Source organism: Rhinopithecus roxellana, chromosome 20 (assembly GCF_007565055.1).
Source record: "Rhinopithecus roxellana isolate Shanxi Qingling chromosome 20, ASM756505v1, whole genome shotgun sequence".
NCBI lineage: Eukaryota > Metazoa > Chordata > Mammalia > Primates > Cercopithecidae > Rhinopithecus > Rhinopithecus roxellana.
The window spans coordinates 69,092,610-69,380,967 of NC_044568.1; the positions used below are offsets into that span (position 1 = coordinate 69,092,610).

Below are 288,358 nucleotides of genomic sequence, written 5' to 3' on the forward strand. Positions count from 1 at the left end.
ATTTTTGGAAGACAGTTTGCAAACTATTAGTAGAGAATACTAAGAAGAAGCTTTTTGGGGTGGATTTGTTTAAACAGGCCCCTAACTGATGGGAGAATGGCTGTTTTCATGTTCCTTGAGAACCGTTGTCTTTTAATAGAGACAGCATCGATTCTGGAGTCAGAAGACTAGATTGGGTCTCAACTCTGACACCAGGTTTGTGGCTTTGGACAAGTTATTTTATCTCTACGCCTCAGTTCTAATTCTGAGAAGTGAGATAAGTATCATATTAAAATCTACTTCCTGGTGTCAGGAAGAGTAGATGAATTAATGCACATTTATGTACTTGGCGTTCTTCTTTGCGCTTAAGCATTCAGTAAATACTCTTACAAAAATGATGACACCTGTTTGATATTAGTGAAGGGTTAATGAGAAAAGATCAAATTGTGCTTGAGTGTTAATTTTTTAAAGGATATTCTGTGAATAATATTTCCTTAAAAAGCATTTTGCTAATGTTGTCTATGTTTAGCTGTTTAATAAAAAGTTATATTTTTATTTTTAAAAGGAAAAAAAGTGAATGTTTTGTGTGTCGTAAGAAAGACACCCCTGGCCTTGCCTTTGATATGGGTACTGAGATTTATGTTTGATTTTATTTTATTTTTGAAACAGAGTTTTGCTCGTTGCCCAGGCTGGAGTGCAGCAGTACAATCTCGGCTGCTGCAACCTCGCCTCCCAGGCTCAGGCAATTCTCCTGGTTCAGCTCTGAGTAGCTGGGATTACAGGCATGAACCACCATGCCCAGCTAATTTTGTATTTTTAGTAGAGACGGGGTTTTGCCATATTGGCCAGGCTGATCTTGATCTCCTGACCTTGTGATCCACCCACCTCAGCCTCCCAAAGTGCTGGACTTGCAGGTGTGAGCCACCACACCCAGCCGAGGTAGTAAGCTTTATGTCATGTGTATTTTATTATAATTTAAAACAAAAAAAATTGACTGGGTGTGGTGGCTCACACCTGTAATCTCAACACTTTGGGAGGCTAAAGCGAGTGGATCACCTGAGGTCAGGAGTTTGAGACCAGCCTGGCCAATATGGCAAAACCCCGTCTCTACTAAAAATACAAAATTAGCGGGGCATGGTGGTTCATGCCTGTAATCCCAGCTACTCAGGAGGCTGAAGCAGGAGAATTGCCTGAGCCTGGGAGGCAGAGGTTGCAGGCAGCCGAGATTGTACTGCTGCACTCCAGCCTGGGCAACAGAGCAAAACTCTGTTTCAAAAATAAAATAAAATCAAACAATAAATCTCATGACCCATATCAAAAGGCATAGGCCAGGGGTGCCTTTCTTACGACACACAATACACTCACTTTTTTTCCTTTTAAAAATAAAAATATAACTTTTTATTGAACAGCTAAACATAGACAACATTAGCAAAATGCTTTTTAAAGAAATATTATTCACAGAATATGCTTTAAAAAATTAACACTCAAGCACAATTTGATCTTTTCTCATTAACCCTTCACTAATATCAAACAGGTGTCATCATTTTTGTAAGAGTATTTACTGAATGCTTAAGCGCAAAGAAGAACGCCAAGTACATAAAGTGCATTAATTCATCTACTCTTCCTGAACACAGGAAGTAGATTTAATATGATACTTATCTACTTCTCCGAATTAGAACTGAGGCGTAGAGATAAAATAACTTGTCCAAAGCCACAAACCTGGTGTCAGAGTTGAGACCCAATCTAGTCTTCTGACTCCAGAATCGATGCTGTCTCTATTAAAAGACAACGGTTCTCAAGGAACATGAAAACAGCCATTCTCCCATCAGTTAGGGGCCTGTTTAAACAAATCCACCCCAAAAAGCTTTTCTTAGTATTCTCTACTAATAGTTTGCAAACTGTCTTCCAAAAATAATTTTTAAGTCTGCATCCTTTACAACAACAACAAAAAAACCTTCAAACAATTCAGTGTGAGTACCTTTTTTTTAGTAGAATGTGGTTTTAGAGCAGAGCGAGATGATGAATTCTTGGCATGTCTCACATCTTTCAAGTTTCTTCTGTAAAACTGGACAACTCAGAAGTGGTAAGGACCAGAAACACGGCAGGTCCATGTTTTTTATACATGGCCCTTCCAGACATAGATCCCGCCTCCGCCACCATCTCTGCAGAGTCCTCTAGTTCCTTCTGAAATAGAAAGGTCATCCCAACAGCAATGATTCTGGTTTAGCAGGGGGGATATTTGAAGCAGGTGCCTTTGGAGGAAGTGGACCCCTCCTACAGGCCAGGCTGGGAGGCGGAGGTTGCAGTGAGCCGAGATTGTGCCACTGCACTGCACTCCAGCCTGGGTGACAGAGTAAGACTGTCTCACAAAAACAAAAAACAAAAACCAAAAAAACAAAAAAATTTACTACCTCAAGCATTTTAAAGTGTATAGCTAAATGGTAGTAACAACATTCACATTGTTGTGTAACCATCACCAATCTATCTCCAGAACTCTTTTCATCTTGCAAAACTGAAACTCTCTACCCATTAAACCATAACTCAGCCAGGTGCTACACACCTGGGAGGTTGAGGCAGGAGGGTCCCTTGAGCTCAGGAGTTCAGGATCAGCCTGGGTAACATAGTGAGACCTCATCTCTACAAAAAAGTCTAAAAGGCCGGGCGCGGTGGCTCAAGCCTGTAATCCCAGCACTTTGGGAGGCGAGAGGGCGGATCACGAGGTCAGGAGATCGAGAGACCATCCTGGCTAACATGGTGAAACCCGTCTCTACTAAAAATACAAAAAACTAGCCAGGCGAGGTGGCGGGCGCCTGTACTCCCGATACTCCGGAGGCTGAGGCAGGAGAATGGCGTAAACCCGAGGCGGAGCTTGCAGTGAGCTGAGATCTAGCCACTGCACTCCAGCTGGGCGACAGAGCAAGACTCCGTCTCAAAAAAAAAAAAAAAAAAAGTCTAAATAGCCAGGTGTGGTGGCACATGCCTATAATCTCAGCTACTTGGAGGCTGAGGTGGGGAGGATCGTTGGACCCAGGAGGTTGAGGCGCTGCATGAGCTGTGATTGTACCACTGCACTCCAGCCTGGGTGATAAAGTGAGACCCTGCCTCAAAAATAAAATAAAATAAACAGTAACTCCCCATCCTTCTCTTTGTCAATCACCATCCTACTTTCGGTCTCTAGGAATTTGACTCTTCTAGGTAACTCATATAAGTGGACTCATACAGCATTTGTCTTCATTTAAGATAATGTCCTTAAGGTTCATGCACATTGTAGCATGTGTTGTGTTGCCTAGGCTAGTCTTGAACTCCTGGCTTAAGCTATTCTCTACCCAGCCTTCCAGTAGCTGGGACTACAGGTGTGCACCACCATACCAGCTAGAATTTCCCTGCTTTTTTTGTTTGTTTGAGATGGAGTTTTGCTCTTATTGTTCCAGGCTGGAGTGCAATGGTGCAATCTCGGCTCACTGCCAACCTCTGCCTACTGGTGTTCAGCGATTTCTCCTGCCTCAGCCTCCCAAATATGCTCCTTTTCACTTCTTCTTCTTCTTCTTCTTCTTCTTCTTCTTCTTCTTCTTCTTCTTCTTCTTCTTCTTCTTCTTCTTCTTCTTTTCTTCTTTCTTCTTTCTTCTTCTTCTTCTTCTTCTTCTTCTTCTGGTTTTTTGAGATGCTGTCTCACTCTGTTGCCCAGGCTGGAGTGCAGTGGTGCTATCTCCGCCTCCCGGGTTCAAGCGATTTTCCTGCCTCAGCCTCCCGAGTAGATGGGACTACAGACGTGTGCCACTACACCTGGCTAATTTTTGTATTTTTAGTAGAGATGGGGTTTAACCACCTTGGCCAGGCTGGTCTTGAACTCCAGACCTCAAGTGATCCACCCACCTTGGCTTCCCAAAGTGCTGCGATTACAGATGTGAGCCACTGCGCCTGGCCCGAACCCACCATCTTTTCCTCTCCTTTCCTTCTTGCTGCTTCCTTCCTTCCTTCCTTCCTTCCTTCCTTCCTTCCTTCCTTCCTTCCTTCCTTCCTTTTGTTCTTCTTCTTTCTTCTCCTTCTCCTTCTTCTTTTTTTGAGACAGGGTATTGTTCTGTCACCCAGGCTGGAGTGCAGTGGTGCAGTCATAGCTCACCACAACATTAACCTCCTGGGCTCAAGCAATCCTCCAACCTCAGCCTCCTGAGTAGCTGGGACTACAGGTGTACACTATGACGCCCAACTAATGTTTTGTTTATTATCGTGGAGATGGGGTCTCACTATGTTGCCCAGGCTGGCATCTTCTTTTCGTTTTTGAGACGGAGTCTGGCTCTGTCGCCCAGGCTGGAGTGCAGTGGCCGGATCTCAGCTCACTGTAAGCTCCGCCTCCCGGGTTCACGCCATTCTCCTGCCTCAGCCTTCCGGGTAGCTGGGACTACAGGCGCCCGCCGCCACGCCCGGCTAGTTTTTTGTATTTTTTAGTAGAGACGGGGTTTCCCCATGTTAGCCAGGATGGTCTCGATTTCCTGACCTCATGATCCGCCCATCTCGGCCTCCCAAAGTGCTGGGATTACAGGCTTGAGCCACCGCGCCCGGCGTTCTTCTTTTCATCTCCAGATTTTCTCACCCTTGTGAGCAAGCATCATCCAGTTACTATCCATGGGTAACGCTGTCTCAAAGATGTGGCTATTTTCCACATGCAGCTGTGATCATACAGTTGGCTTGTTCATTTCATTTGGAATACAAACCATCTGGCAATGTCTCAGACCAGAAACCAGCTGGAGAAGTTAAGGTGTTCAGGCAGAAATCTCTTTCTCTTTATTTTACTCATGAAGGTGGAAATGAAAGGGTTTTGTTGCCTCTTGGCGCAGGGTGTGACGGGAGCAATGCACACGGAGGTGTCCCTGGTAGTGGCACTGGCATTCAAAGGGAGAGAAATTCCAGGTAAGGTGTCACCCAGGAAAAACAGGGGCAGAGGTGCTCAGCCCAGTGTTTTTCGTTTTTGTTTTTTCACCTGGAGCTCCTCTTTATGACGATGAACACAGATTCAGGATATGTAGGAAGGGTGTCCCCAGAGCCTTCCCTGTCTTTGCTATGAATCTTCCTGCATTGGCCCCTGTATTTGCCTTTTTTTTTTTTTTTTTTTTTTTTTTGAGATGAAGTCTCACTCTGTCACCCAGGTTGGAGTGCAGTGGTGCGATCTAGGCTCACTGCAGTCTCCACCTCCTGGGTTCAAGCGATTCTCCTGCCTCAGGGTCCTGAGTAGCTGGGATTACAGGCACGTGCTACCATGCCCAACTAGTTTTTGTATTTTTAGTAGAGATGGGAGTTTCACCATGTTGGCCAGGCTGGTCTCGAACTCCTGACCTCAGGTGATCTGCGCACCTCGGCCTCCCAAAGTGCTGGGATGACAGGCATGAGCCACTGTGCCTGGGCTGGCCTATTTATTTGACTAAGAAAGGGTCTAAGAAGCAGCTATGCAGCAATTGTCTCCACTTTGTAATCAGGAACCACCTATCCCAGCCTCGGACCTCTGTTCCGGTCACACCCAATTAGTCCGTAGTTCCCCATATCTCCTCTAGCCTCCATTTGGTAAACATGGTTCCAAGGTCCAAGACCTTGTCTCTACAAAAAACTAAAAATAAAAAAAAATTATCCAGGCACATGTGCCTGTAGTCCTAGCTACTCGGGAGACTGAGGTGGGAGGATTGCTTGAGCCCAGAAGCTCAAGGTTGCTGTGAGCTGTGATCATTGCACTGCACTCCAGCCTGGGCGACAAGAGTGAGACTGTCTCAAAAAAAGAAAAAAAATATGGTTCCATCTGATTGGATTCCCTTTGCTCTCTCAGCTCTTTGCCCAGCTGAGTAAGACCTGTTGTACTGCAACACTGTGTCATCTGGGAAGCTGGATTTGTTGGCTCTCTTTTGTGCTGCATTTTCCTCTGCCTACCTTCTTCAAAGCTTTTATCTCTTAGCTGGGTTTGGTAGCGTGCATCTATAGTCCCAGATACTCAGGAGGCTGAGACAGGAGAATTGCTTGAACTTGGGAGGTGGAGGTTGCAGTGAGCTGAGATCGCACCACTGCACTCCAGCCTTGGTGACAGAGCGAGACTCTGTCTCAAAAAAAAAAAAAAAAAAAGCCTTTAAAAAGTTTATTATACTTTAAGTTCTGGGATACATGTGCAGAATGTGCAGGTTTGTTGCACAGGTATACACATGCCATAGTGGTTTGCTGTACCCATCAACCTGTCATCTACATTAGGTATTTCTCCTAATGCTATCCCTCCCCTAGCCCCTCACCCCCCGACAGACTGTGGTATGTCATGTTCCCCTCACTGTGTCCATGTGTTCTCATTGTTCAACTCCCACTTATGAGTGAGAACATGCGGTGTTCAGTTTTCTGTTCCTGTGTTAGTTTGCTGAGAATGATGGTTTCCAGCTTCATCCATGTCCCTGCAAAGGACATGAACTCATCCTTTTTTATGGCTGCATAGTATTCCATGGTGTATATGTGCCACATTTTCTTTATCCAGTCTGTCATTGATGGGCATTTGGGTTGGTTCCAAGTCTTTGCTATTGTGAACAGTGCTGCAATATACATACGTGTGCATGTGTCTTTTTTTTTTTTTTTTTTTTGAGACGGAGTCTTGCTCTGTCACCCAGGCTGGAGTGCAGTGGCTCAATCTCGGCTCACTGCAAGCTCCGCCTCCCGGGTTTACGCCATTCTCCTGCCTCAGTCTCCCAAGTAGCTGGGACTACAGGCACCCGCCACCTCGCCCGGCTAGTTTTTTTGGTATTTTTAGTAGAGACGGGGTTTCACCGTGTTAGCCAGGATGGTCTCGATCTCCTGACCTCATGATCCGCCCGTCTCAGCCTCCCAAAGTGCTGGGATTACAGGCGTGAGCCACCGCGCCTGGCCACATGTGTCTTTATAGTAGAATGATTTATGATCCTTTGGGTGTATACCCAGTAATGGGATTGCTGGGTCAAATGGTATTTCTGATTCTGGATCCTTGAGGATTCGCCACACTGTCTTCCACAATGTTTGAACTAATTTACACTCCCACCAACAATGTAAAAGCATTCCTATTTCTCCACATCCTCTCCAACATCTGTTGTTTCCTGACTTTTTAATGATCACCATTCTAACTGGCATGAGATGGTATCTCATTGTGGTTTCAATTTGCATTTCTCTAATGACCAGTGATGATGATCTTAAAAAAAAAAAAGCTTTTATCTCCTTGTGTTGCAACTACCTGTTGACAAGTCTGTGTCCCCCACTAGATTCTGGGCTCTCTGATGGCAGGGGTGTTGATATGAATCATGGTCTTCACTCCATTCTTGTCATTTGCTGGGTGAATGAATGAATGGAATGGCAAATGCACCCATGTTTGCCAAACATGCATGTGCATTCCAGCTCTTTCTGATCGAATGAAATCTCCAGAGGGAAATGTATGTACTTGAGGTGTTGAGAAGGGGACTGTGTAGGGCAGATGTGTGAATTGAATTTCCACTGATTCTGTGGGGTGCTAGTTTCCCACTGCCACTGTAACAAGTTACACAAATGGAATGGCTCAAAACAAAACATGAGGCTGGGCATGGTGGCGCACGCCTGTAATTCCAGCACTTTGGCAGGCCCAGGCAGGTAGATTACCTCAGGTCAGAAGTTCCAGACCAGGCTGGCTAACATGGTAAAACCCCATCTCTACTAAAAATACAAACATTTGCTGGGCGTACTGGAGGGTGCCTGTAATCCCAGCTACTTGGGAGGCTGAGGCAGATGAATCACTTGAACCTGGGAGGCAGAGGTTGAAGTGAACTGAGATCACGCCACTGCACTCCAGCCTGGGCAATAGAGTGAGACTCCATCTCAAACAACAACAACAACAACAACAACAAAAACCCACACACTCGTTTGTTGTTCTGCAGTTCTGAAGCTCAGAAGTCTGAAGTGAGTCTTAAAAAATGGAGCTAGGCCGGGCGTGGTGGCTGAAGCCTGTAATCCCAGCACTTTGGGAGGCTGAGACGGGCGGATCATGAGGTCAGGAGATTGAGACCATCCTGGCAAACACAGTGAAACCCCGTCTCTACTAAAAAAATACAAAAAAACTAGCCGGGCGAGGTGGCGGGCGCCTGTAGTCCCAGCTACTTGGGAGGCTGAGGCAGGAGAATGGCGTAAACCCGGGAGGTGGAGCTTGCAGTGAGCTGAGATCCGGCCACTGCACTCCAGCCTGGGCGACAGAGCCAGACTCCGTCTCAAAAAAAAAAAAAAAAAAAAAAAAAAAAGAGCTAAAATCAAGGTGTCTGCAGGTCTGTTCTCTTTCTGGAGGCTTCAGAGAGAATCAGTCTCCTTGCCTTTGCAGCTTCTAGAGTCTGCCTGCATTTCTTGGTTCATGGCCCCTTCCTCACATGACTCCAGTCTCTTGCTGGTACTCACTCTGCTCTCCTGCCTCCCACTTATAAGGGCCCTTGTGATTAAATTGAGCCCAGTTGAATAACTTAGCAGGCTGATCTCTCAAGATCCTTAACTTGATCTCACATCTGCAAAGTCCCTTTGACCATATAAGGTGACATCTTCACAGGTTTTGGGGATTGGAAGTTGGACATCTCTGAGGAGGAAGTTGTCCAGTTTACCACATTCAGAAAGCTCCTGACATGGCTTCCTATTTTATTTTATTTTATTTTTTTAGACAGAGTCTCTCTCTGTCACCCAGGCTGGAGTGCAGTGGCGTGCTCACTGCAACCTCCACTTCCTGGGTTCAATTGACTCTCCTGCCTCAGCCTCCTGAGTAGCTGGGATTACAGGTGCCCACCACCACACCCAGCTAATATTTTGTTTTTATATTTATTTTTATTTTTTGAGATGGAGTCTCGTTCTATCGCCTGGCTATCGCCCAGGCTGGAGTACAGTGGCGCGATCTTGGCTCACTCTGCAAGCTCCGCCTCCTGGGTTCACGCCATTCTCCTGCCTCAGCCTCCAGAGTAGCCGGGACTACAGGCACCCGCCACCATGCCCCGCTAATTTTTTGCATTTTTAGTAGAAACAGGGTTTCACTGTGTTAGCCAGGATGGTATCAATCTCCTGACGTCATGATCCGCCCGCCTCGGCCTCCCAAAGTTCTGGGATTACAGGCGTGAGCCACCATGCCCTGCCTGATCAGTTTTTGTTTTCGGCATGTGCTCTGCTGCCCTGCCCCACCCTCACGAACAACAGGACTGAGGTCTCCAGTGCTGTACACAGCGGTTTGCAACCACTAGATGTCTACTAGGTCGAGCTGCATGAAAATGCCATGATTTGGCTGTTTTTTGGTTTTTTTTCCAAGACGGAGTCTTGCCCTGCCACCTAGGCTGGAGTACAGTGGCGCGATCTCGGCCCACTGCAACCTCCATCTCCCAGGTTCAAGTGATTCTCCTGCCTCAGCCTCCTGAGTAGCTGGGACTATAGACACATGCCACCATGTCTGGCTAATTTTTGTATTTTCAGTAGAGACGGGCTTTTGCTATGTTGGCCAGGCTGGTCTTGAACTCCTGACTTGAGGTGATCCACCTGCCTTGGCCTCCCAAAGTGCTGGGATTACAGGCTTGGGCCACCACAGCCATCCTCTTTTTTTTTTTTTGGAGACGGAGTCTAGCTCTGTTGCCCAGGCTGGAGTGCAATGGCATGATCTCGGCTCACTGCAACTTCCGGGTTTAAGCGATTCTCCTGCCTCAGCCTCCCAAGTAGCTGGGATTACAGGTGTGCACCACCACGCCCTGCTAATTTTTGTATTTTTGGTAGAGACCGGGTTTCACCATGTTGGCCAGGCTGGTCTCGATCTCCTGACTTTGTGATCTGCCCGCCTCGGCCTCCCAAAGTGCTGGGATTACTGGCATGAGCCACTGCACCTGGCCGATTTGGCTGTTTTTAACCTACGTAATGCTACGTATCTTTGGACAAGGAGACATAGTATTCATTGCTGAGATGTCCTGACCTGGGGCCTTGGCCTGAGGCCTCCTTCCCGGTGCTGGAGTCCCTGTGCGCTACCGCACTTCACATCCCATCCCTCACCGCTCCTGGACACTGCCTGCATTCTGGCTGAAAACAAACTGTTTTTGAAATGTGAAATCAGATGTCAATGTACTGATTCACAATGAGAAATAGAACCGCCAGACTAACCAGATATCATCTCTCTCGGAGCAGGAAAATCTACCCTGGAGGTCAATTTGCCATGACGAAGTTGCTCTGTAAGAAACTCCCAGGACGCATGCTCAGACTCAGGGGCCTGCGCAGGGCTGGGCCAGCCTGAAGCAGACGGGCTGCAGCCCCGCAGGGTCCCTTCTTCAGCAAGGAGGACAGGGTGACAGCTAGGTCGTCTTCGCAGGACCGAATGTGCCCTGTTGCAGATCATGAGAACTGATTGGTGAGCATACCAGATAATCTCAGGGTTGTGGGGTGATCCTGGGCACAGCTTGGTCCCTATGGAGAGCAGTTTGCAGCCTACTGGGGATACCTGTGGTGTTTGACTACGTGATTTTTCACCCCTGAAATAACTCATGCTGGCCCTCCTTCCCTCCCTGTCTCCCTGCCCTTCTTCCTGTGTTCTGTCTTTATTCCTTTCCTTTGGGGGCTGTTTTTTTTTTTTTTTTTTTTTTTTCTAATTGTAATTTACTCACAATAAAATGGATATTATATATTTTTAATTTTTATTTGTTTTTGTTATTTTATTTTATTTTTGAGACAGAGTCTCACTCTGTAGCCCAGGCTGGAGTGCAGTGGCGCAATCTCGGCTCACTGAAACTTCTGCCTCCCGGGTTCAAGCGATTCTCCTGCCTCAGCCTCCCGAGTAGCTGGGATTACAGGCACCCACCACCACGCCTGGCTAATTTTTGTATTTTTAGTAGAGACAGAGTTTCACCATGTTGGCCAGGCTGGCCTCGATCTCCTGACCTCAGGTGATCTGCCCGCCTCGGCCTCCCAAAGTGCTGGGATCACAGCTGTGAGCCACTATGGCCGGACTTATTTTATTTTATTTTATTTTATTTTATTTATTTATTTATTTATTTTTTTTTGAGACGGATTCTCGCTCTGTCACCCAGGCTGGAGTGCAGTGGCCAGATCTCAGCTCACTGCAAGTTCCGCCTCCCGGGTTCACGCCATTCTCCTGCCTCAGCCTCCCGAGTAGCTGGGACTACAGGCGCCTGCCACCTCGCCCGGCTAGTATTTTGTATTTTTTTTTTCAGTAGAGATGGGGTTTCACCATGTTAGCCAGGATGGTCTCGATCTCCTGACCTCGTGATCCGCCCGTCTGGGTCTCCCAAAGTGCTGGGATTACAGGCTTGAGCCACTGCGCCCGGCCTATTTTATTTTTTGACATGTCGTCTCACTTTGTCGCCCAGGCTGGAGTGCAGTGGCGTGATCTCAGCCCACTGCAACTTCTGCCTCCCAGATTCAAGTGATTCTCCTGCCTCAGCCTCCCAAGTAGCTAGGATTACAGGTGTGTGCTACCATCCATGGCTAATTTTTGTATTTTTAATAAGATGGGGTTTCATCATATTGCCCAGGCTGGTCTCAAACTCGTGGCCTCAAGTGATCCACCTGCCTTGGCCTCTCAAAGTGCTGGGATTACAGGTGTGAGCAACCATGCCTGGGCTATATATCATATTTTAGGGATAGGGTCTTGCTATGTTGCCCAGGCTGAAGTACGGTGGCTACTCACAGGCGTGATCACAGCTCACTACAGTCTCTAACTCCTAGACTCAAGCGATCCTTGATTTCTAGGCTAAAATGCACATATTTAAAAGGTACAGCTCAAAACGTTTTAACAAGTATGTACACGCGTGTAACTCCCATGTCAATCAAGATGTAAAATATCTCCATCACTCCAGAAGGTTCCCTTGTACCTTTTCCAGTCAAGCCCCTTCCCAGATGTCCACCTACTGAAATGATAAATGAATAAATGAGCATAACACGGTCTATCAATACAACAGAATATGACTGAGATGTAAACAGAAGGATGTCATGACACATGCTACAGCATGGAGGAACCTTGAAAACATGATGCTGAGTGAAAGAAGCCAGTCACAAAGGGTCACATGTTGTATGACTTTTTTTTTTTTTTTTTTTTTTTTGGAGGTGGAGTCTCACTCTGTTGCCAGGCTGGAGTGCAGGGGTTGCGATCTTGGCCCGCTGCAACCTCTGTCTCCCGGGTTCAAGTCATCCTCCTGCCTCAGCTTCCCGAGTAGCTGGGATTACAGGCATGCACCACCACACTTAGCTAATTTTTATATTTTTAGTAGAGACGGGGTTTCACCATGTTGGCCAGGCTGGTCTCAAACTCCTGACCTCAGGTTATCAGTCTGTCTCGGCCTCCCAAAGTGCTGGGATTATAGGTGTGAGCTATCACGCCCTGCTTTTTTTTTTTTTTTTTTTTTTTTTTAAGACAGGGTCTTGCTTTATCGCCCAGGCTGGAATGCAGTGACATGATCATAGCTCACTGCAACCTTGACCTCCTGGGCTCAAGCAATCCTCCTGGCTCAGCCTCTCAAGTAGCTGGGACTACAGGCGCACACCACCATGCCTGGCTAAGTTTTTTTGTATTTGTTGTAGAGTTTTCTTTCTTTTTTTTTTTTTAGTCAGAGTCTTGCTCTGTCACCCAGGCTAGAGCACAACGGCACGATCTCGGCTCACTGTAGCATGTGCCTCCCAGGTTCAAGCAATTCTCCTGCCTCAGCCTCCTGAGTAGCTGGGATTACAGGTGTGTGCCACCATGCCATGCTTATTTTTGTATTTTTAGTAGACAAAGGGTTTCTCCACGTTGGCCAGGGTGGTCTCAAACATCTGACTTCAGGTGATCCACCTGCCTTGGCCTCCCACAATGTTGGGATTACAAGTGTGAGCCACCTCGCCCAGCCGAGATTTGTATTTTTGTAGAGACATGGGGTTTCGCCATTTTGCCCAAGCTGGTCTTAAACTCCTAGGCTTAAGTGATCCACCTGCCTTGGCCTCCTAAAGTGCTGAGATTATAGGCATGAGCCATTGCACCTGGCCTAAAAGGGTGAATTTTATGGTATGTGAAATGTATCTTAAGAAAGCTGTTATTTTCTTTTATTATGTATTTATTTAAAGAGATGGGGGTCTCACTATGTTGGCCAGGTTAGTCTTAAATTCTTGGCCTCAGGCCGGGCGCGGTGGCTGAAGCCTGTAATCCCAGCACTTTGGGAGGCCGAGACGGGCGGATCACGAGGTCAGGAGATCGAGACCATCCTGGCTAACACGGTGAAACCCCCGTCTCTACTAAAAAAAAATACAAAAAACTAGCCGGGCGAGGTGGCGGGTGCCTGTAGTCCCAGCTACTCAGAGGCTGAGGCAGGAGAATGACATAAACCTGGGAGGCGGAGCTTGCAGTGAGCTGAGAACCGGCCACTGCACTCCAGCCCGGGCGACAGAGCGAGACTCTGTCTCAAAAAATAAAAAATAAAATAAAATAAATTCTTGGCCTCAAGCAGTCCTTCTGCCTCAGCCTCTGAAAGTGCTAGGATTATAGGCATGAGCCACCGTGCCTGGCCAAAGCTGTTATTTTTTAAGAAAATATTGAAAATCGTCATCATTCCTGAAAATGCCTTCACAGTGTGTCCCAGTCAGTCCCCATGTGCCAGAGCCTGCCACTGTTCTCTTTTTTTTCTTTTCCCCGTTGATTCATGGTGCTTGTTCCCAAACTCCAGCCTCATGAGTAGCTGGGACTACAGGCATGTGTCACCATGCCCAGCTAATTTTGTATTTTTTAGTAGAGACGAGGTTTCACCATGTTGGCCAGGCTGGTCTCAAACTCCTGACCTTAGGTAATCTGCCCGTCTTGGCCTCCCAAAGTACTGGGATTACAGGTGTGAGCCACCGTGCCCTGCCTAGTGTTATGTCTTTGAGATTTGTCTGTGTCATTGTGATAGTACCTTTTGCCTTTCCCACCACCCAAATATGTGACTTTACCACAGTTTATCCATTTTCTTTTTTTTTTTTTTTTTTTTTTTTGAGATGGAGTCTTGCTCTGCCACCCAGGCTGGAGTGCAGTGGCCGGATCTCAGCTCACTGCAAGCTCCGCCTCCCGGGTTTACGCCATTCTCCTGCCTCAGCCTCCCGAGTAGCTGGGACTGCAGGCGCCCACCTCGTCGCCCGGCTAGTTTTTTGTATTTTTAAGTAGAGACAGGGTTTCACCGTATTAGCCAGGATGGTCTCGATCTCCTGACCTCGTGATCCGCCCGTCTCGGCCTCCCAAAGTGCTGGGATTACAGGCTTGAGCCACCGCGCCCAGCCAGTTTATCCATTTTCTTATAAACAGACACTAGGGGCCACTTCTGTTTTTTGACAATTACAAATAATTTTGCACGAGGCTTTTCATGGACATTTGAAATGGAGTTGCTGAAAAAACGAAATTGCTGGGTCGTAAGATTGTATTTTTTAGTTTAATAAAGAAACCAGGTTGGGCACAGTGGTTCACCTGCCTCTTTGGGAGGTTGAGGCAGGAGGATTGCTTGAGCCCGAGAATTCAAGGCCAGCCTGGGCAACATCGTGGGATGCCATCTCTACAAAACACAAAAAGAAAGGCAGGGTGCGGTGGCTCACGCCTGTAATCCCAACACTTTGGGAGGCCGAGACAGACTGATCACCTGAGGTCAGGAGTTCGAGACCAGCCTGGCCAACATGGTGAAACCCCATCTCTACTAAAAATACAAAAATTAGCTGAGTGTGGTGATGCACGCCTGTACTTCCAGCTACCTGGGAGGCTGAGGCAGGAGAATAGCCTGAACCCAGGAGGTGGAGGTCGCAGTGATCTGAGATCATGCTACTGCACCCCAGCCTGTGCAACAGAGTGAGACTCCATCTCAAAAAAAAGAAAAAAAGAAAAGAGAAAGAAGAATTTAGTTGGGCCTGGTGTCACGTGCCTATAGTCCCAGCTACTTGGGAAGCTTAGACAGGAGGATGGCTTGAGGCCAGGAGGTTGAGGCTGCAGTGAGCAGTGATTGCACCATCACACTCCAGCCTGGGCAACAGAAAGAGACCCTGTCTCAAAAAAAAAAAAAAGAGAGAAACTGATAGACAGTTTTCCAAAGCAGTTTTTGTTTTGTTTTGTTTTTGAGACGGAGTCTCTCTCTGTCGCCAGGCTGGAGTGCAGTGGCACGATCTTGGCTCACTGCAGTCTCCGCCTCCCGAGTTCAAGCAATTCTCCTTCCTCAGCCTCCAGAGTAGCTGGGACTACAGGCGCCTGCCACCACGCCCGGCTAATTTTTTTTTGTGTTTTTAGTAGAGACGGGGTTTCACCATGTTTGCCAGGATGGTCTTATCTCCTGACCTCGCGATCCACCCACCTCGGCCTCCCAAAGTGCTGGGATTACAGGCGTGAGCCATCCCACCCAGCCCAAAGCGGTTTTATTATTTTACACTCCCATCAACAACATGCGACGGTTCTAGTTACTCCATATTTTTGCCAACATTTGATGGTGTCAGTCTGCTTAATTGTAGCCATTCTGGTGACTGTATTCAAAATTTAAAATTTTGATGAATTTGTTTATTCTTTTTTTTTTTTTTTTTTTGAGATGGAGTCTCGCTCTATCGCCCAGGCTGGAGTGCAGTGGCCGGATCTCAGCTCACTGCAAGCTCCGCCTCCCGGGTTCACGCCATTCTCCTGCCTCAGCCTCCCGAGTAGCTGGGACTACAGGCGCCCGCCACTTCGCCCAGCTAGTTTTTTGTATTTTTTAGTAGAGACGGGGTTTCACGGTGTTAGCCAGGATGGTCTCGATCTCCTGACCTCGTGATCCACCCGTCTCAGCCTCCCAAAGTGCTGGGATTACAGGCTTGAGCCACCGCGCCCGGCCTGTTTATTCATTTTTTATGGAATGCTTTTTGTGTTTTACCTTAGAAATATTTGCCCGTCTCAAAGTCGTGAAGATACTTTCCTATGTTTTCTTTTAGATGCTTTATGAATTTAAATTTTTATTTGGGTCTTGGATCCATTTCAATTTAAGTTTTTAGTGTGACGTAAGGAGTTGAGATTCATTTGTTTTCCTTACAAATAGACAATTTGTTTTTCCTTACAAATAGACAATTATTCTAGCCCATTTGTTGAAAGGGTTTTCTTTCTCCATTGAATTACCTTGGTACATTTGTTGAGAATCAGTTGGCCATATTTATGTAGGTCTATTTTTGGACTCTGTTTTCTGCTCCATTGATTCTATTTTGTGTATCCTAATGCCACTACCAACTGGTCTTAGCTACTGCTATTTATAGTAGGCCTTCAAATCAGCCAGTGTAAGTCCTCTGAATTTTTTCCTCATTGGGATTATTTTGGCTCTTCTAGATCCTTTTCATTTCCACTTACAGTTTAGAATCTGCTTGCCAATTTCTAAAAAAAGCTTTTTTTTTTTTTTTTTTTTTTTATGAGAGAGGGTCTTTTTCTGTCACCCAGGCTGGAGTGCAGTGGCATGATCATAGTCACTGCAGCCTCAACCTCCTGGGCTCAAGCAATCCTCCCACCTCAGTCTCCTGAGTAGCTGGGACTATAGGCATATTCCACCATGACTGGTTAATACTTCTATTTTTTTGTAGAGATGAGGTGTTGTCATGTTGCCTAGGCTGGTCTCAAACTCCTGAGCTCAAGTGATCCTTCTGCTTTGGCCATGCCGGGCTGCCTTCTGGAATTTTACTTGGGATTACATTGAGTCTATAGATCAATTTGAGACAATTGACCCTCACAGTATTGAATCTTCCAGTCCATGAACATGGTACATTTCTTCATTTATTTAGATTTTCTTTAATTTCTTTCAACAATGTGTTACAGCTTTCAGTGGAGAAGATTTGCATATCTTTTATTAAATTTATTCCCAAATAGCATTTTTTTATTTTAATGAAGGAAACTGGAAGCCCCAGAGAGGTGAAGGTAAAATGGTAGATGGACAATTATGGGGCTGATATTTGGGGTTGGAGCTCGATGCAGCACCCAAAATGATCACCGTCAGGAAGCAGCTGGTCATGTGGGGTGATTCTCACTTTGTCCTCTCTGTGTGGATGTCACAATCAAGCCAATTTGCTGTCTGGGGGACATGACAGCTAGGAAGGCTGTGTTCCATTGCAGTAAACACCTTCTTGGTCCTCTCTTCTCGACCCTGGGTGTCCCACACAGGTCAGCCACAGGCTGGCTGTGCTTACAGTCCCCTCCTGAGAGAAGCTTCAGTGTCTCCAGCTTCTGATGCACATTGTCAGGCTTTCCCCTGAGCAACAGTGGCCAGTGGCCTCAGTGAGACCCAGGCTTGGACAGCCCTGCCCTAGGGGACTAGAAAATGTAATAACAACCACGGACTTGGTAGGAGAGGAGAAGCCAAGAAATAGATAAGAAGAGGCAGAGCATGAGAGGGGAGCCTGAGTGCTTTAATGGCAGAGCACTGGGGAGGGGGCCCATGAATGGCAGCTGCCTGAGGGTCTACTAGACAGGCTGCTCTCCGAACAGCCTTGGGCTTCCATTGGACTTCTGGTTCTGGTGCCTGGTGGGGGGCCTCGCTTTCCTGGGACTCTTGCTTTCCCCAGAAGTCTTAGGTGTTTTGACTTTCCCAAGGCTCCTTTGAGGGCGGGCGCCGTGGCTAAGCTTCCTGTCTTCCTTATTCCACAAGCATCCCCACCGTGCTGCCCACCCACTGTGAGAACTGACTCGGAATCGCTGCCGCTGGTATCCAGGAGTGCCACACTCACACAACTGTGACTGCTCTCGGGGCTCTTGTGTTCCCTCAGTTGGAAGCCTTTTGTTTTCTCTAGGTTACTAGGCTATGCCAATGTGCGGGTGCATACACAAAAGTAATTGGGACAACACATTTTGTCTTTACAGTTTTGTCACGCACAGGCAGAGGTCTTACTGATAATTTGGAGTGGGCCAATCAGAGGCATCCTGGATAGCGGGGAGTCTGAAAGGCAGGCCAGGCCAGGCAAGGCAGCTCACACCCGTCATCCCAGCACTTCAGGAGGCTGAGGTGGGAGGATCTTTTGAGCCCAGGAGTTTGAGACCAGCCTGGGCAACAAAGGGAGACCCCATTTCTATAAAAATTTGCTGGGGCTGGGTGTGGTGGCTCACGCCTGTAATCCCAGCTGAGGGACTTTGGGAGCTAAGGCAAATGGATTGTCTGAGCTCAGGAGTTCGAGACCAGGCTGGCCAACAAAGTGAAACCCCGTCTCTACTAAAAATACAAAGATGAGCTGGGTGTGGTGGCGCATGCCTGTAACCCCAGCTACTCGGGAGGCTGAGGCAGGAGAATCACTTGAACCCAGGAGGCGAAGGTAGCAGCGAGCCAAATTGCACCACTGTACTCCAGCCTGGGTGACAAGAGCGAGACTCCACCCCCACCCCACCAAAAAAAAAAATTAACTGGACGTGATGGTGCATACCTGTGGTCCCAGCTACTTAGGAGGTTGAGGCAGGCGAATCTCTCCTTGCCCAGTAGGTTGAGACTGCAATGAGCCACGTTCATGCTACTGCACTCCAGCCTGGGTGACAGAGTGAGACCCTGATTAAAAAAAAAAAAAAAAAAAAAGGCTGCAAGGAAGGCCTGGGAAAGCTGGGGTTCGCAGGACAGATGCTTGGTGAGCTTGCGAGACTTCCTTGAAGTAGGAGAACATTTGCTCCCAATGCCATATGGGGAGGAGAGGAGCTTTCTAGGAGCTGTACAGTCATGGGACAGGCTTCCTGGCACTCTGATTTCTGTATCCCTGGAATAAACAAGCAGATGCCGACAGAGACGCCTGCATTGGGCAGGGTCATGAACTCTTCAAGATCCATTTGACACTGTTTCTAACACTTTACCATGAGTCAATTCATGAGCTCTCAAGAAAAGCTCTTCAGGGGAGGAGCCCTCCAGAATTAATTTTTTGTTTTTGGAGGCAGAGTCTCCCTCTGTCACCCAGGTGGAAGTGAATGCAGTGGTGGGGTCATGGTTCACTGCAGCCTTTACCCCCTAGGCTCAAGAGATCCTCCTTCTTCAGCCTCCCTGAGTAGCTGGGACTGAAGGCCTGTGGTCTGGTTAATTATTATTTATTTACTTTTGAGACAGAGTCTCTCTGTTCCCCAGGCTGGAGTGCAGTGGCTAGATCTCGGCTAACTGCAGCCTCTGCCTCCTGGGTTCAAGCAACTCTCCTGCCTCAGCCTCCCAAGTAGCTGGGATTATAAGTGCCTGCCACCATGCCTGACTAATTTTTGTGTTTTTAGTAGAGACAGGGTTTCACCATGTTGGCCAGGTTGGTCTCAAACTCTTGAGCCCAAGTGATTCTCCCATCTCAGCCTCCCAAAGTGTTGGGATTACAGGTGTGAGTCACCATGCCTGGTCTGGTTAAGTTTTTAAAAAATTGTATAGAGACAAGAGTCTTGCTATATTGCCCAGGCTGATGTTGAACTCCTGGCCTCAAGTGATTCTCATACTTTGACTTGCCAAAGTTCTGGGATTCTAGGTGTCAGCCACCGTGCCCCAGAAAACATTTTGTTTGTTTGTTTTTTTGAGACGGAGTCTCATTCTGTCACACAGGCTGGAGTGCAGTGGCGTGATCTCGGCTCACTGTAACCTCTGCCACCCAGGTTCAAGAGATTCTTCTTTCTCAGTCTCCTGAGCAACTGGGGCCACAGGCACATGTCACCACGCCTGGCTAATTTTTTTTTTTTTTTTTTTTGAGATGGAGTCTCGCTCAGACTGGAGTGCAGTGGCGCGATTTCGGCTCACTGCAAGCTCCGCCTCCCAGGTTCACACCATTCTCCTGCCTCAGCCTCCCGAGTAGCTGGGACTACAGGCGTCCGCCACCACACCTGGCTAGTTTTTTGTATTTTTAGCAGAGATGGGGTTTCACCGTGTTAGCCAGGATGGTCTCCATCTCCTGACCTCAGGTGATCCACCTGCTTTGGCCTCCCAAAGTGCTGGGATTATAGGCATGAGCCACTGAGCCCAGCCCATGCCTGGTTAATTTGTGTGTGTGTGTGTGTGTGTGTGTGTGTGTGTGTGTGTGTATTTAGAGATGGGTTCTCACTGTGTTGCCCAGACTGGTCTTGAACTCCTGGGTTCAAGTAGTTCTCCTGCCTTGGCCTCCTAAAGCACTGAGATGACAGGTGTGAGCCGCTGCACCCGGCCAATTTCACTTTAAGGGGTCCCATGCTGCTATATGAGAGGCAGCCAACATACCTGACCTACCTGGCCTTCCTCTTCACCTTTGAAAATGACTTTCCACACTAGCCTGTAGACTACAGACGATTTCTCCAGGTGAACCTATTAATTGCAGAAGAGATTCCAGAAATCTCAAAAAAAAAAAAAAAAAAAAAAAGAATTAAAAGTGAAATTGGTTGGCTGACACCTTGGAGCAGAGACTCTTGTCATTTACCTCTTTTTAGTTGGACTGGAAAGTACAGGCCCTGCCCACAGCAGAAGCTCATCAATATTTTTTGATGATCCAGTGAGTATCTTTTACAAATTACAGGATTCCTGAGACAGGCTATAAGATGAATGAACCTTGAGGACACTGTGGTAAGTGAAATAAGCCAGATACAAAAGGACAATATTGTGTAATTTCAGTTACAGGAAGGACCTAGAATAATTAAACTCATGGAGACAGAAAATGGAATGATGTTTGTCAGGGAATGGGGAAGAGGGGTGAGGAGTTAGTGTTTAATGGGGACAAAGGTTCAGTTTGAGATGATGAAAAAATCTGAAGATAGATGGTGGTAATAGTTGCACAACAATGTGAATATACTTTTTCTTTTCTTTTTTTTTTCGAGATGGAGTCACTCTCTGTTGCCCAGGCTGAAATACAGTGGCGTGATCTCGGCTCACTGCAACTTCTGCCTCCCGGGTTCAAGTGATTCTCCTGCCTCAGTCTCCTGAGTAGCTGGGATTACAGGCGCCCGCCACCACGCCCGGCTAATTTTTGTATTTTAGTACAGATGGGGTTTTTCCATGTTGGCCAGGCTGGTCTCTAACTCATGGCCTCAAGAGATCCACCAGCCTTGGCCTACCAAAGTGCTGGATTACAGGTGTGAGCCACCGCGCCCTGCCAACAATGTGAATATACTTAATGTCACTGAATTGCATATTTTAAAAATGGTTACAGTGGTAAATTTTAGGTTACATATATTTTACCACAATCAAGATTATGTGTTTGTAATCTAATCGGCGACCTAATTTTTGCAATTATTATACAATCAATGATTTCTCAAAGGTGATACAGTCCACCAATATTCGTGAGGTGTAAAAACATTGCTGGGTTTGTTCATTTATTCAGTCAACATGCCTTGGCTGCCTGCTCTGTCGGATCTCCTGAGCTAAGCTTGAGGATATAAAGTCAATCATCTCACCACTTTGGGAGGCCATGGAGGAACAGTTGAGGTCAGGAGTTTGAGACCAGCCTGGGCAACACAGCAAGACCCCCTCTGTAAAAAAAAAAAAAAAAAAAAAAAAAAAATGGAATCACTCAGATGCCTACTGTTTCCGAACTAGGTTCTGAGGGTGAGGATCAAGAGCCAGCCCATGAACCCCTGATTTGGTGCATGAAGCTTGTACTCTGGCAGAACATCTGGCCTGGCATCTGAGGCAGCACTTATCTGGAGCCTCTTGTATGAGGAGGATCTCAAAAGAACCAGGGGGGAGCCCTGGGAGAGGAACCTGGGGCCAGCCCTGGACACAGACATGGATTCGTGACGGTGTCGGGCCAGCCTGAGAAATAGCAGGAAACCTGGCATGGCGTAGGGTGGGGCTCTAGGTGCCTGATGCAAGTGAGATGGAGGGAGTGCATCGTGGTGACTGCAGAGTCCTCAAAGCCACTGTTACCCTCACCTCCACCTCCTGTCAGCTTGTGACCTTGGTAAGGTTGAAAAATCTCTTGGGGCTGAACATGGTGGCTCATGCCTGTAATCCCAATGCTTTGGGAGGACGAGGCAGGTGGATTGCTTGAGGCCAGGAGTTTGAGTCCAGCCTAGGCAACATAGCAAGACCCCATCTCTACAAATAATAATAATAATAATAAAAAGCCAGGCATGGTGGCATATGCCTATGGTCCCAGGTACTTGGGAAGCTGAGACAGGAGGATCTCTTGAGCCCAGTAGTTTGAGGCTGCGGTGAGCCGTGATTACACCACTGCACACCAGCCTGGGCAACAGAGCAAGACACTGTCCACCCACCAAAAAAATGAACAAACGAAACTCTGTAAATCTGTTTTTCTCATCAATAAAACAGATAATACTTCTCACACTGATAGGATTAAATCAGAAAATCTGTGTAAAGTGTTTAGCTGAGATATATCTTTTTTTTTTTTCCGAGACGGAGTCTCACTCTGTTGCCCAGGCTGGAGTGCAGTGGTGCAATCTTGGCTCACTGTAACCTACACTTCCTGGGTTCAAGTGATTGTCATCCCTCAGCCCCCCAAGTAATAGCTGAGATATATCTATATTTACATCTCTACCTACAGATGATACCATCTTGTCTATATCTGTATGTACACACACACACAAGACAGGGCAGGGTGCGAGAACTCTGAAGGTTTGGAAACAAGCCTTGATTATTTATAGGTTTCGCTTCTCTGTTTTGCAGCCAGGGCATCTGGCTCTGGGAAGTGGTGAGAACATCCTGGGTGTGTCTGGCGCCCTAGGTGTCTCCAGCCCAGCATCTTTGTCAGAGTGTAGCTGGGTGTGTGGAACCAAGGACAGAGGGGATGGGTGGGGCCTGGGAGTGGCAGCAAGCATGGGTGTTGAGGCCAGGGAAGCCTAAGACTGGTTCTTTCATGGGTTACCATATTGGGGCCCAGGTGAGAAGTCTAATCCTTTGTGTGGCCCAATTTGACTTGCCGCCACAGAAACCTCACCATCTCAGCACGATCCATTCACCTGCTTCCTGGAAAAGCAGTTTGGGAAGCAATTGGATCATTTTATTATTATTTCTTTTTAAAAAACAGAGATAGGGTTTTGCCAGGTTGTGCAGGCTGGTCTCGAACTCCTGGGCTCAGGCAATCTGCCTGCCTTGGCCTCCCAAGGTGCTGGGATTATAGGCGTGAGCCACCACGCCCAGACAATTGGATCATTTTCATCAATGAAAGATGGTGCATTCTCATACCTGCATGGGTGTCACGTGTGAATGAAGTAAATGTGATAGAGCCCAAAGAAACGATTTGCTCAGGAACAGACCGTTGAGGGAGGAAAATGGAGTCAACTCACGAACCTCTATTAGCCATTTTTGGATGGAAAAAAATTGCATCTTCATTTTTATGAATTCCAAATAAGGACATTTTTATGTCCTTCCATTATGAGTATGGCAACAGACCACAGTATTATTTACGGGGCCGTAGCTTCATTGAAGTGGATAGCACAGATACTTAATCAAAGAAGACTGACGTGGACAATCAGTGAAAAGATCTAGGCTATCTTCTCTACTTTGGCTTCTGCGAGGTGTGGGGACACAAATGGCATTTGTTCCATTGCCTTATGAGCCATGTCTACTTAACTGTTAAGGGAAGATGCCTGGTGTGCTGCCCACGAGGCATCAGGAGCAAACACTTCAGGTTATCATTGGTGGAAATTTCCACAGATGCATCTTCAGGCTGAGAGGTCAATTTATTGGGTTCATGTGGAAGGCTGGAAAGGCTTGATTAACTAGTCAGTCTCATTCACTTTTTTTTTTTTTTTTTTTTTTTTTTTTTCCTGAGATGCAGTCTCACTCTGTCACCCAGGCTGGAGTACAGTGGCGAGATCTCAACTCACTGCGACCTCCACCTCCTGGATTCAAGCGATTCTCCCACCTTAGCCTCCTAAGTAGCTGGGACTACAGGTGCACGCCACCATACCTGGCTAATTTTTGTATTTTTTAGTAGAGATGAGGTTTTGCCATGTTGGCCAGGCTGGTCTCCAACCCCTAACCTCAGGTGATCCACCCACCTCGGTCTCCCAAAGTGCTGGGATTACAGGTGTGAGCCACTGCACTTGGCCTGTTATATTCATTTACTTTAAAGGAAAGTATTTGCCAAAGGACCTTTTCTCATGAGGAACGTTTTGACTAATCACCTTCTTTGTGTTAATGTTAATATTGTCATTTTCCTTACCTGTGAGATGTCTGAGTATTCTCAAATTACTCAGCCTTCACGTGATTTTAACATCTTTCATCCAGTCTTCAAATTTTACTTTCACTTCCACAATCTTGTCCAGCTCAGTAGGTAAAAGTGGCATGCCTAGGCATGTTCCCTAGCTGTGCTCTCAGCATAAATTAGATACTGTATCAATTTGGAGTGCATACGGAGGCAAGTAACAGAAAGCCCTGTTTTAGAGGCTGATGACAATAAAGAAGTCCTTTTTCCTGGGTAGGAAAAAGTTCACGGTAGGCACTTTGGGGCTGGTATCTGTATTGGTTAATTCTCACATTGCTATAAAGAAATGCCTGAGGCTGGGTAATTTATAAAGAAAAGAGATTGAATTTGTTCACAGTTCCATAGGCTGTACAGGAAGCACAGTGCTGGCATCTGCTCAGCTTCCAAGGAGGCCTTAGGAAACCTACAATGATGGTGGAAGGTGAAGGGGAAGCAGGCTTGTCCTACGTGGTTGGAGCAGGAGCAAGAGAAAGAGAGAGGGGAGGTGTTTTCTGTCTCGTTCCTGCTCCATCCATCGCTGTCACTATCGTAACAACAGCACCAAAGGGGGATGGTGTTAAACTGTGAGAAACTCCCGATGATCCAATCACCTCCCACCAGGCCCCACTTCCAGCACTGGGCAGCAAGGAGAGACATGCTGGCGGTTTGCTAAGACCTGAGTGAAGTGTCCTGGGTTACTTTAGAAACCCGATTCTAGGCTTCAGAATGTGGGCTGATAACCCCTTGCCTGGGGGATTGTATACTTTGAAATCATACCTTTCTGTCCATGCCCAGGTCTCTGGTGAGAAGCTGGTTGATCAGGGCTAGGACCAGCATTCAGGTACAGCCTGGGGATTACATTTCAGCGTGAGATTTGGGTGGGGACACAGATTCAAACCGTATCAGTATTAATGACCATTGATGCCTTCAAGAACCCAGGCTTCCCATTTTTCTGTTCCTCTGTCCTTAGCATAGACTGCATTCTCAAGCCTCTTGTCTCATGATTGCAAGACGGCTGCTGCACCTGCACACCTCACATTGATGTTCTAGGCAGAAAGAAGAGGAAGGGCGAAGTGATGAAAGGCTTTCCCTTAGCAAGTCCTTACCTTCTTATTCAGGAGGGGGAAATCCTCCCCAGAGCTTGGATGAGCCCATCAACAGTGTCTGTTTTATATTAACTATCTCATTTAATCCCTATTTTAACCCTTGAGGTAGGGAATTTCTTTTTTTTCTTGAGTGGGTGTCTCACTCTGTCGCCCAGGCTGGAGTGCAGTGGCGCGATCTTGGCTCACTGTAACCACCACCTCTTGAGGGTTCAAGCAATTCTCCTGCCTCACCCTCCTGAGTAGCTGGAATTACAGGCGCCTGCTACTGTGCCCAGCTAATTTTTTGTATTTTTAGTAGAGACAGGGTTTCGCCATGCTGGCCAGGGTGTTAATGGAACTCCGCCCACCTCAGCCTCCCAAAGTGCTGGGATTACAGATTATTTTAGGTAAAAGATTACCTAAAACGGCACCAGGTTTTAAGTAATCTTTTCTTAGGCTGGGCGTGGTGGCTCATTCCTGTAATCCCAGCACTTTGGGAGGCCGAGGTGGGTGGGTCTCCTGAGGTTAGGAGTTAGAGACCAGCCTGGCTGGCATGGCGAAACCCTGTCTCTACTAAAAATACAAAAAATTAGCCGGGTGTGGTGGCGGGCGCCTGTAGTCCCAGCTACTCAGGAGACTGAGGCAGGATCACTTGAACCCGGGAGGTGGAGGTTGCGGTGAGCCAAGATCGCGCCACTGCGCTCCAGCCTGGGCGATAAGAGTGAAACTCTGTCTCAAAAAATAAAGTAAATAAATATTTTCTCTGCCTTACAGATGAAGAAACTTAGACTCAGAGTACTTGTGGAATGTGCCCAAGGTCACACCATAAGTGGCAGACCTAAGACTAATGAGAACAGACGATGTTTCTTTTTAGCCTGTGTTTCCTCTTTATACACAAAGCACCTGCTCATTCATGTTTTCTTTTGGGTCTCCCAGAACTCTTTGAGATGGGCAAGGCAGGTATTAGAATATCCTCATTTTCCAGAAGAGGAACTGCAGACCCAAAGAGGTAAACCAGGCCTTGCCTGAGGTACCCAGGTGGCAACTTTCAGAGCTGGGATTCAATCTCAGGTCCAGTGTCCTGTCTTCTGGACCCCACTGGCTGGGTGTGATCAACCGGCAATCAACTCACTGAGAGATACAGACACACAGAAGCAAAAGGGACAGATGGACTTCACGTGCTTCAGTTTTGCACGAGCCTACTTTTTTTTTTTTTTTTTTTGAGACAGGGTCTCACTCTGTTGCTCAGGCTGTAGTGCAGTGGTACGATCATGGCTCACTGCAGCCTCTAACTCCCCAGGCTCTGGTGATCCTCTCACCTCGGCCTCCCTAGCAGCTGGGACTACAGGCACACGCCACCATGCTCAGCTAATTTTTGTATTTTTTGTAGAGTTGGGGTTTCATCATGTTTCCCAGGCTGGTCTTGAACTCCTGGCCTCAAGCGATCCACCTCCCTCAGCCTCCCAAAGTGCTGGGATTACAGGCGTGAGCCAACGCTCCTGGCCTGGCACAGCTTTTTGTGGTGTTTTTGTCATTTCTGTGGCGGGGATGACAGGTGTATCTGGGACCACAGGGTGATGAGCCAACACTTGGTCTTGGACTCAGCCTTGCACACAGACGTGGTCTGCATTACCTTTTTCTACCAACTGATCTTAACGCCTTTTGTGTGGGCGTTTTCCAGCCTTGCTTCCACACTAGTATTTGGTGCCAGAAAGGGAATTTTCTAGATCGAAGAGTCAGACTTTATCCCAATTGTTATCTTCCTCTCCTTGAACACAGGTAGCACAGAGAAATGGATGTTTCTTGACAACCCAGTCGTCATATGGCAAAATAAATGAAAAAACAGAACCCATGTCCAAGTAAGTTTTCTGCTTGTCTTGATAGAATTAATTATGGTTGGAAGCCAGGCATGGTGGTGCACGCCTGTAGGCCTGGGCAAGATGGCAAGACCCCATCTCTACAAAAATAAAGAATAAAAAACATGCCGGGCGCGGTGGCTCAAGCCTGTAATCCCAGCACTTTGGGAGGCCGAGACGGGCGGATCACGAGGTCAGGAGATCGAGACCATCCTGGCTAACATGGTGAAACCCCGTCTCTACTAAAAAAATACAAAAAAACTAGCCAGGTGAGGTGGCGGGTGCCTGTAGTCCCAGCTACTTGGGAGGCTGAGGCAGGAGAATGGCGTAAACCCGGGAGGCGGAGCTTGCAGTGAGCTGAAATCGCGCCACTGTATTCCAGCCTGGGCGACAGAGCGAGACTCCGTCTCAAAAAAAAAAAAAAAAAAAAGAATAAAAAACATTAGCTGGGTGCAGCAGTGCATATCTGTGGTCCCTGCTACTGGGGAGACTGAGGTGGGAGGATCTGTTGAGTCTAGGAGCTTGAGGCAGCAGTAAGCCACAGTGATTGCACCACTGCATTCCAGCCTGGGGGACAAAGCTGGAACCTATCTCTTATTATTATTTTTTTTCTTGCAGTTCTGGAGGCTAGGAAGTCCATGATTAAATTCTGGCAGATTCAGTGTCTGGTGAGGGCTGCTTCCTGGTTCATAGACATGCCTTCTTGCTGAGATCTCAGATGGTGGGCGGGGCTTGGCAGCTCTGGAGCCTCTTATAAGGGCACTAATCCCATTCATAAAGGCATCATCCTCATGACCTGATCACCTCTCAAAAATCCCACCTCCTAACACTATCACCTCTGAGGTTATGGATTTTGTTGGAGACAGAAACATTCAGACCATAGTGGTACTCAATAAAATGTTTATTAACATGTATTAATTCTGGGAGTCAAGCAAACCTAATGAATTGATCACTGGGATTTTGACACCACAATCAGATAAACAATTTAAAAATATGTTGCATATTCTGCGGTTATTCCATGACTCAAAGGTATGTATTAAAATAAACCACTGTCAACTTTAGGAGGCTGAGGCGGGTGGATCACCTGAGGTCAGGAGTTCGAGACCAGCCTGGCCAACATGGTGAAACCCCATCTCTACTAAAAATACAAAATTAGCCGGGCATGGTGGCACACACCTGTAATTGCAGCTACTTGGGAGGCCAAGGCAGGAGAATCACTTGAGACCGGGAGACGGAGTTTCCAGTGAGCTGAGATTGTGCCATTGCATTCCAGCCTGGGCAACAAGAGTGAAACTCCGTCTCAAAAAAATAAATAAATAAAATGGAATAAATAAAATAAACCACTGTCAAAGTAGTGTTGAAAATCAGGGGATGAAGGCTGAATTTAAATCTGCTTTCATCAAGGAAACTTCATATAGTAATCATTTCTTTTCCACTTTCACTAGTGGTCTGAAATGTGGACAGCATTTGGTGCTGACAGAAGCAAGCCGGCTGCCTGCTGGGTGCCCATCAGCTTTTGATTGACACAAAGGAGGGGGCTGCTTGTGGGAGAAATGACATAAATGAATGATGTGGTGTGGCAGGCAGGGCACTACTGGATGTGACTTGGGAGGAGGGCGTTTAGGCGGTCACAACCACTTGCTGTCCAGTGTACAGTGGAAGCAACTGGGGAAGAATCCCCTTTCTGTTTGTCAACCAAGAAAGAGAGTCCGTGTATTTTGCAAACTCCATGTGTTGTCAAACTAGGTGCTGTTTAATAATGAGCTGCATAATCTGTTTGTATTTTGTTCCAACCTGCATCATCTTGAAGTGCCTTTTTTCTTTCTTTCTCTTTCTTTTCTTTTCTTTTCTCTTTCTTTTCTTTTCTTTCTTTCTCTCTTTCCTTTCTTTTTCCTTCCTTCTTTCCTTTCTCTTTCTTTCTCTCTCTCCTTCCTTCCTTTCTTTCCTTTCTTTCTTTGTTTCTTTTTCTTTCTTTCTTTCTCTTTTCTTTCTGTTTCTCTCCTCCCCTTCCTTCCTTCCTCTTCTTTCTTTCTCTTTCTTTCCTTTCTTTTCCTTTCTTTCTTTTTCTTTCTTTCTTTCTTTCTTTCTTTCTTTCTTTCTTTCTTTCTTTCTTTCTTCTTCTCTCTCTCTCTCTCTCTCTCTCTCTTTCTTTCTTTCTTTCTTCTCTCTCTCTTCCTTCCTTCTTTCTTTCTCTTTTTCTTTTACTTTCTTCTCTCTCTCTCTCTCTGATGAGGTCTTTTTGTGTTACCCAGGCTGATCTCAAACTCCTAGGTTCAAGTGATCCTTCCACCTCAGCCTACCAAAGTGCTGGGATTATAGGCGTGAGCCACCTCACCAAGCCAAAAAAGAGCAGAGACTTAAAACAGATATCTATACGTGCATGTTCATAGCAGTAATATTTACAGTAGCCAAAAGGTGAAACAAACCAAATTTCCATCAGCAAATGAGTGAATAAACAAAATGTGCCCTATCCGTGCAGTGGAATATTATGTAGTCATCAATAGGAATGATATGATTGCACCAGCCATTAGAAAGGGCAGGCAGAACTCCTGCTCCCTGCACAAAGCCTGTTAATAAGGAAGAAAGAAGCCCCTAGAGCTGAATGACTCCAGGCCAGGCACAGTGGCTCAAGCCTGTAATCTCAGCCCTTTGGGAGGCTGAGGTGGGCAGATCACCTGAGGTCGGAGTTCAAGACCAGCCCGGACAACATGGTGAAACCCCATCTCTACTGAAAATACAAAAATTAGGCCAGGCATGGTGGCTCATGCCTGTAGTCACAGCACTTTAGGAGGCTAAGGCGGGCAGATCACGAGGTCAGGAGTTTGAGACCAGCCTGGCCAACATGGTGAAACCCCATCTCTACCAAAAATACAAATATTAGCCGGGTGTGGTGGCGGGTGCCTATAATCCCAGCTACTCAGGAAGCTGAGGCAATATAATCGCTTGAACCCGGGAGGCAGAGGTTACAGTGAGCTGAGATTACACCATTGCACTCCAGTCTGGGCGGCAAGAGTGAAACTCCGTCTCTAGCAATAACAGCAAAAGAACTGAATGACTCCGCCTTGTCTCCAGGAACAAGGCGCTGGCCATTTGCCCATGTGACCTGGCAAGTGATGCCATTTAGCTGCCGTGTTTGAGCCAGGCTCACTAACCAAGGGCAGCTCCTAGAACTTCCGGGGGGGATAATATCCATTGAGCACCAGGCTGTGAACAGGTCTCGTGGATGAAGCCGGCTTGCACTGCCTACCTTCCAGAACCTTTTGTCAGCAGGGTGCTGCTCTCTCACGACAGCCATGACTTCGGTATCACCTGAGCCTCAAAAATGCACCAGGAATTCACTTTGCAGCACGGCACATTCCAGATCCCCACGTAGGGCGGCCACACCCAGATTCCAAAGGAGAACCTGGGCAGACTCGGCTCCTCCTTCAGGCCTTCCCCCCTTCTCAGGTGTTTCTGCCTTGTGACTTTGAGCAGTGGTGTGGCAGGAATGTGGTCTGCTTCTGCACTTGTGCGTGACATCATTTGTCCCTGTCGAGGGACAGGTTTCTTCATTTGAAGCAAATTTCTACAGCCGTCCTGGTTTCGCTTTGGCAGCAGATACAGCTGGGGAGTGTGCATGGCTGGCTTTGTGCATGCCTCTTCCTCAAGGACAGCCCTAAGCTCACTCTCTGCCTCTCCATCTTCCAAAGGCTTCCAGCTGGGTGCTGAGCTGCCTTGCACCATGACTGCAACCTGCAGTTCTGCTTCATCTCCTGATGTCTTCTCTTGCGCCTTGTGCCAGGTGGCTTCACTGGTCTGCTTGATCCTCCATAGCACAGCCCACGCTCTTGGGCTTTGCCTGAGACATTTGTCCTTGTGTCTTCTGGCCACTAATCTGACTATATTAGAGTTCTGTGGAGAAACAGAGCTGATAGGATATGTGGACAGATAGATGGATAGCTAGCTAGATCTATATGTGTCTATCCATCCACCCACCTATCCATCCATCCACCCACTCACCCATCCAACCAACCGTCCATCCATCCAGCCAGCCAGCCAGCCAGCCATCCACCCACCCACCCATCCATCCATCCATCCATCCATCCATCCATCCATCCATCCACCCACCCACCAATCCAACCAACCAACCATCCACCCAACCACCAATCCAACCAACCATCCATCCATCCATCTATCCATTCATCCATCCATCCATCCATTCATCCATCCATCCCTATCCTCTACCTACCTACCTACAGGAATTGTCAGTTGGGTGCAGTGGCTTATGCCTATAATCCCAGCAATTTGGGATGCTGAGATGGGAGAATCTCTTGAACCCAGAAGTTTGAGACCAGCCTGTACAACATAATGGGACCCCATCTCTACAAAAAATTTTGAAATTATTTGAGTATGGTGGCATGCACCTGTAGTCCCAACTACTCTGCAGGCTGAGGCAGGAGGATTGCTTGAGCCTGGGAGGTCAAGGCTGCAATGAGCTATGATCATACTGCTGCAGTCTGGCCTAGGTGACAGAGTGAGACCCTGTCTCTAAATAAATAAATAGTTTCGTGGGATTGGGGGGCCGGCAAGTGTGAAATCTGTAGAGCAGCTCAGCAGGCTGGAGACTGAGGGAAGAGCTGATGCTGCAGTCTTGGTTTTTTGTTTTTTTTTTTGAGACAGAGTCTCACTCTGTCACTCAGGCTGGAGTCCAGTGGCGTGATCTCGGCTCACTGCAACCTTTGTTTCCCACGTTCAAGCAATTCTTCTGCCTCAGCCTCCTGAGTAGCTGGGACTACAGGAGTGTGCCACCATACCCGGCTAATTTTTCTATTTTTTGTAGAGATGGGGTTTCAGCATGTTGACTAGGCTGGTCTTGAACTTCTGACCTCAGGTGATCTGCCCACCTCAGCCTCCCAAAGTGCTGGGATTACAGGCATGAGCCACTGCACCCAGCCAATGCTGCAGCCTTGAGCCTGGAGACAGAATCTCTTTGTCTGGGAACCTCAGTCTTTTCTCTTAAGGCCTTCAACTGATTGGATAAAGCCCACCCACAAGGTGAAGGGTGATTTCCTTTACTCAGAGTCTACTAATTTATTTATTTATTTATTTATTTATTTTGAGACGGAGTCTCGCTCTGTCTCCCAGGCTGGAGTGCAGTGGCTGGATCTCAGCTCACTGCAAGCTCCGCTTCCCGGGTTCACGCCATTCTCCTGCCTCAGGCTGCCGAGTAGCTGGGACTACAGGCGCCCGCCACCTCGCCCAGCTAGTTTTTTTTGTATTTTTTAGTAGAGACGGGGTTTCACCGTCTTCGCCAGGATGGTCTCGATCTCCTGACCTTGTGATCCACCTGTCTCGGCCTCCCAAAGTGCTGGGATTACAGGCTTGAGCCACTGCGCCCGGCCCAGAGTCTACCAATTTAAATATTAATTAATCACACCTAAAACAATACCTTCGCAGCAGCATCTGGACTGGCGTTTGACCAAACAGCCAAATACCATAGCCTGGTCAAACTGACACATAAAACCACACCCTCCTTCAAGGCTTCCCTCCAGTGTGGCTGGTTGATAATAAGCCGGTGTTAGTTGAGTATTTACGATATACCAGGAATTGTGTGAAGTGCTTTTTTTGGCTTGTTTGATGTAATCCTCATAATAGCCCTATGATGTAGGTTCTATTTTGGTCTTCGGTTGACAGGGAAGAGACTTGAGGTTGAGAGAGGTTGAGTAACTATCCCAAGGTTGCACAGCAAGCTGAAGAGCCAAGGTGTGAAGCCAGGCAGTCCCACTGCAGAGCCCGCTGCTTTAGCTGCACATAGTCCTCTTCCAGAACCCGCAGGGACTCCTTCCACTTATCTAATCCCTGGCTCCCAGCTGTCTTCTAACTTGCAGGTTTTGGAGGCACTTTCTCTTCGTCTATCTATAAGATGCCTACATCTTATCCTCCTTCCCTATTTGCTGGGAGCAGATAATGGGTTTGTTGCATTTAAATGAAGCCCAGAATTGCCTGTAGCCAGGCACCTCTGACCTCTATCACTCTGGAAGCCTGGGCACTCCTGAATGGCCACTGTCCCTGGCTGGGTACTGCTGAGGTCATACCTCTTGCAAAAGGCATTGTGAACCCCCGGCCCTTATAGCTCCAGCGGATACCAAACCAGGAGCAAGCCCAGCTCTGGTCTGAGGGGGTCACACAAGATTAGCCCCCAGCAGGGCACCGTGGCCTGGCCTCGGCAGAGGCGATCAATGCAATTTCCACGATTTCCACCTTCTCAGGAGACTTAAGGAGCCCAGGAATGTGATGTTAGCACTGTCCTGGCAGTGCTGCCCTAGCTCTCTGGGCTTTGCTTGCTTTTCTCGACCTCCCTGAGCCTCACGAACCACTGATTTCTGCCCTGCCTGGCCCTGCGTTCTGCCTACTTGCTGCCCAGGGAATCAGCATGCTGGCCCTGTTCTCTGATTCTTGGATGGACGGGTTGCCCAGACCCGCCCAGGGCTGATTCTGCTTCCCACTGCCTGCCTGCCTGCCCCAGGCCTGACCCTTCCTAGGGTTGTGGCAGGGGCAGCTACCCCTGAGGACTGGGGATGCTGTAGGCCCGAATCTGTTTCGTCCCTGAATCAGGTTGGACAGTATTCCCCCAAAAAGACATGTGCAATTCCTAAACCTGGTCCCTGTGAATATGACATTATTTGGAAATGAGGTCTTTGTGGATATCATTAACCTAAGGATCTCGAGATGTGATTACCTGGGTGGGTCCTAAATCCAATGACAGGTGTCCTTTTAAGAGTGGCCAATATGGCAAAACTCTGTCTCTACCAAAAATACAAAAAATTAGCCAGACGTGGTGGTGTGCACCTGTGGTCCCAGCTACTTGGAAGGCTGAGGTGGGAGGATTGCTTGAGCCTGGGAGGCAGAGGTTACAGTGAGCCAAGATCGTGCCACTGCACTCCAGCCTAGGTGACAGAGTGAGACTCTGTCTCAAAAAAAAAGAGAGAAGTAATTAATGCAGCTGATTAGAAGGCGGCCTTCAAGGACACACCTGAGTTCAATGCTTCCTCTAGTATTTGTTGGCTAAATTTGATTTCCTCATTGGGTGGTTGTGGATCGAAGGAAATAATAAGTGGAAAATGACTGTCACAGAGTAAGTGACCATAAATGGTGGTTATTATTCTAAGGGTCAAGCAGAGAGGAACACTGGGATAGAAACCTGGGGTTCGAGCCCCAGATTCCTCCTCTATCATGGGACGGCTGTGACTTTCCGGGAGGCATTTACACTGGCTCTGAGTCTCGGAGCCTGCATCTGTCTGTCCGAAGGGGCTGGTTTGTCCTGTCCTCTTACTTGCAGGACTGCTGTGAGACTCGCAGGACTTTGGGTGCAACCCTCTTTTTTCTTTTGAGACAGAGTCTTGCTTTGTCGCCCAGGCTGGAGTGCAATGACGTAATCTCAGTTCACTGCAACCTCTGCCTCCTGAGTTCAAGCAATTCTCCTGCCTCAGCCTCCCAACTAGCTGGGATTACAGGCACCTGCTAATTTTTTGTATTTTCAGCTTGTTTTTTGTATTACATGCTCAGCTAATTTTGTGTATTTTCAGTAGAGAAGGGGTTTTGCCATGTTGGCCAGGCTGGTTTTGAACTCCTGACCTCAGGTGATCCACCCACCTTAGCCTCTCAAAGTGCTGGGATTATAGGCATGAGCCACCACGCCTGGGCTCTTTTTTTTTTTTTTTTTTTTTTTTTTTTTTTGAGACCAAGTATCACTCTGTTGCCCAGGCTGGAGCGCAGTGGCGCGATCTCAGCTCACTGCAACCTCCGCCTCCCAGGTTCAAGCGATTCTCCTGCCTCAGCCTCCCAAGCAGCTGGGATTACACATACCTGCCACCATGCACAGCTAATTTTTGTATTTTTAGTAGAAACGGAGTTTCACCGTGTTGGCCAGGCTGGTCTTGAACTCCTGATGTCAAGTGAACTCCTCACCTCAGCCTCCCAAAGTGCTAGGATTACAGGCGTGAGCCACTGTGCCTGGCCCAAGAGTTTGGGTGCAACCCTCTTGCAAGCCATTTTTCAAAAGCCCAGGGTGTTTGTATGATGATTTCGCATAATACAATGTCCCAGCGTGTTGCACCCTGGTATCTGTGAATGCGCCTTTGTGCAACTCAAAAGGTGGGAAAAGGTGGTTTCAGGCTTTGGATGTTACCAGGATTTGACTTGTGCTTTACAAGAGGTGGGAAAAGGTGGCTTCCAGGCTTTGGATTTTACCAGGATTTGAACTGTGTTTACTAAAGAAAGTTGGCTCTCAACCAGGGAGAACGAAACTGCAAACAAGCATTCCCTTTTCAGCATTGCATGATTTTGCAGCTGCTTCTTGCTTCGTGTGGCTTTCCCTCTCTCCAACTGTAGTCACCGATGGGCTTCTGGTAGCAGGTATGATGAGGGACACTGAAGTGCAGACAGTCTGCACTGAAGCCCCAGAGCCCAGGAGCCAGGCTGCCCCATTGCCGGCCCTTCCTGCACCCCGTGTGGGACGAGCCTGAACCTCTGAGCCCTGTTGGGACTACTTACCCAGGATTATTCCCTCAGGTGGCATCAATGTGCCACCTGAGGGAATCACTGCCTTCCAGCTGTTAGAGCCTCAGGTGACACGTACCTAATTTTAAATTGCATGGTGGTAAATAACAGACACAGGTCCAAACCGAGAGGGGAACACAGGCGAGAGATGAGCTTTTTCATCTTGGGGAAGTGAATGAAAGCCTCACCTGGCAGCTTTCCTTGGAGTTATTCCCATGATGAATCCCGTCCCAAGAACCTCATATTCTCATCCCTGAAGATTCATGACGAGAGAGGTACATGCAAGACGGGTAATTGTGCAGGGTGAGGGGTGTGGTTGGGAGACCCAGAAAAATGACTGTGCAGTGGAAGTAGAAAAAAAATTAAATTTAAAGTAACAAATACATTTTATTTTTATTTTTGAGATGGAGTCCCGCTGTGTCACCCAGGCTGGAATGCAGTGGTGCAATCTCGGCTCACTACAACCTCTGCCTCCCAGGTTCAAGCGATTCTCCTGCCTCAGCCTCCCTAGTAGCTGGGATTACAGGCGCCCACCACCCTACCCGGCTAATTTTTGTATTTTCAGTAGAGACGAGGTTCACCATGTTGACCAGGCTGGTCTCAAACTCCTGACCTTGGGTGATCCACCTGCCTTAGCCTCCCAAAGTGCTGGGATAACAGGCGTGAGCCACTGCAGTTGGCCACAAATACACTTTTAATTGATCTCAGATAAAAACTACTCAGGGAAGGTCAGTAATCGTTTAAGCCCGTAATCTGTTAGAACTTTATCCTGAGTAGCCTTGAGGTTGGGTTAGCTGATTCTTTCCCCTTGTTCCCACCATCCACTGTGTTAGAAAAAAACAAGGGATTGTCTCAGTTTAGGACAAAGGCATGGCTGGCAACCAATTCCAGTCTCTCGTATTCTGAATTTTTTCTTTAACTCTTCTACTTTGTTGACGTAAGCTTTAGCTTTCGTGGGATCTTCCTCGGCAGCTGCTTTCAGTGCATTCCAGGGATCTCACTTGGCCTTGCCCTTGAAGTCCAGCATCCTGGGCCGCTGTGTATTGATGTTGCCCGTAGTCACTGGTGTGTAGCGTCCATAGAGGACAGCATCTCATCATACGCCGGCTTCGTCTTGAAGTGCTTAATATCTTGCACAGCTTTTTCTTTTTATTTTTTGGAGACAGGGTCTCACTCTGTCGCCCAGGCTGGAGTGCAGTGGCGCCATCTCAGCTCACTGCAACCTCCTCCTTCCGGGCTCAGGTGATTCTCCTGCCTCAGCCTCCCAAGTAGCTTTGATTATAGGTGCATGCCAGCCATGCCCCGCTAATTTTTGTATTTTTAGTAGAGACGGGTTTCACCATGTTGGACAGGCTGGTCTGGAACTCCTGACCTCAGGTAATCCGCCTGCCTTGGCCTCCCAAAATGCTGGGATTACAGGTGTGAGCCACCACACCCGTCCCTCCACGAGTTTCTGAAACTCAGCCTGAGACTGACTTGCAAGGACTCCAGGGAGCCGGAGGAGGAGATAAGGAGCAGGACGCGATTGCTAGGACTGCACTGGCAAGCGCCTTTAGGGGAGGGGCAGCCCCATGCTCTCCAACCCTGCTCGGGAAGTAGAAATTTAAAAATAGTGTTTCTCAGGCCAGGTGCAGTGGCTGATGCTTGTAATCCCAGCACTTTGGGTGGCCGAGGTGGGAGGACCACCTGGGCAACATAGTGAGACCATGCCTCTTCAAAAAAAAAAAAAAAATGCTGGGCATGGTGTGTGCAGCTGCAGTCTCAGCTACTCAGGAAGCTAAAGTGGGAGGATTGCTTGAGCCTGGGAAAGGTGAGGTTGCAGTGAGCCGTGATCGTGCCACTGTACTCAGCCTGGGCTACAGAGTGAGATTCTGTCTCAAAAAAAGTAAAAAAATAAAATACTAATAAAATAAAAATAAATAAAAAGCTTTCCTTGCATGATGGGGCAGAATGTGGAATGACTTTCATCCTGACCTTTCAGCCTGGCCCTACCCACCGAACCCTTGGCCTGCTTATCTAGTCCTGCATTTCCTGGCTTGTCCACTTATCTGCCCAGGCCACACCACGTGCTGTTTCTCACAATGCACCCTGCTCCCTGGCCCTCAGTGCCTTTCTTTCTGGAACTCTTCCCTCTTAGCGCCATGGCTGCCTGGCAGGGTCCTACCACCTCTTTCAAGACACCGTTCTCACCCTTCCTGTACCAAAGATGCTTTTCCAAATCTGCTCTGTCCACATGAACCTCCTGTCTTTCTGTGCCCCCCCCTGCCCCGGTCCCTTTCTAATGACACTCACGATAGCCTGCTCTGTTCTGAGCTGTGGGAAGTCTGTGCACTCTAGGAAGGCAGGTATTGGTTGTTTTCCACTTGCATGTTCTTAGGCCTGTGATTTTTTTTCATTATTATTATTTAGAGACAGAGTCTTGCTCTGTTGCCCAGGCTGGAGGGCAGGGGTGCAATCATAGCTCACAGCAGCCTTCAATTCCTGGGTTTAAGTGATCCTCCTGCCTCAGCCTCCTGAGTAGGTGGGACTACAGACAGAAACCACCATACCTACCTGTTTTTTATTTTTTAAAATGTTTTAGTCCAGGTGCAGTGCCTCATGCCTGTAATCCCAGCACTTTGAGAGGCTGAGGTGGGCGGACCACTTGAGGTCAGGAGCTTGAGACCAGCCTGGCCAACACGGTGAAACTCCATCTCTACTAAAAATGCAAAAAAATTAGCCAGGCATGGTAGCACACGCCTGTAATGCTAGCTGCTTGGGAGGCTGAGGTTGTGAGGATGGCTTGAACCCAGGAGGCTGAGGTTGCAGTGAGCAGATATTGTGCCACTGTGCTCCAGCGTGGGTGACAGACTGAGACTCTATCTCAAAAAAAAAAAAAAAAAAAAAAATTTAGCTGGGCGTGGTGGCACACACCTGTAATCTCAGCTACTCGGGAGGCAGAGGTTGCAGTGAGCCGAGATGGTGCCACTGCACTCCAGCCTGGTAGACAGAGAGAGACCTTGTCTCAAAAAGAAAAAAATAATTTTTTTTGTAGAGATGGAATCTTGTGTCATTGCCCAGGCTGGTCTTCAACTGGCCTCAAGCAATCCTCCTGCCTTATGTCCCAAAGCACTGGGATTATAGGCACAGGCGACCATGCCCAGCCTATTATTACTATTATTAATTGTGGTAAGATACACATACCAGAAGGTTTACCACCGGATTAGTTTGTTAGGGCTGCCGTATCTAAGTATTGCTGATGAGGTGGCTTAAACAACAGAAATGTACGTTCTCACAGTTCTGGGGCCTAGAAGGCTGACAGCATGGTGTGGATGGGGTTGGTTTCTTCTGAGGCCTCTCTCCTCTGCTCGTAGATGGCTGTCTTTTCCCTGTGTCTCCTCATCATCTTCCTTCTGTGCCTGTGTATGTCCTAATTTCCTCCTCTTTTTTTTTTTTTTTTCCTTGAGACAGAGCCTTGCTCTGTTGCCAGGCTGGAGGGCAGTGGCTTGATCTCGGCTCACTGCAACCTCCATCTCCCGGGTGCAAGTGATTTTCTTGCCTCGGCCTCCCCAGTAGCTGGGACCACAGGTAGTGGCATTCGCCACTATGCCTGGCTAATTTTTATATTTTTAGTAGAGACGGGGTTTCACTATGTTGGCCAGGCTGGTCTCAAACTCCTGACCTTGTGATCTGCCCGCCTCTGCCTCCCAAAGTGCTGGGATTACAGGCTAGAGCCGCTGTGCCTGGTCCATAATTTCCTCCTCTTATAAGAATACCAGTCATATGGGTGGATCATGAGGTCAGGAGTTCAAGGCCAGCCTGGCCAAGATGCTGAAACCCCATCTCTACTAAAAACACAAAAATTAGCCAGGTTTGGTGTCACGTGCCTGTAATCCCAGCTACTTGGGAGGCTGAGGCAGGAGAATTGCGTGAATCTGGGCGGCAGAGGTTGCAGTGAGCTGAGATCATGCCACTGCACTTCAGTCTGGGTGACAGAGGAAGACTTCGTCTCAAAAAAAAAAGGATACCAGTCATAGGCTGGGCACAGCACTTTGGGAGGCTGAGTTGGGTGGATCACCTGAGGTCAGGAGTTGGAGACCAGCCTGACCAACATGGCAAAACCCTGTTTCTATGAAAAATACAAAATTAGCCAGGCGTGGTGGTGCATGCCTGTAGTCCCAGCTACTTGGGAGGCTGAGGCAGGACACTCGCTTGAACCCGGGAGGCAGAGGTTGCAGTGAGCTGAGATTGTGCCACGGCACTCCAGCCTGGGTGGCAGAGCGAGACTCCGTCACAAAAAAAAAAAAAAGAGAATACCAGTCACAGGCCAGGCGCAGTAATCATGCCTGTAATCCCAGCACTTTGGGAGGCTGAGGCAGGTGGACCAACTGAGGTCAGGGGTTCGAGAGCAGCCTGGCCAACATGGTGAAGCCCCATCTCTACTAAAAACACAAAAATTAGCCGGGCGTGGTGGGATGAGCCTGTAATCCCAGCTACTCGGGAGGCTGAGGCAGGAGAATCACCTGAACCTGAGAGATGGAGGCTGGGCAACAGAGTGAGACTCCATCTGAAAAAAAAAGAATACCAGTCATAATGAATGAGGGTCCATCCTAATGATCTCATTTTAACTTAATCACCTCTTCAAAGACCTTATCTCCAAATGTGGTCACATTCTCAGGTACCCGGGTTGGGGACTTTGTCATCTGGAATTTGGAAGGATACAATTCTGCCCTTAACATCACCATAACCATTAAAACATTTTTTCTGAGACAGGGTCTCACTCTGTCGCCCAACTTGGGATGCAGAGGTGTGATGACGGCTCACTGCAGCCTCAAACTCCCAGGTTCAAGTGATCCTCCTGCCTTAGCCTCCTGAGGTGCCAGGACCACAGGTGCATGCCACTACACCCGGTTAATTTTTTAAAAAACTTTTTAGCCAGGCGTGGTGGCTCATACCTGTAATCCTAGCACTTTGGGAGGCCGAGGCAGGCAGATCACTTGAGGTCAAGAGTTCAAGACCAACCTGGCCAACATGGCGAAACCCCGTCTCTACTAAAAACACAAAAATTAGCCAGAAATTGTTTGAACCCAGCAGGTGGAGGTTGCACTGAGCCGAGATTGTGCCACTGCAATCCAGCCTGGGCAACAGAGTGAGACTCCGTCTCAAAAAAAAAGATTTTTTTTTTTTTGTAGAGATGGGGTCTCATCACCATGTTGCCCAGGCTGGTCTTGAACTCCTGGCCTCAAGTGATACCCGCCACCACCCCCCACCAGCCCTGCTTTGGCTTCCCAAAGTATTGAGATTACAAGCGTGAGCCACTGCACCTTTTCTTTTCTTTTCTTTTCTTTTTTTTTTTTTTTTTTTTTTGAGACAGAGTCTGGCTCTGCCAGGCTGGAGTGTAGTGTCGTGATCTTGGCTCACTGCAAGTTCCGCCTCCCGGGTTCATGCCATTCTCCTACCTCACCCTTCTGAGTTGCTGGGATTATAGGCGCCCACCACCACGCCTGGCTAATTTTTTCTATTTTTAGTGGAGACAGGGTTTCACCGTGTTAGCCAGGATGGTCTCGATCTCCTGACCTCGTGATCTGCCTGCCTTGGCCTCCCAAAGGGCTGGGATTACAGGCGTGAGCCACCGCGCCCGGCCGGGTCTATAACCATTTTTAAGTGTACAGTTCAGTGGCATTAAGTATATTCATGTTGTTGTGCAGTGATTACCACCATCTGTCTCCAGAACTGTTTTCATGTTACAAACCTGAAACTCTTTATTGGTTAAATAACTCCCCATTACCCCCTCCCTGGTCCCTGGCAACCAGCAGTTTCTTTCCTGTCTCTGTGAATTTGACTACTTTAAGTGCCTCATATAAGAGAAATCGTATAGTATCTGTCTTTTTGTGTCTGGCATGTTTCACTCAGCATAATGTCCTCCAGGTTCATCCATGTTATAGCATGTCAGAATTCCATTCCTTTTTAAGGCTAAACAATATTATACATAGGAAAGCAAGTTAGTTTTACATTTATCTGTAGTATTCAGTGATTTACCACATTGCTTTGTCACCCACATTGCAGTGAGCCGACATACAATCAGGATTTGTTTCATTAAATTTGTTTCACTAAATTTCACTCAGCATAATGTCCTCCAGGTTCATCCATGTTATAGCATGTCAGAATTCCATTCCTTTTTAAGGCTAAACAATATTATACATAGGAAAGCAAGTTAGTTTTACATTTATCTGTAGTATTCAGTGATTTACCACATTGCTTTGTCACCCACATTGCAGTGAGCCGACATACAATCAGGATTTGTTTCATTAAATTGGGTTAATCTACCTGAAGGGCTGGGGTGGAGAATGGGGTCTAGGAAGAACTCTGTGGTACTCAGCTGTCATTCCTAGAACTCAGACTTTCTTTTTTCAATATCAATACAAAGCTATTTTGAGAGTCCCTAAAGTATTTTAGACATAGCCTAAAAGTAGCATTCCAGTTTTTATCAGGGAATTAAGGCCCAAAAAGTATTAGGTTGGCCAGGCATGGTGGCTCATGCCTGTAATCCCAGCACTCTGGGAGGCCGAGGCGGGCAGATCACTTGAGGTCAGGAGTTCGAGACCAGCCTGGGCAACATGGTGAAACCCCATCTCTACTAAAAACACAAAAATTAGCCGGGCGTGGTGGCACACGCCTGTAATCCCATCTACTCGGGAGGCTGAGGTAGGAGAATGGCGTGAACCTGGGAGGCAGCGGTTGCAGTGAGCCGAGATCATGCCACTGCACTCCAGCCTGGATAACAGAGCAGGATTCTGTCTCAAAAAAAAAAAAAAAAAAAAAGCATTAGACTGACTAGAAAAAACTTATAGACCTTGCAAGCCCTAGTCAACTCTTTTTGGTCTGAATAGCTCTTTGGAGTAAGAAGAGATTGTGTCAACACAGTGGGAACCCAGAGTCCCATACCTCTCCTTCCACGGCTCCCATGGACTGAGCCAGAGCGAGCGACAGTGAAGCGTTCAGCGCCTGGGCATGGTGGTGTGAGGCAGGGGTTTGATTTTTCCCGTCAAGGCCCCAAATCCCCTAGGCCTTTGGAGATGTAGAACGAGGCTTGGACTTGAGGCTACTTTGAGATACTCTCGGTTTCATTTCCAGCCGTGATGGCCTTAAGGTTCCCTCCAAATGGGATGATGCGTGCCCTAGGTTACGAAGGGCAGAGGGGTCAAATGGGGCCCTTGCAGAAAGTTGGTAGTAAGTCCCATCTGCCTTACGGATTCATTCCTGTAATTACGTTTGAGCATGGATGTGTCAGATATTCTGGGAAAGCACTGCAAATGCGATAGTGAAGCCACACGAATGAAGACCTGGCCCTGAAGAAGCTGGGAAGCCATCCAGCTTCCACCTTCTGCTCCTGCTCACCTCCTCCCTGGAACCCGCTACATGCTGGGAAGGGAGAATGCTTCTCTCAGACTGACTCAGAGTGTTGAAGTAAGGTCCGTGAACCACACACTCCTCGGGGCTGAATTCACAGCGTAGACGCCCAGTGATGTATTCCAGCATCGTGTGTGTCTCTCAGCAACACTACCAATTGCCAAAGCAGACCCCTGCCTAAACACCCCAAGATGGGGAGGGACCAGAGAGAATATAATGCGGACCCACTGTCCCCTCCTCCTGGACAGCTGCTCATGGCTGCGTCTGAGAGCATGTGGGTGCTGTTCCAAATGAAAACATGATACCTAGAAAACCGTAAGCTTATGGCTACCAAGAGCAATAAGACTTTTATTATTTATTGATTTTATTTGTATTCTTTGAAACAAGGTCTCACTCTGTCACCCAGCCTGGAGTGCAGCGATGCAATCACAGCTCACTGTAGCCTCTACCTCCTGGACTCAAGCTATCCTCGCACCTCAGCCTCCTGAGCAGCTGAGACTGCAGGCATGTGCCACCATGACCGGGTGATTTTTGAAGTTTTTGTAGAGACAGGATCTCATCATGTTGCCCAGGCTGGTCTGGAATTTCTGGGATCAAGAGATCCTCCTGCCTCGGCCTCCCAAAGTGTCGGGATTACAGGCGTGAGCCACCGTGCCTGGCTTCTCCTGGAGTTTTTATGTTTGAAAAAAAATCTGTTGGCATTGCGATCATATCTGTCTGGCTCACAAACTTATTTTATGTTTTTTTGAGATGGGGTCTCCCTTTGTCACCCAGGCTGGAGTGCAGAGTCATGATCTCGGCTCACTGCTGCCTTCGCCTCCTGGGTTCAAGTAATTCTCCTGCCTCAGCCTCCTAAGTAGCTGGGATTATAGGTGTGTGCCACCATGCCCAGCTAACTTTTGCATTTTTAGTTATTTTTAGGAGAGATGGGGTTTCATCATGTTGGCCAGGCTGGTCTTGAACTCCTGACCTCAGGCGATCTGCCCTCCTCAGCCTCCCAGAGTACTGGGATTACAGTCATGAGCCACTGCACACAACCAGTAAACTTATTTTTGAGTAATGTTAACGATATTTTGGTACTACCCTGTGGCTAAAATAAACACACATCTTCCTAACAAGCCTGCAAGTTTCTCCCATGCTGGCTACAGAGGAGTGCTTCCAAGGAAGTTCAGGTTCATCATGGTAGATCCAGCCCCGTCTGCAAGTGACGGCCACAGAACTTCAGGGCAAAGGTTGGCAGCACACCAATAGGATTGAAGCTATCCCTAATGATGGTTTGCTAAGCGAAGGTTTTCATACTGAAGGCTGAGACTTCCAGCCTCCTGCCCCTCTCCGCTGAGTGGCAGCAGGCGGGAAGGGTCTTCTCTGGAAAATCTGACTAATTAATCCAAAGAAAAATACCAGCAGATGGTGACACAGGGGTGGGATCCCATACAAAATGACCTGGCCTGGTTATTCTGAAGAACACGTGATTATGAGAATCACCCTGGCAGATTTACATGTCTGCGCCCCTTCCCCATCCCCACATGGTTGCATCCAGGTGTCATGCTCATTCTCCACCCTCTGTTTGAAACCTGCTTTTTCTCTCCGGAACTTCTCCCTGTAGCTCTCTGTAGTTCTGAAGTTGCGCCGCGCTGTGTCTTGGTGTGGGTCTATTTCCAGTCATTGTGTTGGCCACTTGCTGGTCCTTTTCGATCACATCCTTCATTTAGGAAAACATTTCTTGAATGGCTCCTCAGTAGTTTCTCCCTTCTGTGTTCCCTCTTCTTTCTGAAACTATTATTTGGATGCTGGGTTTCTTGGGCTGTTCTTCTCATTTTCTTGTAGAGACGAGAAAATTCCATTACTCTTTTTTTTTTTTGAGCCGGAGTCTTGCTCTGTTGCCCAGGTTGGAGCACAGTAGTACAATCTCAGTTCACTGCAATCTCTGCCTCCCGGGCTCAAGTGATTCTTCTGCCTCAGCCTCCCGAGTAGCTGAGATTATAGGTGCCCACCACCACTCCTGGCTAATTTTTGTATTTTTAGTAGAGATGGGGTTTCTCCATGTTGGCCAGGCTGGTCTCAGACTCTTGACTTCAGGTGATCCACCCGCCTTGGCTTCCCAAAGTGCTGGGATTACACGTGTGAGCCACTGTGCCTGGCCCCATCTCTCTTATTTCTCTCTCTCACAGTTCTAGAGGCCAGAAGTGTGAAATCAAAGTGTCCGCAGAGCCACGTTTCTTCTGAAAGTTCTAGGGCAGGATCCCGCCTTGTCTCTTTCGGCCTCTGGAGGCTTCCAGGACCGCTTGGGGTTCCTTGGCTGGTGGCTGCATCACTCTTATCTCTGCCTCTGTCTTTATATGTCTTCTGTCTTATCTGTCTTCTTCCCTGCATGTCTTGTGTCTCTGTGTCTTCTCCTCTTCTTTTTTTTTTTTATCTTTAATTTTTTTTTTTGAGACTCTGTCTCGCTCTGTTGCCCAGGCTGGAGTGCAGTGGCCGGATCTCAGCTCACTGCAAGCTCCGCCTCCCGGGTTCACACCATTCTCTTGCCTCAGCCTCCCGAGTAGCTGGGACTACAGGCACCCGCCACCTCGCCCGGCTAATTTTTTTGTATTTTTAGTAGAGACAGGGTTTCACCATGTTAGCCAGGATGGTCTCGATCTCCTGACCTCGTGATCCACCTGCCTCAGCCTCCCAAAGTGCTGGGACTACAGGCATGAGCCACCGCGCCGGCTTTCAGTTTAATTTTTTATTTTGAGACAGGGCGCCCAGGCTGGAATACAGTGGCATAATCACAACTCACTGCACCCTTGAACTCCTGGGTTAAGTGATCTTCCCACCTGAACCTTCTGAGTAGCTGGGACCACAGGTGCGTGCCATCACACCCAGCTAATTTAAAAAAAAACATTTTTGGGCTGGGTGCGGTGGCTCATACCTGTAATTCCAGCACTCTGGGAGGCCAAGGCAGGTGGATCGCTTTAGTCCAGGAGTTTGAAACCAGCCTAGGTGACATGGCAAAATGCCGTCTCTCTAAAAATACAAAAATTAGCCAGCCACGGTGGTGCATGCCTGTGGTCCCAGCTGCTCGGGAGGCTGAGGTGGAGGGATCACTTGAGCCTGGGAGGAGGACGTTGCATGAACCAAGATCATGCCACTGCACTCCAGCCTGGGCAACAGAGCAAGGCCCCATCAAACAAAACAAAACAAAACAAAACCGTGCAGGGCTCACTCTGTTGTCTGTGTTGGTCTCAAACTCTTGGGCTCAAGTGATCCTCCTGCCTTGGCCTCCCAAAGCCTTAAGGATAGGCATGAGCCACAGTGCCTGGTTCCTCTTCTTAAAATGATGCCAGCCATCGGATTTAGGACCATGTAGTCCGGTACAATGGTATCTTAACTAATTATGTGTGCAAAAACCCATTTCCAAATAAGGTCACATTCTGAGGATCCTGGTGGACATGAATTTTGAGGGGACATTGTTCAACACACTTCACAGCTCTGGCATAGTTTTTCCTACACCCAATCCTGGTCTCCTCACCATTATTCCACACAGGATGGGACAGAAGCTCCAGCAGGACCTGCGCCGGGTGACAAAGCTGAGTGACAGACACCATGCTTTACTTCGAATCTTCCCATCTGCTCTTTCAAGTAAGCTCATCTGGTTGGGGCCACCAATCGGCTCCTCCTTACCTTAAAATGTGATTGCCGGCTGGGCGCGGTGGCTCACGCCTGTAATCCCAGCACTTTGGGAGGTGGAAGCAGGTGGATCACTTGAAGTCAGGAGTTTGAGACCAGCCTGGCCAACACGGCGAAACCCTGTCTCTACTAAAAATACAAAAATTAGCTGGGTGTGGTGGCGCATGCCTATATTCCCAGCTACTCGGAGGATAAGATGGAGAATTGCTTGAACCCATTTAAAACAAAATAAAAATATATTAATATAACTCCCATATGCAGTCATTCAATGAATATGTATTGGCCTCTGAACTGGGCACAGCTGGATTTAGAATCTATGACGGTGGCTAGACGGAATACACCTGGTTATGGAGGCACCTGCGAGGTATTTTGGTGATCTTCTCCAAAAGATCTTTTGCTTTGCTGAGACGCCTGATCCTCTTGTCAATATGAAGGCAGCTGCTGGAGACTTGTGAACAGCCACCAGGATCAAGGAAGTCAATGGTAGGGAAAAAATGTGGGTACAGGCTAAGCACGTGGCTCACGCCTGTAATCCCAGCACTTTGGGAGGCCGAGGCAGGAGGATCATTTGAGGTCAGGAGTTCAAGACTAGCCTGGCCAACATGGTGAAACCCCTCCTCTACTAAAAATACAAAAATTAGCTGTGTGTGGTGGCATATGCTCATAGTCTCAGCTACTTTGGAGGCTGAGGCAGGACAATTGCTTGAACCTGGGAAATGCAGGTTGCAGTGAGCTGAGATCATGCTACTACACTCTAGCCTGGGCGACAGAGTGAGACTCCATCTCGGAAAAAAAAAAAAAAAAAAAAAAAAAAGTGGGTATATTCCTACAAACTCACCCTCATCAGTTGAAAGAGAAAAAGACTCAAAGCTTATAACTGCAGCTTTGGATGCATGATCAGGCAATAGCAGGGAATCCCATCTTCTAGCAGATGGTGCTCCAAGATTGTTGTCTACCTGACAAATGAAAATCACGTAGGCACTGCCAAATCCTCAGGGGCCGGTGTGATGAGAATGGCTACAGCTCAGTCATTAGGCAACTTATCTCAAAGCCTGTCATGGTTGCCACCCAGTCTGACCTCTGATATCCTGGAGCCAAGGTCCTCACCCATCATGTGAATTTGCATGTGAGGGAGGGTGAGGAGGAGACACTGAGGCTGGCAAGGCGTTCTGCAAGCTTTTGCAGAGTTTGCATGGACACATTCTGATTCCCGCTGTGTCCAGGTGGGAGTTCTGTACACATCACAGATGGAAAAAAGAAAATCTCTGTGGATTTGGCAGCACCCTGGATTGGATGTTTGAAGAAAGCTGTTGCATCTGCCCCATGTCTTCTGTGGATCAGGTACCTTTATGCTTCTGGGAGGTCAAGGAGAGAACCCAGAACCCTCCGGTGACTTCCCTTTGGATCCTGGCACCATGAGAAGATGGTTAACCTCCTTTATAGAACTCTGCTTCACATCCAGTCCTTCAGACGGCCTAACTGATCCCATCTTCTTAACCCAACCCCTCCCCGGACATCGTTCCCAAGCCCCTTAAAGATATGGGTGACAGCCGGGCACGGTGGCTCACACCTGTAATCCCAGCACTTTGGGAGGCAGAGGCGCGCGAATCATGAGGTCAGAAGTTCGAGACCAGCCTGATCAATATGGTGAAACCCTATCTCTACTAAAAATACAAAAATTAGCCAGGCATGGTGGCGGGTGCCTGTAGTCCCAGCTACACTGGAGGCTGAGGCAGGATAATTGCTTGAACCCGGGAGGCAAAGGTTGCAGTGAGCCAAGATTGCACCATTGCACTCTAGCCTGGGTGACAAAGCGAGACTCCATCTCAAAAAAGAAAAAAAAAAAAAACAGAAAAGAAAAAAGAAAGAAAACAAAGATAAGGATGGCATATCCTTATACCTCCAGGGCCTGACACACAGTGCCAGGCGCCACATCCCCAGTCCCCCGAGGCTGACGGCATGATACACACTCTGACCTGGAGACTGTAGAGGCTTTGCCAGCTTATAGGTTTCAACAGCAGTTTCAATAGCAGGGAAAGTGGCCGAATTGCTTCCAGAGAAGTAGGGAGGTGAGTATGATCATGACTTGTGTTTAAAAATCCAACATGACCAATTTACAAACACACAAGTCACCACAAATGATTTGGGGAGGAGAAGAAAAGTGCAGACAGGCGACCTTTCAGATGGTTTCAGCAAAGCAGGAAGCGGGGAGCACATCATTGCAGCCAGCGAGGGGAGATGGAAGCTGTGAGCCCTGGCTCTGAGGGACTCCCATCCAGCTGGGCTGATGGAGGAGACGGGTACAGTCTGTGCTGGGCCATCATGAAGCTTGCAGAGGGTAGTGCCAGGGTCACGTAGGGCATCATGGCCTCAGAAGTCTGAGATCTGGTTTTCAATCTGAACTCATCACCCTTAGTGGGAAACCTAGGATCCGTTTCTCTTCAATCCTGGGTTTCATTTCACATCTTTAAACAAGGGACAATAGCATCTACCTCAGAGGGTTGCGGCAATGACCAAATGTGTCACAGGTGAAAATGTCCAGTGGTTTCTGGCATTTATGACATGTTCTGTCAATGATAGTTCACTATTATTATCCCATTTGCTAAGCAAATGCCTGTGAAGCACCATGCATTTCTGAACCTCATATGTGAGAGTGCCTGGCATAGAGTTGATGTTCATTAAAGGTTTATTTTTTAAATTTTTAGATAAACTTCTTTTGAAATAGTTTTAGACTTGAAGAGTTGCAAAAATACTAGCGAGTTTCCCTATATCCTACATCCAGCTTCACTTAATGTTTTTTTTTCCCCCGAGATGGGGTCTTGCTCTGTCGCCCAGACTAGAGTATAGTGCCACTATCTCGGCTCACTGCAACCTCCATCTCCTGGATTCAAGTGATTCTCGTGCGTCAGCCTCCCGAGTAACTGGGATTACGGGCGCATGCCACCAAGCTCAACTAATTTCTGTATTTTTAAACGGGGTTTCACCATGCTGGCCAGGCTGGTCTTGAACTCCTAACCTCAGGTGGTCTGCCTGCCTCAGCTTCCCAAAGTGCTGGGATTACGGGTGTGAGCCACTGCACCGGGCTCAGCTTCCCCTTATATTAACGTCTTACCTAACTATAGTAAGAGGATCAGAACCAGGAAATTAACAATGGCACAATGCTTTTAACTAAATTGCAGATCTCACGTGAATTTCGCCCGCTCTCCTGCCACTGTCCTTTCCTGTTGCATGTTCCCAACCAGGATCCCATGTTCCATTTGGTTGTTGTATCTATCCCCTTAGTGACGATTCCTAGTTTGTGACAGTTTCTCAGTCTTTGTCTTTCATGACCCGTAAGTGTCCAAAGACACTTTTGATGGGTACTGGTTGATCACTTTGTAGAACAGGTCTCAATCAGGGTTTGGTGTTTTCTTGTGATTCGATTGAGATTACACACTTCTGCAGGAATACCACAGCAATATGTTACTTTTAGTTTTTTCCTCCTTTGTTGTAGTAAAATACACTCAACATAACATTTACCATTTAAACCACTTTATTTTATTTCTTTATTTTTTTGAGACAGAGTTTCACTCTTGTTGCCCAGGCTGGAGTGCAATGGTGCGATCTTGGCTCACCACAACCTCCGCCTCCTGGGTTCAAGCAATTCTCCTGCCTCAGGCTCTCGAATAGCTGGGATTACAGGCACATGCCACCACGTCCAGGTAATTTTTGTATTTTTAGTAGAGACGGGGTTTCTCCGTATTGGTCAGGCTGGTCTCGAACTCCCGACCTCAGATGATCCACCCACCTCGGCCTTCCAAAGTGCTGGGATTACAGGCGTGAGCCACCGCGCCCGGCTTAAACCCACTTTAAAGTGTGATTCAAGGACACTATGTAGATTCATCCTGTTGGATCATTTCTAAACTTTTTCATCATCCTAAAAGGAAACCCCAAGCTCCTTATCTTCCTCCCCTAGCATCCAGCAACCACCAATCTGTATTGCCTCTACGGATTTGCCAATTCGAGACATTTCATCTGGATAGAATCATACGATATGTGACCTTTTGTGTTTGACTTCTTTTACTAGCATAATGTTTCCCGGGTTCCTCCACACTGCAGTACGCATCGGTGCTCCATTCCTTTTTGTAGCTGAATAATTTTCCATTGCATGGGCAGACCACATTTTACTTTTATTTTCTAATTCAACAGTGAGACCTGGTGTGGGCCCTGGCGCTGGGCCTGGGAGGCGACGGAGGGGATGGAAGAGAGCCCCGTGACTGGCAGGAGGCACTGTGGAGTGTGGGGAGAAGGGGTCGGGGTCTGCATGCTAGGGAGAATAGAATTCTATTTACACGTGGCAATGTTTATGGAGGCCAATGCAGAACTGCCGTTATGGGACATGGACTCCTTTGAAAGTCTCATTTGCGTAAAAGGAAAAGCAGTATTCATGAGGAGGGGGAGAAGGGCTTAAGGACAGCAAGGGAAACTCCCCCTGGGGAGGGGGAACGTGGTCGTCGGTGGGCCCAGCTATGGAGGGTTGGCCCGCGAAGGTCGCCCCGTGAGCAGGTCCAGGGCAGGCCGAGTGCCCCCGGGGCCCGCATTCACTGCTTTCAGAGCAAAGGGAGCCTCCCGGGAGGGAAATCCAACGGTTGGAAACTTCGATTTATCCCAAAGGTGTGCCGAGTGGGAAGGCAACATTTTGATTTCCCAAACGTTGCGCCCAGCGGCTCCCTTCCACGGCACGCGCCTTCAGGTCTCTCCGCAGCGCCGGGACCCCGTGCAGCGAGCGGCCTCTGGGGCGCCCAGAGAGGGCCGGCCCGCAGCACCCTGAGCGCCCGCAGAGTACGCAGCGCGCGGCCGAGGAGCGGCACCGCCCGGGGCGGAGGGCGGAGCCGAGTGCGCGCCCCGCCCCGCCCCGCCCCGCAGCCCTGAACCCAGCGCGCGCACCAAGGCGGGGCGGCGCGCGGCCCGTGCGCGTGTCCGGGGCCAGGAGGCGGCGGCGGCGTGCGCGGGCCGCGCGTGCGCGCTGCGGCGGGGCGAGGGGCGGCGCGGGCGCGCGTCTGTCAGTGACAGCGGGCGGGGCAGGGGCCGGAGGTGGTGGCGGCGGCGGCTCTTCCGACATGAGGCAGCGGCCGCGGGGGACACGGCGGCGGGCGCGGCGGCGGCCGCATCTCTAGCTCTGGGAGGCTGCCCCCGGCGTGGGCGCGGGCGGGCGGGCGTCCCGGCTGGCGTCGCGGGAGCCCGGCTCTGCGGCAGTGTCTGCACCGCCGCCCGGCGAGGGGCCCGCGTCCGTGGTTCCACGCGCTCGGTCCCGGGACAGCGGCGGTCCCGGCGGGGGCGGCGGCGCGCTCGAGGGGAAGCAGGCCCCGCTAGACGGGCCGCGCCGACGGGCTCCGCGCACTCGCAGCCCGGGGCGCCCCCACCCCCGGCGCCCGCCGCCGCGGGCAGGGCCGGCCCGGAGTGCGGGAGGCGGCCGGGGAGCGCGGGCCGGGGGCGCCCGCCGAAGCTCGCGGCTCCGGGTTGGGGCCGGGGCCGGCCGCGCGCCGCCTTTGACGCATCGGAGCGCGGCTCCTGCAGGATGGAGGGCTCCGCGCCGCCGGCGGAGTTGTTTGTGCGCAGGCGGCTCGCGGGGCTGGGAGCGCTCAAGGTCTGAACTTCCCTCCGGAGCCGCAGCTGGAGGAGACGAGCGCGCAAGGAGGAGAAGCCGCGCGGCGCGGAGGCCACCCTCGGGGCGAGCGGCGCGGAAAGCGAGCGAGCACAGCGGTCCTGGACCCACGGCGGCCACGCGGCGGGGACCCCCGGGCGCTCTAGGTCCGTCCCGAGCGGTTCTTGTCCGCCTCGAAGGTGGGGGCGGTGGGGGTACTGCTGAGCCGGGATCCACAGTTTCGGGGAGCAGATGGTGCCTGTCCAAGTCGCGTGCTGGAGCCGCCACCTAGGACGGGAGCAGGTTCCCGGCCTCCAGATGTGCATGCCTAGGTGGGAGCACAGCTAACTCTCCCCGTTTTGCTGGCAGGTACTGGTGACCCCGGCCCGGGCAGGCCCCGGGACTCGACAACATGGCTTCCCCGCCCCACCAGCAGCTGCTGCATCACCACAGCACCGAGGTGAGTTGCGACTCCAGCGGGGACAGCAACAGCGTGCGCGTCAAGATCAACCCCAAGCAGCTGTCCTCCAACAGCCACCCCAAGCACTGCAAATACAGCATCTCCTCCAGCTGCAGCAGCTCCGGGGATTCCGGGGGCGTCCCCCGGCGAGTGGGCGGCGGAGGCCGGCTGCGCAGGCAGAAGAAGCTGCCCCAGCTGTTCGAGAGGGCCTCCAGCCGCTGGTGGGACCCCAAGTTCGACTCGGTGAACCTGGAGGAGGCCTGCCTGGAGCGCTGCTTCCCGCAGACCCAGCGCCGGTTCCGGTATGCGCTCTTCTACATCGGCTTCGCCTGCCTTCTGTGGAGCATCTATTTTGCGGTCCACATGAGATCCAGACTGATCGTGATGGTCGCCCCCGCGCTGTGCTTCCTCGTGGTGTGTGTGGGCTTCTTTCTGTTTACTTTCACCAAGCTGTACGCCCGGCATTACGCGTGGACCTCGCTGGCTCTCACCCTGCTAGTGTTCGCCCTGACCCTGGCTGCGCAGTTCCAGGTCTTGACGCCTGTCTCAGGACGCGGCGACAGCTCCAACCTTACAGCCACAGCCCAGCCCACAGATACTTGCTTATCTCAAGTGGGGAGCTTCTCCATGTGCATCGAAGTGCTCTTTTTGCTTTATACCGTCATGCACTTACCTTTGTACCTGAGCTTGTGTCTGGGGGTGGCCTACTCTGTCCTTTTCGAGACCTTTGGCTACCATTTCCGGGATGAAGCCTGCTTCCCCTCGCCCGGAGCCGGGGCCCTGCCCTGGGAGCTGCTGAGCAGGGCGCTGCTCCACGGCTGCATCCACGCCATCGGGGTCCACCTGTTCGTCATGTCCCAGGTGAGGTCCAGGAGCACCTTCCTCAAGGTGGGGCAATCCATTATGCACGGGAAGGACCTGGAAGTGGAAAAAGCCCTCAAAGAGAGGATGATTCATTCCGTGATGCCAAGAATCATAGCCGATGACTTAATGAAGCAGGGGGATGAGGAGAGTGAGAATTCTGTCAAGAGGCATGCCACCTCGAGCCCCAAGAACAGGAAGAAAAAGTCTTCCATCCAAAAAGCGCCTATAGCCTTCCGCCCTTTCAAGATGCAGCAGATCGAAGAAGTCAGTATTTTGTTTGCAGATATCGTGGGCTTCACCAAGATGAGTGCCAACAAGTCCGCCCACGCCCTGGTGGGTCTCCTGAACGATCTGTTCGGTCGCTTTGACCGCCTGTGTGAGGAAACCAAGTGTGAGAAAATCAGCACTCTGGGAGACTGTTACTATTGCGTGGCGGGCTGTCCCGAGCCCCGGGCCGACCATGCCTACTGCTGCATCGAGATGGGCCTGGGCATGATCAAGGCCATCGAGCAGTTCTGCCAGGAGAAGAAGGAGATGGTGAACATGCGAGTCGGGGTGCACACGGGTACCGTCCTGTGCGGCATCCTGGGCATGAGGAGGTTTAAATTTGATGTGTGGTCCAACGATGTGAACCTGGCCAATCTCATGGAGCAGCTGGGAGTGGCCGGCAAAGTTCACATTTCTGAGGCCACTGCAAAATACTTAGATGACCGGTACGAAATGGAAGACGGGAAAGTTATCGAACGGCTGGGCCACAGCGTGGTTGCTGACCAGTTGAAAGGTATGTGCACTTCTTTACCTCGGTATCCCCTCTCCCTGATCCTGGTTGTATTAAAACACACACACACACACACACACACACACACACAAACTTTCAACCTCAGTGTGTAGAGGCAGCTCAGGTATCTCAGAATGCCTTCCCATGGGGGGATCTCGGGGTCAGTGTGACTTTTCCTCCAGCGGGTCAGATATCACAGATCTCTTCGCACTGCAGAAAGGGACGCTGTGCAGACATGACCTAGATGCGACCTGTAGAAGGAAGGAGAACTTTGAACGTGCATAACCACTGGTTGGCTGAAATACGGGGGGTACATCCGGTGAACGTAAGGGTATGGAGCCATTCAGCATTCAGCACTTTTTAGCACGTAAGGAAATTGCCTTTGCATTTCATTTGGTCACCCCAAAGTCCCATCCAAATGTTTCTCTGTGCCCTTTTTGTGAAAACGTGGAGAATAAAACCTTTCTCCTCTCTGGGCCTCACTTTGCTTGTCCTCAAAATAGGGATAGGAAGTCGGCGCAGTCCTGCAGGACTCTGGAGAACTGGACGGAGTTACTTACCTCTGAGTGCACACTGCCTTTTATCTAGGTCTTTTTAAAAAAGTTTGCATTTTCAGCTTTCAGCCGTCATTTGTTTAAGGATATTTTATTATCACAGTATTTGCCTTAAGTGAACAACCAGGCATTTTAGAATATTGAGCTTCTGCAGCCACCAGGTGATGTGGAAGGGAGAAACGTACCCACAGAAGAGCTGGTATTCTCCTCCCTCATCCTCTCAGGTTTGGATCTGGTGCCTGGTCCCTGGTTTCAAGCTCCTTATTGCCATTCTTGATGTTTTTACTGGGCTGCTGCTTTTTTCTAATACAGGACAAAAGTCTTTGAGATCTGAAAAATGATGTTAAAATAAGTAGGACGAAAAAGAAGGATTTTAAGTAATCTGCTACATTTCTTCCCCTCCTTCCTCCTTTTTAAACAGCCCTTATGTTTTAGCAAAATCTTCAGGACTGAGGGGAACATCTATTTTGGAAGTATGTAGAGAAAATAACGCTGATTTTTTTTTAAAGCCTGCTTTTGTTAAGCTGTACTGTATTTGGTGGCCTCCCTACACTGCATACTTACACAGTTAGCCTCAGGAAAGGGAATCCTAGGAAGGAGAAGTAATGAATAGCTCCAGTCAGAGACGGCAGAAGTGATAATGTCAGTCAGAGACAGCCAGTGGTTGAGGTAGGGCCTGCATAGGTCATTGGTGTGAGATCATCCTGTATGCCCAATTGGCATTCTCTTTCTCTGGCTTGTGATCTGAGCTCCTGTATCTTTTATGTATTTGTTATCTGGCAGGGGAACATCATCTTTCTTCTGATTTTTCTTTATTTTGCTAACTTTGCTGATGAAGATTTTACGGATGTAGACGAAAACTATTTTCACCAAGAATTCCCGTAACCTAGAGCGCTTTAAGGACTATGTTGGCGAGGTCAGAAACTACACTTTGCCGTTCACTTGAAAGATGCTGCCGTGACAAGTTCTTTCTGTTCAGAGTGGTGGCACTTGCTCTTCAGCCTGAAGGTGTCAGTGGATGGGGCTGTGGGTGTAACCCCTGCTTGACACCTTGGCATGTTTAGGGTCCAGGTGTTGTGAGCTCTGTCCTGGGGACTGTGGGACGGTGGAGCTGGGCGGCAGTACGTTAAATTAAATATGTTGGCCCACAGGACAATGAGAACAGTTTTGTGAGCTGTACTTTGTATGCTGTATTACTCGAATTTCGAAAATGAAAAGGGTGTAATTATTTGGAAATTACCAAGTCATTGAATACCTATTTTGTGAATTTATGAGTAGTTTTATTTTAAGTTTATAGATCAGGGACTCAGACACTGAGGCAATAAAAAAAAAAAGAAAAAAATACTAGAGAGTGTGTGTGTGTGTGTGTTTTTAAACCTCAAATAGTGTAAATTTGGTAAAAACTTTTCTTGACATTTGTGTACGTTGTACATTTATAAAAGTTTCAGTACTGTAGGGAGTAGGGAAGGAAGAAGGGCTTAGCCAAGCTGCTGATTTTTAAAATGTAATATTCTTCCCTGTAGCTGTTTCCCTGAGACCATGATTTTGTTTTCTTGAGCTCATTTTGCAAACCTCTGTGGATGGGACTCCAGGAATAGAGCATGTCTACACAACTTCCTGGCCCTTTTGGAAACTGTCCTTACAAAGCTAAATTCAGATGATAGCACAGTTTGTAGAAGACCCTTTCACCCACATCGTTAAGCTTATCTACATGTAAGATCGATTTTTGCCTCTGCCTTTAGGCTGGTGGCAAATGTTTTCTCTATACAATATTGGGTATTATGGGAGGCTGAGGCAGGAGAATTGTTTGAACCTGGGAGGAGGAGGTTGTAGTGAGCCGAGGCTGTGCCACTGCACTCCGGCCTAGGCAACAGAGCAAGACTCTGTCTTAAAAAACAGCAACAACAAAAAACAAAAAACCCCCAATATTGGGTATTATCCTTTCCCTCTTACCCGCTTTTCTGATCCCAGGGTTAAAAAGCACCCAGTAGCGGCCCTGCAGGAGTGGGCATCCGTAGAATGAGAAGGGGGTTTCTAGAACTAGCCTGGGAGCACAGAAGGAAGCTCCTCTCACTCGAATTTATCTGAACAGGCTTTGCAGAAGGGTAGTTTCATGATTTCTGCACATTCCCTCACTCTGAAATCTGTGCTGTGCCCCGGCACCGACTGTGCACCTGGCCCTGTGGATGTGGAGGAGGATCTGTGATCATGAGGTAGGAGGTGGGACTCGACTCCAGAAGCGGGGCCCAGATGCCAGACCCAATTGAGGACTAGCTAATACAGGGATGGGGCAGAAGCAGCGTTCTGCAAGGCATGCCCACCAGTGTGCCATGTTAGTTTACTGTCACCATGGCCACACCTGGAGTTACTGCCTCGTTCCATGGCCATGACCTGACAACCCAGAAGCTACCACCCTTTTCCTAGAAATTTCTGCCTAAGCCGCCCCTTACTCTACATGAAATTAAAAATAGGTATAAGGTAAGGCCAGGCACAGTGGTTCACGCCTATAACCCCAGCACTTTGGGAGGCCAAGGTGGGTGGATCACCTGTAGTCATGAATTCGAGACCAGTGTGGCCAACATAGTGAAACCCCATCTCTACCAAAAATACAAAAATTAGGCAGGTGTGGTGGTGCACGCCTGTAATCCCAGGTGCTTGGGAGGCTGAGGCAGAAGAATCACTTGAACCCAGGAGGTGGAGGTTGCAGTGAGCTGTGATCATGGCCACTGCACTCCAGCCTGGGCAACAGCCTAGGCGAGGCTGTGTCTCAAAAAAAAAAAAAAAAAAAAGATATAAGTATGATTGCAAAACTGCCCTGAGCTGCTACTTTCTGCCTTTGGGGGAGCCCAGTTCTGCAGGAGCAGTCACGGAGCTGTAACACTGCCTGCCTCTTCAATAAAGCTGTTTTCTTTCCTGCCACCGGCTCACTCTTGAATTCTTTCCTGGGCAAAGCCAAGAACCCTCTTGGGCTCGGCCCCACTTTGGGGCTCGCCTGCCCTGCGTTAATAGTTCCCAACCTCCGTGAGCTCACAGTTAAAAATGTTGTGGATTATGTCTGGGAGTGGGGAGCGCTTTAGAGAGGGCTCCTGCTGGAGCTGGGTCCTGAGATCAGGCCGTGGCTCTCCAGGTGGACAGAAGAGCAAGGGGCAGAGTGGAGAGGTGGGCATGGCTGGGCCCTGTGCTTCTCTGTGGGGGCAGGTGATTGTTAGTCGTTCGTCAGGACAAGGAAGGCCACGGGTAACGTGGGAAGGAGTTTGGATTGGATCCTGTGGGTGTCAGGGAGCCACTCAACAGGGGACTTAGGTGATCTGACTTGCAGTTTTAGGAAGTTCACTCTTTCAGAGCTAGTGAGTGTGGGTTGGAAGGAGATTAATGAGGTGTTGAGTAAATCGCAGGTAGGGGTGATGGTGGCCCAATCCAAGGTCACAGTAGCAGTGATGGAGGTGATGGGATCTGAGTGGCGTTAGGAAGACCAGCTTGATGAGACTGCAAGCCGGATTTAAACAGACGACTGGCAGGAGGGGAAGGGCTTAACCATATGAATGGGAAATGGCATTTTAAGTTTCTGGACGTGACTTGGCGACCATGTGGAGTCAGGAATGGGTGAGGGGCCTTTGAAGTTGCTATGGTATGAATGGAGAATGCAGGATGGACTTGCGGAAGGAGGCCCGGAACCCCCGGCTTGCTTATTCATTCAGCGAATCATTTACTCCGTGCCAGGCACGGTTCTGGGTTCTGGCAATACAGCTGTAAACAAAACAGATTCCTGCTCTTGTAATAGGGGACAAGAATTTTTAAGTCAATATTATAGGAGGATCGCTGGAGCCCAGGAGGTCGAGGCTGCAGAGAGCCGTGATTGCACCACTGCATTCCAGCCTGGGCGACAGAGTGAGACCCTGTCTCTAAGAAACAAAAACCAGGCCTTCTAATAGGGGAAATCTAATAGAGGGGACAACAGGGGAGTCAAACCGTAAGTAAGATGGAAAAAGTGTTTTGTGAAAAAACATAAAGCAGGAAGGGGATATAGAAGATGGGGTGTATGTGAGTGTGAGAAATCGTATCTAGGGTGGCCAGGCACTGGGAGAAGGTTGCAGGAATTTTTGGCATACTGCTAGGATTTTGGAAATAATCTAAAAAGTGAGGGGCCGGGCATGGTGGCTCACGCCTGTAATCCCAACACCTTGGGAGGCCGAGGTAGGCAGATCACTTGAGGTCAGGAGTTTGAGACCAGCCTGGCCAATATGGTGAAACCCCATCTGTACTAAAAATACAGGTGTGGTGGCAGGTAATCCCAGCTACTCGGGAGACTGAGACAGGAGAATTGCTTGAACCTGGGAGGTGGGGGTTGCAGTGAGCCAAGATTGCACCATTGCACTCCAGCCTGGGCGACAAGAATGAGACCCTGTCTCAGGAAAAAAAAAAAAAAAAAAAAAAAAAAAAAAAGTGAAGGACAGTTATTAAAGATATGGAGAAATGGGCGGGGTGTAGTGGCTCATGCCTGTAATCCCAGCACTTTGGGAGGCCGAAGTGGGCAGATCACGAGGTCAGTAGTTCAAGACCAGCCTGGCTAACATGGTGAAACCCCGTCTCTACTGAAAATGCAATAATTGACTGGGCATGGTGGCAGGTGCCTGTAGTCCCAGCTACTTGGGAAGCTGAGGCAGGAGAATCGTTGGAACCTGGGAGGCGGAGGTTGCAGTGAGCCGAGATGGTGCCATTGCACTCCAGCCTGGGTGATAGGGTGAGACTTAATCGCAAAAAAAAAAAAAAAAAAAAGGTCTGATTCAGGTGAGAGACCTTCCACAGCATTTGAGGTGAAACTGCTAGGCCTGAGGGAACCGTGGCTGTTGTATTCTGCCTTGGGCCACAAGCAAAAAATGGTGAGACGTGTTATCTTGAGCTGTTGTCTTTTCCTGTCATAGATACAGGGTCACAAAGACAGAAAGTGAAACCGTTAGAAAATATTTACAGGCATCTTCTTTTCCCCTGTAAATATTAGGAAGACAGCATGAAGATGCTCTGCCACTCCCATCCACACCCATGGTAATATCTCTGAAGAAGGGAATACCTGGTGGCAATCACGTTGTCAGATGTAGAAATTAAAAAAGCCTTTTTTCCCCAGCCAAACTTTATGCTTGTGGAGTAACTGGGGGAAGAGACCCACTGGTGTGCATTTGGGCAGATTGTCACCTGTTGGCCACTTCTGTGACCAAGACCTTCGCCTTAAAGAAGTTCCTATGTAGACTCTGTCTGGTGGACCGACAGACTGATGGTGGATGGAGGCATTCTGTATGTGTTAGCCTCTGCAAACACCGGTCTCATGCTGGAAATCTGGGTGCCCTGTTAACTGTGGTCACGGGCCTGCTAGCTGACAGAACCCTAGCCAGGTGTTGGTTTGGGGTTCAGTTGCATGCTCAGGTGTTCCCCTTCCTTCCCCCGTTAGCTTGGGTAGCTTGTCCCCACCTGAGCCTGCAACCCTTGCCACTGGGATGCTAACCTGTTAGCACAGCCCAGTCTCCTTGCTTGGAAATTCTGCGTTGACCTGCATTCTTTTTTTTTTTTTTTTTTTGAGACAGAGTCTTGCTGTGTCGCCCAGGCTGGAGTGCAGTGGCGCGATCTCAGCTCACTGCAACCTCTGCCTCCTGGGTTCAAGCAGTTCTCCTGCCTCAGCCTCCTGAGTAGCTGGGATTACAGGCAAGTGCCACTATGCCCAGCTAATTTTTGTATTTTTAGTAGAGATGGGGTTTCACCATGTAGACCAGGCTGGTCTCGAACTCCTGACCTCAGGTAATCCATCCGCCTCAACCTCCCAAAGTGCTGGGATTATAGGCATGAGCCAGCCTTGACCTGCATTCTTGAGCAGGATCTCTTGTGCACGTGGAAATGCAGCCTCTCAGATACCAAATGGCAGAGATGAGATGAAGCACACAGTTCCCCTCCACAGCTGGGGTGGGAGACAGAAAACAGCTATAGAGTCGACACTCAGGCCGCCCCCAGTGACCATTTGTTCAGGCTCTTTGAGACCTGGCTTCCAGTGACAAGGACAGAGCTGTTCATTCTGAAGACAGGCTTTCGAGTAGAAGTAACCTCTGGTGAAGCAAGAGAAAGTTAAGCTTTGCTGCATTGCCCACGGGATGAAGAAGGAAGGGCAGGCTGTCTTTTCAGGTAGAATGCCTAAGGAAGGGAAACATGGAGAAGGAACAATTAGAGCAAGTCAGGAAGTTTCAAGATTTTTGTCTGCTGGCCAGCTTGGTTAGATAGTAATTATGTTTCTGCATATTGGTCAGTGTTGCCTATGTACTTTGCTGTGGAATAGTAATCTTGGAAAAAAACAAACCGACATTAATCTGTCTATGTCTGGGCACAGAGTGTGCACGAGCCTGCGTGGGCCGTAAGTCTTGTCTTTCTCTTGGTTGGTGATTTCCGTATTGGCGTGTTTGCTGGAATTTCAATATTGGAAGAGTGTGATCATTCAGCATTAGAATTCTGCAGGTCCCCTCCTGACTCTGGACTGGCTGAGCTGAGGGGCCTGTCATCCATCTGGCCCTGGGCATATCATTTGTACTTTGCCTGTGACACACCTCAAGACCTTTTCCAACAGGAACTAGCACCCCTCCAGGAAATTTTGTGAAGAGATGAGAGTTTTTGAAACAGGAAGGGAACTGGCAAGGGAAGTGGCCAGGCACCGGTGCCGCCGCGGAACAGGAGGGGAGGGACTGGGCTGCATCAGAGGGTGGAGGTGGAGCCCCCACCCATGGGTGTGGGCCAAGGGTAGGATGGTCCTCCCTGGGAAGACTGCAGACAGCAGTGATACTCTTGTAGTCTTGTGGATGTACCCAGTGAGCCACGCCAGCCAAGCCAACCTGTGGCTAAATTTTAGTCAACTTAGGCAAAGAAGACTGCCCCTTGTAAAACCTGTCTGCTCTTGGAAATTAGGTTTCTGATCTCATTTTCTCCAGCCTTTGCTAGCGTTGCACTTGTAAAAAATTCCTGGCATCCTTTCTGTATAGTTAAGTGGGGAGACTCAGTGTTCTGGGATAGGGGGAGCATCGAACCCGCTAGAGGCTGGTGGTGGTGGTGGAGGCAGAACGAGTTGTAGCAGTAGTGGTGGCAGGAGTGTGACCTAGAGGGCAGAAGCTGGGAAACAGGGTGAAATGCTGGGCCCCTGACTCTCAGGGATAGCTGCACCTAGTTTATATGCCTTCCTCTAATCTGGTAGAAATTGTTGTTTCTGTAGATTTTTTTCTTTTCTTTTTGAGACACGGTCTTGCTGTGTCGCCCAGGCTGGAGTGCAGTGGTACAGTCACAGCTCACTGCAGCCTCGACCTCCTGCACTCAGATAAGCCTCCCTTGTCAGCCTCTCGAGTAGCTGGGACCACAGGTGCGTGCCACCACACCCAACTCATTTTTTTTTTTTTTTTTTTTGAGACAGAGTCTCACTCTTGCCCAGGCTGGAGAGCAGTGGTGTGATCTTTTTTTTTTGTTTTTTTTTTTGAGACGGAGTCTTGCTCTGTCACCCAGCCTGGAGTGCAGTGGCACGATCTCGGCTCACTGCAAGCTCCGTCTCCTGGGTTTACGTCATTCTCCTGCCTCAGCCTCCCGAGTAGCTGGGACTACAGGCACCCGCCACCTTGCCCGGCTAGTTTTTCGTATTTTTTAGCAGAGATGGGGTTTCACCGTGTTAGCCAGGATGATTTCGATCTCCTGACCTTGTGATCTGCCTGTCTCGGCCTCCCAAAGTGCTGGGATTACAGGCTTGAGCCACTGCGCCCAGCCGGTGTGATCTTAACTCACTGCAACCTCTGCCTCCCGTGTTCAAGCAATTCTCATGTCTCAGCCTCCCCTGTAGCTGGGATTACAGATGCACACCACCATGCCCAGCCAATTTTTTCTTTTTGTATTTTTAGTAGAGATGGGGTTTCACCATGTTGGCCAGGCTGGTGTCGAACTCTTGGCCTCAAGTGATCCACCCGCCTCAGCCTCCCAAAGTGCTAGGATTATAGGTGTGAGCCACTGCGCCCGGCCTAATTTTAAAAATTATTTGTAGAGATTACGTCTTCCTGTGTTGCCCAGGCTTATGCACGTTATTTATATAGGCTGTCTATTGATATTTACAGTATTAGAAATGGAAACAAACTGAGAAGCTTAAAAATATTTTCTTAATTTATTTCAAAATAATGATGAATTCATTTCACTCATTGCATGTTAATAGAAGTGACATTTTTATAAAAGTAACTTTTTTTTTTTTTTTTTTTTGAGACGGAGTCTCGCTCTTTCTCCCGGGCTGGAGTGCAGTGGCCGGATCTCAGCTCACTGCAAGCTCCGCCTCCCGGGTTCCCGCCATTCTCCTGCCTCAGCCTCCCGAGTAGCTGGGACTACAGGCGCCCGCCACCTCGCCCGGCTAGTTTTTTGTATTTTTAGTAGAGACGGGGTTTCACCGCGTTAGCCAGGATGGTCTCGATCTCCTGACCTCGTGATCCGCCCGTCTCGGCCTCCCAAAGTGCTGGGATTACAGGCTTGAGCCACCGCGCCCGGCCAAAGTAACTATTTTTTAAAATGAAAAAATTTGATGAGAAGGGTGGCACTGCCCCACATTTTTGCAAATCTCTTTGATGTCTGGATCAATAAGTGGTTGAATTTTTTTTTTTTTTTGATGGATTTTTTCCCTCTTGTTGCCCACGTTGGAGTGCAGTGGCACGATCTCGGCTCACTGCAACCTCTGCCTCCCGTGTTCAAGCCATTCTCCTGCCTCAGCCTCTCAAGTAGCTGGGATTACAGGTGCGCATCACCACCCCTGGCTAATTATTTGTATTTTTAGTAGAAACGGGGTTTCACCATGTTAGCCACCTCGCCTGACCCATGACTGAAGTTTTTTAAGTGATGAAATATACACAACAGAAATCTACCATGTTCAACACTTTGACGGAGTCTCGCTCTGTCGCCCAGGCTGGAGTGCAGTGGCCGGATCTCAGCTCACTGCAAGCTCCGCTTCCCGGGCTCACGCCATTCTCCTGCCTCAGCCGCCCGAGTAGCTGGGACTACAGGCGCCTGCCACCTCACCCGGCTAGTTTTTTGTAGTTTTTTTTAGTAGAGACAGGGTTTCACTATGTTAGCCAGGATGGTCTTGATCTCCTGACCTTGTGATCCGCCCATCTCGGCCTCCCAAAGTGCTGGGATTACAGGCTTGAACCACCGCGCCCGGCCAATGTTTGCGGAATTTTCTTAGCTGCTTTGGCCTTCCATTTGTTGCAATATGTTGGACAGTGTGTAGAAAATCTGGTTTTATAGAGATACGTAGTTGGAAGAGCATTTTCATAGCCTTTTTGTGTAATTCTGGATTTTTTTTTCTTTGATTCTGTAGAAACATTCAACAAGGGAGTGGTAGTTTCTTTTTCTTTTTCTGAGATGGGGTCCTGCTCTGTCACCCGGGCTGGAGTGCAGTGGTGCTGCCATAGCTCACTGCAGCCTTGACCTCCTGGGCTCAAGTGATTCTCCTGCCTTGGCCTACCAAGTAGCTGGAACTACAGGCATGCACCACCACACCCTGCTGATTTTTTATTCTGAGTGGTAGTTTCTTAAAGGTTAGTTGCAATGTGGAATGTGAAATTTTATTATCTTTTTTTTTTGTGCACAATTATATTAAACGCTGTTGGGTTTTTACCCAGGTGTGATTGTATAATGCACTAGTCATTTGGAAAATATTGGTCTTTTGAATGATGCAGCTCTTCCACATGTTGACATCAGTTAGTTCTAATAGTCTGAAGATGTTGACTTCATCGCAGTGGCTGATGTAAGTTTTCCAAAACCCTACTTGAAAATTGGAATTTTTATCACTGGCAGCAAAAACTGCCAGTTGTTTTCCTGGAAGTGACAGACTCATCCGTATCCCCAGGAATGGTCTGCCCGTACTCAAGTCTGAACAACCTTAGTTTGTCTGTAGGTCAAGTATAAGTGACGTTCTACCAAAAAGGTGGCCAATTCAGCCTGCAACGCGAACAGCTGCACAGCTGCTTTTCTTGAAGACCACTGTGCTTTGACCGGCAGCATCGTCGTAGGCGTGCCTCTCATTTTATCCCTCAGACTATTCAAAAGACACCTACTTACGCTTGCTATTTAACACAGTCGTTCATGTTGACAGCTTCATCAGGGACATTCTTTCTTTTTTTTTTTTTTTCTTTTTTTGAGACAGAGTCTCATTCTGTCGCCCTGGCTGGAGTGCAGTGGTGCGATCTTGGCTCACTGCAGCCTCCGCCTCCTGGGTTCATGTGATTCTCGTGCCTCAGCCTCCCATGTAGCTGGAATTTACTGGTGTGTGCCACCACGCCTGGCTAATTTTTGTACTTATAGTAGAGTCAGGGTTTCGCCATATTGGCCAGGCTGGTCTTGAACTCCTGACCTCAGGTGATCTGCCCACCTCGGCCTCCCAAAGTGCTGGGATTACAGGCATGAGCCACTGCGCCTGGCCCATCAGGGACATTCTTAAGCGAAGCTGTCTGCCTTTCCTTTCGTAAGTGTGGGGTGGTGAAGGACATGCTGAGGGCTAGCGCAGTTTGGTGCCCCTGCCTCGGGACGTGCTCAGGCACTAGCAGTTTCACCCATGGCTTCTTCTGCACTGTCACTGCAAATGTCAACACTGGAGAAGGCAAATGCTGTCTTAGTGTTGTTGTGCAAATAGTTTAGACTCCACAGATGCCTTGCAAAGGCCTCAAGGACCTCTGAGGATCTGCGGACCACACTTTGAGAACTGCTTCCCTAGCTGGGCTGCAATACGGGAAGACTGAGGGTTTTGTATGTGCCACCCAAACATGCATTCTCGTGCATGTGGAACAACGCCAGCTGGAGTTGTGACACGCATTACATGTTTCTTGTGGAAATAGCACGTGACCTTAGTTCATTGACCTTAGTTCATACATTGACGTTTTCTTACAAAATCCTTAAAAATCCTTTGTGATGCTGGTAAGTCTTTGTTGCTCATGTTCAAGGTGTGTGATAAAGACCATCAGCTTTGAACTGTCCACGGCTCATGCCTGTAATTCAAGCACTTGGGGGGGCTGAGGCGGGTGGATCACCTGAGATCAAGAGTTGGAGACCAGCCTGGCCAACATGGTGAAGCTCTGTCTCTCCTAAAAATACTAAAATGAGCCAGGCATGGTGGTGGGCACCTGTAATCCCAGCTACTCAGGAGGCTGAGGCAGGAGAATTACTTGAACTTGAGAGGCAGAGGCTCCAGTGAGCCGAGATGGTGCCACTGCACTCCAGCCTGGGCAACAGAGCGAGACTCTGTCTCAAAAAACAAAACAACGGCTGTGCGCAGTGACTCACGCTTGTAATCCCAGCACTTTGGGAGGCCGAGGCGGGCGGATCACCTGAGGTCAGGAGTTCGAGACCAGCCTGACCAACATGAAGAAACCCTATCTCTACTAAAAACACAAAATTAGCCAGGCGTGGTGGCACATGCCTGTGGTCCCATGTACTCAGGAGGCTGAGGTAGGAGAATTGCTTGAATCCAGAAGGCGGAGGTTGCAGTGAGCTGAGATCATGCCACTGTGCTCCAGCATGGGCAACAAGAGCGAACCTCCATCTCAAAAACAAAGAAAGAAAGAAACGACCATCAACTTTGTTCCTGTGAATTTTTTTGGGAAGGGCTCACCCTTGAATGGTTAGGTGCTTAGATTTTGATTTCTGATACATTCGGGCTTAATTCTCGGTTGTATGGTTTCCTAACTGTGGGAAGCTTCCTAGAGGCTCTGCGATTTATAGGAATGATGGTGTCTCTGTCACAGGGTTTTTGGGAGAATCAACTGAGATAATTCAAGACAAGCGCTTATTTGCATAGTGACTCGATGGCGGACAGCCATTCCATCAATAACTAACAGTCCCCGCTGGCTGAGTCACATTTTGTATTGCACTGAAGGGTGTTTCTTTCTTCCTGCGCTCAATCTGGCGCACATCTTGTATCATTCAGTACCGAAACCTAGAACACACTAGGGACTGTGATTGTGTCAGTTTCTCGTACTAAAAAGGGCAAGTATCCAAAATACAAAACTCTGATAACTCGCCCTGCTTAAACTCTCGCTGCTGAACTTGGCTACTGCTTTACTGAAAACCCTCGGGGCTTCAGCAGTCTTGTTCCTAGGCTGCTTCAGGTCCCCAGAGTTCTTAAAATGATGGGCCCCTCGATGGTTGAGAAATTAGGAGCAAATCTTCAGCTTTGCAACTGGAGCTATTGGCTGTGGTTTGAACTAGAGCGGTTTTTTCAACTGTACTGTATCCTACTGTAAACTCATTTGTTTATTCACTAAATATTGAATGGGTTCTTACCATTGGCAAGGCCAGGACTAGGTTCTAGAGATAGAGGGGTGGCCCCTGCCCTTTTGGGGCATGACGCCTAGAAAGGGAAGTAGACAGTGATCAAATAATCTGTACAGGCCAGGTGCAGTGGCTCATGTCTGTAATTCCAGTACTTTGGAAGGCCAAGGTAGGAGGATCACTTGAGTCCAGGAGCTCGAGACCCGTCTAGGCAACATAGCGAGACCCTGTCTCCAGAAACAATAAATAATTAGCCACGTATGATGGCATATGCCTGTATTCCAAGCTACTTGGAAAGCTGAAGTGGGAGGATCGTTTGAGCCCGGGAGGTCGAGGCTGCAGTGAGCTGTGATTGCACCACTGTACTCAGCCTGGGTGACAGAGCAAGACTCTGTCTCAAAAAAAAAAAAAAAAAAAAAAAAAAAAAAAAAAAAAAAAAAATCACCTGAACAAATATTGTGCTAGACTTTTTGATTGTATTACAGATACGGCTGAGATGATCTCCATTTTATAGATGAGAGGACTAAAGCACAGAGAGATTAGATAACTTGTGATGATCACACAGCCAGAAAGGGATACTAAATGGTGGAGCCAGTGTTTAAACCCAAAGGCTGTGTTAGAAAACACTAGTTCCCGTCTCACAGAATTGCTGCGAGGATTAAATGAGAAAATACAAGTTCTTAGAAAAGTTCTTGGCACATAGTACCTCTCAGTAGAGAAGAGCTAGTGTTACTGAAAGTAGGAATAATTTTCTGAGCAGTGGCAGCAACAGCCAAAACATCTATACCTGTCTTTAGCTCTCTCCATTTACAAGGTGCTCTCACGTACGCTGCTGTCTCAGCCATGGTGAAATCCTAGGATCCTGGGAGCCGTGTATGTTTACATGCTTTTATTTGCTTGGTTCTTTCCCTTTCTATAACATGTACAGACTGAGTTTGTTTTTTTCTGTTTCTTTTTTTGAGACAGGATCTCACTCCTTTGCCCAGGCTGGAGTGCAGTGGCACAATCTCAGCTCACTGTAGCCTCCACCTGTATCAGACCATGCTCACACTGCTATAAAGATGCTACCTGAGGCCAGGTGCAGTGGCTCATGCCTGTAATCCCAGCGCTTTCGGAGGCTGAGGCGGGCGGATCACTTGAGCTCAGGAGTTCAAGACCAGCTTGTCCAACATGGCAAAACCCCGTGTCTACTAAAAATACAGAAAATCAGCCAGGCGTGGTGGCATACACTTCTAATCCCAGCTACTTGGAAGGCTGAGGCAGGAGAATCACTAGAACCTAGGAGGTGGAGGTTCCAGTGAGCCACGATGGCACCGCTGTACCTCCAGCCTGGGCAACAGAATGAGACTCCATCTCAGAAACAAACAAATAAAAAAGATGCTACCTGAGATGGGGTAATTTATGAAGAAAGCAGGTTTCATTGGCACAGTTCTGCATGGCTAGGGAGGCATCAGGAAACTTACAATCATGACAGAAGGTGAAGGGGAAGCAAGGCACATCTTACATGGTGTCAGGAGAGAGAGTGAGAGAGAGAGCATACGCAGGACAAACTGCCGCTTTTAAACCATCAGATCTTGTGAGAACTCCCTCAGTATCAGGAGAACAGAATGGGGGGAACCATCCCATGATCTAATCCCCTCCCACCAGCTCCCTCTCTCGACACGTGGGAATTACAATTCAAGATGAGATTTGGGTGGGGACACGGAGCTAAACCATATCAACCTCCCTGGGTCAAGTGCTCCTCCTGCCTCAGCCTCCCCAGTAGATGGGACTACAGATGTGCACCACCACACCCAGCTGATTTTTAAAAATTTTTGGTAGAGACAGGGTCTTGCCATGTTGCCTAGGCTGGTCTCAAACTCCTGGGCTCAAGCCATCCTCCTGCCTTGGCCTTCCGTGCTTGTAATCCCAGCACTTGCCTCCCAAAGTGCTGGGATTACAGGTGTGAGCCAAGGCACCCAGCTGAGTTGGTTTCTTAACATCCCCCAAAGGTGATTTTTTTTCAAGAATCACTATAAACTCTTAGATTTTAACTTGTTTGATGTATTTCATTCCATTACAGATACATTATTTTTGATGCTCAAATTGTCCCATTTGGGGCCCATGGGAGCCCCTTTAAGTTGGCTGCTGAGTCCTCTTCATGCAACCGCAGTGGTCTTTGATAACTTTTATGCCCATTTAGTAACATTTTTAAAGAGTTGAGAAATTACAGGTATTAAAATCTCCTTAATTCTGTTTGTCTGATACGTTTATTCAGAGAGACTGAGCTAAAGTTTACCCTCATCTTTTTTGAAAAGAAAATGAATAGAATATGCATGTTTCTATGAGGAAATAATGCCACCCAAGAAACGGTTCGTGCATCTTCGAGTTCCTTGGAAGCTTTAATTTGCATTCCTACAATTGAGAGCAATGTAGAATTTCTTTCTGTATCTTCCCACTGATGCCTGTTGAGGGGCAGGTGCCTGTGACTGTAGGTAAATCGTGATAAAAAACAATAAAAAGGCCAGGGTGTGGTGGCTCACGTCTGTAATCCCAGCACTTTGGGAAGCCGAGGCGGACAGATCACTTGAGGTCAGGAGTTTGAGTCCAGCCTGGCCAACATGGTGAAACCCCTTCTCTACTAAAAATGCAAAAATTAGCCGGGTGTGGTGGCACGCGCCTGTAGTCACAGCTACTTGGGAAGCTGAGGCGGAAGAATTGTTTCAACCTGGGAGGCGGAGGTTGCAGAGAGCCGAGATCGCACCACTGCACTCCAGCCTGGGCAACAGAATGAGAGCTCTGTCTCCAAAAACAAAACAAAACAAAACAAAACAAAACAAAACAACAAACCAATAAAAAAAAAATCCCAAACCAAAATGTAGATGACCTGTTTGCAGACTGAGGAGTCCTGCAGTAAACTCCATCCTCCAGGACAGCTGTGGAATGTTCTAGAAGGTCCAACTCCAGGAATTCCCTTAGTAGGAGCCTTGCTCTCAACAGTGCCTCCTGGAACGATGGGCCGGCCACTGTCTTTTACGTCTCGCATCATATGTCTTTGACTTACTTTGTTTATAATCTGTTTCCACGCCACTGGAATGCATCTTAAGAGCAGGAATTTTCCATGTTTTACCTCCTGCTGTGTTCCTAGTGCTGGGAATATAGCCAGGCATATAATACATGCCTGATAATACTGGCTGAACGAATGAGTGAATATTATAGGCCATACACAGTGGCTCACGCCTATAATCCCAGCACTTGGGGAGGCCGAGGCTGGCGGATCACCTGAGGTCGAGAGTTCGAGACCAGCGTAGCTAACATGGTGAAACCCCGTCTCTACTAAAAGTACAAAAATTAGCTGGGCGTGGTGGCGGGTGCCTGTAGTCCCAGCTACTCAGGAAACTGAGACAGAATAATTGCTTGAACCTGGGAGGCAGAGGTTGCTGAGACTGTACCACTGCGCTCCAGCCTGGGTGACAGAGTGAGACTCTGTCTCCAAAAAAAAAAACCGCAAAGAAACAGTAAAAAGAAATCGCAAACCAAAATATAGATGACCTGTTTGCAGACTGAGGAGTCCTCCCCCAGTCCAGCAAACCCCATCCCTCAGGAGAGCTGTGGAACATTCCAGAAGGCCCAACTCCAGGAATTCCTTAGTAGGAGCCTTGCTTTCAACAGTGCCTCCTGGAACGATGGGCCAGACACTCTCTTTTCCATCTTGCATCATATGCATTTGACTTAATTTTGTTTATAATCTGTTTCTACGCCACTGGAATGCATCTTAAGAGCAGGAATTTTCCATGTTTTACTTCCTGCTGTGTTCCTAGTGCTGGGAATATAGCCATGTGTGATAATATTTGCTGATAAATGAATGAATAAATAAATAAATATAAGCCGGGCACGGTGGGTCACGCCTGTAATCCCAGTACTTTGGGAGGCCAAGGCAGGCAGATCACCTGAGGTCTGGAGTTCAAGAACAGCCTGGCCAACATGGAGAAACCCCATCTCTACTAAAAATACAAAAATTAGCTGGGCATGGTGGTGGGCACCTGTAATCCCAGTTACTTGGGAAGCTGAGGCAGGAGAATCGCTTGAACCTGGGAGATGGAGGTTGCTGAGACTGCACCCCTGTATTCCAGCCTGGGTGACAGAGCGATATTCTGTCTTAAAAAAAAAAAAAAACAAAACTATAACTCCACGTGTGAGTACCCTGTTATGTGTGAAACCACACCCCAAACATCTACATGGAACAAGCCAGAAAGTAGAGGAAAGGCAATAACCACTTTGCTGGAATGACTGAGTGGTTCATTTAAATAGACACTCCGGGAAGTTCTTGAGAGGCTCTAGTAAAGGTGGTGGCAAAGAGAGCTGACCAGTGCACGGTGCCTGGGAACGTGAATGGGCCCAGGGGCGCCTGAGTGTGGACAGCTTGGGACTGTGGGCTCCGAGGTGCTGCATTGAGGGCGTGGGGCGTAGGGCGGAAACACAGAGGACTGAGTGCTTAGGGAAGGTCCGGGAAATGTGGGGTTGAACGGCTTAGTTCTGGCAATTATTTTTAAGCTTTGTAAGATGGAGATTTCAAGAAGTATATTTATCTTTAATAATATTGTAGCTCCTGGTAATTCTGATTTGATTACCATTTATACACATGGAAAACCAGCATACCTTTTTCTGGCAAACTCCAGGGTAGTCTTTGTGCATAATTTCCAGGATTTTTATATAATGCTATTAAAATCTGTTTTTTTTTCCCTTCCAAAGAGGGGAAGAAGCAGCTTTTGAATCGGTTATTTTCGTGTTTGAGTTGTTTGGGAAATATTAACTACATTTTCTAACGCTCTAGTCTGGAGAAAGGAAGAAACCCCACATGTGTGTGATTCATTTCCTTGTGTATGGATATTAAATGCAACATACCATTAAGGCTATGACGTTTTGAGTGAAAGGGTTTATTGCATGTTGATTCAGTTAGTTTTACCCTATTGTGTTACTATTTAAAGTGTGGATTGCATTGCATTCTGGAACCTCATAAATGAGTTCTTTTTCCCATGAGAAAAGGCCACTGCTGCTGATGTTCATTAATGTGATTTTTGTGTGTGTAAATGAGCTGCCTAAAAACTGGGTGTGGTGAGGGTGGTTTCTGAAAGGGAAGCACTTTTATAGCATGATCTTATTTAATTTGTTGTTGTAAATTAGCTTTTGGTCTTAATACATTTCCTCCACTAACAAGCACTTTTGGGCAAATAATTTAACCTCTCTGCTTCTGTTGTTTTCGTATTGGTAAAATACAAAGTTTGAGCTAGATATGCTTAAAATCTCCACCATTGTCTAAGAATAGCTGAGATTCTCACATGATTGGGACATAGTGCTTGTTCTTAATATGAAGAGTGGTGTTTTCTTTGTCCACTTGTTTAAACTACGAGCCCTCATTTAGACACATGTGACACAGGGAAGTTCTGTTCTATAGAACCACTAAATTACAGGTCGTGTGTGACATTCGTAACTTCGTAAAAGATTCTTTACTTCATTTAAATATAAATACGTGGCCGGGCGCGGTGGCTCAAGCCTGTAATTCCAGCACTTTGGGAGGCCGAGACGGGCGGATCACGAGGTCAGGAGATCGAGACCATCCTGGCTAACACGGTGAAACCCCGTCTCTACTAAAAAATACAAAAAAACTAGCCGGGCGAGGTGGCGGGCGCCTGTAGTCCCAGCTACTCGGGAGGCTGAGGCAGGAGAATGGCGTGAACCCGGGAGGCGGAGCTTGCAGTGAGCTGAGATCCGGCCACTGCACTCCAGCCTGGGCGACAGAGCGAGACTCCGCCTCAAAAATAAATAAATAAATAAATATAAATACGTAAGATTGAGTTCTAGAAGTATAATTTACACATGGTTTCCTGAGGATCACGTTTCCTAAATAAAGCCGAGTATCGTTAAAGGAACCCCATTTGATTTTTTTTTGGTTTGGTTGTTGTTTTGTTTTGTTTTGAGACAGAGTCTTGCTCTGTCACCCAGGGTAGAGTGCAGTGGTGCGATCTCAGCTCACTGCAACCTCCGCCTCCTGGGTTCAAGTGATTCTTGTGCCTCAGCCTCTCGAGTAGCTGGAACTATAGGCATGCAACATCATGTCCATCTAATTTTTTTTTTTTTCTTTTTTTTTTTTTTGAGACGGAGTCTCGCTCTGTCGCCCAGGCTGGAGTGCAGTGGCCAGATCTCAGCTCACTGCAAGCTCCGCTTCCCGGGCTCACGCCATTCTCCTGCCTCAGCCTCCCGAGTAGCTGTGACTACAGGCACCCGCCACCACGCCCGGCTAGTTTTTTGTATTTTTTAGTAGAGACGGGGTTTCACCGTGTTAGCCAGGATGGTCTCGATCTCCTGACCTCGTGATCCGCCCGTCTCGGCCTCCCAAAGTGCTGGGATTACAGGCTTGAGCCACCGCGCCCGGCCTAATTTTTGTATATTTTGTAGAGATGGGATTTCATCATGTTGCCCAGGCTGGTCTTGAACTCCGGAGCTCAAGCAATCTAACTGCCTTGGCCTCCAAAAGTGCTGGGATTACAGGCGTGACCCACGGCGCGTGGCCTGGGAACCCCGTTTGATTTTGAAAGTCTGAGAAACACTTTTGAAATGGCTTGGAGAAAATGTGAAGTGAATAATTATGATTTTTAACATGTGCTTCAGTTTCCATGTGAACATTAGTTTAGAGAGAGATTGGACGGTTAGTTGCCAGTAAAATGAATTTCACTGCGTTGGCAAGTTTTTCACTCGTAGGACGGAGCGAATCCTGGACTGACAGTCTTCTCACCGATGATTCCATTGAGGAAGGACTTGCTTGCTCTTGTTGCTCTTGACGGTGAGCTTGTGGATCTACTGGCCCTGTATTGAGGTTCAAGGGGACGTGTTAGTCCTCTAGTTGTCCCCCACATTAATGCATCTGGAAAGTGTCTCCCTTAGATCTTGTAATTAGAAATTAGAGGGCTGGGCGTGGTGGCTCATGCCTGTCATCCCAGCACTTTGGAGGCAGAGGCAGGCGGATCACCTGAGGTCAGGAGTTCGAGACCAGCCTGACTAACATGGTGAAACCCTGTCTTTACTAAAAATACAAAAATTAGCCGGGTGTGGTGGCGGACACCTGAGTAATCCCAGTTACTCAGAGGCTGAGACAGGAGAATCACTTGAACCTGGGAAGCAGAGGTTGCCGTGGGCTGAGATCACGCCATTGAACTACAGCCTGAGTGACAGAGACGGTCTCAAAAAAAAAAAAAAAAATTAAATGTCACCGATGTTTACAGGAAACTTGGATTTTGTCAAAGATTTATAAAAAGTTTTGAATGATTTTCTTTATTTTTTTCACTCAGAAGCATACTTTCCCTCTTAAAATCCCTGATGTGGATCATTTGGTTCCCTGTCATTTCCATTTTCTTTGTTCAGAGCGTCTCTTCTGGATCTCCCGAGTTTCTGTGTGTGTTTTCTTCCTTTTTGCTCAAATGGGGAGCACACATGAAAGCTTTTCCTCCTTTGCCTGGGTGAGGTGGTGTTCCAGGTGTGGTCTGCAGTATCTGTTTATTATATTGTATTAATCTCTTCAGTTTTATTTTCTGGCTTGTCTGCATTTTTCCTTTTCTTTCTCCTTTTTTTTTTTTTTTTTCTTAGTAGAGATAGAGTCTTGCTATGTTGCCTGGCCTCAAGCGGTCGTCCCACTTTGGCCTCCCAAAGTGCTAGGATTTACAGGCATGAGCCACAGCGCCCGGCCTCCTTTTCTTTATAGTAATTTGAATTGTGGTGATTTTAATCGTCCATGGTTTTGTTACCCTTCTTCAGCAAACAGCAAAGAGGCTCCTGGAAAGCCACATGCCATTTGCTGTGATTTGCACGGCTGATGGGAAAACACAACTTGGTTTTGAAGGACAGGGTTGTCACTGGATACCTTTGCCCTCTGCCCCGAGTGAGAATCTCACCTGGACAAAGACCCGAGTTTTGAAATCACATAGAGAAAGTGTGATTGCGAACCCGCTGCCGTCCTGTGCTTCCTGAGGACAAGTGAGTGACTGACTCGTGTGCCAGGAATTGCAGGAGGTTAAAAACTTTCAGAACTACCATGCAAATGAGAAATTTCAAAGGACGTTTCTCTAACACAAATTTCACAGTGAATGTCTCAGCTGGATTAACATAATTAGCGCTGTGTTCTTTCTGGCTCCCGAAAGAAACTGTGATTGGGAACACTTTCAGGGCTGATGAGTCTAAGAGATCAACTTTGTCCCTTCTGCCACTTGAAGTTCAAATGGAAATGTTTGCTTTCATAGCTCCAGTCATGATGTTACTTTATTTAGTAGCTATTAAGTTTCCGATTCCATAGACTCCTGGGAGGTGTTCCAGTTCGCACTAAGGCTTCTGTTGCATTTAGCACCACTGTCTGTGGTGTGCGGAGCGTTCCTGAACAAGAAATAGCAACAGCGTTGTTAGCTTAGTAATCATTTTAAGCTATTCTTTGCTTTTTTAAACAATTAATTAATTAATTATTTTGAAACAGGGTCTGGCTGTGTCGCCCAGGCTGGAGTGCAGTGGCCCGATCTCAGCTCATTGCAGCCTCCGCCTCCTGGGTTCAAGCGATTCTCCAGCTTCAGCCTCCGAGTAGCTGGGACTACGGGCGCATGCCACCGTGACTGACTAATTTTTGTATTTTTTGTAGAGACAAAAAATACTTTTTTTATGTAGAGACAAAAAAAAATGTTGAATGATAAAAAAGTCTTTTATGACTTAATAATATACTTTGAGATTTAGCAGTTTCATTTTCGCTAGTGTCCAGATGTTTTCCTGAAAGGCATGATTCCATAAGATTTAATACTGAATTATAATTTGATGTAAATGTTTTATATAATCAGTTTTATTTTTTTAAACAGTAGCCTCTTTTCTAGGCCTGCTCTAGGTTGATTAAATATTAAGTTTTCTGATCAGCCAGATCCTTAATAGAGAGCTTCAGGGGTAGCAAATGGTTGAATATGAAGCCAACCTCGTTTGCCATGTTGTTAGATATAAATGTCAGTGATAGCACTTTCTGGATGGTTGAATTTTCTGAAGAGCAGAGGATTTTCTCTTTTAGTCAATCAGATAATTTTCTGTTTTAAGCAATTCAAATGTTTGATTTTTTGTTTCTGAAATAGATAAAGCACTTTCATAAACATGGACTATGCCAAATAAGATGTAGTTTTCTTGATGACTCAGTTATTTTTGCTTCTTGTTATTTGGCTTTTACTAATATAGCAATTTCTCTATAAAAATAGGAATCTTTGCTTTTTTAAAAAAACTGAGATCGTTCTGCTTTTCCAGTTCTTATGTTTTTAAAAATAATTTTTTGGGCTTCTTTTGCTATCAACCTGTGTAGCTGTTAGTGTGCTTTCTTGTAACACATTTGCTCCTGGTTTTCACTTTGTTACATTAAAAAACCAAACCAACAAGTAATTAAGCTCCTTTAGCCTGCAGATATCATTTGATGGAAAGGGCTAAGGATTCAGCCTTTGTGCAGGTTTTTGGTTGTCAGCTATAGTCTGAGTAAGTGAGGTTGCTAGGTACATGCATTCAGGATGAAAAGATGTTATTACAGTTATTTTTAGTGTATTATTAAGGGGGAGGAGGAGAAAGAGAAATTTGAATCAAATTTGTGTCTTATTAAATAGGGCATGTTTTCCACAAGACCAAAAGGACATTTCTTGTGCTTATGTACTAGAAATGGAAAATGGGAATTAGAGATTAGATTGTATAATTGAACGCCAATTATAATTAATGAACAATTCTATAACTAGTTATATTATAAGCTAAAATGTGAATGTTACATTAGGAAAGTATTGATTTTTATGAAAATTTACCTGAAGTTCAGGAAAGGACTTTGCTTACTTTCCCAAGAAACATCTGGTAGGAGTCACTGTAGAAATTTTGTGTGTTCTCTACAACACTGCCCAGGAGGAACTGGCCACATTTCTTCCTGCTTGGTTCTTTTGTTTGTTTGTTTTTTGAGACAGGGTCTTGCTCTGTCACCTAGACCAGAATGCAGTGGTATGATCTCGGCTCACTGCAATCTCTGCCTCCTGGATTCAAGCAATTCTCGTGCCTCAGCCTCCCAACTACTGGTAATTACAGGCACCCGCCACCACACCTGGCTAATTTTTTGTATTTTTAGTAGAGACAGGGTTTCACCATGTTGGCCAGGCTGGCCTTGTACTCCTGACCTCAGATGGTCCACCCGCTTCGGCCTCCCAGAGTGCTGGGATTACAGGCGTGAGCCACGGTACCCAACCTGATTTATTTTTAATTGAGGCTGAATTCACATAACTTAATGATTTTTAAGGTGAGCAAGTTCAGTGGCATATCGAACATTCACAGTGTTGTGCAGCCATCCCCTGGGTCTAATTCCGAAGCATTTTCATCACCCCGAGAAGGAAACCCTGAACCCTCTAAGCAGCCATTTGCCAGTTCCCAAACCCTAGCACCTGGCAGCCGCTGTGCTGCGCTTTCCACCTGCAGGATTTACCTAGTCTGGACGTTTCATATACTTGGAATCATAGGGTATGTGGATTCTTCCACTCAGCGTATTTTCAAGGTTCATTCGTGTTGTGGCATGGAGTAGTACCTCCTTTTGATGATGGGTGCATAACATTCCATTGTATGGATAGACCGCATTTTGTTTTTCCATCATCCGCTGATGGACACGGGCTGTTTCTGCCTTTTGGCTATTGTGAACGGTGCTGCTGGGAGCAGTTGTGTTCGCGTTTTTGTTTGAGTGTCTGTTTTCTCAGTTCTTTGGGGTGCAGACCTGGGCATGGAGTTGCTGGGTTGCACAGTCAATCTGTTAACTTTTTGACAAACCTCTGCCACTTTTAAAATGAGGAACTTGGGCTGGGCACAGTGGCTCACGCCTGTAATCCCAACACTTTGGGAGGCAGGAGGATCACTTGAGGTCAGGAGTTCGAGACCAGCCTGGCCAATAGGGTGAAACTCCGTCTCTACTAAAAGTAGAAAAATCAGCTGCGCATGGTGGCGGGCGCCTATGATCCCAGCTATTCGGGAGGCTGAGGCAGGAGAATCGCTTGAACCTGGAAGGCAGAGGTTGCCGTGAGCCAAGGTCATGCCACCGCACTCCAGCCTGGGTGACAGAGTGAGACTCTGTCTCAAAAAATAATAAAATGAAATAAAATAAAATAGGAACTTGTATGAAGACCGTGTAAAAAGTTACCTACGGCAGTCCGATGTTTTGGAAAACACATCCGAAAGCTTAGGTCAAGTTGGTAATAGATGTGGCTGGCCATTGTGTTTTCTTGATGGAAATAATTACTTTGTTCACTACCCTTCAGAATAGTTTTGTGATTAGGATAAAAATTATAATGTAGATAGAAGAGCCTAGAGACTCTTTATGTGAACGTATGAGTTTTGACTGTTCCCTTCCAACTGGCCTGAGGCTTGGTGACATTGGAATTGTGTGTTAGATAAACAGTTGGTATCTAGGGCAAGCTTGAAAAAAAAGTAGTATTTAAATATTGACCAAAAAAAAAAAAAAAAAAAAAATCCCAAACAACTCTAGGAACTTTCTTGTTCAAATGAATCCACACCGTCTAAATACAGCGTGGTAAAATTAGGCTTCCCCTCTGGTTTCCGTGGGGTCGAGTGAGCCCTGAGCCTCTCGTGCCCAGCCAGGACTTTGCCTGCTGGCTGGCTTTGGAGCACAGGGAGGTGGGACGGTTTCCACGGCCAGCAGTGTTCCCACAGCACTTCCTTAATATAGAACGTTTTTAAAAGCAGCACTGGCCACCGAAAAAGCTCAACTCCCAAACACGGTCATCAGTTCATAGTTCATTTTTATTTTGTTTTCATGTTGTTAAAACAAGAAACAGCATGTAAACATGTCTGCGTTACCAAACATCAGAGTGTTTAGGATAGAAGAGGAAAACATTGAGTTTCTAAGCAGAAAAAAATCTGTTCGTCCTTAAAGGCAAAGGAAGGGGCAAGGTCTCTCCTTGATTAACTGGGTGAGGTTGGAGGCCTCTAGCTGTGTTTGCTAAGTTGGGGGGCTTGGAAGTGTCCATAGGGTGTGGGGGGTCTGCTGCAGGGCTGACCTCGGCTGGAGTCCCCTCCAAGTCAGGGGTGTCGCTCCGCGCGCATTTGTATGAGTTCACCTGAAAAGTGCCCTTGTGGGGGGAGCTTGGAATGGCCTGTGGGGCAGCTGGGTCCCAGTGGCTGCCCGGGATGCCTGCCAGGCTGTTAGGCAGCCCGCGGGGCCGCGGAGTCCCAGCAAGTGTGGTTTATTGTTTGTTAGGATGTAATTCAAGCCTGTGGGTAGGTAAAACTACCCAGGATAAGGGGGGTTGGCTTTTCCAGGGAACAAAAGGATCCCACCAGGGAGAGGACTGTTCTGGAAAGTGGCCTAGTCCTCTGCAGCCAGGCTTGCTTTGCTCTCTCTTTGAAAGCAACCTTGGCACGCATGCACTGGTTGAAAAGTTTTGGAGTACCTGCGGGAGGTTGAAGACGTGAGCATGAAGGAACCATAGGCCTTGTCTCGGGAACCTCCCAGACTTTCCCCTTCACGGCTGGTGGGAACATGAAATGGTATACTTGCTGCAAAAGACAGTCGGGCAGGTCCCCAAAAGGTTAAGCACGGAGCTACTGTAGGGCCCAGCAATGCCACTCCTGGGTTTGTGCCTGAGAGGTGAAAACGCACATCCACACAAAACTTACAGGAATGCTCATAGCAGCATTATCCACAATTGCCAAAAAGTGGAAGCCGCCCAAATGCCTGTCTGCTGATGAACACATAAACAAAACAAATAACACATCAACAAAACGTAACGCCTCCATAGGATAGCGTACGATTCAGCCTTAAAAAGGAATGAAGTTCTGATACATGTGATAACGTGGACGAATACTGAAAACATGCCAAGTGAGAAAAGCCAGACCACAAAGGCCACTTTTGGATCGCTTGAGCCCAGGCATTTGAGACCAGCCTGGGCAACATGTCAAAATCCCGTCTCTACTGGGAAAAAAAAAAAAAAAAAAAAAAAAAAAAAAACCAAAATTAGCCAGGCATGGTGGCATGCACCTGTAGTCCCAGCTACTCAGGAGGCTGAGGTGGGAGGAACACCTGAGCCCAGGAGGTGGAGGTTGCAGTGAGCTGAGATTGCACCACTGCACTCCAGTCTGGGTGACAAAGCAAGACTCTGTTTCAAAACAAAACAAAAACCCAAAATGCCACGTTTTATATGATTCAGTTTCTAGGAACTCTAGAACTACTGACACAGAAAGCAGATTAGTGATGGCCAGGGCTGGGGAACTGAAGGGAAATGGGAGGTGACTGCCGATGGGCATGGGGTTTCCTTCTGGGGTGATGAAAATGTTCTCGAATGGGCTATCGTGATGGCTGCACAACTCTGTGCGAAACCTCACTGAATTATAAACCATAAATGAGAGAATTACATGGTATATGAATTCTCTCTATATAAAGCTGTTATGAAAAGCGAACCTACCAGACCAACATTAACAATTAGAGTATATTGTAGTGCAAGACAGTTGTAGATTGGCAAGATAAGATTGGACATAGAGATTTTGTAGATGGTGGAGCAGAGAGGGATGAGGTGGACGGTGCTGTTGCAGCCTCTTAGGAGGGACAGAGATCCTCAGGTGATCACTGAGCTTCAGGATCTTGTTCGTAATTTTAATATTAAGAATCTTGGTTTGGGCCAGGTGCAGTGGCTCACGCCTGTAATCCCAGCACTTTGGGAGGCCGAGGCGGGTGGATCAAGAGGTCAGGAGATCGAGATCATCCTGGCTAGCACAGTGAAACCCCATCTCTACTAAAAATACAAAAAAAATTAGCTGGGGTGCTGGTGGGCGCCTATAGTACCAGTTACTCGGGAGGCTGAGGCAGCAGAATGGCATGAACCCAGGAGGCGGAGCTTGCAGTGAGCCGAGATTGTGCCACTGCACTCCAGCCTGGAGACAGCGAGACTCCGTCTCAAAAAAAAAAAGAATCTTGGTTTGGAATCCCATGCCTGTCATCCCAGGACTTTGGGAGGCCGAGGTGGGCAGATCGCTTGAGCTCAGGAGTTCGAGACCAGCCTGGGTCACGTGGTGAAATCCTGTCTCTACAAAATGCAAAAACTACATGGGAATGGTGGCATGTGCCTGTAGTCCCAGCTACTCTGGAGGCTGAGGTGGGAGGGTCGCTTGAGCCTGGCAGATTGAGGCTGCAGTGAACTGAGATCATGCCACTGCACTCCAGCCTGGGCAGCACAGCAAGACCCTATCTAAAACAAGAACAAAAACAAACCAGAATCTTCATTTCCATCAGTCTTCAGAATTGTGTGAGTTTAGGAGTCGTGATTCATGCTAACCATGAGACCGATGTATAAAGCAGGTGCCAGTGTATTAAGTTACTTTGGGGAATATGATGTACTTTTCCAGTGGCTAGAATATTAATATCTACTTCCCAAGGTACTTCCTCCATGAGATCAAGGTATCTGGGAGGCCTAATTAATAGTAACAAGTTAGCCGGGCATGGTGGCACATGCCTATAGTCTCAGCTACTGTGGAGGTTGAGGCAGGAGCATCTCTCGAGCTCACACTGCTGCACACCAGACTGAGTGACAGAGCGACACTCTGTCGCAAAAAAAAAAAAAAAAAAAAAAGGAAAGAAAGGAAGAAAGGAAAGAAAAGGAGAAAGGGAGAGAGAGAAACAGAAAGAAAAGAAAAAAGGGAAGAAGGAAGGAAAAAAGAAAGAAAGAGAAAGAAAATAAATAGTAACAGGATTGCTTCAGGACTGTAGTATCCGAGCAAAGGATCTGATTTTATCCAGCACATCCCATGAGGGACTGAGTGCTTATGCCCACCAGAGACAGTGCCCTCCCTGAACTGTGCAGAGGAAACTCTGCCAAGCTCTTAGCTCTTGTTCTTTTTTTTTTTGAGAGGGAATCTCACTCTGTTGCCCAGGCTGGAGTGCAGTGACGTGATCATAGCTCACTATAGCCTCCCCTCTTGGGTTCAAGCAATTCTCATGTCTCAGCCTCCCAAGAAGCTGGGATAACAGGCATGTGCCACCACGCCTGGCTAATTTTTTGTATTTTTAGTAGAGACAGCGTTTTGCCATGTTGGCCAGGCTAGTCTGCCCGCCTCAGCCTCCCAAAGTGCTGGGATGACAGACGTGAGCCACCGCGCCGGGCCTTCCTTGTTCTTAAAGAAGGAGATGTTACAGAACAAACGAAGCTCCATGCAAAACAAAACCTCACCATAAACGAGGAAACTCCTCGCTTCCTGAGGGATGCAGGTAAATGTAGAAAGGCTCACCAAGAAAGCCAGAATGGATTTTACGTTGATAGAATGCAGGTAAAAGATGTACCTTGTTGGGATGTAGGTTTCGGTATCAGAATGGAATAGGGTTCAGGCGAGCTCCTAGGATGGCAGGATTTGAAGAAGGAGCAGCGCCTTGATTAGGGGAGAATGAAGAAACTTTGGAGGGCCGGGTGTGGTGGCTCACGCCTATAATCCCAGTACTCTGGGAGGCCGAGGTGGGAGGATGACCTGAGGTCAGGGGTTTGAGACCAGCCTGAGAACATGGTGAAACCCCATCTCTACTAAAAATACAAAAATTAGCTGGGCATGGTGGCGCATGCCTGTAATCCCAGCTACTAGGGAGGCTGAGGCAGGAGGATCGCTTGAACCCAGGAGGCAGAGGTTTCAGTGAGCCGAGATCATGCCATTGCACTTCAGCCTGGGTGACAGAGTGAGATCCTGTCTTAAAAAAATCAATAAAAATAAAAAACAGTCCAATGTTTTTGAGATACTTACGGAAGTATTAATGGATAAAATCTACGTTTTGCACTGGTGCTGGGAGTGAGCCGTCCGTCCCCTAAGTAGATTACGTTTCATCATTCTGTGTCACCTTTCTCTGGGCTGATGGGCCCTCTTTGGACACTGACTCAGTCTCCTCACGTCCATGATCCCTCCTGGGTCGGTGCCAGCTGCACGTGTCATTGGAGCAGAGCACGCGCTTGTCCTTCGTCACAGGCCTGTTGGGTGATGTGTGGCTGACGTGTGTCACATGGGATAGGCTCTCTGATCTCAGGGCTCATGCTGCCACCCCTGCCACGTAGTACGTGGCATGTGGCTGATTTTCCACTTGCTTACAATAGACCCTCTGTAGAAGGAACTGGAGAGGCGGTTTCCCTGTCTCTTCTCCTTCTGTGTCGCCCTCCTCCCCCTCGATAGACGTGGCCTCCCTTCCTGCTTTGTGCCAGGGTCTGGCAGCACTTGATTTTTTTCTTCTCGTCCTTCATCTGTTTTCACTGCGTCGTCACCTTCCCCACCCCCAAGCAGCATCCCTCTACCCCTTGGTGCTCTCCTTGCGGCTGTCTGCCTACCTTTGAGTACCCTGACCTGGGCTGGATGACGCCCTACGCATTAGTGGAGTCTTTCTCATTTTTTTTAGGACACAGTAGATACTCAGCGAGTGTGTGTGTAGTTTTTTTAAATTACGGAATAAATGAATGGATGTCCGGACACCACCCTGAACACCAGCACCCACTGGTCATCCCTGGACATGCATGGGTGGAAGGACCACGCTGGTTGTCCCTGGAAGAGTAGCTCACCCTCGAGCCTGTATCGACGTCATCTGAGTTAAAACACAGATGTCTGGACCCCACCCCCGAGAGTCTGGCTCAGCAGGTCCAGGGTGGGGCAAGAATGTGCATTCCTGCGAGTTCCCAGGTGATCCTGAGGCGGCTGCTGGGGGGATCCCATTTCAAGAAGCACTGCTCGGAGGCAATGCAGACCTCCCCTCCTTTGGCGACCTTCTGCTGCAGCTCTTGGGAGCCTCCACTTGAGATGAGTTCCCCCCTGCTCTGACCGGGAATTGCTTTTTCTATACCACCTCAGTTGATGGTGTTCACACATACATTCATTTAACACACATTTGCGGAGGGCTCCTGGGTGCTGGGTGTGTGCACTTTCTGCTGCTCTCTTTTGGAACTGGGTGCCTTCTCTCTCTTTTTCTTTTTTTTTTTTTTTTTTTTTTTGAGGCGGAGTCTCGCTCTGTCGCCCGGACTGGAGTGCAGTGGCCGGATCTCAGCTCACTGCAAGCTCCGCCTACCAGGTTTATGCCATTCTCCTGCCTCAGCCTCCCGAGTAGCTGGGACTACAGGCGCCCGCCACCTCGCCCGGCTAGTTTTTTTATTTTTTAGTAGAGACGGGGTTTCACCGTGTTAGCCAGGATGGTCTCGATCTCCTGACCTCGTGATCCGCCCGTCTCGGCCTCCCAAAGTGCTGGGATTACAGGCTTGAGCCACCGCGCCCGGCCTCTTTTTCATTTTTGAGACAGAGTCTTGCTCTGTCACCCAGGCTGGAGTGCAGGGATGCGATTGCGGCTCATGGCAATCTCCGCGTCCCAGGCTCAAGTGATTCTCCCACCTCAGCCTCCCGAGTAGCTGGGGCTACAGGTATGCGCCACCGCACCCAGCTAATTTTTGTATTTTTAGTGGAGACGGAGTTTCGCCGTGTTAGCCAGGCCGGTCTCGAACTCCTGACCTCAAGCGATCTGCTCACCTTGACCTCCCAAAGTGCTGGGATTACAGGCATGAGCCACTGCATCCAGCCTCCAGTGTCCTCTCTTTCATCCTCTGGGTGTTGGCAGCCAGTGCCACCACTCAGCCCTGTTTATACCTAAGGCACCAATGGGTAAATGAAGAGACAGGCGTCTGAAGACTTGTAAAAATGTGTCCTTTATTTGGCCTGTAGGTAAACCAGTTAGAAAGCCAGGAGTTGAAGTGGATGTATTATAAATGCCCAAGTTAAGTAGTTACTTAAGAAGTCACAGGAGTGTGGGTCGTCCCTTGGTGGTTTTCTGATAACTAGCATGCGGCTCAGTTTGGCTATATTATAATAGAAACACAGAGATTGCCACTAATTCTGTCACAACATTTCCTGTTTGTTTGTTTGTTTTTGTTTTTGAGACAGTCTCACTCTGTCATCCAGGCTGGAGTGCAGTGGTGCAATCATGGCTCACTGCAGCCTCCACCACTGAGGCTCAAGTGATCCTCCCACCTCAGCCTCCGGAGTAGCTGGAGCTACAGGTGTGGACCATCTAATTTTTAAACTTTCTGCATTTTTTGTAGATATGGGGTCTCACTGTGTTGCCCAGTCTAGTTTCAAACTCCTGACCTCAAGCAATAACCCCACCTTGGCCTCCCAAAGTATTGAGATTACAGGTGGGAGCCACCATACCCAGCCAACATTTCATTTTTAAAAAAATGTTTTATTGAGGCTGGGCCTGGTGGCTCATGCCTGTAATCCCAGCACTTTGGGAGGCTGAGACAGGCGGATCACTTGAGGTCAGGAGTTCAAGACCAGCCTGGCCAACGTGGTAAAACCCTGTCTCTACCAAAAATATAAAAATTAGCCGGGTATGGTGGTAGATGCCTGTAGTCCCAGCTACTTGGGAGGCTGAGGCAGGAGACTCACTTGAACCCAGGAGATGGAGGTTGCTGTGAGCCAAGATTGCACCACTGAACTCTAGCCTGGGTGACAGGAAGACCCTGTGTCACAAAAAAAAAAAAAAAAAAAAAAAAAGCTTTACTGAGTTGTAATTCACATGCCACACAATTCAGCAGTTTAAGTGTACAGTTCCTATACTTTGACATCCATCACCACAGACAATTTGGGGATGGTTTCTTCACTCGACAGAGAAGCCCGGCACCCCTGAGCTGCCACCCCCAGTGCTCCCAGCCTCTGATAGCCCTAAGCTGCCTTCTGTCTCGATGCATTTGCCTGTTCTGGACATTTCAGCAAAATGGAAATCACATCGTATGTGGCCCTTCATGACTGGCTTCTCTCACTGAGCCTCATGTTTTCCGGATCCACCCATGGCATAGCGTGTATTCGCGCTTTCTTCCTTTTCATGGGTGAATACTATTCCATTGCATTTGGTTTATCTTTGTTGATTATCCATTCCTCAGTTGATGGACATTTGGGTAGTTTCACTTGTTGACGGTGATGAATAGTGTTTCTATGAATGTTGGCAGACACGTTTTCCTGCGGACATATGTTTTCATTTCTCTTGGGTGTGTACCTTGGAGTGGAATTGCTGGGTCATATGGTACCTCTATGTTTCACTTTTTGGAGAACATCCAGAGTGTGTTTCAAAGTGGCTGTGCCATTTTCTCTTCCCACCAGAGTGTGTGCGGGCCCTGATTTCCCCACGTCTCCACACACAGTTGTTGCTGTTTGTCTTTTTGATTATAGCCACACTACTGGAAAGACACTTTTGTATCAAACACAAACAGAAAACTTACGTATTGGTGATTTTTCTAAAAAAAAGACTTTACGTTTTGATAAAATAAGCATATTGTGTTGGTTAAGATGGTTTTTGTTGTGAGTTAATGAACGCCTAACTAAAATTACCTGAAACAAACAAACAAAAAAATGAATTTACTGTCTCACGTAACAAGAAGTACGGCAGTTCCGGGGTTGATTAATTCAGAGGTTTGATGACATTTCCAGGACCCCAGGTGCTTTTCATCTTTGCTCTCTGCTGTCCTTGCCATGTGGGAAATGTCTTCCCTTGTGGCACAAGGTGGCTGCAGCCATTCCAAATGACTCAGTGACATCTAGTAAAGAAGAGGGCCTTTTCCAATCCTGCATGTCTTATTTTACTAGCACGGAAACTTCCCAGACGTCCCGAAGTAGACATCTCTCAGCTGCCTTTGGCCAAGGCGGGGCCATGTGCCACATCCTCCTCAGTCACTGGAAAGGGGAGGGAAGCCCCATTGGGGTGTACTTACCCTGCTCCATCTACTTACTGCGGGTGGGCTGTGTGTGCGCATGCATGTGTGTGTGTGCATGCATGGCTGTGTGTGCACGTGCATGTTTGTGTGTGCATGCATGTGTGTGTGTGCATGCATGGCTGTGTGTGCACGTGCATGTTTGTGTGTGCATGCATGTGTGTGTGTGCATGCATGGCTTTGTGTGCACGTGCATGTTTGTGTGTGCATGCATGTGTGTGTGTGTGCATGCATGACTGTGTGTGCGCATGCATGGGTGTGTATGCATGCATGGGTGTGCATGTGTGTGCATGCGTGCATGTGTGTGTGAGTGTGTGCATCTCCTTCCTAAGCAGGTAGAAAGGAGATACCCCAAGCAGAATCAGGCTTCTGCTAGTAAGGAAGATAGGTGTGTGGAAACAGGGAGGACATGAACAAAGAAAATGATCCTTAGGGATGCAATGCATTAGTGGCTGTGACTTTAGTTAAAACGTGGGATTTTGTTTGTTTGTTTTTTTCTTTTGAGACAGGGTCCTGTTCTGTTGCCCAGGCTGGTGTGCAGTGGCAATAGTGGCTCACTGTAGCCTTGATCTCCTGGGCTCTAGCGATCCTCCTGCCTTAGCCTCTTGAGTAGCTTGGAATACAGGTGCGTAACACCATGCCTGGCGAATTAAAAAAAAAAATTTTTTATAAGGACAGGGTCTCGCTGTGTTGCCCAGGCTGGTCTTGAACTGACCTCAAGTGATACTCTTGCCTCAGCCTCCCAAAGTGCTGGGATTACAGGTGTGAGCCACTGCCCAACCTTCATGCAGCATTTAAAAAATGAAAATGTAGGTGCTTGTTCTAGGAGAAACTTGTGAAATTGGATCATTTAACCCACTCTGCCTGTGCGTGACTTGCCTTCAGTTCTCCAGCTTGGCCTCAATCCCTTCTCCTTGCGGCTTGGAACCCACATTTCCACCAGTTACCTCACAAGGCAATGCCCCTCTGCACCCCTCCCCTCTCCAAGACTGCCCTGCCATCCCCTCTCTTGCTCTTACCCACACGCCCCTGCAGACACAGCACCCTCCCCCCACCCCCACCGTCGCACCCTCTCTCGCTCTTACCCACACGCCCCTGCAGACACAGCGCCCTCCACCCCTGCCGCACCCTGGGCTCCCGGCATGTGCTGTGGTGTTGAAGGTGTGGGTGTCAGGATGAAAGGAAGAAATCTAGATTTGATGTGGTGGGAGGTAAAAGCACTCTTGAAGGCTTTCGAGCGGAGCTATGACTGTCAAGATGAATGTGGTTTTAATGTGTGGAACAGATTTATTCCTTTAATAGTCACCTGTTAAGAGTCTTAGATTTCACTGATGTGTCTTGTTAAGAAACCTTATAATAAACGTATTTCTTAAACTTACATCTGGAGCTCTGCAAAGCGTTAGCTACTCTGCAGGAATGACAGAGGGTCTCCTGTGTGGCCAGCTCCTCTGGAGTCAGGCAGCCACGGAGCCGCTCCTAGTTCTGAGGATGGTGACAGCATCAGGAGGTGGGGATGACTTCGTGGTCTGGTGTGAGCAACGTGCAACCTCCTCCCTGCTGTTAAGTAACTAGATTTCCCAAGTGCTGGCTACTGATTAGTTCCAGTGTGTATTCTACGAGAGCAGATGTGTGTGAGGTGCAGGGAACAGCCCCTGCAGGAGACTGTTTTCTCCTGCTCCTGTCCCTCCCCAGGCCATGCCATCCGCACACATGAGCACGCCCGCCTTCCTTTCTCATAAAGTACAGACCTAGAAATATTTCTCAGTTTAAAAATAGTGTTTTCCCTACCTCGAGTCAAGGTTCAGTTCTCATCTCTCTAATTTTAGTTCCTTGTTTTTATGAACTTGGAAATGTTTTCCTTAACCAGAAAACAGAGAAAAGCACTCACAGAGACAAGGGCAATTTCTTGCTCCATTTCCCTGTAGTGCAGGCATTTCTATGTGAGATTTTCTTTTTTTCTTGAGCAGGTTATTTAAAACCAAAATTTTGAATTAGGGATTTAAAGAAGAGGCAAGGGGGAAAAAGTGCTCTCTGTGGGACTTTGGTTGCCATGTGGAATGTTTTTTGGAGTGTAAAATTGATATTTTACAAAAAAAAAAAGCGTTTCTGGTAGAGGCCTGGAGAACGCTGTCATGGTTCTGAAGGTGTATATATTTTTTATTGTTCCTATCAAACTAATTTTATATAAGACATTAATGAAAAGGTCAAAACACATAATTCTCTGAAGCCTATTAGAAAAATTACTTCTGTTGGGCTGGGAACGGTGGGTCATGCCTGTAATCCCAGAACTTTGGGAGGCTGAGGCGGGAGGATCACTCTTGAGGCCAAGAGTTTGAGACTAGCCTGGCCAACATGGCAAAACCCCATGTCTATAAAAAAAAATTATATATATACATGTGTATAGATATATGTGTGTGTGTGTGTGTATATATATACACACAGACACAAAAATTAGTTGGGTGTGGTGGCACATGCCTGTAGTCTCAGCTACTTGGGAGGCTAAGGCAGGAGAATCACTTGAACCTGGGAGGTGGAGGTTGCAGTGAGCCGAGATTGAGCCACTGCACTAGAGCCTGGGCAACGGAGCAAGACTGTCTCAGAAAAAAGTAAAGAAAAGAGAAATTGCCTCTGTTAACGTCTTTAAATTCTTAGGTACAGGTGGTAATTTTTTTCTTTGTTAAAATTGATGTCAAGTCATTTTGTGTTTCAGTTTTCTTTTTTTTTTTTTTTTTTTTTGACACGGAAGTCTCACTCTGCCGCCCGGGCTGGAGTGCAGTGGCCGGATCTCAGCTCACTGCAAGCTCCGCCTCCCGGGTTCACACCATTCTCCTGCCTCAGCCTCCCAAGTAGCTGGGACTACAGGTGCCTGCCACCTCGCCCGGCTAGTTTTTTGTATTTTTTTTTAGTAGAGACGGGGTTTCACCGTGTTAGTCAGGATGGTCTCGATCTCCTGACCTCGTGATCCGCCCGTCTCGGCCTCCCAAAGTGCTGGGATTACAGGCTTGAGCCACCGCGCCCGGCCGTGTTTCAGTTTTCTTTTGCTATTTCTTGGGGATTTTTCTATGCATCTACATAATATAGTAGTATTTCTTTGAATTAATATGCTATAGTGTAATCATTTCCTGTTTGAGCTTTTTAGATTGCTTGAAGATTTTTCTTTCCTTTGTAAATATTGCAACTTGAAGGAATTTGTGACTTTTGAATCTCTCTGTTTAGGCAGATGGCAAAGGAGTGACCATCTTTTTTTATTAATTTTTTATTATAAAAGTAAAACATGCTTTTGGTGTTTTAGAAAAGACAGATAAGCGAAAAGAAGATGAAAAAACATTTACCAGCTAGAGACAGCCATCTTGAATGTTTCAACATGAGGTTTTTAGACTCTTTCAGTGCGTATACAATATATATCAAATATTTATTCAAAATCAAATATATGTCAGTGCATATAAATATATATAGATATAATGGTGTCATATTAAACACACTGTCTTATAACCCCTTTTTTTAACCTCATGGATCATGAATACCTTTCCACTTAAATTTGTATATACATCTTTGTTTATTTTATTTTATTTTATTTTATCTTATTTTTTAATTTTATTTTAGTTTATTTTTGAGACCGAGTCTTGCTCTGTCACCCAGGCTGGAGTGCAGGGGCGTGATCTTGGCTCACTGCAACCTCTGCCTCCTGGGTTCAAGAGATTCTCCTGCCTCAGACTCCCCAGTAGCTGGGACTACAGGCATCCACCACCACACCCAGCTAATTTTTGTATTTTTAGTAGAGATGGGGTTTCACCATGTAGGCCAGGATGGTCTCCAACTCCTGACCTCAGGTGATCCACCCACCTCAGCCTCCCAAAGTGCTGGGATTACAGGCATGAGCCACCGTGCCTGGCCAAGTCTGTAAGTACATCTGTGTCGTCATTTTAAATGACTAATATTTTATTCTGGGGAGGTACTATAATTTATTCAGGAAATATCTCTTGCTGGAAATGTAGATTGTTTCCAATTTTGAATCATTGTATATCACAATACCAAGCTGTTGATAATCCAGCCATCCCTCAAATCAGGATACATATCATTAGCATCTTAGACTCGATGAAATATAATATTGTCAGTTACAACAGTGTGACGAATATCCGTATTTGCCATTGTCTTTGTCCACAATAATTAGTAGCGGGGCCAAATCCCTTTTTCATATGTGTGTTGCCCTTTTGTATTTCTTTATGAGTTGCCTGTAAATTGCTTGTCTTTTCCTTATTGATTTGTGAAAGTTCTTTATTTATGTAAGTATCTTAAATCTTCGTCTTCCATATATGTTGTAAAATGTCTCCCATTTTCTCATTTGTCTTTCAATTGTGATACTTCTTGATATGTGGAAATTTAAAATCTTTATGTTGGTCTTATCTATCCATCATTGTTTATGTTTTCTACCTTTGGTAACATGGTTAGAAAAGCCTTCCCCACCTGAGGACTATGTAAAATATTAACCTGTATTTTCTTCTAATATTTTTATGTTTTTCTTTTTTTTTCTTACTTGAGGCAGGGTCTCACTCTGGGCAGGCTGGAGTGCAGTGGCGTGATCTCACTGCAGCTATCATCTCCTGGGCTTAGGTGATCTTCCCACCTCAGCCTGCCAAGTAGCTGGGATGTGGTTTTAACGTGTGGAAGAGGTTTATTCCTTTAACAGTCACCTGTTAAGAGTCTTAGATTTCACTGATGTGTCTTCTTAAGAAACCTTGTAACAAATGTATTTCTTAAACTTACATCTGGAGCTCTGCAAAGCGTTAGCTGTTCTGCAGGAGTGACAGAGGGTCTTCCGTGTGGCCATCTCCTCTGGAGCCACGGAGCCACGGAGCCACTCCTGGTTCTGAGGGTGGTGACAGTGGGAGGTGGAGATGGCTTCATGGTACGCCACCACACCCAACTAATTTTTAAGTATTTTGTAGAGATGAGGGTCTCATTATATTGCCCAGTCTGGTCTCGAACTTCTGGATTCAAGCTATCCTCCCACCTTGGCCTCCCAAAGTGCTAGGATAACAAGCGTGAACCGTTGTGCCTGGACTGGGTATACCACAAGTTAAAAAATTCAGTTTATCAGTTGATGAATATTTGAGTTGTTTCCAGTTTTGGGCTATTATGAATAGAGTTGCTGTGAACATTCACAAGTCTTTTGTGCATGTATATTTTTATTTCTTTTGGTTAAATGCATAGGAGTGGAGAGGCTGGGTTGTGTGTTGAGTGTGTTTAACTTTATAGGAAACCATGAAGCTGAAAGTGTTGTTTCTTTGTAACTGGCCACTTAATTGAATGCTTATTCTGTTTTTTTTTTTTTCCTGAGACAGAGTCTCACTTTATTGCCCAGGCTGGAGCGCAGTGGCACTATCTTGGCTCACTGCCACCTCTGCCTCCTGGGTTTAAGCAATTCTCCTGCCTAAGGCTCCCAAGTACCTAGGATTACAGGTATGCGCCACCATGCCTGGCTAATTTCTTTCGTATTTTTAATAGAGATGGCATTTTGCCATGCTGGCCAGGCTGGTCTCAAACTCCTGACATCGAGTGATCCACCCACCTCAGCCTCCCAAAGTACTGGGATTACAGGTGTGAGTCACCGCGCCTGGCCTGTGTCTGATTTTTAAAAATCAGAGAGCCTTAGATTTTTCTTGGCAGAAAATCGTACACATTTTAAATCTCCTCCTTTCAGTTTTTACATCTCATTTAAAAAAATTGGACTGAAAGGTAAAGGCCAAATATATGCCTGTTCTCTGCTGAGGAGTTACGGTAACATTTGATGTGTGTGTGTGTGTGTACATACCTGTGGTGTGTGTGTACATACCTGTGTGCGTGTGTGTACATACCTGTGTGCGTGTGTACATACCTGTGTGTGTGTGTGTACATACCTGTGTGTGTGTGTGTGTACATACCTGTGTGTGTGTGTACATACCTGTGTGTGTGTGTGTGTGTGTACATACCTGTGTGTGTGTGTGTGTGTACATACCTGTGTGTGTGTGTGTGTGTGTACATACCTGTGTGTGTGTGTGTACATACCTGTGTGCGTGTGTGTGTGTGTGTACATACCTGTGTGTGTGTGTGTGTGTACATACCTGTGTGCGTGTGTGTGTTGTACATACCTGTGTGCGTGTGTGTGTACATACCTGTGTGCGTGTGTGTACATACCTGTGTGTGTGTGTGTACATACCTGTGTGTGTGTGTGTGTGTGTACATACCTGTGTGTGTGTGTGTACATACCTGTGTGCGTGTGTGTGTGTGTACATACCTGTGTGTGTGTGTGTGTACATACCTGTGTGTGTGTGTGTACATACCTGTGTGCGTGTGTGTACATACCTGTGTGTGTGTGACATACCTGTGTGTGTGTGTGTGTACATACCTGTGTGTGTGTGTACATACCTGTGTGTGTGTGTGTGTACATACCTGTGTGTGTGTGTGTACATACCTGTGTGTGCGTGTGTGTACATACCTGTGTGTGTGTTGTACATACCTGTGTGTGCGTGTGTGTGTGTGTACATACCTGTGTGTGTGTGTGTACATACCTGTGTGTGTGTACATACCTGTGTGTGTGTGTGTGTACATACCTGTGTGTGTGTGTACATACCTGTGTGTGTGTGTGTGTGTACATACCTGTGTGTGTGTGTGTACATACCTGTGTGTGTGTGTGTGTGTACATACCTGTGTGTGTGTGTGTGTGTACATACCTGTGTGCGTGTGTGTGTGTACATACCTGTGTGTGTGTGTGTACATACCTGTGTGTGTGTGTGTGTACATACCTGTGTGTGTGTGTGTACATACCTGTGTGTGCGTGTGTGTACATACCTGTGTGCGTGTGTGTGTACATACCTGTGTGCGTGTGTGTGTGTGTACATACCTGTGTGTGTGTGTGTGTGTGTACATACCTGTGTGTGTGTGTGTACATACCTGTGTGTGTGTGTGTGTGTGTACATACCTGTGTGTGTGTGTGTACATACCTGTGTGTGTGTGTACATACCTGTGTGTGTGTGTGTGTGTGTACATACCTGTGTGTGTGTGTGTACATACCTGTGTGTGTGTGTGTGTACATACCTGTGTGTGTGTGTGTACATACCTGTGTGTGTGTGTGTGTGTACATACCTGTGTGTGTGTGTGTGTGTGTACATACCTGTGTGTGTGTGTGTACATACCTGTGTGTGTGTGTGTGTACATACCTGTGTGCGTGTGTGTGTGTGTACATACCTGTGTGCGTGTGTGTGTGTACATACCTGTGTGCGTGTGTGTGTGTGTACATACCTGTGTGCGTGTGTGTGTGTACATACCTGTGTGCGTGTGTGTGTGTACATACCTGTGTGCGTGTGCGTGTGTGTACATACCTGTGTGCGTGTGCGTGTGTGTACATACCTGTGTGTGCGTGTGTGTACATACCTGTGTGTGCGTGTGTGTACATACCTGTGTGTGCGTGTGTGTACATACCTGTGTGTGCGTGTGTGTACATACCTGTGTGTGCGTGTGTGTACATACCTGTGTGTGTGTGTGTACATACCTGTGTGTGTGTGTGTGTACATACCTGTGTGTGTGTGTGTACATACCTGTGTGTGTGTGTGTGTGTGTACATACCTGTGTGTGTGTGTGTGTGTGTACATACCTGTGTGTGTGTGCGTGTGTGTACATACCTGTGTGTGCGTGTGTGTACATACCTGTGTGTGTGTGTGTGTACATACCTGTGTGTGTGTGTGTGTACATACCTGTGTGTGTGCGTGTGCCCTGTGTGTGTGTGTACATACCTGTGTGTGTGTGGTGTACATACCTGTGTGTGTGTGCGTGTGTACATACCTGTGTGGTGTGTGTGTACATTACCTGTGTGTGTGTGTGTGTACATACCTGTGTGCGTGTGCGTGTGTGTACATACCTGTGTGCGTGTGTGTGTGTGTACATACCTGTGTGCGTGTGTGTGTACATACCTGTGTGTGTGTGTGTGTGTACATACCTGTGTGTGTGTGTGTGTGTACATACCTGTGTGTGTGTGTGTGTGTACATACCTGTGTGTGTGTGTGTGTGTGTACATACCTGTGTGTGTGTGTGTGTGTGTACATACCTGTGTGCGTGTGTGTACATACCTGTGTGCGTGTGTGTGTACATACCTGTGTGCGTGTGTGTGTACATACCTGTGTGCGTGTGTGTGTGTGTACATACCTGTGTGCGTGTGTGTGTGTGTACATACCTGTGTGCGTGTGTGTGTACATACCTGTGTGTGTGTGTGTGTACATACCTGTGTGTGTGTGTGTGTGTACATACCTGTGTGCGTGTGTGTGTGTGTACATACCTGTGTGCGTGTGTGTGTGTGTACATACCTGTGTGTGTGTGTGTGGGTACATACCTGTGCGTGTGTGTGGTGTGTACATACCTGTGTGTGTGTGTGTACATACCTGTGTGTGTGTGTGTGTACATACCTGTGTGTGTGTGTGTGTGTACATACCTGTGTGTGTGTGTGTGTACATACCTGTGTGTGTGTGTGTGTGTGTACATACCTGTGTGCTGTGTGTGTGTGTGTACATACCTGTGTGCGTGTGTGTGTGTGTGTACATACCTGTGTGTGTGTGTGTGTGTGTACATACCTGTGTGGTGTGTGTGTGTGTGTACATACCTGTGTGTGTGTGTGTGTGTGTACATACCTGTGTGTGTGTGTGTGTGTACATACCTGTGTGTGTGTGTGTGTACATACCTGTGTGCGTGTGTGTGTACATACCTGTGGTGTGTGTGTACATACCTGTGTGTGTGTGTGTTGTGTACATACCTGTGTGTGTGTGTGTGTACATACCTGTGTGTGTGTGTGTGTGTACATACCTGTGTGTGTGTGTGTGTGTGTACATACCTGTGTGTGTGTGTGTGTACATACCTGTGTGTGTGTGTGTGTGTACATACCTGTGTGCGTGTGTGTGTGTACATACCTGTGTGCGTGTGTGTGTGTGTACATACCTGTGTGTGTGTGTGTACATACCTGTGTGTGGTGTGTACATACCTGTGTGTGTGTGTGTACATACCTGTGTGTGTGTGTGTGTGTACATACCTGTGTGTGTGTGTGTACATACCTGTGTGTGTGTGTGTGTGTGTGTACATACCTGTGTGTGCGTGTGTGTGTGTGTACATACCTGTGTGTGTGTGTGTACATACCTGTGTGTGTGTGTGTACATACCTGTGTGCGTGTGTGTGTGTACATACCTGTGTGTGTGTGTGTACATACCTGTGTGTGTGTGTGTGTGTACATACCTGTGTGTGTGTGTGTACATACCTGTGTGTGTGTGTGTGTGTGTACATACCTGTGTGTGTGTGTACATACCTGTGTGTGTGTGTGTGTGTGTGTACATACCTGTGTGTGTGTGTGTACATACCTGTGTGTGTGTGTGCGTGTGTGTTGTCATACCTGTGTGTGTGTGTGTGTACATACCTGTGTGTGTGTTGTGTACATACCTGTGTGTGTGTGTGTGTACATACCTGTGTGTGTGTGTGTGTACATACCTGTGTGGTGTGTGTACATACCGTGTGGTGTGCGTGTGTGTACATACCTGTGTGTGTGTGTGGTACATACCTGTGGTGTGTGTGTGTACATACCTGTGTGTGTGTGCGTGTGTGTACATACCTGTGTGTGTGTGTGTACATACCTGTGTGCGTGTGCGTGTGTGTACATACCTGTGTGCGTGGTGTGTGTGTACATACCTGTGTGTGTGTGTGTGGTGTACATACCTGTGTGTGGTGTGTACATACCTGTGTGTGTGTGTGTGTGTACATACCTGTGTGTGTGTGTGTGTACATACCTGTGTGTGTGTGTGTGTGTACATACCGTGTGCGTGTGTGTGTGTACATACCTGTGTGCGTGTGTGTGTGTGTACATACCTGTGTGCGTGTGTGTGTACATACCTGTGTGTGTGCGTGTGTGTGTGTACATACCTGTGTGCGTGTGTGTGTACATACCTGTGTGCGTGTGTGTGTACATACCTGTGTGCGTGTGTGTACATACCTGTGTGCGTGTGTGTGTGTACATACCTGTGTGCGTGTGTGTGTGTACATACCTGTGTGCGTGTGTGTGTGTGTACATACCTGTGTGTGTGTGTGTGTACATACCTGTGTGTGTGTGTGTGTACATACCTGTGTGCGTGTGTGTGTGTACATACCTGTGTGTGTGTGTGTGTGTGTACATACCTGTGTGTGTGTGTGTGTGTGTACTACCTGTGTGTGTTGTGTGTGTGTGTGTGTGTCATACCTGTGTGTGTGTGTGTGTGTACATACCTGTGTGTGTGTGTGTGTGTACATACCTGTGTGTGTGTGTGTGTGTGTGTACATACCTGTGTGTGTGTGTGTGTGTACATACCTGTGTGCGTGTGTGTGTACATACCTGTGTGCGTGTGTGTGTACATACCTGTGTGTGTGTGTGTGTACATACCTGTGTGCGTGTTGTGTGTACATACCTGTGTGCGTGTGTGTGTGTACATACCTGTGTGCGTGTGTGTGTGTACATACCTGTGTGTGCGTGTGTGTGTACATACCTGTGTGTGCGTGTGTGTACATACCTGTTGTGTGTGTGTGTGTACATACCTGTGTGTGTGTGTGTACATACCTGTGTGTGTGTGTGTGTGTACATACCTGTGTGCGTGTGTGTACATACCTGTGTGTGTGTGTGTGTACATACCTGTGTGTGTGTGTGTGTGTGTACATACCTGTGTGTGTGTGTGTACATACCTGTGTGCGTGTGTGTGTGTGTACATACCTGTGTGCGTGTGTGTGTGTGTACATACCTGTGTGCGTGTGTGTGTGTACATACCTGTGTGCGTGTGTGTGTGTGTACATACCTGTGTGCGGGTGTGTGTACATACCTGTGTGCGTGTGTGTGTGTACATACCTGTGGTGTGTGTGTGTACATACCTGTGTGTGTGTGTGTGTGTGTGTACATACCTGTGTGCGTGTGTGTGTACATACCTGTGTGCGTGTGTGTGTGTGTACATACCTGTGTGTGTGTGTGTGTACATACCTGTGTGTGTGTGTGTGTGTGTGTACATACCTGTGTGCGTGTGTGTGGGTGTTTTCCCTCTGTAAGAAAAGACAGCATGATGTAATGTGCAGGGAATACTCATAATAAAGAAAATGCTGGCGTACTTGTTGAGTGCTGATTGTTGCTAAATTGGCCATTTACTCCTAAAGACGTTGGGGAAGGGTGTTTGATCTCTCTACAGCCAAAAAGACCACCTGAAAACCCTCCTGGGCCTCACGAATGTGCTCGTCTCTCCAGATGTCACAGGAACTGTCCTCCGGGGGCGACGAGGCTGTGCTGTTCCATGCCGGCACAGTCTCAAGCTGTTCCCAATTGCGAGTGAGTTTTGAACAAAACTATAACTTCCCTGCATAGGGCTTACAGTTGTCCTTATCTTACACCCCATAGTCCAGTGAGTCGGCACGGTAGCCGTGGAGAGCATGTACAGAAAGGAGGCTGATTTTTTTTTTGAGACGAAGTCTCGTTCTTGTCACCCAGGCTGAAGTGCAGTGGCGCAGTCTCGGCTCATTGCAACCCCACCTCCCGGGTTCAGGTGATTCTTCTGCCTCAGCCCCCTGAGCAGCTGGGATAACAGGCACCCGCCACCATGCCCGGCTGATTTTTGTATTTTTAGTAGATACAGCGTTTTGCCATGTTGGCCAGGCTGGTCTCGGACTCCTGACCTCAGGTGATCTGCCCGCCTCGGCTTCTCAAAGTGCTGGGATTACAGGTGTGAGCCACTGCACCCAGCCAGGAGGCTGATTCTTAATTATCGATGTCAGGGCCGGACACGAACTCCTGGGCTCAAGTAGTCCTCCCACCTCAGCCTCCCAAGTAGCTAGGACCACAGGCATGTGCTACCCCACCCAGCTGTATTTTGCATTTGCTCTGTCATCACTTTGTGCTTTTGTGCCTTCATTTTCTCCTCATTAACTAGGTATCTGTCACTTTAAGAAATAACCGCGATGCGTTTCAGGATAATAGAACCCCTATGAACTCTTCCAGACTTAAAATTCATCTGTTTCTCCAAAAAACCCTGCCTGCATTTTTCCCAGATAAGCCAGACGCTCTCATTAGCCGGGTATCTGCAGGTTGGACCCCTGCCTACCTTACAAGATCCAGTAACATTTCCTTTGGAAAGTTTTTCCTGACTCCTCCCCCGGCCCCACCCCGATCCCCGCCCGTCACGCCCCCTCCCCCCCCACCGGCCCCAGCCGCCATTCCTTGCCAGGTCTCTGTTTAGCTCCTTTCGCCTTAATGGGTCTTTGGAATTGTGTCTTTCCTTCACTGAGCTCTCCAGGACACATTTTGCAACATTTTTTGTATCCCTGGTGTATTGTGCTTAGCAGACGCTCAGTATTTACACTTTGACAGATTGCACACATGAGACCAAGTAAATTTCTCGCCAGTACATCCAGTTTTCCCTCACCTCTTCTGCTGTAAATTAATGTTCCTCTGGGATTTAAAAAATTAACTCAGTGGTTGGCCGGTCGCGGTGGCTCACGCCTGTAATCCCAGCACTTTGGGAGGCCGAGGTGGGTGGATCACGAGGTCAGGAGATCTAGACCATCCTGGCTAACACAGTGAAACCCTGTCTCTACTGAAGAATATAAAAAATTAGCCGGGCGTGGTGGCAGGTGCCTGTAGTCCCAGCTACTCGGGAGGCTGAGGCAGGAGAATGGCGTGAACCTGGGAGGCAGAGGTTGCAGTGAGCCGAGATTGTGCCACTGCACTCCAGCCTGGGCGACAGAGCAAGACTCCGTCTCAAAAAAAAAAAAAAAAAATTAACTCAGTGGTTAAAGTAAGAGATTAAAATTAGGCACTGACCAGGCGCGGTGGCTCATGCCTGTAATCCCAGCACTTTGGGAGGCTGATGTGGACGGATCAGCAGAGGTCAGGAGTTCGAGACCAGCCTGGCCAACATGGCGAAGCCCCGTCTCTACTAAAAATATGAAAGTTATCTGAGCGTGGTGGCACGTGCCTGTAATCCCAGCTACTTGGGAGGCTGAGACAGGAGAATCACTTGAACCCGGGAGGTGGAGGTTGCAGTGAGCCGAGATGGTGCCACTGCACTCCATATATATGTATATGTGTGTGTATATATATATACACATACAGGTCTCACCTTGTCACCCAGGCTGGAGTGGAGTGGCATGATCACAGCTCACTGTAGCCTCAGCTTCCTGGGCTGAAGTGATCCTCCCACCTCAGCCTCCTGAGTAGCTGGGACTACAGACATGCACCACCATAGCTGGCTAATTTTTCTATTTTTTTGTGGAGACAGGGTCTCACCATGTTGCCCAGGCTGGTCTTGATCTCCTGTGCTCAAGCGATCCTCCTGTCTCAGCCTCTCAAAGGGATTACAGGTGTGAGCCACTATACCTGGCCATAAAGTAGTACTTAAAAGTATAACAATTTTACTTAAATCTTTGTTAGATTCAGAATAACCTTTTGAATTTTACATGTAAAGAAATACTGAACTTCTTTTTTTTCCCTCAATCATTTTTTACCCTTCCACTTGGTAGACAATTTGCTACTGTGTTTTCTTTTTCTTTTTTCTTTTTTTTTTCTTGCCACAGGGTGTTGCCCTGTCATCCGGACCCGGGTACAGTGGCGTGATCGTAGCTCACTGAAGCCTTGACCTCCTAGGTTCAAATGACCCACCCGCCTCTGTCGCCCAAGTAGCTGGGATTATAGGCATACACCACCATGCCTGGCTAATTGTTTTTTTAATTTAATTTTTTTTTTTTTTGTAGAGACAGAACCTCACTGTGTTGCCCAGCCTGGTCTTGAACTCCTGGCCTCAAGTGCTCCTCCCACCTCGACCTCCCAAAGTGCTGGGATTACAGGTGTGAGCCACTGTGCCCAGCCAGATTTTTTGTCATGATTCTATTTTTATCTCTTCTATCAATTTTTTCTTACATCTTTTTTCTCACTTAATTTAAGTGATTGCCCGAAATTTACAATGTACATTTTTTATCAGTCTGCCTCCAAATATTATACCATTTATTATATAAGAAGCTTGTAAGAATTCTTCATAACTGTAAGTTACTACAAAGTTCTATAAGAACCTTGTAAACATTTGTGATGCTAATAGTGTCATAATAATGTGTTTTATATATATTATAAACCCATAATACGTTGTTGCTGTTTTTACAGGAAATTACCTTTTAGAGCAATGTTGTTGGATTAAACTTCCTGCAATGATGGAAATGGTTTGTATCTAGACTATACAATATGGTAGCCACTATCTATGTGTGAACATTGAGTACCAGAAAACAACTGAATTTTAAATAAACTAGTTTAATTTAAACAATTTAAATTTGGCCGGGCGCGGTGGCTCAAGCCTGTAATCCCAGCACTTTGGGAAGCCGAGGTAGGTGGATCACCTGCAGTCAGGAGTTCAAGACCAGCCTGGCCAACATGGCAACCCCCCCGTCTCTACTAAAAATACAAAAATCAGCTGGGTATGGTGGCGGGCGCCTGTAATCCCAGCTACTCAGGAGGCTGAGGCAGGAGAATCACTTGAACCCGGGAGGCAGAGGATGCAGTGAGCTGAGATCACGTCATTGCACTCCAGTCTGGGCAACTGAGTGAGACTTCTGTCTCAAAAAAAAAAAAAATGTTTTTAAATAGGGCCGGGCACAGTGGCTCACGCTTGTCATTCCAGCACTTTGGGAGGGTGAGGCGAGTTGATCACTTGAGGCCAGGAGTTGGAGACCTGCCTGGCCGACAAGGCGAAACCCCGTCTCTACCAAAAATTAGCCGGGCATGGTGGCGCATGCCTGTGGTTCCAGCTACTTGGGAGGCCGAGGCAGGAGAATTGCTTGAACCCAGGAGGTGGAGGTTGCAGAGAGCCGAGATCCCGTCACCGCATTCCAGCCTGGGCAATAGAGTGAGACCCTTTCTTAAAAAAAAAAAGTTAAGACAAAATTTCATACCAAGCAGATCCAAGAGACACTCGTTTTTAAGAGTTGGGCTTTTGCTTGTTCGTTTCTGTTTTTTTTTTTTTTTTTTTTAGGATATGGAAGTTTGTGTTGAAAAAATTTTTTTGCAACTTATTCTTTTAGTACTTTAAAGATATCACACTGCTGCCTTCTGGCTTGTGTTGTTTTGATGAGAAGTCTGCTATAATTCTTCTCTTTGTTCCTCTGAATGTAATGTGTTTCCCAATTCCCACTCTCACCCTGGCAGCTTTTTTTTTTTTTTTTTTTTTTTTTTTTTTTGAGACGGAGTCTCGCTCTGTCGCCCAGGCTGGAGTGCAGTGGCCGGATCTCAGCTCACTGCAAGCTCCGCCTCCCGGGTTCACGCCATTCTCCTGCCTCAGCCTCCTGAGTAGCTGGGACTACAGGCGCCCGCCACCTCGCCCGGCTAGTTTTTTGTATTTTTTAGTAGAGACGGGGTTTCACCGTGTTAGCCAGGATGGTCTCGATCTCCTGACCTCGTGATCCGCCCGTCTCGGCCTCCCAAAGTGCTGGGATTACAGGCTTGAGCCACCGCGCCCGGCCCACCCTGGCAGCTTTTAAGATTTTCTCTTTATTTTTAGTTTTCGACAATTTGGGCACGGTGTGGTTTTGGTATTTCTCTTTTTTGGAGTCTTCTAAACTTCTTGGATCTGTGCTTTGATGTCTTTTATTATGTTTAAAAAATTATTGGCCATTATCTCTTCAAATATTTCCTTCTTTCTTCCTCAAGCATTTTCTTTTTCTTAGAAACATTTAATAGGGGCTTATGAACAGAAGCTATGTCTGTTCTCAGGCTTCTGTTCATTAGTCTGTGAACTGCAGCTGCAGCAAGACGAGACAGTGGATCCCTGCACCATTATTCCCTGGCCCCAGGGCTTGTATACGGTAGGGAAGGGGTGATTCAGAGGGATGTGTAGGTCAGTGTGAGTACAATAACCTCAAAGTTGTTTGACCTAAGGTCAGGATTTATGGTAAGAACTTGGTCTTACACAAGGAACAGTGCATCAACTGGAAATCTTAGAGGGCTTCCTGGAACTGGGGTTAATTAGAAGCCAGCATGTCGGAGTAGTATCCAAGACGGAGCTGCTTCAGCCTCCACAGTCCACTCCTGTAATCCAGCTGTTGTAATCTCACATGCCCTCTTCTTCCTTGATGGGTCCCTGAGCCTTTAAGGAGGGTGCTTGACACTGTATAGCTTTAGCAGCAGTGCCTTGGTCCTGGAAAACAGATCGGGCCCAGTGGATTCCAAACGAGGGAGATTCATGAGCTGTTGAATCACCTTCAGTTCTCAGAATCCCGTGGCTTTGGTTCTCTCAGAATAGGCAAAACGATGTGAGATACAGAACATCAATCACTTGAATAGTAGAATACTGTGCACACAGAGATTACAATAGAAAGAGAATCCCAGCTACTCAGGAGGTTAAGGCATGAGAACCACTTGAACCCAGGAGGTGGAGGTTGCAGTGAGCCAAGATCGCACTACTGCACTCCAGCCTGGATGACAGTGAGACTCCATCTCAAACAAACAAACAAACAAACGAAACCCAGAACTTGTGTGCCAGAACAACAGTGAAAAAAGAATGTGTTCTGTTAAGGGAGCCAACTAAAATGCATCATGACGAAAATCAAAACTCGGGTCTTCTTTAGAGACTTGTTGCAGCCGGGAAATAATTCAGGATTAGCCCAAATTGTAGGCAGATAATAAAAACTCAAAAACAATGGTTAAGGCTAGAATCTAAATTTTTCTTTCTCCAGTTTCCCCATTTCTACCAAGGATTCATTATATATATGATAGTAAGACCAATTTATTTGCAAAACAAATTTTAATTGCTTTATACTTGGCCTGATGATTTGCATCAAATGTAGCAAGAATCGTGATCTGCCATACGGGCCCTTTTTAAGTTGACTTTGTAGGAACCTTTATAAGGAATTTGACTTTTTAAAAGCCTCAAGGCCAGATACTGATCTGTTTTCAACTTTTTCGATTTATTTATTTATTTAGAGACAGAGTTTCGCTCTTGTTGCCCAGGCTGGAGTGCAGTAGCACCATCTTGGCTCACTGCAACTTCCACCTCTCAAGTTCGATTGATTCTCCTGCCTCAGCCTCCCGAGTAGCCGGGATTACAGACATGGATCACCATGGCTGGCTAATTTTTGTATTTTTAGTAGAGATGGGATTTTACCATATTGGCCAGGCTGTCCTCAAACTCCTGGCCTCAAGTCATCCACCCACCTGGGCCTCCCAAAGTGCTGGGATTACAGGTGTGAGCCAAGACGCCTGACCACTACTTGATTACTTTGTAACCCCACCTCTTTGATGGGTCAAGAAAAGTTGTGGTTATATTGTTTATCTTGGTTTTTATTATTATTATTATTATTTTATTTTTTGAGGCAGAGCCTCTCTCTGTTGCCCAGGCTGGAGTGCAGTGATCTGATCATCATGGCTCACTGCAGCCTTGACCTTCTGGGCTCAAAGTAATCCTCCCATCTCAGACTCTTGAGTAGCTAGAACTATAGGCATGCATCACAACACCCAGCTAATTTTTATGTATTTTTGTGTGTCGATGGGGTCCTACTATGTTGCTCAGGCTGGTCTTGAACTCCTGGGGTCAAGTAATCCTCCTACCTTGGCCTCCCAAAGTGATAGGATTACAGGTGTGAGCCACTGCACTTGGCTTTTTTTCTTTTTAAAGAGAAAGGATCTCTCTATGTTGCTCAGGCTGGACTTGACCTCCTGGACTCAAGTGATCCTCTTGCCTTGGCCTTTGAAAGCACTGAGATTACAGGTGTGAGCCACCAGGCCCAGCCAGTTTTGATTTTTGTTAGGTGGAATGACATTCCAGGTTTCTAAAAACAACTTCTACTTGGTTATTTTTCAAAAATATTTTGTTGAGTTCAGTAATTATGTGAGATTGATCACCTAATATTATTTGAAACTTTTGTCCACGTCCTATTCTTTACTGGTAGAGAAAAGCCACGTGTAAGAAATACATGTGTGTTTGTCTTTTATAAATATATGTTACCTAGTTTTCCAGTTACTAGCTGCAAGTTTTTTTTCCAGGTCATAATTTGGAGAAAAATATATGCGTGAAAATGATAACGATAAAGCTTATTTTCTATATGACAAACAGTGAGTGAGATGGAAATGTATGTCCTTACTAGTAGTTTTAAAAGTACAAAAGAGAGTGCCTTAAAAGTATACACACATTGGCCAGGCGCGGTGGCTCAAGCCTGTAATCCCAGCACTTTGGGAGGCCGAGACGGGCGGATCACGAGGTCAGGAGATTGAGACCATCCTGGCTAACACGGTGAAACCCCGTCTCTACTAAAAATACAAAAACTAGCCGGGCGAGGTGGTGGGCGCCTGTAGTCCCAGCTACTCGGGAGGCTGAGGCAGGAGAATGGTGTAAACCCGGAGGCGGAGCTTGCAGTGAGCTGAGATCTGGCCACTGCACTCCAGTCCGGGCGACAGTGCAAGACTCCGCCTCAAAAAAAAAAAAAAAAAAAGTATACACACACACACACACACACACACACATTTTTTTTGAGATGGAGGCTCACTCTGTTGCCCAGGCTGGAGTGCAGTGGCGCAATCTCGCCTCACTGCAACCTTTGCCTCCTGGGTTCAAGCAATTCTTGTGCCTCACCCTCCTGAGTGGCTGGGGTTACAGGCATGTGCCACCACACCTGGCTAATTTTTTTGTACTTTTAGTAGAGACGGGGTTTCACCATCTTGGCCAGACTAGTTGCCAACTCCTACCCTCAAGTGATCCACCTGCCTCAGCCTCCCAAAGTGCTGGGATGACAAGTGTGAGCCACCATGCCCAGCCACATTATATACTTTTTAAGGCAGAGAAAATTTTCCAAAACTTGATGGGTGGACTATTGTTGCTGGTTCACTTCTTCTAAAGAACAGAAGTAAGAACTATAATGCTGTCCGAATCCTGGAAGAGGAGCCTTAGAAGATGGTCCTATAGATACAAGAGAACAGTTTACTCAATGATACGAATATAATTGAGAATAGCAAAAATTGAACAGCAGCCAAATTCCTGCCAATAGGTGATCAGTGAGGTAACTCTGGCAAGTCAACCTGATAGAATATATTCCATTTATTCATTGTTCATAGAATATATTCTCTTTATTCGTTGCTCTTCCAACCTTTGTTGAAGCCCCACTCTGTGTCAGACTCGGCACGAAGTGTCCAAGATGCCTTCTCTCATTACATCTTCACGGCTACCCCGAGAAGTAGACATTAGTTTCATTATCTCCATTTTACAACCAAGGAACCAAGGCACAGAAATATTAAATTACTTCCCTAGGTCATGCAGCTAGTGTGTGGTGGGCTAAATGTACAATCCCACTAATAATAATAATGAATTACAACAGCAGCATATTGAAATAAGAATAAAAACTCGAAAAATCTCTTTGATTCATAAAGATGAAAAAATTGACTCTAGTTGTTGGTGGTGCAAGGAAAGGGAACCCAGGTGCTCTGAACAGACACTGTTGGTGGGACTACGAATTGCAGAAACCTTTCTGGAGGACATTTCGCATATCTTCAGAATCTCACATGTCACCGTTTCACCAAGTCCTTTCACTTTTAGGGATTTACCCTATGGTGATATTTGCCTAAGTGCAAAAATGTATTTATGAGAATCTTGGTTATTGTCTTTCTTGTAATAGCAGAAAATTAGAAATCACTTGAACATCTATCAGGTGGAAATTATGGTCTGTCCTTATGGTAGAATACTTGTAACCATTTGTGAGAATGAGGTAGATCTGTGTATACCCATATGGGCAAAAGAGCCATCGTGAATTGTTAATTGAAAAAAGCAGGCAACTGTACCATATGTAAAACGTGATCTCATTTTCCATAAAGCAGTATGTTTGATAACGTGGGTCGACAGAGATAATAATACATGCGTTGAAGGATATATACAAATTTATATATAGTAAGTGTCCTCTACAGTGGGATTAGTGCATCTTGTACTAATATTTTTTGTTTTGTTTCTTTTTTTTTTAAAGACATGATTTTATTATCAGAAAAATAAGATTTTTAAAAAGCCATTATATGAATTATCCTATTTGGCAAAAATGCATGTTTAAGGCACTTAAGTGAGGAAAAGAGATGCAAAATCAGCCTTGGTTGTATAAGGGGTGCAGGTGGAATATGAACTTGTCTGGGTATGGGAGTATCATGTTCTATGCATTTTTTTATTTCCTAAACTGCTTAGATTATAAATCATTAATGATAATTATTAAAAGACTTTGTTTTCCCTACAGTTAGAAAAACTTGTTTGAAGACCTCAAATCCCAAAAGTGAAAGAGGAAAAAAAAAATTATTGCTGCTTTTTTTTCCCTTAACCCATTTAATTAAAGAATTAATTAAATTCTATGTTGCAGTTTTTCACCAAAAGTGCAACATAGAGTTAGTTCAGTCACCACAGCAAGACTCAGAGATTGGATTTTGCTGACTTAGTGAAGCTACTAAGATACAAATTCACAAAGTAAATGCACACATTAGCTACAGTGGCAAAGTGTTTGGGAGGTTGCAGCCCACCTCCCAGGGAGGGAGATCCGTCCTCTTGGTCAGCAAAGGCTCTGAATTGACCCGCTCCCGAGGGTCAGCTGCAGGCTGTGTTGATCTCGGAACGTCTCTGGGGGTTCTGTTTAGGGCAGACCATAAAATACATCTCTCTAGGGTGGGTAGAGCTACCCCATTACTTACCCTTGAAATGGACTCAGCCGTCCCTGGAGGGTGACTCAGTTGAGGCAGAACTGTCTTAATTCGGTAACTCTCCTAATTGGAGCCAGAAGTCCTGGGTTTGACCCAGACCCATCTTGGTCTGGAGTAGAGTTGTGGGGTGTCTAATGCTGCCAGGTCATGTTCACTGTTAGAAGCCTGGGGAAGGGAAGGAACTTGTTCAGCCAACTCAGAAACAGGCATAGCACAAGGAGGAGGATTTTAATAATTTTACTCTATAATAAATATAGTAAAATCCTAGTATTTTACTATTCTTCTGAGCTGGTGGTGTTGACAAATATTATTTCAATCTGTTGAACGATTTTAAGAATTAATATTTTACTACCCTTGTGAGCTGGTGTTGATTCTAAATATTATTTCAATCTGTTTCACAGTTCCATTTTTTAAAAACCTTACACTTTAGGCAGGAGTTCATATTTCTAATTTAGGATGAATTTTTTCTCATCTCCCCCCATTCTGTGATTCTAATTTTTTTAAAGTTATTTCAGTTCTTAAAACTCTTTCCTAGAGCTGGGCATCAGCCGCAATTTTCTCTGAATCTGTCCCAGATGAGCACTTGCAGCCTAATTGTCTAAAAGATCAGAAAATGCCATAGTGAAGTTGTACTTGCTTTGATGTATTAATGAATGTTTCCTTCATCTGAAGAACATTTGAAATTTACGGAAAAGTAAATCTTTTCTTTGAATTATATGTAAATGAAAATGTTGGGCTGGACCAGGTTATGTTTAACTGGGCAGTTTTGAAATTCTAATAGCTCCTACAAGTGGGAATCTTTTAAAGCTAATTTTTTGATGAATTATTTATTATTCTAAAGAATAATATTCACTTTTTTTTTTCCTGGATCTCATGTAAATGTTATTGGACAATATGACCCATCTCTTTAAAAAGTGAAATTGTTAGCCGGGAGCTGTGGCTCGCACTTATAATCCTAGCACTTTGGGAGGCTGAGGCAGGAGGATCACTTGAGCCCAGGCATTTGAGACCAGCCTGGGCAACAGCGAGACTTCATTTCTACAAATAATAAAAAAAAATTAGCTGGATGTGGTGTCTTGCACCTTTGGTCCAAGCTACTCTGGAGGCTGAGGTAGGAGGATTGTTTGAACCTGGGAGGTGGAGCCTGCAGTGAGCCCTGATCATGCCACTACTACTCCAGCCTGGGCAGCAGAGTGAGACCCCCCAGCTCTAAATAAATAAATAAAGGTAAAATCGCTGATCAGTCACTAGGGAGAGGAGAGAGAAAAGTAAATATACTCGAAGAGTGGGAAAAGCTTTGAAGTGGCATATCAAAATGAAAAAAACAATAGTTTTTTTACAGACAAAAGATTTATGGGGAATTATATATTAGAACTATTTAAGACTTCTTAACACTTCACGATGGTATGGTTTTGTAAGGTTTTTGGGGATTTTCATAATGAGATGTAGATGGAACGTTCCCATTGCTCATCACAGATTATTCGGGCAAGTTCATACCCACTCCTAGAATGGAGAAGGGTCCCCTGCTCTGTGGTGAGGAAGTGCCCCTGTTCCTTAAGAGGCAGCAGCAGGAGGTGGAACACAACATCCCGCTTGTTAAAGTCATGGACCTTAGGCCAGGCGCGGTGGCTCACGCCTGTAATCCCAGCACTTTGGGAGGCCAAGGCGGGTGGATCACCTGAGGTCAGGAGTTCGATACTAGCCTGTCCAACATGGAGAAATCCAGTCACTACTAAAAATACAAAACTGAGCTGGGTGTGGTGGCGGGCGCCTGTAATCCCAGCACTTTGGGAGGCCGAGGCGGGCAAATCACCTGAGGTCAGGAGTTCCAGACCAGCCTGACCAACATGGAGAAACCCTACCTCTACTGAAAATGCAAAAATTAGCCGGGTGTGGTGGCACACACCTGTAATCCCAGCTACTCGGGAGGCTGAGGCAGGAGAATCGCTTAAACGCGGGAGGCTGAGGTGGTGGTGAGCTGAGATCGTGCTATTGCACTCCAGCCTGGGCAACAGAGTGAGACTCCATCTCAAAAAATAAATATGTAAATAAATAAAAATAAAGTCATGGGCCTCGATGGGAGGCTGTACGTTGACATGTGACATTAGACTTCTGCCATTATTTCAGATTTCACACCTGCCCTTCTGGCAATGTGGTGTTGCGGTGAGATCTTGAGAGGAGACGAATGATGCTTTCCAAGTAGTAATGTTCCATTAGGGAAAATAGGAATACAGTGAGAAAGCATCAAATATTTGAAAGGAAACGAAAACAGGGCTTACTTTCCGTTTCGGCCGGCGTTAGGGGGGTGCACTTTGGAACTGAAAGTGAAAGGAGCATGCAGGTGTTTGGGGCATGGTGGGGGGAGAGTGAAGATAATTTTAAAGACCCTGGTGCTTTGATCTTAGAGCACCCCTCATTTGTACTCAGTTCAGAGCTAAGTGAATTACTGTGCAAATGACATGACTCTTGGGGCACTTTCCGATAGTAGCTTCAGGTCTGGCACGTGGGCCAGTTAGAGATTGACACAGGCAGTTGGGGAGCTGCTATAAATTGAAGCCTGGTGATGGACATACTACAGGCATGGCTGCAGCCAATGCTCATGACCTTTCACTTCTCCTTCCTCTGTCTCTCTGCGTATTCGCTCTCTCCATTTTCCTCCCTTACCTATTCACCAGCCATGAATCAGGAGTGGACTGGGCAAGGATCAGCCTGTAGGGAAGTGATGTGGGCCGAGGGTAAAGAGTGAGGAATAAATTAAGGCAGCCCTTGAATTAGTTGTACATTTTTTTTTCTTTTCTCTAGTCTTTTTTTTTTTTTTTTTTTTTAAGCAAGCAAACAAAAACCACGTTGCTGGCCAAGTGTAGCGGCTCATGCCTGTGATTCCAGCACTTTGGGAGGTCCATGTGGAAGGATTGCTTGAGTCCAGGAGTTTGAGACCAGCCTGGGCAACATGGTGAGACCCTGTCTCTATAAAAAATTAAATTAAAAAAATTAGCTGGACATAGTGGCACCCACCTGGAGTCCCAGCTAATGGGGAGACTGAGGTGGGAGGATTGCTTGAGTCCAGGAAACTGAGGCTACAGCGAGCTATGATTGTGTCTTTGTACTCCATCCCAAGTGACAGTGTGAGACCCTGCCTTTCAAAAACAAAAAACAACACTTTATTATGGATGACTTCAAATATAAACAAAAGTGAAGAGAATAGTATAATCAACGCTCGGGTACACGTTACCCAGCTTCAGTTACCCACTCGTAACCGTTGTTGTTAATTTCTACAAAAAGCTTGCTGGATCTTGTTGAATCTGTCGATCAACTTGGGAAGAAATTCCATCTTAACAATACTGAGTCCTTCAATCCAAGAACCTGGTATCTCCTATTTGTTTAGATATTATTTAATATATCAAAAATGTTTTATAGTCTTATTAATTTTGATGCTATTACAAATGGAATTATTTCTTAATTTTGTTTTTGGATTGTTCATTGCTGCTATACACAAAACTGTTGATACTGATTTTGTATCTTATGAACGTGCTAAACTTGCTTATTTGTTCTAGTAGTTTTTTGTAGACTCCTGAAGATTTTCTATATATAGAGCTAGTGAATATGAACAGTTTTACTTCTTTTCCAATCTGTGTATTTTAAATTTCTTTTTCCTGCCTTAATGTTCTAGATAGCACCTCCAGTACAATGTTGAGTAGAAGCGGTGAGAGTAGACATCCTTGTCTTGTTCCTGACCGAAGAACCAACTTTTGGTTTCATCAGTTTTCTCTATTACTGTCCCTCATTCATTGATTTCTGGTCTAGTATTTATTATTGCCTTCCTTCTGCTTTTTTTGGGGTTTAGTTTACTCTCCTTTTTATAGTTTCTTAAGGTAGAAACCCAGGTTTGTTTGTTTTTTGAGACAGGATCTTGCCCTGTGGCCCAGGCTGGAATGCAGTGGCACAATACTGACTCACTGCAGCTTCCACCTTCTAGGGTCAAGAGATTCTCTCACCTCAGCCCCCAAGTAGCCGAGACTACAGGTGTGTACCATTGGGCCAGCTAATTTTTATTTTTATTTTTTGTAGACACTGGGGTCTCACTATATTACCCAGGCTCTTCTTGAACTCCTGTGCTCGAGCAGTCGTCCCACCCTGGCCATCCAAAGTGTTGAGATGACAGGTGTGAGCCACTGTGCCCTGCTGATGCTCAGGTTATTAACTTGAGACTTTTCTTTTTTTCCTGATACAGGCTTTTAACATTATACATTTCTCCCTAAAAACTTCTCATATAGCTGCATCCATAAATTTTGATCTGCTATGTTTTTCTTTTCCTACAGTTTGAAGTATTTTTAAACTTCCCTTGTGATTTCTTCTTTGACCTTTGAATTATTTAGATATGTTTTCTAATTTCTAAGTAGTTGAGGAGTCCACAAATTTCTTTCTCTGTTCCTGATTTTTAAAAATTCCATTTTGGTAGAGAACATACTTTATATGATTTTAATTCTTTTAAATTTATTGACACTTATATTATGACCTAGCCCATGATACATTCTAAACAATGCAGTATGTACACTTGAAAATAATATATATTCTATTTGTTGTTGCTTGACATGGTCTACAGATGTTAGTTAGGTCAAGTTGGTTGGCGATGCTGTTCAAAGTGCTGATTTTCTGTTTAACTGTTATGTCAATTATTGAGAGTGGGATATTGAAGTCTCCAAACATTATTGTGAATTATCTATTTCTCCCTTCAGTTCAGTCAGTGTTTGCTTCATTGTATTTTGGGCTCTGTTATTAAGTGCTTATATGTTTATATTTTTGCATATTCCTCATGAATTGACCCTTTTATTGTTACAAAATTTCTTCTTTTTCTCTTATAACTTTTTTGTCTTACAGTTTATTTAGTCTGTGGGACTTTTTGTGTTTTTGTTTGTTTGTTTGTTTTGAGACAGGGTATCACTGTGCCACCCAGGCTGGAGTGCAGTGGCACAATCATAGCTTACTGTAACCTTGAATTCCTGTACTTAAGCAATCCTCCTGCCATAACCTCCCATACTTTCTCTGATATTATTATAGCCACTGCAAATTTCTTATGGTTTTGTTTGCATAGTACGTTTTTCCCCATCTGCATCTCTTGCAGACAGCACATGGTTGGGACTTCTAAAAAATTTAGTCTGACAGTCTTCACCTTTTATTGGAGTGTTTAATCCATTTACATTTAATGTAATTATTGATATGCTTGGATTACATCTAACATTTTGCTATGTTTTCTCTGTCTCACATCTTTTTGTTCTATTTCTCCTTACTATTTTCTTTTGTGTTAAATAGATATTTTCTAGTGTTCTGTTTTCATCTGTTTGGTGAGGTTTTTAATACTTCTTTGTTATATTTTTAGTGGTTACTTTAAGGATTGCAATATACGTCTAATCACAGTCTACTTTTTAAATATCTATATATGGTTTTAAAAAAGTAGAGATGGGGTTTTGCCATGTTTCCCAGGCTGGTTTCAAACTCCTAGATTCAAGTGATCCTCCCATCTCAGCCTCCCAAAGTGCTGGGATTACAGGCATGAGCCACCATGCCCAGCCCACAGTCTACTTTAGATTAATGCTAATTCATTTTCAATAAAATATAGAAACTTTGCTCCATTAAATATCTATGTCTGTCTACCTCTTTTGTGGTAATATGTCATATATATTATATCTTTATATGTTATAAGCCCAGTAGTAAAAGTCTGCAGTTACTGTTTTGTGTACTTGTCTTTTAAATCAGCTAAGTGTAAAAAAGAGAATATAAATCTGGTATATATTTGCTAATGTAATTAGTATTACTAGCATTCTTTATTTCTTCATGTGGATTCAGGATATAATCTGGTGTTTTCTTTTCTTCCATCTTGAAGGTCTTCCTTTAGTATTTCTTGTAAGCAGGGTCTGCCAGTAACATATTTTCTGTCTTTTAGATAAAAGGAATATCTTTATTTCTACTTTTTAGTTTTGGGGTATAGTTTTGATGGATATGGACTTCTTGATTGGAAGTTTTTCTTTCAGTGCTTTGAATATGTCATTTTACTGTTTTCTGGTCTCTGTTAGTTTCTAACGTGAAGTCAGCTGTTAATCTTATCAGCTCCTTATAGTGCTCCTTTATATGAAGAACCGTTTCGTCTTGACGCAGTCAGGATTTTCTCTGTTTTTGGCTTTCAACGGTTTGGCTATGATGTGTCATGGTGGCTCACTTTATTGAGTTGGTGTATTTTGAGCTCACTTTGAGTTTGTTAGATGTGAAGATTAATTTTTTAAAATGAAATTTGAGAAGTTTAAGCCGTTCGTTTTTCAAAAATTTTTTTCTGTTTCCTTTTGCTGCTGCTTCTTTTGAGACTTCCTTTATGTATACGTAGGTATGCTTGATGGTATCCCATGTGTTTCTGAGGTTCTTTTTATTTTTCTTTATGCTTTTTTATTTCTTCTTCAGATTGGATAATTTTAAGATCACTGATTCTTTCTTCTCCCATGTCATAGCCGCTCTAGTGAACTTTTCATTACAGTTATTATGCTTTTGAACTCTAGAATTTCTGTTTGTTTTCTTTTTATAATTTCTGTCTCTTTACTAGTATTCTCTATTTGATGAGTCATTGTTGTCATACTTTCCTTTAATTCTTTAAACATGAATTCCTTCAGTTCCATTCTTAAAGCAGTTTCTTGTAACTTTGAAATCTTTGTTAAGTCCAATATCTGGGCCCCTTTAGAGTTTCCAGTTGTGACTCTTGCCTGAGTATAATTCACAATACTTTATGTTTCTTTGCATGTCTTGTATTTTATTTTTTTAAACTCTGTATTTTAGTTAATACATTGTAGCAACTCTGGATTATGATCACCTTTGGCAAAATGCAGGTTTATTGTTTCTTTTTGTTTGTGACTTTCCTGGACTAATTCTGTGAAGTCTGTTTCTGTAGCAGCTGCTGATGATCCTGCTCATTTTTTTTTTCTTATTTTTAAAATGTGTTTAAGCCAGGTTACCCCTAGGTCCGCATAGCTTAGTGGTCAGGCAGTGATTGTTCAGAGGTGTGCTGAAGCACCTTGAGCTACTAACGCTTCTCACAATTTGCAGTGGATATGTGTGTGGGTTTAGGGGCATGTTCAGAATTCAGACATATATTATATGAGTCTGCGTTGGTTTTTCCTTTTTGCCAGGCCTTTTCTGGCCTCCTTTGTGCATGGGGTAGGCCTCACTTTAGCCAGGGATGAGTGGATAACTAGGACCCTCTTCAGTCTTTCCTGCCTGTGTGCAGCCTTCCAGAGCATGAAGAATGTGTGGGACTTTACCACTGCCCATGATAGCTCCCTTATTCTCTGTATCTTCTGGCTAGGTTTTGGGCTGGTCTGCTATCTGTCGGCTGCCACAACCAGTATTCCAGGCTCAGGGTGGCTGAGATGTTGACCTTCTGTACATTTCCTGTTGTTTACAGGAAATCGCTGTGGTTTATGTCAGTGCCTTTGGGCATGTGCTCTCCTCCAAATCAACTCAACCCCTCCAGCAGTGGAGCCACCAATTTTCACAGCTTGTCCCAGCCTGGTAGATGTACCAGCACGGGTGAACTGAGGGGAAGGAGAGGAGCCCCTCAGGCCAAAGCATCACAGAACACCACTGCTCTAACTCAAGGTTTGGTCATTTTTCTTCATTTTATTTTTTAATTCTTGAGATGAGGCCTTGCTCTGTCACTCAAGCTGGCGTGCAGTGGCACAATCATAGCTCACTGTAGCCTCAAACTCCCAGGCTCAAGATATTTTCCTCCTTTTTAAAAAAGGAGCCTCCTGAGTGGCTAGGACTACAGGTGTGCACCACCATGCCAGGCTGACTTTTTGTTTTTTGTCAAGACGGGGTCTTGATATGTTGCCCAGGCTGGTCTCGAACTCCCAGCCTCAAGCAATCCATGGCCTCGGCCTCCGAAAGTGCTGCGATTGCAGGTGGGAACCACCATGCCCAGCGGCGTATTTTTTCTTGAATAAACATTTTTCAATATTTTGTACGTCTTTGGTTGATTTCCAGCCCTGTAGTGGTTGTTTTGACAGACTTGTCTAGTTTTATTGTTACTTTTTGAGGAGAGGTTTTGCAAAGCTTCTCACTTCATTATTCCAGAAGTTCTGCCCCCTCCCAGGTCATCTTTTTGTTTTTTTCTTCTAACTTTCTTTCTTTCTCTCTCTCTTTTTTTTTTTTTTTGAGATGGAGTCTTGCTTTGTTGGCCAGGCCGGAGTGCAGTGGCATGATCTCGGCTCACTGCAGCCTCCGCCTTCCAGGTTCTAGCAGATCTCCTGCCTCAGCCTCCCAGGTAGCTGGGATTACAGGCACCTGCCACCATGCCCAGCTGATTTTTGTATTTTTTAGTAGGGATGGGGTTTCACCATGTTGGCCAGGCTGGTCTCGAACTCCTGACCTCAGGTGATCTGCCCGCCTCGGCCTCCCAGAATGCTGGGATTACAGACGTGAGCCATCGTGCCCAGCTGGTTTTTCTTCCAACTTTCAAAGTACTATAAGCTTGTAAAATTTGGCAATATAGAAATGTAAATGGAAATGAAAATCTTTACTAATCCCATCCCTTAAAGATAGCCACTGTTAATAAGTTAGTGAATTGCTTTCCAGGCTAAGGTCTTTCTTTAATCATCATATTTTTGATTATATCCTCTTACCAAAAATTCCTTTACCCCTTACCACAAAAGTTTCTAATTCAGAGACTTCCTTTAGCTCTCTTGATTCAAGGAGATAAAGTTAATTAGCAATCAGAAGATGAGGACAGAATTCTAAGATGGAGGGAGTTTTAGATCCTCAGTGGACTCAGTTCTGCTGCACCTTTCTCAGCATTGTGCCTGCTGGGTCTCCTCTCTGCAGTTTTCTCATTCTCTGGCCTTTTACCCTCCTGATCACACATACCTTCCCAGGTTCTCCAGGAAGGTAGCGGATAAGTCACTTCCCCTGTGATGTCATTGTAGGCATGATTACATCTTGAAGTGTTCTCTCAACAAGAGTCAGTGTAGCATGGGGTTCCACGCCTGAGCTCTGCTGTCACATTGCTTGGAGTTCAATTTTCAATTCTCCGTTTTTTTTTTTTTTTTTTTTTTCCTTGTAGACAAGAGTTTCTCTGTCACCCAGGCTGGAGTATAGTGGGGCGATCTCGGCTCACTGCAACCTCTACCTCCCAGGTTCACCCCATTCTCCTGCCTCAGCCTCCCGAGTAGCTGATAGTACAGGCGCATGCCACCACGCCTGGCTAATTTTTTGTATTTTTAGTAGAGACAGGGTTTCACCATGTTGGCCAGGGTGTTTTTGAACCCCTGACCTCAAGTGATCTGCTCACCTTGGCCTCCCAAAGTGTTGGGATTACAGGCATGAGCCATTGTGCCCAGCCTCAACTCTCCTTTTTTTTTTTTTTTTTTTTTTTTGAGACGGAGTCTGGCTCTGTCACCCAGGCTGGAGTGCAGTGGCCGGATCTCAGCTCACTGCAAGCTCCACCTCCCAGGTTTACGCCATTCTCCTGCCTCAGCCTCCCGAGTAGCTGGGACTACAGGCGTCCGCCACCTCGCCCGGCTAGATTTTTGTATTTTTTAGTAGAGACGCGGTTTCACCGTATTAGCCAGGATGGTCTCGATCTCCTGACCTCGTGATCCGCCCGTCTCGGCCTCCCAAAGTGCTGGGATTACAACTCTCCTCTTTTTTTTTGACAGTCTCACTCTGTCACCCAGGCTGGAGTGCAGTGGCACGATCTCAGCTCACTGCAACCTCCACCTCCTGGGTTCAAGCGATTCTTCTGCCTTGGCCTCCCAAGTAGCTGGGATTACAGGTGCCCACGACCACGCCCAGCTAATTTTTGTATTTTTAGTAGAGACGGTGTTTCACTATGTTGGCCAGGCTGGTCTCGAACTCCTGACCTGAAGCGATCTGCCCACCTCGGCCTCCCAAAGTGCTGGGATTACTCAACTCTCTTTACAGTCCTTTGTGACCTTGGGCTCCCTGGGCCTTGGTGTTCTCATCTCTGAAGTGGGGCCGGGAGCAACCCTTGCAGCACTGGGTTGTGTTCAGAGTTTAGCAGGGCACTGTGTGGAACGTGCTGGCCGTGGTGCTCACACATCGAGAACACGCCATAAATGCTCCCCAGGCCTCCGCTTCCTGGTGTCGTCATCCTTATTCAGAACGAACAAGAAATCACTCCTTCAGAGTAACATTTCAGACAGAGGAGAGAGCTTTGAGGGGCCTCTGGTGTGCTCACAGAAGCTGTGGTATTTGTTCAACCACGTAGGAGCCAAGCATTTCCTACAGATTGCAGGGAGCAGGGCTGGCAGGGAGAAAGTGGGTGAAAAGAGAGGCTGGTGTTGGGAAGGAAAGAGACAGAACTGTGGCCGGCAGACACACGAGATAAGCCAGGATGATGGAGTCACTGCAGCTGGGTGCGGAGTTTCTTTCTGGGGTGATGAAAGTGTTCTAGGTTGGTTCTGTGTGAATATGCTAGGCACCACTGAATTGTACCCTGGAAATGGGTGAATTGTATGGTATGTGAATTATATCTCAATAAAGCTGTTATTTAAAAAAATGATGGACAGTCCCAGCTACTCAGGAACCTGAGGCAGGAGAATTGCTTGAGGCCAGGGGTTGGAGGCTGCAGTGAGCTGAGATTGCACCACGGGACTCCAGCCTAGGCAACAGAACCAGACCCAGTCTCTTTAAATAAAAACCTAAACAATTGTAGATTTTTTAAAAAGGAGGTTTTTTGTTTTTTTGTTTTTTGTTTTTCTGCCAAAACCCTTCATAGACATGAAATAACAGAAGAGTAAGATTTGTGTGTGGCCAGTACAGGTTACCCGAAAGAACTGAGTTGTTGGTCTGACCTCTGCTGGCACTCACCATGTGTCATGGCAGGCCTGGCACCCGAAGGAGAGCTTGAGCACTTTGCACTCACATCACCCGGGGCCCGACGAGGGTGATGGTCACTGTCATGACACAGCTTGAGAACAGGCAACCGGGGTGTGGCCGCCGTGTCAACCTGAGATAATAGAAACACACAGGTAAACCTCTGCACCTCCATCGTCATGCCAAATTATAACAACAGCACTTATTTGTTGAAGTCCTACTATGTACTAGGCACGCTGCTGAGTGCCCGTGATGCAGAGAGGAATTTGGGTGTCAGTCATTTCTGCCCCCGCAGATCACACACTGCTTTCCAGTGTTCCCAGGAGATGAGTTTTGAGGTTAGAATTCTGCTTCTTACAATGAGGACTGATTCTGACTCCTGGGAGGATGAAAGCCCCTTTTAAATTTACTTTGGCTGGGTGTGGTGGCTCAAACCTGTAATCCTAGAACTTTGGGAGGCCAAGGCAGGTGGATCACTTGAGGTCAGGAGTTAGAGACCAGCCTGGCCAACGTGGTAAAACACCATCTCTACTAAAAAGACAAAAATTACCTGAGCGTGGTGGCGCACGCCTATAGTCCCAGCTGCTTGGGAGGCTGAGACAAGAGAATCTCTGGAGCCCGGGAGCGGAGGTCGCAGTGAGCTGAGATTGCACCATTGCACTCCAGCCTGGACAAGAGAGTGAGACTCCGTCTCGAAAACAAAACAAAACATTACTTTGAAGCCACAGCATTTTTGCACAGGTAGGAAAACTGCTGGGCCTGGAGATCTTCTATAAATGTGTTGAGATCTGATGTTGAAGAGATTTTTTTTTTTTTTTTTTTTTGAGGCGGAGTCTCGCTCTGTCGCCCGGACTGGAGCGCAGTGGCCGGATCTCAGCTCACTGCAAGCTCCGCCTCCCGGGTTTACGCCATTCTCCTGCCTCAGCCTCCTGAGTAGCTGGGACTACAGGCGCCCGCCACCTCACCCAGCTAGTTTTTGTATTTTTAGTAGAGACGGGGTTTCACCGTGTTAGCCAAGATGGTCTCGATCTCCTGACCTCGTGATCCGCCCGTCTCGGCCTCCCAAAGTGCTGGGATTACAGGCTTGAGCCACCGCGCCCGGCCGAAGAGATTATTGAAGAATCCTGATGTCACAGAGTTTTCTGAAGACAGCCTCCTTGGGGGGAGAAATGAACCTGCAGGTGAACCTGACCGGCTCCTTCTTGGTTGCAGCTTTCGGGTTCCATATCGCGCAACATTGGCTGGGAGCTCCCTGCGTGTGTTTCCAGCATTGCCTGTCTATGGGAGCTAAGGAAGTGGCTTCAAAACCACTTGCCAGAGATGCGCAGTCACCCAGTCGTTGCGGTGCTTGTACTTGTAGGAGCTGTCTTGCAGGCTCAGGCATCTTTGATAAGGAATTCCTCATACGTAGAAGTGGCACCTTTGTTTTGCTAGCAAATTGTTCCCCAAATACATCTTTTTTTTGTATGTGTGAGACAGTCTTGCTCTGTCACCCAGGCAGGAGTATAATGGCCTGATCTTGGCTCACTGCAACCTCCACCTCCTGGCTTCTAGCAATTCTCCTGCCTCAGCCTCCCGAGTAGCTGGGATTATAGGTGCGCACCACTGTGCCTGGCTAAGTTTTTGCATGTTTAGTAGAGATGGGGTTTCACCGTGTTGGCCAGGTTGGTCTTAAACTCCTGACCTCAAGTGATCTGCTCGCCTCAGCCTTCGAAAGTACTGGGATTACAGGTGTCAGCCACCGCGCCTGGTCCCAAAAGACATCTAAAAAGCCTTCTTCACTTGTGAATTCTGCTGAATCGAGCCAGCTTCCTGAGGCCCGGGGGCCCTTCCCAGTGTGGAAGAATGGCTCTGCTGTTGGCTGCCACCTTGCTGGGACCTGTACTTGCGCCTCCCCTGCCTCTCTCTGCCTTGTGCACCTCCCCTTCCATGGGGGCTCTGCTCTCTGCCTCTTTCTGACCTTCCAGAGTTTTTGAGGTGTAAGTGTATTGTTGAATTTCATTTACATAATAATTAGAGTCAGGGTTTCATGATCTACTTATGTAAAACCCACAAAAACCCTAAAATCTCTAGTGTTGTTGTACAGCATGTGGGATTCTTTTGTATAACTTGATGATTTTCAAAATATCCATTTAGTCCGGGCATGGTGGCTCACGCCTGTAATCTCAGCACTTTAGGAGGTCGAGGCAGGTGGATCACGAGGTCAGGAGATTTAGACCATCCTGGCTAACACAGTTAAACCCCATCTCTACTAAAAACACAAAAGTTAGCTGGGCGTGTTGGCGGGCACCTGTAATCCCAGCTACTCAGGAGGCTGAGACAGGAGAATTGTTTGAACTCGGGAGGTGGAGGTTGCGGTGAGCCGAGATTGCGCCACTGCACTCCAGCCTGGGTGACAGAGCTAGACTCCATCTCAAAAAAAAAAAAAAAAAAGAAAAAATATTCATTTATCAGAGCCATACTTGTTGATTAGTACAGGTGGTTCCCACGTCTAATACCTCCAGCAAGAAGGTTTGTGAAATGGGCAGAGAGTAATCTGAAGAGTTTCCGGAAGATCGTTTGAGTGAAAATCATTTCAGAACCAAGCTCTGCGAGGTCTTGGTTTCTGCATTCCACCACACTTTGGGAAAATCGAGAATTTTGTTTAGTCCATTTCTATTTTTGTGCACCACAAATATGTAAACAAAGCTGGGATCTTCGTCGGGAGTGGGGGGAAGGGCGACAGAACCCTGACATCTAATACTGGTCATCGGTATTTCCATGTGTTTCCTGATCCCATTGTCTGTGCTATTTAAATTAATTAATTCCACAAGTATGCACTCAGTAAATATTGTGAGCCAGGCACTATTCTCGGCTCTGTGGTTGCATCAGCGAACAAAACAGACGCTAATCCTGCTTTCATGAGCCATCTGTAATAGAATGGGTGAGTCAAGAAGTGGACACATGCATTAGAAAAATATGTAGCGTGTCGCTGGTAAGTGCTTGAGAGCTCATCAGGGAAGGGCAGGGGTTCGTGGAGTGGGGGTGAGGGATGTGGGGCGGGGCGGGGCGAGGGCGGTAAGAGGCCCAGGGCTGCTGGTTGCAATTGTAACCAGAGTGGCCAGGGAAATCCTTGCTCCTGTGGGTAATGCCCTATCCGGAAGACCCTTGCAAATTTATAAAATGCTGTGTTTTATTACCGAGAAAGAGTCGTCTGGGAGCTCTCCGAGGCAAATAACTTTTGAAGTTGGCTTGAGCAGGATATTGTGCAATGGGGCTCACTGGCGGCGTCCCAGGCCTCCGCATCTGATGTGAACCACAGCTTTGCAATCGGTCCCCGTGCCATCCAAAAATATTTTGTGACCTTGCCCATTGGCAGTTTTTTTTAAATGTTATTTTCAGTCTCCAAAAAAGGGAAACATCAAAGTGCAGGCTGTCCACTCCTGCCCTTCTTGATAGACACAGGCAGCTGGACCACACAATCAGCCATTGTGGCGACGAGTGCCCAACTGTTATAAATAGACTGCGGGCTCGCACGTGAAGCGTTCCAGAGGAAGGGCAAGTGGTCTGGGGAGGCTGCCAACTGCTGTTTCCGTCGAGAGCCCTTCTCAAAGATCAATATTATTTTATGTCTCAGCGACTGAATTTGAAAAAACGACGACTGTGAAAGCGCCGTGTAACTTAACTATCTCCAGGATTCTACTCCAAACGCATCTTCTCTCTCCACTGTTAATCTGGGATGTTTCCCGTGCTTATTTAGTAATGACTGCGTTTTATAGTCTCACGCGGCTCAGTTGAAATGGTAGAGTTATGGATAACCGCGCGAGCGTACCTACGTGTGATTCGTGGCCAGAAGCGCATGCCCGTTAAGTAATCACGTTCGTCCCGTATCTTAGCCCCTCTTCCGAGAAACTTTTATTGTCATTTACGTGTGACATGTCAAGACATTTTAAAACTATGCCATTCATGTAGTAGGCTCTCATGATTAAAAAATCAGTTTGTCTCTTAAGGAAAAAAAGAACAACAGCATGTGAGTCTTGTGAGTCCCTGACAAAGAATCCATTGTTCCTCGTGCACTTGAAGAGCTGCTCATGTCAAGAAGAAACTTGTGATTATGCAGTGTGTGACTTCAGACATTGTCAGATGCGTTTGGCTGAAACGTGACCCCGTCCCAGCAGTTTACCTTACTAAGTTAACATGGTGAGTGAGATTTTAGTATTGTAGAAAAAGCCACATTCAATATTCTTTGAGTAGCATATTCATTTGCTAGGGCTACTGTACCAAAGTACGTTAAACCAGGTGGCTTCAAACAAGAGTTACACGCTTCATTGCTATCTAGTGATTCAAACAACGGAATTCCACACCAGTTGATACCTAGGAATGCTGAGTGAGCAATAAAGGGGGTTTTGGTGGCGTCATATTCTAATTTTGAAATAAGTTCAGATTTACAGAGGAGCTCCCAAATAGTATAAAGAATTCCCAAATGCTCTTCACCCAGATTCCCTGAATTAACATTCTGACATGTGTGTCTGTCTCTCCACATACACACATCCCTTTTTTCCGGAATAATTTGAGAATAGACTGCAGAGTGCCCCTAGATTCCTCTGTGTGAGTTTCCTAAAAACAAGGACGCCCTCCCATATAGCCTGCACCGACCTGTCCAAATCAGGACGTGGGCACTGTCACGCCACGCCACCAAATCCAGAGGCCCCGGAGCCCACTGAGGACCACGGGCGCCATCCGTGTCAGTGGCTCTCGAGTCTCCTTCAATCTGGGCCGTTCCTTCATCTCTGTCTTTCGCGACCTTGACATTTTTGAAGAGAACAGGCCAGTTACTTTGTAAAGTGTCCCTCGGTTTGGGCTGGTTTCATATTCCTTTGTGATTAGAATCAGGCTGTAGGTTCCTGGCAGGAGAGTCCCTGCAGGGATGTCACAGGGATGTCACGACAGGAACACACACAGGTCTGATCAGTCCCATTTCTAGAGGAGTTAACTCTTCTCATTTGGTTGAGGTGGTGTCTACCGGGTTTCTCCACTGTAAAATTAATTAGTTGGTGTTTTGTAATTATCGGTGAAAAAGTACTGTTTTTGGTGGGGAGACTTTTTGGGGACTCGGAAGATATCCTGTTTCTCATTAAGCTTTCGCCCATTTGTTTTGGCATCCTTGGATGATTCTTGCCTGAGGGGATCAGTATGAGTTTTGCCAAATGGTGATGTTTCTAGTTGCATTGTTTCTTTTGCATTTATTAGTCGGCATTCCACTGCAAGCTGGAGCTTGCCTGCTGTCTTTCCCTCCTTCCTGTCAATACACTCATAGACTCCTATTTTACCTATTGGGTTATAATTCATTACCGTCATCATTTGCTTCAGTACCCAGATTGTCCCTCATTTGGCCAACAGGAGCGCCTCCGAGCCGGCCCCTGTGTCCTTTTGATATGTTCATGTCGTTCTTTGAGCACATCTCTACTTCTTCTTCTTCTTCTTCTTTTTTTTTTTTTTTTTTGAAATGGAGTCTCACTCTGTTGCCCAGGCTGGAGTGCAGTGGTGTGATCTCGGCTCACTGCAACCTCCACCTCCTGGGTTCAAGCAACTCTCCTGCGTGTAGCTGGAGCGCGCCACCACACCCAGCTAATTTTTGTATATTTAGTAGAGATGGGGTTTCACCATGTTGGCCAGGCTGATCTCCAACTCCTAACCTCAGGTGATCTCCCCGCCTTTCCCTCCCAAAGTGCTGGGATGACAGGCGTGAGCCACTGCGTCCAGTCGCATCTTTAGTTACTGGTTCTAGGCTCATCTGGAACTCCCTCCAGCCCTGGAATCAACCATTTCTCCAATAAGTCCTGGTTCCTTTTAGTAGAAAGTGGTTTTTAGAAACCAGGATCTAAGCATTAGGTGTGTTCACGCTACTGGGCTATTACGGCTACAAGGGCTTCTCAAGCAGCGTAGTTAGGAATTTTTTTTTTTTCTTTTTTGAGATGGAGTTTTGCTATTGTTGCCAAGGCTGGCATGCAATGGCATGAACTTGGCTCACCGCAATCTCCGCCTCCTGGGTTCAAACAATCCTCCTGCCTTAGCCTCCCAAGTACCTGGGATTACAGGCATGCACCACCACATCTGGCTAATTTTGTATTTTTAGTAGAGATAGGATTTCACCATGTTGGTCAGGCTGGGTCTCAAACTCCTGACCTCAGGTGATCTGCCTGCCTCGACCTCCCAGAGTGCTGGGATTACAGGCGTGAGCCACTGCGCCTGGTGTAGCTAGGAAATTAAACATATGCATGTACTTCCCTACATGTACACATATATTTGTACATACACACACACGGGCACACATACATTTATAGTTCTGTCCCTCTAGTATCTATCTATCCATTCATCTAATATAGAAACCATGATACCATCTGAATCACATGGTTTGTTTTAGCTTTCTCCTCTTTCCTCGGCTGTGCCCCTCTTTTCTAACAATAAAAGTAGCAGATAGCTCCTACTATATTAACTATTTTTATTTATTGACTGGTCCCCTTGTATGTAACCAGTCTTCTGACATGCAGGCCATCCAGTCCATGTTCCCGGCCCAGGAACATGGCAGCCAAGAGTCCCCACCCCCACTTTGGCCCCCAGCAGTGGACTCTCGGGATAGTTTTTTTTTTTTTTTTTTTTTTTTGAGAGACAGTCTCACTCTGTCACCCAGGCTGGAGTATAGTGGTGTGATCATGGCTCACTGCAGCCTCGAACTCCAGGGTTCAAGCGATCCTCCCACCCTGGCTTGCTGAGTAGCTGGGATTACAGGTGTACACCATCATATGCAGCTAATTTTTGTATTTTTTGTAGAAACGGGGTCTTACCTTGTTGCCCAGGCTGGTGGATAGTTCTTTATAGCAGTAGCCTAAACAGAAAAACATATCCCACATAAGCTAAGAAAAAGGCCTCCCTCATCGATATTTCTGGGTTAATCTGAAAGACTGACGTTTTGAAGAATCAGCTAGCTGTTGGTGAAGGGACTGTGGGCATGAAGGATGCAGCAGGGCTGGGTTGGAGGCAGGAGGTGAGTTTCATGAGCTGTTTTTGACTCAGAGGGTCAGTTTTATTGTTCTGCCTTGTACCCAGAAGAAAAATCTTCTCACCTGGTTTTGGGTCTGAAGTATCTTAGAGAGGAGACCACAGAGATTGAAGTTGACATTCCAGTGACTTTTTAAGGATAATTTACGGTGTTTACTATTTGATTAGCCAGCATCTTTGGGCTCAGCTGAGGTCTTGGTCTGGTCTGAGAACGTGTCGGGGGACTGTGCCAGTGTCGGTGGTGGCTGCCCCTTCCTGGTCATCTGTGGGCAGCTAGGGGTGGGTGCCGCCCCTTCCGACTTTCTCTCCACTGCAGAGATGAAGCCTTCAGCGGCATTTCCCTGGACCCTCTTCTCTGGCCCCAGATGAGGTTCCGCACAGCAGTGGAAGGCAGGGGAGAGGGTGCCCATGCATGCGTGGCCGTTTGGAGCAGACTCAGGGACCAGTGGGACCTCATCTTCTGGGTGAGCTTGGCGACCACTCTTTTAGAAATTCGAGTTTGTAATACCTTCCAGGTGAGTCCTGTGAGTCACTTGCTCTTAGTAGTATCCTTTGCTGCCCCAGCCCTCCGCTTCTCTGTATTTAAAACCTTTCTGAGCCATGATTACGATTTCCTGATACCGTGACCGACCCTCGGTAGTTGCGAGTCCTGATGGCTCCAGGAGCTTTTCCTTTATTTGCTTGGGTTTTGAGTTGTGAGCTGGAGACCAGGGGTTTTGCTTGATGGGGACATTACTGGCTCTTCTCCTGGGGAGTGACCATGGGCCTTGCCTAGGTGGGACCCTCTGCATTGGGAGGAGGGACTTGAGCAGCCCCACTAGAGTACCGTCGGTGGGAACACTCCACATCGCCTGTCCAAGCCAGCATCTATCGGACGCTCGCTCTGCGTGAGACGCTGAGCTTATCCAGCAAGGGTAGAAATGGCAACTCTTGGGAAAGAAAGGAGTGGGGCATGGCTGTGTTCCCTATTATTTGCCACTGTGGCCTCCCTCTCCAGGTGCACTGAGGGGCCCATCTGTGTGATTCTCGCAGGGGTGCTGACGTCCCTTTCATCTCACCCATGTCCCTTGCAAGTGCTGGAGTTGTAGGGCTGTGTTATTCTTCGGTAGCTTTAATGGATCCATTTTCATAATAAACTCCATTTTATTTTGTTTGTCATTGTACTGCCATTGGCGGAACACAGAGGAGTTACATAAACCACAGAAGGGGCAGAATGTGACCCAGGAGTAAACTGTTGTGTTTCACAGTAAGTGTATGGAACTAATTTAGGATGATTTTTCATTGTCAAACAAAGAACAAATGGAAATTTGAACAATGCGTGGTGACTTTTCTTTTAACAAAGACTTCATTTTAATGTTATTAGTGTTTTCTCGTTTTCAAATGGCCGTGCAAATATAACCTTAAAATAGGATTTATGACTCATTACCTTTCTGTTTTGTATGTCTGACAATTTCCAATTATTGGGTGTTTGTGTTCCCCAGCCCGCCCTCCCCCCAAAATGACAGGGAACACAAACCAGTGAAAAGATCTCTCTTTGGCGGCCTTCCCAGACTGGGACCTGTTTTGTTCAGGAGGAGCACAGAGGAGAACTGGGTCCTCTTGTCAGGCCGAAGGGGACATCACACAAGCCCCAAGTGGGTCAGGGCAGAGTGTCAGCCAGAACTGCCAGGGCTCCCTCCCAAGCCTCAGTCGCCAGAGGCTTCGTGGCTACCTAGGTAAGGGAGGGTTCAGGGCAAGTTAGGGACTGTCTGCAATGAGAAAACAACCCACTCAGGCCGGATGTGGTGGCTCACGCCTGTAATCCCAGCCCTTTGGGAGGCCGAGGCGGGTGGATCACTTGAGGTCAGGAGTTTGGGACCAGCCTGGGCCAACATGGTGAAACCATGTTTCACCATTACAAAAATACAAAATACAAAAATTAGCTGGATGTGGTGGCGCAGGCCTGTGCCTGTAATCCTAGCTACTCAGGAGGCTGAGACAGGAGAATTGCTTGAACCCGGGAGGCAGAAGTTGCAGTGAGTCGAGATCACACCACTGCGCTCCAGCCTGGGCAACAGAGTGAAACTCCGTCTCAAAAACAAAAGGAGAAGAAGAAGAAGAAAAAACAAAATCAACACACTCCGGAGGGGATGAGACACCATCCAAAAAAAAAGGTCTTTTCTGTTGCATTCTTGGAACTTGTTCTGCAATTTTCAGACTCTGTAAGCAAAGTCTCTTAAGTCACCAGGGAGTCGTCTCCCACCTCTGTCCCTCTGTCCCGCAGCAGCCCACCTGTCTCTGCATGGCCCACCCACCATCCGGGCCAGCACGGACCCAAGAGCAAGATCCTGGCCAAATTCCCTGACCTCCACATGCCGCCTAAGCTTGGCGCTGGCACTCTGCTTCCATTTGCGCCCGGGAACTGGCTCTGCGCTGTCTCAGTTTGCTTCCTGTTGCTTATAACAGAATACCTGAAACCGGGAAATGTGTAAAGACTCTGCAGGGCCCCGAGAAGGTTCAGGGCATCACATGGCGAGGAGGCTGACTGCTCACTCAGGTCTCTCTTCCTCCTCTCATAAAGCTACCAGTCCCACTCCCATGAGAACCCATTCGTCTGTTAACTCATTCATCCATTAACCCACCTGCCAGGCATCACCTCTTAGAGGCCCCACCTCTCAATGCTGCCACACTGGGGGTTCAGTTTCAGCATGAGTTTTGGACACACAATCGAGCCACAGCAGCATTTCAGTGTATTTTTTAAAAGAAACGTGCTTCCTTTAGTCTGCCCCACTAGAAAAACTAATCATTAGGGAATGCCCGTCCTCACCATGGAGGATAACTGTGCCCTCTGCAAGGACTTGAACCCACGTGTGTACAGTATCAGAAGCAAAGAAGGAAAGATGTCCAAAATTCTATGTATTTTTAATTGTGTGTTGGGCGCCTCTGTACCTGGAGACGGACAAGGACAGGGAGGACTGTGATCATCTGGCTGATGTTACAGCAAAAGACTTCAACCAAAGGACCTGATTGGGTGTGGGTTTCAACCAAGGACCTGATTGGTCATGGATCTCAACCAAAGGACCTGATTGGTCATGGATCTCAACCAAAGGACCTGATTGGTCATGGATCTCAACCAAAGGACCTGATTGGTCATGGATTTCAACCAGAGGACCTGATTGGTCATGGATCTCAACCAAGGACCTGATTGGTCATGGATTTCAACCAGAGGACCTGATTGGTCATGGATTTCAACCAGAGGACCTGATTGGTCATGGATTTCAACCAAAGGACCTGATTGGTCATGGATTTCAACCAGAGGACCTGATTGGTCATGGATTTCAACCAAAGGACCTGATTGGTCATGGATTTCAACCAGAGGACCTGATTGGTCATGGATTTCAACCAGAGGACCTGATTGGTCATGGATTTCAACCAAAGGACCTGATTGGTCATGGATTTCAACCAGAGGACCTGATTGGTCATGGATTTCAACCAAAGGACCTGATTAGTCAAGCAGACAGAACTTTGAAGGCTGTCATGAGTTGTGTCCATGTCATTTCGTTTTCCATCTTCAACGAATACCATTGTGTGTCTAACAGCTCACACAGAAGCCCATTGGTTACAAAGGAATTGCGATTGTCAATCCAATTGCCCCCAAAAGAGAACAGAAGATTTTTAAATAACGTCTTTGTAACAGTTATATAAGTCCCCCGGCCATTAACTAGAGAAACCACATCACAGAATTTTATTTACTTTATAAATTCTAATATTTTAGAAGTAAGATACTTTGTAGTTTAGATGATTTTTGTTAAGCTAGTTCTCTCTTTTTCTCTCTTCCTTTTTCTCTTTTCCTTCTTTCTTTGACGGTCTCAAAAAAAAGGGAGAAGCGTTTCCAGACATCCTGGATGAAAATGGCTCCATCCTATCATAGAATTTTATTTACTTTATAAATCCTAATATTTTAGAATTTTAAAAAGATACTTTGTAGTTTCGATGGTTATAGTTAAGCTATTTCATTCTTTTTAAAAGGAAGAAATTAGCATCCAATGTCTGCCTAGAAAATGATCTTTTTTTTTTTGAGACGGAGTCTCGCTCTGTCGCCCGGGCTGGAGTGCAGTGGCCGGATCTCAGCTCACTGCAAGCTGTGCCTCCCGGGTTTACACCGTTCTCCTGCCTCAGCCTCCCAAGCAGCTGGGACTACTGGCGCCTGCCACCTCCCCCGGCTAGATTTTTGTATTTTTTTTTTTAGTAGAGACGGGGTTTCACCGTGTTAGCCAGGATGGTCTTGATCTCCTGACCTCGTGATCCGCCCGTCTTGGCCTCCCAAAGTGCTGGGATTAGAGGTTTGAGCTACCGCGCCCGGCCGAAAATGGTCTTATATACAGTCCTTATATACAGATCTTTTTTGTGGAATATGTTTTCGTGTTTTTGTTTTTGTTTTTTCAGATTGGGTCTTGCTCTGTTGACCAGGTTGGAGTCCAGTGGTGCACTCATAGCTTACTGTAGCCTTGACCTCCAGAGCTCAGTCAGTCCTCCTATACGTCAGCCTCCCGAGTCGCTGGGACTGCAGGTGCATGCCACCACACTTGGATAATTTAAAAAAAAAAATTGTTGTTGTTTTGTTGAGTTGGGGTCTCATTTATGTTGCCAAGGCTGGTCTTGAACTTCTGGGCTCTAGCGAAGCTCTTTCGTTGTAGAAAAGGACCATAACACCTCGATATGTGAGGTCTGTGGAAAAAATTGGTTTAAGATCATCTGCATGAACTAGTAGCCTAGATTATTAAGCGTCTTATTTTCTTCAGAACTCTGATAAGCACAATTTCTAGATTTAAGTTAAAGGACTGTAAAACAGCCTCAGTACTTTTTCATGAAGTAGACAAGTTTCACAGTGCTTTGGAAATGACTTCTAAGTGACTCCCAGCCCGCTCGTTGAGAACTCACGATTCCCTTTGGATTGGTGGAAATGTTGGTTCTGCATTTATGTCATCAGTGCTTAGGACACGTACACACAAGCAACGTGTGCTGGCCCATGCAGTTTTTCCTTATTTACAAAGCTCATGTGAGAATTGTGGCTCTGCTCATGCATGCATCTGCATGACATATGTTGACGAATATAAGTTCGGGGCCATGGGGGTAGGGCGCATGTGCTGTGGTACAGTGCTGGGCGCTGTGTGCTGCGGTTCAGTGCTGGGCACTCTGTGCTGCGGTTCAGTGCTGGGCGCTGTGTGCTGGGCACTGTGTGTTGCGATTCAGTGCTGGGTACTTTGTGCTGCGGTTCAGTGCTGGGCGCTCTGTGCTGGGCACTGTGTGCTGTGGGTTCAGTGCTGGGTGCTCTGTGCTGTGGTTCAGTGCTGGGCGCTCTGTGCTTTGGTTCAGTGCTGAGTACTCTCTGCTGTGGTTGAGTGCTGAGCACTGTGCTGATTGCTTCTGTGACCCCAGATGGATACTTAAGGCTCAGCTCAGGTTCATCATTAACATGAATCACAAATTCAGACCCAGTGCCGTGGCTCATGCCTGTGATCCCAGCACTTTGGGAGGCCGACGCAGGAACATCACTTGAGCCCAGGAAACATAGGAAGACCCCCATCTCTACAAAAAATATGAAAAAAGTTTAGCCAGGTGTGGTGGTATGCACCTGTGTTCCAACTACTGGGGAGGCTGAGATGGGAGGATCACTTTAGCCTAGGAGTTCAAGACCAGCCAGGGCAACAGGATGAAACCTCATGTCTCAAAAAAAAAAAAAAAAAAAAAAAAAAAGGCATGGTGCCGCATGTCTGTAGTCCCAGCTACTCGGGAGGCTGAGGTGGGAGGATCACTTGAGCCCAGGAGGTCCAGGCTGCAGTGAGCCAAGATTGTATCACTGTACTCCAGCCTGGGCGACAGAGTGAGACCCTGTCTCAAAAAATCCACAAGGATTTTCAAAGCTAGTTACTACCTGAGACCATCTTGCCCTCTTGCATGGATCAAGAAAATTGGGAGGCAAAATTATTTGACTCCTTCTTTTTTTTTTAATTATTTATTTATTTTTTATTTTTTTTTAAAGACAGAGTCTTACTCTGTCGCCCAGGCTGGAGTGCAGTGGTGTGATCTTGGCTTACTGCAACCTTAGCCTCCTGGATTCAAGTTATTCTCCTACCTCAGCCTCCTGAGTGGCTGGGAGTAGAGGTATGTGCCACTGTACCCGGCTAATTTTTGTATTTTTGGTAGAGACTGGGTTTCACCATGTTAGGCTGGTCTCGTACTCCTTACCTTGTGATCTGCCCGCCTCGGCCTCTGAAAGTGCTGGGATTACAGGCGTGAACCACCATGCCCAGCCGCGTTTGGCTCCTTCCTAACTAAACAGAGATTAAACTGTTTATTCTTACCTGGGCTTTAATTTTTTCATTGCAGTCACTTTATTTTCATCTTTTTATCCTTAGCTTCCCCACAAATATTTGTCAAGTGTCTACCAAGGCTGGGAATGATAGTAAAAGGAATTTAAAAAAGAAAAAAAAAAAAAAAGCTCTAAAAATGGTACTGGACTCTTCCATTCAGGACTTGTTCAGAGCCTCACTTATAATGCTTTTGTGATTTATTCTTATTCCCATAAACTCAGATGATACAAATTTATACGAGTTTACATTAATAAATATTTCTTGCATGCTTGTCTTATGAGCCATACCGAGCTAGCACAGCCTCATCTCACAAAGAATTGACAGTCACGTGCGGGAGTGGGGAACCAGTCGCCGTGAGGCCGGGAAGTGGATTGTTGGTCTGGGGAAAGATATTTTCTGGGGGCAAAGAGGCGGAGTGGAGAGTCCGTCTGCCTGCCTGGAGTGCTGATGTGGCCTCAGAGCTAGGTCCTGAAACATTGCTGAGATTTAGATGCAGGCTTTCCATCTAGAGACATTATTTAAATATATAATGGTTCAGAAGTGACACTCTCTTGCTATGTTTCTGTTAAAATAGATCAGCCTTCTCTGTTGGGATTTATGAAGCTCCAGAGATAAAACTGATATACATTAAAGTGGCTCGTGGTTAAAGGAAGTATGTTTGTTACTATTAAACCAAGGTTTGTCTGGTAACTAGATTTTAAATGATCTGATTCCATAGGTTTATGACAGAGAAGTCCAGATCTCCAAAATGTGTTTTATTATTTGGGAACCTTTTTTTTGATTTCCTTTACTGCATTTGGTAAGTAGCCTGGACGAAAATGGCTCTGTCCTGTCATAGAATTTTATTACTTACTTCATAAATCCCAGTGTTTTAGAATTTTTTTTTTTTTTAGATGGAGTCTCACTCTATCGCTCAGGCTGGAGTGCAGTGGTGCAATCTCGGCCCACTGCAACCTCCGCCTCCTGAGTTCAAGCGATTCTCCTGCCTCAGCCTCCCAAGTAGCTGGGATTACAGGCGCACGCCACCACACCCGGCTAATTTTTATATTTTTAGTAGAGACAGAGTTTCACCATGTTGGCCAGACTGGTGTCAAACTCCTGATCTCAGGTCATCTGCCCACGTAGGCCTCCCAAAGTGCTGGGATTACAGGCATGAGCCACCGCGCCTGGCCTAGAATTTTAAAAAGATTCTTTGTAGTTTAGATGGTTCTAGTTAAGCTATTTCATTTTTTAAAAAAGGAAGAAACTAGCATTCAGTGTCTGCCTAGAAAACAAAAATTAAAAAACAACAAAAAAGGAAGAAACTGAGGTCCGTGGCACTTAAGTGCCCTGCTCAAGGTTACAGAGTTCTTAGTGATGTTATTTTTTAATGTACTTTTCTTCTCCTTCTCTCTCTTCTTTTTTTTCAATTTTGGCAGACTATTTTACCAAAGCTTAACTGTACTTTTCTTAATGAACTTTGGAATAAATTCTGAATGTACTCATTCCTGCAACGCACAGAAAATTCTAAGCAAAGAGAAAAAGACTTCACATTATTACTTACTATTGTTACTGTTTTTGAGATATAGTCTTGCTCTGTTGCCCAGGCTGGAGTGCAGTGGCACAATCTCGGCTCACTGCAACTTCTGCCTCCCAGATTCAAGTGATTCTCCTGCCTCAGCCTCCCAAGTAGCTGAGATTACAGGCGTGCGCCACCACACCCGGCTAATTTTTGTATTTTTAGTAGAGACAGGGTTTCACCATGTTGGCCAAGCTGGTCTCAAACTCCTGACCTCAAGTGATCCTCCTGCCTCGGCCTCCCAAAGTGCTGGGATTACAGGCGTGAGTCACCGCACCTAGCCAGACTCCATGTTATGAGAAAACAAGGGAACCGCTTCTAATTTTGTTCCAGTGGTGTATTCCTCTGTCTTGTTATAATGCTTTATGTTTACATGTAACACATTATATGATTTTGAAAGCAACCCCACAGGGAAGAGTTTTAATATTTTTAGTCCTGTTTTACAAAGGGGAGAAACGAAGCACAGAAGTTTAGGAACTTGCCAAAATCGGACAGTTGATAAGTTAGCGGACCACAACCAGAATCGTCCAAATGGAGTGGCACCCAGAAAGCCTTGAAAAAGCATGTATTTTATAGGTAAAGTTACATTCTACACTGTAAATAAAAACCTCTTGGAACACAGAGTTCACCAGGTAGCTGTTGGATTTTCATCTCAGTGCTCGTCTAGCTCCATTTTCCAGGATTTTTTGTTATTGTTATCACTGTATACACTAAAAATAACTATATGTTCATTTCCACTCTTTCCGATAATTAATATTTATGAATCCTAGTCACTAGGAAATACAGTTCAACCGACAACTGAATTGAATGCAGGTCCTCTGGCAACTAAAATCACATCCTGTTTTAACAGAATTAGCCAGATTAAGGTCATGGTGTAAAAATTGATTTTTCAGAAGGAAATGAAAATGCGAAATATCCTAAGAATTTGTTTTGTAAATAATTTAATCAAATAACAATGGGGCGGGGAAAGAGTCATATATTTTTCCTCTCTTTTTAGAAATGAAGTCAAGGCCAGGCATGGTAGTTCACACCTGTAATCCCAGCACTTTGGGAGGCCAAGCGGGAGAATTGCTTAAGCCCAAGAGTTTGAGACCAGCCTGGGCAACCTAGGGAAACCCTGTCTCTACAAAAAATTTAAAAACTTAGCCGGGTCAGCCGGGCGCCATGGCTCACGCCTGTAATCCGAGCACTTTGGGAGGCCGAGGTGGATGGATCACAAGGTCAGGAGTTCAAGACCAGCCTGGCCAGCATGGAGAAACCCTGTCTCTACTAAAAATACAAAAATTAGCCAGGCGTGGTGGTGGGCACCTGTAGTCCCAGCTACTCAGGAGGCTGAGGCAGGAGAATTGTTTGAAACCGGGAGGCGGAGGTTGCAGCGACTCGAGATCACGCCACTATACTTCAGCCTGGACGACAGAGCGAAACTCCATTTCAAAAAAAAAAAAAGAAACTTACCTGTGCGCAGTGACACATCCCTGAGGTCCCAGCTACTTGGCAGGCCGAGGCGGGAAGATGGCTTGAGCCCAGGTGATGTAGGCTGCAGTGAGCTATGATTATGCCACTGTACTCCAGCATGTGCAACACAGTGAAACCTTGTCTCAAAAAAAAAAAAAAAAAATCAGATAAATAAAAACAAAAAATTGTTTCAACTCCTGAATCATCAACTTTTTCTTTGCCCATTTTCTTTTTTTAGTATTAGTGTAGCATTAGAGTAGTAGTGTATAAAGATGGAATTTGCTAGTACTTTATTTGTGATTCCAGAGTTCTGTGCTACTGCAATCAAGTCTTCCTTGAATTCAGCAATAGATTTAAAAGTTTAGAAAAAGCCTAGCTTTTTTTTTTTTTGGTTTTAAGACGGGACCTTGCTCTGTCACCCTTGCTCGATCACCCAGTGATCTCGGCTCACTGCAACCTCTGCCTCCTGGGTTCAGGTGGTCCTCCTGCCTCAGCCTCCCAAGTAGCTGGGATAACAGGCATGAGCTGCTATGCCCAGCTACATTTTGTATTTTTAGTAGAGATGGGGTTTCACCATGTTGGCCAGGCTGGTCTCAAACTCCTGACCTCAGGTGATCCACTTGCCTCGGCCTCCCACAGTGCTGGGATTACAGGTGTGAGCCACCACGCCTGGCCCAAGTCTAGCTCTTTAGAAGGAAAAAACGAGGATAGAAATTCAGAGAAGGATGAGTGTGGGGTGGCTTCCTTACTCTATTTCTAGAGCATGTCATTTCTTAGGAAGTCTTATGACCCTGCTGGTCCTTATGCCCCCTATATAATTTTCCTCCCTGGGCTTTGATTCTCTGCCTTATTTCTTGTGGTCTTTTCCATCCTGAAATTTTGAAGGGATATTTACCTTCAACTTAAAACTGACCACTACAGTTAAGTAGTGTCCCTGCTGTTTCCACCCTCCCATGTCTACTGGAAACAGAATGTTCACTGTCTCGTTGGAAAATCAAATGAGGTAATGGAAATGAAAAGTGCTACACAAGTGTGATTATTAAAGACAGTTCAATCAACAGGTGAAAAGTATCTCATGTAGATACTTTATTTAACCTGGAATCAATATCGTATACTCAGTAGACACTCCTTAGATGTGAGTTTAAAAAGATGTCATTGGGCCAGGCACCATGGCACACTCCTGTAATCCCAGCACTTTGGGAGGCCAAGGTGGACACATCACCTGAGGTCAGGAGTTCGAGACCAGCCTGGCCAACATGGCGAAACCTCATCTCTACTAAAAATACAAAAATTAACCAGGTGTGGTGGTGGCTACCTATAATCCCAGCTTCTTGGGAGGCCTAAGTGGGAGGATTGCCTGAACCCAGGAGACAGAGATTGTGGTGAGCCGAGATTGCGTCACTGCAGTCTAGCTTGGGTGACAGAGCAAGACTCTATCTCAAAAAAAAAAAAAAAAAAAAAAAAAAAAGATGTCATTTTAATGAGCAGTTCTTTGTTAAGTAAAGCAGAAGAAGAAACCAGGAAATGTGCTAGTGCTTGGTCACCTCACCAAGTGTTTGTCTTAAAAGAAGCTTTTTTGATTAAGTAAAAATTTAAAAGGAAAGAAAGAAAACCCAACCTCACCACAGCAAACCACGCTAGTCTGAGATAATTGTGTAGTGTAATGTGCTTACACCTGGACTTTTCATGCACCCGCAGATTTAGGGGCTCTGTCTATCTTGGAGCATAAATGCCCACTCAATTATTAACAAAATGATTTGTTCACAGAAACCAAAATTTTAGCTTAGATGAAAGCCATCATTGGAGTTATTTATATGAAAAGGCGTGTTAAGCTCAATGATTTTCTTTTCTTTCTGCTTTTCTTTTAAATTTGTGACAGGGTTTTGCTCTGCCACCAAGCCTGGAGTGCAGTGGCACAATCATGAGTCACTGCAGCCCCCACCTCCTGGGCTCAGGTGATCCTCCCACTTCCTCCTGAGTAGCTGGGACTACAGGCGTGCACCACCATGCCCAGCTAATTTTTGCATTTTTTGTAGAGATGGGGTCTCAACTATGTTATCCCAGGCTGGTCTTGAACACCTGGGCTCAAGCGATCCACCTGCCTTGACCTCCCGGAGTGCTGGGATTACAGGCCTGAGTTCTTGAACCTGACCTCAGTTCTTCCTTTCAGTTAAAGTAAAATTTTAATGTTCAAGGGTGCAATCCTGCTTTTTTTTTTTTTTTTTTTTTTTATTTTTTATTTTATTTATTTTTTTTTTTTGAGACAGAGTTTTGCTATTGTTGCCCAGGCCGGAATGAAATGGTGCAATCTTGGCTCACTGCAACTTCTGCCTCCCAGATTCAAGTGATTCTCTTGTCTCATCCTCCCAAGTAGTTGAGATTACAGGTGCATGCCACCATGCCCGGCTAATGTTTGTATTTTTAGTAGAGACGGGGTTTCATCTTATTGGTCAGGCTGACCTTGAACTCCTGACCTCAGGTCATCTGCCCGCCTCAGCCTCCCAAAGTGCTGGGATTACAGACGTGAGCCACTGTACTGGCCTGCAATCCTGCATTTAAAGCATTTTTAAAGTGTCATCGGAACACTTAAAAAGACAAGAATTGAAACAGTAGCAGAACACCTAAAACGGCAAAGAAACAGGACGAGGACGTGTAATGCGGAAAGGGGTAGGTGTTTGAGAAACAGCACCGGAAGTACATGGGGAAGCGGCAAAGATGGAGGACATGGGAGATGGGGGTGGAAAGGGGCTTGGGGCCTGATAGTGAAAGACTTTGCGTGCCACGTTAGAGTCTCTGTTCTGTTCTGTTAGCAGGAGTTTGTAATGCATGTAAGGTGCTTAGAACAGTGTTTGACACACAATCCGTGTTCTCTAAATCTTAGTTGTAGGAGATATTGTTGCTGTTATTTTTATGAAAGGGCAAGCATTACAAGTTGCAGAGTAAGACTTATGGGGTGATAATGTAATAGAGGATGAATTGGAGGAGGAGAAACTGGAAGCCTGGAGAATGGTTTGGAAGCTCTTTGCCAGGGCCCAGGAGACATTAAGGGTTCAGGCAGTGGGAGTGGAGAGAAGGTGGTGGATTCCACAGGAAGATTTGGCAGGGCTTGATGGTGAGGGAGAGGAAGGAGAAGAAAGTGACCTGGAGGCTTCTGGTGTGGATGGCTGGGGAGTGATGAGCCCGAGATAAGAGAGGAGAGAAACAGGGTTGTGAGGATGAGACAACTATTCTGTTCCTCTTTGCTCAGCTGAAGCATGCTGACTGCAAAGACTGTACAGTGACACGGTGTCTCAGTCCGTTTTGCTGCTGCAACAAAATACCTGCAACTGGGTGATTTCCAAACAATAGAAATTAATTTCTTACAGTTCTGGAGGCAGTTCTGGAGGCCGAGAAGTCCAGGATCGAGGCCGTGGCATTGGGTGTCGGGTGCCATGTCCTGACGTCGTCATGTGCAAAGGCTACAGACTCGTTCCCTCAGGCCTTTCATGAGGTTGCTCACCCCTAAGTCCTCTCGTCTTAGGGCCTTCATCCCATTTGAAAAGGTGGAGTACTCATGACTTCATCACCTCTTAAAGACCCCGCTGCCTTTTTTTTTTTTTTTTTTTTGAGACAGAATCTTACTCTGTCGCCCAGGCTGGAGTGCAGGGGTGCAGTCACGGCTCACTGCAGCCTGCAGCCTGAACCTCCTGGGCTCAAGCGATCCTCCTACCTCAGCCTCCTGTGTAGCTGAGACCACAAGTGTGTGCCACCAAGTCTGGCTAACTAAAAACCATTTTTTTTTTTTTGTAGAGATGGAGTCTTCGCTATGTTGCCTAGGCTGGTCTTGGACTCCTAGACTCAAGGGATTCTTCCACCTCAGCCTCCCAAAGTGTTGGGATTACAGGTGTGAGCCACTGTGCCCATAAGACCCCACTTAATACTATCCCTTAGTGATGAAGTTTAAACACGTCAATTTTGGGGGACATTTAGACCATAGCACATAGGTTTCAAAAATGAGTAAAAGCCTTAAATGGATTGTCTCTTTTCTAGTACCAGCTGATCGGCCTCACATCTGTTCCACTGCCTTCTGATGCTCCTCCTTAATCCTGTGTAGTACTCTGTAGTACAGGTCTCTGGTCAAAGACAGTTGTAAACGTGGCACAGTTAGTCAAAAGCATTACAATAAAAAATGCTCCACATCACTCATCACAGAGAAATGCAAATCAAAACCAGAATGAGATACCACCTTACACAGGTCAGAATGGCTATTAGAATTATATTAGAATAATATTAAGAAGTGGGGCCTTACTGGGCACAATAGCTATTATTAATCCCACTACTAGATATCTTCCCAGAGGAACAGAAATCAATCTATCAAAGGGATGCCTGCACTCGTGTGTTCATCATAGCACTGGTCACAATAGCAAAGACATGGAGTCAACACATCCATCATCGAATGGATGGGTAAAGAAAATGTGGTATATGTGTATGCAGTGGAATACTGTCCAGCCATCAGGGAGAACAAAACCCTGTTATTTACAATAACGTGGATGGAACGGAAGGTCATTATTATTACGATTATTTTTATTATTTTTATTTTTTAGAGACAGATTCTTGCTCTGTTGCCCAGGTTAGAGTGCAGTGGCACAATCACAGCTCACTGCGCCTTGACCTCCTGGGCTCAAGTGATCCTCCCACCTCAGCTACCCGAGTAGTTGGAACCACAGGCATCTGCCACCACGCCTGTCTAATTTTGTTTATTTTTTGTAGAGATGGGGGTCTCACTATGTTGCCCAGGCTGGTCTTGAACTCCTGGGGCTCAAGCAATCCTCCCACCTTGGCCTCCTGAAGTTCTGGAGTTACAGGCATGACCCACCATGCCCAGCTTGGAAGTTGTTAAGTGAGAGAAGCCAGACACAAAAGACAATATTGCATGTTCTTATACGTGGAAGCTAAAAGGTTTGGTCACATGGAGGTAGAGTGGAAAGATGGATGACAGAGGCTGGGAAGGGTGAGTGGCGGGGAGGGGACGGGTCAGGAGAAGTCGTTTAAAGGGTACAAGCATGCAGTAAGGTAGAAAGAATAAGTTCAAGGCTTGAGAGCAGAGTAATATTATTCTAATAATTGTAATATTATATATACATTCTAACCTAACAAAAATGTATTGCAGCCAGGCGTGGTGGCTCACACCTGTAATCCCAACGCTTTGGGAGGCCGAGGTGGGCGGATCACTTGAGGTCAGGAATTCGAGACCAGCCTGGCCAACATGGTGAAACCCTGTCTCTACTAAAAATACAAAAATTGGGTGGGTGGTTGGTGCCTGTAGTCCTAGCTACTCTGGAGGCTGAGGCAGGAGAATTGCTTGAACCTGGGAGGCGGAGGTTGCAGTGCGCCAAGATTACACCACTGCACTCCAGCCTGGGTGACAGAGCGAGATTGTCTTAAAAAAAAAAAAAAAAAAAAGACCAAAACCAAAATGTATTGTATTTGAGTGATGGACACCCTGAATGCCCTGACTTCATCACTATGCATTATATACGTGCCATAAAATTTCTCATCTACCCTCCAAGTTTGTGTCAATGAAAAGGGGGCATTGAATAAAGACTTTCGAAGAAAAAGTTTTGCTCAAAACTCAGAACGGGGTGTGGTATGTATGTGAGTTCTGAAAGAAGTTTGGAGGACCAGGGTTGACCACATGATCGTGGGAAACAGCAGCTCCTGGGTTGTTTTGAGATGCTGTGGCTGCTGGTGGATGATATCAGCCTACTAGGAGATATGAAGATACAAGGAGCTTCTCCAGCGTGCTGGGAGATCACAGCTCTGACATCATGGGTTCTAAGGAGCTGGCTTGTCTTTAGTGAAGACAGTGGGGCTGGGGCCCCTTGGAATCTTTTTTCTTTTCTTTTCTTTTCTTTTTTTTTTTTTTGTGAGACAGAGTTTCACTCATTTGCCCAGGCTGGAGTGCAGTGGCACGATTTCGGCTCACCGCAACCTCCGCCTCTCAGGTTCAAGCGATTCTCTACCCTCAGCCTCCCAAGTAGCTGGGATTACAGGCATGTGCCACCACGCCTGGCTAATTTTGTATTTTCAGTAGAGACAGGGTTTTTCCATGTTGGTCAGGCTGGTCTCAAAGCTTCCGACCTCAGGTAATCAGCCTGCCTCAGCATCCCAAAGTGTTGGGATTACAGGCGTGAGCCACCACGCCTGGCCCCCTTGGAATCTGGAAGGCCAAGGCCTGGGAGGCTGGAGGTTAAGCATGAAACGAAGTGAAATTTCCCTGAGAAGGAAGAAAGAAGTGAGGATTCCCTGAAACCAAGAAGCAGCTCTGTGTTCCCGTCTTTCCTCATGTGTGTCATTGGCTTCCCATGCATATAGGCTTTGTGAGGCAATCTGAGCATGTGTGCACGTGCATTTTGTGTTTTTGTGTATAATTGAGTATGGTTGACTTTTGAGTGGGCACCCATAATCACTCAGTATGTCAATTACACTTATATTAACTTTAATCCATTTCAGAGTAATGACTCATATAATATTTATTACCCACATACCATTGCGTATTCTGTATTAAGTAATTATTAAGATATAATAGCTATCTTGTGGTTCTTTCTGCAGTTCTGGAATGCATAATTAAATATACATCTACTAAGCAACTAGCAGAATTCTGACATTGGTTCCCTGGAGTGAGGGCTGTTATGGTAGCAAAGGCCAAGTAGAAGCTGCCAGACCTGCCTCTATCTACCAAAATAGTCAACCCAAAGCAATTATCACATTCCTGGAAGGATGGCAGAGATTAGTGCCACTGTCAGGGACTTGAAAGATGCAAGGGTGGTGATCCTGTTACATCTCCGTTTAACCCATGTTTGGCTTGTCTAGAAGACAGACGGATCTTAGAGAATGACAGCAGGTTGTCATAAACTTAACTGGGCGGTGACTACAGTTACAGCTGCTGTGCCAGATGTGTTTCTGTTGCTGGAACAAATTAACGTGTTTCTTGGCACCTGGTATGCGGCGAATGTCTTCTCCTTCTCTACCTGGTAGTAAATATGACCAGAGGGTCTTGCTTCCAGCCGGCAGGGTCCACAGCCTGCCTTCATAGTTCCACTTCAGTGGTCTGTCAGCTCCCAGCCTTATGTCATCACTTCAATATCCTTCTTCATTCCACAGGGTGCCAACGGGTAACCACTCAGAGAGAATGTAAAAGGACTTTGGGCCAGGTGCAGTGGCTCACGCCTGTAATCCCAGTGCTTTGGGAGGCCGAGGTAGGCGGATCACTTGAGGTCAGGAGTTTGAGACCAGCGTGGTCAACATGGTGAAACCCCATCTCTACAAAAAATATGAAAATTAACTGGGTGTGGTGGCAGGTGCCTATAATCCCAGCTACTTGGGAGGCTGAGGCAGGAGAAACTTTTGAACCTGGGAGGCGGAGGTTGTAGTGAGCCGAAGTCGTACCATTGCACTCCAGCCTGGGTGACAGAGTGAGACCTTGTCTCAAGAAAAGGACTTTGGCTCCTCTTCTGGGGAGAGGGTTAGCATGGTTTTGGTTGTAAGAGGGATAGTAGCATTAAAACGACATGGAAGCCTAGTTGCTGTTTACTTGATTTGGAAGTTAAGTGCGGTGAAAAGAGGAGTAGATGTGGACAGCAAGTTGACAAGAGGCGAGCGTAGTGAATTCCTATTGCATCACCTTGGCTAAGTTGGAGCTCTGTATGTAACTTGAGCCACAAGAGACCATTTGTATAAGACTGAGAAGGCAGAGGTGACACAGCAGCCACATGCACTGTGGCTCATGCCCGTGGTCTCTGATTTGCAGGCTCACCTTGTTGGCACATGGCAGCCGTCAGGCCTGTGCCTCTTCTGAAACCCACCAAATCTTTGGTGGTTCCCCTCACCTGCATATGTGGCAGACGGCTTTTCTATGTGTTCAGGCAATTGTTAAGCAAATAATAATAGAATTTTTAATCAGGCCAGAGTCGGTGCTAATATGTGCCAGGCACAGATCTGAGCCGTTTAGAGTATTTACTCAATTTAATCCTCAGCAACCCTGTGAAGTCGCTGATGTTGTCAGAATCTGTCAGACTCAGAAACTGAGGCACAAAGAGGTTAAGTAATTGTGTACAGGTAGAGGAATTGGGATCTGAAACCAGGCATTTTGGCGTGGAGTCCACAAACTGAAAAAGAACGTAGATACTGTTGTCAGCTTGACAAGGCTCACGCCTGTAATCCCAGCACTTTGGGAGGCCGAGGCAGGCAGATCACAAGGTCAGGAGATCGAGACCAGCCTCATCCTGGCCACCACGGTGAAACCCCATCTCTACTAAAATACAAAAAAATTAGCCGGGCATTGGGACATGCGTCTGTAGTCCCAGGAGGCTGAGGCAGGGGAATCGCTTGAAGCTGGGAGGTGGAGGTTGCAGTGAGCTGAGATCGTGCCACTGCACTCCAGCCTGGCGACAGAGCAAGACTCTGTCTCAAAAAAAAAAAAATTGCTTCAAGGGGAGACTCCTGAGGGTTCCTCCGTCTCATGTGTGGACAGAATTTGGCCTCCATTTGGAATCTTGCGTATTTAGTTCTGCAGTAAGTGAATCTATGGAAGCAACTCATTTGGAATTAGATTCCAAGCTGTCATACATAATATATTTTTTGTCTCTGGCATTTTTGTAGTAATAGCAAGAGAAAAGAATTTAGGACCAAAACTTGTGAGAGTTTTAAATATGTTTTGCTAAGTGCTTATGTGTGATTTATGGGAAAACCATAATTTTCACCCTGGAAGACAAACTTACTCATAAAGCATGGCCATCTTGCAACACCTCCAGGACATTAGTCTGAAGTCTAAGTTAGGTGTGTTTGAACAGCAACCAAATAGCGAGAGCATTTAGCAGCTAGGGGACGGTAGCATTGCTGTGATTGGGTTGCCATGTGGTGGGGCGGGTGAGGGACGGCAGCAGAGCCTTGGCAGAGCGGAGCTGCATGGCCGACTGCTTCCTCTTTCTTCCTCCAGTGTCTGATTATAACTTGTTGCTCATGCACGGGCATGCAGCTCGACTTGCTCAGTCTGTTTTTCTGTAAAGTCTCTTTTTAAAAAAGTGTATGATACAGGATGGGCACGGTGGCTCGTGCCTGTAATCCAAGCACTTTGGGAGGCCGAGGCAGGTGGATCACTTGAGGTCAGGAGTTCAAGACCAGCCTGGCCAACATGGTGAAACCTTGACTCTACTAAAAATACAAAAAATTAGCCGGACCTGGTGGTGGGCACCTGTAATCCCAGCTACATGGGAGGCTGAGGCACGAGAATCGCTTGAAGCAGGGAGGCAGAGGTTGCAGTGAGCCAAGACCTCGCCATTGCACTCTGGCCTGGGCAACAAGAGCAAAACTCCATCTCAAAAAAAAAAAAAAAAAAAAAAAAAAAAAAAGTTGTACAATATAGATGGAAGATCCTATAAAATAAATGTATAATCTTTTTATTATAAGGTGACCACCTTTGCATATCTACCAGGCAGGTTGCAGGAGAACACAGCCAGCCACCCAGCAGCCATCCTGCCCTCCACCTGACACAGGGGCCCAGGTCTTGCCATTCCTGGTGGTCCCATCTCTGCTGTTCTTGGTTTTCTTTCGTTCTTTTTCTTTCTTTTCTTCTTTCTTTCTTTCTTTCTTTCTTTTCTTTCTTTTCTTTCTTTCTTTTTTTTTTTTTTGAGACAGCGTTTTGCTCTGTCTCCCGGGCTGGAGTGCAGTGGCCGGATCTCAGCTCACTGCAAGCTCCGCCTCCCGGGTTTACGCCATTCTCCTGCCTCAGCCTCCCGAGTAGCTGGGACTACAGTCGCCCGCCACCTCGCCTGGCTAGTTTTTTGTATTTTTTAGTAGAAATGGGGTTTCACCGTGTTAGCCAGGATGGTCTCGATCTCCTGACCTCGTGATCCGCCTGTCTCGGCCTCCCAAAGTGCTGGGATTACAGGCTTGAGCCACCGCGCCCGGCCATCTTTCTTTCTTTTTTTTTTAGACAGAGTCTTGCTCTGCTGCTCAGGCTGGAGTGCAGTGGCACCATCTCTGCTCACCACAACCTCCACCTCCTGAGTTCAAGCAATTCTATTGCCTCAGCCTCCCGAGTAGCTGGGACTACAGGCGCAGGCCACCACGCCTAGCTAATTTTTGTATTTTTAGTAGAGATGGAGTTTCACCATGTTGGCCAGGCTGGTCTTGAACTCCTGACCCTGTGATCCGCCTGGCTCGGCCTCCCAAAATGCTAGGATTACAGGTGTGAGCCACTGTGCCTGGACTTCTTCTTGGTTTTCTTATCCAACTGTGATTCCTTCAACACTTGGCGTGGGGTGTTTGGCTTGCCTGTTTTTTGGCTTGCTTTTGCTTTTTTTTCCGACTCTTTATTTTAATTAATTAATTTTATTTATTTATTGAGACAGGGTCTCACTGTGTCACCCAGGCTGGAGTGCAGTGGCACGATGATGTCTCACTGATGCCTCGACCTCCCAGGCTCAGGTGATCCTCCCACCTCTGCTTCCTGCGGAGCTGGAACTGCAGGTGTGCACGACCATGCCTGGTTAATTTTTGTATTAGCCAGCGGTTTCGCCACGTTGCCCAGGCTGGTCTCAAAACTCCTGGTCTCAAACACCCGCCTCGGCCTCCCAAAGTGCTGAGATTCCAGATATGAGCCACTGTGCCTGGCCTTCCCAACTTTTAATTTTGATAAATTTCAAACCTACAGAAAAGTTGAAATAATAGTATAATGAACACTAATATCCCACTTCACCTGATTGACCCGTGGTTAACATTTTGCCAAATTTCTTTGGCTCTCTTGGTGTATGTGTGTATATAATTATACACACATTTGTGCAAAAACCCTGAGCGGGATATAATACAGTACACACGTATGTATGTGCATATGTGCGTGTGTGTGTATCTGTCTGTATTTGTCCTCTTTTTTCTTTGCTGAGCCATTGACCTATTACTGACTAAATTGCAGGCATTGTGGCCCTGCACCCTTAAATTCTTCAGCATGTATCTCCTAAGAACAAGGACATTCTCCTGTACAGACAAAACAAAATACCCTACTCAAGAAATTTAACATGGACAAAATCCTCTTGTAAAATATATAGTTCATGTTCAAATTTCCCCAGCGTCTAACCATATCCTTTAGAGCTTTTATGATGTTCATCCAGGATCCAATCAGAGATGATCTTTTCCTAGAAAGAGGACATTCAAGATCTAGATCTAGAACAGTTCCCCACGTTTTTTTTCTTTACTGCTGCTGGCATTTTTGAAGAGTTTTGTTTCCTGTTTTTTAAAATAAATTTTGCGTTGAAGTGTAACATGCATACATAAAAATGCAGGAGTTATAAGCGTACGGTTTGAAGAATTACCACAAAAGAAACACACCCACTAAACCAGCACCCAGAGGACATAGAACATCCCAGAAGCCTCCCTTGTGTCCTCCCAGTGCTACCCACTTCCTGCTCCTAAAGGTAACTCTGTCCTGACTGCCAGCACCATAAATTGCATTTGCCTGTGTTTGAATTTCATACAAATGGAACCTGCAGTGTGTATTGTTTTGTTTTGTTTTGTTTTTTTGAGACAGAGTTTCGCTCTTGTTGCCCAGGCTGGCGTGCGATGCTGACTTCGGCTCACTGCAACCTCCGCCTCCCAGGTTCAAGCAATTCTCCTGCCTCAGCCTCCTGAGGAGCTGGGACTACAGGCACCCACCACCATGCCTGGCTGATTTTTTGTATTTTTAGTAGAGACAGGGTTTCACCATGTTGGCCAGGCTGGTCTCGAACTTGTGATCTCAGGTGATCCGCCCGGCTCAGCCTCCCAAAGTGCTGGGATTACAGACTTGAGCCACCGCGCCCGGCCAGTATGTATTCTTTTGTGGCTGCCTCTGTCACTCAGTGTTAAGTTTGTGAGCTTCGTTCCTGTTGCCTGTTGCTTATGCTAGGGTTCCTTCATCGTCACTGCTGTTGTGCCTTCTCTGTCACATCACAATGTATCCATCCATCCTCTTGTCCTCTTGACGGACATGTGGGTGGTTTCCGGCCTTTGGCTTTTACAGTAGTCCCTGTAGATATTTACATGCTGTATCCTGGTGCACACTTGCATGCATTTCTTTGGCGGAAGTCAATGTCTAGAAGGGGGATTATTGAGCCATAGAGTATGAGTGTCTTCACCTTACATCGGTAATACCGACGTGTTTGACAAATGACGATGCCAATGTATACGCCCCTCAGCAGGGCATAAAGGTTCCTGTGGCTCTGCATCCTCACCAGCGCTTGTTTGTTGAATTTCAGCCACTCTGGTGGGTGGGGGCGGTTTCTTTTGGTCATTTTCATTTGTGATTCTGTGTTTGATTTGCCTATCCCTGGCTGAGTGTCTTTTCCTGTGTCTGCTGGCCACCTGGGTTGACTCTTCAGTGAAGTGCCTGTTCAGCTTTCTTTTTTTTTTTTTGAGACGGAGTCTCACTCTGTCACCCAGGCTGGAGCGCAGTGGTGCGATCTCGGCTCACTGCAAGCTCTGCCTCCCCGGTTCACGTCGTTCTCCTGCCTCAGCCTCCAAAGTAGCTGGGACTACAGGTGCCCGCCACCACGCCCGGCCATTTTTTTGTATTTTTAGTAAAGACAGGGTTTCACCGTGTTAGCCAGGATGGTCTTGATCTCCTGACCTCATGATCCACCCTTCTCGGCCTCCCAAAGTGCTGGGATTACAGGCGTGAGCCACCATGCCCAGCTGCCTGTTCAGCTTTCTTACACATTTTTCTACTAAGTGGTCTGGTTTTGTTTTCTTATTGTTGGGTTTTGTTTGTTTTTGTTTTTGTTTTTTGAGACAGAGTTTCACTGTCACCCAGGCTGGAGTGCAGTGGCACGATCTAGGCTCATTGTGACTTCTGCCTCCCGGGTTCAACAGATTCTCTTGCCTCAGTCTCCCAAGTAGCTGGGATTACAGGTGCACGCCACCACGCCTGGCTAATATTTGTATTTTTACTAGAGACAGGGTTTTACCATGTTGGCCAGGCTGCTCTTGAACTCCCGACCTCAGGTGATCCACCCACCTTGGCCTCCTAAAGTGCTGGGATTACAAGTGTGAGCCCCAGGGCCTAGCCTTTTACTGATTTTGAGGAGTTCTTTATATTCAGGCTACCAGCCCTCTGTCAGTTATATGGGAGGCAAATACCTTCTACCACTCTAGTCTTATCTTTTTACTATGAAATTGCAATTTTTGAGGATCAAAATGGTTAAATATTGGCAATTGGCATATAGTTCAGCCTACCATAAAATTGATCCACTTTTTCCTTTGTTAGGCGAGGGCTTTTTCTCATCCTATTTCTCTACTTCTGAGGTCATGAAGCTATCATATTATTTCCTAGATACTCTATTGTTTTGCTTTTCAGATTTATATCTGTAATCCAGGTGAAATGTGAACTGGTATTTTTTGTGTACACTATGAGGTAGGGATCAAGTTTTACTTTAAAAAAGTTTTACTTTAGTTAGGCCAGGCGCGGTGGCTCATGTCTGTAATCCCAGCACTTCGGTAGGCTGAGGCGGGTGGATCATGAGGTGAGGAGTTCGAGACCAGCCTGACCAAGATGGTAAAACCTCGTCTCTACTAAAAATACAAAAATTAGCCATGTGTAGTGGCAGGTGCCTGTAATCCCAACTACTTGGGAGGCTGAGGCAGGAGAATTGCTTGAATCTGGGAGGTGGAGGTTGCAGTGAGCTGAGATCGCACCACAGCACTCCAGCCTGGGCAACAGAGCAAGACTCTGTCTCAAAGGAAAAAAAAAAGAAAAAAGTAGATAGCGAATTGAGCACTTTTGATTAAAAGGTTTTATTAAAGTATCATTTGCACACTATGAAACTCAGCTCTGAAAAGTATACAATTTTATTTTTAGAAAATTTAGGGTGTCATCTGGTTTTAGAACATTTGCATCATCCCATGAGGTCCATCATACCTGGTTTCAGGCAGTACCTGCTCCCAGCCCCAAACCACGAATCTACTTTCTGTCTCTATAGATTTGCTTTTTCTAGACATTTCATATAATTGGAATTATGCACTATTGTGGTCTTTTGTAGCTGACTGACTTCTCACTTAGCATATTGTTTTTGAGGTTCTTCTGTATTGTAGCACAGATCAAGTATTTAGGTCTTTTTTATAGAGTTAGATTCAGTGGTGTGGATATACCACAGTGTGTCCATCCATTCACCAGCTGCTGGACATGTGGATTATTCCCATATCTTGTCTGTGATAAACAGAGCTGCTTTGAATGTTGTGTGCAATCTTAGTTGTTTCCATTTCTAGTGAGTAGAGGCTTGGATTGGACTTGCAAGATCATATGGTAACATATAATATTATTTTGCTAATTATCATTTGTAAATTGACTTTTTTCTCTTGCTGTACGGTTCTAAGGGTCATAACACATGGATAGGTTTTGTAGCCACCAGTACAATCAGGGTACAGAACAGTTTCATCACCCCCTGGTGTAGACCTTTTAGTACGGTTTGGCTGTGTCCCCACCCAAATCTCCTCTTGAATTGTGACTCCCACAGTTCCCATGTGTTGTGGGAAGGACCAGTGACTGGTAATTGAATCATGGGGGCAGGTCATTCCCATGCTGTTCTCTGGATAGTGAATAAGTCTCTCGAGATATGATGGTTTATTTTTTTTTTTTGGAAACAGAGTTTTGCTCTTGTCACCCAGGCTGGAGTTCAATGGCACAATCTTGGCTCACCGCAACCTCCGCCTCCTGGGTTCAAGTGATTCTCCTGTCTCAGCCTCCCGAGTAGCTGGGATTACAGGCATGGACCACCACACCCAGCTAATTTTTGTATAATTAGTAGAGATGGGGTTTCACCATGTTGGCCAGGCTGGTCTCGAACTCTTGAGCTCAGGTGATCCGCCCACTTTGGCCTCCCACAGTGTTGGGATTACAGACGTGAGCCACCAGGCCCAGTTGATCTGATGATTTTTTTTTTTTTTTTTTTTGAGATGGAGTCTCATTTGTTGCCCAGGCTGGAGTGCAGTGGCTGGATCTCAGCTCACTGCAAGCTCTGCCTCCCGGGTTCACGCCATTCTCCTGCCTCAGCCTCCCGAGTAGCTGGGACTAGAGGCGCCTGCCACCTCGCCTGGCTAGTTTTTTTGTATTTTTTAGTAGAGACGGGGTTTCACCGTGTTACCCAGGATGGTCTCGATCTCCTGACCTCGTGATCCGTCCGTCTTGGCCTCCCAAAGTGCTGGGATTACAAGCTTGAGCCACCGCGCCTGGCCGATCTGATGGTTTTTATTTTTATTTTTTTTGAGATGGAGTCTCGCTCTGTCGCCCGGGCTGGAGTGCAGTGGCCGGATCTCAGCTCAATGCAAGCTCTGCCTCCCGGGTTTACGCCATTCTCCTGCCTCAGCCTCCCTAGTAGCTGGGACTACAGGCGCCCGCCACCACGCCCGGCTAGTTTTTTGTATTTTTTTGTAGAGACGGGGTTTCACCGTGTTAGCCAGGATGGTCTCGATCTCCTGACCTCGTGATCTGCCCGTCTCGGCCTCCCAAAGTGCTGAGATTACAGGCTTGAGCCACCGCGCCCGGCCCTGATGGTTTTATAAAGAGGAGCTCCCCTGCACATGCTCTCTCTCTTCCCTGCCGTCATGGAGGATGTGACTTACTCCTCCTTGCCCTCTGCCATAATTATGAGGCCTCCCTAGCCATGGGGAACTGCGAGTCAGTTAAACGTCTTTCCTTCATAATTACCCCGTCTCAGAGAATTATAAAGTCTTTATTGCAGCATGAAAACAGACTAATACACCCTTTACAGGTGTTAGCAGCAGAGGGTCTTGACTACAGGTTGTCTGGGTTCTTGGCCTGGTTCTTGGCCAGGCTCTTGGCCAGGTTCTTGGCATTTTGCACAAAGAATTGGACAAAATGCACAAACAAAGCAATGAGAAAATGAAGCAAGGGAAGCACAGATTTACTGAAATGAAAGTACACTCCACAGAGTGGGAGTGGGCTCCAGCAGGAGCAAGTGGCTGATTAGAGAATTTTCTGGAGCTTAAATACCCTGCAGAGGTTTCCCATTTGTTACCTGGTTACACCCTATGTAAGTGAAGGAGTGGCCTGTGACCAGTCTGATTGGTTGCAGGAGGCGACCAATCAGAGGCTGAAGTGAAGTTGCAAAGTTACATCTGAAGACCTGGCCTGGGACCAGTCTGGTTTCTTGCAGGAGGGAACCAATCAGAGGTACTGTACATTTTTCATCTGCCACAAGGTACCAAGGGAGGAGCCTCTGATCCTTTTGTTACCTGGGTGTGGTTTTCCTTTTGATTCAGTTCTAAAAAGTCAGGATGATGGCCGGGCGCGGTGGCTCAAGCCTGTAATCCCAGCACTTTGGGAGGCCGAGACGGGTGGATCACGAGATCAGGAGATCGAGACCATCCTGGCTAATACGGTGAAACCCCGTCTCTACTAAAAAAATGCAAAAAATTAGCCGGGCAAGGTGGCGGGCGCCTGTAGTCCCAGCTACTGGGGAGGCTGAGGGAGGAGAATGGCGTGAACCCGGGAGGCGGAGCTTGCAGTGAGCTGAGATCTGGCCACTGCACTCCAGCCCGGGCAACAGAGTGAGACTCCGTCTCAAAAAAAAAGTCAGGATGAATCAGCCTTAGGTTCCCTGCCTCCAGGTCCCCGCCGAGCCTGTGACAACTATCCATTCCCTGTAGTTTTGCCTTTGGGAGCCTCTCATTAAAATGGAACCACACAGCATGTACCCTTTGAAGACTGGTTTCTTCCACTTAGTCTAGAGCTATTCAGATTCGTCCTGGGTGCTGCGTGGGTCTCTAGTTCCTTCCTTGTGATGCTGAGTAGCGCTCCGTTGTGGGGAGGGACCACAGTGTGTTTATCCACTCGTCCTGGGAAGGATATTAAATTGGTTTCCAGGTTTTGGCAATTATGAATAGTGCCGCTACAAACATCTGCATACAGCATTTTTTGTAAACATAAGGTTTGATTTCTCTAGGGTAAATATCCAGGATTGGGGTTTCTGGCTGTATGGTCATTGCATGATTAATTTTTTTTTTTTTTTTGAGGTGGAGTCTTGCTGTTGTTGGCCCAGGCTGGAATGCAATGGTGTGATCTTGGCTCACTGCAATGTCCACCTCCAAGGTTCAAGTAATTCTCCTGCCTCAGCCTCCCAAGTAGCTGGGACTACAGGTGCACACCACCACGCCCAGCTAATTTTTGTATTTTTAGTAGAGACAGGGTTTCACCATCTTGGCCAGGCTGGTCTCAAACTCCTGACCTTGGGTAATGCACCCGCCTTGACCTCCCAAAGTGCTGGGATTACAGGCGTGAGCCACCGCGCCCGGCCTCTACTTTACTTTCATTATGGGCTTTAATTTTTGAATTAACTTCTTGATACATCTGCTCATCCATCCATTCATTCATTTATTTCTATATTCACCCAACAAATAGTTAAGTGCCTTACTTGTACCTTTGCTATTTCTTTGCCTTTGGAGCACCGTTTTGAAACAGACTGTCAGCTGTCCAGCTGGTAGCACTGTCATCTGAAAGATTTTAGATGCTTCCTCATGAGTGAATCTACAGCAGCCTGACTCTCACACCACCCAACATCCTCTCAGTCATAGCCACACCCAAGGGTCCTACTTTGCTGTCTGCACTGCCACCAGATCAAACACACCCCCTTCCCTGAAAGTCTGGGAGTCTGTTTCTTCTTCACAATAGAAGTTGGCCTCTGCTGGTCATGCCCCAAACCTTCTGGAGCTATGGGTTCCGCCTTCTCTGCAGCCGCCTTCCACTGGACCCTCCTGGTCAGTGCAGGACATGGTGCAGCACCTCTGTTCTGCCACACCCCCCGGGCCATTTCCTCGCCAGGGCTCATGCCAGACTTTTGCAAAGGACTGAGCACGTGTGCCTTTTCCACCTTGCTCACACTCGCACGCCAACCCGCCCAACCTGGCCCGTGCACTTTGCTGCCCAAATGCACCTCTCCCTGGTGTGGTCACTGACAGTCTTCATGTGGCCAAACCCAGGCTGGCTTTCCTAGTGGCCTCATCTTTTCTCTGCAGTATTCGCAGTGATCAATTCTTTTTTTTTTTTTTTTTTGAGACAGAGTCTTGCTCTATCGCCCAGGCTGGAGTGCAGTGGCACCATCTCTGCTCACTGCAACCTCCACCTCCTGGGTTCAAGTGATTCTCCTGCTTCAGTCTCTTGAGCAGCTGGGATTACAGGCGCATGCCAGCATGCCTGGCTAATTTTTGTATATTTTTTTTTTAATAGAGACGGGGGTTTCACCATGTTAGCCAGGCTGGTCTCAAACTCCTGACCGCAGGTGATTCACCTGCCTTGGCCTCCCAAAGTGCTGGGATTACAGGCATGAGCCACCGCACCCGGCCCCCCTCCCCACCCCTTTGTCCCTCCTCAAAGCCCTGCTGGCCTACCTCCCTGGCCGTTCAAACCATTGCAGCTCCAAGGCTGCTTCCCAGGCCTCCCCAACCTGCCGTCTTCTCCGTGGTGATATTATGGACAGCAGATCTCTGGCTCTGAGCTCCCTTCTGATCTCATGGTGTAGCCTCCTCCTTGTCCCCGTCACTTGAACATGTCACTGGCGTCTTCAGCTTGAGAGGTCCAGAACTGAGCTCCTGATTTTGCCCCTTAAACTTATACCTCTTCTGATCTCACTCATCCATCCACATACTGAAGGCAAAACCCAGGAACTCGGGAAGTCTCCTTGTTCCCTTTGTTCACATCCTGTTGGCTCTGCCTAGACCTTGAATCATGAACCTGACTTAAGGCCACTCCAGCTTTTCCCTGGACCACAGCAACAGGCTAGGAATGAGCCCCCACTTCTACTCCTGACTCCTCCAGAGCCGTTTACCACCCACAGTGCGAACATAAATCCTGGAACATAAATCAGGTGAAAAATTGGTGAAACTCAAATCAAGTTCATCGTCTAGTTAATAATATTGTACTGATGTTAATTTCCTGTTCTTGATTATGGAGCTGTGCTTAACGTCATACAATAAGACATTCATGTTAGGAGAAGAAGTGGAGCGAGGGATATATGAGAACTCCCTGTACCGTATATGTAACTTTTCTGTTGTGACTATCATTAGTTGGAATTAAAAAGTTAAAAATATTGAATGGGTGCGGTAGCTCACGCCTGTAATCCCAGCACTTTGGGAGGCCGAGGCAGGTAGATCACAAAGTCAGGATTTTGAGACCAGCCTGACCAACATGGTGAAACCCCGTCTCTACTAAAAATACAAAAATGAGCCAGGCATGGTGGTGAGCGCCTGTAATCCCAGCTACTCAGGAGGCTGAGGCAGGAGAATCACTTGAACCCGGGAGGTGGAGGTTGCAGTGAGCCAAGATCATGCCACTGCACTCCAGCCTGGGCAACAGAGCGAGACTGCGTCTCAAAAGAAAAAAAAAAAAGTTAAAAAAATTTACATACAAAATAAGAAAGAATCGAATTGTGTGCTCTCTTACTTAAAACACTGCAGAGCTCTTCTGTGTGCCTAGCATGTAAAGTTAGATGCTTCTTGTCGTTTTGAGACAGAGCCTCCTACTGTCTTCCAGGCTAGAGTGCAGTAGTGTAATCTCGGCTTACTGCAGCCTCCACCTCCTGGGTTCAAGCGATTCTTGTGCCTCAGCCTCCCGAGTAGCTAGGATCACAGGTATGCACTCACCTGGCCAATTTTTGTATTTTTAGTAGAGACGGGGTTTCACCATGTTAGCGAGGCTGTTCTCGAACTCCTGACCTCAAGTGATCCACCTACCTTGGCCTCCCAAAGTGCTGGGATGACAAGTGTGAACCACTACACCTGGCCAGGCAGACATCTCTTAATGGCTCCCAGGACCTGGCCCACCTCCCCAGCCTCATCTCATGCCCGACTTTCTTCCCTCAGTCTGCATCGGGGGCAGTTGCCACCTTTCAGCCAGGTGAGCATGCTGAGATCGTCCTTTCCTTGCCGATCCCTGCATCCCACGTGCCTTCCCCAGACCGACACCACCACGATTGCCTCTGTCTCACTGTGATGTCTCCACTTCAGTCTCATTTCTTCAGCTAGTACGTCCCTGACTCTCTGTCCAAACCACATGTTGGATATTCTCTATGGCAGGAAGCTTTTGCTTTCTTCCTGGCTCTTAATCGCAGCTGGTGACTCGGGTCCTTGCTTGTGGATTCTCCCTGCTGCAGGTTCCTACCACTGAGTGAGATGATGACAGATGCCGTGTTCACAGTTTTATCCCCAGCGTCTAGCCTGGCATGCAGCGGTTACTCCCATGGAACCCATAAACAAACCACTTCTTGTTTCTTATTATGTGAAGAACGTTGATCTGTGTAATTCACTCTCCAGAGAAATGACAGCGGTTTCAGTACTTTGTTCTGCCCTTCCTTGTTCTTTATGCTGATTGCGGATGGACCACCGTTGTAGAGATGTGATTCGATTCTTGACGTTTCTGAGTGTCCACGGTGTTGGGCCTTCTCCCAGGTACTACAGTACTGAGGTTAGTAAGACAGAGTCAATGTAAGGTGTTAGTAGGATTTAGAATAGGTCTAATCTCATTGTTTTTTTTTTTTTTTTTTTTTTTTTTTTTGAGGCGGAGTCTCGCTCTGTCGCCCGGACTGGAGTGCAGTGGCCAGATCTCAGCTCACTGCAAGCTCCGCCTCCCGGGTTTACGCCATTCTCCTGCCTCAGCCTCCCGAGTAGCTGGGACTACAGGCGCCCGCCACCTCGCCCGGCTAGTTTTTGTATTTTTAGTAGAGACGGGGTTTCACTGGGTTAGCCAAGATGGTCTCGATCTCCTGACCTCGTGATCCGCCCGTCTCGGCCTCCCAAAGTGCTGGGATTACAGGCTTGAGCCACTGCGCCCGGCCTAATCTCATTCTTAACAGATTTCAGAAGCTTATTATGTGTTGAAAGAATGAATAGGATACAAGTTATTAAGAAATTTTCTACGTTTAATTTTTATTTATTTACGTATATTTTAGAGACAGGGTCTTACTCTGACACCTAGGCTGGAGTGCAGTGGTGCAGTCACAGCTCACTGAGGCTTTGAGTTCCTGGGCTCAAGCAATCCTCCTGCCTCAGCCTCCCAAATTGCTGGGATTACAGGCACGAGCCACTGGATCTGGCCTATTTTCTCCTTTTTAAAAAACTTGCTGCAGATATACACATATACACATATGCACAGATATACACATATAAATATGTACCTTATACATACGTGTATATAATAAATACATACATATACAGAATTGTGGCATGGTCTTTTTTTTTTTTTTTTTTGAGACAGAGTCTCACTCTGTGGCTGGAGTGCAGTGGTGTGATCTGGGTTCACTGCAACCTCCACCTCCTGGGTTCAAGCTATTCTCCTGCCTCAGCCTCCTGAGGAACTGTGATTACAGCATGCACCCCCAGGCCTGGCTAATTTTTGTATTTTTGGTAGAGACGGGATTTCACCATGTTGGCCAGTCTGGTCTCAAACTCCTGGCCTCAAGTGATCCTCCCACCTTGGCCTTCCAAAGTGCTGGAATTACAAGCATGAGCCACCACAGGTTAGTCTTTAACCTGTCCTCAGGCTGATTCTCTCTGGGCAGGGAGAAGCATGGAAAGGGGGATGGGCCCTGGTGGCCACCTTTAAAGTATGGAGGCTCCGGTGCCACCCTGCCCTTAGGCTGGGTGCAAAGATGGCTGAGGGAAGGCTAGTCAGCCGCTGTAGGTGTCCTTTATGGTCTCAGTGATTAAAGATTATATTGTCCATGAATTTAATTTTATTTCATGATGGAAAAGAGGACATTGCAAATTAATATGTCACAGAAGGGTAAGGAGTCACCGGGTCTGGTAAGGTTGAGGGTGAGTGGCTTGCCATCCAGTTTCCAGAAGGCGTTATTATGCGTCCTAAAGGGAATTTCGTACGTTTCAAAGACTGTAACAGAAGTGTTCTGATGAAGTGGAGTCTGGTGCGGGGACCCGCCACTTCAGCCTGGAATTGCCCTCCTGTAAGGCGCTGTAGAAACTCAGAATGGATGTCGGCAATAAGGGAATTTCTGGGATATGATGGAGGGAACGAATATTGTCACCTTCATTTGTGTCAGGAAGTGTCAGTATGCAGATGAGTCAGCTGCAGGGGGTGGCTGCATGAGGCTGCTGGTGGAGCCCGGAAGCAGTGGGCAGGAGTCTGGCCTCTGATGCTCTCCTAGCTCTGAGTTGGGATGGAGCTCGTGTATCTACAGTGTGCTCACGCAGCTTTGGTGCTGGTGGATGGTGAGGGGATTAGGTTGGCAGGTGGGTAGGGGCCCTCCCAAGGCAGTAGGGTCCTGGAGAGGCTGGTAGAAAGTGGAGATTGGCCAAAGTGACCTGAGTTAGATTCTACCTGGTTCATGAATTTGCCTGAGGCTAAGGCTTCAGCGCAAGGGACGGTAGAGTCATACCTTTCCTGAAACACCTGCTGCCGGCGTGGCCTTGTCGGTCTCTGCCAGATCCTGTTAGCCCTGTGGCTTCGAGCCTAGTTAAACATTCAAGCCCCATGCAGTCAGAGAGCACCCATGGCACGCCCGTTGTGCAGTGGTGTGTTTAATACATGTGTTGCTTTTAATGGATGTGAAAGATCAGACAGCTTGGGTGTATGTTTTACCAACTGCTTTTTAAACTCACACAGTAAAATGGGAAGTATATGAAAAGCAGAAAATACAGTATATCTTCTAAATACTCACATTTAAAACGTTTTTTAGAAATAATATATGTCAAGCAAGGTCAAGCTAATGTGTTTATGTGGGCTCTAAATTAGAGTTGTGAACTAATATCTTATCCCACTTATAGGGTTTTTTTGGAAAATATTCAAATGTTTCCAAGTTCTTTTGTTTCTTTATTCTTAAAGATTATCTACTATTTTGTTTGATAGAGTAACTGTTTCTATTCCACTTTCTTTTTTTTTTTTTGAGACAGAGTCTTGTTCTGTTACGCAGGCTGGAGTGCAGTGGTACGATCTTGGCTCTCTGCAACCTCCACCTCCTGCGTTCAAGCGATTCTCCTGCCTCAGCCTCCTGAGCAGCTGGGACTACAGACATGTGCCACCAAGCCTGGCTAATTTTTTGTATATCTTTTAGGAGAGAGGGGGTTTCACCTTGTTGGCCAGGCTGGTCTCAAACTCCTGGCCTCAAGTGATCCACCCACCTTGGCCTCTCAAAGTGCTGGAATTATAGACATGAGCCACCACGCCTGGCCTGTTCCACTTTCTAATTGGCTATTCCTGCTATTAATATACAGGGCACGCTCCCTCTTGTATTTGGGTCTAAATGTCATCTATAATAAATAACAGTGAATACTTACTGTTTTCATATTTAGTTTTACTTTTATCCCACCCATTTTCTTTTAGTAGTTCTTACCACTTCGCCTTTATTTAATAAAGGTGAAAAAGAGCTTTCTGTTTCCAATTCATTCCTTTCACCAGCGAGGAAGGAGGTAGATCATCACTGCTTAATACGTAGCTGCCAGCCTCATGTAGCTGTTTAAGATTTAAATTATAATTGAAATCCTTAAAAAATTAGTTCCTTTGTTCATACTAACTACATTTCGAGTGGTCAGTAGCCAGACGTGGCTGGAAGCTACAGAACTGGACGGCTACAGGACATGCCCATCATCACAGGAAGTTCATAGAAAGTTCGTTCTTTTAGTTCTTTTTTTTTTTTTTTTTTTTTTTTTTTGAGATGGAGTCTTGCTCTGTCGCCCAGGCTGGAGTGCAGTGACATGATGTTGGCTCGCTGCAACCTTCGCATCCTGGGTTCAAGCGATTCTCGTGCCTCGGCCTCCTGAGTAGCTGGGATTACAGGTGCCTGCCACCATGCCCAGTTAATTTTTGTATTTTTAGTAGAGACAGGGTTTCATCATGTTGGCCAAACTGGTCTCAAACTCTTGACCTCAAGTGATCTGTCTACCTTGGCCTGCCAAAGTGCTGAGATTACAGGCGTGAGCTACCATGCCTGGCATATATCTCTTCTTCTCTAAGTACCCTGCTGTCTTGTTTGAGGCCGGTACCTCCACCAGTCTGGAACCCTCCTTCCTGGGCTTTCTGCCCACTTCTATCTCTCCTTTGACAACAGTGGTTTTTCCAGGGTCTGTGCAGAGCTCAGCTTTCTGGCATAAGACAGGCAAGTTTCTGAAGACCCCTCACCCCTTTTGGGAGTGGGGGCTGCTGACTGAAGCTCCAGGTCACTGTTTTATAAGCCAGCTCTCCATGTGTTGATGGCCCAGGACCCAGCCTTTGTCCCCTCCTCGGGCACTCACTACTCGCTCCCTCGCTTTTGCTTTCAGTTTTTATTGTGCATTGAGTCCACAACTTGAATGGGATTTTCTTAAGGCATAAATGACAGTTGCCCATTGTGCAGTGGGAGAACAAATCGCCCAGCCTGGGACATCCCTGGGTGGCAGAGTGGTCCTGCTCTCAACTTGTGGAATGTGCAGCAACACCTTGAGGTTATTAAAAAATACCTGAGTCTGGGCATGGTGGCTCATGCCTGTTATTCCAGCACTTTGGGAGGCTGAGGCCAGAGGATCACTTCAGGCCAGGAGTTCAAGCCCAGCCTGGGCAACATAGTGAGACTCCATCTCTACAAAACAAATTTTTTTAAAAAAAGGTGGGCTTGGTGGTGTATACTGTGTCATCCCAGCTACTTGGGAAGTTGAGGTGGGAGGATCGCTTGAGCCCAGGAGGTCGAGGCTGCAGTGAGCCGTGATCGCGCCACTGCACTGCAGCCTGGGTAACAGAGAAAGACCTTGTCTCTTAAATAAACAAAACCACACACACACACACACACAAACAAACAAAAATACAAATACAAGTTTGATTCTTCCAGAAAAGGTCAGAAAAAGAAAGTCCAAAATACATAGTCCATAGTATTTCAGCCACTAGCACTGCTGAAGTGAAATTGGAGACAGCAGAGAGATCTCGGGAGAAAATGGAGGTTTTTGGGTTTCTCTGCTAGATGACTTGAGCAAGTCTGCATGTGCTCTGTAAACAAGAAAACACAGTCTGGGAAACTGTCAGCCTCTGCCCCAGCCAGTGTGCAAAATACTCTTCAAAAGAGAGAAAACTGGAAAACAAGTTGCAAACCGGGTGATCTGACAAGTGTGGAAATTCACAGCAAGCATGTGCCTGTGCTGCAAATATGATCTGGGAGAGAGCCAAGAGCCTGATCAACATTTCCAGGAAGCAACAGGTGGTGAAGGCAGTGGCATGACTGTTTCCACGGAAGGTTAGTCACGAATGTTCAGCATCAACCGGGCGCAGTAGCTCACGCCTGTAATCCCAACACTTTGGGAGGCCGAGGCGGGTGGATCACTTGAGGTCAGAAGTTCAAGACCAGCCTGGCCAACGTGGTGAAACCCCATCTCTACTAAAAATGCAAAAATTAGCCGGGCATGGTGGCAGGTACCTGTAATCCCGGCTACTCGGGAGGCTGAGGCAGGAGAATCGCTTGAACCAAGGAGGCACAGGTTGCAGTGAGCTGAGATCACGCCACTGCCCTCCAGCCTGGGCAACAGAGCGAGACTCTGTCTCAAAAAAAAAGAATATTCAGCATCTTGTTTTTTCCTTTGCATGATATGATGTTTATGGGAGAGGTGGCTCCACGGCCTCGGTGGCCTTTCTTCCAGCTGAAGATGCCCACAGAAGGTGTCAGTGGAGGAATAACCACCTGTGGGTCAGAAGAAAATGCCTTTGCAAGTAAATGCCCTCCTGGATGAGAAGGCCCATCTGTGTTCCAGACAAGGACAGTGGCCCTTTCTGTGTTTCTGTGGCCAAGCGTCCGGCGTGTGGGTGTGCTGTGCGGGCCACACCTGCAGCAGGAGAAGTGTGTGTGTCCTCGAAGACAATGTGGGTGTCGGCCCTAGCGTTTTTAGGTTGGACTACAATAGTGAGAGCTGCAAATTGAATGATTCTTGGAGCTATTTCATGAAGGTCAAATTTTCTTTTGTTTTGTTTTATTTAATCTCTCCCAGACTTCTGAACTCCTGCCATGTTGAATTTTTAGTTCTTCAAGGTTATTTGGCCTTATTCTTGACTTACATGTTTTTCTGCCCTAGCTCTACCACATTATCTAATTATTATTATTTTTTTTAGGAGTTTCACTCTGCTGCCCAGGCTGGAGTGCAATGGTGCAACCTTGGCTCACTGCAACCTCCACCTCCTGGGTTCAAATGATCCTCCTGCCTCAGCTTCCCGAGTAACTGGGATTACAGGCGTGCACCACCGTGCCCGGCTAATTTTTGTATTTTCTTTTTTTTTTGAGACGGAGTCTCGCTCTGTCGCCCAGGCTGAAGTGCAGTGGCCGGATCTCAGCTCACTGCAAGCTCCGCCTCCCGGGTTCACGCCATTCTCCTGCCTCAGCCTCCCGAGTAGCTGGGACTACAGGCGCCCGCCACCTCGCCCGGCTAATTTTTTATATTTTTTAGTAGAGACGGGGTTTCATCATGTTAGCCAGGATGGTCTCGATCTCCTGACCTCGTGATCCACCCGTCTCGGCCTCCCAAAGTGCTGGGATTACAGGCTTGAGCCACCGCACCCGGCCTAATTTTTGTATTTTCAGTAGAGACAGGGTTTTACCATGTTGGCCAGGCTGGTCTCGAGCTCCTCACCTCAAGCGATCTCCCCAGCCTCAGCCTCCCAAAGTGCTGGGCTTACAGGTGTGAGCCACCGTACCTGGCTCACATTATCTATTTCTAAGCCTGTCATATTTTTCATTTACCTGCTACTGCCCACTCTATCTTCTGTTCTTCAGGAGGGTATATTTCTTCCCAGCTTTATTTTATTTCTTCTCTAAATCTCAGAATTATTGCACCTTGTTGATGTTCACATTGCTGTATTTAGTTTATTTTATTGTATTATTATATTTGAGACAGGGTTTCACCCCCTCACCTAGGGTGGAGCATAGTGGCGCAGTCAGAGCTCACTGCAGCCTCCACTTCCTGGGCTCAAGCCATCCTCCTGCCTCAGCCTCCCAAGTAGCTGAGACCACAGAAATGCACCACCACACCGAGCTTCCTTTTCTTTTTCAGAAAACAGCTTTATTGAAGTATAATTCACATACGATGCAATTCACCCTCTCGAGTGTACAATTCGGTGGTTTTTAGTGTATTCATGGTGTTGTGCAACCATCACCACAACCTAATTTTACATTTTCATCACCCCAAAAAGTAACCCTGCATCCGTTTAGCAGTCACACCCTCTCCTAAACCCATGGCAGCCACTCATCTGCTTTCTGTGTCTACAGATCTCCCCATGCTCGACATTTCATATAAATGGGATCACATGGTGTGTGGCCTTTTGGGACTGGTTTCTTTCACTAAACATCATACAGCTTTCTTTCCATTGTATTCCAAACGGAATTCCAATGTATTCCTTTTTTTTTTTTTGTTTTCAAGTATTTAGCGGCTACCTAGTCTCCGATTTTAAATTTAGTTTTTCATTTCTCTTCTTTCTGTAATGTATTTCTCATCAGTCTACATTCTGTACTTGAATCAGCACCTCTTAGAAACCTTCGGATGAGCTGTCAGCTCTCTAGGGACATGAGTGCGGTCTGGGACCCCCCGCCCCTCCCCGTCCCTGCTGCAGATATGACCCGACCCCCTCCCTCTGCAGATGTGACTCATCCCCCTCCCTCCCGTCTGTGGCATCTGGTGCGTTTGGTGCTGTCACTTCACAGATAGAAACTGATCAGCTGGTGGTGGGTTTCAGTTCTGGCATCTTTCCCCAGCTCTCCTGTTTCATAGCCTCTTCCCATTGTTTAAACTCGGCTCCATGACAGCATTCTTTCGTTGTTGTTGTTGTTGTTTTTTATTTTTATTAAACTCGGCTCCATGACAGCATTCTTAATAGTTATTGCAGACTTTCATTTCCATTTTGTTGTCGGCAACTCATTGTTGAAGTGCTGTTTGTTGCTTCTGAACAGCCCAAGGACACTTGGACTTGAATGTGTGTGACTCTCTCTTCTTGTGGGTCCAGATCGTCACTCACTCACTGTCCTCACATTCACGGCTGTTCTCAGGACAAACACTGTCTTTCCCTTTTTCGCATGTCCCTGTTTACATGAATTAACTCATTTAATCCTCACAACAGCCCTGTGCTGTGGTATGACCATCACATCACAGTAGTTTCGTTTTCTTTTTTCTTTTTCTTTTTCTTTTTTTTTTTTTTTTTTGAGACAGGGTCTCTCTCTGTCACTCAGGCCAGAGTGCAGTGGCGCGATCTTGGCTATCTGCAACTTCTGTCTCCCGGGTTCAAGAGATTTTCCTGCCTCAGCCTCCTGAGTAGCTGCGACTACAGGCGCCTGCCGCCACACCTGGCTATTTTTTGTATTTTTAGTAGAGACAGGGTTTTGCTATGTTGACCAGGCTGGTCTCAAACTCCTGACCTCAAGTGATCCACCCACCTCGGCCTCCCAAAGTTCTGGGATTACAGGCATGAGCCACCATGCCGACTAGCATTTTCATTATCTAGACAAGGGAACTAAGGTCAAGCATTAAAGTGAAAGTCACCTAGGTTGCTTTTTTTCTTTTTTAACCTATTTATTTCTTTCAACCCTTAGCCCAGATCCTAATCTTCGGTAAGTACTCAGTAAACATTTAGTTTTCTGGGTGCGTGAATGAGCAAATGAGCCAGTGGATGACAGAGACAGCACCTGGCGGGCTGTTCACAGACGTGCCGGATGTGCTGGGTGTCCTCTCTCAGAGACTCGCTTCTGCAGTCTTTGTGAATGCTTGTGCTGGTAAACCCTAATTCAAGAGGTCTCTGAGAGGTGGGAGGCGAGGGTCTCTGAAGTGTGTGACTCCGGGGCTCTCCCTGTGTCAGCATTCTGGAATGTAGCATTTAGCAGTGGGATATTTATTAACGCAGAATACAGAAGATAAGAAGCCAGGCCAGGCGCGGTGGCTCACGCCTGTAATCCTAGTACTTTGGGAGGCCGAGGCGGGCGGATCATGAGGTCAGGAGATCGAGACCATCCTGGCGAACATGGTGAAATCCCGTCTCTACTAAAAATACAAAAAAAATTAACCGGGCACGGTGGCGCATGCCTGTAATCCCAGCTACTCAGGAGGTTGAGGCAGGAGAATTGCTTGAACCCAGGAGGCGGAGCCTGCAGTCAGCCGAGATCGTGCCGCTGCACTCCAGCCTGGGCGACAGAGTGAGACTCCGTCTCCAGAAAAAAGAAGCCACAGGGGAATAATGGTCATTCAGGGGGTGCCTGTCATTCCCATTTGGCTGTGATGGCAGCTGTTTAGCCATTACTGGGAGAGAGAGGGAAGCTGGGTATAGAAGGTGCCTGTTTAGAAGCAGAGGTGGGGAAGCGGGAGAGAGAGAGAGTATGTGTTCACACACTAAAATTTTGTTTTCTGGCTGGGTGTGGTGGCTCACATCTTTAATCCCAGCACTTTGGGAGACAGAGGCAGGCGGATCACTTGAGGTCAGGAGTTCAAGACGAGCCTGTCCAGCTTGGCAAAACCCCATCACTACTAAAAACAGAAAAATTAGCCAGGCCTGGTGGCGCACACCTGTAATTCTAGCTACTCCGGAGGCTGAGGCAGGAGAATTGCTTGAACCCGGGAGGCAGAGGTTGCAGTGAGCTGAGATTGTGCCACTGCACTCCAGCCTGGGCAACAGAGCAAGACTCCATCTCAAAAAAACAAAAAAATTTGTTTGGTTAGGCAGGAGATCCAGTTAAACAGGCAAAGTGAACACTCTTTGTTTCTTTCACTGTCTTCCGTAAATCCATCTCATATTTTATTATTTGGAACTTTTTTTTTTTTTGAGACAAAGTCTCACTCTGTCGCCGAGGCTGGAGTGCAGTGGCACGATCTTGGCTGACTGCAGGCTCCGCCTCCTGGGTTCAAGCAATTCTCCTGCCTCAACCTCCTGAGTAGCTGGGATTACAGGCATGCGCCACCGTGCCCGGTTAATTTTTGTATTTTTAGTAGAGACGGGATTTCACCATGTTGGCCAGGCTGGTCTCAAACTCCTGAGCTCAAGTGATCCTCCCGTCTTGGCCTCCCAAAGTGCTGGGATTACAGGCGTGAGCCACTGTGCCTGGCCTGGGACTTCATTTGTTAAGAAGAGGTTAAGTTTCGCCAGCAGCCATTTGTAGTAAGAACTTGTGATTTATCATCAAATATTAGGACAACCAGAACAAATCAGTCCTTGTGATTATTTATTGTACATATGAGTAGGAAGGACTTACACCCCTCCGGAGAGCATTGTAATGTGAACACGTGAAAAATATTCTCTCTTTTGTACCAAAACTTTTGTTCTTCTTATACAGAAAGAATAGATAATTATAAAATATATCTATAACTCCATAGGCTTTGGCTATTTGGTAGATTAAAAGCATTTTTTATCTTTATTTTTCTTATTGGCTGGTTACAGTTTAGTTTAAATAATTCTCATGCCGCTTGGTCATTTCTGACCTAGTCATGAGGAAGAATGCGATGCAAAATGAAAGACGTTTCTGGAATGTTTCTGAACCAGCCCAAGCTGATTGCCTCTCTTCTGTTTATTGTTTTAAGTCATAAGTGACGTAAGCTTCTAGGCGTTTGTTATGCTATGTGGCTGGCTCCCAAAGTCATGTCTTAAAACATTCTTTCCTTCCGGATTATTCTTCTCCTTCTTGTTTTTCTTCTTTTTCTTTTTTTTTTTTTTTCAGATGGAGTTTTATTCTTGTTGCCCAAGCTGGAATGCAGTGGCGTGATCTCAGCTCACCGCAACCTCCGCCTCCCAAGTTTAAGCAATTCTCCTGCCTCAGCCTCCGAAGTAGCTGGGATTTACAGGCATGTACTGCCACACTCAGCTTGTTTTTTTCTTTTTTTTTTTTTTTTTTGAGACAGGGTCTTGCTGTCTTGCCCAGGCTGGTGTGCAGTGGTGCAGTCAGAGCTCACTGCAGCCTTGACCTCCTGGGCTCAAGTGATCCTCCCGTCTTAGCCTCCCGGGTAGCTGGGACCACAGGTGCCACCACACCCAGCTGTTGTTTAAATTGTTTATAGAAACGGAATTTCACTATATTGTCCAGGCTGGTCTCAAACTCCTGGGCTCAAGTGATCCTCCTGCCTCGGCCTCCTAAAGTGCTGGGGTCTCAGCTGTGACCCCGTGCCCAGCTGTTTTCCTCTTTCTGTTGAGTTGGCAGTCATGTCCTTGATTCTTGGTGGCTGAGGGTATCTCAGTCCAAGGCAAGAATCCCACAGAAAGAGACCAGGACAAATGAGGCCAGAATTGTCTTTCTTTTCCAAAATGGGCTTTGTTAGTGACTCTTCCTATACTTAGGTCACCAAGCCTGATCACCACTATGTGCAAAGCGCAGTTTTAGTTTTCAGAGAAGTGACACTATACTTAAGAATACTTAAGAATGTTAACTGCGTTAACCTCCTCCACGCACGCAGACAGGAAACCATTAGGAAATGCCCGCCTCTCTCTGTAGCCTTTGTAAAATTAAGCTGATAAAAGGCATCACTGTTGTTGAGGTTTAAAATCAAAGGATAACCAGGAAAGAACATAAGAAATCATATTAATTATTCTCCTGTTTACATTATACTTAAATCATTTAGCTGCCTTTTTTTTTTTTTTTTTCTTTGGACCTTCTGCTATAAAAGAGCCATTCTAATGAACTTGGACCCCAGGCTGCATGTGTGTGGTTATTCATTAAATCATGTTGCTGCAGATTCTCCTGACTTAAGACTTTGGCTGGGCTTGAACTCAGTAACCTGTGCTGATGTATTTCTCAGGCGTTTCTGATCAGGCAGCTGAGTTCTGCCTTAGCTGTCATGATGATAACCCTCTGGTTCTGGCAAAAGGTTTCACTTTAAATTTAGCTTTCCATACGGAAGCCTAAATGAAAAGATAATATATTTCCCGGTTTTGCTCATTGTGGACTCAGAGGTGGGTTTGGCCTGTGTCACACTAGTAGGATCGTGTTATCACTACAGGTTGGTCATTCAGTGCTTCCTAAAGAAAAACTCAAGTCAGGAGCAATTATTGATTTAACAGTTTTGCAAATGCTTTTGTACACAGAAGGTGCATGAAAAAGATTCTAGTGACACGCAGATCAAACACCGTGTTGATAATCACAGCTAATGTCTAGTGCTTGCTGCATGCCGGGCAGTTGTAGAGACTGTGTGCGTGTTGGTCATCTAAGCCTCACATGTGAGACGTGGGGTAAGCCCTGCTCCTGTCCTCGCCTTAGAGATGAGGAAACTGAGAGGCAGAGATGAAGCAGCTCACTTAGGTCACGGGATTAGGGGGCAGACCTGGACCTGACTCAGAGGCCCCCTCCAGCAGCCAGGTCTCCGCCCATCACGCTTGATTGCTTGTAATCGGAGCCTTGCCTCTCGCCGCCAGTTTGCGGGGAGTAGGTTTCCCATTTCCACCGTTATATCCTGACACCCATGCCTCCCAACTTCCCACCCGCTGTGGCTGGCATTTGCACCGGCTCCCTGGCTTGTCCTATGCCTCATGCCTCCTATGTGGCTCTTCCTCCTGCTCCCGCCCCCCTGCCGCCGGTGGCCCCAGGATGGAGGCTTCCCGGGATGGCCCACACAGTGCCGTGCACAGGTGCTGTGGCTCAGCCCTCATTCCCTGCACACATTCTCTGTTCCAGCCACACTGAGTTAAAAGCCATCCTTTAGCTGTACCTGCTGCAGGCCCCCTCTGTAGAGGACCTTTCATGACCCGTTCTAGTAACCCTGCTGCCTGGCATCAGCCACCCCTGCCCCTTGCCCAGTTTGCTGTTGCCAGGCTGACCTCCCCACGTCTTTCAGTTCTCCGTGTGGAGGGCGCTGATCCATCTGTCTCCATCTGCTTGGGAAGCAGTAACAGAACAGCACAGGCTGGGTAATCAATACAGCACGGGAATTTATGTCCTCATGCTTCTGGAGGCTGGGAAGTCCAAGATCAAGGCACCAGCAGGTTCAGGTGTCTGGGGAGGGCTGCATCTTCTGGAAGGGAGAAGAAACGGGAAGGCAAGCGAGAGAACCCCTTGCAGCAAGCCCCTTTATGCAGGTGCTTGATCCCATTGCAGGGGAGGAGCCCTCCTGGCCTCGTCACCTCTTAAAGCCCTGCTTCCTTAAGACTGTCACTCCACAACACCTGAAATTTGGAGAGGACACATTCGAGCCACAGCCCCTTCCTTCCCGAGGCTTCTTGAGATGCCCCCTCCTGTGCTTCCTGGAGCACCTGTCCTTCCTCATCCTGGGACTTGGCGTGCCTGACCAGAGTCACACCTGCTTGTCCTCTTGGCCCCTCTTCAGGTGACGGGCTCCACACGGGTCACGATCTTGGCCAAAAGAGTCACACATCGTCCCTGTACCTATCAGTGTTTAGTAAACAGGAAGTGCTTAATAAATGTTTGATGCATTAAGAGTGACTCAGTAACCCCAGTTCAAACAAGCAACAGCAGACGTTGGAGATGTGCATGAGGCACGTGCCCAGCTTGTGAGCAGAGGTGGCCGCCACTGCTCCATGCTACTACGGGGTGCTCCCTGCTGCGTGTGCCCTGTGGACTGCCATGCCAAGCGCTGTGAATGTGCTGGCTGTCCCATCGTGCTCCAGCTCTTCAGGCCTCCCTACCCAGCCTCTCTCCACTTCAGTTGCCACGCACTTCCAGGAGAGGCTGTCTTGACTTTCTCTTGCAGTTCTGGAGCCACACAGGGAGCAGGTAACGCAGTTACCTGGGCGAGGGCCCCTTCCTGGGTTTGAGAGGCAGCCCAGTTCATGCTCCCAGGGCAGCCCTTGTGCACCGGGAGCCATAGCCTCAGGCAGGGGCACCCTGAGCCACCAGCACCTTGCAGGGCCAGCCAAAGACATAGTGGAAAACCTCACCCTTCAGCCGCAACTTTTGCTACCTTCCACCAAAAAAATGTCCTTCCTCTCTCAGTGCGTGGGGACTGCGGTCTCCAGAGTGGCCATCCACAGTCACATTGGCTGTCAGTGGCTCCTGTCACCACCCTGCCACCTGGCAACTTGTGGGCCACACTCAGGAGTCACGGGAAGGAGACCCTTAGAGCAGCTCTGGCACAGAAGTTCTCATGTGTGCTTCTTTGAGGAAGGCGGGAATAAGCCCTGCCAGCTCGTTGTCCTCTCTTGAGTCCCCATCGGTTGCATTTTTTAACTCTGGCAAAGTGAAATGGCAGAGTCAGTCCAGTGTTGCCTGGGACAGGTCTGAGAAAGTGGTATAAAGATGCCTTCACTCCTACATCATATTCCAGTTCACGTTTCCATTTCAGTGTGTACATGTTATAGCCGTGGTTGATCTTGTATATAAATTGGGATGTGGGTTTTTGTTGGAGAAAAAAATGCACAAAAGTTCAGTACCCAAGTAAGAGTGAAAGATTTCCATTGACCACGTGCGGTGGCTCACACGTGTAATCCCAGCACTTTGGGAGGCCAAAGTGGGCGGATCACTTGAGTCTAGGAGTTCAAGACCAGCCTGGCCAACACAGTGAGACCCCATCTCAAAAAAAAAAAAGAAAAGAAATAGCTAGGCATAGTGGCACACGTCTGTAGTCCCAGCTACTCAGGAGGCTGAGGCTATAGGAGGTGGAGGCTGTAGGGAGCCATGGTTGCACCACTGCTCTCCAGCCTGGGCAACAGAGCAAGACCCCATCTCTAAAGGAAAAAAAAAAAAAAAAACCATGAAGGGTTTCTTGGGGCCAGTTGGCATCTAAAAATATCTAAGTCTTTTGATTCTCAGCTATGACCTGGCTACGCTCTAAGATGTCTTTACATGTTTCCAGGACTCTTGGCAAATTCTCAGAACACTTGACTTAAAAAGATAAGCCATGTACTATTTTTACAAGTAGAGAGGGAGGTGAAATGATGAGATGGGGCCATACTTATAAAATCATTCGGGACCATTGATGAAGTAGGTCCCTGGGTTTCTGATGAATTAATTTTAAAGCACTGACCAGATAGGTACCCAGTGTAAGAAGCCAGAGTCGATCAGTGTCGTAGACACGTTGGCCTCTTGATGGCATCTTTCCGTGCCACACCCTTTACAACCTAAAGCTGCGGCTTCAGCCCTTCAAGAAGGCTCCCTGCAACCGGGTGCAGTGGCTCGCACCTGTAATCTTTGGGAGGCCAAGGTGGGCAGATCACTTGAGGTCCGGAGTTCTAGACCAGTCTGGCCGACATGGAGAAACCCTATCTCTACTAAAAATACACAAATTAGCCAGGCATAGTGGTGCACACCTGTAATCCCCGCTGCTCAGGAGAATTGCTTGAACCCAGGAGGTGGAGGATGCAGTGAACTGAGATCGCACCATTGCACTCCAGCCTGGGCAACAGAGTGAGACTCCATCTCAATTAAAGAAAAAAAGAAGGGACCCTGCTTTGTTCATGATTTTATTCTCAGTGCGTGGCATACACCAGGCCTGAAATAAATGTTATTTAAATGTTAAATTACATTGTCCCTCCTTCCGATACATTTGCCATCTGGTTAAATTCCAGTGAAGACAAAGGATGGATTTGTTTAAATAAAGTTTGCTTCTTTTTCAAAAATTCCTTGGGCTCTTCCCGGAAAAGCTGCTCCTTTGCCATCTTCCCAGCAGATTCCCGGGGCGGGATCCACCCGCCTGTTTACAGCTCCTTCTGGTGCGGCATGGGTCCAGGTATTAGTTCAGCCTCCAAGGAGAATTGTAAAGATATATGTCAAGTGTCCTTTTGACTACCTTTTTTTTTTTTCTATGGGGGGATTTTGTGAGAGAATAATATGCATGTGGACCTCAGCTTAACAAAAGCTGAATGTTCCTGGGGCGAGTGTTTGAATCCAACAGGAAATAGATGCTCGACGACTCTGAGTCAGGGGAGGTTTTAATGGTCTGTTGGTGCATGGTAGGGTCTCGTTTTTCGGGGTAGTTTTGCAATCTCTGACACAGGTAAGATGGTCAGTGCCGAAGGCTGCCATGACGTCTACACTGACCATTGTGAAGGTACTCACCGGACTGGTATTTACAGAGAGAAATAAACCCAAGCAGGGTCTAGGGTCAACCAGTCTGCTTTGCTGCCTTCACAGGGAGGTCCTGGGACCCTTTTATGGAGGAAGTTTTTAATGCTTATGTTAACCCTGAAGGTAAAACATGAAACATGCAGCCGTTACTCCAAGAAAACGTAATGTGGGTAACTGGAGTGTCTCGGGGGCCCACGGTCTCCCTGAGGCCGCATCTCTCCGGAGAGATCGTGGACGTCCGTCATAAACTATGAGCTGTTCACATTTTCACTTTACTCTCAACTTTCCAGGAGTGAGTCCTCCCCAGAGAGCAAGACGGAGCTGCGTTTCAACAGACGGTGCTTTCAATCTGTGCTGACTGTAACTTTTATCCATCATAGGTTTGAAGACATACCTGATATCGGGTCAGAGAGCCAAGGAGTCTCGCTGCAGCTGTGCAGAGGCCTTGCTTTCTGGCTTTGAGATCATTGACGGCTCACAGGTGTCCTCAGGCCCTAGGGGACAGGGGACAGCGTCATCAGGGAATGTCAGTGACTTGGCGCAGACTGTCAAAACCTTTGATAACCTTAAGGTTAGTTTTTTTTTTTTTTTCCTACTTCTAAAACTTTCTATTAATTCTGCAGTAGAGCACGTGAAATAATAAACAGCCTGCGGGTCTGAGGCAGACAACTTGGAATAACCTTCTATTTGATTTTCGTGATTTTAATATTTAGTCTAAAGTTAGTAGATTTTGTATTTTTAATATCCTTGCTTTTTGACATACTACGGACCTCCATTTCCTTTCCATTGCATAAGGATGCTTCTCATTTGAATTATTAGTTATTTTCTCCTCCTGGGACCTGTGGTGTTTTGGCATTTCTAGAAGCTAGTGATAAATGACAGTAAAGGTGGCTGTCCTTGGCACCTCGGATGGAGAGCTACTTGATAATCTGATTTCAGAGACCGCTTTCTCAAATCCTTCTACGTCTCTTGAAATCCATTATTTTATGATTGTTTGAAATGATGTTGGTGTGGGTAAATCCTAGGACACAGCTCACTGAGAGGACAGGCTGCCGAGAACATGGTAGTATTTCATTATTGGAACGGGGATTTCCTGGTGGCCGCCTAGAAGTGCCTGTTTCTGGACTGACCTGTCATCATAAATTACCAAGGAACTGGCGCGGTCGACCTTGGGTGTGTGAAATCATTTCAGTTTATGAGCTGTTCTTCCGCTTTCACATTTGATTTAGTTTCCCCGCTGGTACCTTCTGTTTATTTTTATAGTTTACACATCTCCTGTCTCCATTCTTAAAATGAGAGAGAGAATCAAAACAGCTCCCCTGCGCTGCTTCGTGTTGTCAGATAACACAGTGGGGTATGCGTGAGGATGGTGGCCAGTGGTTACGGCTTCACCCAGTGTGTCCCTGCCTCTCCACGTTCACTCACAGGCTTGAAAGCTGCTGTTGGTGTTTATGATGAACAGCCTTCGTTATGTGGCAGTCAGCTGGGGTAACCAGATTATTTACTGGGTCAGGATACATAGTGCCTGTCACCCAGTTACCTGTAACAATTGACACCTGGGTTCTGTCAACCCCGCTCATGTATCATGTTGGTTGGGTGCTTTGTTAGTGTGATGCAGGGCTTCTCACCTTGGCACCGCTGGCATTTTGGACCAGGTAGTCCTGTGTGGTGGGGCTGTCCTGTGCACTGTCAGATGGCTGGCAGCATCCCTAGCCTCCACCTGCCAGATGCCAGCATACCCACCCGTACCCTACTCCCCAACTGTGCCAAGCAAAAATGTCTCCGGACATGGTCCAGTGTCCCCTGGGGGTGCAGAGTCATCCCTGAGTGAAACCCACCGGGACAGTGGTGTTGGACCCTCTCTTCCCTGTACTCTTGGCACACGCGTAAAGCTCACGTATCTAAGATTCCCTGCATGCCTGCAAACTTCAGAGACAGCTGTCTTGCCTGGGCTGACATTTTGCAGGAGTCAGAAAATGGAGCTCTGGGCTCCTAGACAGCGGACCCAGGCAGGGAGGGGCTGGCGTGGGGAGGAATCAGGAATGGTGTTGCTATTTGGGGAAAAATGGTTTCCTCCAGCCTGCACACTGAGCTGTATTGAAGTAGTGAAAGACAGCCCAAGCCAAAAATAAATAATTTGTTGTGTTTGCCATTTTAGCGTCCACATAGGTGTGTTTCTGTCCGTTAGGGGATGCGGTCGCAGAGTTCCTCATACCACACGCTCACGGGTTTAGTGACCACGGGTTTAGTGGCCACGGGTTTAGTGACCACGGGTTTAGTGGCCACGGGTTTAGCCGTGGCGATGCTACACTGCTTTGTACTCATCTGTGTATTTGTTTTGCTTGGAATGAGCAAAAACCATTTAGCATGTCTCCTTGGCATGTGGAGATTTTCCAAACATCGTTAAAAGTTTCTGAGAATCCTGTAATCTATCTCAGGTTGACAGAAGGCCAGGCAGGGTGGCTCACGCCTGTAATCCTGGCACTTTGGGCGGCTGAGGTGGGAGGAACGGCTGAGGCTAGGATTTTGAGACCAACTTGGTCATCGTAGCAAGACATCATCTCTACAAAAAAATTTTTTTAATTAACTGGGCTTGGTGACATGTGCCTGCCAGCCCAGCTACTCGGGAGGCTGAGCCAAGAGGATCACTTGAGCCCAGGAATTTAAGGCTGCAGGGAGCTGTGATTGTACTGCTGCACTCCAGCCTGGGCCACGGAGTGAGACCTTGCCCTGTCTCAAAAAAAAGGAGGGGGAGTGGCACTCAGTGGTAAAGTAAATTCGAGAAACTCTGGATATTCAACACAGAAAGGGTTTCTTTACTGCAGGACTTCTCAGAGCCGTCACTACGCTAGTAGACAGTATCTAGGCCTTCGGAGGAGGACGTGGTGTTTGCCGCACTCTCAGGCCTCTTTGAGCACAGTTGTTTTCTTCAAGCTGCACCTTGCAGGGCTAATGTGGTCTCACCTTTTGGGGAAATGCTCATGTAGTAAAAGGAGTTTCATGCCAAGGACCAATACGTTAGAGAAAAGGTGTTCAGGAAGCGTTCCCTGAAGGAACACGCGTAGATTTTCGCCTGTGTCCTGTTCCTGCTGCCGCTCACTTGCGATACGCATGGCTTCGCTTTCCCTCTGAACTCCTGGCTGCATTCACTGTTCAGCTCCACCACGCTTTCCTGTGTGCCTCCCCAGCCAATAACGCTGTTCCCTCGTCTCCAAATTCTCAGTCCCTTCAGTCTGTCCCACTTGGCTGTAACATACACGATCTTAAATCTTTGTTTCCTATGCGCCTTCCTGTGAGCTCTTTGCATTCAGAGACTGTCTGTTAAATAACTTAAATATTTCCCAAGTGTCGAGCATGGTGCCTGGCATGTAGTAATTAACAGTTTCTTTTTGGCTTAAGTTTTTAATTCTTTAATTAAACACACAGAGCGATGCAGCTCTGCAGAGCCAGGCGAAGGACTGAAGTCAGAAGCCCAAGCAGAACTGTGTAGAACCAGGGCAGCCCCCATGAATGTGTGTCCTCTGTGACCTTAAGTCATCTCCCAGGTCATAGCTGGAAAATTCTTACCTAATGTGACATAAGCTGTGTACTGTAACGACCTACCAGGAAATGGTAGTGATGTCAAAAACCAGAACTTTGGTCCCGAAGTCATAGCTCCAAGGGAACCCTTTCTGCACCCAACTGTTGGCTTCTTTTTGTTTGTTTAAGAGATGGGGTCTCGCTCTGTTGCCCAGGCCAAAGTACCAGTGGCATGATCTTAGCTCACTGCAGCTCAGACTCCCGGGCTCAAGTGATCCTCCCAAGTCAACCTCCTGAGTAGCTAGGGCCACAGGTATGTGCCACCATGCCTAGCTGATTTTTAAACTTTTTTTGCTATATTGCCCAGGACGGTTGCAAACTCCTGGGGTCATACCATCTTCCTGTCTTGGCCTCTTAAAATGCTGGGATTACAGGCGTGAACCACTGTGCCTAGCCTTGAGTTCTTTTTTTTTTTTTTTTTTTTTGAGACGGAGTCTCGCTCTGTCGCCCAGGCTGGAGTGCAGTGACGCGATCTCTGCTCACTGCAAGCTCCGCCTCCCAGGTTCACACCATTCTCCCGCCTCAACCTCCCGAGTAGCTGGGACTACAGGCGCCTGCCACCACGCCTGGCTAATTTTTTGTATTTTTAGTAGAGACAGGGTTTCACCGTGTTAGCCAGGATGGTCTCAATCTCCTGACCTTGTGATCCGCCTGCCTCCCAAAGTGCTGGGATTACAGGCGTGAGCCACCGCGCCTGGCCCCTTGGGTTCTTGAAGTGACCAGCAGTGAGAGATCCTCACCCGAAGGGCCCTGATATTGCATAATGTGGGGGACAGATGCTGCCCAAGTGAAGGAAGGAGGGGTCAAGAAGGAAACCAAGGAGTGAGCATTAGAGGCGAGGACGCTACTGTCAGCTGCAGAGGGGAGGCGGAGCATGGTGGAAAGGGCCACAATTTGAAACAAGACCCTTCTCAAAGCCTTGGCTTTGCCACTGTGAAGAAATTGCAGCCAGGTGCCGTGGCTCACGCCTGTAGTCCTAGCCACTCAGATGGCTGAGGCGGGAGGATCGCTTGAGCCCGGGAGTTTGAGGCTGCAGTAAGCTATATGATGGTGCCACCACACTCCAACTGGGGTGACAGAACCAGATGCTGTCTCAAAAAAAAAAAAAAAAAAAAGAAAAGAAAAGGAAAAGAAAAAAAGGAAGAGAAAACACACACTTAATTCCTCTAAGCAAGAGTTTTCCTCATCAGTGCAGTGGTGATGAGGAAGGGACCTCTCAGGATTGCTGGGAAATTAGCTGGAGTGGCGCCTGCAGACGCTAGGGCTGAGAAGCAGCCCTGCTCGCACTCGGCACTCCTTCACTCCACGCAGAGCAGGGACAGTAACCACAGACGGAGCCATGGAGGGCTGGGAGAGGCTGAGAGACGGTCCCCACTTGCCTGCAAGAGGTCACTGACTTTCTGGGGAAGGTCCCATCTTCTCCGCGGTTCCGATTCAAGAGAGATTCTCACAGTGATTGCGGCTGACCATTGCTGTGGGTTGGATGCTCTCGGCCATAACCAAGTCACTCGTATGACACCGGAGCGTGTGTGCCTCGGCCTGTTGAATGTGACGTCAGCACTCCAGCGGGCGTTTGCTTTCCATTTTCTCATGAACCCTGTGGGTGGTGAGTGGATCTAGTTGCCATATGACAATAAAAACAGCTTTTCCAACATCTTCATGAAGAAAAAGAAAACCGAGCTGGGCTCCGTGGCTCACACCTGTAATCCCAGCACTTTGGGAGGCCAAGGCAGACAGATCACCTGAGGTCAGGAATTCAAGACCAGCCTGACCAACATGGTAAAACCCCATCTCTACTAAAAATACAAAAATTAGCCAGGTGTGGTGACATATGCCTGTAGTCCTAGCTACTCAAGAGGCTGAGGCAGGAGGATCCCTTGAACCTAGGAGGTGAAGGTTGCAGTGAGCCGAGACCATGCCACTGCACTTCAGCCTGGGCAATAGAGTGAGACTCCATCTTGAAAAGAAAAGAAAACCCAAAATTGAATTACTTTTATCACATTAGTTCTGATCAGTGAACCATTCGAGTCGTGAAAGCATCTTAGTTCATCTCTGAAAGGCCTCCCCGGGAGCGCACCTGCGTGGCTGGTCTTCCTAAGTTTACCTTCATCTATTATTCAGAACCCCGGGCTGCTTGGCCACTGGGTGTTTCTACATGGACCAGTGAGTAACAAAGCTAATGATGTGTATCTACCCATACAGGGATGATTCAGAGAGGACCTGTCCTGCTTTCAAAAGCTTTCTCCTTCCCCTTTGAGGCCACTCACCTCAGGAACCATCCTTTTGTGACAGTGAATTTTGAAAATGACCCTCAATAAATGATCACTTCTTTTATCTACTTGTTTTCTGTGTGTCAAGTCATTATGAATAGGCTCAGCCAGCCCGATCTGAGGATGGAAGGGGCTTTTCATTCATTATAGAAATTGAAAAAATGACTATATTTTATAGACACATACATATATAACTATATACATATATAACTATATACATGTATAACTATATACATATATAACTATATACATATATAACTATATACATATATAACTACATATATAACTATATACATATATAACTATATACAGCTTAGAAATTAAATAGGTATTTATCATAAGCGGTAGTCTGAATTGATAGTGGTGATGCTTGCACATCCCTGTGAATATGCTAAAAACCCTGGAGTTACATAGTTTAAATGGGTGCATTATATGCTATGCGAATTACATCTTAATAAAGCTGTTGTAAAACTAAAGGGTAGTCTCTACCAGGTGAGGTGATCACGCCTATAATCCCAGCACTTTGGGAGGCCAAGGTAGACAGATCACCTGAGGTCAGGAGTTCAAGACCAACCTGGCCAACAGGGTGAAACCCCAAGTCTACTAAAAATAAAAAATTAGGCCGGGCGCAGTGGCTCAAGCCTGTAATCCCAGCACTTTGGGAGGCCGAGACGGGCGGATCACGAGGTCAGGAGATCAAGACCATCCTGGCTAACACGGTGAAACCCCGTCTCTACTAAAAAAAAATATATATAAAAAACTAGCTGGGCGAGGTGGCGGGCACCTGTAGTCCCAGCTACACGGGAGGCTGAGGCAGGAGAATGGCGTAAACCTGGGAGGCGGAGCTTGCAGTGAGCTGAGATCCGGCCACTGCACTCCAGCCCGGGCGACAGAGCAAGACTCTGTCTCAAAAAAAAATAAAAATTAAAATTAAAAAAATAAAAATTAGCCAGGTATGGTGGCGCACACCTGTAATCCCAGCTACTTGGGAGACTGAGGCAGAAGACTCTTGAACCTGGAGGCGGAGGTTGCAGTGATCTGAGATCACGTCACTGCCCTCTAGCCTGGGTGACAGAGTGAGATTCCATCTCAAAAAACAAAAACAATTAAAAAAAAAAAACCCATCTCTACAAAAACTATAAAAATTAGCCAGGCATGTTGGTATCCACCTGTAGGCCTAGCTACCTGGGAGGCTGAGGTGGGAGGATCTCTTGAGCCTGGGAGGCAGAAGCTGCAGTGAGCCAAGAGCACACCATTGCACTCTAGCCTGGGCACTAGAATGAGACCTCATCTCAAAAAAGAAAGGGGCGGGGGAGGAATAGGAACTTCACAGTGAACAAACCAGGCAGACAACACAGTGGACAAACCAGGCTCACCTGGATCATTCACCAAATGATCCAGGTGAGCCTCCCTGCTAGGAAGACACATGGCCATCCTGTACCCCAGTGTGGTGTCCTGAGAAGGGCATGTCACCTCTGCGGCATTCTTTCCGCAAACCCCAAACCTCAGTCTGCTCTGAGAAAGCACCAGGCAGGTCCATATCTGGACATTTGACAAAATACCTGGCCGGGACTTCAAACGCAGCAGGGCCAGGAGAGACAGGGAAGGATAGAGGAACCTGCCCCCCCCGCCAATATGCTGGGGGTGAGCAGGAGGCATGAGGACTAAATGCAACGCGGGACCTAGAGGAGACCCCGAACAGCAAAGGGACATCGGGGAAACCGGGGACATCAGAATAAAGCCTGCAGCTTAGGTAACAGTATCGCTCCAGCATGAGTTGCTTTGGTCTTGATAACTGTACTGCGGGTCTGTACGAAGAATATACGCAGACTCCCTGAACTGTCTTTCCCACTCTCTGCAAGTCTAAAATTATTTCCAAGTAAGAAATTATATATCTGTGTAGAGAGAGGGATGGAAATGTATGTGCAGAATCATCGAACTGGCATCGCCCGAGAGTGAAATATTGCACTTCCATGAAGTTTCCCCAAATGCCAAATATTTTCTTATTTTGACTTCATGAAGGACTCTTTCCACAGCTGGTAACAGTCTTCCTGCCTGACAGTCTGCCGAGTATATTTTCATCTATTTTTGACTCGGGTCGTCATCACCAGCCTGGTTATTGAACCTAGTGGTCCTTTAGGGCTCCGCCCCGTGTGGTTCTGAGATCGTGTGTGTGTTTTTACACGTGTGTGTCCGTGTGGTGCGTTGTCTGGTATTCTCAGGCCATCTGCTGTCTGTTCTTACCGCTTTGGGGATGTAAGAAAATTTCTTTTTCTGTGATAATTACTGCTTATCTTTTCTTCTAATATTCTACTTCTATTTTTCCCTAATGTTTCGTTAGCAGAAATGCTCTATTTTGAAGTACTTATGCCTGTACCTAACCCGTTAGCTTAAACAGCAATGTCAGGGACATAGAGTGAGCCTGGTGGCTCTGCACACTGATGGGCTGTCCTGTTCACCTGGAGATTTCCAGGGCCGGGACCTCTGCTGCCTGGGCTCACCGTCCTCTTTATGCGGTTCCAGCCGTACCATGTGGGTCTGGGCCAGTGCCTGCTCTGTCTCAATGTTCTCATCTGTAAAATGGAACCGATCCTAGTACCTGCATCGTGGGTGCTTGCGAGGGCTAAGTAGATACAAGGAGTTTCAAAGAACACCTCAGGAAATTGTATTTGTGGTTATTGTGGTTGCAATGTCATGACTATTCCTGTTCGCCATGTTCAACATCATTTTGAGTTTGGGAGCAAAGGATGTTTCTGATAACATGACATCTTGCAAAACAGTCCTGTTGAGAAGATGAAGCAGGCAAAGCCAGGGCTCTTCTAGTGGTGTATCCTCCTCATTTCTGAGAAAAGAGGTTTCCCCACTCCCTCCCTTGACAGTTTTGAAAAGGGACAGCTGTTGGCTGAGAAATGATTTATCTTGTGATGAGAAATAACCTTGAAGAAAAAACGGTTTTATAGCTTTGTGCCATATATTTTGACCGGAATGTAGGGTGCACGTCCTGAAATGTGTTAAAAACAAATGCAAATGTGCCCAAGTGTGTTAGAGAAATGGCTACACTCTTCCCTCCAAAGCCCACGTCCACATGGGGGAAGGAGCAAAGATAATCCGGGAAAATGCAGAGTTTGCGCTTGGGCGTTCTCCAGGGAATCTCAGGTTACCCAGGCAACAGCCAGCAAACTCCTCGGCCCGCTAAGCGCGCTGCTGGGAGGATCTTAGAAGTCTTGAGACTTCCCTTGGTGCCCAAGGGCCCAGGGTGCTGCTTGGAAGAACCAAGAGGACAGGCATAGCTGCTCAGGTCACTCTAGGGGAACAAGGCCCAGGAGAGCAAGGTGCCAGGATTATTCCTGGGTCCTCCTTGTGCCAGGAAAGGGGGCCAGAGCCGTATGACGGTGGTCCGGGTCCCAGGGCCCTGGAGTCTGTGGCCGTCTGCAGAGCGATCATTGCTGCCTCGCATTGTGGCTGCAAAGGACAAGATCACACAGTCGAGACTGCAGATACCCCGTGAATGGGGGCCCGACTGGTTCCTGGGTAGGACCTTGGCACATAGACATTCCTAAGTGATAGTAGCTGCTGTCATTATGACGCTGCTTTTTCTCTAACATGCCTGCCCGTGCGGCTCCCTGTGAGCCAGCCGCTAGCGTTCGTCTCCCAAGGCAGTGAGGTGCGTCCATGCCTGGAGCTTCCTGGAGTCGGAAATACTCTTCTCAGGGAGGGCTCAGCAGGGGTGGAGAGGCCTGCAGCTATGCAGGGGGAGACGATGTTTAGCCGGCTGGGAAACGTTTCACAGAGGCATCTGTATTTGGCAAAAAACAGTTCGTGAAATGTCTTAATCCAGATTAAAATTAAGCTATCGAATTGCTCAAGGAAAATTGCTGTGGGGGGTGGGAGATAGGAGGTCGGGGGAGGGAAACAAACCCACCCACCGTTGCATGGTAGGACCCCCCGATACATAAGAGGCCTCTAACTACTGCTCAGAAGGGGATGTTGAAATGTGAGAATCTCTCCGTTGGGTAGATGGATGTCTGTCTCTTTTTTCTTCTTTTTTTTTTTTTGAGATGGAGTTTTGCTCTTGTTGCCCAGGCTGGAGTGCAGTGGCGTGATCTCGGCTCATGGCAACCTCTACCTCCCGGGTTCAAGCGATTCCCCTGCCTCAGCCTCCCCAGTAGCTAAAACTACAGGTGCGCACCACCACACCTGGCTAATTTTTTTTTATTTTGGTAGAGACGGGGTTTCACTATGTTAACCAGGATGGTCTCAATCTCCTGACCTCGTGATCCACCCACCTTGGCCTTCCAAAGTGCTGGGATTACAGGTGTGAGACACCGCCCTCGGCCTCTTTTTTTTTTTTTTTTTAAAGAGACAGGGTCTTGCTCTGTGACCCAGTTTGCAGTAGAGTGGCACAACCATAGCTCACTGCAGCCTCTCCTTCCTGGGCTCAAGTGACCCTCCCACCTCAGCCTCCTGAGTAGCTGGGACTATAGGCACACACCACTATGCCCAGCTAATTTGTAAAATTTTTAAAAAGCTTTTGTGGAGATGGGGTATTGCTGCATTGCCCAGGTTGATCTCAAACTCCTCGGCTCAAGCAAGCCATCACACCCAGCTCTAAGATTTCTTTTGTTTCATTTGTTTTAAAGTTTTTTTTTTTGTTTTTTTTTTTTTTGTTTTTTTTGTTTTTTTTGAGACAGAGTCTTGCTCTGTCACCCAGGCTGGAGTGCAGTGGCCGGATCTCAGCTCACTGCAAGCTCCTTCTCTCGGGTTCATGCCATTCTCCTGCCTCAGCCTCCCGAGTAGCTGGGACTACAGGCGCCCGCCACCTCGCCCGGCTAGTTTTTTTTTGTATTTTTTTAGTAGAGACGGGGTTTCACAGTGTTAGCCAGGATGGTCTCGATCTCCTGACCTCGTGATCCACCCGTCTCGGCCTCCCAAAGTGCTGGGATTACAGGCTTGAGCCACCGCGCCCGGCCTGTTTTAAAGTTTTTATCTAGAAAATTTATCCCGCAAAAAGAAAGCAGCTGAGGAAGAAACAGAACAACAGAAATCCACTTTTTTTTTTTTTTTTGAGCTGGAGTCTTGCTCTGTTGCCCAGGCTGGAGTGCAATGGCATGATCTGAGCTCACTGCAACCTCCGCCTCCCGGGTCCAAACGACTCTCCTGCCTCCGTCTCCCCAGTAGCTGGGATTACAGGCATGTGCCACCATGCCCAGCTAATTTTTGTATTTTTAGTAGAGACAGGGTTTTGCCATGTTGACCAGGCTGGTCTTGAACTCCTGACCTCAGGTGATCCTCCCACCTCATCCTCCCAAAGGGCTGGGATTACAGGAATGAGCCACCGCGCCCAGCCAAAATCCGCATTTTCAAAGTGCAGTAAAATGATAGCTGCTGGGTCCGGGTGACACAGGTCCGTGAGGCCGCGCCACCCAATGTGGCCTGGAGTCTGCACCTGACTCTCCCTGCACCTCCCATACCCCCACTTCCTGGACAAACCTGTTGGAAATGGAATAGGCAGTGAGCACTATCCTGGCCCTCAGGAGGCCGGAGCCTGGGTGTCTACAGCTGGCCATGTGACCCAGACAGCCTTTTCCTTCTGCAAGCACAACCTCTTTTGCCGTTTGTGGGCAGCTCTGCAAGACCTCACTTCTGTATCAGAACTTCTTATCACCGCAGGGTGCAGGCCTCGGCCTCTGTTCAAGGGGATTGTAAGCAAAGCACTGAGTTCCCCACCTGTAGAGACCACTGCCCCAGGCTCCCCAGAGAGCAACCTCATCCCAGTGGGCACTCCCGGGCTCCACCGGCCTTCCAGCCCCTCCGAGGGAAGTCCTTGCAGAGGGCATGGAGCCCCCGCTGTCCTCAGTGTGCCCTCTGGTGCCAAGTTGGTTTGACTGTCACAGTGGCATATTCATGGCTCTAAATGCATAGAAAATCTCATAAAGCCAGGAAGGCCAGTGTGCCATGGGGGGCACTGAAGAAGCAGGTGGCCTCATCGTAAAGCACAGCAGGGTTGGCTGGGCATGGTGGCTCACACCTGTAATCCCAGCACTTTGGGAGGCTGAGGCAGGCAGATCACTTGAGGCCAGGAGTTCGAGACCAGCCTGACCAACGTGGTGAAACCCCATCTCTACTGAAAATACAAAAAATAGCCAGGCGTGTTGGTGCACGCCTGTAATCCCAGCTACTCAGGAGGCTGAGGCAGCAGAACTGCTTGAACCCGAGGGGTGGAGGTTGCAGTGAGCCGAGATCGCCCCACTGCACTCCAGCCTGGGTGACAGAGGGAGACTCAGTCTCAAAAAAAAAAGAAAAAAAAGAGAAAAGCACAGCAGATGAACTTGAGGCAAGAAAAATACCTGACACAGACTGATACCTACCAGGAGATTCCTGTGACTAAATGGCTACAGAAGAATGATACCAAGGGATGTTCTGTGTGTAATCAAGGACACTGAATTACCAGATGAACTCTTGAATGACCAGACAGCATAGTTAACAGAAGTTTTCATATTCACTGCCAGCATTTACCAAGCACTCACACTTCAGGCTTCGGCTGAGCCAAGTGTGGCAAATGCTTCCACACCTCCGGCTTCCTTTCTTGGTCTACCAGTTGGCCCCGAAAATGGCTGCTGTGCCCCATCAAGCACCAAGCACCCCACCTTAGCCACACCAGAGAGTTCCCTCAGGCATCGTTTACGCATGGTATCAGGCACACCTACTTTATTCTTCTCTTGGTATTAGATTTTTTTTTCATTTAATGAAATCAGTGGTCTCATTGGCAAGTATGTATATATATATATACACACACACTTATACACACACACACATACACACACACACATATATATACACATATAGACACACATATTTATACACACACACATATACACACACACACATATACACACATATACACATATACACACATACACACATATATACACACATATATACACATATACACACATATACACACATATATACACATATACACACACACATATATACACACACATACACACATATGTACACACACACATATACACACATATATACACACATACACATATATACACATACACATATACACACACATATACACACACATACACGTATACACACATACACATATATACACACACATATATATACACATATATGCACGCATATATACACACATATATATACATATACACACACACATACACATATACACACATATATACACACACATACACCCACATACATATATATATACACCCACCCATATATACACACATACACATATATACACACACACATATATACACACACGTATATACACACACACATACACACACACATATATATATTTTTTTTTTGAGAGTGAGTTTGCTGTGTCACCCACGCTGGAGTGCAGTGGCACAGTCACAGTTCACTGCAGCCTTGACTTCCTGGGCTCAAGCAATCCTCCTGCCTCAGCCTCCCAAGTAACTAGGGCCACAGGCACATGCCATCACGCTCAGCTAATTTGTTTTATTTTTGATAGAGACAAGGTCTCCCTATGTTGCCCAGGCTGGTCTTGAACTCCTGTCCTCAAGCGATCCTCCCACCTCAACCTCCCAAAGTTCTGGGATTACAGGTGTGAGCCAGCACGCCAGCAAAATGTTTAGAAGTTTAACTGTGCCAGTCAATACCAAGAGATGCTTTCAGATAGACTCACTGTATGTTATTGACAGCTAGAACATTTGACCTCTGTTAATGTCAGTTTTTAAAGAGCTATAAGCAAATGTTATGTGGATGCCATTATTTGCTCAGATAGGTTAGTTAATGATTTCGCTAGCTGTTTTGGCATGTATATTTTCATTTTTTGAATGCATACAAATGTTCAAATTTAGCTTGTGTGTTACATCAGATTCCCAAACTATACAACCCTGTAGAATCTTTGTTTCTTTTATTTAATATAGTACAGGCCTGCAGTTTGACTTAAAATACAACCTGGGTCATATCTTTGCCCTTAGGTAGTGACACTTATTTTGAATTTCCAAAATAATGTGTGGCCTCCCATAATTTATTTCAGTGTTTTACAGTTCTTGCTGCAAGGAAATTGCTTTTGAGTCCTAAAAAAAAAAAAAAAAAAAAAAATCTTTCTTGCCACAGTTGTCTTCTTCATTGGAAGCTGTTAGTTGCTTTCTTAGACAGTTCCTAGGTTACTGGGTCCCATTAATAATAATAATGAGTTTATTAAGGGTATACTGTATGCCAGGAACTGTGCTAGGCTGTATATATACTTATTTAATTATTATTATTATTATTTTGTTGTTGTTGTTGTTGAGACGGAGTTTCGCTCTGTCGCCCAGGCTGGAATGCAGTGGCCAGATCTCAGCTTATTGCAAGCTCCGCCTCCCGCGTTTACGCCATTCTCCTGCCTCAGCCTCTCAAGTAGCTGGGACTACAGGCGCCCGCCACCTCGCCCGGCTAGTTTTTTTTATTTTTTTTAGTAGAGATGGGGTTTCACTGTGTTCGCCAGGATGGTCTCGATCTCCTGACCTCGTGATCCGCCCGTCTCGGCCTCCCAAAGTGCTGGGATTACAGGCTTGAGCCACCGCGCCCGTCCTATTATTATTATTTTTAAGACAGGATCTTTTTCTCTTGCCCCAGGCTGGAGTGCAGTAGCGCCATCAAAGCTCACTGCAGCCTTGACCTCCCAGACTCAAACAGCTCTCCCATCTCAGCCCCGCAAGTAGCTGGGACTACAGGCACACGCCACCAGGCCAGGCTCATTTTTATACTTTTTGTTGAGGCAAGGTTTTGCCATGTTGCCCAGGCTGGCCTCAAATTCCTAGACTCAAGCCATCCTCCCACTCCAGCCTCCCAAAGTGCTGGGATTACAGATGTGAGCCACCACACCCGGCCAATTTCATTTAATTTCATTTCATTCTTAGCAACATGTCTTCACTCTTGTTTTATAGATGAGGGAACTGAGGTAAAGTGATTTGAACAGTCTCCTAGCTAGTAAGGACTTGACTAGGGTTTGAATCCTAGTTTGTGAGAAATAAAGGCTTTGCTCTTTTTAGTGTACCTGTATTAAATCTTGCCTTCTCTTTTCTAGGTCCATTAATTCCTATAAACTTTTAATTACTCCTAGATCTGGAAATCATGTACCTCTGATTATTCAGCCCATCTTATGAGACTAGCTCACCATCACACGGAGCTTAAGAATCTTGGATTTGTGTCCTAGCATAGTTGGTGACCAGTTTATTTACTTAGTAACAGCTTTGTTGAGATATAATTCACATACTATAACATGGATCTTTTTGGCCAGGCACGGTGACTCGTGCCTGTAATCCCAGCACTTTGGGAGGCCGAGATGGGTGGATCACCTGAGGTCAGGAGCTCAAGACCAGCCTGGCCAACATGGCAAAACCCCGTTTCTACTAAAAATACAAAAAAATTAGCCAGGCGTGGTGGCAGGCGCCTGTAATCCCAACTACTTGGGAGGCTGAGGCAGGAGAATCACTTGAACCCAGGAGGCAGAGGTTGCAGTGAGCCAAGATCATGCCACTGTACTCCAGCCTGGGTGACGAGTGAAACTCCGTCTCAAAAAAAATTAAAAAATCAATCTTTTTAAAGTGTACACTTCAATGGTTTTTAGTATATTTAGCAAAAGGCTGTACAACCATCACCATGGTCAATTTTAGAACATTTTTATCATCCCAAAGAGAAACCCTGTTGAAATACCACAAACCAGGTGGCTTTTTAAACAACAGAAATATATTTCTCACAGTTCTGGAGGCTGGGAAGTCCGAGATCAAGGTCCCAGAAGATTCAGTGTCCAGTGAGGACCCGTTCCTGTTTCCCGGATGGTGCCTTCTCCCAGGGTGGGAGGGACGAGGGATTTCTCTGGGGCCTCCTTTATGAGGGCACTAATCCCATTTTGAAGACTTGTCCCCCATGACCTAATTACCTCCCAAAGCCTTGTCCCCCCAATGCCATCATCCCCTTGGGAATTAGGATTTCCGCATCTGACTTTTGAGGAGACACAAACATTCGAACCGTAGCAAACCCCACACCCCTTAAGCAGCCACTCACCCTTCCTGCTCCCATCCCGCCTGGTCACCGTGAATCTGCCTTTTCCCTCTGAGGATTCACCTTTTCTGAATATTTCACGTAGACGGGATCACGTCATATCTGTGCTGTGTCTGGCCTCCCTCACCGTGCTGCGGCAGGCGTCAGTGCTTCCATCTTTTTCGTGGCTAACAGCCCCTTGTTCGAATAGACCAGTTTGTTGATCCATTGTGCAGTCAGTGAGCATTCCCGGTTCCACGTTTCAGGTCATGTTCTGTTCGTGCACGGGATTCTGTGTGTTTCCACTGTCACAGGTGGCTTTCAGCTCTTCCCCGAGTGCTTCTGTGCGCCTTCCCCTTGCTCACCGCCATGCTGCGTGACGGCAGATTGCAACAGCGGGGCCTGCCTGCATTCGTGGGGGCAGTCGTGGCTTCTGGGTGTGTCCCCACAGTCTGTGTTTTTCCTCTAGACCTGCCCTTCATGCGGAATCACATTTGCTCCCAAATCTGAAGCCGGCGCCGAGGGAGGAGCACCTCAAAACGGCTGCCAAGACGAGCATAAAAACAGCACCAAGGTAACAAGCTCATGGCTGTTGTTCCTGTCAGTTCCTCTCCTGGCGCATCCACCCAAGGTGACATTCCTGTCTTGTCGGCTTCTTAGTTCTGAGAGTAACTCCTCTTGGGTAACACCACTCTGAACCACGGGTCCTCTGGGTGTTGAAGAGACCGGCAGGGAGCTCGAGGGAGGGTCAGCAGGAACCCACATGGAATCCAGCGCTCAGGGGTGGAGCTGGGCGGGACTCCTTTAAAGGCCAATAAGGGTTTAAAACGCATGGATTCGAGTGTTTTGGGGGAAATTTGTGGTATTGGAAGCTGGACTCAATTTATGATAGAATATAGACGGGCGGAGACAAGAGGGGGTCTTCACGGTGAGAAAGGCTCAGTGAAGAGAGAGGGTAGGAGTTAGGGCAGGCGGCAGGAAGGCTGCCAGGAAAACCAGGCTTGGACACCAGGGCCAGGACTGAGCCCACCCATGAGAGCCTGTCGGGGGTTCATGCAGGCGGCTCCCCTGGGGCCCAGGCTCTCATCCTCCATCTCCCAAAGGATTGTGGGCGCAGGTCACCCCGTGTCTTCCCACAGCCACAGCAGACACCCCCGACACAAGCCCCTGTTTCCATCCACCTTTCCTATGTCCTGACAGCCCTGGACCCCTTGTCACACTTCTCCGGGCCCCCCAACCCATGCACTGTGTCCCCGGAACCCTGGTACTGGCCTAAGCAGACTCTGCAGGCCTCGGCTCCTCACTTTCCTCCCTTCCCCTCCACCTCCTCACCAACTCTTCCCATGTCTCACTTTCCTGGCGGCGTGAACACCCAGCATTACCACTGGGCGCTATTGGGTAACAGGGAGGAACAGACGGGTAGTCAGGGCTGGGATTGGAGCAGGTCTGCAGGCGCAGGGGGTTGGGGGGCCCCTGCAGGGCAGAAGGTCCTACGCCCAGTGCAGTGGGGGCTCGCAGCAGAGGTCAGGGTGGGACTGGCATGCATGCCCGGTGCCACTTCACTTCCCGTGTCTGCGTCCTCTTTGTCTCGAGGCAGGCTTCTGGAGGACCTAATCCCAAAACTCAGAACGGGCTTCTGAGCCCTCCCCCAGAGGAGAAGCTCACCAACAGTCAGACCTCTCTGTGTGAGATCTTGCAGGAGAAGGGAAGGTGGGCAGGGGTGAGCCTGGACCAGTCGGCTCTCCTTCCGCTGAGGTTCAAGAACATCCGGGAGAAAACGGACGCCCACTTTGTGGACGTCATCAAAGAAGACAGGTACGATTGGGGCCATCTGGGAAAAGGCAAAGGTTGCAGGCAGAAGACTGCCTTTTTCTTTTTTCTTTTTTTTTTAAGACAGAGTCTCGCTCTGTCGCCCAGGCTGGAGCGCAGTGGCGCGATCTTAGCTCACTGAAGCCTCCACCTCCCAGGTTCAAGTGATTCTCCTGCCTCAGCCTGCCGAGTAGCTGGGATTACTGGCACCCACCACCATGCCTGGCTAATTTTTGTATTTTTAGTATAGAGACAGAATTTCACCCGTGGGCCAGGCTGGTCTCCCAACTCCTGACCTAGGTGATCCACCTACCCCAGCCTCCCAGAGAGCTGGGATTACAGGCGTAAGCCACCACACCTGGCTTTTTTTTTTTTTTTTTTTTTTTCTGTGTTGCCCAGGCTGTAGTGCAGTGGCTCGATATCAGCTCACTGCAACCTCTGCCTCCCGAGTTCAAGTGATTCTCCTGCGTCAGCCTCTCAGGTAGCTGGGACTACAGGTACACACAACCATGCTCAGCTAATTTTTGTGTTTTTAGTAGAGGTAGATTTTTAACATGTTGGCCAGGCAGGTCTTGAACTCTTGGCCTCAGGTGATCTGCTCACCTTGGCTACCAAAGTGCTGGGATTACAGATGTGAACCTGTGCCCGGCCTAATGTTTACATTTTGAAATATACAGGCCCAGTCCTTTTATCAAATATTCCTGACGTTGGGTTGGTTGGATTCAGGCTGTCCCTCTGGCCAGGCAGAGACTGCAGAAGGGATGTCGTGTCCTTCTCAGGGTGTCCTTTCCAGGGACACACAGTGCCCGTGTGTTCCTCATTAGTGATACTAATTTTGATTAATTAGGCAAAGTGGTGCCAGGTTCTCTGATCTAAGGTTATTATCTTCCTCTTATGACTAATAAGCAATCTGTGGGAAGATACTTGAAGATCTTGTAAATACTTCATTCCCCATCAGAATTCCCTAGCTTTAGCATTCACGGATGATTCTTGCCTCAGTCTTCACTATGATGCCTCAAAGGGTGATTTTCAGCCAGGTACGGTGGCTCACGCCTGTAATCCCAGCACTTTGGGAGGCCGAGGCAGGTAGATCACCTGAAATCAGGAGTTCAAGACCAGCCTGGCCAACAAGGTGAACCCCCCCCCCCCCCGTCTCGACTGAAAATACAAAAATTAGCCGGGCATGGTGGCAGGTGCCTGTAATCCCAGCTACTCAGGAGACTGAGCTAGGAGAATCGCTTGAACCTGGGAGACAGAGGCTGCCGTGAGCCAAGATTGCGCCACTGCGCTCCAGCCTGGACAACAGAGCGAGACTCTGTCTCAAAAAATAAATAATAAATAAATAAATGGAGCAGCACAGCTTATAGCAGGGCCACTTCTGCCACTTGGCTGCTAAAATGTGGCCTTGTGCATGTCCTCTCTGCAGCAGTGTGGTGGCTCTTCTCTCCATCCACAGTCCCTGAGTCGGGAGGAGAGAGGGTCAGTGTCCCGGCACAGAATTATTTCTCTTCTGAGTATGAGGATGTAGGAAGTTACTGGATACGTGTCACAGAAAGGAGAGTGCCCACTGTGCTGCAGGGAGAGGACGGGGCACACGTGATGAGCTCTACTTTGTGTTGGGTGCACGTGAGGCGTTTGACGTATTTCACCTGATTTACTTCATTTTTTCTTTTTTTTTTTTTTTTTTTGAGATGTAGTCTTGCTCTGTTGCCCAGGCTGGAGTACAGTGGTGCCATCTCGGCTCACTGCACCCTCCATCTCCCAGGTTCAAGCGATTCTCCTGCCTCAGCCGCCCGAGTAGCTGGAATTACAGGCACCTGCCACCACGCCTGGCTAATTGTTGTGTTTTTAGTAGAAATGGGGTTTCACCATGTTGGTCAGGCTGGTCTCACGCTCCTGACCTCAGGTGATCCGCCTGCCTCGGCCTCCCAAAGGGCTGGGGATTACAAGGATGAGCCCACACGCCCAACCTCATCTAATTTACTTCTGATAGTCACTGTATGAGGGAGAGGCTAACACAGCTATATTTGCTTTCTGAAATCATGTTAACATTCCCTTAGTTTCTAGTAATTTTCTGCAGTATAGAAAGGATATTACTATTTGCTGGCAATTCATAAATGAACGAAAGAGTCATGGAAAGTGGGTTTGATTTCCCTGCTATTAAAATCACTGAGCTTTATCATTTTGCAGGTTTCACATGCAGTCTGCATATGTGACAATAGCACCAAAATTACACTAACTATAAACACAATTTTGTGATAACAACCTGTTAGCTTTTATGGTGGCAATTACTGTCAGTACTCTGAATGACAGGACCGCCGGTTCTGAATTACGGTTTCATTTGAAGCCTCCAAATCCGCGTAAGTACTCTCAGCACAGTGATCTGCGTGTTCTTCATGAAAGACTGTTTCACAGAACAGAAAAGCTGCCTTCATCTCCAAATCCTGGACATGAGGAATGTGTTTTCAAAAACAAACCTCAGTGGCTCATGTCTGTCACCCCAGCACTTTGGGAGGCCGAGACGGGGAGATCTCTTAAGCCCAGGAGTTCGAGACCAGCCTAACCAACCTGGTGAAACCCTGCGTCTACTAAAAAATACAAAAATTAGCCGGGTGTGGTGGTGGGCGCCTGTAATCCCAGCTACTCGGGAGCCTGAGGCAGGAGAATCGCTTGAAGCTGGGAGGCAGAGGTTGCAGTGAACCGAGATTGCCGTGCCACTGCACTCCAGCCTGGGCGACGGAGTGAGACCCTGCCTCAAAAAAAACCCCAAAAACCCAAGGTTCCAATGATGTGTGTTATAATCATGGTGGATGGTCATTCTTTAATGGAGGTGGAACACAAAATATGATTATGCTTAGAGGCACAGAGGACTTTCCAGAGATCTGTTTGAACAAGGGGCAGCTGAGCGGCGTCTGGTCTGTGGACACTTTGAGACGCAGCTGTTGTAGTGAGCTAATGAGCAGCGTTTTGGCCGCTAATTGTGATCTGAAAACATCGGTACAGTGATGGTGCTGGGAACTGATCAACTGCATTTGTTGTGTCTTCCAGCCTGATGAAAGATTATTTTTTTAAGCCGCCCATTAATCAGTTCAGCCTGAACTTCCTGGATCAGGAGCTGGAGCGATCCTACAGGACCAGCTATCAAGAAGAGGTGTGTTCGTTTCTCCTTGTGCTTTTACTGAAGAATGTGTCTTGTTCTCACGGGGTCATTCACTGTTAGTTTTGTGCTTTAGCAAGGGATGGGAACATGAAGGCTAACATTGATTTCCCACACTCTGTAAATCCTGAGTGGCAACTGTACATGAAATGTCTCTTTGCGGCCAGGCGCGGTGGCTCAAGCCTGTAATCCCAGCACTTTGGGAGGCCAAGACGGGCGGATCACGAGGTCAGGAGATCGAGACCATCCTGGCTAACACAGTGAAACCCCGTCTCTACTAAAAAAATACAAAAAACTAGCTGGGCAAGGTGGCGGGCACCTGTAGTCCCAGCTACTCCGGAGGCTGAGGCAGGAGAATGGCGTAAACTCGGAAGGCGGAGCTTGCAGTGAGCTGAGATCCGGCGACTGCACTCCAGCCTGGGCGACAGAGCGAGACTCTGTCTCAAAAAAAAAAAAAAAAAAAAAAAAGAATGTCTCTTTGCAAAGGAGGAAAAAAACCTTTCTTTAGCCCTTTGTCTTAAAGTGCAACTTCGCCATTAGTAGACCCTTTCCTCTGCAGTGGCGTCTCCAGGACTCTGTGGCTATCCCCAGTCTTGGAAGGGACCGCCCCCACCTCTCCTGAAAGGGAACCCCCCACACCTGCCCTGGAAAGGGGATCCCCACCTGCCCTGGAAAGGGAGCCCCCGCCCCACCTGTCCTGGAGTCTTGGGTGAGGCTCTTCTCTACCTGTTGCCCTCCCTGCGTTCTTCCCCTGAGAAGGACCCAGGAGGCCTTCACCTCTCTAACTCCAGCTCCACATTTCCTCCCCTGCCCCCACCACCTTCACCCAATCCCACTTCCTCCAAGAAGCTCTCTCTGACCCCATACTGGATTGTACTTCCCTTCATACACTTCCTTCTCCATGTGTGCCCCATTTTGGAATCTTACGTGGTTCTGGATTCGTGTTCCTCCCTCCCTAGATGCTCAGCTCTGTGAGGTAGGACCCGGGTCTCTCTCCTGCAGCCCCTTCTCACAGCCTCCAGCACAGTCCCAACGCTCACAGTGCTCTGTGGGGACTTGCTGGAAGGAATAATACAAGAACGTAGAGCCTGGTTTGAATCCTGGCGGCCTCCTGACTGCATTCTCTCCTCCAGGCCCAAACCTAACCTCTGAGTGTTCCCAACTCAAGAGTGGGCGCCCTCTCCACCCAGAACAAAAGGGATTTCTCATTCTGATTCCCTTGGTTCCTCCAGCAGGTCTTCATTAAACTCTGTGGTGTCCTGGTCTGGGCTCTAGAAAGACCCTGGTAAGCCCGGTGGAGCCAGTTTATGCCTCGTGGTGTGGCAGATGCTGGTTGGTGGCCTGTAAGGCACAATATCATCTCATTTCATCCTCATAGCAATGCTGTAGGGAAGCTGATGATTAATCCTCATTTTACCAAAGAGAAAGCTGAGGCTGAGAAAGGCTGAACAGGTGGCCGTGGTCCCATAGCCACGGTTGGACACGAGCAGTCTGGCTGCCAAGCCAGGCATCTGGGCTGCTTCTCGCCCTGCACTGCTGAACCTCCCAAACAGCAGACACCTCTGCCATCCCTTCTAAAGGCACCAAATGTACACTCAGCCTCTGCTCTGCCAGGGACTGTTCTTGGTGCTGGGGAAGGGGGAAAGATGTGGCCTGATAGGGAGGAGGAATTTAGAAACAACATCTGAAGCTGGAGGTCTGCAAATGCCCTCCCAGCACACGGCGAGGCACCAAGCCCAGGCTGGGGGCCCCAAGGGGGGACCTCCTGAGCTTGCCTTGGTGGGAAGACTAGGAATTAATGGAATGTAGGAATGAGGGAACATTCTGGAGAGTGGGGCAAGCACCCACAAACGTTAGAGAGCCCGGTGCGTCCAGGGAGTTGCAGGTGCGTCCAGGGAGTTGCAGGTGCGTCCGGGGAGTTGCAGGTGCGTCCAGGGAGTTGCAGGTGCGTCCAGGGAGTTGCAGGTGCGTCCGGGGCGGGAGTGGCAGGAGGTGGCAGGGGTTAGTTTATGGCTCTCACACCATGGACTTTATGCCAAAGGCCACGGGGAGCTGGAACAGGTTGTGTTTTAAGATCACACAGCTCACACCTGTAATCCCAATTACTCAGGAAGCGGAGGCAGGAGGATCCCTTGAGGCCAGGAGACAGACCAGCCTGAGCAACATAGTGAGACCCTGTCTCTTCCAACAAAAGGAAAAAAAACATGGCCGGGTGCGGTGGCTCACGCCTGTAATCCCAGCACTTTGGGAGGCTGAGGTGGGCGGATTGCCTGAGGTCAGGAGTTTGAGACCAGCCTGGCCAACATGGTGAAACCCCATCTCTACTGAAAACACAAAACTTAGCCAGATATGGTGGTGGGTGCCTGTAATCCCAGCTGCTTGGGAAACCGAGACAGGAGAATCGCTTGAACCTGGGTGGCGGAGGTTGCAGTGAGCCAAGACCACACCATTGTACTATTGCACTCTAGCCTGGGCAAGAAGAGTGAAACTCTGTCTCAAAAAAAAAAAAAAAAGAAAAAAGAAAAAAGAAAAACATGTATCAGCTGAGTTTTGGAGGGTGATAAGAGTGTGGACAAGACAGGAGGCCACATGACAGGTGGGAGGCTGTTACCGAAACTCAGGGCAGGTGGCCACAGGGTCCCGGTGGGTAGGAAAGGACAGACACCGGGACAGGGAGCCTCCCAGCTGGCCTGCATGTGGGGACTTGTGCTGAGGGCTCCACATGGGTGCGTTCCTAGCCTAACATCCCACCGCCCACAAGGTGCAAGTACTGGTTTATCCCTGGTTTTGGATAAAGAGACTGAGGCATGGCTGGGTGGATATCACAACTAGTTATGGCGGAGTGACTTGAGCCCTGGCAGCCCCGCCGCAGAGCCTGCGCTCTGAGGATGGTGGGACGGCCACACCCGGAGGCCCTGGGATGTGGGCAGTGAGCAGGGTAGAGCCAGTGGCACTGCCCCTGGGTTTGGAGCCCACGGGGAGAGAGGGCGAAAGAGTGTCATGACGTGGAGGAGCATCGTTCTCAGTGGGACTGGGACAGGCGGCACTGCCAGGATGCACAGGGGTAGGGCAGGTGGGCCTGGGGAGCCTCTGGCATCAGGGCCAGGGGTGGCCCAGAGGGAGAGGCTGGGGCCGGGACAGGTGTCTCTGGGAGGCAGCAGGGCAGGCAGGAGAGACCACAAGGGAGGTGGAGGGAGGAGCGGGGCCTCTGCCAGCATCCATGGATGGGGCAGTTCTGCAGAGGAGATGGTAGCCCCAAGACGGAAAGGCCCTGCACCCGAGCCCTTGGCTTGGAAGGTGGGAGATGTGGGCTCCCGGAAGTAGAGCAGCCTGTGTGGAAACCTTCTGGCCTCACGTAGGCAAGGCAGTGAGGTCTCGGGGGACATGCGTGCACCCAGCCCTGACTGGGACCCCTGATGGGCACTAGATGGAGCCTCAGAGAAAGGGGACGTGTGTGTGCCTCTGCCAAGGCGGGTGGGCATGGGCAGTGTCACCCCTGAAATTCCCACACCTGGCCGGGCGTGGTGGCTCACACCTGTAATCCCAGCACTTTGGGAGGCTGAGGCAGGCAGATCATGAGGTCAAGAAATAGAGACCGTTCTGGCCAACTTGGTGAAACCCCGTCTCTACTAATAGTACAAAAACTAGCCGGGTGTGGTACCGCATGCCTGTAGTTCCAGCTACTCTGGAGGTTGAGGCAGGAGAATTGCTTGAACCCGGGGGGCGGAGGTTGCAGTGAGCCGAGATCGCGCCACTGCACTCCAGCCTGGCGACAGTGAGACTCTGTCCCCGCCGCCCCCGTACAAAAAAGAAATTCCCACACCTTCTGAGGGAATTCCAGGGTTGGGAGCAGACTTGCCCTTCCGGGGCACATGGACACCTACAGAGCCTCTAGGTTCCTTGGAGGGAATTTGGAACCAAACCCCACCCCCAGGTTGCCCTGGCAGGGTCCAGCCTGGCATCAGGGCTGACTGGCAGCCCTGCTCCCACCGTCCAAACTCCCCCTCCTCACCTCCCACCTAGTTCCTGGGAGTGGTCAAGACACCTGGAGCTGGTTTGTCCCACGGAACACACAGTGCACCCAGGGCTGCAATGAGACCTTTCCGCTCCCTGTGTCTCCGGCCCCCGCCCCCAGCCCCGAGCCCGGCTGGGATGCTGAGTGGACACCCATGGCCTCTTGGGTTGCCAGAAGGTTGCAAGGCCAAATGGAAAGGAGCTGAACTTTCTGCATCCTTCCCTCTCCCAACCACAGCCTCTGCCTTTGGGTCCTGCTCGTTCCTCTAGGTTAGGGGCACACTCAGGAGTCAACCGGTCCACACCAAGTCCTGGCCTGGCTCCTCGTTCACTGTGTGCCCTTGGGGTAGCCCCTGGCCTTGGCCTCCCAATCTGTACCCCGAGATGGGTGGTGGTTCCTGCCTGTGGGGTGTTGTGAGCATCAGTGGAGATCGCAGCCCCCCAGAGCCCTGCAGGGCCTGGGCCTAGTACACCTCTTGGACATGTCAGCATCATTATTTCTCCCCCTCAACTGCCGAACACTGGTGCAGGCCTCTCTAGTGTACTTGGCACACCTGCCTGTGTTTCCTCTCCCTGACCCTCCCACCTCCCGCTGTGAGCTGCCCAAGGGCATCATTTTGTGTAGGTCCCGGCCCCAAGCACAGAGCCAGGCCCCGTAGGTTCCCAGGCAACGATGTGCCGCTTAACTCCCCCTCAGCCAGTTCCGCCATGAAGTCCCCCTTTCACGCCTGCTGAAGCTAGAACTCCGCCACGCAGCAGGACCTCCCTGCACATTGCTGTCGCGCAACTGCTTACAGATATAGAGACCTCACCTGCGCCAGTCAGTAACTCATCTTTCAGCTACATATGTAGCGTGTCTGTGAGAATGTGCTGGGTCGTAATCAATTGCTCTGTGACCCTGGCAGCGTTTTTTTGTTTGTTTGTTTGTTTGTTTTTTGGAAACAGGGTATCATTCTGCAGTGGTGTGATCATAGTTCACTGCAGCTTCAAACTCCTGGGCTCAAGCAGTCCTCCCACCTCAGCCCCTCAAGTACCTGGGACTACAGGCACAAACCACTAGGCCCGGCTAATTATTTTATTTTTGGTAGACGGAGTCTCTCTCTGTTGCCCAGGCTGGAATGCAGTGGTATGATTGTAGCTCACTGCAGCCTCAAACTCCTGGGTTCACACGATCCTCCTGCCTCAGCCTCCTGAGTAGCTGGGACCACAGTCACGCACTGCCATGCCTGGCTAATTTTAAAATTTTTTGTAGAGATGGGGTCTCACTGTGTTACTCAGGCTGGCGTTGAACTCCTGGGCTCCAACGACCCTCCTGCCTCAGCCTCCCAAAGTGTGGGGATTATAGGCGTGAGCCACCGTGCCCGGCCCCCTGGACAAGTTTAACATCTCTGTGCCTTGGACTCCCTAGTATTAAATGGGGTAGTAGAGGGAGACAGCCCTCCGAGAGCCTTCCCGCCCCGTGCCTGGCCCGGAGCAGCAGCGCTCAGCACGTGTTGCCTGTTTCTCCATCCGAACTACACTCCTGGCCTCCCGTGGCCACCCAGTCATTCTGCTCCACTCCTGCTCCAAACAGGTCATAAAGAACTCCCCCGTGAAGACGTTTGCTAGTCCCACCTTCAGCTCCCTCCTGGATGTGTTTCTGTCGACCACAGTGTTTCTGACGCTGTCCACCACCTGCTTCCTGAAGTACGAGGCGGCCACCACGCCTCCCCCACCCGCCGCCCTGGCTGTCTTCAGCGCGGCCCTGCTGCTGGAGGTGCTGTCCCTCGCAGTGTCCATCAGGTAAGCACCATGTGGGCTGGGTCTTCAGCTCTGAGCCATTAGCTCCCTCTTCTGGCTCTATGGCTTATGGCTGAGCAGTTGGACTGGTCTCCAGCCAGCTGTCCCTGCTGGCTGATTTCTGGAGATGGGCCCCCGTGTCCTCCCCCGGCCCTGTGCCCTGGCATCCTCCCTCCCTCACATTGGCCCAGATGCGGGGGGACCACCTCACTGGAGGGGGCAGTGCCCCACAGCCCCGACCGCTGCCAGCTCGTCCCCGGATCTCCAGGGTGAGAGACTGCAGAGGAGAAGGTGAGAAGATAGGAAATGATCTGGAGGAAGGAAAGGAAAATACATGAGTCGGGGCAGATGATAGGCGGGGCTGGGTCAGCAGGCGCCTCTTCAGAGTGCAGGAGCCAAACATAGACCCATAGCAGCATCTCCGTGTGCTTGCCTCAGGCGGTGGTCTCTTGGGTATGATGCCAGCAGAAGAAAGAAGAGACAAGCTCAACTTCATCAAAAGTTAAGCCGTTGTGCTGCCAAGAACATCAGGAAAGCAAAAGAACCCACAGAATGGGAGGGAACATTTGCAGATCAGGCCTCGGACAAGGTCTAACATCTAGAATGGATAAAGAACTCATACAGCCCAATAATAAAAAGCTCACTTTAAAGGGGACAGAGGCTCCGAATGGACCACAGGTGCGTCTTGGGGAAGCCGGGCCCTTGGGACCAACCCGGCTCCCTGAGGGGGCTTGCAGTGTCTCAGCATTCCTGAGCAGGCAGGCGGCCCTGCGTGGTCCCCATCCTGGGCACCACAAGCCCCTTTCGTGGTCCTGTCACCCTCAACAGGACGGCTGCCAGCCTAGCAGAGTCCCACTAGCAACTGTGCCCAGGAGCTGGGCTTCAAACAGACATGGGGAGGCAGCCCTGACCTTGAGTATCTGCTGCCCTTATCCAGCATCCCAGGGCAGAGACGAATGGCTTTGAGTCTGGCCCGAAGCTCCGGAATGCTGGCTTCTCCCATCTGAGGTGGGCAGGCTGGGATTCCTGCCTCCTCCCTCCCACCTGTGCCGTACCCAGGACCCTTTCGCCATGGGTCATGCTCTCTGTGGCACGTGCTCACTGTTTCCCAGAACTCTCTGGGCTCACGTCCCATCGCCTACAGCGAGCAGCCCTCTTCCTGGCACAGCCTCCCGTCCTGCCTCAGTGCCCTCTTGTGCTTCTGGGGACCCCTCCCAAAGGAGCCGTCGTCCGAAGGCCTTTCCGGGGCCTGCTTCCCCAGAACCCAAACCAGACATCCTCAGGCCCCTGGTTGGTTGGTTTTCCCTCTTTAAAAAGATCAGCTTTTTTTTTTTTTTTTTGGAGACGGAGTCTCGCTCTGTCGCCCAGGCTGGAGTGCAGTGGCACGATCTCGGCTCACTGCAAGCTCCGCCTCCCGGGTTCACGCCATTCTCCTGCCTCAGCCTCCCTAGTAGCTGGGACTACAGGTGCCCACTACCTCGCCCGGCTAGTTTTTTGCATTTTTAGTAGAGACGGGGTTTCACCGTGTTTGCCAGGATGGTCTCGATCTCCTGACCTCATGATCCGCCCGCCTCGGCCTCCCAAAGTGCTGGGATTACAGGCATGAGCCACCGCACCTGGCCAAAAAGATCAGCTTTAGGCCAGGTGTGGTGACTCACACCTGTAATCCCAGCACTTTGGGAGGCCGAGGCAGGTGGATCACCTGAGGCTGGGAGTTCGAGACCAGCCTGGCCAACATGGGGAAACCCTGTCTTTACTAAAAATACACACACACAAAAAAGCCAGTCTTGGTGGTGGGTGCCTGTAATTCCAGTTACTCGGGAGGCTAAGGCAGGAGAATCACTTGAACCCAGGAGGTGGAGGTTGCAGTGAGCCGAGATCACACCGGTGCACTCCAGCCTGCATGACTCCATCTCAAAAAAGAAAAAAGGATCAGCTTTATTGTGACATGATTTACATACAATAAAGTCATGCAAGTGGGCAAAACTCAGTGATTTTTAGTAAATTTGAAGAATTGTATGAATATCACCACTATGTAACTATCGGGCACCTCCATCACCCCAAAAAGAAACCCGTCCCCGTGGGCAGTCACTCCCCCAGGTCTGCCCTCCCTGGCCTACCACCAGGTTTTCCTCTAATGTGGGTGGTTGTCGTGTCTTGAGGGCTCTGAGGCCAGCGTTGTCTCTACGCCTTTTTACTTGCACCGTTTAGCCATTATTCCCTACTCCTTCAGACCCAATTCTAAAGCATTGAGGCCAAGCTCGGTCTAGACTGCCGAGGGCTGGGGTGAGGTGTGCTGGACCCGCCTGCACGGACGCACTCCCCAAACCTCTGGTGAAGGTGGTGGCTGCTGCACCCCTAAACAGGCCTCTGGTGGGATTTAGTTCCATTTACCAGGAATCGTCAAGCCTGGGAGAGGCCCAGACCCTGAAAGGCTTCCCTGGCCCCCCTGAGGGCCGTGTTTTTGACCCCAGCGTGACGGGAGCCTGTGCTGTGGGGTGTACGGGCGCCCCATCCCTTTCCTGTAGAGGAGGGAAGCCAGGCGCCTTCTCAGTGACTGGCCCAGGCCCCGCCTGCCACCTCCAGGAGGCTTCCTGCGTCTCCCTCTCTACTCTGCCCCGGCAGGTGTGAGGATGGCAGGTCTCATTTTCAGATCCCTGCAGACTCGGGGACCAGGATGAAGGCCCCTCGCCACCTCACATCTTTCCTACTCCTGACTGGGAACTCGGTTCCCTCTGTCCCCTCTCCTGGGGCCTCTGTATTCTGCATATTTGTGGTTATTCTTGGAAATGTTCCAAAGCCTTCATTATCCTTTAAATATCAGGAAACCAGGGCTGTCCAGTACCCTAAAAGGGTGAGACTGTGCCTGCGTCCCTGTGGGGAATGGCTGGAGGGTGAGCGTTTCCTCACCTGGCCACACCACGCAGCCAAGAGGCAGAGGCATGGTAGGTGTTCAGGCCAGAAGGCCGGGCCACCGGGCGGGGCGGGGGGCTTTGTGCCAGAGGCTCTTCACAACAGCGGCCCCCGCCCAGCCTCTCCTGAGGCAGGGACAGCAGGCCCATCCGCAGTTCCCTGGCAACAACCTCCCCACGAGGACCCCACACCCTCTCCTCATCTCCCCACCTGCCCCCCTCCATTGGCCCAGGGGTCCCTGGGCTCAGCCAAGACCTGTTCCTCCTCCTCACAGTGGTTCTTGGCCCACACGCTCCGCTGCTTCTTTATACAGAACTTTTTACTGTGTCAACATCACACTCCTGAAACGGAGCCTGCCTAGACACACACCTGCAAAACGAGTCAGTGCATACCGTCGCTCTGCTCAGAAGGACGAAGTCTTTTAACATGAAATACGTGGTGCTGGACCTCATGTATGACAGGGTCCCTCTGCCTGAAGTCCTGAAGCTGTGCACACGCATGATGAACGTGACAGCCCAGATGCAGACGGCACGCGTGTGCGGGTTTAGTGGTCCAGGCACCACGAGCCGGGTTCGGCCTATGATGTGATTTTCCGAAACATGGAACAGGCCTTGGTGATGCCCCAAACAGAGCAGAGATGACCGCCACTCAGTTTCCACAGGAGCTGCCCTCCGGGAAATCCAGTGTGTCAGCGTCACCGCAGAGCACTCTCTGTTTGTAGATGGGACAGGCTCTGGGCTAAGATGCTGTCAGCAGCCTTCCGCCTTTGTGGGTGCCCGGGGCATGGCTGCTGTGTGGGGTGCAGGGCAGAACCTCCCTGGGTGGCACCTGCCCACATGCAGGACGCCTCTGTCCCTGGTGCCTTCCCACCAGATGTCAGGACCATCTCTCCTGCTGCGACAACTGCAGGGGCTCCACAGAATTCCGGGGTGCCTCCAGAGCTGCCCCCATCAAGACCTCCTGCCTCAGAAGCTGATGGGAGCAGGTGACGGCAGCGTGGTGACCCCCAGGAGACTCTCCTTGGGGCCTGTAATACTCTCACGTGCTCTCTGAGACAAGCGAAGCGTGTGTTTTCCACAAGCATATTTTATCAGAAGGCAACATGTGACCCTAGAGTCAGGTACAATGAGCTGAGCCCAGCTTCCTCGCCTTCTACCAAAAGTGAGGGAGGCAGACCCCCTACCCCACGCCTGCTTCCATGCCCGTCCCAGGGGCAGCATGGGAGAGCGTGGAGGGCAGTGCTGGCCGCAGCCTTGTGCCTGTCTCCAGGCCCATGACCCACCCCAGGCCCCATCACTCCTGCAGGGAGTGATGTCCCTAACCCCTGTCCCTCTCGCAGGATGGTGTTCTTCCTGGAGGATGTCATGGCCTGCACCAAGCGCCTGCTGGAGTGGATCGCCGGCTGGCTACCACGTCACTGCATCGGGGCCATCCTGGTGTCGCTCCCCGCACTGGCTGTCTACTCCCACGTCACCTCCGAATTTGAGACAAACATACACGTAAGTAAAGGCTCAGCCGTTTTATTTCCACGTTCTCCTGGACTCCCTAATCTCTCTCTTTAAATCACTTGGGATAGCAATTTAAAAATAAACGCTTTGGCTGGGCACAGTGTCTCACACCTGTAATCCCAGCACTTTGGGGGGCCAAGGCGGGCGGATCATGAGGTCAAGAGATTGAGACCATCCTGGTCAACATGGTGAAACCCTGTTTCACAAAAAATACAATTAGCTGGGCGTAGTGGTGCTCACCTTTAATCCCAGCTACTCGGGAGGCTGAGGCAGGAGAATCTCTTGAACCCGGGAGGCAGAGATTGCAGTGAACTGAGATTGCACCACCGCACTCCAGCCTGGGTGACAGAGTGAGACTCCGTCACTAAATAAAATAAAATGGGGCTGGGCACAGTGGCTCACACCTGTAATCCCAGCACTTTGGGAGGCCACGGCGGGTGGATCACCAGGTCAGGAGATCGAGACCATCTGGCTAACACGGTGAAACCCAGTCTCTACTAAAAATACAAAAAATTAGCCAGGCGTGGTGGCGGGTGCCTGTAGTCCCAGCCACTTGGGAGGCTGAGGCAGGAGAATGACCTGAACCCAGAAGGCGGAGCTTGCAGTGAGCAGAGATCGCGCCACTGCATTCCAGCCTGGGTGACAGAGCGAGACTCCATCTCAAAACAAAATAAAAATAAAATTAAAAACAAAACAAAATAAAAATAAACCCACGAAGAGGCACGAACTCTTTTGCTGTCCTGAGCCGACTTAACACCGGGCTGCCCAGATGCTCACGCGCTGGCAATGGCCGGGCTGGGGAGTCCCCAGTGGGCATGGGTCCCCGCCAATGTGCCTTGTTCTTCATCAAGTCCCAAATCAGTCATTTTCCTTTACACTTTACAAACAAGTGTCTGCCCCACGTTTCCTAACCATGTGAGAAGCATAACTGGCAGACAGAATTGACTCGTGCCCGGATCGGCTGCTGCTGGTCAGGAAGGGACCTTTGCTCAACTCCGTGGAGAGGGAACCAGCGCGGCCGTGGGAGATGATGCTTCTTGTGCTTGGGCTTCCGGGCGGGCTGATGGTGTTTGGCACTTTAGCCCCACATCACATCTCATTGGGCCCCTAGGAAAAGCTTTTTGAAGGAAGCTGATCACACAGTGGTTCTCGAACGGGAGGCCTCCCTTCCCTTTCCACGGAGACACGTGGCGTTTCCCACGCCTGCAGAGGTGCGTGGTACCGTGTGAACAGGGAGCCTCATGCTGGCTAGTGAACCTAGAGGCTTGATCTGTCCTTGACACTGCCCACTAAAAAAGTAAGACTGACTGGGGATAGTAAGCAATCAGATGGTATCGGTGATATTTTTAGATTACACACAAACATGGATTAGGCCGGGCGCGGTGGCTCACGCCTGTAATCCTAGACACTTTGGGAGGCCAAGGCAGGTGGATCACCTGAGGACAGGAGTTCGAGACCAGCCTGGCCAACATGGTGAAAACCCATCTCTACTAAAAATACAAAAATTAGCCAGGCATGGCGCCAGGAGCCTGTCATCCCAGCTACTCAGGAAGCTGAGGCAGGAGAATCACTTGAACCCGGGAGGCAGAGTTTGCAGTGAGCTGAGATCACACTGCCACACTCCAGCCTGGGCGACAGAGCGAGACTCTGTCTCAAAAAAAAGGAAACATGGATTAGTGGCGAATGTTTTGGCAGCCCAGGTATAGTGGTGGTTGGGGAGCCCTGGGCGGCTGTCCTAACCCTTTCGCTCTTGCAGTTCCCAGTGTTCACAGGCTCTGCCGCGCTGATTGCCGTTGTGCACTACTGTAACTTCTGCCAGCTCAGCTCCTGGATGAGGTCATCTCTCGCCACCGTTGTGGGGGCCGGGCCGCTGCTCCTGCTCTACGTCTCCCTGTGCCCAGACAGGTACGCGGCCAGCACTGTGTGCGGGCAGCAGGGTGCGTGACCATCTTTCCTGAGGTCGCTTAGGGCCTCGCTGCATTTGCACATTGCTTCTCACATCTAGATAGAGATGTTTCCCATCATGACCCAAAATAGCTTTCAGCACATACCACGTCAAAGAGCTAATGAGATGCCCTTAGAATAATATGCAAAAGAAAGAAAAAGAGTGTCATTTAGAACAGCACTCTGGATGTTTGAATGTAGACGTCCTGAAAAACATAATGCCGCCATTACAGGTGTGAGGTGACTTCTGATGAATGGGATGAAATCTAAGAAAGTGGGGCCTGAAGGATTTCAGAGAAGATGGTCAAGGCCACGAAAGGGCGGAGGTACAGGTGGACGTGAAGGCGGAGAGGAAGCTGGTGCTGACTTTCCTTGAGTAGGGTAGGGTTCGTGAACCAGGACAGGTCACAGCCTGGAAGGAGGAGTGAAGACGTAGGATGATCTGGCAAGTCACCTGGGCCTCATTTCTAAATATTATGTCAGGCTGGGCACAGTGGCTCACGCCTGTAATCCCAGTACTTTAGGAGGCTGCGCAGGCAGATCATCTGAGCTCAGGAGTTCAAGACCAGCCTGGCCAGCATGGTGAAACCCCATCTCTACTAAAAATACGACAATTAGTCGGGCATGATGGCGAGCACCTGTAATCCCAGCTACTTGGGAGGCTAAGGTAGGAGAACTGGTTGAACCCAGGAGGCAGAGGTTGCAGTGAGATGAGATTGCGCCACTGCACTCCAGCCGGGGTGACAAGAGTGAGATTCCATATCAAAAACAAATAATAATAAATAGGTCAAAACGATTCCCCATATGATGTCATGAGACATAGGATTAATGACCAGTCATTGAACATAGGTGTTTTATTTTGAAATCCTCTGTATACCGAGGAGGACATTGGCCTTCAAAACCGTATCACTGATAGATGCTGAGGAGTGGAATGGCGCAGACACAGAAACAGGAGTCAGGGAGGCTGGTAGACCTCTGGGGACAAGCCCAGTTCTCATTGTACTACAAAAAATGTAAAAACGGCCGGGTGTGGTGGCTCACGCCTGTAATCCCAGCACTTTGGGAGGCCGAGGCAGGCGAATCATGAGGTCAGGAGATCGAGACCATCCTGGCTAACACAGTGAAACCCCGTCTCTAATAAAAAAAGTACAAAAAATTAGCCGGGCATGGTGGTGGGCGCCTGTAGTCCCAGCTACTCGGGAGACTGAGGCAGGAGAATGGCGTGAACCCAGGAGGCGGAGCTTGCAGTGAGCCGAGATCACGCCACTGCACTCCAGCCTGGGTGACAGTGCAAGACTCCATCTCAAAAAAAAAAAAGAAAAAAGTAAAAACATATAGGATGGCAGTGATAGGAGGTGCTGCATTTAAAATATTTTCCATTAGTGACATCCAGTAAGATCACTATCTTTCATGTGTTACACTAATTGATTTGTTAAAAATAAGTCCCAGCCAGGCACGGTGCTCACACCTGTAATCATAGCACTTTTGGGAGGCTGAAGCAGGTGGATTGTCTGAGCTCGGGAGTTCAAGACCAGCCTGGACAACATGGTGAAACCCTGTCTCTACTAAAAATATAAAAAATTAGCCAGGTGTGGCATTGTGCACCTGTAATCCCAGCTACTCGGGGGGCTGAGGCAGGAGAATTGCTTGACCCCAGGAGGTGGACGTTGCAGTGAACCGAGATCGTGCCACTGCACTCCAGCCTGGGTGACACAGCGAGACTCTGTCTCCAAAAATAAAAGTAAAAAGTAAGTCCCAAATTGCCTATTGCACACTTGCAACTGGTTTCAGGGTATTTTAGGCCTTTTCAACTAAATATGTTGTTGGAAATCCAGTAATACCTTGGATAGCAGAGTGTAAGCAGTAAACAGTTTATTCAAATATTTTGTGATATCTTAAACCCATTAAGCTTCCATTCATGTAATAAACTTCTCCCAAATATTAGGCTTTTTCTATAACTGCTTATAAAAATGTTTCACTGTTAGTGTGTATTGAAGAACCGCCTGTTTACAATTACAGAGGGTTTAGATGCACAGAATATTTTGAAGTCACATGGGATATTTCTTCCTTGTCCTTGCAGGAGATTTAACATTCTGGCTCCCTGAGTTATTAAGAGAACCAGAGGGACCCCTGGCATTTCCAAAATGCCCCCTTGGAGTGGCATTACTGTCGCCAAGGACCTCTGCTTGAATAAATTCAAAAGCACAAAATGATTCCATTTGCCGCAGTATTGTCAGTATCAGATGGAGTAGGCGTGGGTACCTTTGGTTAAGCAGTCCAGCCATGGGCCGCGTGAGCATCCGTCCTCAGTTTACTCAAGAATCACAATACGGAAGACATTTAAATTCCCTGCAAATTAAGATCAAAAGGGGAATTTGAAATAGGACTGTCATTCAGTACTTGAAACTTTAATGAATAGATTAAGCAAAATAAAGCAGACTTGGATTTTTCTGACGGTGTGGCCATCTAGAACGATGGTCACGATAAGCTCTTTCTCGAGAGTATGAAATCCAGCAAACTGCTTGCTACCTTTTAAATCCATCACAGGTCCCTCGTCGGGCATTCACAGTGGCCGTTAGTCGTGGCTGCGGGGCTTTTCCACCTGGAGCTGGGGAGCCACAGTGATGGGGGACCCCTCTGCCGCTCTTGCGCCCAGAGTTCAAATAGCAGATCTGGGATAGAGATGGTGGTTGTAGTTCCCCTCGGCCCAGAACTCCTCCATCCACGTGAGACCCCCAGAGCCCCTAATCCCATCACCGTTGCTGAGCCTCACAAGGATAGAGAGGATGCTGGATAGTAAACAAAGACATAAACTCAACTTTACCCAGGGAACTGCCCCCAGCATTGGGAGACGCAGGCGTGAAGGAAGAGGTAGAAGCAGGTGGCTTTATGTCGATGTCACAGTCGCGTCTAAAACAGGAACGTAGTTTGTTCAGACTCCTCAGGTTGTCTTGTAGAATGTCTTCTTTGTTCTTTATAATAACATTTTTCTGCATTTTAATTTCAGTTCTGTATTAACTTCGCCCCTTGACGCAGTACAGAATTTCAGGTAAGCTTTTAATATTGTGCCTCTGTCTGAATAAACGAGAGTGGCTATATTACCCCACCCATTTCTAAGCTTCCTGAAAACAGTGGGATCTTGAATAAAATGAACAATATGTGCATTCTTATAATAGAAAGTGGAAAGTATCTCCTTGTTGAAATACATCATAGTTATAATGTCTAATGAGGAAAATAAAATTTGTTTTATTATTTTAATAAGACATTAAAGTCATAGTAATTTTATGTAAGACTTTCACATGCAGCAAAGGAAATCTCGCAAATCAAAGAAAAAAAGTTATTTTGTAAAATATTTTAAAATAACTGACTTGAAATTCAAAATATGAAATGTTTGAACCTTGCTTTACTGTAAACATCAGAATCAATTCTAAATAAATCGAAGATTCAGAAATAAAAATTAAATGATATAAAATCTAGAAAAAGTAAAATTCAATAGTTTTCAAGCCTCTAAAACTGAGATAACTTTCCAGGCTTACAAATAATAACTAGTACCACAAAGAAAAGATGGACAGATTTGAGAGGAAGGGAGAGAAAATCAAAGCAGACAGGAAAAGACCGGACGTGGGAACTCACGCCTGTAATCCCAGCACTTTGGGAGGCCAAGGCGGGAAGATTACTTGATGCCTGGAGTTCTAGACCAGCCTGAACAGCATAGCAAAATCTTGTTTCTGCAAAAAAATTTAAAAATTAGCTAGGTGTGGTGGTATGCACGTGTAGTCCCAGCTACTCGGGAGGCTAAGGTGGGCATGAGGCCAGGAATTCGAGGCTGTATTGAGCTGTGATGGTGCCCTTGCATCGCAGCCTGGTTATCACAGCAAGACTCCGTCTCAAAAAAGAAAAAAGAAAACGGCCAGGCACGGTGGCTCACGCCTGTAATCCCAGCACTTTGGGAGGCTGAGGTGGGTGGATCACCTGAGGTCAGGAGTTCAAGACCAGCCTGGCCAACATGGCAAAACCCCGTCTCTACTAAAAATACAAAAATTAGCTGGGGTGGTGGGGGGGCATCTGGAATCCTAGCCATTTGGGAGGCTGAGGCATGAGAATTGCTTGAACCTGGGATGCGGAGGTCGCAGTGAGCCGAGATTGGCCACTGCACTCCAGCCTGGGCAACAGAGTGAGATTCTGTCTCAAAAAAAAAAAAAAAAAAAGATTCATTAACAACTACAGTTGTCAATAATAAATAAATTAATTGATTCTACATTTATTCCAATATTACACCTGTGAAAATGCAGCAAATACGGAAAACATGTAAGATTTTCATTTACTAGGTGAAATTATGTACTGTAGGTACAACTAGGTATTTATATATAGTAGAGATTTGTATGAGATGTAATACGTAGGATATAATGAATGAGTAATGATTACAGCTGTAGTATTTAAAAGTAAAGCATCTAGCATCTTTTTTTTAACCTTTTATTGATGTATATGTCAGTATGCACAGAAGAGTACCTGATCATAAAAGGATAGCTCAGTAGATTTTCACCAGAGAACACACCCATTTAGCTGCCACCCACACCAAGAAGTAAACCATTACCAGCACCCCAGAAGCCCCTAACCCCACCACTGGTGACTCCCTCTCCCCTGACCTGACCACATCGCTAGGGTAGATTTTAAATGGCACTGTGGCTGGGCGCGGTGGCTCAAGCCCGTAATCCCAGCACTTCGGGAGGCCGAGACGGGCGGATCATTGAGGTCAGGAGATCGAGACCATCCTGGCTAACACGGTGAAACCCCAGTCTCTACTAAAAAAAAAATACAAAAAACTAGCCGGGCGAGGTGGCAGGCGCCTGTAGTCCCAGCTACTCAGGGAGGCTGAGGCAGGAGAATGGCGTAAACCCGGGCGGCGGAGCTTGCAGTGAGCTGAGATCCGGCCACTGCACTCCAGCCTCGGCGACAGAGCGAGACTCCGTCTCAAAAAAAAAAAAAAAAGAAAGAAATTAAATGGCACTGAAATATACCAAGGTGTTCACCGAAGCCACGTTTGGCTGGCTGGCCCTGCAAATGATGTTTGCTTTCTGTTTTTCTCGATGTTTTAATCCCTCTTCTCCATGATAATGGATTACACTGTATTTTACTCTAACTTCCATATATGACTTAAAAATTAACTCCTGCATTTAGTCACATGAAATTCCTCTTTTTGAGCCGGGCGTGGTGGCTCACACCTGTACTCCCAACACTTTGGGAGGCTGAGTGGGTGGATCACCTGAGGTCAGGAGTTTGAGACCAGCCTGACAACATGTTTGTGAAACCCCATCCCTACTAAAAATTCAAAAATTAGCTGGATGTGGTGGTGGGCGCCTGTAATCCCAGCTACTCGGGAGGCTGAGGCAGGAGAAGCACTAGAACCCGGGAGGCAGAGGATGCAGTGAGCTGAGATGGCACCATTGCGCTCCAGCCTGGGGGACAGAGCAAGACTCCGTCTCAAAAAAAAAAAAAAAAAAAATCCCTCTTTTTGAAATGGACCTTTGCTATTTGAATTTAGGAATAGGATCAGCTCGTTTGTTCCTTTGGTATTAGAACAGGAAACGCAGGTTCTAGCTGGGAAGCTTCCCTCGTACCTGTTTGTTACAGATGCCTTCTGTGACAAGGCAGCTCCCTTGGTTTCTGAGTGGACGTCCTGTGTATGATAACTTTTCTTCCTTGGAAGCTAAGGTGGAAAGCAGACGCCATGCTCTGCCTCCCTCTCCTTCTGGCACTAGCCCATGTGCGGCTGTCCCTCCTCTGCCTGGAAGGGCCTGGCCTGCGCCCATCTCCAGAGTCGGCCGTGCTGCTGGCTCTAGCTCCCACAGATTAGAGCAGGCCGCACAAGCGATAACCGATTGAGAAGCCCAGACGCAGTCTCCCGTTTCCACCACAGAGACTGGAAACACCCCCCTGCATGTAACGGGGATGTGAGACCTTGGTGACACCTGCTCCTGAAGGGGACTGTTCTCGGTGTCACCACTTTGAGAAATCAAAAGAAAGGTCAACTCCTAATCCAACAAGACGGGCTCACAAACCCTTCCCCCAGTCCACATTGTCTTCCTGCTCTATTTAAAACCAACCCGAGGGCTCAAGGAGCTGGACAGAAATATGTTTGAGTCATCATCGTGACAAATGGTTGTTTTGCTTAGTACTTGAGATGTAGGATACGTAATGTCATTTGTTTCAATAACAGTTTGCGAAATGAGTCAGTGAGGCACACGGTGTCTTCCCGCGGAGGACTCTTGGTTCCTGGTCATAGGCATTGGGTGAGAGAAGTCGTATCAGGGCTCCCAAGACCAGCCCCGGGTGGACTCAGGACTCCGCAATCCGCTCTCTCGTGGCTGTGATTTATTACAGTAAAAAGACATAAAGCAGAATCAGCAAAGGGAAGGGTGTCTGGGTTGATGTTTGGAGGAAGCCAGCACCAGCTTCCAACAGTCTTCTCGTGGAGTCATACGGGATGGGCTTACTTCCTCCAGCAGTAAGTGGTGACAACACTTGTAACATGCTATCTACCAGGGAAGCTCATTAAAGACTCGGTGTCCAGGCTTGTATTAGGGGCCGTTCAGGTCAGCAGCCTCTGCCTAGCATGTGCCTAAATTCCAGACTTCCAGCAGGAAAGCGGGTATTCAGTGTAAACCTCCTTGTTTATGCAGCGTAGGCATCGTGAGCCACTCTTGTCAAAGAATGGCGGGAACCCTCTCCAAATCCCAGCTCCCCGGTGCCAGCCACCACCTTTGCAGGCAGGCCTTTCCTGCACAGAACCTTAGGCCAGAAGGAAGGTAGCCACACTCCAGTCCATCTTCACAGCTCACATGCAAGGAAACCGAGACCCAGAATCTTGGCCTACCCAACCGCGCTGCACCGCGGTCCAGCCAGGGTGGAGCCCAGGGATTCTGTTCCACCCACAGCCAGGGCTTTTGCGGTTGTGCTTCACAGAGGACCATGATGACCATACAGGTCAAGCTCATTGTTCTTTAATATCCCAAGTCACAGTTAGTAAAACTCATTAAACCCTTTGATTAAAGAATTGAGCTTTTGGCCAGGCATGGTGGCTCGTGCCTGTAATCCCAGCACTTTGGGAGGCCAAGGCAGGTGGATCACCTGAGGTCAGGAGTTCAAGACCAGCCTGGCCAACATGGTGAAACCCCATTTCTACTGAAAATAGAAAAATTAGCCAGGCATGCTGGCGTACACCTGTAGTCCCAGCTACTTGGGAGACTGAGGCAGGAGAATCACTTGAACCTGGAGGCAGAGGTTGCAGTGAGCCAAGATTGCACCACTGCACTCCAGCCAGGACGACAGAGCAAGAAAAAAAAAATGAGTTTTGGCCGGGTAAATGAGTTTTGGCCGGGTGCGGTGGCTCATCCCCGTAATCCCAGCACTTTGGGAGGCCAAGGCAGGCAGATTGCTTGAGCTCAGGAGTTCACGACCAGCCTGCACAATATGGTGAGACCCTGTCTCTAAAAGAAAAAGAGTTGAGCTTTCCAGTGTGATGGAGCTGTCTAAACTGTGGATCCGCCTATTGCATATAGAAGTATATAGTGACCAAGCCCATTATTGCATCAAATCAAGTGGCCTACTCTGTGCACGGGAGGAATGCATCAGGGTACAAAGTTTGCATGAACAGAACAGTCACGGTGTTGTAAAAAAGAAAAAGACTAGAAGGCAGTTCAACAAATGTTAATAGTGATTGCCTCTGGATGGCAGGACGATGGACGAATCTTTTTTTTCTGTTTTATTTCTACATTTCCTATGATGAGTGTGTAGTATTTTTAAATGGGAAAAAATGTATTCCAGCACACTGGGGAGGCAGAAGCAGAATTGTTTGAACCCAAGACTTTGAGACCAGCATGGACAACATAGTAAGGCCTCATCTCTACAAAAGGTTCAAAAAATTAGCCAGGTGTGGTGGTGCATGCCTGTAGGCCTAGCTAATCTGGAGACTGAGGCGGGAGGATCACTTTAGCCTGGGAGGTCCAAGCTGCAGTGAGCTAGGATCGCACCACTGCAGTCCAACTTGGGTGACAGAGAAAGACCCTCTTTAAAAAAAAAAAAAAATTATATATATATGTATATATGTGTGTATATGTGTGTGTATACATGTACATACACGTGTGTGTGTGTATATATATATATATTCCAAACAAACTTTAAGAAATTATGCTGCTCAGCCAGGTGTGGTGGCTCACACGTATAATCCCAGCACTTTGGGAGGCCAAGGCAGGCAGATCATTTGAGGTCAGGAGTTTCAGACCAGCCCAGCCAACGTGGTGAAACCCCGTTTCTACCAAAATAATAATAATAATAATAATCTGGGCATGGTGGTGTGCACCTGTCGTCCGAGCTACGCAGAAGGCTGAGGCAGGAGAATTGCTTGAACCCAGGAGGCAGAGTTTGCGGTGAGATGGGATCACACCACTGCACTTTAACCTGTGACAGAGCGAGACTCCTTCTCAAAAAAAAAAAGAGGGGGAGCAGAAACTGGGTCAGCCTTGTTTAGAAGGGCAATTTGGAAATTTCTAAGGACATTCCAAATGTGCAATATTTAAAATGCCTCAGCACTTCCATACGCACAAATATAGGGGTAGAGGAATATTCCCTGTGACACTGTTTGTGGTAGAAAAAGACAGACTCGGGCCCAGTTCCATCAGGAGGAATCTGGTTAAATTACAGAATTTCCGAGTGCTAGAACACCGCACAGCCGTGAGGAAATAACGGCACCGGGTAAGATGTTAGCATTGTCCTGAGTGATTTCGGCAAAAAGAATTAACCCGGAATCGGGGAAATGGTGTCTTGTCAAACTTTTTTATATAGGTTGAGAGTATAGAACTCATAAAAGCTGTTTGTAAAATGACAAGTTTATTGGATTAGAAATCTAAGAACCAAGGCCAGGCACGGTGGCTCACGCGTGTAATCCCAGCACTTTGGGAGGCTGAGGTGGGTGGGTCACCTGAGCTCGGGAGTTCGAGACCAGCCTGACCAACATGGAGAAACCCCCGTCTCTACTAAAAATACAAAATTAGCCAGGCATGGTGGCACACGCCTGTAAACTCAGCTACTTGGGAGGCTGAGGCAGGAGAATCGTTTGAACCCGGGAGGCAGAGGTTGTAGTGAGCCAAGATCTTGCCATTGCACTCCAGCCTGGTAAACAAGAGCAAAACTCCGTCTCAAAAAAAAAAAAAAAAGAAAGAAAGAAAGAAATCTAAGAACCAAATATATCAGAGAATGTTAAATTTCTTGGGTACGATGATGATATTGTAGTTACACAGGGAAACATCCTTATTCTTGGGAGATATATATGAACTATTTAGAGCCGAAGTGTCATGTCAGCAACTTATTTTCAAAATGTTCATTCAGCAAAAAGCCGGCTGCAGTGGCTCACACCTGTCCTCCCAGCACTTTGAGGCAAGCAGATCATGTTGAGGTCAGGAGTTTGAGACCAGCCTGGCCAACATGATGAAACCCTGTCTCTACTAAAAATACAAAAATTAGCCAGGCATGGTGGCACATGCCTATAGTCCCAGCTGAGGGAGGCTGAGGCAGGAGGATCACTTGAACTCAGGAAGTGGAGGTTGCAGTGAGCCAAGATCATACCACGGCACTCCAGCCTGGGCAACAGAGCAAGAGTCAATCTTAAAAAAAAAAAAAAAAAGATGGTAGGCCAGGCACAGTTGAAGCCTATCATCCCAGCACTTTGGAAGGCCAAGGTGGGAGGATGGCTTGAAGTTAGGAGTTTCAGTCCAGCCTTGGCAACAAGCAAGACCCTGTCTCTTCAAAAAAATTTGTTTTAATTAGCCAGGCGTGGTGGTGCATGCCTGTAATCCCAGCTACTTAGGAGGCTGAGGCAGGAGGATCGTTTGAGCCCAGGAGTTTAAGGCTGCAGTGAGCCATGACTGTGCCATTGCACTCCAGCCTGGACAGCAGAGACCGTGTCTCTAAAAAAACAAAGGAGAGAGAGAAAAGAAAAGATTTTTAAAAGAAGCTAAAGACTTCTTAAAAAAAAAAAAGAAAAACGATTACCAAACACTTATTAAAGAAGTTAGTTACAGGGCTGGGCACAGCAGCACATGCCTGTAATTCCAGCACTTTCGGAGGCCAAGGCAGGAGGAGCCCAGGAGTGCAAGACCCGCCTGGGCAACACGGTAAGACCCCACCTCTATTTAAGAAAATCAAATAAATCAGTTTCAAAAGTTAGTCTTTATTCCTCCACACCTTCAGCCAGCCCGAACCAGAAATGGGCAGCTTGACAGCTTCAGGTTGTTGAAGGCCTGGACTCAACAAGGCTTTGCATAGCTAGCGGGGCTGTTCTGAACTTGGAAGCGCCGAGCAGTAACCTCTCCCTTTCCCGTGTCTTTGCTCTCCAGTTCCGGGAGGAACCCGTGCAATAGCTCGGTGCCGCATGACCTCCGGCGGCCGGCCAGCCTCATCGGCCAGGAGGTGGTTCTCGTCTTCTTTCTCCTGCTCTTGTTGGTCTGGTTCCTGAATCGCGAATTTGAAGTCAGCTACCGTCTCCACTACCATGGGGACGTGGAAGCGGATCTTCACCGCACCAAGATCCAGAGCATGCGGGATCAGGCGGACTGGCTGCTGAGAAACATCATCCCCTACCACGTGGCTGAGCAGCTGAAGGTGTCCCAGACCTACTCCAAGAACCACGACAGCGGAGGGGTGATCTTCGCCAGCATCGTCAACTTCAGTGAGTTCTACGAGGAGAACTATGAGGGTGGCAAGGAGTGCTACCGGGTCCTCAACGAGCTCATCGGGGACTTCGATGAGCTCCTAAGCAAGCCGGACTACAGCAGCATCGAGAAGATCAAGACCATCGGAGCCACGTACATGGCGGCGTCAGGGCTGAACACCGCGCAGGCCCAGGATGGCAGCCACCCACAGGAGCATCTGCAGATCCTGTTCGAGTTCGCCAAGGAGATGATGCGGGTGGTGGACGACTTCAACAGCAACATGCTGTGGTTCAACTTCAAGCTCCGCGTCGGCTTCAACCACGGGCCCCTCACGGCCGGGGTCATCGGCACCACCAAGCTGCTGTATGACATCTGGGGAGACACCGTCAACATCGCCAGCAGGATGGACACCACCGGCGTGGAGTGCCGCATCCAGGTGAGCGAAGAGAGCTACCGTGTCTTGAGTAAGATGGGCTACGACTTCGACTACAGAGGGACCGTGAACGTCAAGGGGAAAGGCCAGATGAAAACCTACTTGTACCCAAAGTGCACGGACCACGGGGTCTTCCCGCAGCACCAGCTGTCCATCTCCCCAGACATCCGCGTCCAGGTGGATGGTAGCATCGGACGGTCTCCCACAGACGAGATTGCCAACCTGGTGCCTTCTGTCCAGTATGTGGACAAGACATCTCTGGGTTCTGACAGCAGCACGCAGGCCAAGGACGCCCACCTGTCCCCCAAGAGACCCTGGAAGGAGCCCGTCAAAGCCGAAGAAAGGGGTCGATTTGGCAGAGCCACAGAGAAAGACGTCTGTGACGAAACGGGAATAGAAGAAGCCAACGAACTCACCAAGCTCAACGTTTCAAAGAGTGTGTGAGGCGGCGCCCACCCGCTGCCCGAGGTGCTGTTTGTCGAAACACAATAATATTTGTATTTGGCTGTTGTGCTTTCAAAGTGCCACACTTTCCCTCCCTGGACGTGGTGTTATGTGGTCATTTCAGCCCTAACTTCTGTGTGGATCACAGTTATTCAGGGTTCATTTTCATCCATTTCTTTCGCCCCATTCCCTGGAAACCCCGCTGCCTCTGGGTCATCCGTTCAGCACGTGGTGGAGAACAAGTGCCTTCAGGGCTGGCCTCAGCCTCGAGTTTCGGGACAGAGGCCGCCAGTGGAGATCATGGCTTTAGGTATTATTTGACTTTTAGAACAAAAGCTGTGGTTAAGATCTCATTTTTATTGCTTTTTCCCACGTCCCGTGAGACTGTTTTCGGTTCCCTGGCTAATACCCTGTTTTTGAGTTTATTTTGTTTCTGTCTCCGTCGCAGTGTTCCCCAGCGACCTGACCTCTCTATGTAAGCACACATGCGCACACACTTGCATTCATGAATCTGATATAAAGTGCCAGTAATCCACCAAGAGGGGGTGCGAAGGGGGCGCATCACGACAGCTCTGCCACCCCCCATTGCCCACCCGCACTTTCCCGGAGCACCGGGCCCCGTGGGCTGTGGGTGATCCACACTCCCTGCACTGAGCGGGTTCAGGGGCTCCCCCACATGCATGCAGGCCAAGACGGCAAATGCCAGCTGGGCACAACGCCCGTGTGGCCAGGCCTCGGGGTCTCAGAGCCGCCGCTCACCCCCGACCCTCCACCCAAGGGGTCTTCCCGTCGGGAATGGAGGCGTTGGTCCCGGAAGCTGACTCATCAGAGCGGGGAACACCAAATAAACGTCCGAGGTTGCATTTATTTATTTATTTATTTATCCAGAAGCATGTGCGCTCCCGGGCAGGGGTGCTGGGTCCTCAGGGTAGGGGGACGTAGCCACAGGGGAGGGGAGTTCCCAGGAAGATAACCAGAGGTCTCTCTTGTGTGTTGGCCACCTGGGGCCACCCCCAAGCTCACCACCCCAAGGGGGATCTGAGTGAGACCCCAAAGCATGGCCAGTGCGATTTTGAGGCTAGGGGAATAGAAGCTCAGCAGCTGCCCCTGCCGCCCACGGGGGCTCCTCCCTGCCGGGGTCCAGCTCAGTACCACAGGGGTCTGGGCCAGCAGCACTAGTACCATCTTGGCTTCCACAAATTCAAGAAGTTTCTTGGCTCCCTCCCGCTCTCAGATGGCACAGGGCCTATCTGTGGCAGGATTTAATCCGGGGAGCGAATTCCAGCCTCTGAGACGGAGTTCTTACACCGTATCTAGGGACAGAGTCATCTGGGTGCAAACGCGGGGTTTGTGGGGGGCGGAATCCCAAGGGTGGTGTGAGAGACCCAGGCGAGCTCCCTCCAGGCGCTCAGCTGCTGGTCCTGTCTGATTATGTTTTGCCGCATTGAGTCTGAAGTTTATGTGGAAGTGAACTCACCCGAGTTGTCCGGTCGGAGTCGTAGCCACTCTTTCAGGGGACCCCAGCGATGCTAAGGAGGCCCTGGGTGCGCTTCTTGTCATTCTTGCCCGATGTCCCTATGCATTTTGCTTTCCACTGACAAATCTCACTGTCTTATTCTCACACCGCATCAGTCCCCATCCCATCATCACTCCTCCTCCCCAAAGACATACAGATTGCCCTCATCTCCGGCATGAAGAAGTCACAGTTCTGACCCACCACCTCTCCAGGGGCGGTGCCCGGGACGGCCACCTAGCAGGACAGCCAGAGCCGGGGTCCCGGCGTCCAGGGGGTCCAGGGCACCCCCATGAGCTGTAAGGTTTTCCATCAGGTGTGACTGTCAGTTTGCTGGTCTTCCAATACCGAAGAAAGGGTGGTTGTGACAATACCTCTTGCTTCTAAAGAATGTATATTATGAAACACGGCAGATTTTTTTTTTTCCTTAAAAAACACTACCTGATGCTTTCCTTGTTCGTGGGGATTGTGGTCACATGAAGCTCTTTCTGCATCAGTATTAAGGTGTGTATTTGAATGTCCTCCCCACCCCTTTCCCCTCCGGGCTGTGTAGCTTTGAGGGGCTAGGCGTTTGCTCATGTCCTTGCTCTCTCGCTCAGAACATGCTCTGCTTAGTTCTTCTCTGCACACACTTCCCCATCAAGCCCTTTTCCTTCCCCTACCACAAAGGTCTTTGTGATTCCTCAGCCCAGGAACCCAAGGAGCTACAAAGTGGAATCTGGTTCAGCCCCGTGCAAACTCACCCAGAGCTTAACGTTGTCTTTAAAAACACCCTGAGCCTTCCTAACCAGCCAGTGCAGACATTCTCTCTGGGCCACGAAGCCCCTCGGGTCCCCCCCGTCCCCTGCTCCGAAGCATACCTCAGTGCAGAACCGCAGACTCTCTGCAGCAGAAACGCCGTGCATCTCCGTCTGTTGGCAGTGAGCACATCGTGCTGGAGACACGAGTTTCTAAGCAGCTGGCACGAGGGCTGCTGACGGCATGGGTCGTGCTTCAGGGTGGCAATACCTCTTAGGAACTTAGGGCAGGAAGCAATACTTCAGCATTGAATGTGTGTAAATAGTTGCTTTGAGTTGCAATTGCTATTTTCTTCTCAGCCCCAGCTCAGATGGAATTATATATCCATATATATATATGGTAAACAAGCACACACAATTTTATCCAATGCAAACAAATGTAGAGCATCAGTTACAAAACCCTCGAATAGCTTGAGAGTCCCACGGGCTCTGCCACACCTGTGACTCCATCCACACCGACGTCACCCGCGGGGGCCCCACCTGCACATTTGCACACGTTCCGGAGAGCCAAAGGCCGCGTGCTTCCTGTTACATGGGCTGCAATCATTTGTAGTTTCCAAAGACATGTCTGCATTTGAATTTCTAGATTTACGAGGTAAGTTGTTTTGTTTTGTTTTTTTAAAATTGGTTGTTTGGAAAATCACATCATGCCTAGAATCTGAAATTGAATTAGCAAGAACCGACTGTTTGCATTTTCCATATTCCTTTGATCTGCTCTTTTTAAATTGTTAATTCTAATAATTTCAAAATGCATTCACTGAAGAAATGGACATTAAAATATTCTAAAATTTAAATATTTGATGCCTGGTATTTTCTTATTGAAAAGATGAGCGCTGCTTCAGAGAGGAGGGCCGTCTTCCTTGGACATCTCGTGTTTTCTGCGATCTGTGGCTGCCTGGGTGGGTTTGCCTCTCCTTCACATCATGACTCCAGAAACAGGGCAAGTGAAAAACCCTGTTTGTGTGTATGTTATTTTTTTTTAATTGGATATATTTGCTGCAGTTGAGTTGAAAAGTATTTTTACACAGAATTTTTTAAACCATAAAAATAAGGTTGCAGGACAAGTTCTGCTTGTGAGATTTTCCCTGTCAGGCCTTCTAAATAGTTTTCTGCAACATCTTTAGAGAAGGAATTGAGGGGAGAAAAAAAAAGTAGGTTTTCTGAATAGGAAAGAGTGATTTCAGGTACACAGATCACTGGGGTCCCCCGGGTTTTGAGGAAGTCACAATGCCACTTCAGAATCTGTTTAAAGTCACACAGCATTTTCCCAGAAAAACACGCGTGCCATTTTCTGCGCCTCTTGGGAGTTCACCACATTCCCAAATATGAGGCCAAACTATGGACCTTCTAGGGGTTAGAGCCTCTTCCCCTGTAGGGGTTTTCCTGATGAGTTTGTTTGTTTGTTTGTTTGTTTAGAGTCTCACTCTGTCACCCAGGCTGGAGTGCAGTGGTGCGATCTCAGCTCACTGCAACCTCTGCCTCCTGGGTTCAAGCAATTCTTGTGCCTCAGCCTCCCTAGCAGCTGGGATTACAGGCACATACCATCACACCCGGGTAATTTTTGTTTTTTTTAGTAGAGACAGGGTTTCACCATGTTGGCCAGACCAGTCTCGAAATCCTGGCCTCAAGTGATCCGTGTGCCTCAGCCTCCCAAACTGCTAGGATTACAGGTGTGAGCTACTGTGCCCGGCCTCGTGAGTTAAGTATTTATGACCAACTTCAAGGCACAGAGATTATCTTGTAGACTCCGCAGAGGGAGCTGAATTCACGGATGCCGGTGGTTGCTCACGGACTTGCGGGGGTGCAGCCTCCAGGTGATCCTCTGCTGAAGCCCAGGCCAATGAAGATGCTATCGGATGAGGTCACTCCCCTCCGAGTCGTCACTGAAGGCCTCCCTGGCCGCCTTCCCAGTTTAGGGAATAACCGTCCTTGCTGCCTTGAGGGTCTTGTAAGAATGGAGGTTTTGTTTGGTTGGTTTTTTTGGAGACAGGGTCTCATTTTGTCACCCAGGCCGAAGTACAGTGACCATCAGGGCTCAGTGCAGCCTTGACCTCCCCTGGCTCAGGTGATCCTCCCACCTCAGCCTCCTGAGTAGCTGGGACTACAGGTGCGCAACACCATGCCCAGCTAATTTTTGTGTTCTTTGCAGAGACAGGGGTCTTGCCATGTTGGCCAGGCTGGTCTCGAACTCCTGGATTCAAGTACTCCGTCCTCCTCAGCCTTCCAAAGTGCTGGGATTACAGGCGTGAGCCACCGCATCCAGCCAGAACGTGGGTCTTTCTGCTGGAAAGGGTACCCAGGGACTTAGAGGATTTCTCAAACAGCCAAGAAAGGCAGCCTCTAGTTTTTGCAGTCAGCCCCAGAACTGATCATTTGCGGTTTCTCTTTCGTCTGAAATCTTGTCCACATGGTTGCTTTTCCCCACGGTGGGAATCTGTTGCCGTGGCCACCTGGAATAGATCCCGCGGACTCGGAAAGTGAAACTAACTGGAGGAAACCAAGAGGAAGCGATCAAGAAAAAGTACACACTTGCACGCGATGGACGTGTACATTTAAAATCTTCCCAAGTGTCTATTTTTATACAAAATTCCTTTGTAAAAGTTGTTTTTTAAGTAACATGACTCTAAAGAGTCATTTAGAATATTAGAGTAATTTAAGCTTGGGGAGTTCTCGTATCCCTGCTGGGCCTGAAAGTCTGAAGGAGATGTGAATTAAGTAATCCACGTGCCTGTTAGAATCTCATTCAACAGCAGGCATTCTTAATTGTTTTTTGTTTTTTTTTTTTTTTTTTCAGGAGGAGAGGTTTGGCTCACAAAGGCTTTGATATTTGATGAAGGTTATGGTTCCTTTATCCAGAAAAAATACACATAAAATCAACTCTTGATTTTTTTTCTTTCTTTGTTTTGTTTTATTTTTGAGACAGAGTGTGGCTCTCTCACCCAGGCTGGAGTGCAGTGGTGCGATCTCGGCTCACTGCAACCTCCGCCTCCCAGGTTCAAGTGATTCTCCTGCCTCAGTTTCCCGAGTAGCTGGGACTATACACTCGTGCCACCACTCCCGGCTAACTTTTATATTTTTAGTAGAGACGGGGTTTCACCATGTTAAGCCAGGCTGGTCTCGAACTCCAGACCTCAGGGGATCCGCCTGCCTCAGCTTCCCAAAGTGCTGGGATTACAGGCATGAGCCACCATGCTCGGCCAAATCTTTTGGTTTATATATAATTTCAGGAGTCCACGAATGCAAATAAAGTGCCCCTAATCCACAGCAACCAGAGAAGAGATGACTTTTCATTTCAACTCTCTGCAGATGAGGTTTCCTAGCGTTTCTGAACTCCCCGTTGGAAACTTGATTCGGCATGTTAATGCTACTCATTGATACATGCATTTTTATTTTATTCATTTATTGTTTTGAGACAAAGCCTCACTGTTTTGCCTAGGCTGGAGTGCAGTGGCGCGATCTCAGCTCACCACAACCTCCATCTCCTGGGTTCAAACAATTCTCCTGCCTCAGCCTCCTGAGTAGCTGAGATTACAGGCATGTGCCACCACGCCCAGATAAATTTTGTTTTTTTAATAGAGACAGGGTTTCACCATGTTGGCCAGGCTGGTCTCGAACTCCTGACTTCAGGTGATCCACCCGCCTCAGCCTCCCAGAGTGCTAGGATTCCAGCCATGAGCCACTGTGCCCAGCTTTGATACATGCATTTTTAATCAAAATTATATTTTAGAATTTAATGTGTGAGTTATCTAAATATATTTGAAGAGCTGCTTAAAAAACATTTCAGTACACACAATATTAGCTGAATTGTTTCCAACAGATAAGTAACATCCAGCCAGTATTCGGTAAGTGCCTATTGTGTACCAAATAATGCCCTAAACTCCCTTTACTTAGGTTTTTAAATTTACCTAGGTTGTTAAATTTGCTGCAATACATGAGAGCATTTGAGAAACAGCTGTGATTAGAAGCTGTGCTTTTCCCGGTGGCTTTACCACTATGAATCCCACTAGTAAACTGAAGCGACTTTCCAGATACGAGGAATCGAGTAATTTTTTTTTTTTTTTTTTTTTTTTTTTTGAGATTAGAGTCTCTGTCATCCAAGCTGGAATGCATTGGCTCAATCACAGCTCACGGAAACCTCAACCTCCCCGGGCTCAAGCGATCCTCCTGTCTCTGCCTCCCAGGTAGCTGGGACTACAAGTGCGTGCCACTACGTACGCCCTGCTAGTTTTTGTATTTTTTGTGGAGATGGGTCACCATGTTGCTCAGGCTGGTCTCAAACTCCTGGGCTCAAGTGATCCACCCACCTCAGCCTCCCAAAGTGCTGGGATTACAGGCGTGAGCCACCGTGCCTGGCTGACATTTGTAAATAGGGCCCTCAGTGTCAACTCTAATGCATGCGAGATGATTTTCTTGTCCATGACTTTATGGAGAATTCAAACTGTGAATAAAAAGTAACTGGGGCCGGGCGCGGTGGCTCCCGCCTGTAGTCCCAGCACTTTGGGAGGCCGAGGCGGGAGGATCTCCTGAGGTCAGGAGTTCAAGACCAGCCTGGCCAACATGGCAAAACCCTGTCTCTACTAAAAATACAAAAATCAAATCAGCCAGGCGTGGTGGTGCGCGCATGTGGTCGCAGCTACTTGGGAGACTAAGGCACGAGAATCGCCTGAACCCAGGAGGCAGAGGTTGCAGTGAGTCAGGATTGCACCACTGCACTCTGGGCGACAGAGCGGGACTCTCTCAAAAAAAAAAAAAAGTAACCGACGAGAAAGATTCAGAGAAAACAACTGCACCACTTCTGTGTTTGTTCCTCGATGAAGGAGCTCATTCCAGCTGCTGCCCATAAGATCATCTGTTTTTTTTTGTTTTTTTGTTTTTTTTTTTTTTGAGACGGAGTTTCACTCTTGTTGCCCAGGCTGGAGTGCAATGGCGCAATCTCGGCTCACTGCAACCTCTGCCTCCCAGGTTCGAGCGATTCTCCGCCTCAGCCTCCCAAGTAGCTGGGATTACAGGTATGCACCACCACACCTGGCTAATTTTTTGTATTTTTAGTAGAGATGGGGTTTCACCATGGCCAGGCTGGTCTTGAACTCCTGACCTCAGGTGATCCACCTGCCTCAGCCTACCAGAGTGCTGAGATTACAGGCGTGAGCCACTGTGCCCGGCCCATCCATTTTTTTTTTATTTTTTTATTTTTTTATTTTTTTGAGATGGATTCTTGCTCTGTCACCCAGGCTGGAGTGCAGTGGCGCCATCTCAGCTCACTGCAAGCTCTGCCTCCCGGGTTCATGCCGTTCTCCTGCCTCAGCCTCCCGAGTAGCTGGGACTACAGGCGCCCACTACCACGCCGGCTTTTTGTATTTTTAATAGAGACGGGGTTTCACGGTGTTATCCAGGATGGTCTCAATCTCCTGACCTCGTGATCCACCCACCTTGGCCTCCCAAAGTGCTGGGATTACAGGCGTGAGCCACCACGGCCCATCCATTTTATTTTTAAAACTCCTCCCCCAGCAGTGTTTGGGGTTCCGGCAGGAGGGTCCCAGAGCCAGGCAGAATAAACAATGGCTTGGGTTGGCTGGTGAGAGCCTTTCAGGGTAGTGTACCCTCCCGCAGGGCCCCTGCTGCCTTTGAGGGAAGAGCTGATGGTTGGCGACCCACTCGTCTCTGCCAATCACCGCCAGCCCAGGCACAGTGGAGGCAGCGCTGGCTCGGCCTCCAGCAGCCCTCCCGAGAGCTGCTCTTTCTGTGTCCAGTCTCCCTCTGACCTTCTTTATTTTCTCATCAAACAAAACCGTGCCCTGTAGGATGGGAGGGAGATGAACGGGACCAGAAAGAGTCTGGATTTGTGCATGTGATTCTGGGAGAACGCAAACAGGATCAAGAAGGACGTGAAAGGGTTCAGGGAGAGAGGAGCGAAATGCACCCCCGCCCCGCCCTGATACCCTGCTCTGCTCAGGACACCCGGGGGCACAGACGTGCTTGTGCCAAGACGCACCTGAACTGCTCCCCAGCCCTGCCCTCCCAGGCCCTCCATCCCGTAGTCTCCACGGCTTTCTAGCCTTCTCTGTCCCCTCCAGAACCGGCCTGTGGGAACTCTCAGGTCTCAGCTCAGCCCAGCTCCAGCTTTGGTTCTGCGTCTCTAGGACACTTACTCCTCTCCAGGGACACACCTGCCTTCCTCCAGCCCCAGGATGCCAGGGTTCTCCACTCCACCTGTGGCCTCCACCCCCATTCGGCCATCGTCCTCCCCTCCCGTGTCGTCCTCCCTCCCTGACTCTAGGACTATAGATAAACCTTCAGCAACAAGATCATCAGGCACTGCTTTGACTGCAAGAGAATGAGTTTTCCACCGGTAAATTCTGTTTTCACATCCGTAAATATGCCCCTGCCTGGAAGGTAGTCTCCTGTTATGCGATGCTTTTCTGCCAACGAGCTCAAAACCCCTGGAGCTTCATCTGGCTTCAGGATGCCCCACTGAAGTGTTGGCAGAAGCCTTTTCTGTTTAACAGGTTAGAAAGCTCAGGTTCTAACCTGAGTTTCATTGACCGCAGTCTTTCTGCTGGTTGCAGAGCCAGAAACAGAGCACACTGCTACATCCAAGCAGTTTCTTTTCCTTCCTCCTTTTCAAGGAAAGAACGAAATCCAGGGGGAGGTGGACGGTGTGAGTTTAATGGCAGGATTAGCCGGTCATTCAGCAAGTGACCACGAGGAAAAATGTATTTTCCCCCTTCTCCCTCTGTCACTCTTTTCATAAGACTCATTGCTTAAATTATGTGTGGAATATTTATTATCTAGTGTATGCTTAGAATGGAGAAATGTTTAAATTGCTCAAATAAGCCTGATCTCTGAAAATCCTAAACTTGGTGTCCATAGAGTAACCAAATTATCCAAATGGTCACAGGAGAGAGGCAAAGTTTGCTGCACATTTGTGCCTCCATGGAAAAGATAGATTGCTGGCCGGGCGCGGTGGCTCAGACCTGTAGTCTCAGCACTTTGGGAGGCCAAGGCAGGCGGATCACTTGAGGCCAGGAGTTTGAGTCCAGCCTGGCCAACATGGTGAAATCCCGCCTCGACTAAAAAAAAAAAAAAGATTAGCTGGGTGTGGTGGCACACACCTATAATCCCAGCTACTTGGGAAGCTGAGGCAGAAGACTTGCCTGAACCTGGGAGACAGAGGTTGCAGTGAGCCAAGATCACGCCACTGCACTCCAGCCTGGGAGACAGAGGGAGACTCCATCTCAGAAGGAAAAAAAAAAAGCTCATTGCTTTGGCATCTTGTCCTTCCTGCTATTTAACAGAAACAGAAGATGTACTTTTAATGCAAAATCAAGGTTTTCCCTAACTTGTTCATTACACCATAAATTCTTTCACAATTCTTTATTGTGTTAGGTAGTTTTTTAAAAGCCCTTATTGTGTATTTCCAGTATTTCAGGCACTTAGAAGGAAAGAAAAGAAATATTACTTGCCCATTTAACTTGAATTATCATAGAATATAATTTGAGGTGTTCGTGGCAATTGGCGATCTCAGGTGAAAAAAAATCTGACTTTGCCCTGGGTGCAGTTGCTCATGCCTGTAATCCCAGCATTCGCAAGGTTGAGATGGGAAGATCACTTGAGCCCAGGAGTTTGAGACCTGGGCAACATAGTGAGACCTCATCTCTACAGATTTTTCTACAAAAAATTTTTCAAAATTAACCAGGCACGGTGGTGTACACATGTGATCCCAGCTACTTAGGAGGCTGAGTTGGGAGGATCGCTTGAGCACAGGAGGTCAAAGCTGCAGTGAGCTATGTTCTCACCACTGCCCTCCAGCCTAGGCAACAGAGCAAGACCCCAAAACATTTTTTTTTAACTTTAATTTAAAAAAAATTAAATTTTGGCCGGGTGCGGTGGCTCACCCCTGTAATCCCAGCACTTTGGGAGGCCGAGGCAGGTGGATCACAAGGTCAGGAGTTTGAGACCAGCCTGGCCAATATGATGAAACCCCGTCTCTACTAAAAATACAAAAAAAAGTTAGCTGAGCATGGTGGCACATGCTTGTAATCCCAGTTACTCCGGAGGTTGAGACAGGAAAATTGCTTGGAACCTCTGGGAGGCAGAGGTTGAAGTGAGCCTGGAGATCGCACCACTGCACTCCAGCCTGGGCAACAGACAAGACTCTGTCTAAAACAAACAAACCTAAATAAAGGACAACCATAGACTTCTAAAGTCCTCATCCAACCTGCTGCCTGGAGACCGTTTGGGTTTTGTTTTGGCTTTTTTTTTTTAATATTGAAGAATGTCATTTATGTGAACTTTCAGGACATTAATTCAAGTAAGACCTAAGAAGGTAAGGTGCAACTGTTTTATGTATTTATTTTATAGAGATGACGTCTCACTATGTTGCTCAGGCTGGTCCCAAACTCCTGGTCTCAGGTGATCCTCTCTCCTCCACCTCCCAAAGTGCTGGGATTACAGGCCTCAGCCACCTCGCCTGGTCCAACTACTTTTTTTTTTTTTTTAAATGAGAGACATTTGAGGCAATTTTCCAGATAATTTTGGATAAAAGCCTTTTTCCTAAAATATTTCAAATGAGGTGAAATGATTTTATCATGTGAATCAGACAGTGACCCAAATTCTTCTGGGTCACTATTTACTTTTCTTACACAGCCAGCACCAGGGACCACTTTCTCTCCTTTTCAGCTCCTCATTTCCCAGTTCCCCCGTCTCTTCAGTCACCTGTCTATTTTATTGGCAGAATGATGACAGGCTCAGACCTGCATGCTTTGAGAGAAAATCTAGCATGTTCTAATACGCTAACCTTGTGGCATGACATGTATGTGTGTCCCCTCGGCCTCTACCTTGGGATAGTTAACAAAACTCCAAAACTGTGTTCCCAACCAATGGCTCTGTCACTGCCTCACACACAGGACCTCCCCATCCGTGTCCACAGCAATCGTCCCTGTGGATGGCTCCTGCCAAGAGCTCCCCTGTGTGGACGACAGTGTTGCGTGTGTTCTGAGGCGGCCTCTTCCTTTCCTTACTGCCACAGGCAGCAACCTCCCAGCATCAACCTGCGATGCTGGCCCTCAGCCTGCCCCCCAGCCTGCCCCCTTGGCTTCTTGGTGAACCTCGGGTTCCGTTTCTGACGCTTTTCCTGGTCTGGAACTTACACACTGGCCGAGAGGGAGACACTCCTAGCCATCCATTCCCCGTAAGCTGCCACTAAGTCCCAGAGGTCCCTTCTGGTTTCAGCACCAGGCAGCTGCCCAAACTGTGAGCTGGGAGTTCTGGGCCTGATCCCAGCTCAGAAAGAGGAACTTCATCCATTCACTCCTGGGCTGGCCCAGCAGCAGCACGCCAGGCTCCCAGGCCAGTGTGGGGCCCAGAGAGCCCCACCCAATCCCACCAATAGGAATTAGGGGAGGGCTGGGGAGGGACAGAGCAGAGAACCAGGCTGGGAATGCCCAGAAGAGTGGATGTGGAAGCGTCATTGTTCACCAGCACCCAGTGTCTGCAGAGCTCAGCTCCCAGCCTGCCCCGGCCAGCTCGGCGACCCCCATCCCGCAGCTCTGCATGTCAGAAGCCATCGGACGGGGTGCGGCAGTGGGGCTTCTGGGCACATCCTCCTCACCCTGCAGCATTAAACCAAAGTGCTAATAATAACACCCAGATGAGCGCCAAGTGGAAAAATCAGAACCTTAACATCCTCTGTGAAATCCTGAGTCAGTTTCACGCTTTGTAGGCATTTTAGGATTTAGCCATCCCTGAGATGATCCAGTGATTACAATCAAATTCCATTTTCTCAACCCATGCAACAATCCTCACACCAAAAGCAATTCTGGGAGGCGTAAGAGCTGTGACACGGCTCTGACAGCAACCTCCCCATGTTGATGGTCACTTTGTCCCGACGGGTTGCCAGGACCTGAGGTTTTTGCTGTTCGTGGTGTTGGATGGCTGCAAAGGGGTGACAGAGGTTCAAGCAGGCTTCTGACTTGTCCGTCATATCCCAAAACTGGCACTTTTTCCACACACACTGGCTGAAGCTTCCTACCTGTGGGCATGGCACCTTCCTACCTGTGGGCATGGCACCTCGCTCGTCAAAAAATAAGGAAATCACAGATTTTAAAGAATCTGTCCATTCCAAAATCATGGATAGTTTTTTCTTAATCATCATGTATTCTAGAAATTGCTCGGTTTTTCTTTCTTTCCTCCCCTCCAACCCTCTTCTTATCCGCATTTTCCCATCTTCTCTCTTCCAGAAGACAAAAACCCTGTGGAGAGGGGAGACGTCAACTTTCCCTTCAGTTCACGGGAAGAGAGTTGCTGTTCAGGAGTCTAATTGTAAATTTGAAAAAATTAAAACTTGCTTATGCTCTGTCAGTAACCAAAACCAGGAAGGACTGTATCTGTGAAATACATACATATTTTTTGAGACGGAGTCTCACTGTGTCGCCCAGGCTGGAATGTGGTGATGTGATCTTGGCTCACTGCAACCTCCGCCTCCCAGGTTCAGGTGATTCTCTTGCCTCAGCCTCCCAAGTAGCTGGGACTATAGGCATGTGCCACCACGCCCAGCTAATTTTTGTATTTTTAGTAGAGATGGGGTTTCACCATGTTGGCCAGACTGGTCTCGAACTCCTGACCTTGTGATCCGCCTGCCTCAGCCTCCCAAAGTGCTGGGATTACAGGCGTGAGCTCCCATGACCGGCCTGGTTGTTGCATTTTAATCTGCCAAGCCAAGCACCAGGCTCCAAGGGCACTACTACTAGGTGGCCTGTGCTTGGCTCTGACACAGGCGCTTCCAGGGAGAACGGGCTGCAGCTCTGTGCAGCCTGCCTGTGCTGGGCCACCGTCAGCTCCCCTTGCTTGAACAGGATTGGCCAGAACACGCCCTGTGGCTGCGAGCAGCCTTGAATGCCACTGGGGACTGAGGTTCACGCATCCCATTCCTTGAGCAGGAACCTCTGCAGAAAGGCAATTAGAGGAACAAAGTGCCCTCTCCCTGACGGTCTATCTCCCTGACACCAAAAAGGAAGGTGAAGCATCCTTTTTTTTTTTTTTGAGACAGAGTCTTGCTCTGTCGCCCAGGCTGGAGTACAGTGGCCAGATCTCAGCTCACTGCAAGCTCCGCCCCCCGGGTTCATGCCATTCTCCTGCGTCAGCCTCCCGAGTAGCTGGGACTCCAGGCGCCCACCACCTCGCCCAGCTAGTTTTTTGTATTTTTTAATAGAGACGGGGTTTCACCGTGTTCGCCAGGATGGTCTCGATCTCCTGGCCTCGTGATTCACCTGTCTCGGCCTCCCAAAGTGCTGGGATTATAGGCTGGAGCCACCGTGCCCGGCCAAAGCATCCTCTTTAAGGAGATCCCTTTTTAAGAACCTGGGGCAGGTCCGGTGGTTCACATCTATAATCCCAGTGCTTTAGGAGGCCAAAGTGGGAGGATCACTTCAGCCCAGGAGTTGGAGGCTGCAGTGAGCTGTGATCGTGCCACTGCACTCCACCCTGGGCAACATAGTGAGACCTCATTTCTACAAATAATATAAAAGCAGCTGGGGGTGGTGGTGCTGAAATATATACCAGCTATTCAGAAGACTGAGGCAGGAGGATCGCTTGAGCCCAGGAGTTCGAGACTGCGGTGAACTGTGACTGTGCCGCTGCACTCCGGCCTGGGCAATAGAGCGAGACGCTATCTCTTAAAAAAAAAAGAAGAAACGTGTGAGATACAGCGCTGCAAATCTGGTTCCAACTTTCTCTGTGATTTTGCTGGAGTTTGTTCAACACTGAGCTCACAGACAGGAGTGAACCAACACTTGTTTTCCTTGGACTACTTTGAGCAAAAATAGAAGAAAGGGGCTCATTTTTCTCCAGTGATTTTTTTTTATTTTTCATCAATAGTGCAGATCCAAAGTAAGTATTTCTCCACTGGCCTGCTTTCCCAATCTTTTAACTTAGAAGTGTGATTGCCAGTTTCCTAGGTTTTTAAGAATAGGCTGAAAACAAGCTGCCAAGCTTAGGCGCCGGGAATCACAGAAAGTTTGTCCATGTGCTTGGATCAGATTTCCAGCACACACTGTGATGTGTGCGACTCCTGTCTCTGAGTTTGACTTTTGTTGGCTGTTGTTGGGTGAACAAGTGTGTGAAGCGGATTAGTAACAGAATACAAAGAGAAGTTGCGCTTCCGCTGGGAGGAGAATGGGCATTTGGGTTTTTGTTGTTGTTTTCTCATTTCAGCCCAACTGTTTAGAAAGAAAATTCTTGCTCTCTTTACCACTTTGTGCTGCACAGGAAGGTGGGAAGAACGATTTTAGACATGCATATTAACAAATGCTCTTATGGGCCGGGCGTGGTGGCTCACGCCTGTAATCCCAGCACTTTGGGAGGCTGAGGTGGGTGGATCACTAGGTCAGGAAATCGAGACCATCCTGGCTAACAGAGTGAAACCCCGTCTCTACTAGAAAAAAACAAAATACAAAAATTAACCGGGCGTGTTGGCGGGTGCCTGTAGTCCCAGCTACTTGGGAGGCTGAGGCAGGAGAATGGCATGAACCCGGGAGGCGGAGCTTGCAGTGAGCCGAGATCACGCCACTGCACTCCAGCCTGGGCGACACGGCGAGATTCCATCTAAAAAAAAATGTCCTTCTGGCTACATTTTTTGATCCATGCAAAAAAAAAAAAAAAAAAAAAAAGTTGGTCTTTTCTTTTATCCAGTTATCAAGTTTGTGTAAAAATAAGAAAGTATATCCTTAAATAGAATTGTGCCCTGGAAGGGACCCAGATGGCTCTCCTGAGATTAAAATAGTCATCCCAGCCGGGCACAGTGGATTATGCCTGTAATCCCAGCACTTTGGGAGGCCAAGGCAGGAAGACTGCTTGAGGCCAGGAGTTTGAGACCAGTCTGGCTGTCCTTACTAAAAATAACAAAAATTAGCTGGGAGTGGTGGTGGGTGCCTGTAATTCCAGTGACTTGGGAGACTGAGGCAGGACAATCACCTGAACTCAGGAGGTGGAGGTTGCAGTGACCCGAGATCGCGCCACTGCACTCCAGCCTGGGCAACAAGAATGAAACTGTCTCAAAAAAAAAAAAAAAAAAAAAAAAAAACACTTAGGGACATCATTCTCAATTTTTTAAAGGATACTAGTTTTAGTTTTGATTTACCAATTTATGATTCTGAGACATTTCTTCAATCAAATGAGTCACTTTTAGGCACCCATTCTAATTTCATGGCTCTCAGTTTACAGGAACATAACATTTGATGCCAATGAAATTCTTTAGAATTCTGCACGATCCTGTGAACTGCATGCCCATCTGTATTGTATGTGTTTCCAGGGGTGGTTTACAACGGTCTTCACCATGTAGTGGATGGACATGTACTTATTATGAACACTCACATCACACCGTGAGACCCAAGACGGTCCGTCGTAAAACAAGGCCATATCTGATTTGGATTAAAATCCCCATGGAGAGCCTGATGTCACCCAGGAAAGTGCACGTCTACTTGCGTGCTCTTGAGAAACGGTTGAGAAAACAGTCCTTCCAGCTCGGCAAATACCATTTTGTTTCTGTCTGCTCACCACCCTTGCATTTGCAATAAACCTGACAAAAACTTCGAGAGCGAAAATAAGAATGTTCATATTTGAAGGAGACGTTGGCAGACGGCCACAGTCTTCAAGTACGCAAGCTCATTCCGCTCTTGCTTTTCTGCCAGTAACTCCTTGGCCTCCGCACACTCTGCACAGTCAGGGCCTGAGGACGGATCATGAACGTGTCCGATGATCATGGACCCGCCGAAGACTCCCGATGGAGACGCGATGAGTCACCGCCAAGTGAACTTTCTCTGCTCCTGAACAAATTGCTTCTCCTCCTCGTCCCACTCCAAACCTAGAGGTGGGGCAACCCCAGCATCCCGGGCGTGAATGCACCCAGCTTGTCTGGAGACCTCATGCCTGCCTGGCATAGGCCAACCCAGTAATGTTCATTTAAAGCTTGCTTTACTGGTCCTTCCTCCACAATGAGAGGTGACCCTTCACTTCACCAAGAAAGGAAGGAAGAAAGGTGGGTGCAGGAAGGAAGGAGAGAGGGAGGAAGGGAGATGGACTGAGCGGGGTGAGAAAGAACGAGAAAGAGGAAAGAGTCAAATGCCTTTACTGCTTTTAAAGTGGATTTGATGGGCGGTAGGATTACAGGCCGGGCGCGGTGGCGCACATCTGTAATCCCAGCACGTTGGGGAGCCAAGGGGGGTAGATATGATAGATATGAGGTCAGGACTTCAAGACCAGCCTGGCCAACATGGTGAAATCCCACCTCTACTGAAAAATACAAAAACTGGCGGGGCGTGGTGGCGCACACCTGTAGTCCTAGCTGCTCAGGAGGCTGAGGGACGGGAATCGCTTGAACCCAGGAGGCAGAGGTTGCAGTGAGCTGAGATCATGCCACTGTACTCCAGCCTGGGCGACAGAGCAAGACTCTGTCTCCAAAAAAAAGAAGAAGAAGAAAAAGCATTAAGTTCATCTCACCTTGTCCAAAAGCCATGGAGACAGTTGAGGTCACCTCAGGAAACCCAGGGATCAGCTCAGCAGGGGCAGGCCCCTCCCCACAACAATGGGTCCTGGAATGTTCCAGAAACATTTTAAAAATTGTGTTCTATGATATTTGTCAAGATTGTGTTCTATGATATTTGTCAACGGCCCACTCTTCTCCTGGTTGGCTGGACACAGCCAGACTCTCCGAAAGTGGGTGGGGGTGGGGAGAGTGGTCCCAGGGGTGGGGCCGAGGGTGGGAGGAAGGGACTGATGACCCAGGCTATAAATAGCCAGGCAGTTGCTCAGCAGCTGGTGCAGGGAACTGTCTGGACCAGGGGACGCATCCAGGAAGGGAACAATGAAACCGCACTGGTCACCGGTCAGAGAGTAGAGAAGGAGGCGGTGGGGCGAGGGGTGGAGTCGTTCTGGTCCTTCCTCCCCTTCAGGTGAGACTCTGCACTTTTGGAGGCGCAGAGGGGAACCCTGGACAGCTCTGGAGGCAGTGGAGGGAGCCTCGTGCTTCACCTCCTTGTGCCCAGAACCCACACCTGGCTTAGGACTGGACAAAAGAAAGACAGCCTGTCACCTGAACTTTTGCATCGGAGGAGTCTGCCTGCTGGGGCGGCCGTGTCATTTGCACGTCAGTGTAGGCATTTTTTTAAAACCCTTTAACTTTTTGTTGGGGTGCAACTTCCATCAGTAAAGTGCAGATAGCTCAGTGAGTTTTCACACACTGATGCACCCATACAACTATCACTCCGAACAAGATAGATGACACTTTTAGCAGCTCAGCAGACTCCCTCTGCCACCCAAGGGCCACCTCTGTTTCCATCACTGTCATCCTAGATTACATCTTCCTTTTGACTTCGAGGTTGAGTCATATCACAGAAATCATGCAGTAAGGACCATTCTGTGTGTGGCTTCTTTCAATCATCAGTCCGCCTAGGAGATTCCTCCCTGCCATGTGCAGCAGAATTTTGTTTCTTTTCATTGCAGCGTAATATTTCATTGTGTGAAGAGGCCATGATTTCTCCGTTCCACTGAGGATCACCTGAGCTGTTTCCAGTTTGGGGTGTTATGAACAATGCTGCAATGAGCATTCTTGTCAGTGCTGGTGTATCTCATGGTAGGTTGGGAAATAAATTCTGATGGGAATTAAAACTGGTGTAACCTCTATAAAGGGCAACTTAGCAAGAGCTGTCAAAATTTAAAAAACACGTGCCCTTCTGGGAATTAATTCTACAGATCTGCCCAAACGTGCAAAATGTCTCATGCACCAGGTTCTTCTTTGCAGCATTTATTTGCAAAAGGTGAGGCGTAGAGACAACCTAAATATCCATCAATAAATATTTATCCATCTGTAGACTAGAATACTAGGCAGCCACCAGAAGGAACGAGAAAGCTCAGTACCAGCAGGACCTCCAAGTTAAGTAAAAAAGCAAGATGCTGAGCAGTACATATAGTTCTCTACCATGTAGATTAAAAAGGGATGGAATATATTTGCTTGTATTTGCATAAAATATCTATGAGTATACTCAAAAAATAGATAATATGATATATGTATGCGGGACGGGGGGAAGGAAGATGTTTCCATGTATATTCCTTTGTAATCATTGAATTTTAAGCCATATGAATGCACTGTCTACTCAAAAACTCAATTTGTTGTGAAAAGACTAAAAACCACTCAACTGTACACATTAAAATTCTATGGTATATGATTTAGATCTCAATGAAAAATGTATATTGAGGCTGGGCGCGGTGTCTCATGCCTATAATCCCAGCACTTTGGGAGTCTGAGGCAGGTGGATCACTTGAAGTCAGGAGTTTGAGACCAGCCTGGCCAACATGATGAAACCCTGTCTCTACTAAAATACAAAAATGAGCTGGGTATGGTGGGGGGTGCACTTGTAATCCCAGCTACTCAGGTGACCAAGTCAGGAGAATCACTTGACCCTGGGAGGAGGCAGAGGTTGCAGTGAACCCAGATCACACCACTGCACTCCAGCCTGGGCGACAGAGCAAGACTCTGTCTCAAAAAAAAAAAGTTACATTTAAAAAAGCTTAGGCTTTAGGGAATTACATGTGGAGGCTCACACATGTAATTCCAACATTTTGGGAGGCCGATGCAGGAGAATCGCTTAAGCCCAAGAGTTCAGGACCAGCTTGAGCACATTTGTAGTCCCAGCTGCTCAGGAGGCTGAGGTGGGAGGATCACTTGAGCCTGGGAGTTTGAAGCTGAAGTGAGCTATGATGGTGCCATGACATTCCAGCCTGGGCGACAGCGTGAGAGCCTGTCTCTAAAATATATAATATAATAATAATAATAATAATAATAAATAATAATTAAATACATAATAAGGCTTAGACTAAGAGGGAAGGCAGAGCACACTCAGGTGCGTTCGGCCTTCTGGATGCTACCAGAGAATGCCAGACTTCAGGGAGAAACAAGAACCCACCTGTTCTCAAGGTGCCCAGCCCAGCCCAGCCCAACCTGTGGCCCTCCAGAAACTGTCGTGGTCATCATCCATTCATTCGTCTATTCATTCATCAGTTCACCCTTCAGAGAGCTGCAGAGGGCCTAGGATCGCCAGGAATCTCTCCCTGAGCAAACTGTGGGGCATTGGGAAGACGGTGGCCACAGTTAGAGGTGGGAGCTGCACAGGCAGATGGAACTGCAGCGGCCGCAGGCCCTGGCGGATCTTCGGCCGTCCGTGCTGGCTTGGAAGCCCTCCCGGGTTTCTTCACACAGACTTAGGGCTTTGGGGACCCTGACTGGGGCGGCCCCAACCTGTGCTGAGCCTCCTAAGATTACTGTAGGCGCTGCACCCCGAGTGGAGACTGCAGCTTGGCCTCCCTACGTCTGCACTGCCTCCCCTGCTGCAGGTGTGTCCCCGAGGGCCCGGGCCAGGCTCCTCCTACCGCAGCTCCTGGTCCTGGTGCCTCCTCCATCCAGAGACACAAGCGGCCTCCCGCGTCAGACCTCATCTCAAGCACCAGGTAATACTCATTAAATCAAAATGTGCTAGAACTGCAAGGAATAAATCTCTCACTATGATGGATTCCTGGGGTTCCAACAACCCCTCAGCAACGAGTATATTAATTCTAATAAAATGTTTTAAAATTCAGTAAAATGCAAGGAATCCCATTTTACAAGAAGGCAAACAAAGGCTCAGGCATATGTAAGGCACACAGGGAGTGACGGCCAACTTGGGAATTAGACTAAGCTTTCTTTCCTCTCTGTGCCTTGGTAGAGAATCCACCTCAGCTCCAGAACTTGCAGCAGAAACAGGGTCCTCTTCCCACACCCCACTTCTCGGGGAGGGCTCAAGCCGCGTCTGCCTCTGGAAGCAGATATCCGTGACTATTATGGCTCCTTGGAAGGCAGCCAGGCATGAGCTTGTGGCTTACATTCCTTAATGCTCAAGCACATTCCTTCATGTTCAAGTATAGGTGGTTGGCTCGAGCACAGAAGCACAGGGCTGAGCAAAATATTCAGCGCCTTTTTCAGAGAACCCTGGCTGGTGCTGGTGGATGTTCCTGCGCCTTCCTCCACGATCTGGGCTCACTGCAAGCTCCGCCTCCCGGGTTCACGCCATTCTCCTGCCTCAGCCTCCCGAGTAGCTGGGACTACAGACACCAGCCACTATGCCTGGACTAATTTTTTTTTGTATTTTTAGTAGAGACAGCGTTTCACCGTGTTAGCCAGGATGGTCTCGATCTCCTGACCTCGTGATCCGCCTGTCTCAGCCTCTCAAAGTGCTGGGATTACAGGCCTGAGCCACCACACCTGGCCTACCATGAATATTTTTAAAAATTGGCCGGGCGCGGTGGCTCAAGCCTGTAATCCCAGCACTTTGGGAGGCCGAGACGGACGGATCACAAGGTCAGGAGATCGAGACCATCCTGGCTAACAAGGTGAAACCCCGTCTCTACTAAAAAATACAAAAAACTAGCCAGGCGAGGTGGCGGGCGTCTGTAGTCCCAGCTACTCGGGAGGCTGAGGCAGGAGAATGGCGTAAACCCGGGAGGCGGAACTTGCAGTGAGCCGAGATCTGGCCACTGCACTCCAGCCTGGGCGACAGAGCGAGACTCCGTCTAAAAAAAAAAAAAAAAAAAAAAAATTAAGGTGAGGCCAGGTACAGTGGCTCATGCCTGTAATCCCAGCACTTTGGGAGGCTGAGATGGGAAGATGGCTTGAGTCCAGGAGTTTGAGACCAGCTTGGGCAACACAGTGAGACCCCATCTGTACAAAAACGAAAAAATTAGCCAGGCAGGGTGTCATGTGCCTGTAGTCCTTGCTACTCAGGAGTCTAAGGTAGGAGGGTCACTTGAGCCCAGGAAGTTGAGGCTTCCATGAGCCATGTTTGTGATGCTGCACTCCAGCCTGGGTGACAAAGTGAGACCCTATCTCAAAAAGAAAAAAGAAAAAAAGAGGCCAGGCACAGTAGCCCACACCTGTAATCCCAGCACTTTTAGGAGGCTGAGTTGGGTGGATCACCTGAGATCAGGAGTTCGAGACCAGCCTGGGCAACATGGTGAAACCCTGTCTCTACTAAAAATACAAAAAGTAGTTGGGGATGGTGTCAGGTACCTGTAGTCTCAGCTACTCGGGAGGCTGAGGCAGGAGAATCGCTTGAACCCAGGAGGGGGAGGTTGCAGTGACCCAACATGGTGCCACTGCACTCCAGCTTGGGTGACAGAGTGAGATTCTGTCTCAAAAAAAAAAAAAAGAAATGTCCAGAAAAGGCAAATCTATAGAGACAGAAAGATCAATGGTTGCTGGGGCAAGGGAGGAGAACTGTCACAAGTTGAGAGTAAAATTTTTAGGATGTATAGGGATGTTCTAAAAATTGGATCATGTTGGTTACATGACTCTATTAAAAAGCATTGCTTATACATTGAGAGTGGGTGAATTTTACTACATGTATCTATATCTAAATAACACTGTAAAAATAAAAGAAAGTAACCTGCAAGGTAGTAAGGCCTAGATGAAACAATTGGCAATAGGATAATCATTTTGTAAGTTGGGTAATGGGTAACAGGATTCATTATACTATTATTTTTGTTTATGGTTGAAAATTTTCATTATACTAAGTTTGAAAAATTAATACTTGCTCCTCTGTGCTTCCAAACACCAAAATACATGCGATCCCATGAAATCTCAAGCACACTGTATTGGCATCATTTACACCTTCCTTTCTACCAAGTTAGTTAGTGAGTTTCCTACAGACCGGGATGCTTTCCCATTATTTGCTCCTTTTTTTGTATTTCCAGGATCTGACTTTGAAGGCTGGCAAATAGATGTTAATTGAATAAGTTATTTAAGTAAAATGAGGAGAGAAAAAAAGAGAAATATCTGGTAACATAGAAAAGATCATTTTCCAAAAGCTAACTCAAGTTTCTTGAAAGGAAATCTTTCCAATTCTCAGAGCTTCCAGAGACCATCTTACTTTCATGTATGTTTGGCTGTTGCCTTTTTGTTTGTTTTTGGAGTGTCCTGCTTTAGAGAGAGCTGCGATCAGTAGAAGCATGAGGGATGGATTCCTTGTTCCATTTTTTAAAAAATTATTGACCAGGTGCGGTGGCTCACGTCTGTAATCCCAGCACTTTGGGAGGCCGAGATGGGCGGATCACGAGGTCAGGAGATCGAGACCATCCTGACTAACACGGTGAAACCCCGTCTCTACTAAAAATACAAAAGTTAGCCGGACGCGGTGGCGGGCGCCTGTAGTCCCAGCTACACTGGAGGCTGAGGCAGGAGAATGGCGTGAACCCGGGAGGCGGAGCTTGCAGTGAGTGGAGATCGCGCCACCGCACTCCAGCCTGGGCGACAGAGCGAGACTCCGTCTCAAAAAAAAAAAAAAAATTATTAAAGCACTCTAAATGAAGATAATGCTGAACAAAATTGGATTCTTTTTTTTTTTTGAGATGGAGTTTTACTCTTGTCCCCCAGGCTGTGGGTGCAATGGTATGATCTCAGCTCACTGCAACCTCTGCCTCCCAGGTTCAAGCGATTCTCCTGCCTCGGCCTTCTGTGTAGGTAGGATTACAGGTGGGCACCAACACGCCTAACTAATTTTTTTTTCTGGTAGAGATGGGGTTTCACCATGTTGGCCAGGCTGATCTCAAATTCCTGACCTCAGGTGATCCATCCTCCTCAGCTTCCCAAAGTGTTGGGATTACAGGCATGAGCCACCGCACCCAGCCTGGATTCTTCTTGATTAATTTTTTTTTTTTTTTTTTTTTTTTTTTTTCCTGAGACGGAGTTTCGCTCTGTTGCCCAGGCTGGAGTGTAGTGGCACGATCTTGGCTCACTGCAACCTCTGCCTCCCGGGTTCACGTGATTCTCCTGCCTCAGCCTCCTGAGTAGCTGGGACTTGAGGCATGCGCCACCATGCCTGGCTAATTTTTATATTTTTGGTAGAGATGGGGTTTCACCATGTTGCCCAGGCTGGTCTCGAACTGCTGACCTCAAGTGATCCACCTGCCGTGGCCTCCCAAAGTGCTGGGATTACAGATGTGAGCCATCACTCCTGGCCAACATTTTGTAATGTCTCAAAGTCCTTATTGGAAGTCTCTTTTCCCATTACATTGAGATAGGAAGCGGAACTTGATTCCTGATGGAGACCAAATTGAGGACTAGCTAAAACAGGGACTGGGTGTAAGCAGATTTTCACAAGACCCACCCACCAGTGCACGGGTTGGTTTACCATTGCCATGGCAACACCTGGGAGTTACCACCCCTTTCCATGGCAACGACCCAGCACCAAGAAGATGCCACCCTTTTCCTAGATTCTGCATAATCTGCCCCTTAATTTGCATGTAATTAAAAGTGGGTATAAATATGACAGCAGCACTGCCTGTGAGCTGCTACTCTGGGCACACCGCCTATGGGGTAGCCCTGTATGGCAGGGAGCAGTCCCTCTGCTGCTGCTGGACACTGCTGCTCCAATATAAGTTGCTGTGTAACACCGCTGGCTTGCCCTTGAATTGTTTCCTAGGTGAGGCCAGGAACCCTCCCGGGCTAAGCCCCAGTTTGGGGGCTCACCTGCCCCGCATCAACATTAGCATAGAAAATACACTTATTTGAGTCTGTTCTCGGGCCGGGCGCGGTGGCTCAAGCCTGTAATCCCAGCACTTTGGGAGGCCGAGACGGGCGGATCACGAGGTCAGGAGATCGAGACCATCCTGGCTAATACGCTGAAACCCCGTCTCTACTAAAAAATACAAAAAAACTAGTCGGGCGACGAGGCGGGCGCCTGTAGTCCCAGCTACTCGGGAGGCTGAGACAGGAGAATGGCGTGAACCCGGGAGGCGGAGCTTGCAGTGAGCTGAGAGCCGGCCACAGCACTCCAGCCTGGGCGGCAGAGCAAGACTCCGTCTCAAAAAAAAAAAAAAAAAAAAAAAAAGAAAATACACTTTATTTGAGTCTGTTCTGATAAATTTCCTGTTTTTTAAAATATGTGATTTTTTCTTGCAAATTGACAGAGAGGCACAGGAAAACTTTGAAGAATCTTCCAGATGTGGCTAACAGAGATGCGCATGACAAGATAGATGTGCCACTTGGACCCTTTCAAGAGCAGACTGGTGGGAAGGGGGGTGACATGGATCAATTACAGATGTGGGTGGCTTTATTTTTTATTTTTTATTTTATTTTGAGGTGGAGTCTTGCTCTGTCACCCAAGCTGGAGTGCAGTGGTACAATCTCAGCTCACTGCAACCTCTGCCTCCCGGGTTCAAGTGATTCTCCTGCCTCAGTCTCCCAAGTAGCTGGGACTATAGGCGCACGCCACCATGCCTGGCTAATTTTGTATTTTTAGTAAGGACAGGGTTTCACTATGTTGGCCAGGCTGGTCTTGAACTCCTGACCTCAGGTGATCTGCCCACCTTGGACTCCCAAGGTGCTGAGATTACAGGCATGAGCCACCCCGCCCAACCTGTGTGTTGCTTATTGACGGACACACCTGAGAACGTCGACATAAGGCAATTCCGTCATTGTATGAACATCACAGGTGCACCTACACAGACCTAGATGTCACAGCCTACCACACACCTAGGCCACATGGTATAACCTATGGCTCCTACACTACCAACCTGTACAGCTTGTTACCCTACTGAAGACTGTAGGCAACTGCAACAAAAGGGTAAGTGATTGTGTATCTAAACACTTCTTTTTTATTGTTATTATTGTGCCTTAAGTTCTAGGGTACATGTGCACAACGTGCAGGTTTGTTACATAAGCATACATGTGCCATGCTGGTGTGCTGCACCCATTAACTCGTCATTTACATTAGGTATTTCTCCTAATACTATCCCTCCCCCTGCTCCCCACCCCACAATAGGTCCCAGTGTGTGATGTTCCCCACCCTGTATCCAAGTGTTCTGAATGTTGGATTCCCACCTATGGGTGAGAACATGCGGTGTTTGGTTTTCTGTCCTTGTGATAGTTTGCTCAGAATGATGGTTTCCAGCTTCATCCGTGTCCCTGCAAAGGACATGAACTCCTCCTTTTTCATGGCTGCGTAGTATTCCATGGTGTATATGTGCCACATTTTCTTTATCCAGTCTATCATTGATGGACATTTGGGTTCCAAGTTTTTGCTATTGTGAATAGTGCCGCAATAAACATACATGTGCATGTGGCTGTATAGTAGCATGATTTATAATATTTTGGGTATATACCCAGTAATGGGATCACTGGGTCAAATGATATTTCTCATTCTAGATCCTTGAGGAATCGCCACACTGTCTTCCTCAATGGTTGAACTAGTTTACACTCCCACCAACAGTGTAAAAGCATTCCTGTTTCTCCACATCCTCTCCAGCATCTGTTGTTTCCTGACCTTTTTTTTTTTTTTTTTTTTTGAGACGGAGTCTCGCTCTGTCGCCCAGGCTGGAGTGCAGTGGCTCACTGCAAGCTCCGTCTCCTGGGTTAACGCCATTCTCCTGCCTCAGCCTCCCCAGTAGCTGGGACTACAGGCGCCCGCCACCTCACCCGGCTAGTTTTTTTGTATTTTTTAGTAGAGACGGGGTTTCACCGGGTTAGCCAGGATGGTCTCGATCTCCTGACCTTGTGATCCGCCCGTCTCGGCCTCCCAAAGTGCTGGGATTACAGGCTTGAGCCACCGCGCCCGGCCATTTCCTGACTTTTTAATGATCGCCATTCTAACTGGTGTGAGATGGTATCTCATTATGGTTTGATTTCCATTTCTCTGATGATCAAACACTTCTAAACACAAAAAATGCACAGCACAAATACAGCATAAAAGATTTAAAATGGGCTGCCCGGTGGCTCATGCCTGTAATCCCAGCACCTTAGGAGGCCAAGGCAGGTGGATCACCTAAGGTCAGGAGTTCGAGACCAGCCTGGCCAACATAGCAAAACCCTGTCTCTACTGAAAATACAAAAATTAGCTGGGCATGGTGGTGGGCACCTGTAATCCCAGCTACTTGGGAGGCTGAGGCAGGAGAATCACTTGAACCTGGGAGGCGGAGGTTGCAGTGAGCCGAGACTGTGCCACTGCACTCCAGCCTGGGCAACAGAGTGAGACTCCATCTCAGAAAAAAAAAAGATTAAAAATGACACACCTGTATAGGGCACTTACCATAAATGGAGCTTGCAGGACTGGAAGTTGCTCTGTGTGGTGAGTGGATGTGAAGGCCTGGGACGTGACTTTGCACCATTGTGGACTCTATAGACACTGCACACTGAGACCACATTCAATTTATTTAAAATTTGGTTCTTTCCTCTTCAATAATAAATTAACCTTAGCTTACTAGAACTTTTTTACTTTATAAACTTTTTAATTTTTTTAACTTTTTAACTTTTTTGTAATAACACTTAGCTTAAAACACAAACACATCAAACACATTGTACAAAAATTTATTTTATGTCTTTATTCTACTAGCTTTTTTTTTTTTTTTTTTTTTTTTTTTTAGATAGGGTCTTACTCTGTCACCCAGGCTGGAGTGCAGTGGCACAATCTTGGCTCTCTGCAGCCTGGACCTCCCAGGCTCAAGCGATCTTCCCATCTCAGCCTCTCAAATAGCTGGGACTACAGATGCACATCACCACCCCCGGCTAATTTTTGTATTTTTTTTGTAGAGACAGGGTTTCGCCACCTTACCCAGGCTGGTCTCAAACTCCTGAGCTCAAGTAGTCCACCCAATGCCGCCTCCCAAAGTGCTGGGATTACAGGCGTGAGCCACCGCGCCTGGCTCTATCAACTTTTTTCTTCTTCTTCTAGACAGAGTCTCATGCTGTTGCCCAGGCTGGAGTGCGGTGGCGTGATCTCCGCTCACTGCAACCTCCATCTCCTGAGTTCAAGCAATTAATTCTTCCTGCCTCAGCCTCCCACGTAGCTGGGATTACAGGCGCCCACTACCATGCCTGGCTAATTTTTGTATTTTTTAATGGAGATGGGGTTTCACTATGTTGGCCAGGCTGGTCTCTAACTCCTGACCTCAGGTGATCTGCCCGCCTCCCAAAGTGTTGGGATTACTGATGTGAGCCACTGTACCCGGACGGCCTTTCCTATCAAATTTTTTAAAACTTTTTAAACTTTTTTATTAAAAACTAAGACACACTTACACATTAGCCTAGGCCTACCCAGATTCAGGATCATGAATGTCACTGTCTTCCACCTCCACATCTTATCCCACTGGAAGGTCTTCAGAGGCAATGTGTATGGAGACTGTCATCTCCTATGATAATAATGTTTTCTTCTAGAATACCTCCTGAAAGGCCTGCCCGAGGCTGTTTTCAGGTAACTTTAAAAAAATATGAGTGCCCTCTAAGTAACAATAAGGGCCAGGCCCTGTGGCTCAGGCCTGTAATCCCAGCCCTTTGGGAGGCCAAGGTCGGAGGATCGCTTGAGCTCAGGAGTTCAAGGCCAGCCTGGGCAACTTAGTGAAACCTTGTCTCTACTAAAACATTTTTAAAAATAGCCAGGAGTGGTGGCGCACACCTGTAGTCTCAGCTACTCAGGAGGCTGAGACAGAAGGATCATTTGAGCTCCAGAGGCCACGGCTACAGAGAGCTATGGTCACACCACTGCACTCCAGCCTAGGCAACAGAGCGAGACTCTGTCTCTATAAAAACAAAACAAAATGAAATGAAAAAAGTATAGTGTAGTAAATACCTAAGCCAGTAACACAGTTATTATCATTACTGAGTATTATGTATGGTGCATAATTACATGTGCTAGACTTTTATATGACTGGCAGCACGGTAGGTTGGTTTACACCAGCATCACCACAAACTCGTGAGGAATGCGTTCCCCTATGAAGTCTCTAGGCCATAAGAATGTTAAGAATTTTTCAGCTCCATGAAAATCTTATGGGACCAAGGTGCTATACGCAGGCTGTTGACCCACACCTCTATGGGGTGCACGACTATCCATCCCTCCCATGGGCTGGGCCGAGTGCTGAGCCTTGAAAAGGCATTGCATGGCACCGCCCAAGGATCCTATAACTGGGCCACGCAGGGGGTTGATGATCTGCCTGAGCCAGAGCAGGGAGACCCCCGCGGGCTCCAGGTCTCCCTAGGGAGAGCCTGGCGCGCTCTCGGGCGCCACCTAGCGCCGGCCGGAGCCGGAGCGCTCAGACTTGAGACCCCAAACCCCAAAAGAGGCCCCGCGGCTTCAGGAGCTCCAGGCTCCGGGACCGAGCGAGCGTGGCCTGGGCATCCTGGGATTCAGAGCCAGCCTCTGGGCGCCCTTGGGACAGGCGTCCGCAGCCAGCGTCCCCCACGCGGCGTCCTGCCTGGGGTCCAGGCGCTCTCCCTGTTGGGTTTCTGGAGGCGCCGTGCCAGGGGTGGGACGGGCGCTGGCTCAGGAACGGGGATGGGGTCCTAGTCCCTCCCCAGTCCTCCCGGCACCCCTTTCTTCATGCAGGCGGAAGTGGCCCCAGTGCCACTCAGGGGCTCTTCCAGCTCTGCAAGCCCGGGACCAGTTGCACAGACCGCCTCCAGCCCCTGACCCATCCTTGGAAGCCGCCCAGACTCCTGCAGTTTCTTAACTGTGCAGGTCACATTGGAGTCACTGTGAAACTTTTAAAAAAAGACAAGTATCTGGGCCCTACTTTAGACCAGTCGAACTGGGGGTGGGGGCGCTGGACGTCAGTATTCTTCCCGTTCACCAAGCGATCCCAATGCTCTGCTAAGCGTTGAGAACGCCGCCTTAGGCTTAGCGTGCGTCCCCTGTGCACGCCCACGCACTCCTTTCCTGCAAAATCTCACCTTGCCCTGGAAAGCATCCGCTTGGGGTTTAGCTCTGGTGTGTCTGACCGAACCTCTCTCTCAGCCTGGATGGTGGACGCAGTGGGGGAGTTGGAGAGGGGCTTCTTTTAACCAGAGGCCTGAGAAGCAGTGCCCTCTTTGCTCCAACTCCTGGTTAGCGCAAAGCCAGGACTAGAATCTGGATCTTTGAACTTTGTGTACAGTGAATGTTTCCAGATTTAGCAAATAAAAATACAGGGTATACACGTAACTGTGAGGGTCAGATCAACAATGAATACTTTTTTGGTATAAGCGTATCCCAAATATGCATGAGTTGGGATATACTTACATTTAAAAAATAATTTGACATTTGAAATTATTTGAAATTCAAATTTAGGCCAGGCGCAGTGGCCCACGCCTGTAATCCCAGCACTTTGGGAGGCTGAGGCAGGAGGATCACTTGAGGTCAGGAGTTTGAGACCAGCCTGGCCAACGTGGTGAAACCCCGTCTCTACTGAAAATACATAAATTAACCAGTCATGGTGGCACATGCTTGTGATCCCAGCTACTTGGGAGGCTGAGGCAGGAGAATCTCTTGAACCTGGGAGGTGGAGGTTGCTGTGAGCCGAGATCGTACCACTGCACTCCAGTCTGGATAACAGAGTGAGAGTCTGCCTCAAAGAAAAAAAATAAAAATAAAATAAATAAATTTAATAGGCTATACTGTTTTTTCAGGCAAAATTACATCTATGTCTATCCATTTATACATATGTAAATAATACAGCTGGTTAAAAATTGCCCAGTGCCTTTTATCCAGGGCCAGCAGCTACCCTTCTCCCCAGGCCGGTGTCCACCCATGCCAAATACTGAGTACCCCTGGCTGGCCCTTCGAGAGTGCTTCCCCACTAGCCTGAGACACCTCTACCCCAGCTCTGCCTGGAGAGCCTGGCTTGCTACCCATGGACCGTAAGGAAGGTGGCTGGAGCCTGTGGTGTCTTCTTGGACATGCCCTCGTAGCTGGGGAGCCCAGGGAAGCTGAGATGTCTACAGCAGTGTCCTTAACTAAAATGCTCAGCAAAATGGGCCAGCTACTGGCAACATAACGACACAAGTTTAGAGTTTTATCCAATCCATATTCCTCTAGTTTCTTTCTTCTTTTTTTTTTTATTTCTTTGAAACAGAGTCTGGCTTTGTCGCCCAGGTTAGAACTCAATGAAGCGATCTCAGCTCACTGCCCCCTCTGCCTCCTGGGTTCAAGCCATCCATCCTCCTGCTTCAGCCTCTCAAGCCGCTGGGACTAAGACTACAGATGTACACCACCACACCCAGCTGATTTTTGTATTTTTTGCCTCACCACATTGACTAGGCTGGTCTCGAACTCCTGAACTCAAGGGGTCTGTCCACCTCGGCCAGTGAAAGTGCTGGGATTACAGGCGTGAGCCACCATGCCCGGCCATATTCCTGAACAGTTTCTTGAACTTCCCTGACAATAAGAATCCCTGAGATTGGAGCCAGTTGCATAACTTTTAGGGCCCAGTTCTAAATGAAAATGAAGGACCCCTTGTTCAAAAAGTTGGGATCAGGCTACGTGCAATGGCTCAAACCTATAATCCCAGCACTTTGGAAGGATGAGGCAGGAGGATTGCTTGAGCCCAGGAGTTCGAGACCAGCCTGGGCAACATAGGGAGACCCCTGTCTCTACAAAAAAAAATTTAAATTAGCCAGGCATAGTGATGTGTGCCTGTAGTCCCAGCTACTTAGAAGGCTGAGGTGGGAGGATCACTTGAGCCCGGGCAGTTGAGGCTGCAGTGAGCTATGATCACGCCACCTCACTCTAGCCTGGGCAACAGAGGGAGATGCCATCTTAAAAAAAAAATTTTTTTTAAGGTAGAACAAAGTGCTATGAAAGTTGTTAACGTGTAAACTTTCTTCCTTTCTTCCATGGTCTCTCTCCCTTGACTCGTCACGGTGTATTTTTTTATTTCTGTTTAATGTCATTCTACGTAAAGAAAAATAAAATTGTAAATTATCAGCATGAACTTTACTGTTCATCTATATATTGTGCAATGCCAGTTTTAAGTGCAAATATGAGAGCGTTTAACTTGCGTGCAGAATCACAGAAATTACACCGTTTGTGTTGTGCTTTTGTCCTTGGGCGCGCTGAAAGAGACCAATGCAGGCCTGACTCAGAGAGGGTGGAAGGAGGAAGAGGGGGTCCCCAGGCATGGAGCTCAGGCAGGGCACGTGGGGACCCTCTGCGGAGGTCAAGCCAGGCACCTCTTCTCCCATATGCTCACTGCCCCATTGCATTGCAGACAGGGACCCCCAGGGATTTTAAACATCTGTGCCAAGAGGTGCGGGGCTCACCAACCCCACCAAGACAGATGTGCCGGGCGCTGTCAGCCCGGGGCAGGAATGGCCACAACCCCACAATGTTGCAGGCAGCACACCCGACTCCAGTCCTTCCCACACTTGTGCCCAGGCCCTCTGGGGACAAAAGATAAAGGGCAGAGCATGGCAGTGCACGAGGCAGGGGCAGGTAGCGGAACCAAGCCTGGGGCATCCAGGTGTGGGGGGACTCCAGGGAGAGCCTTCCCAGGGAGGCAGAGAGTGGGTCGGGAGTGAGATCACAGGTGCGTAGAGCCCGAGCCCCTGGTGCACATCACACTGTCCCATCACTTACAAAACACACATTTGAAGATTATATTATTAAGAATTTCAGCCCACGTGGTGGCTTACACCTGTAATCCAGCACTTTGGGAGGCCAAGTGGGGCGGATCACTTGAGGTCAGGAGTTTGAGGCCAGCCTGGCCAACACGGTGAAACCCCATCTCTACTAAAAATACAAAAATTAACTCGCCATGGTGGCACGTGCCTGTAGTCCCAGCTAGTCGGGAGGCTGAGGCACGAGACTCACTTGAACCTGGGAGGCACAAGTTACAGTGAACCAAGATTGCGCCACTGCACCTCGGCCTGGGCAACAGAGTGAGACTGTCTTAAAAAAAAAAAAAAAAAAAAAAAAGAATTTCAGGCTGTTGACTGCTGAGGTTTGAAGCAAGCATGGCCCCTCGAGGGTGAGCTGTCAGTGGCTGCCCAGGTCTGCGAAGCTGGGCCCTCCTGGGACCCTTGCTGGTTCCTGGGTCCTGCTTCAGACCCAGGAAATAGAATCTCCGAGATGCCCTGGAATCCTAGAGTTAAAGAATGCCCCAGGCAGTTATTATCAGGGAGTTGGGAGCCAATGCCCCAGGTTTCCAGATCTGGGGATCATTAGATTCCTGCGCCCCCTCCCCTGCTGACTCACATTGAAAATCCCTAAATTCTGCTCTCCTCTTCCCTCCCCACCACTGCATGGAATTCTGCTAGATTTTTAGAGCCGCTCTGCCTGGATCCCGTAAGTGCCACCCCCACTATCCACTAGCTGCGTGATTACAAACAAGCTGTGTAAACTCTCTGTGCCTCACTTTTCTTATCTGTGAATGGGGGGAGGGTAATCGCACCTTCCTCCTGGAGTTGTTGTAAGGATTCAGTGAGTTGCTGCAGACCAAGTGTTCAGAATGATGTCGGCTACATTGTAAGTCCAAAGTAATAGCTGTAGCTGTTTTTATTTTTTATTTTTATTTTTTTTTTATTTTTTTTTTTTTTTTTGAGGCGGAGTCTCGCTCTGTCGCCCGGACTGGAGTGCAGTGGCCGGATCTCAGCTCACTGCAAGCTCCGCCTCCTGGGTTTACGCCATTCTCCTGCCTCAGCCTCCCGAGTAGCTGGGACTACAGGCGCCCGCCACCGCACCCGGCTAGTTTTTGTATTTTTAGTAGAGACGGGGTTTCACCGTGTTAGCCAGGATGGTCTCGATCTCCTGACCTCGTGATCCGCCTGTCTCGGCCTCCCAAAGTGCTGGGATTACAGGCTTGAGCCACCGCGCCCGGCCGTAGCTGTTTTTATTACCACGGATTCTCAGCGCAGGGCTGCGTATGACAATAACTGTTGTTTGCTTTCTTTGTTTGTTTTTAGTTTGTTTTTAAATACCAGTGCCTGGGTCTCACTGGAGAACAATGACATGCGAATCGCACAGTGATTCTTATGCGTGAGGATTGAGGCACGCGGATACTGAATTGGGATTCGCTTTGTTCACTCCCCTATGTGTCATGGAGCTCCTTCCTTATATGCGGATATACAGATCCACACTATCATTTTTTTAAACTTTTTATTTTTGAAGCCTAGCCTGGTACCTTATGCCTGTAATCCCAGCTGTTTGGGAGGCCGAGGTGGGCGGATCACCTGAGGTCAGGAGTTCAAGACCAGCCTGGCCAACAGGGTAAAACCCCGTCTCTACTAAAAATACAAAAATTAGCTGTGTGTGGTGGTGGATGCCTGTAATCCCAGCTACTCAGGAGGCTGAGGCAGGAGAATCGCTTGAACCCAGGAGACGGAGGTTGCAGTGAGCCGAGATGGTATCACTGCATTCCAGCTTGGGTGACAGAGTGAGACTCTGTCTCAAAAAAAAAAAAAAGAAGAAAAAAAAACTTTTCATTTTTGAGGTAGTTACCATATCATTTTAACGGCTTTATGTATTCCGTGGCACAGACATACCACAATCTAGTTAATCCCATGTATTTCTGGTGTTTTGTTTTGGCTTTTTGAGATAGGATCTGGCTCCGTCGCCCAGGCTGGAGTGCAGTGGCACAATCGCGGCTCACTGTAGCCTCGACATCCTGGGCTCAAGCGATCACACCTCAGCCTCCCAAGTAGCTGAATTGTATGCCACTATGCCCAGATGATTTTTTAATTTTTTGTAGAGACAGGTGTTTCACTGTGTTGCCCAGGCTGCTCTCAAACTGGCAGACTCAAGCAATCTGCCTGCCTTGGCCTCCCAAAGTGCTGGGATTATAGGTGTGAGCCACCGTGGCAGGCCTAATCCCATGTTATTGCTATTGTTCCACTGTGCTCATCCCAAAACTCTGTGAGATAAAACTATATCCCCCTTTATGCCCAGGGATCGCCCCAGTCAAGTTCAGAGATGTTAAGTACCTTATTCAAGGTCACACAGTTAGAAAATAGCAAAACAGATAATGGATCCAGTCTTTTTTTTTTTTTTTTTTTTGAGGCAAGGTGTCCCTCTGTCACCCAGGCTGGAGTGCAGCAGCGTGGTCATGGCTCACTGTAGACTCAAACCTCGCAGGGTCATGGCATCCTCCCACCTCAGCTTCCTGAGTAACTGGTACCACAGCTGTGTGCCACCAAGCGCAGCTAATTTTTAAATTTTTTGTAGAGACGAGGTCTCCCTAAATTACCCAGGCTGGTCTCAAACTCCTGGACTCAAGCAATCTTCCTGCCTTGGCCTCCCAAAGTGCTGGGATTAAGATGTGAGCCACCGCACCCAGCCTGGACTTTTTGATTGTTTATGTTTTTGGGGATCCGTTTGCCAAGTTGTATTTTTTTAAAAGAACTGTTGGGATGTTCACTGGGGTTACATTGGATCCATCGATCAGTCTGAAAATTGATGTACTTTCATTATTGAATCTTCTTATCAATGAATGTTTTATTATATCTCTCCATGTTTGAGGACTTTTTAAAATTTCTTGTAATAACTTAATTTTTTGTTTCCTATTTAGAGGTCTTTGCATATCTTTTGCTAGTTTTAGTCCTAGGCAATGACATATTTTAAAGGTATCGTAAATCAAATCTCTTTTAAATGTATTTTTCTGTTTACTATCTAAATGCTCTTGATTTTTGTATATTGACTCTATATCCATTAACCTTGCCAAAATCTTTTAACTTTAATGTTTATCAGTAGATTCTTTTGGATTTTCTTCATATAGAATTGTTATCTAAGAATAATGGCTCTTGGCCAGGCTCAGTGGCTCACGCCTGTAATCCCAGCACTTTGGGAGGCCGAGGCAGGTAGATCACCCGAGGTCAGGAGTTCAAGACTATCCAGCCTGATCAACATGGTGAAATCCCTTCTCTACTAAAAATACAAAAATTAAACGGGCATGGTGGCGCATGCCTGTAATCCCAGCTACTTCGGAGGCTGAGGCAGGAGAAAGGCTTGAACCTGGGAGGTGGAGGTTGCAGTGAGCCAAGATCGTGCCATTGCCCTCCAGCCTGGGTAACAAAAGCAAAACTCCGTCTTAAAAAAAGAATAATAAAATAAAATAAATAATGATTGTTTTAGGTGGGTTTTTCCCCACTTCCTAACCCTTTATACTTTTTTTTTTTTTTTTTTTTAAAGAGACAAGGTCTTCTTTTGTCACCCAGGCTGGAGAGCAGTGGTACAATCATAGCTTACTGTAACCTTGAACTCCTGGGCTCAAACGATCCTCCCACCTCACCCTCCTGAGTAGCTGGGACTACAGGCATCCATCACCATGCCCAGCTAATTTTCTGTAGATACAGGGTCTCACTACATTGCCCAGGCTGTTTTCAAACTCCTGGCCTCAAGCTGTCCTCACACTGTGGCCTCTCAAAACACTTGGCTTCAGTTTGGTTTCTCAAAGTACAGGCAGGAGCCACTACACCGGCTGAATTTCCTCCTTCAGTCTATTACCATGGTGGGGTCTATCCACTGATTTCCTGTTACACCAAAGCTGCATTCCTGGAATAAATCCAATATGGTCGTTATGTATAATCCTTTTATATGTTGCTTGATCTGACTTGCGAATATTTTGTCTAGGATTTTTGCAGTTATATTAATGAGTGAAATCATCTGTATCTTTCTTTCTTTCTTTCCTTTCTTCTTTCTTCTTTCTCCCTTCTTCTTTCTTCCTTCTCTCTCTCTCTCTCTCTCTCTCTCTCTCTCTCTTTCAACTGTTCTTGTTGGGTGTTAGTATAAAGGTTATGCTACTCTTCCAAAATTAGTTCGTGATTCTTTTTCTGCTTTCTGGAAAAATATGTTATAACTTAGCTTTATTTCTTTCTTCAATGTTTATTTAGTCTAATTCCCTAATGAAGGAATTTTGTCTCTGAGTTTTTACCATAGGATGTTTTTAAATTACAGTGTAGTTTCTTTGATAGTTACAGGACTAAGGTTTTCTTTTTTTTTTTTTTTTTCTTTTGAGACGAAGTCTCAGTCTTGTCCCCCAGGCTGGAATGCAATGGTGCGATCTCAGCTCACCGCAACCTCCTCTTCCCAGGTTCAAGCCATTCTCCTGCCTCAGCCTCCCGAGTAGCTGGGATTACAGGCGCCTGCCACCATGCCCGGCTAATTTTTGTATTTTTAGTAGGGATGAGGTTTCACCATGTTGGCCAGGCTGTTCTCGAACTCCTGACCTCAGATAATCCACCCGCCTCAGCTCCCAAAGTGCTGGGATTACAGGCGTGAGCCACCATGCCCAGCCTTTTCTTTTTCTATTTTCTTTTTCTTTTCACAGATGCCTTTGGTGATAACTGTCAACTTATTTCCTTTTAATCATTCTCATAAGGTGTTAGTCAATTTTATTAGTGGTTTCAATTTTGTCTTTGTTGATTCTCTCTGTTGTGTGTTTGTTTTTATACTTATTATAGATTTAAATCATTTCCTCCTGTCTACTTTGTTGGGTTTCTTGGGTTGTTCTTTCCCTGACATCTTAAAATTAATGTGCTTAGCTCATTCTATTTTAAGCCTTTCTTCTTCCCTAAAATACGCAATTAAGGCTATAAATTTCCCTCCAAGCACTGCATTAGCTTTACTCCATAAGGTTTGTTGTATTTTGTTTTTCATGACATATAGTATAGTTCAAAGTAATTTCAAATTTCCACTTTCATTTGTTCTGAAAGCCATGCATTATTTAGAAGTATATTTTAGAAGCATGTTACTGGAAAGTATCGTTTTCAAAGATACAGGGACTTTTTCATATTTTTGTTACCGATTCTTAAACTATTTGCAATATGTTAGGATAACATTATCTGCTTTATTTCAATCCTTCGAAATGTGTTGAAACTTGCATTTTGGCCCAGCAGATCATCATATTTTAAAATGGATGATATCTTCTCGAAAATAACATATTTTTCACTTGTTGGATGCACAGTTCTCCATATGCTCGTACAACAAGATTGTTCGTTATGTTGTTTCAAATCTTCTACAGTGTTATTGATTTCTGGTCTGCCTGTTCCATTGACTACTGAAAAACCTGTGTCAGACATCCCACTGTGAATATGGACTTGTCTATTTCTCCATATAATTCTGTTCACATTTGCTCTGTGTATCATGTAATTAGGTACATACAAATTTAGAATAATCATTTATTATTATAGAGTGACCCTCCTTACCCTCCTTAATTCTAGAGACTTTTTTTTTCCTTTATCAAGCAAACACTGGCTGACCTAATAGTATTTCAATTCTATATAATTTTTTTATTATTTTCCTTTCAGTCTTGCTTTATCTGTCAGTATTACATGCGTCTCTTGTATTTAATATGTGTTGGATTTGCTGTCTATCCAGTATGATAATCTTTGTCTTTTAGCTGGAGCATTTAACCCACTTACCATTAATGTAATTATTGATATGCAGTTTGCCATGAATGGGCTTTCTATTCATCACTTATTCTCAATATGTCCTTTTTTTTTTTTTTTTTTTTTTTTTGAGACGGAGCCTCACTCTGTCTCTCAGGCTAGAAGTAGCAGAATAATATCTTCAATCTGTTGGAAAGAAAACTAAACAACACAAGCAAACTTGAGTAAAATTCTGAGTAAAACTAGAATTTTACTCAGTGGAAAAGTTCTTCAGTAAAGAGAAGTCTAGGGTGTTCTTCACGCAGAAGCAAAAATTGTCCCAGAGGGGAGGTTGGGGATAGAGGAAGGAATGAAAAGGGATAAAAATGTCTCACTCTGGTGGTCAGGCTGGAGTGCAATGGTGTGATCTCAGCTCACTGCAACCTCAGCCTCCAGGTTCAAGCATTTCTCCTGCCTCAGCCTTCTGAGTAGCTGAGATCACAGGCACCTGTCATCATGCCTGGCTAATTTTTGTATTTTTAGTAGAGGCGGAGTTTCACCACATTGGCCAGGCTGGTCTTGAACTCCTGACCTCAAGTGATCCGCCTGCTTCAGCCTCCCAAAGTGCTGGGATTACAGGCATGAGCCACTGCTCCTGGCCTTCTCTGTTCTTTTATCTAATTTTGCCTTTGTTTAGTTTGGTTGAATTTTTACATTTTCATTTTGTTCCTGTGTTAGTTTGAGAGTTATTCAGGTTTTTTTTTTTTTTTTTTTTTTTTTTTTTTACCATTTTTAATAATTATTCTAAAAATTACAATAAGCATTTGGGCATGGTGGTTCACACCTGTAATTCTAGCACTTTAGGAGGCCAAGACGGACAGATCACTTGAGGTCAGAAGTTCAAGACCAGCCTGGCCAACATGGTGAAACCCTGCCTCTACTAAAAATATGAAAATTAGTAAGGCATGGTGGCACATGCTTATAATCCCAGCTACTTGGATGAGGCTGAGGCGGGAGGATCATTTGAACCCAGGAGGCAGAGTTTGAAGTGAGCCGAGATCATGCCACTGCACTCCAGCCTGAGCACCAGAGTGAGACATTTTTATCCCTTTTCATTACTTCCTCCATCCCCAACCTCCTCTCTGGGACAATTTTTGCTTCTGCGTGAAGAACACCCTAGACTTCTCTTTACTGAAGAACTTTTCCACTGAGTAAAATTCTAGTTTGGCAAGTTTGCTTGTGTTGTTTAGTTTTCTTTCCAACAGATTGAAGATATTATTCTGCTACTTCTAGCTTCCATTGTTGCTGCTCAAAAGTCAGCAAAAGTTGTACTTTCTTTTTTTTTTTAGACAGAGTTTTGCTCTGTCCCCCAGGCTGGAGTGTGATGGCACAATCTCGGCTCATACCACCTCCCAGGTTCCGGTGATTCTCCTGCCTCAGCCTCCTGAGCACTAGAATTACAGGCACGCGCCACCATGCCTGGCTAATTTTTTTTTTTTTTTTTTTTTTTTTTTTTTTTTTTTTTTTTTGAGACGGAGTCTCACTTTGTGGCCCAGGCTGGAGTGCAGTGGTGCGACCTCGGCTTACTGCAACCTCTGCCTCTCAGGTTCAACCAATTCTCCTACCTCAGCCTGCCAAATAGCTGGGATTACAGGTGCCCACCACACGCCTGGCTAATTTCTTTGTATTTTTAGTAGAGACAGGATTTCACCATGTTGGCCAGGCTGGTCTCGAACTCCTGACCTCAAGTGATCCACCCTCCTTGGTCTCCCAAAGTGCTGGGATTACAAGAATGAGCCACCATGCCTGGCCTGCCCCTCCCTTCCTCCCTCCTTTCCTCCCTTCCTCCCTCCTTCCCTCCCTTCCTCCCTCCTTCCCTCCCTTCCTCCCTTCCTTTCTTCTTTCCTTCCTTCTTGTTGTTGTTTTAGGTTCACAGCAAACTTCAGCAGAAAGTAGAGAGAATTCTCATACACCCATTTCCCCACATACATACAACCTCCCGACGATCAATATCCCGCCCTGGAGTGGTATGTTTGTTACAGTCAATAAATCTACACTGGACAGCACTTTGGAAGGCCAAGGCAAGAGGATTGCTTGAACCCAGGAGTTCAAGACCAACCTGGGCAACAGAGCAAGACCTTGTCGGTAGGTAGGTAGGTAGGTAGACAGACAGATAGAATCAGTCTACACTGACACGCCATCATTACCTGAAGTCCACAGTTAACATCAGGGTTCACTCTTGCTGTTGTACATCCTATGGGTTTGGACAAATACATAATGACGTGAATCCACCACTATAGTATCATGCAGAATAGTTTCACTGTCCTAAAAATCCTCTGTGCATCACCTATTCATCCCTCCCTCTTCCTTAACCCCTAGAAACTAGTGATCCTTTTACTGTCTCCATAGTTGCATAGCTTTGCCTTTTCCAGAATGTCATATAGTTGGAATCATATACTATGTGACCTTTTCAGGTTGGTGTCTTTCCCTTAGTGACATGTGTTTATAGTTCGTCAATGGCTGGGCGCAGGAGCTCACCCCTGTAATCCCTGCACTTTGGGAGGCCGAGGCGGGCAGATCCCCTGAGGTCAGGAGTTCAAGACCAGCCCGACCAACATGGTGAAACCCCATCTCTACTAAAATACAAAAATTAGCCAGGCATGGTGGCGCGTACCTGTAATCCCAGCTACTCGGGAGGCTGAGGCAGGAGAATCACTTGAACTGGGAAGCAGAGGTTGCAGTGAGCAGAGATCGTGCCACTGCACTCTAGCCTGAGCGACAGAGTGAGACTCCATCTCCATAAATAAATAAATAAATTAATAATAATGGCTGGGTGTGGTGGCTCACGTCTGTAATCTTAGCACTTTAGGAGGCTGAGGCTGGAAGATTGCCTAAACCCAGGAGTTCAAGACCAGCCTCGGCAACATGGTAAGACCCCATCTCTGTTTTAATAAAGTTAAAATTTTTATTAAAAAAAAGTTCCTCCATGTCTTTTCATGACTTGATAACTTTTTAGCCCTGAATAATATTCCATTGAATTTCTTTTTAGTACTGAATAATATTCCATTGAATTTCTTTTTAGTACTGAATAATATTCCGTTGAATTTCTTTTTAGTACTGAATAACATTCCGTTGTCTGGATGTGCCAAGGTTTAGTTATCCCTTCACCTACTGAAGGACATCTTGGGTGTGTCCAAGTTTTAACAATTACGAATAACGCTGCTATAAACATCTATGTGCAGATACTTGTGTTGAACTAAGTTTTCAACTCATCTGGGTAAATACCAAGGCATGTGATGGCTGGATCATATGGTATGTTTAGCTTTGTAAGAACCTGTGACACTGTCTACCAAAGAGACTGTACCATGTTGCATTTCCACTGGCAATGAATGAACATTTCTGTTGCTCTGCATCCTCACCAGCATTTGGTGTTGTCAGTGTTCTAGATTTGGGCCATTCTAATAGGTATGTAGTGGTATCTCATTGTTGTTTTATATTTTATTTTATTTTTTATTTTATTTTTGAGACATAGGCTCATTCTGTTGCCCAGGCTGGAGTGCAGTGGCACGATCTCCGCTCACTGCAACCTCTGCCTCCCGGGTTTACGCCATTCTCCTGCCTCAGCCTCGGGAGTAGCTGGGACTACAGGCGCTCACCACCATGCCTGGCTAATTTTTTGTATTTGTAGTAGAGACGGGATTTTCACCGTGTTAGCCAGGATGGTCTCGCTCTCCTGACCTCGTGATTCTCCTGCCTTGGCCTCCCAAAGTGCTGGGATTACAGGCGTGAGCCACCGCGCCCAGCTTATTGTTGTTTTAATTTGTATTTCCCTAATGACATATGATATGGAGCATCTTTTCATATGCTTATTTGCCATCTGTATCTCTTCTTTGGTGAGGCGTCTGTTTAGATCTTTTGCCCATTTTTTCAATCCATCTGTTCATGTTCTTATTGTTGAGTTTTAAGAATTCTTTGTATATCTTAGATAACTGTCCTTTATCAGATATGTCTTTTGCAAATATTTTCTCCAAGTCTGTAGCTTGTCTTTTCATTCTCTTGAAAGCATCTTTCACAGAGCAGACGTTTTTAATTTTAATGAAATCCAGCTTAGCAGTTATTTCTTTCATGGATTCTATCTTCTTTGTTGTTTGCTAAAAGTCACTTCTATGCCCAAGGTCATCTGGATTTTCTCCTATGTTATCTTCTAGGAGTTTTATAGTGTTGCATTAACTCAAAATGGTCTGAGATCCATTTTGCATTCATTTCTGTGAAGGGTGTAACAACGTCTGTTGATATGGTCGTGTGATTTTTCTTCCTAGCCTGTCGATGTGATGGATTACATGAATTGATTTCCAAATGTTGAACCAGGCTTGCATACGTAGGATAAATCGCACTTGGTAGTGGTGTAGACTTCTATTTATACATTGCTGGATTCTATTTGCTAATATTTTGTTAGGAATTTTTGCTTCTATGTTCGTAAGATAGATTGGTCTGTAGTTTTCGTTTCCTTTTCTTTCTTTCTTAAATTAAGACAGGGTCTCACTCTGTTGCCGAGGCTGGAGTGCAGTGGCACAATCAGGGCTCACCGCAGGCTCAACCTCCCAGGCTCAAACAATCCTCCTGCCTCACCCCCCACCCCGAATAGCTGGGACTTTGGGTGTGCCCCACCACACTTAGCTATTTTTTTTTTTTTTTAACTGAGTCTCACTCTGTCACCCAGGCGGCTGGAGTGCAGTGGTGTGATCTTGGCTGACTGCAACCTCCACCTCCCAGGTTCAAAGGATTCTTGTGCCTCAGGCTCCTGAGCAGCTGGGATTACAGGCCTGGGCCACCATGACCAGCTAATTTTTGTATTTTTCATACAGACGGAGTTTCACCATGTTGGCCAGGCTGGTTTTGAACTCCTGACCTCAGGTGATCTGCCCGCCACAGCCTCCCAAAGTGCTGGGATTGCAGGCGTGAGCTACCATGCCCAACCTTTTTTTTTTTTTTTTTAATTTTAGTAGAGACAAGCTCTCACTATGTTGCCCAGGCTGGTTTTAAACTGAGCTCAAGCAATCTTCCCACCTCAGCCTCTCAAATAGCTGGGACTACAGGTGTGCACCACCACACTCAGCTAATTTTTTTTTTTTTTTTTTTTTTTTATTTTTTTTATTTTAGTAGAGACGAGCTCTCACTATGTTGCCCAAGCTGGTTTTAAACTCCCTGAGCTCAAGCAGTCCTCTGCCTCAGCCTCCCAAATTGCTGGGATTATAGGCAAGAGCCATTGCACCCCGCCTTGTGGTTTTTCTTTCTGGAAATGTCTGGTTGAGGTGATGCTAGCCTCATAGAATGAGTTAGGAAAGGTGATGCTAGCCTCATAGAATGAGTTAGGAAGTATACCCTCAGTTTCTCTCTTCGGAAAGAGATTGTAGAGAATTTGGTATAATTTCTCCCTCAAGTGTTTGGTAGAAGTCACCAGTGAGCCCATTTGGGCCTGGTACTTTCTGTTTTGGAAGGTTATTAATTACTGATTCAATTTCTTCTCTATTGCGGTTTCTTTTTAAGCTGTCTCTTACATTACTGCAGATTGTTGCACCATCAATTATGTATTGACTGTTTTTAGTTTGAATGTTCAGGGTGATATTTTCTTTCCTAGTCCTCACTTTTCATGGGTGCCTCAGAGTAGAATTTGTACCCTTACCTTATGCACTTATTATAACAGGAAATTCTTTTATTGTTAGCCCTACCCAGTCCAGGTCAATCATTTCACAGATGGCTGGAGGGATTATAGGAGATCCTACCACACAGACTAAAAAGAGACTCCCTGACCCAAAATTCTTTTTCTTTTTCTTTTTTTTATTTGAGACAGAGTCTGGCTCTGTCGCCCGGGCTGGAGTGCAGTGGCCGGATCTCAGCTCACTGCAAGCTCCGCCTCCCGGGTTCACGCCATTCTCCTGCCTCAGCCTCCCGAGTAGCTGGGACTACAGGCGCCCGCCACCTCGCCCAGCTAGTTTTTTTGTTTTTTTTTTTTAGTAGAGACGGGGTTTCACCATGTTAGCCAGGATGGTCTCGATCTCCTGACCTCGTGATCCGCCCATCTCGGCCTCCCAAAGTGCTGGGATTACAGGCTTGAGCCACCGCGCCCGGCCAAAATTCTTTTTCTTTAAACAGTTTTACTAAGATAAAATTCACATACCATAAGATTCACTTTTTTTTTTTTTTTTTTTTTTTTTTTTTTTTAGTTTTTATTTTTATTGAGACGCGGTCTCACCATGTTGCCCAGGCTGATCTCCAATTCCTGGGCTCAAATGATCCTCCCACCGTGACCTCCCAAAGTGCTAGAATTACAGGCATGAGCCACTGTGCTTGGCCTGACTCACCCTTTTAAGTATACAATTCAATAACTTTTCATATATTCACAGAGTTGTACAACCATCACCATGATCCACTTGAGGACATTTTCATTATCCCAAAAAGAAACACCATTATCTCTTAACTATCACTTCCCTAATCCTATTAGGGAAGTCATTCCCCAATCCTAACGCCAGACAACCACTCGCATCTACTTCCTGTTTTTTTTTTTGTAGACAGAGCCTCGCTCTGTCGACCAGGCTGGTGTGCAGTGGCACGATCTCAGCTCACTGCAACCTCTGCCTCCCGGGTTCAAGTGATTCTCCGGCGTCAGCCTCCCAAGTAGCTGGGATTACGGATGCCCACCACCACACCCAGCTAATTTTTGTATTTTTAGTAGAGGCTGGGTTTCACCATGTTGGCCAGGCTGGTCTCGAAATCCTGACCTCAGGTGATCCACCTGCCTCAGCCTGCCAAAGTGCTAGGATTCCAGGCGTGAGCCACTGTGCCTGGCTTCAGTCCTATCTATGGTTGAGTAATATTCCACTGTATGAATAGACCACATTGCGTTTATTCATTCCTCAGTTTGTGGATATCTGGGTTGTTTTCACTCTGGGCCGTTAAAGGCAATGCTGCTGTGAGCATGCCTACACACGTTTTTGTGTGGATGGTGGCTTTCGTTTCTCCTGGGTATATATACCTAGGAGTGGAGTTGCTGGTAACCCTGTGTTTAAACTTTTGGGGAACGGCCATGCTATTTTGCACAACGGCTGCACTATTTTACATTCCCATCAAAGGTGTGTAAAGGTTCCCATATCTTCATGTCCCTGCCATTGCTTCTCATTCTCCATGGCTTTGACTGTGGCATCCTCGTGGACATAAGATGGTATCCCATTGTGGCTTTGTCTTTTGTTTGTTTGTTTTCAGACAGAGTCTTGCTCTGTCGCCCAGGCTGGAGTGCAGTGGTGCGATCTTGGCTCACTGCAACCTCTACCTCCCGGGTTCAAGCAATTCTCCTACCTCAGCCTACCGGGTAGCTGGGATTACAGGCGGGCACCACCACGCCTGGGTAATTTTTGTAATTTTAGTAGAGATGGGGTTTCACTGTGTTGGCCAGGCTGGTCTCGACCTTCTGACTTTAGGGGTGATCCACCTGCCTGGGCCTCCCAAAGTGCTGGGATTACAGGCGTGAGCCCCTGAGCCCGGCCTCATTGTGGGTTTGACTTGCAGTTCCCTGCTGAGGAGTGGATCTGCTGTTCTTGACCGGGCTGGAACCACAGCTGCCTTTGGGTGGCCTTCTGCTGCTGTTGCTTTCAGCTTCCCTGCCTCACCCTCAACCACAGACCGAAGGTGAACCCCTGAGTGCATTCTGCAGAGAGAAAGGTGCTTCTCAGCCTGCATCAGTGAGACTGGCACCTGCTTCCTCCCAGTTTTGCAGGAATTTTCCCCCATATCAGGTTTTCTTTAAGGGGCAGTTTTCCAGATTGTTCTTTAACACTTAAAATCACTCACCTTATCTTTCCCCATTAAACAAGTATATCTTACCCAATTTCTATCCAGTTTTTTAAAAATCCCCCTTCCAGACAGGCAAGGGTCAAGATGAGCTAGGACCACCCAACCACTCTACAGAGTTTCCCTGCGCAGCACAGCACCTCCCACCTCAGAACAGGTTTTCCTCGTTCTGCCAGCGGCTTCCTCCCTGCCCTTTCCAAGTTCTGGGCTCTGGTAGCTGCTCTGGGGCATTTATGCAGGAGGTCTGGCCAGCGAGTTGATTTCCTCCATGATGATTGGCAGCTCATGGACCCGGCAAGCCAAAGCTGCCTCTCTGCCCGGGACAGTGCATGGCAGGGGCCCCACTGCGGCCAGGTAAGTGTTGGCCATTTGCCTGAAGTCAAAGGAGGTTAACACCAAGAAGGTGTGTGTGTTACTCCAAGCAGCTACCTAGGCTGGGAGAATTGCCATCAGCGGCGGGAGAGTTCTTTCTGGAAACTATCTGGCCAATACCTTCCCAGTTTAGGTGATTGAAGAATTGAATAAAAAAAGACCACTTCTCCTCTTCCTACCCTACACCTCTTAACCGTGTCTCTGAGAAAAGGACGAAATAGCACAACCTTATTATTTAGTGTATTCTCTTTCATTAAACACCTTTTTTTATTTTCTTTTTTTTTTTTTTTTGCTCTTGTTGCCCAGGCTGGAGTGCAATGGTGCAGTTTCGGCTCATTGCAACCTCTGCCTCCTGGGTTCAAGCAATTCTCCTGCCTCAGCCTCCCGAGTTGCTGGGATTACAGGAGCCCGCCACCACGCTCAGCTAATTGTTGTTATTTTTAGTACAGACGGGGTTTCGCCATGTTGGCCAGGCTGCTCGTGAACTCCTGACCTCAGGTGAGCCACCCGCCTTGGCTTCCCAAAGTGCTGTGATTACATACGTGAGCCACCATGCCCGGCCCATTAAATGCCTTTTAACACTTTCTTTGTTTACCATCTTTCCAGCCACTCAGGAAAGATGAAATCTTTCTATAGGGGAAAAAATCCTGGTAGAACAATCAAACAGGATGGAGAGACAAAGTTTGGGTAAAGGCAACGCCAACAAGGTTTCACAGGTGTAGCTCTCACGTCTGTGCTGCAAGACGGGTGCTGGAAGGTGAGCCGTCGGAGGTCTTATCGGTGGGAGAAAAGGTCTCATCAGCTCACCAAGCGTGTCTTGGGCAACTTTCCCCTGCAACAGCCGGGACCTCCACACTGGGGCTTCGTGGCTTGGCCCCTCATGTTCTTTGGCAGAGTCTCCTGCCCGGCACAGCCAGCCCACCGACAGTGGGCTGTCTATGGGTAGGACCCACTATGGGTCTGGGACCCATACTATGGGAAGGACCCCTGAGGTCCCAGCATACACACAGAACCCGTTTTTCTAGACCCCAAGAGTGGTAAACTCCCTACCTGGAGGCGTAGCCACAGAAGGATTCACGGGATACACAAGAGGCCGGGAATTCTGGATCCGTCCTTTCGTCTGAACGTTCATTCGGCAACTGTTTAACGAGAAGGTGGTGAGAGAGTAGTGAGAAAAATAGTTCTGGAGTCGGTTGAGTGGGAAACCTCCTCACTGTGGGATTATGAAATGGACACATTCAGCACTTTGGGAGGCAGAGGCCGAGGCAGGCAGAGGCGGGCAGATCACTTGAGCTCAGGAGTTCAAGACCAGCCTGGGCAACTTGGTGAAACCCCATCTCTACTAAAAATACAAAAATGAGCCGGGCATGGTGGTGCGTATCTGTAATCCCAGCTACTCAGGAGGCTGAGGCAGGAGAATCACTTGAACCCAGGAGGCAGAGGTTACAGTGAGCTGAGATCGCACCACTGCACTCCAGCCTGGCAACAGAGTGTGACCCTCTCTCAAACAAAACAAAACAATGAACTGGGCATGCGCTAGGAAGGCCAGGCCCCAGAGTGGGGAGCAGGGTCCCTGGACTTGTCTAGGGCTCAGGGAAAGCTACCTTGAGAAAGGGAACGAGGAGCTGTCTTCAGAAGGAAGAGGGGGATGTTTTCAGGTCAGGCAGCTCCTAGGGAAAACAGCCACTGTGCGAAGCCCCGAGGGAGTACAGCGTCTTCGAGGAGTGGATCAGAGGCCAGCACGGCTGGATCTAGAGCAGGCAGGCAGAGGACAGCAGGGTCTTTGGCCAGTGGGGAGGTCAAGGCAGGGTCTGGGTGACTCCCAAGAGCCAGGCTGATGTTCAGCCGGCGAGCCCCGGTTCAGCTAGTTTAGGTGTTGAAATCTGTGAATACTCCAATGTGGCTAGGCCTCATAGGCCTCCCTGCCATTCCATCCCCCGCCCCGGGGACCCCTGGACTTCCCTGCAGCCAGACGGTAACACGGCAGCCTTTGGGACCCAGCTCCACTGTGACGGTGGGGTCCCTGCTGGGTAGCTCTGCCCGCGCCTTCCCCTGCTCAGAGTCCCACTTGGCGTTCAGGTCCCACCAGCTCCCTTGGGTCAAAGACTCCTCCAGGGTGTCCTCCTACAGGTATTTCTGGTTGTGCCTGTCCTGTATGCCTTGGACTGACCCCAAATCCACAGCAGTCCTGGGGAAGAGGTTTGCATCCTACAGCCATGTAGTCACTGGATCCTTTCTCCACACAGAGGGACAGCTGGCCTGGCAGACCCCACATGAAAACCCACCCAAGGGAAAAAATCATGGTGTTCCAGTCCATGTGTGTTACCTGGAACTAAATCAGGGAAAGATGTAGCTGCCCTCAGAACACCAGCACTTGCAAACCCCTAATAAGGACTTTCCTGGATTAAAATGATCATGATGCAAGTAAGAAAGGTTGTAAGAACTGTATACTGGAAGAAAGGCTGAAAGTGATTAACTTCCTTCATGGAAGGGTTTTCCAGATGGTGCCTCTGGAACCTGGAGCACCTCCAAAGCTTTCAAAAGGGAATGTGATTGATATTGAAAAGCTCTCCAGCCCACAAACATTTGTCAAGTGTCTGTGGTGTGTCTCACACATTTATTATCTCACAAGTCTCTGCTGTGTCTCTCCTAGCCCCTGAAGCAAGCACAGCAGAGCTCTGCTCTGAAGGAGTTTCCGTGCAACAGCTGGCTTCAGACAATAATTATGCAGACGGGATATTTTAGCTGGTGCTAAAAATGATGAGATGATGTGGTCAAGAGGACCTGGGGTGGGGCATGCTCTGAGAAGGTGACACTAAGTAAAGATGAGAACAACAGGAAAGAAGGCAGCCTTGTGAAAATCAGGTGGAAGAATAGTTTGCGTCAGAGAAACAAAGTGTGGTGATCTGGTGAGTTGGCAGGGCATGGAGAAGAACATCATGAATGGTCACATTATGGGGTTTGAGGTATATTATAGGAGTCTTATAGCCATGGTCACGGGTTGGGATTTTTACTGTAATGGTAAAGGGAAGCTATGGAAGGGATTTAAGCAAGAAGTGATATGATCTAGGCAAAAAAAAAAAAAAAAAAAAAAATTAATGTTTAACAGTATACAAACTGATTTCTTTGATCCTTTGTTTAGAAGCGAGCATGGGCCTCCCCCAATGTGACGGGGTCTCTGGTGGGCAAGGCCAGGGGAAAGGCAAGCCTTGGGAAAAGGAGGAGGAAGCCAGGAACCTGGCTGGAGGACTGGCCCCTTTGCAGGCATAACCACGGTCCAAACCTTGCCACCATGAGGAAGGGGCTGCTGAGACCTCAGTGTGGAAAGGAGCTGATCAGACTGAGGGTCCACTGGGCACCTGGCCCCTTGTGTATGTTGGCCCAGTAAATCCTCATGCATACCTTGAGATGAGTCTCTCAGTTATCTATTGCTGTGTAGCAATCTACGCCCCAAAACATATTAGCTTAAAGCAACAAAAATTCATTATCTCACAGTTTCTGTAGTCAGGAATTCAGAAACATCATGGTCATTTTAATCCAGGTGGCTCTGGCTCAGGGTCTCTTGTGAGGTTGCAGTTGGGATGTCTGCTGGGGCTGCCGTCATCTGAAGACTCAAATGGGGCTGGAGGAGCCACCTCCAAGATGGCGCCTTCATGTGGCTGCTGGCTGGAGGGTTCGGTCTTCACCAATGGCCAACACAGTGCTGTTTTTTTTTTTTTTTTTGAGATGGAGTCTCGCTCTGTGGCCCAGGCTGGAGTGCAGTGGCCGGATCTCAGCTCACTGCAAGCTCCGCCTCCCGGGTTTACGCCATTCTCCTGCCTCAGCCTCCCGAGTAGCTGGGACTACAGGCGCCCGCCACCACGCCTGGCTAGTTTTTTTTTTTGTATTTTTTAATAGAGATGGGGTTTCACCGTGTTAGCCAGGATGGTCTCGATCTCCTGACCTCGTGATCCGCCCGTCTCGGCCTCCCAAAGTGCTGGGACTACAGGCTTGAGCCACCGCGCCCTGCCCACAGTGCTGTTTTAATGACATAGCAGCTGGTTTTCCCCGGAGGAGGGATCTGAGCGCAAGGGAGGGAACAAGTAGGAACCCGCAGGCCTTTTATGACCAGTCCCCAAGGTCACACAGTGTCACCCCTGCCTTATTATTTAGAAGTGAGCCACTAATTCCATCCCACATTCAAGGGCAGGGGATGAGGCTCCACCTCTTAAAGGGAGGAATATCAAAGAGTTTGTTGTGGATATATTTTAAACCACAGCGGGCAGCAGCATTCGCATCCCAGTTTAAGAGTCTTTAATTAACTTGCCCCAGATCACACACAAGGAAGTGATGAGAATGAGATTAGAATCCAGCTCCCAGCCAGGCATAGGGGCGCATGCCTGTCATCTCAGCACTTTGGGAGGCTGAGGCAGGAGGATCACTTGAGTCCAAGAGTTTGAAACCAGCCTGGGTAACATAGTTAGGCCTTGTCTCTACCAAAAATCAAAAAATGAGACAGGAAGATTGCTTGATACCAGGAGGTCAAGGCTGCAATGAGCCATGATTGTGCTATTGCACTCCTGCCTGACTGATAGGAGTAAGACTCTGTCTCAAAAAAAAAAAAAAAAAAAAACGCAGCTCCCCAGAGCCCATGTCCTTCCTCTGGTGCGCGCTGCCCTCATGGGAAGAAGCAGTCACAACCCAGTCATTTCTCACCTTGACCTTGCTACATACAGCCCCTGAGAAGATGTCACTGAAGGCTGTGTCTATGTGTACACTCAGACAAATTGGCCGCTACGGCTTCACCAGGCTGCATCTTCTCTCTCTGGACTACTGGTGGCTACTATCATCACCAAAGCAGTGCCTGTGCCCTGTTTTGTAGGGTAAATCAGCTCATCTTTACTTATGGCATATATACACCCCCAGGTTCCTCCTGCTCTCTGGCTATATATGCCACAGGGTCTGAAGAACCAGAGGGACCTGCGGTGTTGGTATGTGATAGGCCATATAACTATTCCAGGTCAGCTCACTGGGCCTAGCTCCTCCCTTCCACGGGTGAGTGATTTCCTGGAAGCTCCTTGTCCTCTGCACAAGCTTCTGGTGAGGCCCGACCCACTGGCCCAACATGCATTTCCAAAACATCTGAGTCCATCCCAGGTCCCAGCCTGGGCCCGAAACTAGGGTTTCCCCCATCAGGAAACAAGGAGAGGGAGCCCAGGAAGTTTGAGCCAGGGCCACCTGTCATGCTTAAGGCACAAACACAGATCCAGATGCCACTGAACAGTACATTGCCTGTGCCAGGCTGGCTCAAGGCCCAGAGGGGCCAACCGCCAGGTGGATCTGCATGTGCCCAGCAGAGAGGGGCTAGGGAAGGCAGAACCCGAGGTCTCCTCTCTCCTCCTGTCCCTGCCCTGCATCCGTCACCAGGAGGTGCTTCATGATGGGAGAGCCAGAGGGGCCTGCAGTGTTGGTATGTGATAGAACTTGTTTGATCACTCCCTGCTATGCAATTAAGGGCAGATTCCCCACGCGGTGGGGAGTGCGCCAGACCCGCCCTCTGTGCGGTGTGGGACTCAGTGCTGTCACTGTGAGCTCGGATGAGCCTTGGTGTCCTGCTGTCCTTAAGTATGTTCCTGAGCTTAGGGTGATCCATTTGTAAAAGGGGAATAGGGGCATCTGCTTCCCAGAACAGTTGTGAGGGGTCAACAAGATCGTGCATAGAGAGCGCTTGACTCAGCCCTCCTGGCAGGGTAAGCGCTCAGTGGGTGTCTGCTGTTGGAGGATGGTCCAACTATTGTCACCATTGTCACCGTTAGAGGGGTGGCCACCATTGTCACCATTCAGAGGGGTGGCTGCATTTTGCACATTCATTGCCATGGTGTGGCCCTAGGACTGCTTCTACAGGACTGGACTGCTCGCCATCAGTCCAGGAGTGCTGTGACGCCATCAAGAACCACTCTTACTCTACACGGGCCTTCAGTTTGCATCATACAAGTCAGACTCCCGAGAGGGGCTGGACTCCCAGGGAAGGGCTCTCAAGAGCGCAGGACAAGAAGCTTTGTGGGTCAGGAGAGAGCTGGGCCCATTCATATCAAATGCGTTTGTCCCAGAACTGTTTCTACCCTCCAAGGAGCATCTTGCAATTGAAGTAGGTAAAGTCCGCTGTTGCTGTTGCCCGTGGGAGGTCATATATGTCCTGGTTTGCATAGGGGCTATTTTGGAGGGTTCAGAGTGGTTAAGAGGAACAGAAGCACCCATCGAAGGTCATGGCCAGACACCTGCAGGAACAGGTGGAGGAGACAGAGAGAAGCGAAAGAAGGACAGAGGACTTAAAGGAAAGAAGAGGCCACCAAGTAGCAGGAGAGCACCAAGGAGGCGCGAGTCCTGGATCCTGCGTCTGTCTCTGTGTCCTGGGGGAGTCCAACTCCCACTGCAGCTCACCCCAGCAAGACAGCTTGACAAAGCTCTGCTGTCTCCTGATCCTGGTGACAAACAACCCGTCTGCTTATTTTAGGGGTGCCTAGGTCTGTTGTACAATGCAATGGGGTAAACCCTGCAGACATCAGCCTTCCTTATTCATCTGCTGTTTGGCACTAAGCATTCAGTATTTATTTTGGCCAGGCACAGTGGGTCACGCTTGTCATCCCAGCACTTTGGAAAGAAGACGTGGGAGGATTGCTTGAGGCTGGAAGTTCGAGACCAGCCTGGGCAACTTAGTGCCCAGAAAAAAATTAAGAAAACTTAATTTTTTTCTCTACAAGAAAAAAATTAGAACCACCCTGGCATGGTGGTCCACATGTATAGTCACGGCTACTCAGGAAGCTGCGGCGGGAGGATTGCTTGAGCCCAGGGGTTCAAGGCTGCAGTGAGCTATGGTCATGCCACTGCACCCCAGGCTGGATGACCAAGAGAAACTCTGTCTCTAAAAATAATCAAATAAATTAAAATCTTGGTCGGGCGTGGTGGTTCATGCCTGTAATCCCAGGAATTTGGGAGGCTAAGGCGGGTGGATCACCTGAGGTCAGGAGTTCGAGATCAGCCTGGCCAACCTAGCAAAAGCCCGTCTCTACTAAAAATACAAAAATTAGCTGGGCATGGTGGCGCGCGCCTGTAAACCCAGCTACTCGGGAGGCTGAGGCAGGAGAATCGCTTGAACTTGGGAGGCGGAGCTTGCAGTGACCCGAGATCATGCCACTGCACTCCAGCCTGGGCGACAGAGTGAGACTCCTTCTCAAAAAACAAAAAAAAAACTTACTGCTGCAAGTGACTATGCAAGTGACTAGTCTTACCTTTTTTTTTTTTTTTTTTTTTTTTTTTTTTTTAATATTATCCCAGGCTGGGCACAGTGGCTCATGCCTATAATCCAAGCACTTTGGGAGAGGCTGAGGCAGGTGAATCACTTGAGGCCAGATGTTCAACACCAGCCTGGCCAACACGGCAAAACCACATCTCTACTAAAAAAAAATATATATATATATTATCTGGGTGTGGTGGTGTATGTCTGTAGTCCCAACTACTCAGGGGGCTGAGGCACAAGAATCGCTTAAGCCTGAAAGGTAGAGGTTGCAGTGAGCCGAGATTGCGCCATTGCACTCCAGCCTGGGTGACAGAACGAGACTCTGTCTCGAAAAAAAAAATTATCCCAAAAAGAGAACTATTAGACAGTCCACGCATCTGTGCACAGATCATGGATGCACAGAACCATGCATGCGGCAGTTTAAGGGATTGTAAGGATCATGAGTCACGTGGAGCAAACATGATTTCATCATCATTTAGAGCCCACAGTAGACAGGACACTGCAGTTTCAGCTGGGGCTGGGCTTGAGCAAGTCACTAAACATCCATGTGCCTCAAAGTTAGTAGAAGCCGTACGTCCGCAGCAAGTTGGTGACCAAGACACAGCTCGTGGATACCGGATGCCGATCCCCACCTGGGCCCCTGCAGTCTACCCTATGGCCACCCAGCCCAGGACACTCAAAGGCAGCCTCATCCCTGCTCTCATGGCTTCTTCATGTACCACTGAGTGGGCCTAAGGGAGGGAAAGGATCCACACGCAGGGCTCCCACTATGCACTAGGCACTGAGCTCATTGCTTTCCATGATCTGGTAACCACCATTCGCTGTGCAACGCCTATGCTCCTCAGATGCTCAGACATCTTAGCAAGAGGAAATCCAGGTTCTGAGAACCCAGCTTGCCCAGAAGTTGCCTGCTAGTGGTGGCAAAGCCTGTAGATGAGCCACCCAGCCCCTCCTGAGTTGAAAGCCCAGTTTGCTGTGCTGCATCCTCTCTCCCCATCACCTCATCTGAGCCTCATGACAACTGGCAGTAGGTGACGAGATCAGCCTCGTTCTATAGGCAATGAGATGCAGGCTCCAGGCTGGGACTCGGCCTCCTTCCCCGGTTCTTCCAAGGCCCCTCGTGCCCATGGACATCACAGAGGAGAGAGGGGGGCCTGGAACAAAGAGAGAAAGCGCCACACAAATGGCATCAGAGCCTCATCACTTCTAAGAACAAAGGTCTTCTGGGGAACCACCATGAGGAGGCCCATGTGGCCATGTGCGGAAACACGCCTCTCTCTCAGCAGCCACCCGCGTCCTCCTTGAAGATGAACGTCTTTCTCAGTTGCTGCCTTTTGATTGGATTTGATTTGACTTTTTTTTTTTTTTTTTTGAGACGGAGTCTTGCTCTGTCACCAGTGCAATCTCGGCTCACCGCAACCCCCGCCTCCCAAGTTCAAGCGATTCTCCTGCCTCAGCCTCCCAAGTAGCTGGGATTACAGGCACTCGCCACCATGCCCAGCTAAGTTTTGTGTTTTTGGAGAGATGGGGTTTCACCATGTTGGCCAGGCTGGTCTTGAACTCCTGACCTCAGGTGATCTGCCCACCTCCGCCTCCCAAAGTGCTGGGATTACAGGCATGAGCTCCTGCACCCAGCGTGATTTGACTTTAGAGACAGGGTCTTGCTCTGTTGCCAAGGCTGGATGCAATCACAGCTCACTGCAGCCTCGACCTCCCGAGCTCAAGTGATCCTCCAACTTCAGCCTCCCAAGTAGCTGAGACTACAAGTGTGAGCCATCACACCCAGCTAATTTTTTTTTTTTTTTTTTCGAGACAGAGTCTTGCTCTGTCACCCAGGCTGGAGTGCAGTGGCACGATCTCAGCTCACTGCAACCTCTGCCTCCAGGCTCAAGCGATTCTTGTGCCTCAGCCTCCTGGATAGCTGGGACTACAGGCACATACCACCATGCCCAGCTAATTTTTGTATTTTTAGTAGAAATGCAGTTTCACCATGTCGGCTGCACTGGACTCAAACTCCTGGCCTCAAGTGATCCACCCACCTGGGGCTCCCAAAGTGCTGGAATTATAGGCATAAGCCACTACATCCATCCAGCTAAATTTTTTTTTAATAAAAAAACATTTTAAGAGATGGATCTTGCTATGTTGCCCAGGCTAGTCTCAAACTCCTGGGCTCAAGCAATCCTCCTGCCTTGGCGTCTGAAACATTGGGATTACAGGCATGAACCACGATGCCTGGCCAGTCACTGCCTTTTGAGATTTCATGTCCAGTGGCCATTGTCCCTTTGGTTGCCCCGGGAAACATCCTTTGGCTTCCTGGAAGGTACAGAGTCAAGAGGACACTGAGGGCACCTCCAGTCGTGGCTGAGTTTTCCCTGAGTACTCTGTGATCCCTAGAGCAGAGCGGAATGGACAGACTCCAAGTACAGGCCCAAATGGGGCCCCTTTATACAATATCAAAATATGGATGATAAGAAAGAACACTATGAGGCTCGTACAGTTCCCCACTTCGTGGTTGAGTTTACCAGCAGAGGAGCCTTGGTGTCACCAGGTGCAGTGTGACTATTATTTTTATGTGGCAACTTGCCAGGGCTGAGGGATGCCCAGAGAGCTAGTGAAGCTATTTCTGCGTGTGTCTGTGAAGGTGTTTCTGGAAGAGATTAGCATTTTTTTTTTTTAATTTTGTTTTGTTTTTCATTTTTGAGAGAGAGTCTTTCTCTGTCGCGCAGGCTGGAGTACAGTGGTGGGATCTCGGCTCACTGCAGCCTCCACCTCCTGAGTTCAAGCAATTCTCATGTCTCACCTTCCCCCAGTCACTGGGATGACAGGCGTGCACCACCACACCCGGCTAGTTTTTGTATTTTTAGTAGAGATGGAGTTTCACCATGTTGGCCAGGCTGGTCTCAAACTCCTAGCCTCAAGTGATCTGCCCAACTCGGCCTCTGAAAGTGCTGGGATTGCAGGTGTGACCCTCGGAGTCCGGCAGAGCTTAGCATTTGAATTGGGGTAGAGTCAGTATAGAAGATCACCCTCACCAGTGCAGGTGGGCGTGTACAATCCTGAATAGCACAAAAGGGGTGAGGAGGGGTGAATTCTCTCGGCTCGAACTGGGACGTCCTTCTTTTCCCGCTCTCTAACATTGGTGCTTCTGGTTCTCAGGCCTTTGGACTCAGACAAGGACTTAACTCATGGGACCCCCAATTCCCAGTCATTTGAGTTTGGATTGGAACCACACCTCCAGCCTGCAGATGGAACATCTTGGGACTTCTCTGCCTCCGTAACCACGTGAGCCAGTTCCTCATACTCAACCTCTTTCTGTGTATCTATATACCTCCCAATGGCTCTGTTTCTCTGGAGAACCCTGACTCATACATGCCATCTCCCAGTTGATATCTCGGGGCCCTAAATTCCTGGGAAGGTACCTTTGACTGGCTTGGCCCACACAGAAGCACTTAAAACTTCAACCTTGACCGCTTCCCTTTATCCTCAGTGGAAAGTTTCAAAAGACAGCCAGATATGGTAGCTCACAACTGTAATCCCAGTGCTTTGGGAGGTCAAGGCTGAAGTATCACTTGAGCCCAGGAGTTTGAGACCAGCCTGGGCAACACAGTGAGATCCCATCTCTACCGGATTTTTGTTTGTTTGTTTGTTTTTAATTAGCCAGATGTGGTGGCGTATGCCTGTAGTCCCAGCTACTCAGGAGGCTAATGTGGGAGGACTGCTTGAGCCTAGGAGGTTGAAGCTTCAGTGAGCAGTGATTGAGCCACTGCAACCCAGCCTGAGCAAGAGAGCAAGACTCTGTCTTAAAAAAAGAAAAGTTTGAGAAATAGGAACACTTTTATACTGTTGGTGGGTTTGTAAACTAGTTCAACCATTATGGAAAACAGTATGGCAATTCCTCAAGGATCTAGAACTAGATGTACCATATGACCCAGCCATCCCACTACTGGGTATATACCCAAAGGATTATAAATCATGCTGCTATAAAGACATGCACACACGTATGTTTATTGCGGCACTATTCACAATAGCAAAGACTTGGAATCAACCCAAATGTCCATCTGTGACAGACTGGATTAAGAAAATGTGGCACATATACACCATGGAATACTATGCAGCCATAAAAAAGGATGAGTTTGCATCCTTTGTAGGGACATGGATGCAGCTGGAAACCATCATTCTTAGCAAACTATCACAAGAACAGAAAACCAAACACCGCATGTTCTCACTCATAGGCGGGAACTGAACAATGAGATCACTTGGACTCGGGAAGGGAACATCACACATCGGGGCCTATCATGGGGAGGGGTGAGGGGGTAGGGATTGCATTGGGAGTTATACCTGATATATGACGAATTGATGGGTGCTGACGAGTTGATGGGTGCAGCACACCAACATGGCACAAGTATACATATGTAACAAACCTGCACGTTATGCACATGTACCCTAGAACTTAAAGTATAAAAAAAAAAAAACCTCCTGATAGCAAAAACAAAAAACAAGCAAAACAAAACAAAACAAAACAAAACAAAAAAAAGAAAAGTTTCAAAAGACATCCAACCAAGCCATCAGGCCTCCTTTCTCTCCTAAGCTGGCCTGCTCACCTGCTCACCCTAGAGGGGCAGGGCTGAGGGGGAAACTCTCTTGGCTGCAGCACTGGGGGTGCTGACGTGGGGGTGGGGTCTGCGTCTCCCCTGCACACCACATGTTGCTCTCAGCACCATCAAGAGCGGACAGTTCACGGCGGTGGCAGGTAGGGCTATTCATGCTGCCACCCTTTCTGAGGAGCTCCTGGAGGCCCAGAGACAAATGCAACCAAGACGCTGCCCTTCCTGGAGCTCACCGGTTGCTCTTAGTGTTGCCATAGAAACGGAAGCCTGGACGGCGGCCGAGGACTCAGTTGTGGCCTCCCCTAAAAGATACGTCCACCTGGAACCTCCAGGATGCGATCCTATTGGAGTAAGGATCTTGGCAGATGTGATTACGCTGAGGCTCTCGAGATGAGATCATCCTGGATTACAGTGGGCCCTATGACAAGTCCTTAGAAGAGAAGGGGAAGCAGATACAGAGGCTCCGAGGAGAAGGCCATGTGAAGATGGAGGCAGAGACTGGAGAGATGCAGCCACAAGCCCAGGAAGGCCTGGAGCTGGGAGAGGCAGGACGGGTCCTCCCCTAGAGCCTCTGCAGGCCGTGTGACCTGCTCACGCCTTGATTTTGGACTTCAGGCCTCCAGAACTGTGTAAGAATAAATTTCTGTGGTTTAAGCCACCCAGTTTGTGGTCATTTGTTTTGGCAGCCTCCAAAAAGAACACAAGGCGGCCAGGCTCAGTGGCTCACACCTGTAATCCCAGCAATTTGGGAGGCTGAGGTGGGTGGATCACTTGAGGTCAGGAGTTTGAGACCAGCCTGGCCAACATGGTGAAACCCTGTCTCTACTAAAAATACAAAAACTAGCCAGGTGTGGTGGCACATGCCTGTAATCCCAGCTACTCAGGAGGCCGAGGCAGGAGAATCACCTGAACCCGGGAGGCAGAGGTTACTGTGAACTGAGATTGTACCCCTGCACTGCAGCCTGGGCAACAGAGTGAGACTCTGTCTCAAAAAAAAAAAAAAGAAAAGAAAAGAAAGGGAAGGGAGGGGAGGGGAGGGGAGGGGAGGGGAGGGGAGGGGAGGGGAGGGGAAGGAAAGGAAAGAATACAAGGGCGGCTACTGTCGAAGACGGGGCTCCCCAGGACGCGTGCTCTGAGATGGAGAGGAGCGTGCAGAGATTTCTCAGGGTTGCTCTTGAGGTCAGCTCATGTGGGGAAGTGTGGAAGGTGGGCAGGCCCGGGAGATGCTGGGCTGCATCACAGGCTGGAGCATGGCCTCAGCAGCCTGACCTCTGCTTCAGACCAGGCTTCAGGGAGTGGACTGAGATTCTCCCCCTGCCTCAGCCACCTCGAAGCAGACCCCAGAAAGGGGATGTGACCTTCAATAAGGCAACTCTCCTCAGTCACGGGCAATTCACAGGGCATTCCAGCAGTCAGAGGGAGCCCAAGTCATTCAGTCCAGAAGGGAGGGCGGAGGGTGATCATGCTGTCCCTACGGCCCCAATTACTTTTATGCCAACAGCGGGCAGAGGGATCCCCTGCTTCGGGGGAACAGGGCTGCCCCGATTCAAGTGTCACCTGGAACTCAGCATCCACCATGTAGCTTGTTCCAGCCCAGCAGCCTGCGTGAAGCGCCCCACCATTTGTGGGTATCCCTGTGAGGGGCTGGGGGAGGCCAGGCCTGAGTCACACTGGGTTATTACTGCAGGGACTTAAGTGGGGCCTCCACAGGTGCGGTGGCATACGTCTGTAGTCCCCGCTACTCAGGAGGCTGACGTGGGAGGATTGCTTGAGCCCAGGAGGCAGAGGTTGCAGTGAGCCGTGATCATACCACTGCACTCCAGCCTGGGCAACAGAACCAGACCCAGTCTTAAAAAAAAAAAAAAAAAAAAAAGCCAGATGCAGTGGCTCACACCTGTAATCCCAGAACTTTGGGAGGCTGAAGAAGGAGGATCACCTGAGGTCAGGAGTTCCAGACCAGCCCGGCCAACACGGTGAAACACCGTCTCTACTAAAAATGCAAAAATTAGCCAGGTGTGGTGGTGCGCACCTGTAGTCCCAGCTCCTTGGGAGGCTGAGGCAGGATAATCACTTGAACCCTGGAGGCGGAGGTTGCAGTGAGCTGAGATCATGCAATTGCACTCCAGCCTGGCCTACAGAGTAAGACTCCATCTCAAAAAAAAAAAAAAAAAAAAAAAAAAGCCGGGCGCAGTGGCTCATGCCTGTAATCCCAGGACTTTGGGAGGCCGAGGCGGGGAGATCACGAGGTCAGGAGATCGAGACCGTCCTGGTAACACAGTGAAACCCCATTTCTACTAAAAAAAAATACAAAAATTTAGCTGGGCATGGTGGCAGGTGCCTGTAGTCCTAGCTACTCGGGAGGCAGGAGAATGGCATGAACCTGGGAGGCAGAGCTTGCAGTGAGCCGAGATTGTACTGCTGTACTCCAGCCTGGGCGACAGAGTGAGACGCTGTCTCAAAAAAAAAAAAAAAGGCAGGGGGGTTCCTTTGCACAAACTTGCCGCGTATGCCTGATTGCTGTGTTCCACGATGTTGCCCAGGACAGGTAGGGCACACCTTGTTGCAGTCGTGTTTGCCAACATCTCAGTTCTTGCCACTCAGTCTCCCTCCCGTGCTGTGGTTATCCACTCTCAACCTCCATAAGAGAAAGCACTCTGTCCCCTGGGCTTCTGTTGATGGCTCTGAGGGACCTGGGGACTCACGCAGTGGCCAAACAGAGCTCAGCTCCACCCCAGCCTCTTTACTCAGCCCTCGACAGGCCCTGCCCACACCCCAGTTCCCTGTAGGTATCCAGGCAACTCCCTTGGCTCCTCCTTAAAACTGGTGACACCTTTTAATCCTCAATTGAAAATGGTTCCTCTAATCCCTGGATTGTTCTCACAATTTTTTTTTTTATTTTTTTAGATGGCGTCTCGCCCTGTCCCCAGGTTGGAGTGCAGTGGTGTGATCTTAGCTCACTGCAACATCCACCTCCCAGGTTCAAGCGATTCTCCTGCCACAGCCTCCCAAGTAGCTGGGACTACAGGTGTGCACCACCACGCCAGGCAAATTTTTGTGTTTTTAGTAGAGACAGGGTTCCACCATGTTGGCCAGTCTGGTCTCGAACTCCTGACCTCATGATTTTGCCCGCCTTGGCCTCCCAAAGTGCTGGGATGATAGGCATGAGCCACTGCACCCAGACTCTTATGATTTTTTTTTTAATGGCTTTACTACTTTTTTTTTTTTTTTTTGAGACGAAGTCGCTCTGTCCACCAAGCTGGAGTGCAGTGGCGCTATCTCGGCTCACTGCAAGCTCCGCCTCCCGGGTTCCCGCCATTCTCCTGCCTCAGCCTCCCGAGTAGCTGGGACTACAGGCGCCCGCCACGGTGCCCGGCTAACTTTTTTTTGTATTTTTAGTAGAGACGGGGTTTCACCGTGGTCTCAATCTCCTGACGTCGTGATCCGCCCGCCTCGGCCTCCCAAAGTGCTGGGATTACAGGCGTGAGCCACCGCGCCCGGCGACTTTACTACTTTTTTTTATCGTGGTAAAATACATATAACATAAAATTGATCATCTTAGTCATTTATATTATTTTTCCCTCCTTAAGCATTGTGGGTTTTTTTTTTTTTTTGAGATGGGGTCTTGCTCTGCTGCCCAGGCTGGAGTGTAAGTCACAATCACAGCTCAATGCAGTCTGAAACTCCTGGGCGCAAGCAGTCCTCTCGCCTCGGCCTCCTAATGTGCTGGGATTACAGGCATGAGCCACTGTACCCGGCTGAGTTTTTTGTTTGTTTGTTTGTTTGTTTTTTGTTTTAAAAACAGGGTCTCAGTTGCCCAGGCTGGAGTGCAGTGGCACAATTATAGCTAACTGTAACCTTGATCTCCTGAGCTCAAGCGATCCTCTCAACTCAGCCTCCCACGTAGCTGGGACTCCAGGCACATAGAGAGACAGGGGTCTCTCTTTGTTGCCCAAGCTGGTCTCGACCTCCTGGACTCACGTGATCCTTCCGCCTTGGCCTCCCAAAGCACTGAGATTACAGGTGTGAGCTACCATGCTCAGCCTGCCATTCTACTTTCTGTCTCTATGGATTTGACTCCTCTAGGTACCTCATGTAAATGGAATAATAGATTAATAGTATCTGTCTTTTTATGCCTGGCTTCTTTCACTTAGTCTAAGGTTTATCCATATTATAGCATGTGTCAGAATTTCCATCCTTTTCAAGGCTGAATAGTATTCCATTGCAGGCATGGCCTGTATTTAGTTTAGCTGTTTATCTGTCATTGGACAGTTGGGTTGTTTCTACATTTTGGCCACTGTGAAAAATGCTGCTATGGACATAGTGTACAGATATTTCTTCTAGACCCTGCTTTTGGTTCTTCTGGGTATGAAGCCAGAAATGGAATTGCTGAATCATAGGGTAATTCTATTTTTAATTTTTTAAGGAATTGCCCTACCGTTTTCCATAGTGGTTGCACCAGCTTACATTCCCACCAGCAGTGCGCAAGGATTCCGATTTCTCACATCCTCACCTACACTTGTTATTTTCTGGGTTTTGGATAGTAGCCATCCTAAGGAGTGTCAGATGGTATCTCATGGTGGTTTCAACTTGCATTTCCCTAATGATCAGAGATGTTGAACATCTTTTCATGTGCTTTTGGTTCTCTGTATGCCTTCTTTGGATAAGTGTCTATTCAAGTCCTTTGCCCGTATTTGAATCAGGTTGTTTGTTTTTTGTTGTCGAGTTTTAGGAAGTGTCTATATATTCTGGATGTCAGTCCCTCATCAGATATATGATTTGCAAATATTTGTCCCATTCTGTGGGTTGTTTTTTTACTGTATTCATAGTGTCTTTTTATGCACAAATTTTAAATTTTTTCGTGAACAGCTAGCTGGGCATGGTGGCTCACCCCTGTAATCTCAGCACTTTGGGAGCTGAGGCAGAAGGATCACTTGAGGCCAGGAAGTTACGACCATCCTGGGCAACGTAGCAAGACCCTGTCTCAATAAAAAATTAAAAAATTAGCCATATGTGGTGGCATGCACCTGTAGTCTCAGCTACTTGGGGGGCTGAGGCAGTAGGACCAGTTGAGCCTGGTAGATCAAGGCTGCAGTGAGCCATGATTGTGCCAACCCATTCTAGCCTGGATGACAGAGAGGGACCCTGTCTCAAAAAAAAAAAAAAAAATTTTTTTTCATGAAGTTTAATTTGTCTTTTTTTTTTCTTTGGTTCTTGAGTTTTTCTCATAATTTTTTAAAAACTTAATTTTCGAGGTGGCGGGAGAAGGAAGAGCATCAGGATAAATAGCTAATGCATGTGGAGCTTAATATCTAGGTGATGGGTTTATAGCTGCAGCAAAGCACCATGGCACATGTTTACCTGTGTAACAAACCTGCACGTCCTGCACGTGTACCCCAGAACATAAAATAATATAATATATATACGATTTGAAAGCTTTACATTTTGAAAACTGTTGCAAGTGATACATGAATAAATTTGTTTGCTTTTAGCCTTTTTTTTTCTTTTTTCCTCTGTTTTTTGACCCCAGGCACCAAGCATTGAGTGATTCACCTCTTGGTTCATGATTCATGTCAGACTGTGCAAAGCCTCTCTTTTCTTTTGTAAAGCGTAGCTGGCATGCAGCCTGAGGACAGAAACCCCAGGGGGGTGGTGGCCAAGATGGCAGCACAGACTCAGAGGGTAGCCGTGGTGTGGCGCTGGCAGCAGAGGCAAGCTGGAGGCCTGTTGCTAAGAACAGGAATTCCCATGGCAGAGTTTCTATCCAGAGACCCTGACTTGACCAGTATTTGGCTTCAGTTACTCTCACCTGTGGAACTGTCCAAAAGGGCACTTTGGGAGGCCGAGATGGGAGAATCGCTTTAGGCCAGGAGTTTGAGATCAGGCTGGGCAACATAGGGAGACCTTGTCTCTATTTTAAATTTTTAATTACTTTCTTTTTTTTTTTTTTTTTTTGAGACAGAGTTTCACTTTTGTTGCCCATGCTGGAGTGCAATGGCTCAATCTTGGCTCTCTGCAACCTCTGCCTCCTGGGTTCAAGCCATTGTTCTGCCTCAGCCTCCCGAGTAGCTGGGATTACAGGCGTCTGCCACCATGCCTGGGTAATTTTGTATTTTTAGTAGAGACAGGGTTTCTCCATGTTGATCAGGCTGGTCTCAAACTCCCAACCTCAGGTGATCCACCTGCCTCAGCTTCCCAAAGTGCTGGGATTACAGGTGTGAGCCACTGCGCCTGGCCTAATTAAATTTTTTTTAAAAAAAAGAAAGACATCACTGGGCCATGCATGGTGGCTCACACTGGTAATCCAGCACTTTGGGAGGCTGAAGCAGGAGGATCGCTTGAGCCTAGGAGTTGGAGGCTACAGTGAGCTATGATTGTGCCGCTCTGCTCCAGCCTGGACAACAGAATGAGATCCTATCTCTTCTTGATAAATCAATAAATAAGTTAGAAGGCTGAGGAAGGCTTTCAGGGGATGTGTGAAGCCAGAAAATCCAGCAAACCGAAAGTGGTGATCATTCGTTTTCTGGGTTCTCTTTCATGCCATCAGGCAGTGGGCTACCAAAGACACTGCAGACCCTCCAGAAGGGACATTCTCCCCAATGTCCAGTGCAGGTGTTTCCACTGTGACCTCATAACAGGGTTGGAGGGGGCAAAGGACGTGGCAGATCCTGGTGGAGAGCTGGATGGTGGGCGGTGGAGGTGAGGCCAGATCTACTGACCAAATAACTCGCTCCACCATCAGGACAAGGACCTCCTACTACCCCGGACATCAGAATGTACATGCCATGGGCAGGTGACCTCCCTCCTAGTCTCCCCTCTCCACAGAAGGGAGGTTTTGGATGTTTTCTGTTGTGTTTTTTTTTGTTTTTTGTTTTTTTTGGTTTTGTTTTTCCAAGACGGAGTCTTGCTCTGTTGCTCGGGCTGGAATGCAGTGGCACAATCTCAGCTCACAGAAATCTCCACCTCCCAGGTTCAAGCAATTCTCCTGCCTCAGCCTCCCGAGTAGGGATTAGAGGCACCCGCCACCACTCCTGGCTACTTTTTGTATTTTTAGTAGAGACAGGCTTTTACCACATTGGCCAGGCTGATCTTGAACTCCTGACCTCAAGTGATCCACCCACCTCGGCCTCCCAAAGTGCTGGGATTACAGGCATGAGCCACCACACCTGGCCTGGGTTTTGGATGGTTTTATAGGTCTCTTTCTAGAATACTCCCTTCGTGGGCTGGGTTGGTCAAATTCCTCAGTCAGCCATAGGTGGCCAGACTATGAGGACCCACATCCTAGACTTAGCAGAAAGGCCAAGTCACCAAAGATTCCAGTCCTAGATTTAGGATGCTAAGACAGGAGGATCACCTGAGGTCAGGAGTTCGAGACTAGTCTGGCCAGCATGGTGAAACTCCATCTCTACTAAAAATACAAAAGAAAAAATAGCCAGGTGTGTTGGCACCATGCCTGTGATCCCAGCTACTTGGGATGCTGAGGTAGGAGAATCACTTGAACCTGGGAGACTGAGGTTGCTGTAAGCCGAGATTGTGTCACTGCACTCCAGCCTGGGTGACAGAGTGAGACTCTGTCACAAAAAAAAAAAAAAAAAAAAAAGATTCCAGTCCTAGAGTGGGAAACTGTGGCTGGATAAAACTGGTTTGGGACTGGGTACAGTGGCTCATGCCTGTGATCCCAGCACTTTGGGAGGCCCAGGCAGGTGGATCATTTGAGGTTAGGAATTCAAGACTAGTCTGGTTCAAGACCAACCCCATCTCTACTAAAAATACAAAAATTAGCCAGGCAATAGTAACGCATGCCTATAGTCCCAGCTACTCAGGAGGCTGAGGCAGGAGAATTGGTTGAACGCTGCAGGCGGAGGTTGCAGTGAGCCGCCAAGATTGTGCCGTTGCCCTCTAGCCTGGGTGACAGAGTGAGAGTCTGTCACAAAAAAAAAAAAAAAAGAAGAAGAAGAAAATAAAAGAAAGAAAAACTGAGTTTGCTCCTCCAGAGAGGAAGTAAATGCATGGTCAGTGTGAGCAGATGTGTCTCTGTGGCTGTAAGGAAGGAGGGTGTTTGTGGCTACTGGGCATCCAGGAAGGCATAGGCATTGTTGTGATTGCCCAAGTAGCCCTTTGCTCATCTCTGGCTACTGTCCCCTGCTTTTCACTTGGAGGTCCACATCTCCTCCAGTCTCAGCTCAGATGAGGCTGAGTAAGTGAATCAGGACGAAACCTATTCCGGAATCACACCCCCAATAGGAGCAATAGATCCAGGAAGGACACGAGGCTCCTTGAAACTCAAGGAGGAGGCCTTGCTGGGGTTTGCAGGAAAGACTTTAGCTGCTGCTGCTGCTGGTTCTGGGGCTACCGTCTCTATTCTGCCTCTGCAGGAGGCCTGAGATTGAAGCCAACAAAAGGAGGCCAAGGCTGAGGTGTGGAGAGAAGTCAAGTTTGGATTTTGTCATTTGAAACCCTGAAGCCTGGGTGTCTGAAGCAGGACCTCCTCATGGCCTCAGGCCTGGCCATATCATTTGCAGGGGCCAGTGCAAAATGAAAATGCAGGGCCTCTTGTTCAAAAAGCAGGTTAATCCCAGCACATTGGGAGGCCAAGGCAGATGGATCACTTGAGCCCAGGAGTTCAAGACCAGCTTGGCCAAGATGGCGAACACTGTCTCTACTAAAAATATAAAAATTAGCTGGGCTAGCTGGGTGCAGTGGCTCACATCTGTAATCCTAGCATTTTGGGAGGCTGAGGTGGGAGGATCACTTGAGCCCAAGGATTCGAGAGTAGCCTGGGCAACATGGCAAGACCCCGTATCTACAAAAAATACAAAAATTAGCTGGGTGTGGTGGCAAGTGCTTGTAGTCCCAGCTACTTTAGAAGCTGAAGTGAGAAGATCGCCTGAGCCTGAAAAGTTGAGGCTGCAGTGAGCCATGATCATGCCACTGCACTCCAGCCTGGGTGACAGAGTGAGACTGTCTCAAAAAAAAAAAAAAAAAAAATTATGTATATATATATATATACACACACACACACACACATATATATATAATTATCTGGGCACTGTGGCACATGCCTGTAATCCCAGCTACTCAGGAGTCTGAGGCGTGAGAATCACTTGAACCTAGGAGGCAGAGGTTGCAGTGAGCCAAGATTGCACCACTGCACTCCAGCCTGGGCAACAGAGTAAGACTCTGTCTCAAAAAAAAAAAAAAAAAAAAAAAAAAAAAAAAAAAAAAAAAAAAAAAAAACACTGTAGCTAGGCAAACAAACTAGGCGTAGTGATGCACACCTTTGCTCTCAACTATTTGGGAAGCTGAGGCAAGAGGATTGCTTGAGCCTGGGAGGTGGAGACTGCAGTGAGCCAAGACTGCACCACTGCACTGCAGCCTGGGCAACAGAACTTAAACAACCATAAAAAGAATAATGAAACTGGCCAGGCACAGTGGCCTGCATCTGTAATCCCAGCACTTTGGGAGGCTGACGCAGGAGGATTCCTTGAGGCCAGGAGTTTGAGACCAGCCTGGGTAAAATAATGAGACCTTGTCTCTACTAAAATAATAATAAAAAAAAAAATTAGCCAAGTGTGGTGGCACATGCCTGTAGTTCCAGCTACTCAAGAGGCTGAGGCAGGAGAATGGTTTGAGCCTGGGAGATGGAGGCTGCACCTTTGGTCCCAACTATTTGGGAGGCTGAGGCAAGAGGATTGCTCGAGCCCAGGAGGGAGCAGTGAGCTGTGATCATGCCAGTGCGCTCCAGGCTGAGTGACAGAGTGAGATCCTGTCTCAGAAAAAAGAAGAATGATGCTAAGAACTTTGTGTGCAAGTCTGTGTGCGGATACATGCTTCATTTTTCTTGTGTAGATACCTAATTTCTGTGGAATTTCTGCATCATATGGTAAATTTTACATTTTTTTTTTTTTTTTTACAATTGAATGGTTTTGATATCCTCACAGAGTTTGGCACCATTGCCGCAATCAGTTTTTGAACGTTTTCATTATGGCAAAAAGAAGTCCTATACCCTTTATCATTTCCCTTCCCCCTACCCTTATCCTCACCCTCCACCCTGAGCAACACTCATCTAATTCCTGTTTCTACGGATTTGCCTATTATAGATATTTTATATCAATGGAATCATGTAACATGTGGCTTTTGTGTTTGGTTTTTCTCCTAACAGAATGTTTTCAAAGTTCCTCCATGTTGTAGTGTGTATCAATAGTCAATTCCTTTCTATAGTTGGATGATATTCCATTGCATGGATAGATCACATTTTCTTCATCCATTCATTAGTTAATGGACATATGGCATGTTTCTACCTTTTGACCATCATGAGTGATACTGGTAAGAATGTTTGTGTACAAGTTTTTCGTAGACGTAAGTTTTTATTTCTCTTCAGTATATATCGAGGAGTAGAATTTGTGGATCAAATGTTTTAACATTTTGAGGAACTGCCAGACTGTTTTCCACAGAGGCTACAGCATTTTACATTTCCATCAGCAGTCCACAAGGGTTACAATATCTCTACATCCTTGCCAACACCTATTACTTTTTCTCTGTTTTTTTTTATTATAGCGACCCTAGTGGGTGTGAAGTGGTATCTCACTGTGGTTTTGATTTGCCTTTCCCTGGTGACTAATGATGTTTATATGTTTTTGTGGGCTTTTTGACTATTTGTATACTTTCTTCAGAGAAATGCCCATTTAGATATTTTGTCCTGTTTTCGTTTTTGAGACGGAGTCTTGCTCTGTCGCCCAGGCTGGAGTGCAGTGGCGTGATCTTGGTTCACTGCAACCTCTGCCTCCTGGGCTCAAGCGATTCTCCTGCCTCAGCCTCTCGAGTAGCTGGGATTAAAGGCACGCAACCATGCCCGGCTAACTTTTGTATTTTTAGTAGAGATGGGGTTTCTTTTCACCTCTTCGGCCATGCTGGTTTGAACTCCGGACCCCAGGTGATGTACCTGCCTTGGCCTCCCAAAGTGCTGGGATTATAGGTGGAAGGCACGACGCCCGGCCCTTTTGTTCATTTTTAACTGGGTTGTCTTTTAATTATTAGTAGTAGTAGTAGTATTATAGAAACGGAGTGTTGCTCTTGTCACCCAGCTGGAGTGCAATGGCGCAATTTTGGCTCACTGCAACCTTCACTTCCCAGGTTCAAGAAATTCTTCTGCCTCAGCCTCCCGAGTAGCTGGGATTATAGGCGCCCACCACCAAGCCCAGCTGATTTTTAGTATTTTTAGCAGAGACGGGGTTTTGCCATGTTGGCCAGGCTGGTCTTGAACTGTTGACCTCAGGTGATCCACCTGCCTCGGTTTCCCAAAGTGTTGGTATTACAGGCGTGAGCCACCACGCCCAGCCGTCTTTTTATTATTGACTTGTAAGAGTTATTTATATATTCTAAATACAGTTCTCTGATAGACATATGATTTACAAATATTTTCCCCATTATTTTCACTTTCTTGACAGTGCCTTTGAAATATAAGTTTTAAATGCTGATGAAGTCAAATTGTTTTATTTATTTATTTATTGCTACTTGTGTTTTTGGTGTCATGTCTGAAAATTTGGGTTTTTGTTTTTGTTTGAGACGGAGTCTCACTCTGTCACCCAGGCTGAAGTACAATGCCACCATCTCGGTTCATTGCAAGCTCCACCTCCCAGGTTCAAGCGATTCTCCTGCCTCAGGCTCCCAAGTAGCTGGGCTACAGGCACGTGCCACCACGTCCAGCTAATTTTTGAATTTTTTGGTAGAGAGGGGGTTTCACCATTTTGGCCAGGCTGGTCTCAAACTCCTGACCTCAAGTGATCCACCCACCTCAGCCTCCCAAAGTCCTGGGACTAAAGGTGTGAGCCACAGTGCCCAGCCAATGTTAACCATCCTTTAAGCATGCAGTTCAGTGGCATTAGCCATATTCTCATTGTTGTGTGACCATCACTGCTATTTTTCTCCAGAACTTTTCCATCTTCCTAAACTGAAACTCCATCCCCATTAAACATGAACTTGCCATATTCCCCTCCTCCCACCTACCGTAACCACTATTCTAGTTTTTGTCTCTGAATTCAACTTTTTTTTTTTTTTTTTTTTTTTTTTGAGATAGAGTCTTGCTCTGCCATCCAGGCTAGAGTGCAGTGGTGTGATCTTGGCTCACGCAACCTCTGCCTCCCAGGTTCAAGTGATTCTCCTGCTTCAGCCTCCCGAGTAGCTGGGGCCACAGGCACACGCCACCACGCCTGGCTAATTTTTTAATTTTTTCGTAGAAATGGGGTTTCACCATGTTGGCTAGGCTGGTCTCAAACTCCTGACCTCAAGTGATCCACCCGCCTTAGCCTCCGAAAGTGCTGAGTTTACAGGCGTGAGCCACTGTACCTGGCCTCTGAATTCACCTATTCCCTTTGACTCTTCTACTTGTAGGTGGTACAACATATAAGTGGAATCATGCAATACTGGCCCTTTTGCATTCGGCTTATTAGCAAGTCTTCAAGGTCCGGCCATGTTGTCCATGTTGTAGCAAGTGTCAGAGCGCACTTCCTGTTGAAGGCTGACTCATAGCTCATTGTATGAATGGACCATAGTTTGTTTCTCCATTTATCCATGGAAGAACACTTGGGTCGCTTCCACATTTTGGCAATTGTGAATAATGCTGCTGTGAACACGGCTGTAAAAATATATCTCCAAGTCTCTGCTTTGACTTCTTTAAGGCATTCACCTTGATATGGGGTTGCTGGATCATATGGTAATTTTATGTTAATGTTTGAGGAACCACCATATTGTTTCCACAGCAACTGTACTGTTCTATGTTCCCACCTGCAATATACATAGTTGTTATTTTCTGGGTTTTTTTTTTTTTGATAATACCCATCCTGGTGGGTGTGAAGTGGTATCTCATTGTAGGTTTTGTGTCTGTGTGTGTGTATTTTTGAGACAGAGTCTCACTGTGTCACCCAGGCTGGAGTACACTGGCAAGATCTTGGCTCACTGCAACCTCTGCCTCCCGGGTTCAAGTGTTTCTCCTGCCTTGGCCTCCTGAGTAGCTGGCATTACAGCTGCGCATCACCAGACCCAGCTAATTTTTGTATTTTTAGTAGAGACGGGGTTTCACCATGTTGGCCAGGCTGGTCTCAAACTCCTGATGTCAAGTGATCCACCAGCCTTGGACTCCCAAAGTCCTGGGATTACAGGTATGAGCCACCGCGGCCAGCACAATTTATCTTTTTTTTTTTTTCTTTTGTTGCCCTGTACTCCTGGTGTCATACATTAAACGTGTATATATTTACTTATTTATGGAGATGAAGTCTCACTGTGTTGGCTAGGCTGGTCTTGATCTCCTGGGCTCAAGGGATCCTCCTGACTTAGCCTCCCAAGTAACTGAGGCTTCAGGCATGCACTTGGCTACACTAAACTTCTTAAAGAATTGCTGAACTATTTGTTCCGAAGAGCGCCATTTTACACACCCACCAGCAATGTATGAACGATTTTGTTTCTGCTCGCCAACACTTGTTATTTATTTATTTATTTATTTATTTATTTATTTATTTATTTTTACTGTAGCCATTCCTGGTGGTTGTTAAGTACTATCTCGGCTGGGCGAGGTGGCTTATGCCCATAATCCCAGCACTTTGGGAGGCCAATGTGGGCAGGTCACCTGAGGTCAGGAGTTTGAGACCAGCCTGGCCAACATGGTGAAACCCCATCTCTACTAAAAATACAAAAATTAGCCATGCGTGGTGGCAGCCACCTGTAATCCCAGCTACTCAGGAGGCTGAGGCAGGAGAATTGCTTGAACCCGAGAGGTGGAGGTTGCAGTGAGCCGAGACCACACCATTGCCCTCCAGTCTGGGCAACAAGAATAAAACTCTGTCTCAAAAAAAAAAAAAGAATTACCTCATTGTGGTTTCAAATTGCACTTTCCAAATGATCAATAATTTTGAGGATCTTTTCTTCTCTCTCTCTTTTTTTTTTTTTTTTTTTTTGAGACAGTCTCACTCTGTTACCCAGGCTGGAATGCAGTGGCATAATCTCGACTCACTGTAACCTCTGCCTCCTGGGCGTCAGAGATTCTTGTGCCTCAACCTCCCCAGTAGCTGCAATTACAGAAGCCCACCACTATGCCGGCTAATTTTTGTACTTTTAGTAGAGATGAGGTTTCGCCATATTGGCCAGGCTAGTTTCAAACTCCTGGCCTCAAGTGGTCTGCCTGCCTCAGCCTCCCAGAGTGCTGGGAATAGAGATGTGAGCCACTGCACCCGGGCTTGAGGATCTTTTCATATACGTATTTGCTATGTGTACTCTTTTTTTTTTTTTGGTAAAATGTCTAATCAAACCTTTTTCGATTGATTTGTTGGGTTGTTTTCTTATTTCGTTGTAAGAATTCTTTGTGTATTCTGGATACATGTGATTTAATGAGTAAGTGTTTTGGAAATATTTTCTCCCCATGGATTGCTTACTTTGCCATTTTTTTAATGGTATCTTTTGAAGAATAGAAGATTTGCATTTTGATGAGGTCCAATTGATCAATTTTTTTTTTTTTTTTTTTTTTTTTGAGGTGGAGTTTTACTCTTGTCACCCAGGCTGGAGTGCAATGGAGTGATGTCGGCTCACTGCAACTTCCGCCTCCTAGGTTCAAGCGATTTTCCTGCCTCAGCCTCCAGAGTAGCTGGGATTGCAGGCATGCACCACCATGCCTGGCTAATTTTTGTACTTATGGTAGAGACGGGGTTTCACCATGTTGGTAAGGCTGGTCTCAAACTCCTGACCTCACATGATTTGCCTGCCTCGGCCTCCCAAAGTGCTGGGATTACAGGCATGAGCCACCGCACCTGGCCCCAACTGATCAATTTTTTAAAATGTATTGCACTTTTGTTGTAGGTTTTCTTTTTCTTTTTGTTTTTTTTTTGAGACAGAGTCTTGCTGTGTTGCCCAGGCTGGAGTGCAGTGGCTGGATCTCAGCTCACTGCAAGCTCCGCCTCCCAGGTTTACGCCATTCTCCTGCCTCAGCCTCCCGAGTAGCTGGGACTACAGGCGCCCGCCACCTCGCCCGGCTAGTTTTTTTTTTTTTTTTTTTTTTTTTTTTTGGTATTTTTTAGTAGAGACGCGGTTTCACCGGGTTAGTCAGGATGGTCTCGATCTCCTAACCTCGTGATCCGCCTGTCTCGGCCCCCCAAAGTGCTGGGATTACAGGCTTAAGCCACCACGCCGGGCCCTGTTGTAGGTTTTCTACGGATGCCTGTTATCAGGTCAAAGAAGACCTCTCCTATTTTAGTTTGCTGAGAGTTTTTTTTTTTTCTTCTTTTTCTTTTTTTAAAAAAATTATGGGCTGGGCGCGGTGTCTCAAGCCTGTAATCCCAGCACTTTGGGAGGCCGAGACGGGCGAA

At 47.7% G+C, this 288,358-nt stretch overlaps 1 protein-coding gene across 2 annotated transcripts; it reads left to right on the forward strand.

The window, feature by feature from the left end:
* Nucleotides 1-51,656: 51,656 nt before the first annotated feature.
* ADCY9 (adenylate cyclase 9) lies at nt 51,657-218,583 on the forward strand. 2 transcript variants are annotated; one of them, XM_010376033.2, is made up of 11 exons: nt 51,657-52,366; nt 52,569-54,304; nt 171,269-171,459; nt 187,242-187,403; nt 188,370-188,587; nt 191,630-191,732; nt 197,326-197,534; nt 201,784-201,943; nt 203,709-203,857; nt 206,904-206,945; nt 214,288-218,583. In XM_010376033.2, the coding sequence occupies exons 2-11, from the start codon at nt 52,612-52,614 to the stop codon at nt 215,477-215,479; spliced, it is 4,119 nt and encodes a 1,372-aa protein (XP_010374335.2). In that variant the 5' UTR covers nt 51,657-52,366; nt 52,569-52,611; the 3' UTR covers nt 215,480-218,583. The 2 variants fall into 2 exon arrangements, with proteins under 2 accessions (XP_010374335.2, XP_010374336.2); XM_010376034.2 differs by having other exon boundaries at nt 187,242-187,346.
* Nucleotides 218,584-288,358: the final 69,775 nt, after the last annotated feature.

What these genes read in the sequence shown, in the direction of transcription:
- ADCY9 (XM_010376033.2), top strand. Translation starts at nt 52,612, where the DNA reads ATGGCTTCCCCGCCCCACCAGCAGCTGCTGCATCACCACAGCACCGAG. An exon ending in AATTTGAGACAAACATACAC is followed by an intron (nt 201,944 to 203,708) that starts GTAAGTAAAGGC and finishes TCGCTCTTGCAG; the next exon opens with TTCCCAGTGTTCACAGGCTC. An exon ending in GACGCAGTACAGAATTTCAG is followed by an intron (nt 206,946 to 214,287) that starts GTAAGCTTTTAA and finishes TTTGCTCTCCAG; the next exon opens with TTCCGGGAGGAACCCGTGCA.